Raw genomic sequence first — 288,358 nt, forward strand, 5'->3', positions numbered from 1 at the left:
TGTTTAATACAGCTTTGATTCATTACTGAACTTGATTATTCTCTACAAATGACTAAGCTTCTCTTATGGAAAATATGTTGTAAGTTTGCTAAGATCATCTGTTTTCATTTGTAACATAATTACCATATATTACTTATTTTGGATCTCTAAATATTATCATCTTCTTCCATCACATTTTTTCTGGCAAGATTTCATAGAATTAGAATTTGCCTTCTTATTAACTTCTTGTTACAAATGACATTCCAGTGCCATAAAAAAGGAGAGTTAAAGAGAAAAAAAACTGTGCCCACATAAAAGTTTTGGTACAGTCACTAATATTGTAAACCATGTATGAGATCAGAATAATTCTGTTTCCAGAAAAAAAACATTATTTTCATTATAAGAATATCTGTTTATCTTGAAGTGATAAAATTGATATTATTATATTTTCATATTACTGTGTGTGTCTGTTAAATACAGCTTCCTCTACTCAAACAAGTATAATGTACTACTGTCTGCTAATTGAGAGGTAGAGATGTAAAAAAGATTGTAGAAGACTTCTTGGGAAGAGAGAAAAGCATGTGTAAATACAAATAACAAAAAATGTATTTAGAGAATGGATAATAAAAATGTATTATTATAATCATTCAGCCAACACACCTCTGCAAATTCATTTTCAATCTGCACAGTCATGTGAAATATTTAAAAATGGATGCAGAATTTTCAACAATTTCTATGTGTGATTTTTTAAAAATTATGCTGATTTTATCCTACATAGATAGATAAGTATGTAGATGTTGATAGGTAGAAAAGTTTAGGTTAAGAAGGAAATGTAAAAAGAAAAAAACTCTGACAAATATGTTCTAGGAAGTTACCCCAGAGAGTGGTACAACTCTATAGTTTTATCTATTACCTCAAAATAATGGAAACTTCTAAATGTGGTTATGGCTGTTAAGATTATTAAATTAACACCATTATAAGTAATTTCACTTTCTTTCTATGATTTTGCAATCTCTATTTTGTATGATCCACTCCTTCAAAAAGAATTATCAGATGTAGTGAACTTCATGCCATTTATGTTTATAGAAAAAAAGACCTCAAGTAACTATAGACACATTTATAATATTAGGATTAAAACAGATGCAACTTTCAAATGCATTTGAGTCCTAATTGAGATTTCTTATATTAAAAAATAGGATATATTTTCAGTGAAAGGTTGATGGAGATTTCATACTCGGTATGTGTCTGATATCTCAATTCATTGTCTTTTAAATGTCGAAGTAAAAGGAAGCAATGTCCACAGACCCAGTCTATCTATATATTTTAACCCTTAGGAATTACAATTTCTAGAAAAATCAATAGAAGATGGAAATATTAAAGGCATAATTGTACGAGAGGGATGTTTCAGGGTGGCTACCAACTTCTTCCTTTTTATATTATTGAGAACACTTTTTCCATATTCAAAGAAATGAAATTGCTCCAGTAAGGTTGAATGATGCAGGGTAAGAGAGTTTGCCATTTACCCTTTCTTTGCTCTTGTGAGGCAGCTATTCTGCCTTTTCTTGGGCCCTAGATTACAGAAGTGTTTGAAAGCTTAGAAATAAACACTCTTCCCATCCCGCTATCCATCTATCAGTGAATTCTTCTTCAAGTAAAAACACAAGTCAGACTGATAGAAAAACTATATTTCCAGGTATGGCTGTGCATATGGGGGGGATATTTCAGTTGGGGGGATCACCAATGGAATATACCATTTATAACTAAAAGAAGAATATAAGCCTCTTTATTTATTTATGCATAGTGTTTTTAAATGACCAAATCCCTAGATAGATAGATACACATTAATACCTAACCAAAACATATAACTTTAATAAGCTATTCATAAATGACTGCACATATCTATAAATTACCACATTCATCTATCAATAACAGCTGAAAATCGTGTGCCTTGGATGACACACACTGATAGTCTGCACTGCAAACTTTGTTTAAAGCACTAAATACAATATCAAGTATTGCTGTCAATGACAGCAGAAGGTTCTAGTGCACTATTTGTTTCATAATCCTGTATTTAGCTGACTCTTTACTTCTCTGCAGCTCAAGTTGCCGGCAAATGCTGAACTGGAGCACGAGAGTCAATCCTTGTTTGGTTAACAAATTCCCCGCAAAATATCCCCCCGAAACCCCCAGGAGCTGTAGTGATGTCATATCCGTTGTCCAGGTCTCCACACCTCTCTCAGCAGTTACTCCCTTTATCTATTCCTTGGGTCAAAACTTTTGAGGTGGGCTAGCTATATAGCAGCGGGGGAGAGGGTAAACTGGGGCGCGCGGGTTGGAGGCGCTTCAGCACCGCGGCCAGCGCCCACTGCAGCCCAACCCACTCTCTTGAGCTCCCGGACTCCCAGCTCTGAGAATGCCTGCGGAATGATCGCCCCCCAGGGCGGCTGCCGCCGCTGCCGCTGCTGCTGTTATTGCTACTGCTGCTGCCGCCTCTGCTTCCACTCGGCTCTGACTGGCAGGCAGAAAGTGCAACTGACGAGGGAAAGGTCTCTGCAGTGAGTGGAGAGCCTACATAAAAGAGAGTAAAGAGGGGCAAAAACCCAGATCAGAATGCAGGCGACGTCCAACCTTCTCAACCTCCTGCTGCTGTCTTTCCTTGCCGGATTAGATCCTTCCAAGGTATGAACAATATTTTGAGTCTTGTTTGAAATAAATGTGCAATATGTAACAAACCTAACAGAAATGCAAATAAATATGTCAAAAACGGGACGAGAGACAGCTCTTTCAGCTACCTTATGGTGTCTGGCGTATCCCCACTGCTTGGAAGATAACAAGGTGAACTACCGGAGGAATAGCTCCTCAAGGTACAGTCCTACTGCGCGGGGGGAGGGACTAGGAGAAAATATAATGTGCATGGGCAGCGGGCAATGCGGCTCTCCGGGGAATTTAGCTTATTCCGTGTCCAACTGCTTAATGCTCTCTTTTGAAGTCGGACGGGTAATGCAAAGGAGTTTGCAGTAGAAACAATGCAATTTATAAACATGTATTAGGACATGGTGAACCGTTTCTTTGTTGAAAGCAGGGAAGCGTTTTCCAGCTGATCCTGGTCAATAATACTCCCATCGCAGACGTGCTGCGGTTTGTGTCCAAAACATTTGGGATGCTGCTTGTAAAACACATGGCAGAGCAGCAGAGCTATACTCTCTGCCATGGCTGAGAGGCGTTGGTGAAAGGAGCTTGTGTTTGTTTCTTCCTTTTCATTAAGAAAATTAGGGGGCACTGAGGAAGTTCTGATTATCAGTGTTAAGAAACAGGAAGTGAGAACCTTAACAAACTAAGGAGGGCAATAGGAAGGATGAGTTAACTCATAGACGTTGAACTCTGAAAATTATCTAGTACTGGCAATGAAAGTGAACGCTAAACTCCTTTGATAAAAAGACAGGAAAATATGGACAAATATTTTCAACGATGTCTGAGAAAAGTCTTGATGACAAAGTGAGATAATATGAAAGCTTCAGCCTTCTAAGAAAATCATAATGACAGGGAATAAGAGATAAGCCACCTGGTGAAAAAGAGTAAGAGATACAATTTATTATTTTACTTATTTAACTGGCCAACAGCAATTTGACAATATAGGAAGAATGATTCCATGCTATAAAACTAATACAAGCTATATTTTGGAATATTATAAAGTTATTTTTAAAGCTTTACATCATGTGTGTAGTGTAGACAAATTAAGTTTCCTTTCATTACTGAATAGAACTAAGATGTAACCAAGCATAATTTAATACTGTGGTTGTGATATTTGTAGGCCTAATATAGTATACAGTTAAAACTTAGAATCATGTCGTATATATTTATAATTATTTCTGTACTCTTTCATATTTAGAAGGACCTGATGAGAATAAACTCATTTTATTTTAAAGCTTTGATTGTACTGGTATTATTGATGTAAACGCTTCACTCTGTGTGAATGTCATCTTAATAATCTTAAAGGCATATTTTATATACTAAGGTGTAGCTTTAAAGCATTTCACACTTAGGAAAAAGTGTTGATTTTGTTTTTATATTTAATTTTTTTTCTTCTTGACTCTGCACCCTGTAGTGACACATTCTATCCACTGCCACTCTTTTTATATGATATTGTTTAAAACTTTTGAATACATTCCATATGATTTGGGAATATTCTTGGTAAAACATTTTCTAAAAGCAAAGTTAATCACTAAGTTACTGCAGAAAAAGTCACTTGACTTAAAGTGAGTTTTATTTGTTTTTCTTTAAAATAAATTCAGAAATGTAGAGCTTCATTAACAATTTTGTGTGTGATTTGATTTGTCTGTTATCTTTGATGCATAAATATCTTCACTGCTTGCACCCCTTTCTTTCCAAAATTAAATATGTAGATAATTTTCTGTTAAATATGAAGACATTTTTAAAATAAGCAATGCATCTTTGGTCAATATAATCTTTTCTAGTTTTGGTGAGTTTATTTGTGTGTATTCAATGCTATAAAACTTTTCACTTTCTTCAGAATGAGCTGTGGATATTTGCTACAAATGAGCTGAAAAATCCAGGGAAGGCATACATTAACTTTTCAAACTGTCCTTCTCAGCTTCCACATACTGCAATACAGTGTGCAAAGAACAAAAGATTTTTTTAAAAGACGATATTTGTTCTATATCATAGACATTACAGAGAATATTAAAACTTTCAAAACAAGTAATTTTAATGTTGTAAAAAGTTTTAGGACTTTTAGACAAAACATTGCTTTAAAAAATGAAGAGAAGCTACTTTTGTATTAATATTATATATTTATATTTATATAATATATATTTATATTGCTCCCCCCAAAAAATTACAGATGGCACCATTGTGTCCTCAAAAGAATTGTCAATTAGGTTATAAACTAAGAATTTTGTAAAATTTTATTTTTCATTCTACTAGTTACTTAAGGGCTTAGATTTTAAAAGTCAGGATTCATAAAGCAAATTATATATGGTGAAATTAAAATTAAAAATCCAATAATATAGTACTACAAAAAATACAGTTTTTGGACAAATAAGAAATAATTTGTGATAACACTTAAATGAACAGAAATGCTAACCAACTGCCTTTTTACATACTAATACATTTGGAGTGATATGGGTCATCATCAAATTTTCAAATAATTTTAAGTATTATTCTATATTGTTATACTTTGTTTATTTTATATATGTATATAATATATATATACCTCAGATGGATAAACAGAAACTGGTAAAATGGGAAAGCTCTTAAAATTGAATAGATTTTTTTTAGGTATAGGATTTTACATATATCAAATACTGGAAATCTACATCTTAGAAAGTACTTCTTATATATTAATTTACCTGAAGACAACTGGGTTTTCTAACAACAGTGCCAATTCTATTTCATGGAAGACTATATAATGTTTACATTTATAATGCTGTGTGTGTCTTTTTTTTTTTTTTTTCTGTCGCTGAAGCTTACAGGTCTTATATGGCATTTTATAAAGTGCTTAAGTATCGCCATCTTATGGTAAGATAAGTTACTTGAAAGTCAGTATTGTTTCCAGATTTTTAAAAATGGCCAAGATTCATTGTTCATAGACTGAGCTTAGTTTCAGCATGTACTTAGTTTCTTTTCTCTCATTTACTGTATCAAAAAATTGGCAAGATTGGTATTCTCTTCCAACAAAGGAAGGCAATTCACACTAATTAATTATTTGTATTTTTATAGGGACAGATGATCAATTTTTCTTTTAGGAAATTTGTTTGAAATACTTTCTATTAATTAAAGTATAATTAGTAAGTTTCCAGTTCTTTTTAGAAAAACTCAGATGTATATCACTGCCTATTTCAAGAGATGTCAATTAATTTCATTTGTAATGGAGTGTTTGAATTATAGACAACATGCCAAATCATCATTCTATAAGCAAAATTTCAAACACTGAAAGCCTGTAGGAATTCAATTATTGCTCAATTTTATAGGGAAAGAACTATTTCTGTGTAGGGAATTTCTGAGGGCGGCTGCTAGATGGCATCTCTGTGCTTTTAAACTGAAGGCATTGATTTCAGTAATGACCTTGATAGTAGAAGAGTGGACTTCTTCCTGTTGCAGGAAGATTTTTAGCGGACCATTATTTGAACATTGTAACAAAACAGTAATCCCTGTGAATCAGAACCATGAATTTCTCTGCTCTGAACTATAAAGATAGGAGGATATAAATATGACTGTGCAGGTTTCAAACACAACATTGACACTGGAGCCAGCTACATATTTGGGGAACAGTTAAAAAGAGGTGACATGGCCATATCTGCACACCATTGTGACTGCTAAACTTTAGATGAGTCATACTTGTCTCATAAATATATCAGAAAATGCCCTATCAGGGGAACCATGCTGAGTTTGAGGAAACATTTACTGTCTTCTTATGTAGAAATATGTTAAACTTATCTTCATGATACTTTCTCACACTACAGACATAAAATATAACAATGATTCAGCAATAATCTCCATCACCAAACTGTGGTTTCTGTCCAAGGCAACCCAGGCAATTAGATCTCTTGCCCTAAATAACATAATTCCTTTAAAGCCCTATAAGCATGATAAGAAGTAGGAATATTTTAATAATTATATTGTTGAATGTTTCATAATGTAATATACCATAACAATTTTCATATTGCTAAAGAAAATAATCAGACTTAAACTGCCTAAGGGTAGCTTTCATACATAAATCTAATTAAAGTTCTTGTTCTTACTATTTTTAAATGAAACTGAGAAAAAGCAAAAAAAAAAAGCAAGAGAAATAAACTGAGATTACTACTTGCTTTAAAATTCGCCTTAAAAATCTGTCTTTTCCTGTTTCTCTCGTGCACTAGAGACATCCTCTTCATAACAGGATCAACTCAAATTAGAACAGAAAATATGGATTGATGACATTTGGCAAGGACCTGTAATTATGCACCAGTAAACCCTGATGTGGCAAAAACTGAAGAGTTCAAGGCAGCCTGTCTATGTTTTGAAGGAGCAAATAGCTTCCTGGTCTCATCTTTTCTCATCTTCCTTAACCTAATTAAACTTTTATTGTGGAAGAAGTAAATATTCTTTCTCACTCTTTCTCTTGGCAACTAGAAACAGTTAAATGGTATCACCTTTCTTCATTTTTCTTTTAAAATTCTTACTGCTTATAGCTTTGCAACTATTCTCTTTACAAAGTGGCAATTGTGATGATCGATGCTCTGTTGGGAGGGAAAGCAGCACAAGTGGGAGAAACACAGAGGATTCAAGGTCCTTCATTTCTAGACCCTACCTCTTCTATTGATGATATACATAGATGTGACTTTGGGGAAGCTGTGATTTTCATGCCCATACCTATAGAATGAGGAGCCTAGATGTTCTGAAAACTTTGTTAAACTCTAGAATGAATTTTTAATAATATTTGACCATTTATCAAAAATTAACCAATTCTTTTGTAGGGTCTAGTTAGTAATATAAACTTTGTGAGACCTGAGGACGAGCTTCCTTGGATAGTATCATGCAGTTTTCATCTTCTCGGTTTTGCCTTTAAAGCCTTCAATTTTCTACTTTCCATCTCACCACTCTGCTTCCCTCCCTGTATTCATATACACAATCCATATACTCAGGCTTCAATCCATTCACCTATCAAACATTGCTCCCCTGAAGAGATCATTCATTAATCTAGTATGTCTGAAAACCAACATGTTTCCTACTTCAGCCATAAGTATTTTATTTAACTGAAAGTCATCTAGGGAAATGTAAAGTAAAAACTTGTTTTCCATATGAAAAGAATTACTGGATGTATTAAAGAGATGTGAAAGGTTATTTGGGAAGGCTACATATAAAACGTAGCACATATTCTGTTACTGACTCTTCTAGGCAGACACATCCTTAAGGATTTTAGACTGGCAATTATTTTTAAAGCTTCAATTTTTGTGCTAAGAAAATGTATAAAGAAAAAAACGAGACTGGATAAACCTTCAGCTTAGAAACTAAGACTTTGCATCTGATTTACTTAAGTATTAATTAAACATCAATTTACTTAAAAGCACAAAACACAACTTAATTGGCAGTAGTGAAACTGGGAAAGATACAAAACCAGACTGTTGTCTTGGTAGGTTATGTGAAATTAATTACAGTGAATCACTGGGATTATCTGTACATTTCCATATATCTGAGTGATATTACTTCCCGATAGCATTCAAGTTTTAGGACAACATCAAAGCTATGTAAACACTCATTACCCTGGTTTAAATCTACAATATGATGTTGAAATGGTGATCCTTGAACATTTTAGTTCACCTAACACTGGTCATTAATCTACTCAGTCTATGCCCACTTACCAATCAAAAACCACGAAGTATATATATATATATATATATATATATATATATATATATATATATATTATTTTTTATTTTTTTATTTTTTGACAGAGTCTCGCTCTGTCGCCCAGGCTGGAGTGCAGTGGCACAATCTCAGCTCACTGCAAGCTCCGCCTCCTGGGTTCACGCCATTCTCCTGCCTCAGCCTCCTGAGCAGCTTGGGACCACAGGCGCCTGCTACCATGCCTGGCTAATTTTTTGTATTTTTAGTAGAGACGGGGTCTCACTGTGTTAGCCAGGATGGTCTCGATCTCCTGACCTCGTGATCTGCCCGCCTCAGCCTCCCAAAGTGCTGGGATTACAGGCGTGAGCCACCGCGCCTGGCCACCATGAAGTATATTTTTAACGAAACTAATGCTATTATGACAATATTTTAAATACACTTTTAAATTTTGTACTTCCAAGTCAGTGTAAAAACAGAAGCTGGACATGAAATAAGAAGTGGCTTTCAGCTCTTAACAGTACAATTTTTCAATAGTGAGTTAACATGTCTGAAGCTCAGTTTTCATAACAATGAAATAATATAACAGCAATGGAGCTTATACAATTATTTATGATATTAATACATGTGAAAACATATTTTAAACCATAAAATTTAGTGCAAATATTCCACTTACATCAATCAACCTATAACCAAATCTAAAGTCTATTGCGGACCATATATTAAGGACTTCTAATAATAAAAAAGGCTTATCACATTCCTTCACTCTTGCTGTTTCCTCTTCTCAGCTTTGTGAAAAATGAATATTGTATAAAGTTATCAGCATAGCTTCTCAGAACCAGCCCATCATTTTGGTCAAAGCTCCAATTTAAACTTGTCACCTTACAAGTTTACATGATAATTATATCCAAAAAGGCATATTTTACAAGTTTCTTAGGAAAAAATGTAAAACACGAAGAGTGGCTTCATAATATCAAAGCCCAACTGCATCAAGAAAAGAACTTTTAAACTAATCATGGAGAAGAGATCACAGAGGGGAAAGATATATTTAAACAAAGAATCTACCAACAGATAAAACTGTTTTTATGGCCAGTGTGCAAAGTATGGACTTCTCATGTCTTCGCAAACTATGATAATGAGAAAGTAGTTTACATTCTTTTGAAGATTCAAAAATAATATTAAAGAGGGAAGGTCAGAAAAGGGATTTTCTCAAGTTACTCAATCAAGGCAGAGGGTCATGGAGAAAAGACCACATTTAGGAGTATAATTTCTCTACTGTTTCCCTTGGATTGCTCTCTGTCCCTCTGCTTATGTTGATCTTCTTGCTCTTCTCAGTAGAGACTTCTAAAGAGATTTTCAAAAGACCTTGACCCTCAATTAGCTATTGTAATATTTCTGCTGATGTTACTCATCCAGTAGCAAATCCACCTCAGTAGCTCATGAGTTAATTTTTTTCTTTTCTATACTCAACATGTAAATAATATGAAGGGTAAAAAAAATACAAAAGGAAATATGTAATATCTAGAATAGACCCCACTCACGAACAACTATTATTTTAAAAATGTTTAAAAACACTTGCACACCATACCATAATGAGGTTTAATTTATCTCTGTTACTTTCTATAAGAGGTTGCAGATTATTTGGGGGAATCTAAAATACAGAAATAGCATAAGACCACCTCTATCTACAGTGCCAGGTAATTTCAATGGCAACATTCAAAAATGTTGCTGAAATAATAAAAAATTGATTTTTCCAAGAACATTGATTCTTTTTTGCTTTAAAAACAAGGTGTTGTAAAGCATGTATCACAGAGCTATGCCTTCTGTTATTTTCATACCAAGCCTTCAGAAGTATAAAAATAAGTTTAGAGAGAAGATTGCAGATGCTGTTGTATTCATGGTTTTGCCTCTCCCTGGAAAGCTTTTTTCCCTTTTCTCCATATGTCAAAATTTTACCTATATTTTAGGATGCAACTCAAGTACAACTTTTTCCACAAATTCTTCCCTGACATTCCTTGCACCCCAAGAGTGGATAATCCTGATAAACTAAGAAACCCTAGAATAAAATAATGATGTTTTATTTATATTTGTATCTTTAGCTACAGGTACTGTGTCCGATGCAGAATAGTTGTTCACGAACAAAAGTTGAATTGGATTTCCTCCCTACCCCAAATTTGCAAAACAATTTCTAATCACTCTTTTCTTTTTGAAATAGTATTTAGTGTACACATGCTTTTCTTACTTTATTAGTAGTTATTTTATTGTATCTCTCTTACTAAATTGTAATGTATTCATTTATTGTATTTTATCCCTTCTAATAAATTATAAGGGCAGGTTCAGTGCTTTGGGCACTATCCTATTCTTTCCTATCTAGCAGCTGGCACAGTGTCTTATTGATATAAGATATTTAATAAGTATTTTTTGCATGAAAAAATGAATATATGAAGAATACATAAGTCAAGGAACACCTAATAAACTTGAAATCCTGGGTTAAATGATTCATGAATATAATCTATGTTTTTGATCCATTTTTCCATCAGACAAGATACTGAGGCAGTGAAGTAAGACTGAGTTTAAGAACCTTTAAAGACTTAGAACTCTTATGCCAGGTTACTTATCTTGACTTACACCAAAAATCAGCTTTCCTTAAATTTCTTGTTAATTTCCTGCACACCCCACTATCCTCAGTGCTATTTTTGACTTGTAGTAGCTCTCTAGATTGCTGCAACTTTAATACTCCTGTGAATTATTTGTGTTTCATGATGCTTGGTGGCAAAGTTAGTATATCCTCTTAGTGTCCATTTCATTTGCATGGACTTATAAGTCCAAACATTTCATTAATGTGTACATGTTGTTTTGACTACTTTTATTGTATGTAATGTCTTAGCTTTATTTGATAAATTCATATATTACCTATATTTTTCCAACTCTTTTTAAAAGCTGACCTTTTTTTTAAGTATCTAAAGGTTCTGTTTAAGTTATTATCTTAGTATATACACTTATAATGGTACTGTGCCATATAAAGAAAAGCCATAGTGCCTCCATTTTTCTACTACATTATTCCGAGAACATAGCACCACCATCAAGAATAATTTTTAATAATTAAAAACAAATATAAGTATAGTGGAGTCAGATTCATTGGATTTTAACTTCTAAATAGTATCAGAAATTAAATATTTTGTATGATTAACTTTGTAGGTTAAAATGCTCTGGAAAAAAATGTCAGTAATAAAGTTGCTTAAATATTACAAATAAACAGACATCTATATAACCCCAAAGGGAGGACATAAATTGAATAGACAAGCCTATTAATTTTTCCAACTAAGTTGAAAGTGATTAAGAAGCATTGCCCCTTGATGATTTAAATAATATTACTAGAGGGACCAATTCCAGATGGCAGGATTTCTTCAAATAGAGAATCAGTACTGGAAAGGTTGATTAACTAGCACCAAAATGTCACTGGTAAAATATGACTTACAAAAGATGCCATCTCTTCTGGGAGTGATCTACATTTACGGCTGCATCAGGAATGATTTATCTGGAATCAGGACCAACAGTCATTATTTTTACATGTACGTAAGTTTTGTGTCATAATGAAATCTTCATACATATCACTGTAGTAAAAACAAACTGAAATATTGTTTGGCTCAAGACTCTCTAAAGACCTCTTATTATACTTATTATTTATAGATGCTACAGATATATTCTACTCTTTATAAGTTGGGTACTAGAAACAGAGAATAAAATGACTTTCATTTGATTGATCTTAAAGTACTCAAGGAATACGCAGAAGGAAATGTAAAAAGAGTAATGCGAAGCTTACGCTGAAGAGATAGCTATTGTAATATAATGACCCCAAACTGAGTAGAAGACATTTGAGGGTAATGAATCAAGTGAATGGAATTAATTCATTGTTTATTCATTGCAACCCTCATTGATGCCAAAGCTTCATGACCTCTTTGTCGGTCAAATCAAGGTAAGACTGCATATCTAAATATTTGTTCTAAAACAAAAATAAAAAAAGACTTTGATAAAATTACAAATGAGTTTATATGTAGCATGGAGGTGAGCACATTCAAATACAGTTAAAAGAAAAACAGTGAGGAAAGCTATTTGTTTACGTATCAGGGATGGTTTAAGTTGTTACAGATGATGATTCATTTGTCAATATGTATTTAAATATTTCAGTTAACTTTATTGCTTCCTACATCCCCCAACCCCTACACAGAGAATGATTATATTAATTAATATGAGACCTAGTTACCCTTCTATTACTGCTGGCATTCAACTTTGGAACAAGATCTTCTTAGTTCAACTAATCTTAATATTTCTTAGAAATAATAAATAGAAGAAAGGAAAAGGCAAGAAAACATCATTAAGCTCCTTTTTCTTTCCATACTTACGTCTTAACTTTGCAGAGAAAGAAGAAACAAGCTTGACTGCATTTTGTCTATTTGTACATAATGATACTGGAAAAGATCTTATTTCCCTCTCAAGAGACTCAACCTAAATAATATTAATTTAGCATACAAAATGGAGATTAAGGAAAAGAGAAATCATACCAAATCAGAGAAAATCATATATTAAATAGGATATTGAAAAGTTGATAGCATTGTGGACAGAGTACCAAATTAGGAGTTAGAAAAGCAGGGAACTTATAACAGCTCTGTAATTATCTAGTTGTATGGCCCTGGGCAAGTCAGTAAAGTTTTGTGATTTCCATTTCCTCATGTACAAGATGAGTATGTTGAACCACCAAATGCTCTTATACTTTTGGTAGGTCATCCTGAAATGGGGCACATCAATCTCTCAAAAATGTAGTTCAGGCCGGGCTCAGTGGCTCACTCCTGTAATCCCAGCACTTTGGGAGGCCGAGGCGGGCGGATCACGAGGTCAGGGATCGAGACCATCCTGGCTAACACGGTGAAACCCCGTCTCTACTAAAAATACAAAAAATTAGCAGGGCGTGGTGGCGGGTGCCTGCAGTCCCAACTACTCGGGAGGCTGAGGCAGGAGAATGGCGTGAACCCGGGAGGCGGAGCTTGCAGTGAGCCGAGATCGCGCCACTGCACTCCGGCCTGGGGGACAGAGCGAGACTCCGTGTCAAAAAAAAAAAAAAGAAAAAAATGTAGTTCATCATTTTTTCATTCTTTTTACTTCTGCTAATAGCCTCTCAAATTGGTTAAGTTAAAGGTAAAAATGTATATTGCTTTCATTTTGCTGAAAATCAGAATTAAAGTCTTGGAGAAAAATCACTGCAGTTCATTGTATACATATAGTGACACACACACAAAATTAAGTACAAAAATATACAAGCTTATTTCACATCCCAAGCACTATGGCTTATTTAACATTTATTCTGTATCTTCCCTTCCATTAGTTTTTGCAAATTTAATTGAAAGATAAATGAGTAAATTACCTTTTGTTTCTACTGTCTTTATCTTATGAAAGTTAAAGCAAAAGAGATGGCTAAAATTATAAGAAAATAGAGAGAATCTCTATTTCAAATCTATAACAGAGCTGATGGATGGTTATCTAGCTTCTGTCTATATGTTTCCAATAGTGGGGAGTAGAACAGTATTCAAGAAATTGGGTTTACTTTTAATCAGAAATAATTATGAGAAAGTTTCTTTTTATATTGAGTTACACCTTCTAATGATATTTACTGCTACTGTGTTATGGTTTTTTGGCAAAATATAATACAAATTGTATATTGACTGTGGTAGACAAAATAATATCCTTCCAAAGATGTCTGCATTCTAATTCGCAAAACCTGTGCATATGTTAACTTACATGACCAAACGGAATTTGTAGATGTGACTAAAGTAAGGATCTTGAGATAAGAATATGATCCTGGATTTTCTGGGTAGGCTCAGTATAATCAAAATGGTCCTTTTAAGAGGAAGGCTGGAGGCCCAGAATCAGAAAAAGAAGCAAGGATGACAAAAGCAGAGATTGGGTAGATGCACTTTTAAAATGGGGAAAGGATGCACAAGCCAACACATGCAGGCTGCCTCTAGAAGCTGGAAAGCCAAAAGAAATGGATGCTTCCAGAGACCCTTTAGAAAGGAATGCAGCCCTGCTGACAGTTTGATTTTAAGCTCCTAAGACTCTTCAGGTTTTTGTCTGCCAGAACTGTAATAAATTTGTGTTGTTCTAAACCATTAGGTTTGTGGTAATTTGTTACAGCAACAATAGAAACTAATACATTGGCTTATATATATTATTAATAATTGGTAATTACCTTATTAATGTGTACAAACAAACATAATCAGCCAAATAATGCTAAAGTCTATGCTTGTGAATATGAAAATTAGAAAGACCATAGACATAAATTACAGTGTGGTCTAAATATTATAAAAGAAGATAGATAATATAGAAATGAAAAATTGCAGCCAGCTGGGATTACAGTGGCTCAAGCCTGTAATCCCAGCACTTTGGGAGGCCTAGGTGGGTGGATCACCTGAGGTCAGGAGTTTGAGACCAGCCTAGCCAACATGGTGAAACCCCGTCTCTACTAAAAATACAAAAAAATTAGCTGGGCAGGGCGGCAGACGCCTGTAGTTCCAGCTACTTGGGATGCTGAGGCAGGAGAATTGCTAGAACCCTGGGATGCGGAGGTGCAGTGAGCCAAGATGGCGCCTCTGCACTCTAGTCTGGGCGACAGAGTAGTGCTTATTGAAGAAGGCTTTCAAAGGATTACACACAGCCCTAACTGAATTACATGGTAAGTTTAGGTTTTCCCTGGTTGACATTTATAATATAAAAAATAAATCATTTTGTTGTTAGGTAAAAATCTGCCCATAAAATCTCACCTGCAACTTAAGAACTTTTTTTTTTTTTTTTTTTGAGACAGAGTTTCGCGTTTGTCCTTTTGTTGCCCAGGCTAGAGTGCAGTGGTGTCATCTTGGCTCACTGCAACCTCTGCCTCCTGGGCTCAGACGATTCTGGGCCTCAGCCTCCCAAGTAGCTGGCATTACAAGTGTGTGGCACCACGCTCAGCTAATTTTTGTAGAGCTGCGGTTTTGCCATGTTGCCCAGGCTGGCCTCAACTCCTGACCTCAAGTGATCTGCCCACTTTGGCCTCCCATGGTGCTGGGATTACAGGTGTGAGCTGCAGGCTACCCGTGATTCAATACAATGATGACTATGATTCAATTTTTTCCTTCTCCATCGCTGTCATCAGTCAAAACGTGAGCTACCAAAGGCAATGGCAAGTCTTCCAGTGAAAGCAATTTTGTTTAGAAAACCAATGCATATTTCATATAGAACAGACAAATAAATGATGATTGCTTAGTGACACAGGATTTCCTCTTTCATGTGCAATTGAGGAAAAAAATGTGTTGTATAGTTTGCTTAATTGCAAATAATTGAGAATTGCTTTTAGGTTTAAGAAAATTTATAAAGAAAATTATTAAAGAAGAATATAATTAGTTCAGATATTAAAGATTCTCAGTGTTCTAAATTATCACATGGGATAGGCTGGACTATTGGCATTTATGTGGTAACTACTTTTTCAATAAATACTTACAGCTGGCACTAGTTTAGGAGTTGGACATAAAACATGTTTATAAAGATACAGTTTCTACCCTTCTAAAGTGCTTAACATTTTTTACTGGAGGACCCAAAGATATTTATTAATAATTATAGTACTGGATGACATGTCCCATGGCAGAAACCTGTATAAGACACAAGGAGAGAATGTGGCAGGGTTGAGAGTGGGGGACCTATAGCAGAATGGAGGATGGGAGAGAGTTCCCTGGGGACAGGAATCCTTAAAGAAAGGTTAACTAGACAATGAAGAATGAAAAGATATTCCAGTAAATGGCAACAGCATGTATGAAGTCAAAGAGATGTACAAGCCTGTGAAGCACTGAAGAGCTTTTTACGTGACTTGAGTTTTTCTTATCCTTAATTATGTGAGATGCAAAGAGGCTGATGAAGATGTAAAAGAAAGAGAGCCACTGGTGATATTAAAATGATAAAAATATAATTATCCAAATATTTCAGGACTTAACCTGTACCAGATTAAAAATATTTCTGGAATTTAGTTATCTTAACTCCAAACAAGGTGAAAGATCGAATTTAAAAAACATACAATTTAGTTGTACTATTCAGGGTTCTCCTGAGAAACAACCAATATATAAATTTTGTGTGTGTGTGTGTGTGTGTGTGTGTGTGTGTGTATGTGTGTGTGTAGAAACAAAGAAAGACAGAGACAGAGAGCGAGACTCATTATAAGAAATTGGCTCACATGATTTTGTAGGCGGATAAGTCCCAGATCTTCATTTAGCAAGCTGGACACCAAGGAGAGGGTATAGTTCTAGTCAGGTATTCTGGAGGATGAAGAACCAGGAAGAGCCAATGTTCCAGCTCAAGTATGAATGCAGGAAAAAAGGGATAGCCAAGCTCAAAAGCAGTCAGGAAGGAGCAGTTCTCTTCTGCTCAGGCTTATTGTTCTATGCAGGCCTGCACCAGATTGGAAGAGGCCCACACACATTAGGGAAGTTACTTTACTCAGCCTACCAATTCAAATTTTAATCTCCTTTGGAAGCAACTTCACATATGCACGCAAAATATTCGTTGTTCAAATATCTGGGAACTCCATAGCCTGGTCAAGTTAACACATAAAATTAACCATCACAGTAGTAATACATTTTTAAAAAATCTAAGTGTCTCTATATTCTCTATCTTTATCTTCCTATCTCTGTCTGTGTTTACCTACCTAGCTAGCTATGGATGATCTATTTATTTTAATCATCTAAACAAAAATTACTAAGAAGAATCCCAATTCATATCTTACCTCAAGGTCTCCATGATTTCATTGTGATTGTCTCTGCTTGTTGAAATTATGCTGATTGGACCCTATGATAATCTTAAGTGGAGATTCTTTGCACTGTAGATTGCATCACCATCGCCACACATGCATATTAATCAATTATTTAAATTTTTATAAATTCCTTTATAATAAGTCTGTTGTTGGGGAGGTTTCCCCCAAATAAAGAATCTTCTACTATAGATGACTCTGGCTTGATTAAACTGGCCTTCAATTTAGCATAACCTAAAACATTTTAGTCATTTTGATTTCAGATTCTAATGACCAGTGTTTTTTCAATGTTTATTCATCTTGGGCTAAGAGTAATCCTTTTATTCATATCTTTCTTATTTTTCCATTTCTTTCCTTCCTTCTTCCCTTTCCTGCTTCCTTCCTTTATTCCTTCTTCATATCTTTCTTTCATTATTTTATTCATTCTATAAATAAAATAAAACTCCATCCTAATGCTAAAATTGAGGCAAAAGTTCAAATCATGTGTAATGGGTTGGTATGTTGACATTAGCTAACAGGGAAATAATTCCCCAAATTTTCCCAACTGGAAGGGAATATGTTTCTTAAGATGGGAAATTTTGGTAGTTGAGAGAGAAGATCAGGAGTTTGATTTTGAACATGTAAGTAAGTTTGAAATGTTTATGAGACATCCAAGTGGAATTGTAGAGTAGGCAGCTGTTATTTGAAGTTCAGGGGAGATGTCTGAACTGCATATATCATTTTGAGAATCACTAGTGTGCAGACGGTATTTAAGCCCATGAAACTGGAGAATTCTGAGGAGTTTTGCTGTAAAAGAAATGAGAAATAAAGTATACCTAGAGGAGAATATGGCATCAGACATGTTTGTTTTTGTTAACGTCTAAAATGGAAGAAATAACATTCTACTATGATGCTGATTGGAATGATACATGAGAGATTTGTTTTAAAATGGGAATGCAGAGACTTCCTTTAGAACAGGTGGGAAGACAAAGTATATGATACAAATGCTGTTGGAAGCTCAGCCAAGAGAGTGTGTGAGTGCATGGAAGCTTCCTTGTAGTTGCTTTCATTTTCTTGGTGAAATAGGAAGCATGGTCAGCAGCTGAGAGGGAGGATGACTTATGTGTAGGGAGAAGAAAAGAATAATGTCCTGAAAACTGCAATTAGCAGCAAGGAGGACAGCTTTTCACACTGCCAGGCTCACAGTGACACAGAAGTGTGGCAAAGGGCTTGAGAGTTCTTTCGGGGCAGCTGAGTGTTTAGAGAAGAATCAGATTTCAGTAAAAGTTAAAAGGTGAAAAACATTTTCAGAGAAATGAGCAGACATGAGGAAATGTCACTAATGATTGATTGTGAGTTCCTCACTTGTTGCAGTCTGGACTAAATCGATAATGAATCTTTCATATACATTGAAAGACAAGCCTGAGTTTTCCCCAGGAACTAGTTATTTTTTTTCACTGACCCTATGAAAAGGTTTAGTTAGCCCAGTTCTCTTCTGATGTGGAAAATGCACAAAGCCATAAACTAGTTGGAGGGCATTCGACACAAATTATAATAGAAAGTGGGAGGATTTATCACTCCCTTCCCTCTCACTCTGGGCCATATTTACCCTAGGTGGTTGTGTTAGTCCATTCTCACACTGTGATGAAGAAAGACCCAAGACTGAATAATTTATAAAGGAAATAGGTTGAATTGACTCACAGTTCCGCATTGCTGGGGAGGCCTCAGAAAACTTACAATCATGGCAGAAGGCAAAGGAGAGGTGGGCACCTTTTTCACAGGGTGGCAGGACAGAGTGACTGCAAGCAGGAGAAATACCAGATGCTTATAAAACCATCAAATCTCATGATAACTCACTCACTGTCATGAAAACACCATGGAGGACACCACCCCCATGATCCAGTCACCTCCACTTTGTCCCACCCTTGACACATGGAGATTATGGGGATTACAATTTGAGGTGAGATTTTAGTACAGACAGAGCCAAACCATATCATTCCACCCCGGCCCCTCCCAAATCTCATGTCTTTTCATATTTCAAAACCAATCATGCCTTCCCGACAGTCCCCCAAAGTCTTAACTCATTCAGGCATTAACTCAAAAGTCCACAGTCCAACGTCTCATCTGATACAAGGCAAGTCCCTTCTGCCTATGAGAACAAAAATCAAAAGCAAGTTAGTTACTAGATACAATGAGAGTACAGGCATTGGATAAATTCTCCCATTCCAAATGGGAAAAATTGGCCCAAACAATGGGCCTACAGGCCCTACCCAACTCTGAAATCCAAAGGGCAGTCATCAAACCTTAAGCTTCCAAAATAATCTCCTTTGAATCCCTGTCTCACATCCAGGTCATGCTGATGCAAAAGATGGGCTCCCATGGCCTTGGGAAGCTCCACCCCTGTGGCTTTGCAGGGTACAGCCTCACTCCCAGCTGCTTTCATGGGCTGGCATTGAGTGCCTGCAGCTTTTCCAGGTGCACAGTACAAGCCGTTGGGGGATCTACCATTCTGGGGGCTGGAGGATGGTGGCCCTCTTCTCACAGCTCCACAAGGTAGTGCCCCAGTAGAGACTCTGTGTGGGGCTGCAACCCCACATTTCCCTTCTGTACCGCCCTAGCAGAGGTTTTCCATGAGGGTTCCACTCCTGCAGCAAACTTCTGCCTGGACATCCAGGCATTTCCATACGTTCTCTGAAATCATTCCACATTGCTGGGTAAGCCTCAGGAAACTTACAGTCATGGTGGAAGGCAAAGGAGAAGCAGGCACCTTTTTCACAAGGCAGCAGGATGAAGTTAGTGAAAGCAGGGGAAATACCAGATGCTTATAAAACCATCAGATCTCATGAGAACTCATCCACTATCACGAGAACAGCATGGGAGAAACCGCCCCCATGATCCAATTACCTCCACCTTGTCCCACCCTTGAAACGTGGGGATTATAGGAATTACAATTCAAGGTGAGATTTAGGTGAGGACACAGAGCCAAACCATATCAGTGGTCATATTTTACTCAAGGGAAAACTCATCCATTGAGTGTTAGAGGTGGATATGATATAACTATGAAAGAAGGGCAGAGTAGACAGCAGGTGGGACTGTAAGTTTTAACAACATTTAGTCAAAACTCCACACTGAAAATTCCCTTGGAACATCTTTAAAGCAATGTAAAAATTAACCCATGTCTAAGAGAATGTATTATTTCTGCATGCCCCCACACAAGACCTACAGAAGAATAGAGTTCACTTTTGTTCCTTCCAAAAATTCTAAGACCAAAAATAAAATTTAATTTCAATATACTACGTTAATGGAAATAAACTTGTTATTTGTTATATTTAGCAATTTATTTCTGCTCTAGCATATGCCTAAGGAGACAGGGATCACATATGGCTCTTAATCTACTATACAATGTCTAATTATCCAACAAACATAGAGGAAGAAAAATGTTAACTTTAGTATTATGTGACTAAAGCAAGAAAAAAAAGACCTATGTGACATTCTTCCCATTTCCCTTGCTATGGGATGATATAATAGAATGAAAGGAGCGCATAAAGTACTGCAATGTTGTTGAGCTACAAATCTGAAAATGAAAAAATTAAAGCGCCTGTCTGTGTGAGCATATATATGTTTGGTGTAAAAGAGCAAGAGTTTGATCTGGTTAGTACTAAAGAGTGAAACCTCAATGATCAAAACTAATTACATTAATTCTAGAAAAAGTAAGTGAATGGCATAAATTACATAATTTTTTAAATGCACTTTATTATTTCTAAATTACATAATAACCTAAGATAATTCTACAAATTTTATTTGAGCTGTTGTCTTAAACAGATTCTTAAAACTAATTGAAAAACTGAATGAGAAGACTTTCAAATTATCCTATCAATTAAATAAACATAACAATTTAAAATTATTTTTTCATATAATTTAAAGTCCTACTGAAAATTTCATTTACTCTAAGAACGCTCATACCTTTTCTTTTCCGTATCTTATCTTTAATCTTTGTGGGAATTATTATATGGTTCAAATGATGCAAAATTATAATAAATAACTTCTTGTTTGAAATTGCAATAAACAACTTGTCTCACTTGAAGCATGTTACTTCTCTCCAAATCACACATTTCTCCATAATACAATTGGGAAAATAATACCTCCCTCAAGGGACTACATAAACATTAAATCACATAACATTTTGAACAGAATCCACTGCCTGGCATTTAGTAAATGCTAGATAAACTAACTTATTTTTCAGTAGATTAGTCTTCAAAAAATATTGCTTATGCTATATGTTCTACCTTGTAACTAATGTACTAATCTATAACCTGATGCTACTTATTCAGTTCATCTTACTCAACTTTACATGATTCCAGTATATGTTATGAGAAAGAAACAAAGTATAAACATATTATTTTTCATAAACTCTCTACCTGTTCCTAATCCCTCTTCATAAAGTTTAATGTTTTCAGGTTAATTTATGAAGCAATGGTGTTAAAGTGTTTATGTTCATGGGACAAAAAGAGAAAAAAGAAACCACAAAGACCCTTCTAAACATAAAAGGCTATATTTGATGGAATAAATCACGGCCACAATTATTAAAAAAAAATATAGCAACCATTGATTTGCCATGACAGTTGACTAAAGAGAGGTGAAAGGACGCCATTTTAAATATTCTGTCTTTACTCACTTACAGATCATCTCTGTTCTTTTCAACATCACTTCTGGTATTAAAAATTCTTTTGCATAAAGTAGGATAGAACTGAACTAACTAGTGATCCTTAGTGTCCCCCCCAGTTCTGAAATGTATTTTAATCCAACAAATCTTTGCCGAGCACATGTTCAGTTCAGGTCTCCCAGATGCTGTGATTCTAGTTTGTTCCAATTCTCTACGCTCTTTTTGTACTCATGAGCCATTTGGTATTTATTCATAATCACAGTTAGTACTGAAGGAAAAGAGAAATACAAACAGATCTAAATTTGACTTTTTGTTCTAACTCTTAAACAAGGTAGAATATCTCCAAAAACTCAAAAATTAATTTAAAATGACCATTTTAATAATCATGTGAAAAGTTTCTCCAACTGCTATGGGGAAAATGTTTTGAATGAGAAAGTGTTCATTGTAATCTCCAAATTCATTTTATTTAATTACAAATGCTTTTATACTCTTCCATTTTAATAAAAGATGTTAATTCTACCTTTGAAAAATTGGTAAGACTCATAGTTTGTATAACTACTACTGAGATTTCCAGAGGGTAAAATTTCTAGTTTACTATCACCTAAATTTTATTGAAAGCATTGTTTAGGGCAAATTATTCAGGAAAGGTTTTAAATATTGAAGTTGTCCATGAGCTAGGGGGATATACACTCCCATAACTCACCTTCCCACTTTGTATCGCTTCTAGTAAAATATACCTTACTATCAAACCAAGTACATCTATTAATGTATGTGTTAAGAATTTTGAGATTCTTAGAGTAATTTAGATTCTTAGAAGGGAAGAAAAGAAAAGTTATCTTTCTTGGAGTCCAGCATATGGTAAAGACTTCAAATTACTTTTCTAATTTACAGAATATACCATAAGTGGTTAAAAACTCATGATATGGAGATGAACTTTTTTGAGCGTCTACTTATTAGCAGTAGAATCTTGAGAAATTATAAACTTCTACAAGCCTCAGTTTACTTATATACAAATTTAGGGAAAAGATGAAGCCGGACTTATAAGATTATTATGGGAAGTACATGAGATAATAGTTTCTGTCAGTATCTAAAACACAGCAAGACAGAAACAACCAAAAACACTAATACCAATTATAGCCTGATAGCTAATTCTATTATTGTATTAGTATTTGTATCCGTGTGTAATTGTCTCTTTTTAGGTTACCAATTATGTAAGTCCTCTCCATTTGATGGAAAAGGCATGGGTGCAGCTAAAAATCAGCAATAGTCTGTCCGGTCTTGGGCAGCTGTCCAGGGACCAGATGGTCACTACAGTCTACCTGGATACAATGCAGTTCAGCTACTGATAATACCAGGTCAGAGTTCCTTACATGGGATTTAAACACAAAATGGAGTAATTTAAAATTATTTAATCAGACAGAGCGAAGCTCAGTCTCAAAAAAAATTATTTAATCATATATTTGGTAAATTTATTTTAAAATAATAACAAAAATACCCACACATCACCAATTGCAAATTGACTGTATCGTTTTGGAGTGTTTTGGAGACTTTCATGTCTTAATCTTAGGTTCTTTTGCATTCTGTCCTTATTAATTATTCAAAGAGCTTAAAATCTCCTATTAGAATTTAATAATGTCCACTTAAGTATAGCTAGGCTTTTGTTAACTTGCAGAAAATCCTTAAAAGTTTGCTGTTTTTTTCTTCCATCGTTTCTTTCTTACTTTGCTTTTCTTTCATGCTCTTTCTTTGATTTTTGCATATTCTTTGTTTCCCTGACCTTTTCAACTCTCTGTGTGTGGGTATTATGCTGCGTTGCTCCCTGTGTCTCCTGAATATTCTTTCCTCAAGATAGTAGCCTCTGTGCAATGGGCTACATTCTGCTACCTTCCCCTTACTTCTGCTATCTCTTTTGATAACTCTGAGCTGTGTGGAAATAGCAATCTCTGCTGAAATCATTGTACTCCTTGTGTTGCAAGCATTAATAATAAGCGGTTTACCTTTTCTGTGACAGTGGTCACTTGTAGTTTCAAATGACATTTTGCTGGCTGCAATGAGACTATTTTTATCCTCAAGAAAACATTGATATTTTGGCAGAAAAGACTGGCTGTAAGTCAGCTGCCAAAAAACCCTGTTCCCTTAAAAGAATACAGCCAACTATTTCATATGTTTTAAAGATTTCTCTACCCACCGCAAAAAAGGATATATTTTAAAAACTGAAAACCTTTGTTTTAATGTTTTACTATTAATTATCTAATGTCCACAGGATGTTGTTACATTTCCATAGAAGTAAAAGCATCAGCATACAGATAATAAACTTAATTTCATTTCTAAAACTAAATGCATGTGTGTGATTTAGCCAGATATTTACTTTCTATCCATGAGACTATGTAGGTGTGTTACTGTGTCACTTTAAGTGTTAATATAAATGTTTTCTGACAATATCCGCACCACTGTACCCAAACAGCAATTGTTTACCTGAGAGAAATCTAGATATAGAGTTAATTTCAGATAATTGAAATAATTTGCTTCCTGTGGAGCAGGGATAATTATATGATTTACTTTCATCTGTAGCACATGCCTCCACAGACCATGAACTGATGAGTTTATATTGGCTTCTCATTGTTGAATTAAAGTCGTAATCAACTCAGAAGACAAATGCCATGGTAAAGGTGACTGAGAAACAGCTTTTCTGACATCTCTTTTATGAAAGATGGAATAAAGAACCCTGAAGAACAACAATAAAAAAAATGTTTCACATTCCCAATTTAACCTGCACCGTTTTCTAGAGAACACGGCTCAGAAATGTACCAGGAACAGTCCCTACTACATGGGGCTTATACTGTAGTTGTGAACCCAGGACCAAATAAAAAAGTAGATAAGCAACTGTCAAATCTATCTAGTATTTGCAAGTTGTCTGCCACAAGCCCGGTTCAGAGCACAGGCATCAGTTGGTTGTAGGGTTATGTAGCATTAGTAGACCCTGTCAGAACTAGGTTAAAGCAGTGCTTTTTTCAAGAAACCCAGCAGAAGCACAACAATACATTGAGAGGACACTATGGGTCCTTATAACCTGGATAAGAGGAAGTTTATAGCATCTCCACAGTGACATAAAATTATGAAAGAAGAGCCACCGTTACAATGTCTAAAATTAAAAAGTGAGGGTAAAACTGGTCCGATTAAGGTATCAGGATCTTTAAGGCACTCCTTTAGTAACTATGAAATTATTGATCTGAGGAATGATATAAAGATATTTACAGCCTAGTTAGCCTACTAAAAATAATTAGCAATCAGCAGGTTGATGTCAAACAATATACTTTGTGTGGAAATACTCAAAACCCTAGAAAATCCATTTACCTTCTCATGCGCTAATTTCTTCCACAGACACGAATGTGTAAAGTGCTAGTCATTGGCAAAAAACAAAGCATTAAACATAGACCCAACAGTGGGTGAAAATAGTTGTTAAATTTGTCATTTTTTTTTTTTAGCATCCACCGTGATCCAGCCACTAAATTTTTTGTTAGTGTTATCTACGAGTTAGGGAAATGAGAAAAGCTAACTACTGGAGAGTCAATAACAACCTTGTATATATGCATTGTAAATGGGGTCTTGAAGCTAATCAAATTAAAAAAAAAAAGGCAAATGAACCAAAGTCCTCAGACTGTAATAATCTTTTTTAAGGGTGGATGGTCTAAGCCATATTATTTCAAAATCCTTGGGAAAACAGTGAAAGAAAGCAAGTTTATTTTTCCTCTGCTCTTTTTATCAAAACTGCCAATAATCAGAAATTGACTTTAGAAAAAAATGAAAAATTCCACATAAAATCCTTCAGTCTGTGACCTCATCTCTCTTTCTAGTCCTTCTTGATACTTTCTACTATAGGCCTATTAAAACTACCATTCCCACATCTGTGCCTTTGGAGTCTTCATTCCTTTGCTTTACAATATTTATTTTGCCTGGAAGACCAATTGTTCTACTCTTTAACTCTCAAAGCCTACTGATTTTTCATGGTTTCACTCAACAATTTCTTCTTCCCCCAGGCAGAATTGGCTTTTCTTTCCATGGCCTCTATGAAGGTTAATTTTAAGTACCACTTTGACTGGACAGACAGATACTTAGATAGCTGGCAAAACATTATTTCTAGGTATGTTTGTGAATATTTTTCCAGAAAAGTTTAATATTTAAATCAGTAAACTCAGTAGACAAAACCTACCCTGGACAACGCGAGTGAGCCTCATCCAATCCCTTGAGGCCCCAGAAGAATAAAAAAAGAGGAAGGGTGCATTTACTCTCTCTTCAGTTGGAACATCTATGCTCTCCTGCCTCAGACATTGGACATGGAATCTCCTGGTTCTCAGGCCTTTGGCCTCCGTGGTTACACCAGCACCCCACCTGGTTCGCAGGCCATCAGTCTCAGACTAAATTACAGCACTGGGTTTCCTATTTCTCCACTGCAGATGGCATGCCTTGGGGCTTTGGGCTTCTATAATTATATGAGCCAGTTCCCATAAACAATCACTTCTCATATATCTATATATACCTATTGGTTCTGCTTTTCTGAAGACCCTAATACAGCCCCATAGCACTATATTTTTATTTCTTCTATAACATTTAAACAGCCTATTTTTTTAGAGTAATTTATGTGGGTATCCAATTCTCTCATGAACGCCTCAAGGCCAGAAATTCAATCCACTTTATTTTTGCCATTGCTGCAGAGGAGGCACACTGTAGCTAGTCAATAAGTGGTTGTGGAAGGAATTGAGACTGATAGATCTATAAACCCACTTTCTGTGGTACATACAGTCTATATTCAATATTCCGTGCAGCTTACTCCACAAGTGAGAGGAGGGTCTAAGCTTTTGAGCATAGGGATGGTTTTAGAAAATAATTACATTTAAAAAGCAAAATGGAGACCTGTTGAAAATAAATAAAGTCTTGTTTCTTATAGCTGTGAATCTTTTATATCAAGACTTCACCTGAAAAACTGCTAGATTGTGCTTCAAAGCACTGTAAGTTCTAGCCCTGGGTCTATAATGTTATCTAAGATATTTATCATCATTGAGTTCTCTGGACTCAATGTTCTTATCTGAAAATTGAAGGAGTTAGATATAATCATTTTTAAAATGTTTTCCAAACCAACATCCTAAAGTCTACTCTCGAGAATTAGCCAATGAAAGATAACAGACATTTCAGCCAGACAAGATAATCAACTGGAAAGTACTATTGATCAAGTAGTAGAAAGGGATGCATTTTTGATATTATGATCAATGCACTAATTTTCAGTTTTTGCCACTGAAATGTATGAAAAATAGCAGAACTGACAGCATTATGATAAAGACATTCAGTATTCACAAAGGGATAATTTCTACTATAAAATGAGATTTTTAATATCCTTCTGGAAATATCACAAGACTATTCCCTAATGGGACAGAAACATTCAATCTGCTCAAGGAGCAGTAGGTGCCACATTATCATTACTTTCACAAAGGAAGATGAAAGCAGTAAAATCAAACATCAAAGACTTGAAAGAAATTGAACATAAACTTTAAAAAATATTAGTTATGCCACAGATATATATGTACAAAGGTGAAAAGATCTGATTTAAAAAGAAATAAATTTGGAACTAAAAGCTTACTTTAAAAACTTATCTTGAAGTCAAGTTTATACTTATATATTACAGTTATATATAATACATAAGTATGTGTATATACACTATATATAAAATACTTAAAAACAAACACATATGCATCCTAAAATCCTTAAAGCAAAACTAAATTGTATTATCCACCTACTGGGACATAAACTACAAACAAAAAAAGATTCCTTTAGTTCTCATAGGAATAGTCCCCATACTCCTAACAACGTGATTAATAATAAGTGGGCAAAGAAATTAAGAAATGATCTGACCAAATTTCTATCATCTCTTGTTCTTGAACTATAATATAATTTTAGACATCTTCAGGTCAGTAAAGTCTTGTCTAATTGGGCCTCAAAATATCTTTAATATTGAAAACAATACCATATACCCAATTAAATATAACTTATTCATTTAAACTCACCATGTTTTCTGAACTTTATTCTGCAATTTTTCCATCTTTGGAAACCATCAAAAATGTAGCCTTGCCATCAAAGATCTGTCAACAGGTGGGGCTGTTCTCAGATTTGCAACAAGAACATGAGTTTACCAGAAGACTTGAAAATGCAGACTTCTTCATTCTGAAGTCTTCATAAAATTTTCTATGTAAATTGCAATTTCACATTTGGCAGAAACCAGCTGAAAAGAAAAGCGTAGGGCCACCCCAAATTCCAATGCAAAAACTATTCCAAGTATCTTCCACCTTCCACATTCAAGCAATCACCAATCCCCGTGTCTGCACCAATAATCAAATTTAAATCAGCCCTTCTACTCCAATTCTTTGATTACTGCTCTGGCTTAGATCCTCATATCTCACCAGACCAGAACAATTGATGCCCACTTCTCTCCTATACTGTATTTTTAATAATACCTGGCCATCAGCACTGCTGTGAGCGTAATCTTTCCAACAATGGCTAAAAATGTAATTATTTCAGAATCCCACTCAAAAGTCATCAAAACAGTTTCGTTATCTCAGAACAAAACCTAAACTCCTTTATATGGCATATAGAGGCTTTCAAAAGCTGGCTGTACATTGCTCATCTGCCATTACTCAGCTACGTGCATTTTATACACAGCAGTAAGGTGCTTTAACATTCAAAACATGATTTTTGTCATGCCGCAATCTATTATGTACGTGCTATCCCTCAGGATGAGAATATCCTCCTCTCCATGTTATTCTGCCTTGCAAACTCCCACCCATGCTTCAACTCAAATTGTTCCTCATGTAGGAAGTGTACTCCAGCAGGAAATCGGGTCAGGGGAGGGTGGTCCTTTTCTCCTTTTGTATTTGGGGAAATCATTACAAAAGCTAATTATATTATGATTTTCCTAACTATGTTTGTGTTTGTCTCCCCAGTAGAAGGTGAGGATCTAAAAGACAAGAATCAGAGCCCTGTCTTCATTATCTATATCCCCAGAGCCTGGCAGAATGCCTGACAGGAAGTAGGTACCAGTAAATATTTGTAAAAGGAGTACGAAAGAAAAGCAGGAAAGAAGGGGGAAAAGATTAGAGAAAGGAGGGGTAGATGAAAGGGAGAAAGAAAAGAATTAATTCATTAGGAGAGAGTAGTGTTTAGACAAATTACTTTGTCTTCATCTTCTCCTCACTTTTCCCCATTCTCTACTTGAAATATTTTTATAGCTATATCTGAAGTAAATAAATGCCAAGAATAATCTTAAAGTGAAAAGAAAAAGGCCGGCACAGTGGCTCATGCCTGTAATCCCAGGACTTTGGGAGGCCAAGGTGGGTGGATCACCTGAGGTCAGGAGTTCAAGACTAGCCTGACCAACATGGTGAAACCCCAACTCTACTAAAAATACAAAAAATTAACGGGGTGTGGTAGTGCACACCTGTAGTCCCAGTTACTAGGGAGGCTGAGGCAAGAGAATTGCTTGAGCCCAGGAGGTGGAGGTTGCAGTGAGCTGAGATCAAGCCACTGCACTCCAGCCTGGGCAACACAGCAAGATTCCATCTCAAAAAAAAAAAAAATCTGTCATTACAAAATGGCAACCTGTAGCCTGAAGGGCATGAGGGGACCTAGGGGAAACTCCTGTGTCAGTTAATCACTCCAGACCTCCCCCACTGACTTGCTGTTTGGTATAAGATGCTCCCCTTTTTAATCAAGTCTCCACTTAGAAATACCTCTTCCTTTACCCTAGTTCCAGTACCTTCTCATAGTGCCAACTCACTTATCCTCACCACCATTCTGATTGACATCCTTCCCCTGACATAGACACGGACACATCTTAGTGATGGTATGGACGGGGGAAAAAAAGCCCAAAGAGGGAAAAAAAATCAGTAAGAAGGCAAATCTAGAAAAGATTTGTGCTCATGGACAATGTTAAGAATTGCTGGACATAGAAATAGAAAATCTCACCTAATGTGTTGGAGTTGGCTACATATTATTAAAGTCTGAATAACACAGGAAGAAAATTGATTATTTAAATAGAGGAAAATGTCTATGTACTTTGACACCATCATTCTTTAAATCTTTATTGAGTACCTAATGCTTTGGCTCTTTACGATAATAAAAAGACAAGTGTCCAGGCATGGTGGCTTACACCTGTAATTCCAGCACTCTTGGGAGGCTGAGGTGGGCAGATCGCTTGAGTCCACGAGTTCAAGACCAGCCTGAGCAACATGGCAAAACCTTGCCTCTACTAAAAATACAAAAATACCAAAAAAAAAAAAAAAAAAGTCAGGCGTGGTGTTGCATGCCTGTAGCCCCAGCTACTCAGGGGCTAAGGCAGGAGGATCGCTTGAGCCTGGAGGGCGTCAAGGCTGCAGTGAGCTCTGATTGTACCATTGCATTCCAGCCTGGGTGACAGAGGGAGACCTTGTCTCAAAAATAAAAGTAAAAATACATGTAAGACATGGTTTAGTTAGTTTGTAATCCAGCTAAGTAAAATAATAAGACAAATAGCCCTGCCATGCAAAGGCTGTTCACTCTGGGTCACTAATGTCATCACCAGGAAAGCAATTGAAAATCTCACAGAATCTGTAAACATTGAAGTAGAGATAGGAGAAGGAAGAAAAAGGCAGGAAAGGCTCTATGGAGCTATCTCAAGCAGGAATGTTCCCATTTTTAATCTCTGTGCTTCCTGATTTCACTTGACTTCCTTGTTATCTTTCCTAAAATTCTATGAATCAAAAAATTCACAACAAAATCATCATTCTTTAAAAACTCCAGTGATTTCTGAGAATGTTAAGGAGCTGTTGCTTTTTGTTCACATATTAGTGGAATTTGTTAAATCGTATAACATTCTTCCTCTCAGACTGAAGTCATTGAGAGACAGGGACAATTTTATATAGTGTGAGTAGCTAATTTGAAGGTAATGAGAAAACACAGTAGTGGAATAGAAGTTGGTTTTCTTTTGCCTTTTCCATATAAGTGGCCTTGAAAAAGCAAGGGTATAATGGAATATTTGTGGGATACATGAGGAAGGGGTACTAATGCCTTTTTTTTTTTTTCAGAACAAAAAGAGAGGAAGTTCTTTTTCATTTAAGTTTCCTTTACTAGATGATACCCCTTCCTAAGATCCAGAATTGAAAATAGGGCTACACATCATCTACACTATGGACTAAACATGATTCTGTGGGTTAATTGGAAAACCTAAGCTCACTTTGGAAAATTATTTCTGTGAAAGCTATCTTCTCTGACTTAGAAATCTCTTGCAACATAATTCTTTATGGTGTGAAGTTTTCTTCTGGATGAGGAGAGCAATTGTAAAAAGGATGTGATGGGACCATTCAAACTAGTGCCAAATGCATCATGTAGGTAGAGAAGCTATGAACTCATAGGATTAGGAGATTTTTAAAATATGTGGACTCACACAAAGTTATGTGCCGTTCATTCTAGTACTCAGGCTTAGGGTGACTAGGCAGAATGGTAAGCCACTCGTTTTGTTGCCTCAGCTGCCTTGTTAAAACCAATACATCATGGAACTACTGTTAGGTCAAGAAAATAAACCAACTGGCTAGGTGGCTTCCTGAAACTTGAAACTTCCAAAAGGAGAAGTTAAGGGTTTTCTTCGTATGTTTGATCCAAAAATAACAGGCAACCAACCTTTCAGGACAAGAGTTGGTGGTAAAAGGGAAAATAATGAGAGTGGGTGCTGGGGGCGGAAGAATACTCTGAAGAATGCCTGCACATACCACCTCCCCTAACTTCTCTAAAGGAAAAAAAGTTAGTTTGTACCATTCCTGCTTCTCAGGATACGTGAGGGTAAAGAAACACAGTCCAGGGTCGGGGGGTGGTCTGCACCTCCATGGTATGACTGTATAACACAATTCCCAAACCAATTTCTTTTTCCGCTGATAAGTTTTCCCACTTTCAGACCATGTCCTTAAAATGATTGGTGTTCATTCCTTTCGTCTTCCAGTTATTTTCCTTTTTTTTTTTTTTTTTTTCACTGACTAGGATGGAAGTAAACAGGCAGGACCTCGAGCAGTCACCTTGGATCCCAAAATGAAAGTGTTATGTAAGTGGTTAGCAGAACCCTTTGTGACCAGCCCTGAATAATTGATCTTTTGACTGTTACATAAGGGGAAAATCAACTTCTGCCTTTCTTAAGCCATTGTTTTTTATGTTACTTTTTTTCTTTTTTTGCTACAGCAGCTTAGACTGCATTCCAACACAGTAAAGTTGAAGGCAAATCACTTATAGCCACAGGGGTCATGGTATTTGTTTTTTTGTTTTTTGGCCAAAATGAAATGAGAAATTGTCAGAGTTTTGAATAGGGAAGACATTTAAGGGTAGACATGAGTACGCAGTTGGACTACAACTCAGAAATATAAACAAGAAGCCCAAATTACTGAGTGATTTAAATATAGATATAGTATATTGAAATCCTGGTGTGTATTAGATCCTAAAAGAGATAGGTAGTATAAAAGATAAAAAGGTGAAGGTCAATATACAGCCTGGAGGAAGTTTAATATGAATAGCAACTGGTGGAGGTTAATGAGCAAACATGACAAAAGAAACAATCAGAGAAGTAGAGAAATAAAATGCTAATGAAACAACCACATTTGCCCTAATTTCTATAGTAGACATTCAGAATATTTCCCTTCGGGAAGCTTATACTGTACTTATTTTTTTATATCTGAATTTTATCCAACTCTCAGATATAAGAAATATATCAAACCCAAACTGCTAACAATAAAAAAGGAAAAGTATTTTAAATACACATAGACCCTTCAAAATTCAGAAAGACCATATCAGTGTATTAACTAGAAAAAGGAGAACGCCAAGCCACGATCTCAGTAAAGACCTCCAGATGCTTTGGTAAGTGTCAAATAGAATGTTAGGGCTTACTTTCTCTTCCCTAGCTCTAACTGATTGGTTTTCTGTCATCTCGTACATTTTCCTAACACTAGATCAGCACATAACATGAAAACATTTCCCCACAAGCTAAGCCATTTACATTTTAGTAAGTGGATACTTATCAATCAGTGCGCTGGAAGGGAACAAATGGCAAATTCGAACAAAGAACTTTAATAAAGGATTCATTTACCAAAGTATGAGAAGGACCCGACACAGTGGCTCACGCCTGTAATCCCAGCTCTTTGGGAGGCCAAGGCAAGTGGCTCTCTTGAGTGCAGGAATTTGAGACCAGCCTGAGCAACACAGTAAGACCTTATCTGTAGCACAAAAAAAAAAAAAAAAAAAAAAAAAAAAAAAAAAAAATTAGCCAGGTGTGGTGCCAGCTACTCAGGAGGCTGAGACACAAGGATACCTTGAGCCTGGGAGATCAAAGCTGCAGTGAGCTATGATTGCACCACTTCACTTCAGCAGAGCAAGACCCTGGCTCAAAAATGAATAAAGTAATAAATAAAAATAAAAATGAAAAATAAAAAACATATGAGAAGGTTAAAGAAAATCAACAAGAAATGTTACAGTACCATGGGGCTAATAGCAGAAGAGGACAACTGCTATCCCAAGCCTAATGAAAGAAGAGGAGTTAGCTATCTAAACTGGAGAGGCATACACACCTTGGAAAGGCTCATGCGAAATAAACTAGGACTTTGGGCAAAGGCAGAGAATGAAGGGAATAAATACATGGACTTCATTTTCCTCCTGTCTTTGATGTTCTACCAGTATCTCCCATTTACCAAATATAACCAAAAGGCAATGATCAGCCCCTTTCCCTGCAAACACGTTGCAGGAGGTGAAGGGTGAAGAATGGATCTGGAGGTGCAAATTGAAAATATATGACTCTTCAGTACATAAAATATATGCCTCTTCAGAATATAATCAGAAAATATATAACCTCTTCATCTGGTTATAGTAGAATGGGTACTATAAATAAATGTGTTGTGTTATTTGAACTAATGACCAAGTAGAGTAAATTGAACCTATGAACAATATCTTAGCTTTTCCCTGGAATGAGATATTTATGGTTCTTGGTTTGATACCCAGTGACTCTAAACTCTACATAAAGACATAGGACATCTGGGCTTGTACGTTTCTGCCAGATGGTGTGGGATGCTCAAAGATCTGGATAGCTAATTTTACACAATAACTGCTTCTAATAGGAGTTTTATATTGAAACCTCTGACATTCTTTTACCAGCAGTTGTACTGCCAAGTCTGGCTACAATAAATGTGCATGACTTAATAGCTAATTCTCCAGAAATATCACATTTTTTTCCTTCCTTCAAAATCTTTGTCCTATTCTGCAGCCCGCATTTTAATTCTACAACATTTTATTCTTCTTTTGATTATTTTCTGCCCTGAAGGTTAGTTCCCGTTAGCCTGGGGGTTTATATACTATTGTGCATTTATTCAGGTTATTTGAAGATAATTTTTGCCAAAAATAACAAAAGGACTGTTTCCTAACTACTGAGGAAATTCCAGTGGCTCCTTCTGTATTTTCCTGGGGTCCTTTAGTACCCTTTAAACAATTGTTGCTCTCTCCTAAAAGAGTTGCTGTCGCTGCTATTTTCTTTGCTTTTAAACTTCATCACAGTTTAAAGAGGTTTGAATGATCTTCCCTCTTTAAGCCAGAACATAGACTTGAGTTTCTTATACTGACTAATTTGCTGTCACAGAAATGCTTCTTTATACTTTACCCACATGACAGGACATACCCTCAAATAAATGAGAGAGGTTATGGCAAAATGCCAGTTCCCTTGAAGCACTGCCTTTCATCTAACCCAGTTTCTACTTTCTTCCCTTGGTTTGTACCAACTTGTTTAAAATAAAAATGGATTTCTCCTGTATACTTTCATGCTGATATTCTTGTATTGAGTTTTACTTTCTTTAACTCAGAATTAAATGAACACTTGTGGAAAGAATCTACTTGCAAGGAGTGGAGAACAAAATTCCCAGGTCCCTTTCTTCATGATTGTGAGGTGAAAATAGCAATAACTTTGATAGTTTAAACAATAATTTCTTTTTTTTCCCTAAAAATAAAGTTTAGAAAGTAAAAACTGCTGGATAATGGTGAAGATCCATTTAAAGTCCTACATAGCTAATCAACAGAAACACGAGGCTTTATTGCTGAATATTTTAAAACACACTGCACTTTCAATTGAATTTTTTACTCTCAGTCTGTCTCTTATAAATTTGCAAAAACATATTCTATTCTCAATTAATGTATTTTCCACTGAAAATTCTTCAAAATCCCCCCATTATCCAAAAGATAAACTGCAAACCCTTTGTTGTGGTATATAAAACCCGTATGCTGTTTTCTAATCTCATTTCTTGCCTTTTTCATTCTACCATACACTCCAGCAATATTCAACGTTTCCCAACATGCTTTTCCTCACACCCCCATGTTTTAGTACTTGCTGTTCTCTTGGCCATGCTTCCCTTAAACTTTCTTCCACATACATATACAACCACCATCACCACCTACAATCTGCTTCAAGACTAATTTAGGAATCTCTTCTATAAAGCTTTGCTCAGTGTTAACTGAACTGAGAAGAAAATCAATGATCAGACATATCAATGAAAGTGAAAGCTGTGCAATATAAGCATAAAGTTTATTTTCACTACTATTTATTGACTATCCATATGCCCCAGGCACTGCACTAGTTACTGTGATATTAACATGAATAAGGAGAGTCCATGCCTTCTAGCACATGGTTATCTTTGGTGGAAAAGACTCATTTGTAAATCAGTATTTACGATACATTTAATAACTGTTATGTTGACAGTGTAAAAGAAAACAAAGCAAAACCTAAAATGAAACTCTTCTTTTCCTCACTTTGAACAGATAATGGAGTAGATTTCCAGTCCCATATGAGGAATTTATTAAAGGGTTGAATGTAAATGTCCCCCCAGCTCTTTTGGTCTCCTTATCAAAACCAATGATATAAAAAGGATAGAAAGGAATTCACAAAGAGGTGAAATGAAACTTGTTTGCATCTCTTGGATCTCTCATTAAACTCAAAGACAAGTGGTCTGAGAGATTTTTTTTTTTTTTAAAGAGAAAGAAAAAAAAAATGATGGAGACATTTCTCCTAAGAGAGTCAAGCCAGGCTGTAAGTCTCTGTAAGTCTCAGCCTTCTCACCCCAGATGCCTGTGGTGCTACCTTCTAATACAAATCTTGGTGAAGAGGGCTTCAAAAGAACCATTTGCAGAACTTTGAAGTGGATTTTCTGCAATTAGACACATAAAACTTATACTGGACCCAGTCAAAGTTTACTGCAGTCAGGGGTTACCCTCCCACCTGAAAAGAATTTAGAGGTCAAGGGAAAAGCTGATTTTCTGCTTTGGAAGCAGAACAAGGAGAGTGATCATGGAGGTGCCTGTACTCCTCGAGTTTGTCAGGGAAAGAAATATGTGAGAATTTCCCACACACCATGGGTGGCAATGGGGGAGTAATGCATAACGAGGGCTCTGAGTCCTGCCCAATAGGGCGACCCAGAAGCATTGAAGAGACCCCAGCAGAATGAATCTGAAGGTGTGCTGCCAGGTGTCCAGTGCGAGAAAGGAGCTCCATTCTGCACATGGTGCATCTACTAGTATCAACTGAACTGTAGGAAAGAGAGCCCACTAGGGAATTTGTGAAAATCCCAAAAAGTCACACAATGAAATGGTTAGCTTCAATTAACTGAACACCACATAGGGTTGCCAAATTTAACTAGCAGCCCAATGAACATAATAATATTCAAGCAAGTAAGAACTGGCTTTTCCACCTCTGCTCCTCTCTATACACCACCCTGGACCATCAACTTTGGCAGTGAGTTAACTACTAAGGAAAAGCAGAGACAAACAGGTTGAAATGATAAAGAAAACTACAAGTAATGCTCCAGGTTTTTCAGTTTGAAGCCAGACTGAGATGAAAGAGGAAGAATATTTAACACAGAATATTTTCTGTTCTTTGATTATTATAAGGGACAAGATAATTTCTTAATCAAGACTATGTTTGTTTTTTGAAGTAACTTTAAAGCTGTTAGTTTGATCAAAATGTAAAAAGCCATGGAACCTCCTAGAGTTTTCACTGGGAGCCAGAGAAACTCACCCCATTGGATACATTATCAATGATCAATAAAAATCCAAAAGAAAGTTGCATTTGGTCATAATCCATGCATCATTTGTACTCAACAATCCAGTTAGAGAATAAAGCTCAATTCTCTAAAAAATATCGTAGGTGATTTTTTTTCTTTTATTTGTTGTTTCTGTATTTTATGAAGGAAGAGAAACAAAAAGCCCACTTTACTATAACTTACATTAATTAATCACATCGACATCCCCACTAGAAGGAAGGAGTTTTGCTAGGTACTCCAGATTGAAGGGGGTGGGATGTATAATATTCAGTCAAAACTCCATACAGGTTTATTGCATTGAATTGCAGAACTCCACGAAGTTTATAATCCCTACAGTTCTATCCATCACCCCTTCTTTTTACAATACTGAACTCCCCAAAAGAAAAAGATGCTGATAACTAATGAGCAGTGACTGACAGTAAACTTTTAATTTAGCTTCACTAAACACCTCTACACCTATTACACGGCAAGCAGAAATTGTTCTTAAAAAATTGAGTAATTTGAAGATTTTGGTGAATAAAATGAAAAATGTTGACAGAAGTGTTAACAGATGAAAAGGAAACTGTTGTGGGTGGTAGAAAAGATAGCTAGAAGAGAGGAAAGGAAGATAAGTAGCTGAACCCTGAGATCTTCTCAGAACTCTCTGTACCCTTCAAGGTGCACATTGCTATATGGTTTTCTTTCTTTCGATTTTTTTAACATACTAGCTCTGTGTAACTTACCTCTTGTGAAAACTTCATGTCCAGTGTCCTGAATAACTTCATAAGTTATATCTTTCAGTCATGAAAACATATTGGTTACCTTGCGACCTATTCTGAGAATTTGCTTATTTCTAATGCATAGTCTCTCCTCGCTGTCTGCAGTAAATCGCTATCTCCTCTGTTTTGAAATACTACAAGATTAGAAATCAGAACAATATTGATTACTTTTTACTATATAAGTCCTTTAGTCTGTCAAGGATCTGTATCATTAGGAAAGGGATTTCTATAGGTGTTTTCTATCTCTAACTTAATTTTATTTACTAGACTTAAATATTTTTAGAAAGTTTTTTATAAAAAAGTCTCTACTCTTTTCACTAACAAAAAAAGGCTTTAAATGTGGTATATAATAAGTTCTAGGAATGAAATATAAAATGCAAAATTTGATAGATTACTAAATACAGTATCTATTTTAAATATGTTACTATAATTTACAAATGACTTTGATCATCTTGTTTACTGAACTTAAATTTTCCATTTACAAATTAAATGTAACATTATATATAATTACAAATTAGTTTCTCTTTCAGCTTTTATGTGCAACAATCTATCATTAACTTCTTGAGAAATTTACAAAAGTCATTAATCCTCCAAAAATATACTTCTGATAAATTTTTATTTTCCCCATTATCTTTTCTTACCAGTTCTATAGATAAGCATTTGTATGGTAAATTGCCATATCTAAAAAGACGTCTCCTAGAGCCATTGAATATTTACATATGTTATCCAAATAGTCTCATCATAGTCTCTAAATCAGAATTTTCTTTCTGTTCAACTTATTCTTAAGCTTAAGACTTATTTAAGTACTAAACACTCAAAATGTTAGAACTATTATGATCATATGTGTTTTTTATAAGTAGATGAATAAATGGACCATCTTAGAAGTCAGTGAACTTTCTATCTCTGTATGAATTGAAGCAGAGTGGTTAACGATGGATGCTATTGTGAGGTTTTTCTCAGTTGGACTAGCAGAACTCTAGAGTTCTAGTTAACTCTAATCCTTTCTGTCTGTAGAGGGGTTGAGATACCCTGACTGAAAATATTATAAAGCCTAAGAATGTGCCAATCAAAAGAGAGAGTGGTCAGTCATCTATAAATATAAAATGAGAATTAATAAGGCAATTTGGCAATACTCACCCAAGAACTACACAGGGCTAAGAGTACTCTGTTAGGACAACACAGCCAGACTGCTCTGTTACAATATATCTTCTGTAACACTAGGTAGCTTATATGATTGGCAAATACAGCAATAATGCTAGTAAAACAGAAATGTTGTATGGTTTTATAGATAATTTCTTCTAGGCAAGTGGAGCTGGAATAGTGAGAGTGAAATTATAATGAGCCCTTGCACTAGATTACCCTCTCCAGATCTCCTCACTCCCTGCCTTGCTCTAAGCTCCCGGCACGTTGCAGTCACTGCAGAGTGCATCTAAAGAGCAGTCACAATGCGTCTGAGTTCTGCTGTCTTCTGCATTGTCCCGGTGCTTAAAAGTCAGTATTTCCATTCAATTGCTTTCAGCCATTATAATATTTCATGGTGCAAACCCCAGCTATCTTGACCTCTCTTTCCAAGTTATTCAAGTAATCTCTCTAGGTACCAATCACTGTTTTTGTTAGTGCTTTTGGTACACAATTACATAGGTTTTGCCCCAGCCCCGTTTCCTCCATAAGCCTTGTAATTTTATTTTTAGTACATAGTTTTGCAGAATACAGGGTTTTTCAAGAATGCAAGTGTCGTGTTGCAAAAGAAACACTTTTATCCTCTATAGAGAGACTTAAGGATACAGACAGTGGTATTATTCATGTTATATGATGAGGCATTCTTACACAGATTATTTTCTGATAATCAGGGGTCAGTATAAAGAAAATATTTAATCCATTTGTCATATTTCTCGTGGGAAATTATAAATTTGCATTTTTATTATGTATGCCACTTTCTTGTGAGTTTGGTTGATATATCAGCAACCTGCAGTTAAGTCATGTCCAATCACTAACAGATTCTGAACTTGAAGGAACTTACATAGATTAATGCTGCCTTATAGGGTCTTGACTCAGCAGCTATCTAGCCTCATTGGAGATTGAGTCACCTCTCTGTCTTGCCCTGCAGCCTTTTTAAAAGTCTAATTTCAGTATTGCAACCGAACGGCAACAGATCTAAATTCAAATTTAAAGATCTCTCTAAGACTAATTTTCTGCATTAAGAACTGATAATATCCAAATACCTATTGCATAAGGTTGTTGTAGGTGTTTTATAAGCCGAGCACAGTGCATGTCATGTAGAAGTGCTTGATGAGGGATACCTATTATTATCAAGACTCACAGTGAACAATGCACTCAAGTTGCGGGCCAGTCTTTTCTCATCCTTATGCCTCCAAATTCAACAGAGCTTTAGAAAGTGAAAGTAAAAAAGTTAAAAAAATAAAAAGGAGGGGAGGAAAGAAGAATCTGTTAACATTTTAGAAATATATATTTTTCCAAAGTCTAGGACCTATCTTGTTTGGCTTTATATTTTTATCACCTTTAACATATTCAACAATAAAACATTATTCTGTAATATTGAAAACTAGGATGCAGTATAAATGATATGCCTGCATGCATTGCAGCCTCACATGCAGTTTATAGGTAGTCCAGAGCACCTCCTGGTCAAAAGTTTTGTAACTATTTTATCTAAAATTGTTTTCTAACACCAGGGGCTAAGACCGGGGTGGCAAGGGGGGAATGGGGAGATGTTGGTCAAAGGGTACAAAGTTTTAGTTAGGAGGAATAAGTTCTGCAAATCTATTGTACAGCATGGTGACTATAGTTAATAATGTATACTTGAAAATTGCTAAGAAACTAGATTTTAAATGTTTTCACCACAAAATATAAGTATGTGAGGTAACGGATATGCCAATTACATTAATCATATATATATATATAATGTCACTTTGTATACCATAAGAACATACAAGTTTCATTTGTCAACTGAAAATAAATAAACTTTTAAAAATAAAGTCATTTAAAAGACTATACCCACTCTATTTGAGAGGAAAAAAAATCACTTTAACTCAAGAATCCACTCTCATGTTCATACATTTTATGCAGGAAATTATTCTTGTGTCTTCTCCAAATCCCCTTTTCATCACCTGATTGGAGATCACAAACACCATTACATTCTAAAATTAAGATGATAAAAAGCATGCATATTCTGAAGAAAACTTATGATGCAGCTAATCTGTATGTTCTGCTAGTCCCCAAATCTACAATGTGGTATTGTAGACAGAACTCTCCAATAGTGGAATAATGTTGACTTCAACACTAATAAATTATATGAATTGGGAATAGCGTTAGACATTTCTGAGCCTATTTTCTCCTAGTAGAACAGGATCAATAACATCAGTCATACCTACTACCTCACAGTGTAGAAAAGAACAACTGAAATGACTTAGTTGAAAAGGTATGATAGGCTAAATAATGAACAATCTGTAACATTCTAATATTGCAAAGATTTTTAAATGTGAAATTTAATAAAAACTTTCAAGCTAATAAAAACAGTGGACACAATTAATATGTAATTCAAAACTTCAGTACTGAGTAAAGCATATAGTGTGGCTTTTTTCCCGCTATGCCTTTAAAAGTTTCAATGTTTCAGGGAAATTGGGTTAGCTATTACAGGCTCAGTAATTAGAGACAGAATAGGTGATATAAGCCATTCACTTGCCAATGTCTTCAGAATGCAGTAGCAACTCTACAGCTCATTCATTTAGCCACATAAATCATAGCACAATCCACAGTTGCTGCACCTCTTTCTGCTGTGCACTCACATTTTGCTCTGGTTTCAGTTAAATGCAGGCATTATGTTATCACCCTCCCTATCCCTTGGGATATTTTCAGAATTAAATCCACTTAGGAAGAAAGTATTGTCTACAGTTTCTCTAATTTCCATTCTCACTTCCTTATTATTGCTAGATATCTGATGCTTGGAATTGGTTATTTGTCAATTTTAATAGTCTCTAACCTTTTAAGAAGCCACATTGTTATTCTCTTACTTCCTAATTATTCAGCCTCTTCCCAGAGAGACCTCACTTATGTAACATCTAGTCTTTATAATTTTCTTAAATTTCAAGGAAGAAAAAGAAAGCACATGTAACTTAGCAGTTATTTAATTCCTGTGCAATAACCAATCATGCACATTATTATTGCAGTCACATTTGGCTATGAAATTAGCAACATTTAGATTTTTAGGTGATGTTTTAACTGAACATTGTGTTGGGTGTTTTATTTTTAATCTGAATTCCTCTGGGTGATTTACTGTGAAGGTGAAATTGTTTTTCATTTGTATTCAGAGTATGCTATGTAGCTTTCATACTGTCCCTTTGGTGTTTCTTGGTCTACTTGCCTTTTGATCTTCATTGTCTCTGACACTCTGATGGAGTACATTACATGGACATTCAGCCTAAGTGTTCTTCAAACATCTTTCATTTTTTAGCAATCAAAACACCAAGAAAAAGGTTTTGCTCACTATGGGTTGAGTGGAAACTCAGAGATAATCCACAGGTCTGGCACAATAGCTATAAAATTACCTTGTTCCTTTCAAGCAACAGTTCTGGAAGCAGCCTTTGAATGTACACCTACATAGTTTATATTTTTGGGAGTACATGGATTCCCTATTGGAAAACACACACCACAATAACAAGCCTCACAAAACACCACCTGAGCATTTCATTTTGGATGTAATCAACTTGCCTAAAACTGCAGAATATTTGCAAAGACATAGTACAGGCATGAAAGGACATAACTAAGTCTAGAAGCTTGTCAACCTAATTTTGTTATCATAAGAAAATTGGTTGAATTACAAAATGTAAGATTATCAGAAAGAGAGAAATTGATGAGTAGTGTTCTCAAAAATTCTTCCCAGAAATTAGAGCTGTAGGAAAAGCATCACTTACCTGACTATATTCCTCTCACAAAGGATCATTTGCTAGTCTCCAGTATGCTATGAAGTTTAATGCCTCAGAATTAACTCATTCTTTTCAATTATGAATGACAGTGCTCAATATTCTTACAAAACCCAGCTAAACTTTCATATATCCTGTTACATTTTCTCATCTTTATACTCCAGACTCACTCACTCAACAGAATTATTTGCTTCCTTCTATATGGCTTCATAGCATTTGGTTTATACCTCTAGTATGGTACTTAGGGTATGGCTAGAAAATACTTGTGGCTTTTACATATGTATGCCTATCTCTCTGAATAGGTAATAAGCTCTTAGGATAGGATTGTTTTAGCTGTCTTTGTACAACTCGACACTGATAAAGTCTCATAAAATACCAATGTCAACCTCTTATCAATAAATTTTTTCAAATGTCAAAATTCTCTTTTTAATTAGTTAATAAGGTAATTAATGACTTATATTTACTGATATTACTGTGAGCTCTAAGCCAACATTACAACAGCTACTTGACATCTTGTAGATGTCTCAGAAGTACCTCATATTTAATATGTCCAAAAGTTAATTCATGGACTTCCAGTCCTTAGTGTTAACATATATTTGGTCTAATTATTTCTGCTTTAGTGAATTTTACCACCTATCCATTTATGCAAATCAGAAATTTTGAAGTCACTTTTGACACTTTCTCCTTTACCTTCTCCCTTTCCATTTCTCTTGATTTTGCCTTCCAAATATCTTGTCTTTCCAGTTTTTTCCCATTTTTGCCATCCCATCCTAATCCAAAACACCAGCAGCACAAGTTGGTTTAGGGATAGTGAGCTAAAGGTGGATAATTAAAAAGTAAGTAAAATATAAATTGACTTGTAGAGTTTTTTGCTAATGAAAGAAGGGGAAGAAAAGGACAAAATGTCAAACAATCACAAAATCCCCACACATTGGGATTAAGCCATATAGATATGAGACTGACTCCAAAAGTTAAAAAGTGTATCTCTCATCATAGCCCTTCCCAAATGATGTCTTTAAAACCATAGCTATGTAATTGGTTTCATTTGGCCTCTCAATGAACATTGAATACCACGAGAGGTCTTGTGGAACTAAAAGAAAGATTGAGACTTCAGCATTCCTGAGTTTTTCTCTGATGATTCTCCTTTGATATTATCAAGTTATCTTATCCAAAGTTTGATCTACAGCCACTTTTTTTTATTGTTTCTGCTATTAGAGATCCTAGGATGGACATTCTCTATCTTGGAGGAGTTCGTGATCTGATTAGGAAGACAGAGGAGTAATAAAGCATTAGTTATTATATCATGTCATAATATATGGACACAGAGTTAAGACAGTCAAAAACCAAATAGATGCAAAAGATACCATCTCTCTTTCTTTCATTCCCTATAGATTATGTTTGGGGAAATCTGTCCAGTTGTAGTTACATGTTTTTATTTTTTACTAAATGTTCAAAACAGACATTTGAAGAACTACTAAGTGCTATTCAAAATATCAAGCTTTCCATTGACATTATAGTAAGTCTAGATAAAATGAATAAGCTTATAATAAGCTTATACTTACAGACTCAAAATTTTTAAAGCCAAATTTATATTTAATGTTGAAGGTATTCACTAGCCCAATGAAGGTAGAACTCTGGCAAAGTGTCAAAGAACAAAAAGGATATTTGAATATTGGAAGAGAAATAGATATTTCCTAAGAAGAGAAGGTGAGGGTAGATGGAGTATTACCAGCAAGAAAACAGAATTGAAAAAGGTATGGATTTTTTAAAATAATAGCTGATGTTTGTGGGTCCAGTGGAAAGTATGGTATACCTGGAATCAAAGACAAATGATGACGGGTGGGAATGAATAATAAGAGATGAGACTGGACTAACTCAGTAGATCAGGACATATTATAAAGGCCTTTATGTGGCACATTAGGGGCTCTTTATTTTATTTTATAATCAAATATCTAGAAGAGGATTTTCAGCAGATTATGTTTTTAGTAAGATTGCTATGGTAGCACTGTAAAGTTTAGACTGGCATAGAAAAATGTTGGTAACAGAGAAGGGAGAAAATTCCAAGAAAATTCTGTAAAGGTTTTTTTTTTTTTAAAATCAACCTGTTATTGTGTTGAATTGAGATATGACAGATGCAAGAAAAAATCATAAAGTAAAATTGACAGAATTTGGTGACCAGTAATGTATAAACTGAGAAATAGAATAAAGTAATAACTCTGTGACTTGTAGCTTGATGGTGGATGGTGATGCCATTAACTGAGATAAAGAATACAAGAATAGGAGTAGACTTTGGAGGTGGTGGTAAAGGGAAAGCATGAAAGTACTCCTTGGTACCCATAGTATTTGAGGAACCTGTGGTATGTGCAATAAGCAATTAGATGTAACTATGTATAGCACTCAAGACTGAAGATGTTGATCTGAGAGATATCAACACATTTCAGATAGTTGAAACCATTGGGTAAATGAGATTATTCCAAAATATATATAGTTAGAAGTGAAAATAAGGAACCAAAACGTGTTGAACTTCAACAAGTTAGAAGACTTCAGCAAGGGGAACTGAACACTAATGCCAGAGAGATGAGAAAAAATAGACAGAAGTGAGAATTGTCTTAGAAATCATAGGGCGAAGAAAACTTTAAGAAGTAGAAGATGGATGGGCATTAGCAGTGTAAATTTCACATAGAAGTCAAGTAGTGCTGAAAATAGGTTATCGAATATGGTGTTTATGAGGGTGTTTAAAACGCTAAAGTTTTGTCCACAAAAAAGCAAGAAAGGTTAAAGATGTCAAGTAGGTGTGACAATTCATTAAATTCTTACTTTTACAAAGAATTAGATATATCATAATTTGAGTAAGAATAGCCCAGAGTGATAGTGCCTTGGATAAGAATGATTATTTTGTTAAAATGTGATTAAAGTCTGTCTCCCAATTCCAGCTGGCATCATGATAATGTTCAGCAAACCTAGGGGGTACCTAAATCCTTCCTTAAATCCAATTACTTCTTTTTCCTCTTTGGATCTCCAATGACGATATAGGTACCATAGTAGAAAAACAATTTAACATTTTATCTTACAAACTTTCAATGTAGAATTCTAGCATGCCAAAATGAACCATATGGAGAATTTACTTTACATAATACTTCATCTACTGAAATAGCCTCATAATGAACCAGGTGGTGTGATTGGCTCAGCCCTTCCCTCCCCAGCAGTAAAACTGTTGAAACTGAGTTTGGTGTGCAGAAAGGTTACACATATCCATACACTTAAAATTCTGTGTATTTTGACCCAAAGCATGATTGGGAGGAAGACAATTCTCATAGGAACGACATTGAAAATAGTCATACTTAGCTATCTAACATCACTTGAAAATGTCACTTATTAGCACAGTAGCCAATAAAATGTTTTAAATTTTGACTAACCCCAATCACCACTCCTCCTCCTTTAGGATAGAGTAAAAGAGGATGGACTTCATTCTTGAGGAAAGGAATTTATTGATAAAACATTAGAAACACCGTTATTTGCCTTTTAATTTACTTTATCTTCAGGTTTAGGTGACACATCTAGTTTGAAATGTTGAAAGTAGAGTTATTACTTTTAGCCAAAAGTTATTATTGACACTCAAGGTGAGTACACGTCTTAGAAGAGCTATGAAATTATCAAAAGCTAAAATTAAAGCTAAATTAAAACATTTTAGGGTACATGTTCATTACAAGCAAGAAACAGTGTGTCATGTTTCTAGAAATAGAATGAAATCCACTTTGATTTCACAATAGTCATATATATCCATCTGTTCTAGCCAACTTTGCACATTTACTCATGTTATTTCTGAAATAAAACTTATAGGTAGAAGAAATTATACATTCCTACATGTAAATTTGAAGTAAATCCTTTTACAATGAAAGTTAACAAGTTAATTTATTTCATTCTGTGACATAAGATAGAAAAGCAATTTGCTTTTGGGTTATAATTCTGTTCAAATGGTTGGGCAATTTGGTCAGTTCTTAATTATAAAAGAAATGGTAGTATCATTAAAATAATTTTAAATGGATAATACAAAGGTCATTTTAAATTTATGTTAGAATACATATTTCAATACTGATACTCAGATATGAATCTATACTACAAGTAAACTCCATTTAAAATAAAGTATTAGCACTGTGATTCATAAAGATCAAGAAAATAAATCAGAAAGGTGAATAATTTTCCTTACTTTCTTAGCTGTCAACCAATGCTTCCTTTCGCCTCAAAGCTTTCCATTAAAGACTCTCCCTCATAACCCAGAATCTGAGCTAGTTGTCTCTTGTTAATATGAATCCATATTTGTCACTCTCTTATCTTTTTTACCCAGGGACTAATACAGCCCGTGCTAAATATGTTGGACACATGGGTCACAGTACCTGCTGGGCCCAGCATCCTGTTCTACCTGCTCACAGAAGTATGTGAAGGGTAAAAATATTAGGTTTATTTTTTGCCCAAAGCTAGTCACTTACTGGACTGAACTAAACATTTGATCTATAGGTTGGATAATACAGCCTGGTCAAAAATACTCTGAACAAACAGGATTAATGGTAATTGGAAAAATCAAAAAGTCTGTTTTCTTCTAGAACATGGTTATTACAAAGGGGCTTGCGTGATTCATAGCAAGAAGGGGCAGAAAGGCAGATAAAGAGAAGCAGAGATATCAAGAGAAAACAACATCTAGTGTAGGAGTCTTTAAAATTGTTCTGTAAAGTGCCAAATCATAAATATTTTAGACTTTGTGGACTATACAGTATCTATTGCAACTACTCAACTCTGCCAGTGTAGCACAAAAGCAGGCATGAACAGTATGTGAACAAATGAGTGGGGCTGTATTCCAATAAAATTTTATTTACAAAAACAGGTGGAGGGACGAATGCCCACAAGCCAAAGTTTGCCATCTCGGTCCTAGAGTACTGCTGTCCAGTAGAAATACAATGTGAGCCACATATGTAATTTGACATATTCCAGTAGTCACAACAAAAAGTTGAGAATCAGGTGAAATTAAGTTTATTAATAAATTTCATTTAACCCAGTATGTCCGACATGCTATCATTTCAATGTTTCATTAATAAAAAATATTGAGAAGTTTTACATTTTTAAATTAATAAGTCTTGGAAACTAGCATGCATTTTTGTACATTTACTCATGTTATTTCTGAAATAAAACTTAAAGGTAGAATAAAACTTACAGCACCCCACAATTAAGACTAGACACATTTCAAGTGCTGAATAGCCACTGAAGACTAATGGCTATCATAATGAAATATGCAGCTCCAGACCATGAATGAGATCACGAGAGTAGTCAGTCTCCTGTGATGTCCAGAGTCCTTTTGATTTTTAATTGCAGCATTTTTTTTTTTTAAAAAAGATAGCTCAGGAAGATCTTGTTACTGTTAGCTCCAAAAGCCTTTGTGTGAATAAATAAATGAATGAATGAACAATGGAATGAATGCTCATTGGTAAGTGGTTGTGTCATCTTCTGCTATATATATTTTATTTATCTTAGTAGTTTCATTATTTTTAGATAATTTTTTTAGAAAAAAGATTTTGTCTTGGATATGTTTATAACTCTATATCTCCTTTATAAACATATGCAAGACATATACACATATGCATGTCTCACATATATTTATAATACTACATCTCTTTTTCTTATTTCATCCCAGAGAGATGCAAAAAATCTATTTACTAGCATTGATTCTATTAGTCATTATATATACCATCTACTCACAAAAAATGTTTCTGTTGCTTTAAAATAGATAATTGAGCTTTAAAATAAAATTGTATTCAGTACTAGGTAACTAACAGTAAAGATTAAATAACTCTGAGCTTTAAAATATAATTGTATTCAGTACTAGGAAACTAAAACAAAAGAAGGTTAAATAACTCAAGGATTCTATAAACTAGCCAAGAAGACCTATATGTAAACAAGTCAGTCCAAAAAAGGAGAAAATAAGAAATTATACTTTATAGAGGCAGGCTTTCTTGAACTAAGTCCTGAAGGCTGGGTATGTGTTTCCAAGACAAATCAGTTGTTTATGGTGGTAAATAGCAAAGCCAGGGTACAGTTAATAAATAGTGACTTTTGATCAAAAGTACCAGTGACAAAGTTAATCAGATAGTTAGATAGGTAACTTTTAACTAGCTAAATATTTGGTAATGTTTTTTCAGATCATCTGAAAAACTTTAAATATTTACATATTTTAATTTTATTTAAAAGAAAAAATATCCCAATCAACACCTTTCCATTTACAATCCACCTTCTTTATAAAGATAGAAAAATTGAAAAAATTCAATATTTGTTTCAGCAGTGGCAATCCTTTCATTATCTGGAACAAAGAAAGTTGAGTTTGAATGGTTTTGCTGATTCAAGCTCAAAACACTCCCTTATCTTAAAGACTGGAATATCTTATAATTTACGATTCTGAATGAAACCTTTATAGATGCAAAATATTTCAAAGTCTATCAAGAATAGTGCATGTTTGCTAAAGAAATGACACCTTTGAAATCTTGAATCTGGCTGACCTTTCCTTTTTTTGGCTTATTCAAGATAAATGGCTACAGAAAATGACTAAGTATTAGGGAAAAAATAGAACCTAAGAACCTTCAGAATTCTGAGGCACTTACAGGTAGTATATCATTTCCTTTTATTACAGGAACCCCTGCCAACATCTGATCATTCTGATGATTAGTTCAAACTAATCATGAATGATTCATTAAGTCAGTCTTCAGTTTATTATGAGGGCTAAGCTACATACACCAGGAATATTGAGATAGGAATGAGACCATTGTGTTTCATTTAACATATTTTGCCAAAAATGCAGGTTAATACTTTGATTTTCCTTTGTATACCACAACATAAACAAACTTCAGTGAAAAATGTTATAAATTATCATACAGCATTCACAATTACTAATTCAAATATTGTGTATTTATCTCACTTGATCTTCCAAAATATATGTTTGTGATGGTCATTAATTTTTGTCAGGTGAAATTGACTCATAAATAAATTAGAATAGGAAAATTCAAGTGCTAAAAATCTGTGCTAATCCAAATAGTTCCTGGCTAGACTGTCAAAGCAATATAAATCATTCATTAAGATTTACTACATGCTCAGGTATCCCCATAGCATATAGTGCCATTTAACCTTAAATAGACCGTGTAAGTTAGATTTTCTTTCTTTTTTTGCTAGGCAAATAGAGAAACTGGGACATCGAGAGTTTACATTACTTGCCCATATTTGCAGTAAGTGGCAGATGTGGAATTCATTTGTTTGTTCAATCAATAAGTATTTATTGAGTTCCTTTTCCGAGCTTGGCACTTTTGTAAGGAATATAGCAATGAATAAAGTAGACAAAGCCCTTGTTCTTATAGAGGATACTAGTAGACAGAGATAGCAAATTTTTAAAAATACAGACAAGGCCGCGCGCAATGGCTCACGCCTGTAATCCCAGCACTTTGGGAGACCGAGGCGGGTGGATCACGAGGTCAGGAGATCAAGACCATCCTGGCTAACACAGTGAAACCCCGTCTCTACTAAAACTACAAAAAAAAAATTAGCCGGGAGTGGTAGCGGGCGCTTGTAGTCCCAGCTACTTGGGAGGCTGAGGCAGGAGAATCGCGTGAACCCGGGAGGCGGAGCTTGCAGTGAGCCGAGATGGCGCCACTGCACTCCAGCCTGGGCGACAGAGCGAGACTCCGTCTCAAAAAAAGAAAGAAAGAAAGAAAGAAAGCAGATAAATCTATTACTAGTAATATGGGTGTGGTAAGGTGAGAAATCCACCTACATCAAGGGATAAAGGGTAAAGGGTTCAGCTGGTCTGCGTATTTTATACTCTAAAGTCATGGTTGGCCTCTGTTAAAATGACATTTGAGCAGAAATGTGAAGAAAGCAAGAGGATGGGTGTTCCAGGATGGAGATAGTAAAAGGTTTTAGTGGTGAACCATGTTGGTGAGTTCAAGGAACACCAAAGAGGCCAACTTACTTCTAGGCGATTAGAGAGTGATCAGGGATGATATTAAGAAAGTAGCTGAGACCAGATCCCAAATGGCCTTAAATATGGTAAGTAAATTTTAGATTGAATCCTCAGTAAAAACTGCAGCCATCAGAGGCTTTTTCTTTTTTTTTTTTTTTTTTAAGACGGAGTCTCACTCTGTCGCCCAGGCTGGAGTGCAGTGGCACGATCTCGGCTCACTGCAAACTCCGCATCAGAGGCTTTTTTTTTTTTTTTTTTTTTCAGACGGAGTCTTGCTCTGTTGCCCAGGCTGGAGTGTGCAGTGGCGCAATCTCGGCTCACTGCAAGCTCCGCCTCCCGGGTTCACGCCATTCTCGTGCCTCAGCCTCCCGAGTAGCTGGGACTACAGGAGCCCACCACGACGCCCGGCTGATTTTTTGTATTTTTAGTAGAGACGGGGTTTCCCCGTGTTAGCCAGGATGGTCTCGATCTCCTGACCTCGTGATACACCCGCCTCGGCCTCCCTAAGTGCTAGGATTACAGGCGTGAGCCACCGCGCCAGGCCATATCAGAGGCTTTTTAACAGAGGAATGGCTTGATCAAATATTTTGTTATAAGAAGGTCACTCTTGCTACTCTGGAGACAATAGGAAGATAGAGATGTAGGGGTCCAAAAAATTGGAATATATACTAATGTATATTTGTACAGATGGAATAGAAGTCAAAGTGTGAGGGTGGCTCTGATTTTGAGAGTAGCACCAATATCATTTGCTGACCTACCGTGAGATAAGGTATATGAGACAATTTTGAGAAACCTCAGCATGTACGTGATATTTTAAATGATACGATTGCATGAACTCATTTAGGGAGTGAACTCAGGAAAATAAAAATACCTTTCTGTCTTTCTTGGCCTAAGAACTAAGCACTCCAGCATTCAGAGGTCAAGAAGATAAAAAGAGCCAGCAAAGAAGGTTGAAGAGGAGCTTGCAGTGAGGTAGGGAGGGAACACAAACAGTGGTGTTTTGGAAACCAAGCAAAAAAACTATTTGAGAAGAAATAAGTTCTGGATATTTATTGTAAAACTCAGATGTGATTGGAATAGTGTTATTATATATTATACAATTAAAAACAGGCAAAATATAAGATATATTTCATTCCAAATACATAGGAAGAACTTTTTTTATATGTGACATTAAAAGATATAATTAGCAATCACTTTTTTACAATCCTAACTTCCTGCATAGTTTGTGCGAAAATGGCAGGCTTGCTTTTGTTTTTTGTTGTTGTTTTTTATTTTATTATATATAAGCATAAAATATATATCTATAACAATAAAATTATATAAATATATAATATATAAAAATACATAATATTATATATAGTCACAGCATTGCTAAGAGAAAAGACTCATTTCTATTTTACTAAAGATAACTAGAGATATGAAATCAGTATTTACGCAGAGGAGAATAAAAAGAGAAAACCCTGAGTGTTTTGACATCCAGTTCTTTTAGTATCCAATTTGATGCAACAGGGAATGGAGGTATGTGTTCACAAATGTGTTTCAGTGAGACTTATTTAGACAAAAATTTAGAAAACGAAAGTGAAATGTGAACATTGAATGTTTAGAGAAATCACCAATAATGTAAGGAACCAAATAACATTTATTTAGCACTAAACTAAAAAATAATTGGCAAAAAAAATTACCTAAACAAATCTGACTCAAGTCTTAAGCGAAAACTCTCTCTCTCTCTCTCTCTCTCTCATACAAGTCTTAACACAAATCTTCAGGATAAAAAGACAGGCTCGTCTACTTCCTTAAATCTTCTCTGATAATTGATTTGGTAAGAAAAGGAATGAAGGAAGAATGGGAAGAAAACTCATTTTCTGAAAATTTGCTCATTCATTATCTCCAATTAATCAATGTAATAAATTTCATAGGTTAAAAAAAAGGCTGACAGGATTTGAACCATTTATTATCAATATCACAGACAATAAGGGACAGAACTGACATTAAAATCTAGATCAACTTAATTTCAAATACTTAGCTTTTGTTTTATCAGTAATTGTATTTTTTTTCAAGTATGAGAACCTTGTTTCAATGTTAAAAAGGCTTGCATCTCCCTATTTTAATAATTTGCTTATAATCTTTAGACCAGTTATCTTTTGGTTTTCATTTGAATTTTCAGATCTATTGTGATAATTTCCAGGCCTCTAAGATTTCCCAAACACACTGGTGGCAAAAGTTGGCTTGGTCAACCACCTTCCCTTTCACTAAATAACACTAATTGACAACATGGAGCTCTTACTTGTGCCAGGAATCATTCTAAGTAACTTAATACAGAAATTGATTTAGTCTTGTTGAAAAAGCTCATATAAGTTAGCAGCTATTATTATCTATATGCCATATAAAGAGCCGTGGAGCAGTTAAATATCTCACCGAAAATCATATGCCTATTAAGTGATGGCATTGGGACTTGAACCATTGTGGAATGTTATCTCACTTTTATCAATGACTAAAAGTTCGTAAACATTTCTATACCTGCAACACTCATATTGAAACTTAATTCTATATTACACTTTATCTTTATTTTTAGAAAAATATTTTTTAAGAAAATTACTATGTCTCAATATGTTGTCCAGGCTGGACTTGAAATCCAGCCCCAACCAATCCTCCCTCCTCAGCCTCCCAAGTAGCTGGAATTACAGGTGTGAGCCAACACACTTGGTAAACTAGAAACAATTTTATTTCTAAATGGCTATTTTTTTGGTCTTACCTCCCTAAACAAACTAGGAACTTCTACAAATTAGATGCCACACTTGAACTTTGCTTGTATATACTCTTCAACTATAATTACATGAATACTGTGTTTATAATGAAGAGTTAACACCAACTGCAAAAAGGAAATGAAATTATTTTGATATTCCAGTTGATTTTCTCCTGGTAAAATTCAAATCATAGAGTGAAACTTTAAAATTATATTTTTGCAACAAACCAAGCATTGTGTGGTATTAAAATGAATGATCTAAACATTTAAAAAAGTAATTCATAAGAATTATAATTTTCAAACTTTAAGAATATGCTTAAAACTGAAATAGAAATTCTCTTGGGAAAGTATAGCAAATAATTATCAAAGCATCTCAAGGAAAAATGAAACCATGCAATTGTCTGATTGCTGAATAGACAATCAGCCAGATTTTCTCACTTAAAATTTTCTCATTTTCTTTCACATTAACGAAAGCACTTAATTTTATCTTCCAAAAGGAATTTTGTTTTTTACTTCACTATGTGCAATAAAACAGAATAACTGCATTTTTAATTTCACTGTGTACTATGTATTTATGCTTCACTTGTTCAATCATTGTAAGTATACACTTACTTAAAATATACGATCCTACAACATGATATTGTAGATTTTATTGGCTGGTTTATCTACTAAAGTTTCCATTTTATTTACTAAAAAAAGTTTATAGAGTTCAGTAGAACCTCCTGGGCCATGGGAGCTATATCCTTAATCTTTGCATTCTTCATTATTGGCAGTGCCTGATACACTATTTAATATAAATATTCAGTATAAACAGTGTTACATTAATACCTAAATAACTGAATGACTAAGAACATAATTCATTAATTGAGTAAAAGATTGCCACTTACAGTCTTTTTGACTTTTCATTTCAAATTATAGGTACGCTAAAAATATGTGTTGAATGACTCTATCAAGCAATTCTGATAGGAAGTTTTAAATAATTTAGGTACTTACTTGCTTGCCTGTTTATTTAAAGGGTTGGAACCAGATAAAGTCTTAACATTCTGACTTGCTTAACAACTTTGAAAACCACTTCTGTTGTTCAAGTCACATATCTTTGTCTCTAGATTTTCAAAGGATTCTCGTGAGACTCAAATAAATTATGTCTAACACATAAGTGTTATTTGTGTCATTAACATATTCACATTTGCAGAGAAAATTAATTCATTATTTATCATTTGACAGATATTGAATCAAATTGGATTCTGATTACTTAGAGAAATGTCTAAGCAGTCATTTTTACACTGCTTTTCTCTTTTACCTTCTGCGGTATTTCTCAGTGATCTGCAAACTTAAGAATGCTGCTGACCAAGGCACCCAAGTGGAGGTTTGATGCTAGTGCTAGGAACACGCTAACCTCAGGCATTTTCTGAAATGATAGTCTCAGTAACAGCATTCTCACAAGACAACATTTTTGGCACATGATTCCATTTTTAAAACATTCAGACTCTTGCCATGTCCCTGCCTCAACATTATCAACAGGAAATACATTCACCTCATTATAATCATTATAATAACAATATTTCTTTATGCTCTTTTTAAAAAAATTTTAATTGTTGCTGCTATGTTTGTTGTTTCTGTTTTGTCAATTATATCCCAATAACTTTATTGGGATAACACATTTCTTTTACTATAGAAGGTGTCTCACTATGCTGCCTAGGCTGATCTCAAACTCTTGGTCTCAAGCAATCCTCCTACCTTGGCCTTTCAAAGTGCTATGATTATAGGCGTGAGCCACTGTGCCCAGCAGATTATTTTTATTTCAAAAAAAATAAAGATAAGTGTACAGTTTTATGTTTTATAAATTTCAACATATGTATTAACTCATAAAACTATCACCAATATCAAAAAAAATCTATCACCACTCCAATTTTCCCTTTGTAATCTCTTCCTCCTATTTCTTCCTAACCCTCCTCCCACAGAAACCACTGACCTGCTTCCTGCAACTATAATTATATATTCTAGAATCTTAGATAAATGGAATCATACCATATATACTCTTTATGTCTGGCTTTTTCACTCAGCATTATTTTCAGATTCACTCATATTGTTCTGTATATCAATAGTTCATTCCTTCTTATTACTGAATAGTACATCATTGTATGAACGTATCACATTCGTTTATTCATTCACCTTTTGATAGACATTTGAGTTGTTTTCATCATTGGTCATTACAAATAAAGCTGATGTAAACATTTACGTACATGTCTTTTGTACTGGACTTTCATTTCTCTTGGATAAATACCTAGAAGTGAAATGGCTATCTAATATGGTATATGTATATTTATTTATTTAAGAAACTCCCAAACTGTTTCCAAGCAGTGTATGAGAGTTCCAGTTTTTCTACATTCTTGCCAAACTGATATTGTCAGTCTTTATAATTTTATGTATTCTAAATGTGTCTAGTGGTATATCATTGTAGTTTGAATTTCTGTTTCCCAATGACAAATAATACTGAGCATCTTCTCTGGCATCTGGTAATTTCCTCACAATGGCACATGCCCAGGAACTTTTTTTTTTTTTTGAGACGGAGTCTCACTCTGTCGCCCAGGCTGGAGTGCAGTGGGGCTATCTTGGCTCACTGCAACCTCTGGCTTCTGGGTTCAAGCAATTCTCCTGCCTCAGCCTCCTGAGTAGCTGGGATTACAGGCTCCCACCACCATGCCCGGCTAATTTTTGTATTTTTAGTAGAGATGGGGTTTCGCCATGTTGACGAGCCTGGTTTCAAACTCCTTACCCTCAGGTGATCTGCACACCTCGGACTCGCAAAGTGCTGGGATTACAGGCATGAGCCACTGCACCTGGTGTCCAGGTACTATTAATGGCAGGTTGAATGTCTCAGATTGATGAATGAAGGAAGATGAGCAGGTGCACATGTGGAATCAAAATGAGGAGAGTTAGATTTATCCATATCTAGGTTAGGAATGGTTTTCTCCAGGAGTTAAGCCCCTCCTTTAAGCACTGCTTGAATAGGCACTATTGAAATTTGTCTCTGGCTCTTTCCTTTATCTTTCCTGACCAACTACCACTTTTCGTTTTCTGCATCCCTCCTCTGGATTATTATTACAATGAAGTTATATGCAATTCTTGCAGGATTAGAGCCTTTAGGTGTAAATTTTAGTGTATGTTCTGGTCTGTGGTAACTTGACCTTAATGTAAAGTAAGCTCTTAATTTTCAGAGCTTACTTTCCTAGGCATTAGCAATAATTAAACATAATTTATATGCAATAATAAAATATAAAATAGAAGTAGGCATAGATTATTTAACATCATTGGTCCATCAGTAATCTAGTTACTGCTATGTATGTGTATATATTATATACGTATATATATGTATTCCCACTATATATATATATAAAAATAATATATACAACCTAGATATGGATATATATATAGTGGGAATACAACTTTAAATGGAATATTCTTTTGGGGTTATTTTATCATAAGTTATTAGGCAATGTTGCAAGAAGCAAACATTTTTATTTCAATCAGAAACAGAATATTAATAAGAGGCTATTGGATTTCATTTCTAGAGTTTTATGAATTTAATCAGATATGATGTTATTACATATACCAATATACAATAACAGCAGTAATCCTCCTTTAGATATACCTGTGCAAATACACACTAAATGGTATTAGATAGAGATGTGGATAGATAATAGGTGAACTATAAATATATACATACATACATCTATACATTTTTATTTAAGAAAACATTCCAGCTAAAGCTGATAATTAATATATTGGCAAATTAAGTTAAAATAATAGATAACAGTACATCTAGAATAGCAACATTCTGATCTAGACTAGTTCAATGTTTTGAAATCTTCAAGAGAATCATCACATTTCTCTCTAATTCAGGGTAACTCCTTGTGTTTAACTTGTATATTTTTTGAGAAATAAGGAGGTACCTGAAGTTATTGCTTTAACTCAATTGATATTTGCATATACATTTGTGCCAGTAAATGGACAACCAAAAAAGCAGAACTGATAGGAGGTATGTAAGATATTTATTGCAAATAACTGTCTTACAAAATTGTGGGGCTGGCTAGACAAATTTGAAATCTGTAGGACAAGCTATCAAAAAGGGCATGCTGAAGCTCATAGCCAGGCTGAAGCCGCTGTCCACAGGTGGCATTTCTTCTTCTTTAAGAAACCCTCATCTCTAATTTTAAGGTTCATCAGCCAATTGATTCAGGCTCATCCAGATTATTTAAGACAGTCTGCCTTACTAAATGTCAATTTTTATGAACATTAATACAATTTATAAAATAACTTTCACAGCAATACCTAGATTTATGCTTGAAAGACTAACTAGAGGCTATACCCTAGCCAAGTTCACACATCTAAAAGACCATCACGATGCCCCATTATCCTGTTAGCAGACAGGAGACCAGAAAGCTGAGTTTTGTTAGTCCTGTATGCATCTGAGCTCAGACATTCATAAATCATTCAACTCTAAGGTAAAATGAAATAAATAGAATTGTAAATAGTGACTCTCAGGAGTCACCGTTAGTAACCAAAGAAAAAATTATGATCTAATTGCTAAAAGGCTAAAGGTCATTCTTGATTTATTTTCCCTCTGTTTTTGTAAGAACAAAGCAAGAATGGAAATTTGGCTTCTCTTAATGCAATGCTATTATTCAAATGTCACTCTCCAGTAACTTATTCATTAACTGTGGGAGAAAAATAAGTGAACAGCCCTCATATTGTATACCACATGCATCAAAGATCAGTTCACCTCAAGGCTACCAATTAGGACAGGCAATTGTCTAGTAGTAATTGAAAAAACCTTAGCAGGTACATAAAATAATAGAACTGTAAAGTACTGTTCTATATAGCAATGATGTGAATTACTGCTACCGGAATAGAGAAATACAAAGAGTTGTCTTAGAAACATACAGAAGGGAAATAAGAACTACATTTACAGAAACCTTTTCCCCCAGTATGAATATATGAATTATATCAGGAGAAAACCCTTAGTAATATCACCATGGGACCCAAAACATAAGACTGCAATTACAAAATTAAATTTCTTGAGTTTGCTTTTTCACATAAACTCTTCACTTATTAAACCTGATTGTTACAGCACCCCAATATTCCACTTTCAGCCTAGATTTTTCATTCTGTGCTCTTTAGACATGTAGCATATCCCTGAATATGCTTCAGAAGTGTTTCTGAAAGAATATTTGAATTTTGTATATGTGCATATCTATGTAGCTATTCTGGGGCGAGGGTTTACCACTTTCTTTTGATTCTCAAATATTCCATTACCCCAAAATTATTAAGATGCATTCTGGGCTTTTATAATTATAGCTAGACAGTTGTAATTAGAATCCAAATACTTAAGTTCAAAATCCCTTCGTCCTAGGGTGTGTTTTCATATCTCTGAACCTTGCTTCCTCATTTACAAAATTGGGATAAAAACATTTTCTTGAAAAGGCTTTATTATGAATAATAAATGAGATGATGAATAAATGAGGTTTGTAGATTACAAAGTGTTTTATGTAAGTTAGTTTTACTGGTATCTTTTTAAGAGCATGGTCTTCTATCTGATAACTCTTTCTGACAGCCTGGAATTACTACACAGCTGCCTTGAGAAGCAGCTAATATCAATGCCCCATTTGTTTGAACCTAGGCTGTGCTTCAGTTTTAGCAGAGGCTACTTACATCTTCCCTTAGCAAGGATAAAGAAATACCTGAGTTAAAATGTAAGCAACCTCTGATTATAATTTCTGAAATGTCATATGCTTTTTAAAAGTCTGTAAAATGTTTCTACAATTTTAATTTTGTGATGTCTCTAGATTTCCCTTCCTTTTATTACCTCATGATTAGTTAATATCATGACTAAGTAGGGTAACAGAAATAACTTAAAATTGTACTGTCTCACCAGCTTCATTCATGGACATGAATGAGGTCACATTCATGAACTTATTTTCCGCAAAGAATATAACTATAATCTCTCAGTTCTACCTTTAAAAATGACCTCTCTGCTGGCATATTGCCAGGAGACCCCTGGGAGATTCCCACATTCAGAAATTCCATCCAGGAAAACCAACTGTTCTACCCTTCCCTGCTGAGCCACACCCTGAGCCACGACTGCCATTATTATACTGCTGCTTTTCAGTCTCCCTGCTGTACTGATGAAATTTGGGCCTTGCCTGGACAATCCACAGGCCCTAGGTGCCAGTAACTCTGCCACTGCCGTGGTTGATCTTTATTTGCTCTGTTTTCGGATGGACCTCCGTCAAACCTTGGGGACCTGTGCTTCCAATCTGCTGGTGCCATCACACTTCACACTTTTCTGTGAAGTAAAATGGGAAACAACACACTTCCTTCTCTTATGATGGTCCAGCAGAAGGGTTCCTTTAGCCTCACGATGCTGCAAAATTTAATGAAGCAACTCCTTGCATTTTACCTACAGCCTATTGTTCCCCAGGGTACAAATGTATCCACCAGTACAGATTCAGGAAACAAGACACTGTGTTGTAACCTCAAATATCACTTTTCAGTGCCAATTTCTTAGGCTTGGATAGTGAGATAGTTGGATTCAGTTAGATTTAAATAAATTAGGTATAGACATAAATATGTATTTGGATATAGCTACATAGTTAAGCTATACATATACATTTGTGTGTATATATATACACACAAATGAAATATATACATACATATATATACAAAGCTATATATACAAAGATATATATATATAACTGGATATATATATATATATAGCTGGGTAGTTACAGTTTGGGGAATATCAAAGAATGTGTGACACCTGACTCCACCCACCACACATACCCATATTTGCCTCTATCATAGCTGGGACTTGCTGTAGCACAAATGTAGATAGATGATAGATAGATAGATACATAGATAGATAGACAGATGATATATTAGGTAGACAGAGATAGATGTTTGAAAGATAGATAATAGATTAGAAAGATAGATAATAGATTAGAAAGATAGATAGATAAAAATTTTTAAAAATCAAGGCCTAGATTTTTTTTCAAAGCTCAAAAAGAGAGGGATGTGAGAAGAACCTGAATGCAGAGCCAAAAAAAAAAAAAAAAGTGTTCCAAAACATTTCCATAGCCCATGGATCCTGAGAATAGCACAGCCCTATTGTGGTTCTGAAAAATCAGTCAAACTCAAGAAACAAGAAAATATTCTAAAGTCCCACTTTTTTCCATCAGTTTTTTACTGACCCAGTATCACTGTTCTATATTACTGGCTGGAAACATCTCTCTATAACTTCTCCCTTCAGAATATTAGGGAGAATGCATGCACTTGCCCATCACAAACACACTCAGACTATGTCTATTACACTCCTATTGGCCCATATGAATTCCCACATTCATTAGTAAATAATTATGAACTTTAAATCAAATTGAGATGAAAATGTGAAGTTGTTATATTTTTTCACCATAATTTTATAGGTTCTGAATTAATGCTCTTTTTTAATTACTGATTTATGAACTAGATGAAAATAATATAATGGAAGGATAAGCACTGTGTGGGTAGAGGCTATGATAATATCATAAAGTTTGATCACTCAAAATACCCTAAAAACAATGTAAGTATAACCTCTCACCAACAAAAAACAAGCAAAAACAAAAGACTTCCCTTACAATTGTTTAAAACTTCCACCACTTTGCTCCTCTGAAGGTAGCCCATATTGTCTAAACAGTCTACTTGGTACATGTTTTTCCTCAATATTCTCAATCCTGCATCGCTTTCATTTTTCCTTCTGAAGCCACACACATTGAGTCTACTCCTTTGTCCATATGATAGACTTTCAATTCCTTGAAGACAAGTATCCTGGGCCTCCAGAATGTTATCTTCTCTCTCAGGTGTTCCAAAGAGCCTCAACAGTATCATCACATTTATGAAGACGCACTCAAGTTTGTCAATAAGCCTCTTACAGAGAGTGATTTACATTTTTATATCTACTATTGTTAGTCCTTGAGGGCACACACTGTGTATATTCATCTCTGTGGGCTCAACACATCTGACCACTAATGAGCAATGAACATGTTTGTTGGATGAACACATGAATTAAAAAAAAGCCACTTTCAAAATACCATTCTGATATAAATTATGTTTAGCCATTTACTTTCCTACATATTAACATTTTGCCATCCAAGTTTAGTTACCAAAGAAGTGCTTAAGCAAACAACAAGTAGAAATGAAGTGAAGTTAGTTTCTTGGGAATAAAACTTATGAAGTTTAGTATATGAGTTACAATCTTTCTCTTCACCTGTCTGTAGCACTGGATGGTGTTTGTGCTAGTTGTGAAATAGCTTATTTTCTAATGAAGGTTTTTTATGGATTTTTTTTAAGCATTACAGGGATTTTACCAAGTGAGACCTACATTACACATTAGCATGAGAATTTATAAAAGATACTGAAATTAAGACTATGGAACAAAAAAGAGAAAGAAAGAGCCACTGCCTCTCTTCAGTCCCAGTCTCTCAACAAGGACTCCAGGTGGGTGGGAAATTTACACTAGATAGAGACACACAAACCATCTGGGATTTATCCTGGCAAACATGTTGATTCTCAGCATGGCAAGATGATTTGGGTGAATACTTGATAGAGACACTCCAATTTTCCCAGGCCTCGGGGGGACTTGTTACAAATACCTTGAGAGAGGCAGCTGTAAGAAACTGAGGGAGTGGGCCTAATAGATCCCTCTAGTATGTGCCAGGGAGCAATACACAAAACTGAGCAAATGGGAAAGCTCAGCAGGAACCCCAATAACTTTTAACACAAGTGAGCCAAAGCTTCTCTCCTTTCCTTGCAAAAGCAGCCTGTGCTATGGTGTGCGTAACTTTAAGAGACATTTGTGCTAATGATCTTGGTGGGAATAGCAATAACTATGTCACCATCTGGTGGCCAGGTAAATAATGGGGCACAAGGTAGAACATCAGAAGGCAGCAAAGATAACCTAAGGAGGCGAAAGTGGAGGATGTGTTCATGGTCTCCTAAGGACTCATGCATACATTTCAGGGGACTAGAAAAACTTGGAGGATCCCCCAATGATTCGCCAGGATAGAAACTCGGAGGTAAAGTCCTGTTCTAGTTTACACAGTGTTTCAGGTCATGGATTGTGCTAGGGTTGCCTATGTGTAAAAGATTGCACAAGTAGCAATAGATTATAGAGAGACGGCTCAGCGAAATAGAAAGCACAATAGTGGGCCCTATTTGTTTAGGAATTATATCTCTGATAAAGGATGTTAAACAAATACTGAGGAAAGAAAGCATGGTTCTGAAGAGTATTGAAGTAATTTGTTAATAAGTTACGATGAAAAATATTTGATTTCTACGTTAAATTTGCTATATCTCACAACAGAAAGCAAGAAGAGCATCATGCAATAAATATTTATTGAGCCATTGCTAAATGCCAAAGTGTTCAGAAAGCTCAAGGGAAAGCAATAAATAGAGCTCATAAAATCCTGCCCTTGAGGTGTTTACATTCTAGTGGGGAGAAACAACCAATATGGAAGTAAACAAGAAAAATCTATAATATGTAAGGGATGAATAAGTGATTAGAATAATGATAATGCAATTAAGGAGAACCAGATGTTGTATATGTATAGGGTGGTCAGGAGATACCTTTGATAAGAAAGTATTTGAGATATGAAGAAAATGTAAAAGTGAACTTTGATATATCTGATGTATTAGTTTATTTTCATGCTGCTTTTAAAAGCATACCTGAGACTGGGAAGAAAAAGAGGTTTAATGGACGTACAGTTTCATGTGGCTGGGGTGGCCTCAAAAGCATGGCAGAAGGCAAGGAGGAGCAAGTCACGTCTTACATGCATGGCAGCAGACAAATAGAGAGCTTGTGCAGAGAAACTCCTTCTTATAAAACCATCAGGTCTTGTGGGACTTATTCACTGTCATAAGTACAGCACGAGAAAGACCGGCCGCCATGATTCTATTACCTCCCACCGGGGCCCTCCCGCAACATGTGGGAATTCAAGATGAGATTTGGGTGGGGACACAGCCAAACCATGTCATCTGGGTTGGAGCATTTCAGGAAGAAAGAACAGAAAACGCCAAAGACTCACACTGGAGCATGTTTGTATTGTTTTATGAACAGCAAAAATGTCACTTCAGCTGGAATAGACGGATGCAGGAGCAGACCGGTAAGAAATGCAGTCAGTGATGTATGAGTGGGTGGGGTAAAAAGCATGTAGCCCTTGCAAGCCCTTTAAGGATTTTAGGGACTACTCTGATTGGGAAGAGTAAACACTTTTGTTGTGCAGAAGCTCTTTAGTTTAATTAGGTCCCATTTGTCAGTTTTTGTTTTTGTTGCAATTGCTTTTGGTGCCTTCATCATGAAATCTTTGTCAGGGCCTATGTCCCAAATGGAATTTCCCTGGTTAACTTCCAGAATTTTTGTAGTTTTAAGTTTTACATTTATGTCTTTAATACATCTTGAGTTGATTTTCATATATGATGTAAGGAAGGGGTCCAGTTTCACTCTTCTGCATGTGGCTAAACACTTATACCACCAGCAGCACCATTTATTGAATATGGAGCCATTTCTCCATTGCTTGTTTTTGTCGACTTTGTCAAAGATCAGATGGTTGTAGGTGCGCAGCTTTATTTCTGGGGTCTCTATTCTGTTGCATTGGTCTATGTGTCTGATTTTGTACCAGTACCATGCTGTTTTGATTACTCTAGCATTGCAGTATTGTTTGAAGTTGGGTAACGTGATGCCTCCAGATTTGTTGCTTTTGCTTAAGATTGCCATGGGTATTCAAGGTCTTTTTTGGGTTTCATATAAACTTTAAAATCATTTTTTCTAATTCTGTGAAGAATGTTGTTGGTAGCTTGATAAGAATAGCATTGAATCTGTAAACAGGTTTTGGCAGTATGGTCTTTCTATCAATATTGGTTCCATGATTATGGAATGTTTTTCCATTTGTTTGTGTTATCTCTGATTTCTTTGAGCAGTGCTTTGTAATTCTCATTGTGGAGATCTTACATTTCCCTGGTTAGCTGTAGTCCTAGGTGTTTTATTCTTTTTGTGGCTATTGTAAGAGGGTTGCATTTTTCGTTTGGATCTCAGCTTAGACATTGTTGGTGTATAGAAATGCTACTGATTTCTGTACATTGATTTTGTATCCTGAAACTGCTGAAGTTGTTTGTCAGACGTAGGAGCTTGTTGTCAAAGACTATAGGGTTTACTAAGTAGAGAATCATATCATCTGCAAACTGAGATAGTTTGAGTTTCTCTATTTCTCTGATGCGCTTCACATTTTTCTTTTGCCTGATTGCCCTGGCTAGGACTTCCAGTACTATGCTGTATAGGAGTGGTTAGAGTGGGCCTTCTTATCTTGTTTCATTTCTTAAGGGGAATGTTCCAGCTTTTGCCCATTCAGAATGATATTGGCTATGGGTTTGTCATAGATGGTTCTTACTATTTTGAGGCATGTTCCTTTAATGCCTAGTTTGTTGAGGGTTCTTAACACAAAGGGACGTTGAATTTTATTGAAAGCCTTTTATCCATCTATTAAGGTGATCATGTGGTTTTTGTTTTTAATTCTATTTATGAGATGAATCACATTTATGGATTTGTGTATGTTTAATCTTGTATCCTAGGGTTAAAGTCTACCTGATCATGGTAGATTTGCTGTTTGATTCAGTTTGCTGGTATTTTTGTTGAGAAATTTTGCATCTATGTTCATAAAAAATATTTCCCTGTAGTTTTCTTTTTGTGTTGCATCTCTGCCAGGTTTTGTTATCAGGATGATGCTGGCCTTGTAAAATAAGTTAGGGAGGAATCCCTATACCTCAATTTCTTGGAATAGTTTTAGTAAGAATGGTAGCAGCTCTTCTTTATACATCTAGTGGAATTCAGCTATGATTCCATCTGATTCTCGTGTTTTTCTGATTGGTAGGCTTTTTATTACTGATTCAATTTTGGAACTCATTATTGGTCAGTTCATGGATTCAATTTCTTCCTGATTCAATCTTGGGAGATTGTATGTTTCCTTAAATTTATCTGTTGCTTCTAGGTTTTCTAGTTGTGTGCATAGAGGTGTTCACAGTAGTCTCTGATGTTTTTTTTTGTATTTCTCTAGGTTCAGTAGTAATGTTCCCTTTGTAATTTCTCCTTGCATTTATTTCGATCTTCTTTTTTTTTCTTCATTAGTCTAGTTAGTGGTCTATCAATCTTATTTATTCTTTCAAAAAACAAACTCCTAGATTCGTTGATGTTTTGTATTTTTTTATACAAAAGATCAACTTCCTTCAGTTCAGCTCTGATTTTGGTTTTTTCTTGTCTTCTGCTACCTTTGGGGTTGGTTTGCTCTTGTTTCTCTAGTTCCTCTAGGTGTGATGTTAGGTCGTTAATTTGAGGTCTTTCTAACTTTTTTATGTGGGCATTTAATGCCATAAACTCCCCTCTTAATACCAGTTTAGCAGTGTCTCAGAGATTCTGGTATGTTGTATCTTTGTTCTCATTAGTTTCAAATAATTTCTTGATTTCTGCCTTAATTTTATTCCTTACCCCAAAGTCATTCAGGTATATGTTGTTTAATTTGCCTGTAATTGCATGAGTTTGAGTGGTTTTCTTAGTATTGATTTCTGTTTTTATTGTGTTGAGGTCAAAAAGTGTTTTGGTGTGATTTTGTTTTTTTTTAATTTACTGAGGACTGTTTTATGGCTGAATGCGTGGTTGATTTTAGAATATATGCTATGTGCAGATGAGAAGACTGCATATTTTGTTGTTTTTAGGTAGAGTCTGTAGATGTCTGTTAAGCCTATTTGGTCAAGTGTCAAGTTGAGGTTCTGAATATCTTTGTTAGTTTTTTAACTTCATGATCTGTCTAATATTGTCAGTAAGATGTTGAAGTTTCCCACTATTATGCTATAGTTATCTTAGTCTCTTCATAGATCTCTAAGAACTTGCTTTATGAATCTGGGTGCTGTGTGTATATATGTGCACATATATTTAGGATAGCCAACTCTTCTTTTTGAATTGAACCCCTTACAATTATGTAATGCCCTTCTTTGCCTTTTCTGACTATTGTTGGTTTAAAGACTATTCTGAGGTTAGAATAGCAACCCATGTTCTTTGTTTTGTTTAATTTTTTTAATTAGCTTTGTAGATTTTTCTCCACCCTTTATTTGAAGCTGTGAGTATCATCACATGAGAGATGTGTCTCTTGAAGACAGCACACCATTGGGTCTTGCTGCTTTTTACAACTAGCCTTTCTATGTCTTTCAATTGGAACATTTAGCCTGTTTGCATTCAAGGTTAATATTCATATGTGCAGATTTGATCCTGACATTATGTTTTTAACTGGTTATTATGCAGACATGATTGTATGATTGCTTTATAGTATCAATAGTGAATCTATTTACATGTGATTTTTGTCACAGTCAGTAATGGTCTTTCCTTTCCATATTAAATACTCCCTTAAAGACCTCCTGCAAGGCAGGTCAGCTGGTAATGAAGTCCCTTAGCATTTGCTTGTCTGAAAAGGATTTTATTTCTTCTTTGCTTATAAAGCTTAGTTTGGCCTGATACGAAATTCTTCTTTGGATTTTTTTTTTCTTTAAGAATGCTGCATATAGGCCCCCAGTCTCTTCTTGCTTGTAGGGTTTCTGTTGAAAGTACCACTGTTAGCCTGATGGGGTTCCCTTTGTAGGTGACCTGCCCCTTCTATCTAGCTGCCTTTAACATTTTTTCTTTCATTTGGATCTTGGAGAATCTGATGATTATGTGCCTTAGAGATGGTTGTCTTCTATAACACCTCACAGGGGTTCTCTGCATTTTCTAAATTTGAATGTTAGCTACTCTATTGAAGTCGAGGACATTTTCATGGACAATATTATCATATGCTGTCTAAGTTGCTTGCTTTCTTTCCCTTTTTTTCAGGGATGCCAATGAATCATTGATTTGGTCTCATTACATAGTTCCATATTTCTTGGAGGTTTGGTTCATTCTTCTTCATTTGATTTTTCTTATTTTTGTCTAATTGAGTTATTTTAGAGAACCAGTTGTTGAGCTCTGAGATTCTTTCATCAGTTTGGTTGATTCTGCTGTTAATACTTGTGATCATATTCTGAAATTATTGATGTGAGTTTTTCAGCTCTATCAGACTAGTTTGTTTCTTTCTCAAAATTCCCATTTCATCTTTTTTCTCTCTTTTTTTTTTTTTTTTTTTGAGATGGAGTCTCACTCTGTCACCCAGGCTGGAGTGCAGTGGCATGATCTCAGCTCACTGCAAGCTCCGCCTCCCCGGTTCATGCCATTCTCCTGCCTCAGCCTCCCAAGTAGCTGGGACTAGAGGCGCCCACCACAATGCCTGGCTAATTTTTTGTATTTTTAGTAGAGATGGGTTTCATCGTGTTAGCCGGGATGGTCTCAATCTCCTGACCTTGTGATCTGCCCACCTCAGCCTCCCAGAGTGCTGGGATTACAGGTGTGAGCCACCACGCCCAGTCTCTTGTATTGTTTTATTGTATTCCTTAGATTCCTTGGATTGGGTTTTGACTTTCCCTTGAATGTTGATGATCTTTGTTTCTATCCATATTATGAGTTCTATTTATGTCATTTCAGCCATATTAAGAACCATTGCTGGTGAACTAGTGTGGTCATTTGGAGATAACAAGACACGCTGGATTTTTGAGTTACCAGAGTTATTATGCTGGTTCTTTGTCATCTGTGTGGGTTGATGTTCTTTCAATCTCTGGAGTTGCTATTCTTTCCATGTTTTTTGTTTTGTTTTGTTTTGCTTTGCTTTGCTTTTATCTTCTGTAATGCCATTAGGGATTTCACTGTGGTATAAGGTGGATTCAGTTGACTGGGTTTGTTTCTCTTCCCACAGTGTCACCAGGGTTTAGGAATGAGTCCCAGTGTTCAATAGCCCTGTGCAGGGTTCCCAGCTTCCTCCCCCTTCAGCCCAGTGTCTGTGTCCTCCCTCTATCCACCCTCAATGCCTTTCCTCCGAAGATCTGCTCATAGTGTGCCTGTCTTCCCAATGTCGTGGTCTATTGGTAGGAGCTATTTCTCCTGGCTGCATCCAGTCATTCATTTTATGTAATACTTTTCTCAGTCAAAATCCAATTTTAAAATGCTTACTCCTGGGTCTCACCACAATCTTCCTGAATTAGAATATCTGAAGATGAACCCACCAATTTCAATTTAAACATGATTCCAGAAAGTTCCTGGGAACACTAAAGTTTAAAAACCACTGCAACTAGTCAATTAGTCAATACAGAGAATATAGTATTTCCACAAAAGAAAAAATAAAGCCTTACAGTATAGCAGGGGAAAAAATCACACTCTACACTTTTTATCTTCATCTTAAGTAAAATAATCCAGAGCCATGCATATTTTGCCATGAGATTCTCCAACTTATTTAATACATTCATGCCCTATAATAAACAATTATTTCATTATTGTAGGTCACCTTTAGTTGATCATGTGAGAAGAAGATGAGTGTGTCCCGGGTGATGTACTGCCCTGTTGCTTTTTGTCAAAGATAAATTGCCATAAGTATTTTGATTCCATTTATCTGGCTACCCACAAAGCTACAGAAGGATTCTTTTGCCTGTAAGATGGAAAATTCAGGTTACCCCAGTGGATTGCCAGTTATTATTAGGAGATGATATTGATGAGCTCCCCACAGCTATATTGGTGACACAAGTCAAAACACCTGTGGATTCTGGAAATCATGAGGAGCCTTCTATCTTCTCCCACTTCCCATTAATAATCAGGCATCTGCTCAGTATAGCTATGGGCACCCTATTCTCATTTTCTGTGTAAACACTAACTTGGACTCTGCTGTATATTCTCTTTGTGATTGCTCATGCAGTAATACATGAACCATTATTGCATCCACGGTGGAGGCAAAGGGAGGAAGACAATGACAAAGGCACTTACTGAGAGTCACTTACTATAAGATCAATTCTAGCAATTCCTCAGCAGCTATACCATGGGATAGCAGCTGCCTTCAAATGGCAGGGGAAAGTGTCACCAGCATTTATTTCCCACCCTCTACAAGAGCAATGGGAAAGCAGGGAGGAATGAGAAAGTACAGGATAGATTTCTCCCCTTTGAGAGGATTAATTTATATGAATGTCCTAAGTAATGAGAAAAAAACAATTTTTTGGCCTTATGCATTTGTACAAAAGAATAGTGCCTTGACATAGGATAAAAATATGAGTTTGGTGAGGTCATGAGAGCTTATTATTGAACTACAGAGACAGTTTATTTTACCTCCATTGAGATGGCTTGGAAACAAAAACTCTTTGAAAGTAACCTGAAACTAGAAGACTTCTTAAATATTTCCACATACTATTCAAAAGCCTGCTTTGCATAACAGTTATATGAGTGAGTATATGTCACCATTAATTATAAAAATAATTGCTAAACAAAATATCAATTTCTTTAAAATGCTCTGAGATATTGAGGTATGCACATTCCCATTGATGTAAATGATTCCTTTAGGTCCCATTATTTTGATAATCCTTTTCAAAGCTAACACAGAAGTGATTACCTCATGTAAAAATGCTGGAGCCCTGGCTCCTGGCTCAGCCACTTAGTAACTGTCCACCCTGGGTAAAATTATTCAAATGTTCTTAGCTTTGAATTTCTCATCTGCAAAGGAAAGATCATAACGGCAGCTCCTCTACAAGAGATTCTGGATCTCCCTTGAGTAGTAGTGACTACACTTTTCTTTAAAGCCCTGCTATAATCTGCATATCCATTTTAACATAGCACCTACCATACTTTTGCTACCCAACTATACTATACACTGTACAGCTATAGAACCAGGCAAACAGTTAACAATCAGTACATACTTCTTCATGAATTAATAAACATATAATGAGAAAATCTTGTAAAAAACACTTATGAAGTGCTTTTTATTCAAAAGAAGCTAAAGCTCCAAAAGTTTAAATAATTTCCTAGGACCCAAAATTAGAAGGTGGAAAAACCATATTTAAACCTCAGTTTTATATTTTCTCACTCTACCATGCAGACTTCAACATGATTTAGTTTCCTTTCAAAAAAACTCACAGAGTATTTTGTGCTTTGCCTGTGGCCACTATTATATTCTTCCTTGCACTGTAAGATGCCAGTACTTGCCTTATCTAATAACTAAACTGTAGATTACTTAAGGATAGGACAGCACATTACTGACCTCTATATTTGAATTCATAATGCCTAGTTTAATAAATATTTGTGGAATTGAAAAATTTAGCTCCTGAAGAGATTTCAGCAGTCCCTCTGGGTTGGTTTAAGTGAAGCTCAATCTGTAACAAAGGAAAGGATTAAACGGTTTCCAGCAGTAAGTTTATTATGCCTCTTCTAAAGCAAATTCAAGGTCCCTTTTCATTCTCTTTCATCTATCACATAATTTATGTGGTTTCTGCACAAATACTACCCTTTTCCTCTATAGTCTATATTCTATATTGGACCATAATTTTTATAGAATTTTAGAAATTATAAAATAATTTATGTAAGTTTATTATATGCTACAAGTCTTTTCTACATGTACTTTAAAATGTGTAAGCAGTCTTTAAATCAGATCTTAAAACATTTAGAACTAATCAAGCAAGAAAACATTACTGGGATTATTTATTTTGCAAAAGACTTGGAAAAATTCTATTCTCTCTGACTTTAATAATTTTTAGATATTTCAAATAAATTTAATTTATTTTGTGTGGCAGAAAGTTTGAACTGGACTATTATGACCTCTGAATGTAGTATTCTAAATTTGATTTTATAGGGCCCTAAATGCTTTCCTAAGTTATTTTTAATTCATGTGAATTACCTGAATTGGAGGTCCATTAACTTTCATTATGCTGTCTCAGGAGCTGACTGGGTGGCAAAGTGCCAAACTCCTGGAGCCCGAGAGATAGAGATAGATGAGGATCTGCCAGAGTGGGGAGAAAGGAAATAAAGGTATACTTCCACCAAGAGCTGAGTCCACTTACTCTTCTGCATTCAAGTGTACAAGACTGTAATTCAACTAGCACTTTTGGCATTAAATAATCAAGATCCAAGAAAGCTTAGTATGACACAAGAAGTGGGTTTCCCAAAATACCTCTGCATTTGGCCTATACTTTTGGAAGGACTTAGCATTATTCTAATGCTTCCTGATTTTACTCATCCAAATGTAGCAAAGAAACAAAAAGATGATTACACTGAGAGCACTTATGACATTTTACAGTGCCAGAATGATTGAATATATGCTTAGTTAAGAAGTTTTACCTGTGCAATTACTGCTGCTAGAAATCCATCACTAATGAGTTCAGGCCCATTTATCATAGCTAGAAAGCATGTGACAGTTTGAGTGCAATCCAAGTTCTGGCATTTCAGGGTTGTACTCTAATTTTCATCAGAATTTCCTAGGCTATGCATGCTCTTTACATAGAAGGCACAGCTCTCAAGTGAAGCCGTAAGAACAATGGATTATAGGAAAGTTGCAAAACAAAACAGCCACAGCATCAAACATCCTTAGATCCAGACCTACTAGAATTGAGTCTCAGGCAAGTCATTTTCATACAAGCCTCTTTTGAGTACATTTAATATCTCTGAGCCTCAGTTTCACCCTCTAAAAATGAATATAAAAATGCCTACCTTATAAGGTTTTTAGAAAAACTACATTAGAAAGTGTACGTAGTGCCAAACACATAGTAGGTCTTCAGGACATAGTAGTTGCTGCTGCATCTATAGTTGTTGTAGACATATCTAAGGAAAATATTACCCCTTATCACACCCTTAGAATCTCTGTGAAGGAAGAAACTTTATTTTGTTCACCAGGAATGAGTGAAATTCTAAGACTTAATGAGTTTTCTCAAGTTCTCTGTTAGAAAGTGGAAAAGTGCTTATGAATGAAAGTAAAAGGAAATATGAATTCTGTGCTAGTGTTACTGGGTAGACTGCCAGTAAAACACTCTCTTAGTAAAAGAAGACACAAGTAGATAAGAAGGAGTCAGGATCTATTTCTCTTATTTTGTAGATCTTGCCAAATTCAAAATGTGTTAAGTCATGCACAATAAACCTCTATAATCCTACAAAAAGAGCCATTCTAGCAAACATAATGAACACACTTTTTGTTTGTTTGTTTCTCACTGAATGACTATATTTCCAAAGACTTGCACCTGAAAGTATTTCCAAGGCATGTATTCCCATGGCAGTGGTCAAAGATGTATTATCCTAGTCTAACAATGTGAATGTTCCCATATGAAGAAAGATTTCATGTGGTCTCTAAAGACAGCTTGTAAATTAGTTGTGGCAGCTTCTTTAATGTTTTGATTCATTCATTCAAAAAATATTTATTAAGTGCCTTCTGTGAGGCAGGCACTGTGAAATACAATCCTCAACAAGACAGAAACAGAGCCTATCTTAATGGGGTTTATACCTTCTCTTTGACATATCATTCTCTTCATATGTTCATCTACTAATTTTGTTAGGAAATATTTCCTAATTACCAAAGATATTTATGTTCTTATCAAAAATTCAAGAGATATAGCATAGAAAGAAAACTTCCTGTACCATATATTCTCTGTGAATCTACCACCACCAATAGTCTGGTATGTGTTTTTCCACTTTTTCTTATATATAGAAAAAATATTTATAATATTTTTAGAATACTATATTAAAACTTTAAATATTTAAAATAAATATAATAAAAGTGAAAAATTGTATAATTATGTATATATATACTTGCTTTTGCAAAAACAGTATATTATTAAAATGTTAATATTTAGCATAATGACTAAGTGATAGTAGTTAATATATTTCATTAACTTGGCTTTAAAGTAAGGAGGTTTGGGAACAAGACCTTAGGCTTTAGAAAAGCCAAACAGTCCTTTCAGACTCAAGAAAGAAAATTTTCCATAGTGCTGCTAGCTTTAACCTGATTATCTTCTTACCAGATAATCATTACTCTTCAAATCTTAAGAGATTGACTGACTTTATGAGACAAGGCTTCTTAAAGAAAATTTCGAGTGATGTGACAAGTCTTCCTCCATATTGCCAAGAAACGTTTGAATGGATTATTTTTTGAAGAATGATAAAAAATCTATATTCTAGATTAATAGGAAGCTAGTTCTTTTCTGTTTCATTCAAAATATTCGAAAGACAAGTCAGAATCATTTTAGAAAAAAATGACATTTTATATCAAACCATTTCAAGCAGTTTTTACTTCTTTTCTCAAAATTCCCCTCTAGGCCTTTACAGCATAGGGTTATAGAAGACAGTCATTTTCAGTCTCTTCTATTTTTATAAAAGATGGAAGTAGTCATATGTAAAAAATAAAAGTGACTCTTCCTTAGAAATAAGGCTAAATAATTCTAAAAAGATTTCAAGCTAAGCATGGCTCTCAAATGCTTTTCAGTTCTAGAAGCGCTGCATCATTCATTCATTTATGGATAGGAAAAAGCGATTGTATTATTCTTCCAATTCTTTTTTTATTGCTGTTGTTTTCCAGAAGGTAATGCTAGTAGTAAGGGACTTCTTTTTTAGAAATGCATTAAAAATAGTAAGCCTTTTAAAAATCCAATGTTAGAAAACTTTGTTCAGTTTCACCTTTTAAATGTTCTGCCATATTTGAGAGACAATTGTCTACCCTATTGTGAAGTGTAAACAACTAGTTTTAAAATTCATCGTAATAGAATCATACACTCATGATGACATCAGAAATGACTGCCACTAAACCTCCTACTTTAGTAAGTGAAGAAACTCAGGGAGGTGACCAGGGAGGAGCCTAAAAATTCCACTATGCCAGTTATTGTACTAGAGACTTTGTATACTTTACCTCACTTATATCTGCTAAAATTTGAAACCAGAAGCATTAGCTCCAGGCTCTGATAACTTGTCCAAAGTCACAAGACAGTTTAATTGCAAGATGGAGACTTTTCCTAAAGACTTCTATCTTAAACCAGGGTTCTTCTTGCTCCACCAGGCTGCCCTGTTCCATTGATCTATCAAAGGCTTGCGTGAATATAATGGCAGCCTAGATAAGTAGAAATGGCTTGGGTACTGAATCATACTGTCAAAGTTAAGACAAGATAGTGTAAATATGATTTTGCCTGTGATATAGACTACAGTATTAGATATAGATTCAATATCATCATCCCCATAGTACCATCTCTGTTGCCATAGAAAGAAAGAAGATAAGCTATATGACAAAATAGTTTAATGTGGTTGAATATGGCTTACTTGGCTTAAGCCTATAGTTAGAAAATTCTAATATTTTAATGATCTAGTTAAATTAACCTACGGCTTCAAACACTGGACTATTTATAATGAACAAAGCATAGCATATTCACTACATATACTTTAAAATAATCTCTCAGGGTTAAATTCATACCTTGCCACTTTCCTTGATTATCCCATCTCACTTCTCTGCATCCTTGACACTCATGTCAGAGTTCTCATCTTAAAAATGTGATTAATATATTCACCAAATATTTACTAAGAATCCACCATGGGCTAAGCCAAGTGCTAGGTAATGAGCATATAACTGAGAATAAGGTATGTCAGCGTCCTACAGAAGCCTGCAGTTTAGTATAGACTACAGATATAGGCCAGGCACAGTGACCCATGCCTGTAATCTTAGCACTTTGTGGGGCTGAGACAGGAGGATGGCTTGAACCGAGGAGTTTGAGACCAGCCTGGGCACTCATACAGAAACCCCTTCTCTACCAAAAAAAAAAAAAAAAGAATTAATTAATTAGCCAGGAGTGGTAACACATTCCTGTAGTCCTAGCTACTCAAGAGGCTGAAGCAGGAGAATTTCTTGAGCCTAGGAGCTCAAAGTTACAGTGAGCTGTGATGATGCCACTGCCCTCCAGCCTGGGTGACAGAGCAAGATCCTGTCTGTAAAAATAAATTAATTAAATAAAAAATTAAAATAGACTACAGACACACACACACACACACACTCACATACACAATTACAAAACTATGATGAGTACTATGGTAGAACTAAGTACAACATACTATGAAATCTGGGAATACATTTAGAGGTGCAGAGTATGATACTGCTTCTTAAAGACAGTGATATTTCATTAAAAAAACTCCAATGTAATATAGATCAATGTCTTTCCATTTCCTACAAGGAAAATACGAATATTATAGAAAAAAAAAGACAAATATTTAGGCCCTTCCCAGTCTGACTGCCTTCCATCTATCTAACATTATCTCCCACTATTCCCTCTCTGGCACCCTGTGACCATATACAACTATTCTATTCTCTTTCCCAAGCAGGCCATGTTTTATGAAAACCCATAACCTGGTCTTATTCTCTGTCTCTTCCTCCTCCTTATTCATGAGAAATGCATCTACTCATTAATTTAAACACAAATTGAATGTTTTGTATTTTATTTCATGTCTCTTAACCTCTTTCCAGCCCTAGATTTTATTCATTCCCCTGTGATCCGCAATACTCTGTGCACATCCACACTATAGTCCTTCTTACAAATTGCCTTCAACATTCTTGGGTAGCTTATTCATCTATGAATTTTCAGCTTCTTACTACATTGTTTGACCTATCTCAAGAACTAAATAAACATTCATTGAATTTTGAATAATTTTCTCCTGTTACTGAAGAGCTTTGATCTGATTGGAGATACTGCATTTCCAGAACTGTAGTGTTTAAGTAAATAAATAAAAGAATTTAAAATTAACCATTATGGGAATTAAATTGAGAGACCTAAGAAGCAGCCAGTTAGGTGTGACTTGGAGGATGCAAGTGGAAATATTTCACTAGGCTTATTGGGAATGACAGTGTTACATAGAATTGTCAGAAAGACAAATGAGAATTAATGAAGAAAGCAAACATCCTTTGTAAAAATATACAATATTATATCATGCAAATGGGATCTAATACAATGGGTTAATTTTCCAGAATTCAAACTTCAGTAGTGATAGGTTGAACACACATTACTCTGCTTAGATTTATTTTCAACTCTATTTCACTTTTGCTTCATTTCATCCTTTGTTAGTTCAGATTCAATGTCGAAACAACAGTAATATACTTGAATTCTTAGAATCAAGAATAAAAATAAAATCCATAAGAACTGTGAATTTCACTCTGGTTTTGATAGTAAGCTTCTTTGCTTCCATGCAAACGTACTGAAAAGTCCACAGTGGCACTCTGTATCCACTATTGTGCAAATAATTCACTATAAAAGTGTTCATAATCAGTGCAAAATTGATAGAATCCTGTCAATTGATGTTTAACTTTAACGAAGCTGGTTCATTTTCTAAGCAAAATATGCACAATGAAAGCATTTTCACTGAAGACTGTGGAGAGAAAGTTAATGTGGTTTACCTCTGTTTTTTCTTAGCTAATGGAAATAATTTTCAGTTCTCAACAACGGTTTACTGCACTTAAAGCAATATTCAGGCCTCAAATGTGGATCAGAAATTTTAATCCTCAATACATTAATCTCAACTATTATTTTTTTCAAAGTTTCTGTTATCACAGTTATATTTCTAAGTGGAGAATATACAAAAGTAAATTAGAGACTTTTAAAAAATATGTATGGAAGAAATGATATAGAATATTTTAGAAAAAAACACAGTCCCAACCTATTGAAGGGAAACCACTGTAACTGTAACTGTCTAAGTTCTGCACATATGTACATAAACTGAATTAGAAAATGGAAGAAACTGTCAAGAGAATTATAAGTTGAGAAGATAAAAATAAGTAAAGAAGTTTTAGAGACTTAGATTTTCTGATAACTCAATTTTTCTTTTCACCTTTTAAGAATAAGTAAAAAAAAAATCCATATACATTTTATTTGTTAGAATTTAGTAAGACTTTACCCCAAAGCTTTGCTAATTACATTAAACTTTAAACAGATTTTACCCGTGCTTTAATTACTCCACTAGCAAGATGAAGCTAAGAATATAACTTGAGACATCCCTATTTTCAGGTTGCTCAGAATTCAGAAATGCTGAAGTGTTTTAGATTCCCCTGTAGAATTTAGTGCAAAAATGTAAGTTAATAACAAGTAATTGGATTGAAATTATAAATACACAGATTTAAAAGGACAAGGCCGCAGGAGAAGCTTAAAATATTTATAAATTCTACCATATCTTATGTTATATTCGGGAGCAAATATTCAAAAGCAAAGGAATAGTCACACTGGAAGGAATATATCCTTGTGTAAATTTTAAAATTTACATGCATTGGGGCAATCAGGTTAAAATCAGTCACTCTACAGAGATATGCCTATGAAATAAAGGGCATTGTCTGCTGGATAAGACCACCTGGCATCCAGAAAATGTCTGAACAGAATTTTCTGAGGTTCATGGTTAAGCCATAGGGCCCTGTAGTCAGACTGCCTGGATAACACTCAGATGCTATGACTTTGCTTGTTTGATCTAAAACTGAGTCACTCTTTTATCTCTATATTGGGAGAAATTATAGCAACTGCTTTATAGAGCTTCCATAGAATTAAATGAATTATTGGATGTCAGCTGCTTAGTACAGTACTCCCCTCATCATAAACTCTAAATATGTTAGCAATTACTTCCATTTAATTTCACAAGATATTCTTCACATTTTCACAGCTATTGATTTAAAAGGCAAGTTTACATATTCATAGGCACATTGTGATACCTCTGAGGGAAAATATTCTGGTTAACAACACATTTTTAGGTGTTCCAGGTTACAACACATTTTAGGGTAGAGTGGGAGAGTTTTTATTATAATTTTAATCATTCTTACTTCAGAGAAGACAAATACAAGAGATTTCTGACAGGTATTCATAGGAATAATTGGTTCTAAATGGCTTAATCCATAGGAAGGATGAAGAAATGAGGAGGCAAAGTCAAACAGAGGAACATCCTTATGAAAGAAACGTCTGACCTGTCAGCTTGGGCCTCAATTAGCCCTGCTTAGCTAGAATCAGGGAGATGCTGTTTTTGAAGGTCAACTGCATCCCATTCCTCTCCAGTCCTTATAATAATGAGATCAGCTGTATGTATGGGCCTGTATGTACGGTGTTCAAAGCACAGGTTGGAGTCAGATGAGTCTTGGTTATACTCCTAACTCTGCTGCATAATAAATTAAGAGCCAATATTTATTAAGCACTTACTAAACTAAAGTACTTTACATGTATTAACTAATTTAGTAATAATAAGAACCATATAAATAGCTATAATTGTTAGTATTAAAGATGAAGAAAGAAAGCACAAAAGCACTAAGTAACTTTCCCAAGGCACACAACTCACAAGAAATGGAGTTGGTTTCACATAAGGCAATCTGTCTGTGGAGACCACACCCTCTCTTGTGTCTTGTGGTACAATTTTAGGCAGGTTCCCTTTTTTTTTTTGAGATGGAGTCTCGCTCTATTACCCAGGCTGGAGTGCAGTGTCACTATCTCCGCTCACTGCAACCTCCATCTCCCAGGTTCAAGCCATTCTTCTGCCTCAGCCTCCCGAGTAGCTGGGACTACAGGCACCCGCCACCATGCCCGGCTAATTTTTTGTATTTTTGGTAGAGGTGGGGTTTCATCATGTTGGCCAGGTTGGTCTTGAACTCTTGACTTTAAGTGATCTGCCCACCTTGGCCTCCCAAAGTGCTGGGATTACAGGCGTGAGCCACTGCACCCAGCCTGGCAGGTTTCTTAAACTTTCTGAATTTCAGTTTTCTCATCAGTTCATACAGAGTTGTAGAGATAAATCAGATAGCACCTTTAATGCATTTATTATGCTCAAAAAATTTTGTTGTAAACAAACAAAAAAAATTTCTTAGGTAAAAGATTTACCCCTCTGTAGTTGAGGATAGAACTCTAAGACTTACTGACTCACTGGTCCCAAATGGAAATGAGCCCAAGTGCCTTTTACTCAAGCCAAGCTTCTCCGAGGATTCTAGCACCACTCCTCCTCTCAAGGAGCCTACACCAGCTTTAACTATACCTCCCGACTGAAGTTCCTCTCTTTCTAGCCCAGAAGAGCTTTATGTTGGGAGGAGGTGAAAGTACTTGCAGCAGCCTCTCTTCTTCAAAATATGTTTCTTTTGCGGCTGAACTTTAGATTTTATATCTCAGAGACAAGGATTTGACTCTTTTACTCTTGTTCTGCTGTAAGAACCTTGCTTGAATCAAGGGATCATTATAATCACCAGCCTTATAAGAGGTTGGAAAGAAAGGAATATTTGTGTGTGTGTGTGTGTGTGTATAAACTTAAATAGATTGTCAACTATCTAATAATTTAATTGTTATATATCTAATTAAGAGATTACCAGACATTTTATTGTAATTATTATTAACTATTACATTTTCCACTCACCATTGAGCATCTTTAAAATACTGAGTGAAATAGGAAAAGTAGTCAAGACATTTATATTTGGGCTTATGGAGAAGGTGGGCAGCAGAAGGTGAATGATGCAAACAACCTAATAGAATATTGTACTTATAACAGTAGAAGTAATAAAAACACAAAGAAAAAACTTTTGAGAAAAATTCAAAGACAAATTGTAATAGCTTTCAGATGTTTGAGAAAGTCAATACACATATAAAACAAACAAACGAAAAGCAGGACCTGCCTGGTTGCTGTTAGCAGCAGCCAGACTGACAGTGAAGAAAGCAGTGGGAATGGGTCTCTATTGTTTACTAAAGCACCAGAGACAACTCTGAGGACAGCTGATACAAGAGCTCTGGCAGAAGCAGAAATTTATTTAACCCCAATACCTCTATCACTTGTCAATCCTTAATTTGAAAAATACAGGCAAGTCACTGGTTACATACCGTTGTTCAGCCTATAAATTCCTTTGGAATCAGGTACTAAACACAAACAGGAAAAATAAACCCTCTGCATTTTTGCTGTCATTAGATTTTCTAAGAGGAAAAGTAGTGAACATATTTTACTTCACATTTAGTTTTAGACAAAATATGTTCACCTATTTAACAAACATTCACTGAGTGCCTTCACTGTGCCAGCATCTATTTCTGAAACTGAAAATATAAAGGAGACAAATACCCTGCCTTCATGGGAGAGAAGAACATTCCAGAAGGAGATAGAGCATGTGAAAACCTGTGAGTTGAGCTCAGGTAGGTAACAGAAAACCAGAGAATGCAGGAGTTTATAGGCCACTATCCTGACTTTGGATTTTACTCAGACTGAGTCAGGAAAATTGTATAAGGTTGTGCACAGGTAAATTATTTGACTTAGATTTTTAAAGAATCACTCTGCATATTGTATTTGAAAATGTAATGTAGGGAAGCAACACAAACAGAGAGACCAATTAGGAAATCAGGGAAATAATCTAAGTGAGAGATAAATGGTGGTAATGAATGTGGTGAGAAGGTTCATATTCTGGAACTAGGTTTACAATCGGCAGGATTTGCTGACAGGTTGGTTATGAAATATAAGAGACAGAAAAGAGTCAAGGTAAATTACAATGCTTTAGGCCTGAACATCTGCAAGAATAGAGTTGCCATTTACTGAGATAGAGAACATTACTTGTGCAATTTTGTTTTGTTCCTGTAAGAGAAGGGGGCAGAAATAATAAATTCAGTTTAGGATATGCTGAGTTTATGAGTCTCCTGGAGATCCAACTGGACATATTAAATAGGGAGTTTAGGTAAATGACTGTGGAGCTCCAGGAAGAGATACAGACTGAAAATAAAATTTTAGGAATAAATACCATGCAAATAATAGTAAAATCCCCAAGACTAGATAATCTCACTTAGGATGAGTAGAAGAAACACAGAAAAGTAAAAATCTGAAGGCTGATCCCTGGGGCACCCCATCATCGTGGGTTAAGGGGTTAAAGAAGAGAGGTAAATGTGGCTGAGGACTGAATGGTGAAATAGTATGAAAATCAAGAGAGTTGAGGTTCTGAATGTCAAATTAAGAAAGAAGTTCAAAAAGAGAATAATCATCTGCTTTGAATGCTACTGAGAGGTCCAGTAAAATAAGGACTGGGATTTGATCTTTGATTTAGCAGTGTGGTGATCACTGGTGACTTTCACTAAAATTACGTTTCCGTATAACGGGAGCAAAATATGACTAAAATAGGTTAAACGTAGAATGAGAAAAAAAATTGGAAATAGAAAGTTCAAAAAAAATTTTCAAGTCATTTTGTTTTAAGAAGGAACAGAGAAATGGGATAATAGAGGGATATGTGAAATAAAAAGATTTTATAAAGTATTTAAAGATTTTTATGAAATAATTTAAGAATTTTTTTTTCAAAACTAGTATTTCATTGTTTTACAAGTCAGCGCAAGAAATTTCTGTAGAACCAAATTAAGTTCTACTGTCCAGTTGTTTTTGCTTTCTGATAGTAAGATTTTTCAAATAAAATTAAAGTACAGTTAGGTGGTTGATATGTAACAGTGAACTAAAAATACAAATGTAAATTTATTCACTAAGACTTAATCTATGCATTATCAATAGATTTGCTTATTTCTTTTGAAACCTGAAATGGGAAATTTTTCTTGCTTACTTAATTGCATATGATAAACTTTTGACCTTATCATCTTCCCTGTTAATATTTAAATGTTTTAATATGAATAGGTTAAAACAACTTAAATATTGGATTTTTGAGTATGTCAGTGTTTACATCTAAAATGTAAGGTATGTATGGCTTCACCATAGTTTAGACAAGTGTGATAGGCAGAATAATGCCACCTCTAATAAAAGATATTTACACATTCAAATCCCCAGAACCCGTGAATATGTTATTTTACATGGACAAAAAAACTTTGCAGCTGTGACTAAGTTAAGGATTTTGAGATGGAGAGGTTATCCTGCATTATTTGAGTGGGATTAATGTAATGGAAAAGCACCTTATAAGTTAAAAAAAAAAAAAAGGAGGAAGGAGAGTCAGAGTGAGAGACATATGGTGGAAACAGAGATTGGAGTGATGCAATTGCTGGTTTTGAAGATGGAAGGGAGCCACAAACCAAGAAATGAAGGCAGCCTCTAGAAGCTGAAAAGACAAGGAAGTGAATTCTTTCCTGGAGCTTCCAGAAGGAACTCATGCATCAATAGCTTGATTTCAGCCCCACGATACCTATTTCAGCCTTCTGACCAAAAAAACTTAAGATATTAATTTGTGTTCTTTTTAGTGACTAAATTTGTGGTAATTTGTTACAGGAGCGATAGAGAACTAACACACTATATATTAGGGCAATTGCTGAATTTGTTCTAGATCCCTCAGGAAATTTAACTCCTTGAAGACAAGTTGTGATGTCCTTCATCTCTTTATTTTTTACAGATCTCCACAGTACCTTGCCTATAGTGGTTGTTCAATAAATGATCGTTGAATTTCTTTGGACAACTTAATTAGTATTGAAGTATTATATCAAAACCAGAACAGTAATTATAAAGATGTCTGTGGAAAGAAACTCCCAAAGGGAAGAACGATAAAATGTGATTTTTTTTAATCAATGTTCTTTCCAGAATAAATACATTTATCAACATAAATAAAAGAAAACCTCAATAATTATAAATTACGTGCTCTTTTCTGCTCAGGAGAATACCACTGTAATGGCTGAACATTAGAAGAAAAATACATTATTTGATTTCTCCAAGTTTGTACTATGATTGCATTCTAGGCTTTGTATATTTTTAATTATGGGAAAAGTAATAAGATGATTCAATATTTTAAAAAACTTCAACGATAATGATTGTGATTTATAAAATATAGTGTTTATGGGCTGGACATTGTGGCTCATGCCCATAATCCCAGCATTTTGGGAGGCTGAGATGCGTGGATCACTTGAGGTCAGGAGTTTGAAACCAGCCTGGCCAACATGGTGAAACCCTGTCTCTACTAAAAATATAAAGATTAGTTGGGTGTGGTGGCACATGCCTGTTATCTCAGCTACTCAGGAGGCTGAGGGAGAAGAATGACTTGAACCCCAGAGGCAGAGGTTGCAGTGAGCAGGGATGCCACCACTGCACTCCCGCCTGGGCAACAGAGCAAGACTCAGTCTCAAAATATATATATATGGCCATATATTTATGGCTTTTATTTTTATTTTTGGTGCAGTGTTTACAAAAAGAAACACTAACAACAATTTATCTATTTAAAATAGTGTTTTCTGAAAACAGTTTGCTTATTACACAAAACAAAATCTGTGCTTATTTACATAAACTATGCAGTATTTTATTTCAAACTTTCATTGCAATATTGTTACTACAACAGATGATACTGCAATTTAGGAACAGTATTAATAATCACTGTGATCTTAACTCTTGACTTAACTCTAAAATATTCTGACCTTCTTCTTGGCACACCTAACAGAATATTGTACTCTTAAATCATAAATAACATAAATAGCCTCAAATAAAAATATCCAGATGATTATTTTATATTTAACAAATAATGTAAATCTGTTGTACTGCTTTCCTGTTTGTGGTTTCTTTGTGCTATGATTAAATATTAAATTGCTTATAGCTTAGTGCAGCATTTTTCCTCATACAAAGCCTAAAATATATTAAATATCTAATTTTATCCTGTTCAGAACTCTGATGCTCTCAGTATTGTAAAATCTAATTCATGTGCTTAGTTCGCTCATACGTCTATCCCCTTTGCTATATAGCTTAGTATCTGGCTCACAGTAGGGGTATAATAATACACCAATTACCCAGATCTCACAATCACAAAAACTCTTTGACATTAATGATTTATGTTTAAAAAGAATATTCAGTCATATATGACAATCAGTACAGATTCAAGCCCACCTGCTACTTTCAATATTTACACAAATGTTTTGCAAAGTGAGATTAAAATACTGTCCTTAGCAGTTGAAAGGCTACCATCTTCAACAAAAACTACAGTTGTTCTAATTGTATTCTTCCTAGTAAGGCAGGAAATTTAATTATATATTTTTAAAAATTGTCAACAATCACAAAAATTGAAAATTCAGCCAGCCAGAATGCTGATTCTTCAACCAGTCTTTTCTTGTAACGTTAACTGTCTTAGATCATTTCCAGGTCTGTTTAAAAAATAAAAATTAAAAAAAAAGAGAGACATTCTACCTACTTCAAAGTGATAATGTAATATTTAAATGAAGTAATATCTCAGAGGGAAGACCTTGAACTTGGAAGTCAGACAGACCTGAATTTAAAATTTATTATGCCACCACTGGGCTACTACATTCTCACCTGAAAGAGGGGAATGATAATATCTGTCTTTGAAAGTTTGAACTTTTAAAGATAGGGTTTGTTAAATTATCTGGCACAAAGAAAACACACAATTCACAATAACTATTATTAGGAGATGAAAGTGACTGCCCATAACAAATGTTTAATAAATATTTCCACTACTTTTTAAATTACAAAGATTCCTGATCTGTAAGTCACAGTTTCCCATTGTGTAACTTGTAGCGTCAATTCGGTCTTTTTGTGTCAATTTCCCATATATACAATGGGGATAATAATACTAGTCTTTTTTACCTCGCAGAGTTGCTGAAATAACTAAATGAGGCAGTACAAATGAAAGCTCTTTGAAAACCACAGGGTAGTATTATTAATAGCTGTGCTAATACTGGTAATAATTTTAACAGCACAGATAAATCTGGCATTAATTCAACAATGGGCCTTCTTACTGAGGATATTACAATGATCTATTTTCAGAATAGAAACTTCCCAGTGATTTGGCAAGTATATGGAAATAACTTCTGAAAGGATGCCAAGGTTGGAATATCCTCAGCTGTGTGTGGTTTCCAGCGATAGGACGTGAAACCATTCTACCTTGCAAAGATGATTATTACTTTACTTAACATTCATCAATTTCTTCGTGTTTTGAATATTTGCCAACTTATTTTCTAGAAATTTTGAACTATTTCTACTAAGAGAGGAGAGATATTGTATTTTAGCTGTATCAAATGATTATCATTATGTTTAAGTTCATCAAGAGCAGAGAATCTAGCTATTAAAAATAAGGAATTTTAAGATAAAGTGCTTCATTGTTTCAATAGCATGATACTTCATTTAGCTTAAAATAATGCAACTTTATTTATTGGTGCCCTTTACTTGTTTTAAACATGCTTTTTTTTTTTTTTAACAGATTAAATCCTAAGAGGATTAAATGTACAATTATTTATAGCAAGTTTTTAAAAAGCAGAAGTGTATATTATTTAAATAATAATTCCAACTGGTTAAATAAAGCACTCCAAAAAATTTCAGGTATTTTCTGTATCTTAAGAGCATAATGGCGCAATTATACATGAAATTTGATATTAGCGTAATATCTTGCAGCTTAGAAATCAAATTGACTTTCTTTTTCTGCAATGTTGTATTGCGTACACTGAATGTGTGCAATGTAGCATTAGTATGAACCTACTTTATGTAGTGTTGGTACCGATATAATTTTTGGAGCTCTTGAAATTGTTAATGTTTGCTGACTTTACTTGAAATATACATACTTTAGTAGGGCAAGTGAGGAATGAAATCAAGATAAAAAGTGAAGTATCTTCATCAAGTACCAAGTGATGAATAATGCAAACATTAGCCAAACTGTCAAGCATTTAAATTACCATTCTACAAAGAAATTTCCCAACCTCTTCTTTCTGTCAAATATGTTTTTATAGATGGACTCCATGAGTATGCATGTATTTAACTTCAATGATTTTCCTTCAGACCACTGAAAACTCTTTTATTGTTTTGACCATTACAACAGATTAAAGGCTGGAAAGAGCCCCATGCAGGCTTTGCCACCTTTGGCTATACCTACACAGCATTAATTTCTGGCACTTATCCCCACTTCATCATGTTCTCACCCTTGAACAATTTCCAGCATTATAGCACTGTTAGAAGTAACATCTATGTTGGCACAGGTCACAGCAATATCACTCCAAAGCAATGAACTAATTTAATAATATTGAAATAGTATTCTAAAAACTGAGAAATTTAGGTGGGAAATAAGTCAGGTTAAGCTCTGAATTTGGGACTCAGACTTGTTTAAGAACTACTGTTGTATACAGCCATCTAAAAAGCAATGCTGAGGCAACAGAGTATTAGCAAGTTGTAGAAAACATGGTTACCACCCTCAGTTATGCTCCCAGTTACTGGCGGAGACTGATATTTAAGTAGACAATTTCAAAAACAATGTGGTAAGCCCTAAGAAATTGGGTGTGGGCAGTACACAGTAGGAGCAAAGAGATGGGAACCCAATTCAGTTTATCCAGAAGGATCCAGAATGCCTTCATGATGATGGGTCGTCAGGGCAGACTTGCAGGATGACTAAGAACTGTTAGATATTAGTTCACTACAACATATAATAAACATTTTAAGGTTTATATAATTAATTATGCATGTCCTCATACCTGAAAAGGGAAGGATATGCTTAGAAAATATTAACAAAAATAATTAAAATTCTTTATGAAAGTCTCCTTGTAAATATTTAGTTTTACATGTCTAATTTGTAGTTTTGTGCCTCAAGTGTAGCATTAATTAGCTCAATATACAGGTAATATATTTGGAGTTTTACAATGGGTTCTCTGAGCAAGGTCTAGATTTAGTAACATATTGATCTTCCCTAGTCCCTTTTATTTCATATTAATTTACCTAATCTATTTCTTCTTCTGAAGCATTTAAATCATTGTATTTCTGTTGATAAATTTTTAGGTGATTTCCAGTCTTAATGATGATGGGGGTTATTGCTTACTATTGCCACTTAATGGCCTCAGGGATATCAGTCTTTTTGACAGTTGAATAGTGAGTGTTGATTTTTTTTTTTTTTCTGTAGGGCTTTTAGGATTAAGGTTTGAACTCAGCCTCTGGATGGCAATAGTTACTAAATAGTTACTAAATGATCATTCTGACATTATCTTCTTTACTTAAATACCTCAAATGTTAACATCAATGTCAATAAAAATGATGTCAGTTCTAAAGTGGAAGTAGGCTTTGAGTAGTAGTCTATATCACAATCAGCAAATCCAATAATGGCAGAACGTTCCCACTCATAAGCTAAGGTTATTTGAAGTTCATGTCTTTTATTTCAGTCCAAGCTTTAAATATTTTCTGTTAACTGGTAATAGTAATACTCCTTTTCCAAGAAGTGCAATGTTTCTTATAACATTCTTAGCCTCTTGTCTGTTGAGGGCGTTCAAGTCCCAAATTATTTAATGCAGAATTAGTAACCTCAAACTTTGCTGATCCAGTTTCATCTTAACCTTTCAATTAAAATGTCTGATGTGGAAAATCAATAGCTGCAGTTACATAATCTGTAGCCTTTCATGAGAGGGAAGATGGTGCAATTATGACTAAGTCAGATGTATAATTATTTCTTTATATCCTAACTAAACTTAGAAAGCTAAACATGGAGCACTGCTTTAGAAATTGCTTTGCTCCGTACACACTTTCAAGACTTTTTAAATAAAAAGGGTTTCCTACTAATTAATCTTTTTTTGCTTTGAAATTTCATATTCCTTATAGTTACTAGTAGGACAAACCTTAAAGAAAATAAATAAAAGTGAAATTTGACTTTGTAGCTCCTTTACCTCTTTTAATTTCACTTCCTTCCCTGTGTTTTTTATATCCTAGGACTGGATTATACTCTTTCAAAGCTATTGCTCTCAAACAGCTGACAACTAGCCCTTTTTACCATTAAATTTATAGCAATTTTTCCAAATTTTTCATTTGAACAGATCTTGAAGACCTAACAAATATCTAATGGAGGAAATTTAGATAATATCATAAGAGATTGTGGGTAGAAGGCATCATCTAGATATTCTCCAAATCATTCCAAATTGGAAGACGTCGTATTTGAAGTACCTCAATCGTATGATTCTCTTTCTCTCCCTGTAGGCGTCTCTGCAGCTTTCTCAACCTCTGTCTTATATCCCCTTAGCATTTCTGCTGTGAATAAGTGTAGTTCAAACCTCATGTTCTTCATTAAAAAATTGCGTGACTTTTGGAATTTTGCTCTACATCTCTAAACTTCAGTTTTGTCATTTTAAAAACAGAGATACGGAATTTATCTCATAGGGTTGTTGTAAAGATTCCATGGATGGCAAATGGAGTTATTGCTGATGACCTTCAGAGAAGCCATGTTGAATGCACCTCAGACTGCTTACATAAAATGATTAAAAGGGGAGTATTTATCCTCTGGCCCAGGTCTCCTATTAGTTGAGATTTAAAGTGTTAAACTCCTTGCACTTTCAGCTTTGCACATACATGAATTCAAATGTCTGCTTGGGTTCCCATAGGTATTCCAAAAGATAGCAGTAGAGAAGGCCTAAGCACAGAAACCCGAAAAGGCATGTGATTGATAGAGCCAAGAAAAAGTGCTGTCAGGTTATACCAGCACAGCTCATTGCCGAGAATAAGTATGTGGGCCAAGGGCATGTCAGACAGAGCTCAGAGATGCTCGATAAACCCCCTTCTTCTCCTGGCTGAGGACCTGTCATGCCTCACTGCCAAAGCTTCACTACTTGTGATATTTTTAATATTAATAACTTACGTACTCCATATGAAAATAACAAAGCAACTTGAACTATTAAATAAACTCCTTTCACAATTACCTACTTAAATAAGGTTGGAGATTCAAGATATGGGAGAAAGTTCAAAGAAGTAATTTGCAATCTTGTAAGTTTAAGGTAGTGTGAAGACTCATATAAATGCCTGTATTCAAATTAATAATCTTCCTTCTTCAATTTACAAACTGGTGGTTTGGTGGTAGCTTCTTAGTCTGGTTTAGCCTGGATTTCCTCCTCTCTGAGAATTGGGAAATTACATTTTTGTTGTGCATGTATTAGCCCCTTAAAACATTAACTGTATGTGTAAAGCTCATTGCTGTCTCAACTGGTATTTGTTGTCTTTCTGACTATCTTGGGGACTGTTGCGAGGTTAAACTTGGGTAACTTGTGAAAGAAGAGACCCAGAGTATGTTAATTTCACTTATTTTCCTCCACTGTATTAGAGTATTATTATTATAATAGGTAGCCATGTCATCACAATCCTTAAAGTAAGTCCCTTTCTTACTTTCTAAAATCAAGTAAGGGGCCCGTGAGGTTTCAGTCATTTATCTATTTTACCTCACCACTGAATTTGCAATGGGGCCTCAACTCAGAGTCTAAATTTGAATGTTGCTTTTCTGGTATTGACTCTCCATTTTAAATTCTCATTACTTTTTCTGTGTAAGTTAAAAATCTCATTTTAATATTCTGCTACCCTTCCTTCCTATTTTCTATTGTCCTTTTCCAAATATAACCATATTTATCTTAACTTATGGAAGATTATGCCTTTGCCCTACCAGATATTTGCTTCCATTTTGTTCAAAGGATACCACTGAGCTCCTTAGTAATTCAATGACTAGATTTATGATGGCTTTACTCACAGAGTAGCTATGCATGAAATAATAATGAAATTCATAAAATATTACCATTGAGTCACTATGCCATTATGCCGTTTTCCTTTCAAATATTTTAACATTACAATGCTAAATAACTCTAATAACTCTATTGAGTGAATATCCTCTCTGGATTGTGACTAAAAAAAAATGCAGTTTCCCAAAAGAATTACTGAATCTTAGTTCTTACCAATGGCTCTATTTCAGAAGCTTTAAATATAGCTGTTATGTAATCTGGAAATAGTAGTGATTTCTATCAGGGATTTAGGCATAGCTTCACTCCCTCATCAAAAAGAAATTTAAAGTACTAATTCTTCATTGTGCTATTTTAGGATCTGTACAAAGAGAATTATTTAAATAGGATCCCAACCCCTCAGGACTTTATAATCTAAGCAAGTACTGCCAAGGAAAAACATAAAAAGACATGCAAAATATCAACTGGAGAAGAAAGCCAGGAAATTGACACAGCTAATCATGATTTTAAGTATATTTTATGTATACCGCATATATTTTTCAGTTCATGTTGATAAGCTTTTGAGGACAGAAGTCTGAATTTATACTCTTTACAGTCTATTTAGAATGTACTTTTTTTCTTCTTTCTTTTTTTTTTTTTAGTTGAGACGGAGTCTCGCTCTGTCGCCCAGGCTGGAGTGCAGTGGCGTGATCTCGGCTCACTGCAAGCTCCGCCTCCCGGGTTCACGCCATTCTCTGGCCTCAGCCTCCTGAGCAGCTGGGATTACAGGCGCCCGCCACCACGCCCGGCTAATTTTTTGTATTTTTAGTGGAGACGGGGTTTCAGCGTGTTAGCCAGAATGGTCTCGATCTCCTGACCTTGTGATCCGCCCGCCTCGGCCTCCCAAAGTGCTGGGATTACAGGCGTGAGCGACCGCGCCCGGTCGAGAATGTGCTTTTTAACATGATAGATACTCGATAAACATCTTGTGATGCTGAAGAGGATTATTTAACTGTAAAGCTGAAGCTTCTCTGAGACAAGGGATATGAAGAAGCAGAAGGAGGAAAGCAGGAGGAGGAGAATGGAGGGGAAAGGTGAGGAGGAGGAAAAATAACCTTAATATTATAAAGCAAGATGAGATGTGTTCTGGCTATGCTTATGTGGTACCTTGAAGATTATTGGATGAGTCTATAGTTTACCTGGACACCAAGTCTGCCTTGAAAGATAGCGTTTTAGCTCAGGAAATCTTAATATTCTTCAAACCAGTATACACCCTTTTAATTACAAACATTTTCAATGTCCCCAAAAGCAATTATTTCAGAAAATAAATAAATAAACCTGCCAGCCTACACGCAAAATAACATAACTTACCAGCATCAAAATTTAAAAACTCAGTATAACTATCTAACTGTAATATAATTGAGACATATGACAAGTAATTATAATGGAATAATAAGCACTTCAATATTTAAAAGATATAATTAAGTAATTAGATGCTCACACTTATATGCAGAATGACCGTAAATGTGAGAGTTTCAAATGAAGATTAATCAAGTGTGCGGTATGGGTAATTTGCATATTGTTGCTAACAAAACACACTAAATTTGTTCATAGACGGTTTTTAAAATAGTGAACTGGTCTTAGTTAAGTTCCAGCCCAAACAGAATACAATCTATCTTCCCTCAATTTACATGATGAATATATTCATGGAAAACTCAGTGTCTATTATAAGCCTGCCCAAATACTTTTCATTTGTACAAAAAATGCTATTTATAGAATCAAATAATTATAAATAGAGTTTTTGCTCATGTGAATGTCTCCTAAAGCATTTGAATGTCTTGAGGAATTCAGGAGATTTTTTGTTTTTTCTATCTGAGGCAGTCCTTAGATCTGCAATACCTGTGGCCTCTGTGTGTGTTAGCCACTCAAGGCCATCAGAATGACTGAGCTGAGTGGTTTCTCAGAGATGTCCAAGTGGCAGCAGAGAAGCCCCAGGGCAGAGTGAGAAATGTATTGTATAACTGAGTGGAGACAGGAAATTCATAGCAACAGCTAAAGAAAGAAGGTAAGCAAAGTGAAGGGGGGACACAAAAATATGAAGGTGGGATATACCTGTATGTTCACTTCCTGTGACTACTGTAACAAATTATCACAAGCTTAGTGGGTTAAAATAACAGAAATTTATTTTTTATAATTCTGGAACCAAAAGTCTGCAATCCAGGGGACAGTATGGCCTCTAAACCCTGTAGGGGAAACTTTATTTTTTGGCTCTTCCAGCTTTCTGGTGGCTCCAGGCATTCCTTGGCTTGTGGCAGAATCACTCTAATCTCTGCTTTGGGCCACACTGGCTCCTCCTCTTCTCTGTGTGGCTGCCTCCTTCTATATATCTCTTATAAGAACACTTGTCACTGGATTTAGGGCCCATCTGGATAATCCAGGATCATTTCATTTCAAGATCTTTCACTTAATTACATCTCCACAGATCCTTTTTCCAAATAAGGTTCCAGGGTCTAGGACATGTACATATCTTTTAGGGGGTCACCACTTAACCCACTTCTATTCCAGGCTGTGGTTTTGTTATGCCTCATTGTGACAACCAGAAACACTCCTACAAATATTCAAAATGCATCTATGTGCGCAGAATTGCTCCATTGAGAACCACCTTGTCTGCCTAGTTTTTCCGTCTACACCTTTCCAATAAAAGGTGTGAAATTTCAAGAGCTTTTAGCACATATAATTTACTCTCCCTCACTGTTTACTAATTTGGTTTGGACTGTTCCTCATAATGCTTTGCCTTTGTTCTTTTAGATATAGACATTTTTTCTGCTATTGACATATGGCATAATCAAGAACAATATGGCTGTTGAGAAAGGATTTAATTCCTCTTACTAAGATGTTATCCCATTTTACTGGTCAAATCACTTAAATTGCCTATGACTCATTTCTCACATCTGTAAAATAAGGATAAAAAGTTTTTTCCTCAGGCATGTGCTATCATTAAATGAAATTATGGAGGCAGATCCATTTGTAACACATAAAATACAATGTAAAAATAAAGTGTATTTGTTACAATTTGAATTGTATCTACATATTTAGTGAGGAAAAAATGCTAAATAGATTCACAAATATTAACTATTATATCTCCATTTAACATTTTTCACAATTAATGTATTTTGGGGATGCATATAGATAATAATATGTGAGTAGAGGCTAATAGGTATGTAGACAATTTAATTTGAACTGAAAAAAATTATACATTTTTTACTATTACTTCCAAGTGTCTGAGTGATTATTTTAAGGGAAATAGAGCTTTCTAAATAATCCAAGTACCTTTCGCCTTTTGCAAAAAAGAATCTTCTGAACTCAAAGTAGGTAACCACGAAATATCCCAGACTGATTAGCGACTTTTGTCTCTTCATTACAAGTTAGCCTTAGAGCAGACAGTATTCAAAAGAGCTTTGGCATTGCAGTAATGCCAATGACATGTAATGTTGAAAACTTTAAAATGAATATTTACAAATGTACAATTTGGAACATACTCTGACATCATCTCTGTCCCCTCTTTGCTATCCCTACCTGGTGTCCTGGGTCGCTTCTGCAATTCTGCTAATTAGCATCACAGAAACAGCTATCAAAGTCAGAGTGTCCTGGTTATTTTCCTCTATAGTCTGCACAGATAAGATCAAGTAAGGTCAAGCAGTCAGCAGGAGTGAGGCAGAGTTTTGAAACCAGTATCCCATTGTCTGCATTTAATACCACCTGGCTCTTCCAGAGCAGAGAATGGCACTGTCATCAAAATGGTTTTGTATCTAAATAGTCCCAATAATTGATGAGTGATTGATGTTTGTATATGTGGGTTGTGTATTTTAAACATATTCTCTACAGAGATGAAAACTTAAAATTCCTTTTACTGCATGTAAATGATTATCCAAATCTCTCATTAAGTTTATGATTTTATTTGAATCCCATGGCAAAAAAATGCTAAAATCTTTCATTGCTATTGTAATGGAAACCTGGTCTAAGAGCACATGTCATATAGTCACATTTATCTTGTAGCTCAATTTTAATCCTTTTTTGTTGTCACAGAGAACAGTTAGAAAATTAAACATTTTAATTTCAAAATTAAGTGCTTATGAAAAATACAAAATGTAAATATGACAAATAATGGTTTATTATCCTAATCAAAGACTTCTCCTAGCTTAGTTTGAGAGTAACATATGCGTATGTATGCATGCATGTTTGTGTATGTGTGCATATATGTATTCATGTGTGTCATATTTGAAATGCTTGTATGTGAATGATTCATACATGTATGTATAAAATCTGGTCACTGATGGTGATAGTCAACTGAATGAGTCTAGCTGTCAGATTTCCAATGATTGTAGTAGTTTTCCATTTCATTTTAGCTTTTGTCAAGACTGTGTAATCTTCATCTACAGACTGCCGTTGCTTAGGATAAAAGAGTGATACTTGCTCTACATTTGTGGGCACTGGAAAATCTTAGGTTCTTCCATGGTTTTATTGTTTTGTTTTCAAATATGACAGAACTTACTTATAATTATGAAAAGATTACTAAGCTAAAATCAAAGGAACTTAAGTCCTTGACCATTTATCTTTCTAATCATGGAAATCAGTTTAACTTCATTGGGCCATAGTTTTCTTACATGTACAATGAGGGCATTAAAATAAATTATTTCTAAGATAATCTCCTTGGTAACATAAAAGATATGAAATAAAATATGAGAATACTTAAGAGGCAATGCACAGCTGAAAATATTTAGACATACCATTTTTATTCAGATATTTGAATTTTCTCACTGTGTCTAGGCATAAAATTAAACTTAGGTCTGTGTCATTTGTAAACAGATGTTTGTTCCAATTCAATAATTTAGTGATGATATAAGAAATCAGAGTAAAGTATCATCAAACATTAAAAAAAAAAAACTGGAGTTATAAAAGGCATTTCTCCGAGACTCTAGACTCTGGTTTCTATGGAATTGATTTATTAGTCAAGGAAATATCTTCAGTTTGTGGAGAAAAGGATAGCTATTTCTCTCCTGGCTCCTCAAAAAGAAATCATTCGAAATTCAGCCTTATTACAGCTTTTCTTAAAAAAGGGAAGAGATGTGAGAAAATGAGTTTTCCCTCATCTTCACTGATTGCTAGTGATTTAACCAGATAGTAAAGAGAAAAGAAGCCCATACAAAGTTAATACAATAAGAGTAGATCATTTCCTGGTTGCATTGCTGAGAATTGTGGTTCTCTGCTTCAAGTCAGAGGCAGATTCTTTTGGGTTTTGAGTTATTCTTTCAACTTTAAAGGTAAATTTGGGCCAATCGGTGTGTGTTTTCATAGATCCTTGCTGCTGCCAGTAACTCTGCCTTGAAAACACTGACTGCAGCTGTGATTTCAGGCATTAATGACCAATCACAATTCTGAAAGCCAGTGTTCACAATGTTTAAAGCGCCTTCCCCTTGTGATGTCATCTCAATTTCAGAGGCTTTATTTATTCCCTGGAAACTGGCTGTTAGCTTGATGAGCACTCCCCACTGAGAAATTTACTTTACAACTTCCTTAAATTTACAGTGGAACCCTTACAGAGCAAATTGTAGGCTTTCTCCAAGAAGTAAATAGATCTAAAGTAGAACAACTCTTTTGGCAATATAGCACCAGGATGAGTTAACAGTTTCTCACACCCAGTCTGGATACAGAGTATTAAATTACATTTGGCCTGACTCCATCATTGAGTGTATCTTAAGTGATATTTTTATTCAATAGCTGCTTTTAATGAGATTTTGATGTTTCAGGAAGTTTCATTGAGTCAATTGCAATCCAATGAATATTTCCGTGTCTTCACATTACTCTCACTGCTTCAAAACTGGGGGAGGTGTTTTCTTGCACAGTTACATTAGAGTTTTGCAATATGGAAAGAGGCATGGTATTGACTGTCCAAGAATGTACACAGAAGTAAGAGTAGCTGATTGAAGACTTACTAATGAAAAACAAAAACTAAAAAATATACAAAATATATGTTCTGATGAGTACACATCTATCAGATCCTTTGTTGCCACAACCTCACTACCAAAACCTTCTTTTAGAAATTTTGGAAAGGTTCGTTTTATCTTACCCTAGAGCAATAATTTTTGACAAATAACTCCTCAGGCCTTACCACTTTCTACCTGCTATTGTGCCCAAAGATTACAAGTTTTGTCTGTCTACCACATGCTGAAAGGGAGTTATCTGAGACATTAGCTGGGCATTGGTTTCGCTGTGACTGTGGGGAGTAGAGGTAAACAGGTGGGAGGAGAATTCATCTCAGCATTTATGTTTTCTGGACGGCTGTTTTTCATAATTGTAGGAGTTATTCTCAGTGATAGGGAGAAAGTTATTGCCTTGATTTGTTTTCCATCAGTTTTCACCTTCCAGGAAGAAAATCTCTTTGGAAAACAGTCATTTGTCATCATTGAATTGTATTGCTGGCCACCAGCTTTTTGCAATTCTGTTCACAGCTTTGTGTATTGCAGTTTTCATGTATTTATCAACCACTTATTCATGTGTTGAAACAGATTTAGCTTCCCTCCACATATTAAAGGATAAACAATATACTCCAAGTTACTTAAAAGTTAGGTATTGACAAACTCATTCTCATCCACTCTTTCTGTAGAATTATGGACCATGTGTCAGGCTAGCACTAGCAGCTGCATCTTCAGAAATGAAAAATGGAACTTCTCTCTCTTCCTCCACCCTACTAAATGTTACAAATAACTTCTGACTCGTTCCTAAAATAAAGTCAAGATATTTTTTCCTCCTGCCTGACATGATTAGTTTTGGAGTTCTGTTCCAATTTACCCTGACCATATCCTCTCCCATCTTCAATCATTCAAGAACATTTTCTTTTAACTTCTTCCATTTATTTTTTGATGATCTTAAACAGTTTCTTCAAGAAAGTGCGTTATTGTGGGCTATTCAATATAAAGAACTATAACTTGGCAAACTATAAGGATGACTGAGTCAACAAAAAATTCCCTACAATTGCCCATATTCTTTAGTAAATAATAGTTGTTATAGAAAAGGCAAGGTTTGAAAAAGTTTGGTTTTGTTGAAATAAAGGGATACTTTGTTCCTGTATCCAAAGCACTCTGAATAAAAAAGTAATAAAAATTACTTTGTTAATAAATGTAGAGGTGTCCAGTATCATGTTAATAAATCAAACACAATCATATTTCCTTATTGTAATCAGTCATTTAAAAATAATAACTAAAAATAATGTATTGCCATGTATAAGTATTATAGTGGTAAAAAAATCTTTGTATCTGCTTAAAATATCACAATGTTTTGTTTCAGTTTTTCAGATATCAAATTTCCTTAAGAAGGACGTGCATTGAAATATATAAAGCTGTATTTTTACAAAATGGTTTCAAGGATTGTTTTTCTTTGATAGGACATGCAGGAAGCATAGATTTTAGCAGAATCTGTAAACAAGCAGTTCTTAAGTGTCACTAATCATAAACAAAGTATAAAATAGCAAAAGCAATAAAAACTATATAGCATACAACCTTACTAAAGTCAATATTATAAGCCTTACAAACTCAACAGTTAACATCATGCACGGACTAAAATTTCTGCGTATCTGTGGCTTTGGTTCCTTAGCTCCATGACTGCAGCAACCCCAATTTCCACTCATTTTCCTTGGTATTAAATCTCTCTCTCAGGCAGAACTATGTCTAATTAACCTTTGAATATCCTAAGCTTATCCTAGTGGCATCAATTTGACATATAAATACTTTTGAAAGAATTAAACTCCTCTCTTAATACAGTTCTTTATTCTCTTCTACCTAACAATTGTCTTTGTTCTTGTGTTGCCCAGGCCCTTGCTTATGCCCTGTGCTTTCAATTAGCCACTCTCTTTGGGCTTCCCTTCTGTTCCATTCAGACTGGACTCCAGTGTCAGTCATTTAAAACATATGACAACTCTCACCTTGAAATTTTCTTTTCCCTGCCCTTCTATAATGCTTGTTTCCAAGTCATGAAATTATCTACTATCTTTGTTATCACATTCTGGAAGTACTCACAAAACCACACTAAATACAACACATTAGAAAGCCAAGCTGTCAAGTGGATTTCCACTGCTGCTGGAAAAATCCCTTTTATCCTTCATACAGTGGTGATTCTTCATATTTCAATCCACTCACCCAGCAAGGTGGTCAAGAGTATGGGCTTGGGAGCCAGTCTTAGTTTGATTCACAGATATAACTCTCACAGACAGCCTTGAACAAGTTACATTCTCTAATGATACAATTTCCTACATTTAAAATGGGGGTATTTATAGTACATACTCCATGGAGCTGTTGGAAAGATTAAATGAGATAGTACACGTACGCTGTTAAGCACAGTTCCTGGAAAATAGTAACCCCTAAACAAATAGTAGCTATTTTTAAATTGATTACTGCAGTTAGAACCAACCAAGTGGTGTTTGTTTAACATATCAATTATTTACAGAACTTCCACTTCTTTTCTTTGTACACCTGACTGAGACCATCTTTCTTATAAACATTTCTCTTTTAATGTGTAGTTTTGGTCCCTTGACTATTCTAAATTTCCTAGTTCCTCTTAGTTTCATTTCCATCTTTAATGTCTCCCTCTCTACTACTTAGTTCCTTCCCTTTTGGGTGGCAAACATGCTCAATTTCTTCATTTCCTCTCTGTGATGCTACTATTCCAAGCTTCCACACCATCTGTCCCCCTGTCTTGCTGCCAAACTTCTGGAAATAGATCATATCTTGATGTCACCACTTTCTCAGAAGTACTTACTTCTCAAATTTAACCATTATAATCAGGATTCAGTGTGGACTTATTCTATCGAATAGATCTTTTGAATATTGTTTTGAAATTATTCTCTCCTAACTATGGTTGTCCTTCACCAACCATGCCCTCCTTCTTGCACTCCCTCCCCATTTGGCTTCCACGTCATACAGTCATCATTTACTTCTCTTTTTTTCATAGCTATTTGGAAATTTATTCCTTTTCTATATCTAGTTCTATTTCCCCTTCCTCCTTTCACCTTTCAATAGTAATATCTCTCATCAGAGACAAGTTCTATTTTTAACCCTGTTGCTCTCTAATAATTTCATTCATTCTGAAGTTTTTTTATCTCATCTCTACGCAGATGATTCTTGAATATGAAATTCTAATTATGACCTCACTTCTGAAATTGTAGCTCAAAATTTAAATTGAATGTTTTACCTCTCCACTTTGATTTACCTGTAGCATTTAAATCAAATCAGAAAATATCAATTTATTATACCTATTACTTTTCCACTGACTCTCCTGTTTCTATTGAAGTACCACTGTTCTCCCAGTTGAAATTTAGTAGTCATCTTTAACACCATCCTTTGCAATTGCCCCATAGTCAATTATCTGTCAGGTCTATAAATCACCATATGTTTCCCATGTCCACATTCTTCCCCACTCATACTTCCTTTATTCTAGTTCAGGCTCTTATTAGTCCTTGCTGGACTTTTTCAATAGCCTCCTAGTTGGTATTTCTGCATCTAATCTACTTCCTTTTCCATTTTACGTTTTGCTGACAGTGTCCCCTGTCATCTTGAAAACTTTCAGACTCATTTAAGTCCCGACTCTTATTCCTGTAGCCTTATTCTCTATATCACCGTTCCAGCTCTAAATCTCTATACCCATATGTAAGGACATTCCATGTCCCATGTACAGTACTCATTGTTTCTCAAATGCTTGTCTCATTTGATTGTCTCCACTATTTTCTCTCAGGTTTTTGTCTCCATCTGAAATTCTACTTTGTCCTATATGATTGATAACATTCTATGTATTCTTCAAGACCCACTCAAATACAATTTTTCTGAAGTCTTCCCTGGTTCTTCCAACTTTATGACAGCTGTTTATTTTGCATGTCCCAAACAATGCAAACTTCTTAGAATGCAAACTTCTTAGAAAACCAGCAGGGGTGCTGGTCTTAGCCAGTAGTCTTAACCAGTTTGTTAAGTGAGGAAATCTCATTTTTCTTTGTAACTCTCATACCATATAGTAGGCTCTGAGGAACAATAATAAATTATATTATTGAAATTGACTTATTACTAGGAATATGATTAAAGATAAATAGAAAGGTCATAGAGAATCCAAAAATATCATAACCAATTATTGCATTTCACTTTACTTTTGAACAGGTTTAACAATTTATTTAAATATAGGCACCCGCTTCTGAAAGGAATTTCTAAATTTGCAGTACATCTGTAAAGTTAATATTTTAGGATGTTCTCAAAATAGATGCCATTAACCTTTATCCCCAATCCACTTTAGCCACCCATTTTCATGTCTTATTCTGGCCTTGCCACCTCAAATATCCTTTACATCTCAATCATAATATCATATCCCAAATTCAACTCTTTCATCTATTTTTTTTACTTTATTTAGCTTTCCAATCCACTAACTCTATCATTTTTTTTCTACTTTATCAGCTCCTTCCTAGATTCACTTCTTTCACTATTTAGCTCTGACCCCATTATTTGTCCAAGCCAAACACTTTCTTGCCTTTACACTAAATTAGCTTGTCTCTATCTCCAATAGCCAATTTTCAAGCCACTGAATGCCTTCTCTATGCCAGATCATGAGCTGTCATATGAGATCAAATATATGTACAGATTGATATCTCTATTGCTTCAGGGAAGCCTTCCCTTTCCCTAATTCCATCTCATTTTAGCTCAAATATTACTTCCTCTGGGAAAACTTTGTTAATCAAACATGCCAAGGGCTTGCAGGCTCATTAACTACCTTTCGTCTGTGTTCTCATACGAGTCTATCCATACATTTCATTCATTTCTTCAGAAAAATTTCAGAATATTTTTCAAGTCTGTGTTCATGGACTTGTCTGGATGATTGAACCACAGAAATGAACAAAGCAAACAAACTTCCTGCCATTCTAGAATTTGCATTCTAGTGAGAAACATCAAACATATAAATAAACTCATGAGTACTATTAATATAATGTCAGTCTATGATAAGTGATAGGAAAAGTAATTAGGCAGAATAAGGGAATATCCTATAATATTTCAAGTGAAGATCTTGTAATTTCTTGCGACAATTCAACTTCCACTACCTTACCTATAATTCTAGGGTAATAATATGACAGAAAAGGGTTCCTTAAGAAGTTAAAATTAGAACAAAGAAATAACATTACAAGAAGCTAACATTAGAACAAAGAGCTGACATTAAAACAAAGAATGAAGCTAAATAAGTAACTTATGTGTTAAATGTTAAATTAAAAAATATAAATTTTCCAGTTTAAATTATTTATTTACATGTTAAACTTTTAAATGTATTTATTCATTCCATTTTTATTGAAAGTTCAAACCGTTTTGTATTTTTTTACAATTCAAATTATTCTTACATAAGAAGGTTTAGAATTTTTTGTCTTTCTAGTTATTTTTGCAAGGAAATTCTTATAGATTGAATTTATGATATAAAAGTTATGCAATTCAAATGTCAAACGTTTACCAGCAACTAACGCATGTTAATTGCTACGGTAGGCAATTTCTACACTATCTCCCAAATTCCTTGTATTTATGTCCTTGTGGAATCCTACCTGCTTGAGTGTGGGGGTCCACCTAGTAACTCCCTTTTATGAATAGAATATGCAAAAGTGATAAAATTATGCCTTAAATATTAGTTTCAAAGACACTTTTGCTACAGTCTTGCCCCTCCTCTCCCTCTTTCATCTGCTCTTATTCTCCCTTTTGTTTGCCAGGAGGGAAACAAGCTATCATGTTGTGAGCTTCCCTAGGGAGAGGCCTACATAGCCAGAAACTAAGGGCAGCCTCTGGCCAATAGCCAGTGAAAAAAATGACACCTCAGTCCAACAATCAGTGGAGAACTGAATTCTAGCAATAACCATGTGATTGAGTTTAAAAGCCGATCGTCCCCTATTTGAACCTTCAGATATGATCACAACTCCAGTCTTGACTATGGACTTGTGAGAGACCTTGAGGTAGAGCCGCCTAGCTGAGCTGTACCCAGATTCCTGGCACAGAAACTGTGAGATAATCAATGTTTGTTGTTTAAAGAAAATAAGTTTTGGGGTACTTTGTTACACAGCAATAAATACTTCATATAATTGCTTTTTTTCTGTGTACTGCATGCCACCTACATAATGAATGAATGAATTGCTGAATAAGTGAATTAAATACATGTTCAAGATTTTGTACTGCTGTCATTCAATTCTGTTTTGTTTGTTTGTTTGTTGGTTTTTGAGACACAGTCTTGCTCTGTCACTCAGGCTGGAGTGCAGTAGCATGATCTTGGCTCACTGCAGCCTCTGCCTCCCAGACTCAAGTGATTCTCATGCCTCAGCCTCCTGAGTAGCTGGGACTACAGGCACATGTCACGATGCCTGACTAATTTTTGTATTTTTGGTAGAGACAGGGTTTCACCATGTTGGCCAGGCTGGTCTCAAACTCTTGGCCCCAAGTAATCCACCCACCTTGGCCTCTCAAAGTGCTGGAATTACAGGCATGAGCGACCATGCCCGGCCTCAATTCTATTTTTTATTTTATGGGAAATGCATACTCGCTGATATAAATTAGTTCCCCAAACTGCTCAATATTAAATAGAACCCCTTAAACATGGAGAAGTCAGGTCTGAACACCATTTACAGTTATGTTTAACCACCCACTATAATTTCAAAGTTTTGATACACTTCACGATAAAGCTGTATGCGTTTGGAATCCATCAGAAACTAAATCCTCAATCTGCCACTTACTAGTTATATGATGTTGGGTGAGTTGCTCAACCTTACTACATAACCACAGTTTCCTGATCAGTCAAAAGGAGATCATATTACCCAACTCAGATATTCCACTCAATATTATATTCTATATAATGATTGCTCAAAAATATTCAGTTTTTTAAACTCACCCTTCTAAAACTGAAAATATGAGATAACTTCTCCAAAACACTTTTTTTCAGTAAGCTATGGATAATTCTATTGTAGGTAAATATTAAGGAAGGGTGAATTATTTCTTTTAAAAATGTTTCTTATCCCAATTCAAATAAATAAAATAAATGTCTAGAAGGAGAATATAATAAAAATTGCCTTCAGACACATGGTACCTCAAGCTAAGTGTCAATCCTCAGTCAAAACATATTAATTGTTTATATGACTTATAAGAAATTTTGGAAAGTTGCCTTAGAAAAAGGAAGTGTTTTTGTTTGTGATCTTACAAACTGTATTTCTAATAATAATCTTAAAAGTTCATGTATACATATGTAACTAACCTGCACAATGTGCACATGTACCCTACAACTTAAAGTATAATTTAAAAAAAAAAAAAAAAAGTTCTGTTTACTCTAGAAATCATTATTTTCCACTTTGCATCACATGAGTTACTTGGATTATGTTAATCAATATCCTCAGCAATATATCCCAGATTAAATCAAACCTAGATTTATTTCATATTTTAATGTAGAACAATGTTATTTACTTTTCTAAAAGTTGGTAAATCATAGCTGTTTCTAATATTATATTTAAACATTTAGTGCCATGTTTCATAATGTATGGTTCATTACCGACATGAATTCTTGTGGTTGCAAACTGATTTTTAAAAAATATGCACTCTAGTACCATTAATTTACACTGTTTTTCACTCTTATGTTCACTTGAGGGCTATACTAGTAACTTCTCAAGAGAGTAAATAGAGATCATTATAATTTGGCATTCACAACCTAAAATTAGGGAGTAGCGTTCACTTAGCATTGCAATTTAGTGTTCTCCTGCCATGTAAAACTTAACCATTTTACAAAGCTCATTGTATACATACTAGAATTGTTGGAATTCTAGTAAGTTTTAGAAAGAATATTTTGTTATAAGTACAGTATAATTGCTGTCTTGTGTTAGTAATGGTATCTATTTTAAAATATTTTATAGGCATTTATTTATTTTTAGCATAGAGATAGTATTAATTTTGAATATGTATAATTCCTGCATAAACATTTTATTTCTTTCAATATTTTTCTTATCACAGATTACTTTTCTACAGGTAGTTGGTACATATGAAACACACACACACCTGCAGTTACAAAATGTGGAGAAATTATCTAGATCAGGATTTCCACAATGGCACTTATGGACATCCTAAGCTCTATGAATACATTCTGGAAGGTTCTATGACAGATGTTAAGTTTTGTGTTCTGTATTTCAAAGATAAGCGCAAAGGGAATTAATCCACTCGTGTTCTGGATCATTTTGTGAGCATCTTTTCTCCTAAGAATTTTGTTGTTTTCAATTACTTGTTGTTTTCTACTGCATTTGTTCTGAGTGAGAGTCAAATGAAGCCAAGGAATGATATAAAACAAAAGTTATGCATCAGTTCAGATAGAAAAAAGAGATCAGAGAATGGAAATATTGTATGGGTTAAGAGTGTATAAGCAGGAGGCCGAGGCGGGCGGATCACAAGGTCAGGAGATCGAGACCACGGTGAAACCCCGTCTCTACTAAAAAAAAAAAAAAAAAAAAAAATACAAAAAATCAGCCGGGCGTGGTGGCCGGCGCCTATAGTCCCAGCTACTCGGGAGGCTGAGGCAGGAGAATGGCGTGAACCCGAGAGGCGGAGTTTGCAGTAAGCCGAGATCGCGCCACTGCACTTCAGCCTGGGTGACAGAGCGAGACTCCGTCTCAAAAAAAAAAAAAAAAAAAAAAAAAAGTGTGCAAGCATGCTAAATTGAAAAATAAAAACGTCCTGCACAACTGCAGTAAATATCATGTTCAAATTGTGAGTGCACGAACTGTGTCTACTCTTAGAACGTACCAGCTTACTGCAGTTTTTAGTAACAAGTGCCATGGCAAATGTGCATAATAACTGAATGACTTTCATAGTGATTCAAGGACGACACAACATTCTTAATATTAAAAGATAAAATCAATAGCAACTGAAAATTAAAAGGTGCTAATACATCTTCATATTATTAAACACAACCTGGTCAGTTTAAATTCAGGAAAGCAGGTGCATGTGCCATGTTAATGTTATTTAAATTGTATTATTTAACTGGAACTTTCTGGCATTTTTACTACGTAAAGTAAAATGAATAATAAATTTATTCCTAATCTTTATAAATTATTGTTGCATATCTTTGTACGTGTATATTTTATTACATAAATCGATATAAGCAAATACTATGCATACTTTTATTATTATTATTATTATTATTATTACCTATGTTTTAAATGGATTATTTGGTAACTCTTGCATGAGAAATCCTGCTCTAGGCTTTAAAACTTTTCAAATAAAAACCAGAGTAAGTAATAAAAGTAATATATTTACCACAAGCATATACATACACATTCATACAAACACTGAAAATTTTGCAAGTTTTTCATTTGCAGTGTAATATAAAAATTATAAAATTCAATCTGATGTATTTTATTCTATTCCACTTCAATTATAAATCTGTTCATAGCCCATTGAATTAATTGAACAGCCTAATAGTAGTGAAGCCACACAGTTTGTAAACCACTGCTTTGGAGATCTTGCCAAACAGTTCAACAGTCTTCACAGGCTATCTTGACATGGATCAAAGGTCCAAAAATGGGTTAAATAGGAGAAGAGTGAAGTTTCAACAGTAGAAAAGAAAATTGTTAAAAGCTCTCATTAATGTACAGGATTAATATAAAATTCATGGAAAATGATTAATGAAACATGGAATTTAGGTGTATTTTAATGTAATTAAATGTGTGTGTATGTGTGTGTGTGTGTGTGTGTGTGTGTGTGTGTGTGTATTCTTGAGCTTTACCAAGGTAGAATAGCACATAAGTCTAAGGTCAAAATCCTAGCTTAAGAGCAATTTTGTCAGAGTGTGCTGATATGCATAACTTATCTCTAGCAACAGAGGTAAGTGGAGGTTTGGGATTCTAGTAGAGTGGAACAGAAAAAAGACAATGAATTGTAAATAAATAAGCAAATAGAGGAATTTAGTCCAAAACTGTGGTAAAACTGATGGAGAAATAAGTCCCATTGTGGTTAGAAATAAAGGTTATACAGCATGTACAAGGACATAATTACTCTTAGAAAGGGTTTAAAAATAAAGATGTTAAACCTAAGCCCATTTGTCTTATTCAGTCACTCCAATTCCAGCTGGCCTGAAAGTAGGCAGGGTGTTTACATTTATTAGTATTGTATTTATTCTCTTTATATAAAGTAAACAGCTCATTACTGGGATCATGTCCCCTGTATCCTGAGTGTTGTGAACCAAAGAAATCTCTCAGGTGCTTCCATGCCACAAATAACATGTTTAAGCTCCATGTAGGGAAAATATTTCCAAACATGCTAATGGAAAGCTTAAAGAAGGAACCTGTCCTTTCAATATATATAATTTGTGTAAAGATGCTTAAAGTTACACAGTTATAGAATGAATTGTTTAAATTACTGAAATACAATTACAATCTGTATTAGTGTTCCCTTTATTGGACTTTGAAACACATTTAAAATAAACTTTAAGAGGAAAAATTACATATGACATAAAGACAAATAGTAAAATAGGCATTCATTATGCCAAATACTCTATTTCTCTTTAAAACTGGAAATATTAAATGACATGGTCTGAAAAAGTGTAATTCCCTCTGAGTTTATGTAAAAGAAAATAAATAAAATAAGTAAAAGTCAATCTACTGGAAAATAAAATTATTCTTAGGGTTTAAATTATGTGGATTAAATAGCCTCACTGATTTACTAAATGAGATAATTTAGGTATCTACCGTTTTATGAATCTCAGTATATATTTAATATCTCAAAAGAGATTGTTTTATAAAATATCAGATAATAATCAGCAATAATCACTTCTGATATCTCACTAATAGAGCACTTTGTATTTCTGGTTCTCTGTGTTATACCTTCTATTAACTTACTCTGGAAACCAAATTTAAAACTATTTGTTGCCAAAGTGGAGAGAGGTTTGTTGGCCATGCTCATCCTTGTCAACTTTTAAAAAATTTGTATTTATTCTTCCTTTAATTTTTAAAACACTACTCTAGTTGAATAGTAAAACAAAAACAATAGCAAGTAGTGAGCATATTAGGATTACAGTCCTTTGCTCATTCACTACTGCCCATAAAATGCCAGCAGCGAGTATTATCACTGGTCCCATTAAGATGTTTGACACTGAACACCTCTGAAATGATGTTTATCATCCTCATGCTTTTCCATTGTAATGGTCCCACATTTGCTTCTGCACTGTAGTGGCATCAGCATCATCTTTCCTGATTTGAATCAAAGTCCACAACTTCTACTTGATTCATCTCATCAGTCTCTTCTACTTCTTTACTCTTTTGTAGGAGTTTTTCCAGCAAGGAGTTTGTCAAAAAAGGGAAAGCCATTATCAAGAAAGTTTACCTTAAATTCAATGATTAAGTGACTCTTCATGTGGTCTACAATAAATTGGCCTGCCTTCATTTAACACACGCTTGATGGCTCCATGCTTGACAGTTTGACCTGGATGAGAGATGATGACTATGGTTCAGTTGTCAAGAGTGGATATTGGTTTTCAGAAGCCATGCAATACTACAACTAGCTGTATATCCATACATATGAAAAGGTCTTTTCTTTGTCAGGTAAAAACAGCATGGTCCTTCTGATCTAATGCAATGATAATATCTCCTGGCTCCAGTCCTGGTTTTTGGTCTCTTTCATCATGAGATGTTATTTTCTGGCCATCTTTCATGCTTTTGTCAATATGAATTTCTAGAATCATCTTCTCCCAAAACTATCTTCTTTCTGTTGCAGCTTTTACATCTATCTTGAGGACTGATCTGTTCCCCATGGCCCTGGGTCTCCATGCACACAGCTTGAATTTGCTGAGCCATTCCGGGTTCTATCTGATGAATTCTTATTTGCATTCCAATACCTTGGCAATTATGACAGCACTGTACTGTTCCTTTTTTTTTCCCCACCTCTGTCTTCACACCTGTCACAAAGCATATTATTTTGCAGAGCCTGTTTCCTTGTTGCAGCATCATATAAATCTTCTAAGGTTACTGAGAGCTGGTGTACAACACTTTTACATTTCCTTTTACTCTGCATCCTTCCTCCTCTTCAGAAACCAAAAATTGGCTCACAGGTGCATTAAAAATCCTTTCACCTATAAGAGACATCAAAGATTCAGGAACTGAGGTTGATTAGAATGAATAAATGAATGAATGTAAATGTTACCATACAATCTACTTGAAAAAATTCAAATCTTACTTTTCCTGTTACCCTTCACCAAAAATAGTAAGAGGAAAAATTATAGCAAAGTATGAATAAAGTTAGCTTTTGTTCCTTGAATAGGTAAAGGTTGAATAGAGAGGACAAACACTTGTTTATAAACACATTCTCTTTTGGAAAGAGCCTGTTTGCCAGCCCCTGTGGATTTCTTTGTCGAGGCTACGATAATGCTTACAGTAAAGAAGAAAAGAAGAGTTGGGCATCAGCCACAATGGTGGCTAAACTTTGAATTCAATGCAAATTTTTCACCATTTTTAAAGTAAGAGTAAGGAAAATCATGTAGTTTCTTTAATAGCCTTGGACATTAAAATGAAAAGAACAAAGAAAAGGGAGGGAAAGGGTGGCGATGGGAGAGGAGGAAGGAGGAGAAAAGAGAAGCAAACATATTGTAAATCAAATTGTTTAATTTTTAAAAATTTGTTAAAGAGTGACCATATTTTTCTACTAAGATTTAATTTTTGTAAAAGGAATTAGGAAAAGTATGTTTGTTAGATACATGCGCAAATCTCAAAGACTGCTCTTCAGTTGTTGCTGCTCATAAGCTTCTATAGATGAAGTCTTTGTATAGAAGCTTAAATTTGACTGGCTGTCTGCTGGGGTCTCTTATATTCACCAGCTTGTTGTTAGAAGGGTTTATGGAGAATACAAAAGCTTGATTATCTCCCCAGGCTGCTCTAGTCATTCTGATACCGAACTGAGACTAGAACCAGTACAATACATCTCTTGCTTGGCACACCTGTATAGTGTTAACAGGAAAAATAAATTGCAGAATCATTTATTAACAAAATTGATAGAGTCTCACACAGGGCAGAGTTTCATCTCATTCTTGTCTAGCAGGGCCATAGAAAATATGAAGCTTGAACTAATAAAGAACTTCAAGCTTTATACAATTAAGTTTACACATTAAAAAATTTAAAATGTTGTCTTCAGTATGCCTAATTCTACAATCCATAGTGTACCTAAAGACGAATTTAAGATCTGGGGAGAACTAAGTATTAGGTAAATGCATACCAAATTGGCCATGTTCAACATTTATATTTTTTAAAAATGGCAATTCCATATGGTTCTAACAAACACATAGTGAAATATAACTACATTTTATGATTTTCATGGTAAATAATGTCCATGTTAAACCTGAAATTTTAAACATCAGTAATGAATATTAAATGTAGATAGCTTTGCATATACACATTGGAGATTTGGCCACTAACATTTATTTTCTTTAATAGCTAAGCACCATGCTTGTCTACAAAAAATGAATTGACATTACTGTAGATAATCTAATGCATATAATTACTAGTCTTTAATGTTTGTTACATTATGAAACATTCAGTGGGCTTTTGAACCTAAGTGAAAAAAAAAATCCATCAAAAATGAGATACGATACAAGAAAGTGGTCCAAATTTTAAGAAAACAAACAAAACCATGCTTCTTATGAGTAATAGTGATCAGCAGCTCATCAATATTTTTTATTATTCCTCTAGTGCTTACATTTTATTTTTATTGCTTTTATTTTAATATTCATGTAGTAATAACTAGCATGTTATTCATATAGTATCTACCTCCCTTATCTGGAATACTTGACAAAGTACGCTATTATTTCTTTCAAAACTACTGACCATTTTAAATTTCCTCCTGAATCTCTGCAAAATATTTAAATTGCTGTGCTTAACCCAAGCCACTGTTTATTTTTTATACTAAGTTAATGATTCATGGGATGGATTAACTAGTGCAAATTTAAAATCTCTAGCTAAATCCTTCCAAACTCTGAGACCTGAGTGGAAGAAATATTCTTTTGCACCAAGAACAGTCTACAGGGTGCTGACGTTAGTTCAACCAAAATAATTAGAAAGATAAATTTGCTAAATCACTGTGAAAACTAATGTATTACTAATAATGTACTGGAAAAGAGGCTGTTTCATTAAATTGAATTCCCAGATTATCTAAATATTTGGTTAGGCTATATTGCATAAGGCGTGAAAGACTATGGTATCTGCGGAAAAGTGGAAATATTTGCTGTTTGAAGGCAAATTTTTTTCCAACAGTGTTAATTCATTCTGTTGTCTTCAATTTGCTGAACTATTACCTCTTTTTATTAGTACTCAAATCTTCCCAAATTATTTCTTGAATTTCATTTTTATAATTATTTAAGCAATGAATCAAGTAGTTTCTTTTTCATTGAGTTTTAGAATTCAGGATATTCATTATATTCAGTACTACTTCATGGAGTCGTTTTTGTTTGTTTAATTTTGTTTTATGCATAATGAACTTGGTGAATAAGCATGTGAAATAATTAATTTTATGCAGATATCAGAAACAAAGTTTTACCTTAATTAGAAGGATAATCAACTAATCCCTTTTTAAAGAATTCACAAAATTCCTGACTCGTGATATTTTCATGTTGGCTGTGATATATTCTTTGGGAGAATTAGAAAACCAATGACACTTATAAAAATTTCAGAAATTATAGAAAAGTCTAAAAAGTAAAATGAAACTAATATCACTCCTTATCCTGGCAAGATTTCATCACAATAGTTTTCTTCTAGATTGTTTTCTTCTTTCTGTGTGTATGTGTGTGTGTGTGTGTCTATAGGCATAATTGTGTTTTAAGGTTGTTCGTATTATTACTTGTACACAAAGATTATCTTCCTTTTTTCATTTTATACTACATCCAAGTATTTTCCAAGATTAGTAGCGATTTTCCAAGATCATTAAAAGCTCTTTGAAAGACATACTTTTAACATGAACAATTATCATATTTTCCAAGATCATTAAAACTATTTTCCAATATCATTTTCCAAGATCATTATGTTCCAAGATCATTAAAAGCTATTATTTTCCAAGATCATTAAAAGGTCTTTGAAAGACATACTTTTGATGTGAACAAGTGTCATATTTAAGACTTCAACCTGATTTACTTAATCAGTTCCCTGCGGCTGAATTTTTTGGGTATTTTCAACTTAGTCAATTTATATAATATGGATTACAATATTTGTTCTCCACTCTTTTCTGACTTTTTTATCATTTCCTTAAGATGACTTCTGAGAAGTAGAATTATAGGTTCAAATGATATGAGAAATAAGATATTTAAAAGTAGAAAAATAATATATTTAAATGTGGCAAATATATGTAGAATAAACGTAACCATCTTTAACTCCTTTTAATCTTTTACCTCTTAGTCAAATACTGCTAAGTTTTATGTACATTTTTATATATGTTATCTATGCTAGATCAGTATATCCAAATATACAAATTTATTACATGCACTTTTTTATTTTATGATTTTTATTATTATACTTTAGGTTCTAGGGTACATGTGCACAACGTGTAGGTTTGTTACATATGTATGCATGTGCTATGTTGGTGTGCTGCACCCATTGACTCATCATTTACATTAGATATATCTCCTAAGGCTATCCCTCCCCCCTTGACCCACTCCACAACAGGCCCTGGTGTGTGATGTTACCCACCCTGTGTCCACGTGTTCTCATTGTTCAATTCCCACCTATAAATGAAAACATGCGGTGTTTCGCTTTCTGTCCTTTCAATAGTTTGCTCAGAATGATGGCTTCCAGTTTCATTCGTGTCCCTACAAAGGACATGAACTCATCCTTTTTTATGGATGCATAGTATTCCATGGTTTATATGTGCCACATTTTCTTAATCCAGTCTGTCATTGAGGGACATTTGAGTTGGTTCCAAGTCTTTGCTATTGTGAATAGTGCTGCAATAAACATACATGTGCATGTGTCTTTATAGCAGCATGATTTATAATCCTTTGGGTATATACCCAGTAATGGGATGGCTGGGTCAAATGGTATTTCTAGTTCTAGATCCTTGAGGAATCGCCACACTGTCTTCCACAATGGTTGAACTAGTTTAGAGTCCCACCAACAGTGAAAAAGTGTTCCTATTTCTCCACATCCTCTCCAGCACTTGTTGTTTCCTGACTTTTTAATGATCGCCATTCTAACTGGTGTGAGATGATATCTCATTGTGGTTTTGATTTGCATTTCTTTGATGGCCAGTGATGATGAGCATTTTTTCATGTGTCTGTTGGCTGCATAAATGTCTTCTTTTGAGAAGTGTCTGTTCATATCCTTTGCCCACTTTTTGATGGGGTTGTTTGATTTTTTTCTAGCAAATTTGTTTAAGTCCTTTGTAGATTCTGGATATTAGCCCTTTGTCAGATGGGTAGATTGCAAAAATTTTGTCCCATTCTGTAGGTTGCCTGTTCACTCTGATGGTAGTTTCTTTTGCTGTGCAGAAGCTCTTTAGTTTAATTAGATCCCATTTGTCAATTTTGGCTTTTGTTGCCATTGCTTTTGGTGTTTTAGTCATGAAGTCCTTGCCCATGCCTATGTCCTGAATGGAATGGCCTAGGTTTTCTTCTAGGGTTTTTATGGTTTTAGATCTAATATTTAAGTCTGGAATCCATCTTGAATTAATTTTTGTATAAGGTGTAAGGAAGGGATCCAGTTTCAGCTTTCTACATATGGCTAGCCAGTTTTCCCAGCACCATTTATTAAATAGGGAATCCTTTCCCCATTTCTTGTTTTTGTCAAGTTTGTCAAAGATCAGATGGTTGTAGATGTGTGATGTTATTTCTGAGGGCTCTGTTCTGTTCCATTGGTCTATATCTCTCTTTTGGTACCAGTACCATGCTGTTTTGGATACTGTAGCCTTGTAGCATAGTTTGAAGTCAGGTAGTGTGATGCCTCCAGCTTTGTTCTTTTTGCTTAGGATTGTCTTGGCAATGCAGGCTCTCTTTTGGTTCTATATGAACTTTAAAGTAGTTTTTTCCAATTCTGTGAAGAAAGTCATTGGAAGCTTGATAGGGATGGCATTGAATCTGTAAATTACCTTGGGCAGTAAAAATGAATCATGCCATAATTACTTCACATTTAATTTTTCCCATTTAACAATATAAGTATTTTTCCAAGTCAATAATTATAAATGAAACACACATGTTAATAGCTGCATACTATAATACTACACAATTTGGATATATGCTTTTTTATTTAACAATTCTTATTGATTGGCATTTATGTTTTTTCAAACAATGCAAATGTAAGCATGAGATATATATCCACATATACTGATGCTTTTTTTTTCTGTATAATGTGCTCAGCTGTGGGATTTGTAGAATTTTAACAGACAATTTTAAGGTTGTTTATATTACTTATACACAAAGATTATCCTCTTTTCACTTTATACTACATTGTAACTATTTTGGAAAATAAGTATTTACCAAGATGATTTTATTTTGGAAAGTAAGTATTTTCCAAGATGATTATATTACTACTTGGACACAAAGTACAATAATACTGAATTTAGAAAAGATTTTAGCAATCAAGTTGCATAACAGACTGCCTGTTCCCTGTATGAAACTGAATTAAGAGATGTCCTAGACATTATTGACCTTAAGATCTTATTGGAAAAAATTCTCTTAAGGAGAATTTCTTTCAAATTTTATTCTTCCTATTAATGATTTTAAATATGTTATTATATGTTCATTTCTAATTTTCATTTCTTATTCCATAAATTGCATTTCCATATTTTATTGGTTTGCCATTTTATTATAAATATCTAGGAGCTCTTTAATATTAAACATTCTTAACATTTTTTCTGTCTTAGGTATACAATTATTTTCTTTCAAATATTTGTTCTTTTATTCTGTTTATTATGCTTTCTGCCACAATAAAGTTTTTTTTTCCATTCATGGAGTCAACTCTTTAAATTTTTTGATTCATGGCTTTTTGTTTCTTGATATTTGTATAACCTCACTCACCAGGAGGTTATACAAATATTTCACCTGTATCTATATTTTATGCATTATAATTTATTTTAAAAAACAAAATTTTCTCCAGCTAATTTGAAAAAATGGTCTAAATGAACTTATTACAGAGTATTAGCTAATTGTTCTAATAGCAAATACTAAAATATCCATTAATTCCCCTCAAGATTTTTCAAGAGAAGAAATTATATAACTGAGGGTAGTCCATAGGAGGAAAGTATGATGTTTTATTTACCTTATTATACCCAGAGCCTGTCATAGGAGATGACTTTTAATAAATGTTTAATGAATAAATTGGAAAGAATCAACAAGGAGAAAATATTGTCTCATTAGTAATCTGGAAAAGGAGTGTGTTCCAATAATCTATTGCTGTGCAACAAACCCAAAATTTAGTGTCTTCATATGGTGATGTTTTAATTGTCTGTCTCACACCTCTGTGGGTTGGTGGGCCTCAGCTACGTGGTTTCATTTGGAGGTCTTTCATGCAACCGCAGTCAGATAACACCTGGAGTCGTCTTAACTAGTGTCCCCACTCACGTGTCTGATGTTCTAGCTGGAATGGCTGCAGTAGCCAGGGGCTGGTTCCCCCAAGCTAACATGCTATGCCTTGGATCCTGATTCTTCCCCCTCCAGTCTCATTTCACTTTTTTCCTTTGCTTTGTGACTGAACTATATGAGAAACATCACCACTTTATTTTATGTACATACAAAATTATCACCCTCCACCTACCTACCAGCCGGCCTCCTCCCTTCCCAAGACTTTTATGTATCATTGCATAATGTCTGAGCAAAAGTTGTGCTGCACTTCTACAAAATGAACAACTTAAAATTAAGTATTAGTTAACTTCTTAAGTCTTTCCACTTTTCTATTATTTTTTTTTCATACCATGTATGTTTTCTCCTCCCTTGCCTCTGTTTTCTTACACATTTCAAATCTTGGGTGGTTGTGGGGAGAGGGTGCAACCTTCTCATTTTTGCATGAACTCAAAAGGAAAAACTCAAAAATTTTTTAAAAGACAAACACCTTTGTTTTTGTATGTACTCCCTCTTGCCCATATTCCAAATTAAGCTCAAGCTTGAATACTCAAAAATTCAACTGAAGGTTTTATATCACTTATTATAAGATATTAATTGAGTGTTTACACACTTCTTCCTTTGTCACTAATATCTATACATGTACACTGGACCCTTGAACAATGAGAGGCTTAGGGGTGCTGACGCCCTGTGCAGTCAAAAATCCATGTATAACTTTTGATTCCCCTAAACTTAACTACTGATAGCCTGCTGTTGACTGGAAGATGTACCAATAGCATAAAGCATTGATTGGCACATTAGCCTGTTGTTGACTGGAAGACGTACCAATAGCATAAAGAGTTAATTGACACACATTTTGTGGTTATGTGTATCATATACTGTATTTGTATGACAAAGTAAGCTGGAGAAAAGAAAATGTTATTAAGAAAATCATAGAAAAGAGAAAATTTATTTACTATCCATTAGATGAAAGTGAATCGTTATAAAAGTCTTCATCCTCATTATCTTCACATTGATTAGGCTGAGAAGAAGGAAGAGAAGGGGCTGTTCTTGCTGTCTCCATGACAGAGGCAGAAGAGGTGAAGGAGATGGAAGGAGAGAAAGGAGAGGCAGGCACTCTCCATGTACCTTTATGGAAATACATCATAATTTCTTTCTGACTTTTGCTTTTTCATTTATCTAAAAATATTTCCATATGGTACCAATCCTTTTTCCATCATTTGCTTTATTTCAGTGCTTGTATCATAGAAGGGCCCATGTCATAAAAAGCAAAGGAATTCTTGAATAATCAGATACTTTCTGTTTTCTGGCACTGGTTTGGAAGCTCCCATCTCCATAAAGTCATCTTCTGTTAATTCCTGTGGTGTGATGTCTATTAGATCTTGAATTTCTACAAAATCTATATCTGAAAACCCTTTATTCACCACCTTTTTTTGCCATATCCACAATCTCTTTCATAGTTTTCTTGGCTGGCTCTGTTGTAAATCCTGTGAAGACATGTGCAACATCTGGATAGTTTTCTCCAGCAGGAATCTGATGGCTTCCGTGGCTTTCATGGATTTTTCTATAAGAACAATGACATCTTCAATGGACTTTCCTGGTGTTCTGTCTATTGGGGTTCTCTTTCACAGCATTGAAAATACTTCCCATAGAGTAACATGTGTAATGAACCTTATAGGTTCTTATGACCTTCTCATCTACAGGCTGAATTAGAAACGTGTGTTTCAGGGCAAGTAGGACACTTTGAGGTCTTTGGTATTGAACTCATGGGGTTCCGGGTGGCCAGGGGCATTGTGCAATATCAAAAGAACTTTAAAAGGCAAGCCCTTACTAACAAGGTACTTCCTGACTTCAGGGACAAAGCATCAATGGAACCATTCCAGAAAAAGGATTCTCATTGTCCAGGCCTTCTTATTGTACAACCAAAAGACTGGCAGCTGGTATTTATCTTTTCCTTTCAAGGCTTTAATAGGGCAGTCCTGATTATAAACTGACTGCATTTGCACAAAATATTACAGTTAGCCTATTACTTTCTGTCTTAAATCCTGGTGCTCGCCTCTCTTCCTTACTAATAAATGTCCCTTGTGGCATTTTTTGTCTGTTTTTTTTATTTGTTTGTTTTTGTTTTTGTTTTTCAGAATAGGGCACTTATCTCTGCATTAAAAACAGGTTCAGAAAGGTGTCCTTTTTTCTCAACAATTTTCTTAATGGTGCCTGGGAACTTATCTGCTGCCTCTTGGTTAACAGAGGTTGCTTCTCCTGTTATCTTGACATTTTTAAAGTCAATCTCTTTGGGAAAACATTAAACCATCCTTTGCTGGCACTAAATTATCCAGCTTTAGATTCCTCACCTTCGTATTACTTTAAATTCTCATATAATGACTTTTCTTTTTTATAAAACATATTAAACATGAAAAAAGTAAAGAGGGAAATGCCAAGGGGAGCAGGAAAATAGAGAGGATGTTGGGAGAGGTCTGGGGCTCCAGAAAGTCCATAGAAGGGGCCAGAAAACAGATGATCTAAGAAGTCAAGGAAGGTGCAGATTCTTCTAGATCATTGACGGTGCTGTGAATGAATGTTGATAAATAAGCCTAAACTTTCTTTCTTATTTTTAAGACTCTTGGTGATAGTGGCTTAAAAGATGAGAATCAATACAGACCAGGATTAAAAAAAAAAGATAGTAAGTTTTTTATTTCCATTTGTAGGGCCAGATGGAACCTGCTGTCTTGTCCTTTACTCTTAATGTTTCTTATCTAAATATTATGAATGTCATGGATGTATTTAACTCTGAAGCTGTTTGTCTTTTACACATGTAACCTGTAACTCTAAAAGTATACATTCTTGAGAATACAAAAATGCAATTATATGTATGTAAGTAGATATAATAATTATTGTTAATTGCACATCACTTCTTTTTCATATTATTCTGGCAAAAAAAGAGAAAGACAGGTAATTATACTAAAATTGATATTGTTCCCAGGTGGAAAAGCCAAGTAACTAGAACATGCTTTAGGAAGGTGATGCAGTGAAAGACATAATTGGACATTATCAAGGACATTAAGGGTATGTCACAGACACACATTGGTAAGGAAGGAAGGGATTCTGAAAATAGGTACTCCTCCTACCACTTGGGGAGCTTATACCACAGTGGAATAAGAAATGGCTTGAAATATTTTATGACTATATTATTTTATTTGGAAGTAGAAATCTGAATTTCTACATTTTTGAATTGTATATGTGTATATATATGTGTGTGTGTATAGAGTATATAAATTGTATATATGTGTGTATATATTATATATAGTATATATATAACTGTAAATATAAGCAGACAAATATTCAGGTTTGATCTTAACAAGGATCCTCCAGGAGTCAAGCTAAAAACATTGATTTTTTTAAAACTGTAATACTGGTTACCTTCATCTTCTATTCCACTGGTAAGATGACAGCTACCTGGGACAGTTTTGCAGAGTAAGATTGGCTGATAGAAGTAACCTTAGGCTCACTTGATCTTCATTGGTCATGTCTTAGTTCCTTCCTGTCTTCACTCAAGAAGGTCTTTGGTAAAGAGACCACTACCCAAAGCCTTGAACTAAGGAACTATGCCCAGAGACATTCTGACTAGATTCTTTGGGGTAATTAGATATGAAAGATAAAATTGTCAAATGGGAGACAATTTTATTTTTCATGTCTACTTTAACCTTACTGTTGTTACTGTAAAACAGGTGATCAGGCTCCTTCTCAGGAGACCGGACTTCATAAAACACCAGATGATTTCCTGGACTTCACCATCCTTGGCAGCTGTCCCTGCCTTGTTGAGGTTGGTCAAATCTTCATAGATTTGCTCACTACTGGCAATTACATCTGGGGCAGTGTCATCTGGTACTGCCCAAGAGTCTATCTAGATTGTGGTCTTCTGCACCAAAATGAAGCAGATGTCAAACTTATAGCAACCATCTCTCACTTTACCTTCTCATGCCCTGTCATGCTTACATCAGTGTTGTCCCGGCAGAAAAAGCAGTTCTCCAGATTCCAGGAGTTCTCAGGGATCCAGATCAATACTATCTTATAGGCAGCCCTGGCTGCAGGATTGGCAACCTATACTGAGTTGGGTTTGCATAGACATGAAAGGTGGCTTAGTTAAAGATTTGCCTGGTAATTTTTAGTCACCCTAATCCAATATATATGGATATTCTATATATGATTATATAACAATATCAGAACTGGCAGAATTCTTTTAATCTTTATATATATATATATATATATGCACTTATATTAAGGGTAGAAATAACGTAGTGTTGTTTTGTTGATTTTGACATACATAAATTTTTGGATATAACATTTTTGAAAATTTGATTGTTATATAATCAATACTTATGTAGTTTTCCAAAACACCATTAATCTTCATTTTAATGTCGCATCTTATACTCAATGGTATTTTAAAATCAAATGAATGTCGTGTGTGTGTGTGTGTATGTGTGTGTGTCTGTGTATTTCATGACTAAATTTTCTTTTTTTTCTTTTCTAATAAGATTAGATTTATTCAATACCCTAGTAAAAGTTTTGATTATAAGTATCCAACAGTATGAAAAGTACAAAACAGATCTGTAGATTTCTAATATATTAATACAAAGTACATGACTACATACAGTACACCCTACAGGCAAAGAGAGGTGGAAGGGGAAAAAGAAGACTGTGGTTGAGGTCTAGTAATAAATAAATAAATACAGAAGTAGAGATGATCCATATTATAGTATATTCTACCACCAATACTGCAGCCAAAATGTAAAAAAAAAAAATCACTTCAAAATAACTCAGGAGGATGACAGTGGCTGGACTTTTGTAATTCGCCTCAAAGACTGTGGGAGAGCCAACTCAACTCACTGTATAGTCTGTGCATATGGTGGCTTGTAGCATGTAGGTTTTTTTCCAAAAGAAGGAAATATAAAATGTTTAGATTAAGAACTATAAAACTACAGGGTGCCTATAAAAGGTGGCTTACTCCTTATTGTTATTATACTATCCAATTTTTAAAATGCAGTTTAAAAAATAAGCACTGAGTCTTATTATTATACGGCAGGCAAATGTTTCTCCCTCATTCTGAAAAGACTGAACTGGCAATGCTTTTCCTGAACATTTAGAAAAGAGGCAGTAAGAGTACTCTGGTTTGGGTTCAAGTGAGAGGCTTTTCATTGAAGATCTTAGGATTGAAGAGCTCTAAGTTCAGGATATCTCAATGTTCAGAAAGCCTGACTAAAAGAAGCCAAACCAAAGCCATTTAATGTGAACACAAACCTCTTTTCTTTTAGTAAATTTTACTTTTAATACAGAGTGAAAGAAAATAAAAACTTAATAGGCTAAAACAAGTCAAACACCCATTCTACACAGATAAAAACCTTCACAAAGGTCAACTGAAGTAATCCAGATCTGAAACTGAATTGTGCAGATTTTCAATGAAGTCATCAAAGTCATGTAACACAAACAAAAGTCGATTATATTTACACACTCAGCAAGCCCGCTAAGAAATGTGTCCCAAGAAGTATTAACCTTTGTTGTGTGCCATCCTGAAGACTTGCACATTTTATTTTTCAGATAGCTTAACATTTTTAATCGAGTGTGTTCTCTACCATGCGGTAATGCTTTGGTACTATTCATACAGGGTCTCGCCTGTCCTAAAGACTTGCCATTTCCCCAAGAGGAGCTTTGATTCTGCTTTAGAAGTTTTATATGAATTAACATCTTTATCAAATATTAATATGAAGGGAGGCACAGGATGCAACATATATAGTCAAGTTACCTCTCTGTATATTTAGAAATTACTTTCTCCTCCAAGGTATTTGCAGCAGAAAGCTCAGTCTGTCCTGCTTAATAATCAGTAGTACAGGTTTGAATCATCAGAAGCTTGGCAAGGCCTTAATATTTCAAAATTATTAACAACTACCTCTAGGGGCAAGTCCATGTTACTGAGTTATGACAAATTTATTATCATGAGGGAAAACAAGAGTAGCCAGCCATCTTAAAAATGCCCCAACCACGGCTTCTCGATACAGAAAGACTGAAAACTACATACAGTTTATCATACAACAAATCCCATCTCTGTCCCCTGAAATTCCCCTAGTTTCATTCATTAGAAAGGAATTTAAAAAAAAAAGATTTAAAGAGCACTTTACAGCAGCAGTCAGCTTTCCTATGAAATACTCAGCATCTTAAATATTATGTATAACTCTTTTTTTAGTAAGCTAGACACTGGCTTCAGAGTTTGTGGGACTGGGGGAAATCAACCCATTCAAAACTACTCTAGAAATTGTCTTTTGGCAGAATAGCAGGTATCCAAGTTAAAAATAGGAGGGTCATTTGAGACCAGCCTGGCCAACGTGGTGAAACCCTGTTCATGATGAAATTTTCATTCTCTGTATTTAAAATAAAACTAATTAAGTTATGTGTGTGAATTTTCATGGGGTTCATTTCTAAAGTTGTAATCAGTGAAGAAATAGTTAATCTCTATGTGTTTTTGTCACATGTCTAGACATAATTATTAAAAATTTAGGCAAAAGTACAGAAAAACAGATGGGCTTTCTAATAGTAAAAGGCCTGAATGCTTGTTGTACAGCTGCTCTTTTTATAATCCCAGATTTTAGGAGATGGAGGAAAGAATGTTGTGAGCTTTTTCATCAATTATATGCTATTTTTCTTTACAATAAGAATGCAATTTAAGAGAAACTTTATTTTAGGGTGTTACTTGGCCTCTTACAGATTCATAAGGGAGTGACTACTGATTCAGAATATTTATGAAATTCAGAAAATGCATTTACCAAGTAAACCTTGCATCACTTTTCTTTAAATTAAAATTTACTGAATATAGAATAAAAGATATTTGGTTATTTGCTATTCAGAATTACATTTACCAAAATGGCATTCAATCAATCCATAGCTAAATCTAGGCTTCTATATAAATCCACTTATATTAAGTGAATTAGTAATATTCCAGCCATGTTAAAAGATAGGAATACATGATTTTTGACCCAGACCCAATGTATTGCATCAAAAAAGTAAAACAGCTCATTAACAGTAAGACATATAAAATACGAAACCAATATCAATCAAAATCTTTTACAAATGGAAGGTGAAATGATATAGAGCCCAGCATCAAATAATTTAAGATATAGCAAAGCAGCTGAAACATTGAATTGAGAGAAAATTATTATTGTAAGGAATAATTTCTCATTTATGTGATAGTGGTATGATCAAGAATAGAAAGAACTATAAATACATTTGGAAGTTCAACATTCAAACTATACTGTGTAGTCAGTAGCACATATAAATAATGCCATACAGACATCAAAAGAAAAAAATGTAGTGTTTAATAAAATCAATCCATGTTTCCTGTGCTTTAAGCAAAAAAATGGATTCTCATTAGCTCTTGACAAAAGGATGATGCCACAATCCACTGAGACTCTGTGGCATCCTCTGAAGAAGTTTCATAGTTTTTCTTTAACTTTGTTAGAATCTCAAAGCTGAGGTGATAATTCAGCTCATTCCAAATTATCCCTTCTCTGCTTCCCTCCCTTGGTGATATTCCTCAAAACTTTCACAAGCATTGGTGGTCAATATGTTACCAAATGTGGTTCAGTTACATATATTTTGCAGCTCATATGATTTCTCTAAGGGGCAGTGATTACTGGTTGTAGTCTGTGATGAGATACACCTAAAAGCTATTTCTATAACTACTCTCTGCCACCTGAACTATAGCTGATCTGAACGGCACAAATTTGTACCAAGGCTAATTCTTCATTAGTTTTCAAGGACTGTGGTTGCTTCTGTTTTCTAAAGCTGTCTAGTAAGATTTTCTGCCATCATCATGAGTTGCTTCCTAGAACTCTGTTGCCATTGTTCAAAAGATGGACCCAGAAGACGCATGGCAACTAAGGATGCCACCAGCTCACAGGTAATGGCTTCCAGCATGAGCCCAGGTCAATACTGGAATCTTGTCTCCATTATTTCTACCCCTACTGCTTCCTATAACCACTAATCTCAAGCCAGTGTTAGAGCCTCAGTGCTACAGATGGCATCAGTATTCATCACTGTAGCTGATGTAGAATATAAATTTATCAGCTTATGAAAGTCACCTTCCCTCTGATGTGACCAGTTTAATGGGTGACCCAACATATATGAATGCCTATGTGTTTTGTGGACTCTACATAGTAAGCTTACATCTGCTTCCTCTGGCACTGATGGGGTCCACACAGAGCAGTTTGGAGAAGTTAATTCAGGTGTGCTGCACCATCATTGTCTACCACTCAATATCCAAAAATGAAGCATATGACCATTAACACAACAATGGAGATAAAACAATCTAACCACCATCCCTTTAATTAAAAAAATAGTACCCACACTTCTCTGATAAATGTCTCTAAGACATAAATCCAGCTTTGGGTCTCTCCAAAGATTTTTCCACTTTCAGAGTCTCAAGGTCTTGCATTGAAATGAAAGTCTTAGTGCCCAGGTGTAACTTCTCTAGGACATGCAAGTGAGAAGGCACTTAAATCCCCATTGTGCCTCAAGAGTATGCTCCTGAAGTCCTTTCACTTTGTGAGCTGTATCTAAGGTGATGCCACCAGCCATACACATCCTAAGCCAGTTTTATAAGTATTAAATAGAAAAAAAACTTAACTAGCAAACTCTAAGGGAATCTGAATAGTACTAAGGCTTTATTATAATGATATCAAAGTTACAACTAAGATTTAATAAAAAATATGTTGTATAAATAAAATTTGAAAAAAAAATGCTTCATTAAAGACCAAATATTTAAACACAATGTTAACAACTAAGTGACTTTAAATACTTAGACTAAGGTCATTTTTAATAAGATCGTACATACTAAAATTATTTTTGCATTTATTTAAAAAAAAACAGGTTGATAATGAAAGTAACTCAAAACACTAAAAGCCCAAAGTAGGTTTTACCTGTTTATCATTCCCTCTTTCTTCTCCTATTCCAAAATTCTTATGCAACATTGTCTCACAAAAATTAAAATATACAAAAGTAACTTCTGATGATGCTGTTTATTTTATGTAATAGTGTTGTTTTGGAAATATAGCTCATTGAAAAACTGGTTTTTAATATGTAATATCAGTGTCAACAAAATTGGAACATATTTAATCAAAATGAAATTCATGTTCTGGATTTTGATCTCCTGATCTCCAGCTTTTAAAATAGTAGTCAAGGTACCATAACTTGTTGGTATCAAGAAGTCCTTCAGGAATGAGGAGGAAGTAATGGAAAGAGAGGAATCTGGTTATCCTGATATATACTGATGGTGTCACTCTTAAAGCTTTATCATAAATGAACAGCTGGGTTAAAAGTTTCAACTTGCGAATCCAGACTTCTTCAAATGATCAGCAACTTAGAAATAACCATGGTTTGTGTCATTTATTACTAGTCAAATATTGCAACTATCTGAATATTTTACAGCATATTTGCATACCACTTTATTGTTTACAAAGAAACTTTCATATGTAAGCTCATTTGTTCTTCAAAATGGCTCAGTGAAGGATCCGTTCACCAACAAGTATGTTTCAGATGTTGTGTGAGTAGGTTGGACTCTCTTCTTCTAGTTGACAAACTGAAATTATAACCCAAGTCAGACACCTAAGAGGGTGACAGAGCTAGATAAGGAATTGAGATATGATGATTGCAAATCTTGTGTCCATCCCACTTTAGGACACTGTCATTTACAAGACAATATGAACACAATTACATGACACAGTGACTTGTTACAACCTATACTAAAACCCTGGAAAAACCATGCAGTCTTCTAAATGATTTTAACATATAGAATTCAGGTAGGATGATTATTATTAAAAAATAAAAAATGAAGTATAAAAAAGCTTAATAAGCTAGATAAATTACAATATTTAATTTGGAATTTTAATGCTAAAATTATCTCTTATTTGCATACTACTTTATTGTTTACAAATCTATTGTTTATCTCTTATTTTTGTCAGGCTTAAATTTGTTTTTATTCTAAAACAAACAAATACAAACAGAGCTAGAGCTATTAAATTGGCTGCCCTAAATTTCTGAATGTAAGAGTAAATTTTTTAGACACTCTTCATCCCAGAGATATAGAAATGCTTAGTAACAGTAATTTTGTAAAAGCACTTTACAGAGTATAGGTATGTAGTGGCCCAATAGCCATCATTTCTCTGAGTGCTCGTTGCCTAGGCACTTTTGGACTTGCCGTATGGAGGAGGGAGCTTAAGAAGCCAGCCAACACTTAACACCACTGTCTTCTGGCATCCACCAATTCCCTTTAGTATGGTTTGCACTCTAAGGCTGTTCAGAGCAGGTGGCTCCTGCTGTAAGAAGAGAGTTGTGGGAAGATATCCATGAAATGAATATTTATAAACAATCCCAATCTTCATTTTAAGTATAAGGGAAAAATAAATTTTCAACAGAGAGGTCCTTAGGAATTGCTGATCTAAGGCATCATCTCTTAAATATTTACAACATTCTTATGTTGTGAAATTCTTTAATCTGAAGTACTGTAAATAAATTAAGAGTGCAAAACTGAATCTGCCAGAGAATTCTGATAAATTCTCTTTTAGCATGAGCAAGCCAGTCATTTATGTAAATAGTTTCCTCATTTTTTGTGCAAATTGTTCTTCAAGGAAAGTTAAATCATTTTGTTATTTAACTGAAATCTACTTTGTGACATCCACTTAAATGACAGTGTTGAAGTCTTTCCTTGTAGCTGTTTTAAAACTGTCAGGGCCATTCCAGCAAGATTACTGGAAGTTAGGTATGAGAATTGATGACATTCTCCAACTCAATTCCATGCATACATATTTTGAGCTCTTGATACGGCTTTGAAATGCAGACAAGTGGTCTGATGATAGACAAAACGGAATATTGGAAATGACACTCTTTTATAAAGTTCAGCATAGGGACTGTAGATAACCACTTCTTGTATACACATTTTATTTTCTATTTAACTCATCTTATGTCCTAGAATATAAATTTTATTTTTTTAATTAACAGACTTTGTTTTTTAGAGAAGTTTTAGGTTTACAAAAAAAGAGCGGAAAGTAGTGTTCCTATATCTTCCTTCTATTCCACAGACATGCACATAGTTTCTCCTATTATTTACATCTTGCATTAAGATGGTACCTTATTAAAATTGATTAGCCAATACTAATTAACATTATACTAACCCATTAACACTAACTAAACGTTAACACTAATTAAACTCCACAGTTCACAGTAGAGTTTGTGTTGTACATTCTATGGATTTTGGCAAATATATAATGACATATATCCACCATCACAGTATCATATAAAATAGCTTCACTGCTCTAATAGAAATGTATTTTAATTGCTTTTTCAGATTGCTCACTGCCATCTCAGTATTTTTCCTCCCAATCTAGAGGAGATTATCTATTTTAAAATTCTGTTTATACAGAATCATTTAATTTTTCTTCATTAACAGTGAATTTAATTACTTTTTTCATAAGCTAATATCTTTCAATGGATTTTAGCCAGGACCATGAGGTCAGAAATAATTCTACTTAACGAAATTGTTAGTTATGAGAGGATTCATAGTCATTGTGACTCAGAGAGTCTAATCCACAAATAAGAGAAGCTGGGATTTAGAATTCTGCAATGACTTTCAGTGTAATGTCTGCTCATTACTTAAATCAGGATGGGAAAATTCCGGCTGGCCAGTTGGAAACTACCTAGCCAGTTGGGGAAGATGAGACTAGATCCATGCCCCTATTTCTTAAAGTTAGATTTGCAGATAATCTGCCTTCTCCTTCCATTCAATACCTCAAACAGTATCACAACACAGAACAACAGATCTAACACTTGAGACAAAATAATACCAGTTATTCTGTGTGACCCTGGGCAAGAAATTTAATGTTGTTGAGCCTCAAACTCCTTACTTAAAAATACTGAATGTGAGTAAGAAGTTGACACTTGCCTTAGTATCTGTAATGGTCAAATTATTTAGTATATATCAAAATTATATACATAGTACCAGACATTTGACAGATGCTCAATAAATATTTGTCACTGCTGTTACTACTATTATTATTATTATATTATTAGAATTCTTATTATACTGTAAAGATACAGAAAAGAAATTGACCATAGCAACAGCTGACTGCAGTTCAGGCAAAAAATGATCAAGATACATATTAGATCTTCCATTCCAGACATGGATAGCTTTAGCTGTACAGCCAATGTAAATTAGCATTTTAGTGATGGGGACAATGTTCAATTCAAGTAATACTCATTGGAATTTCTCCCAGTTTCCCTCTGGGTTAGTTTGACATGTGTCTATTTACTATCTAATGTGAAATCATCCAAAATATAATCAATCTTTGAAAACCACATGGTCAAGAGGCAGAAAAGGTTTTTTCAAAAACCACTATTAATCGTAAAAGTATTATATATTTTTAAAAGTTCCCTATCTATTTTTCCAACTTATAGAATTAGGGGACTACAAAGCTATGATGATTATTCCTGCTCTTAGGCCAGTCTGCTCATAATAAGCCATGTAGGTAAGAGGAAGAAATTAATAACTAAATGTTGAAGTCATATTACATTTTAATAGTCAAAATATTTTCTCTGCTAGATCTTGAAGTTGGAGATTAATTATTTTAATAAATAACATGTAAATTTTTGGAGAATAACAATAAAAGTCAATATTTATTAGTGTTTAATTGGTCCGGCAAAATTTAAATGATGAGGAAGTATTGCATCATTTAAACCAAACAGTTCTCAGAGTACCATTATTTTCTTCATTCTACACTAGAGAAAACTAAAAAAAGATCTAGTAACTTGACTAAGCTAGAAAGTGGTGTGAATAGAATTTGAACACAGGCCATATGGTTAACACTCGTCTGTGCTCAACTATTCTTTTATACTAGGGAAGAACAAATACATTGTAAATAAAAAAAAATTAAACTCAGATCTACCACATAGTACTCATAACCATGAAAAAGTTGCAATATTTGCACCCCCCACCTGGGCCCCAGCCAGTTACATTTTCCTTAAATTAAGGTCCTATAGGCCTTACAGGGTTGCTGTATTTTGTACAACTTCCACAAATGACTAACATGATAGTATTATAATGTATATGTTTTTCTATTTTTAATATAAAAGCTTGCATTTTATTAGCCTATCATTTTATGAGCCTGAATTTCATATATTGAAGACAATTTCCCCCATACAAAATAAATTGTGATATATAAAACAGCAAGAATACAATGTTAAATTATTTTTGGGATTTTCTTGAGGCTCTTCTTTCCTGCTTATGTTCTTATAAATGAATATACATATGCAGAAGGAAGAGCAACAAAAGGGAAGCTTGGAGGCAATGTAAAGGGACACGGCACTCTTCTCATGCTCATATTTTTATTATCACATTCTATGAAGCCATTCAGTTCTTCTTCATGTTTATTCATATTAAGGTAGCTATATTTTATGGTGACATTTTGATAGACTTCATCTTATTTTAGCAATTCACTTAGTTTGTGAAAATGTAAGTTGTATATTCTCAAAATTTTAAGTATTCACTGAAACATAAATTTTCAGCTGATGTCAGCCTTTAAATGTCCTACAATCATGTAATTAAAATTAGGTTGATTTGTTTTTAAAGATTTTAAAATTTAATACCTTTTTTCCTAAAACTAACTTACTTTTTTGCATTGTACCCATTAAGATATAGAGTGCTAGACAATCTTCAATAGAGTTTCTACAGAAGCAAAAATGATAGAACAAGCCTTTTGAAATCTAAAAAGTACCAAAATGTTCATCTTCATTACTAAAATATAGTAATTAGATGCAAAATTTTAATCCCCATTTCATGTTGTCTTGTTCGTTGATGCCAAGTTGAGGTTTCATTACAGAATAATTATCATTCATCATCATTTAACTTGGAAAGTCTAACTTCTGAGAAATGAGATTGAACCAGAACAATTGAGATCTTTCCAGGGAAGCTAAATAGTTTTTACAGACACTGTTTTTAAAAGTTGAAAAGTAAGCTATAATTTTTATTTAGAAAACAAATCTCCTCTAAGGAAAAGTATAGCACTTATTTCAATCAGACATATATGTATTAAAGCTTCCACTCATCTCTTAATTTTCTCCTATCCAATCAATCCTAAATACCTTTTTAATATATCATTAATCTTTAGCCTTTTTCAGACTTTTAAAAATAAATTTTCTGAACTCTTGCCATAGCCACCTAACTTTACCAGATCTATTCTCCACTCAACAACTTGGGTTTTCTGACTAAATCAAAGAAACAAATAAATTTGCTCATGCCACTACCTTGATAAACACCTTTGCTAACTCCCTGTTGCCAGTATGTTGATGCACATATAGCCTATGAGGCTTTCCATCTCTTTTCAACATCTCTGAACTTATCTGTAATCTTCACCTTCCTATGCTTCAAGGACATGAACCTTCTTACCTTCCTCTCAAACACACCAGGTTCTCTGAGCTTCTGCTTTCACTCCTGCAAAACTGCCACCCATTCTTTAACGCTCAGCTCAGTTAACACCTCTCTAACGTATTTCATAAAGCTTTAACTGAAAGTGAGTAGCTGACTTTGTGATCACACAGTAATAATTCATTTTTCTATGACAACGTTCATCATATTATGCACTCATAATGTGACCACTTCTCTCTGTGGTACTTAAGTTCTAGCACATAAGTAGCTAAAATACACATGTTTTAAATAATTTTAATGTAAATTCTAGTTTCAGTGTATTTTCAAAGTATATCAATGCATATTTATGTGCATTCTATTTTCAAAGTATTTAATAGTATTATAAATCATATTTATATGGTATCAAATATCAAAAAGTTTAACTCTTTTGATACAATTTAGATTATAAATATGATTTGTTTGGTTTGGCTTCGATTTTGTTGTGCCTGAGTGACTTATCTATGGAGATGTTTATTGTTAAATTAAAATACATGAAAGTTCTCAACTGTTTTAGGATTTGTGTCTATTTTAGGGTTTGTGTCTATTGATAGTCTGTCAAGCTATCAATTCTTACTGCTGATGATGCATCTTTCTGCAGAAGATGTCAGCCAAACCACTCAATATTTTTACACAATTTACTATGAGTAAATTAACTAGTAAAGTAAAACTAACCTTATTATAATTTTGTTTACAGTAAAAGTGAATGATGACCTGGGGACTTTCTTATAAAACAAAATATTTGAACTTTAATGTTTAGACTGTGTTTTCTCTGTTGGGATCTAAAAAAACTTTTTTTCAACACACATTTTGTTATTCTACTTGAGATTTATAGTTAAGTGACAATAAGTAAAATGGTCTTAAAATATATTCATTCCTGTGTCAGCACAAAAGTACACTTACTGATTTTTATCAAGTATTTAGCATTATACTTTCTTGGGATTAAAAAAATAAAACTCCTGCTGTCAAGGAGTTTGGTAAGGGTGATAAATATAAAACTAAACTATTAAAAAATAAGGTAACTGCACAGTGACTGAGTATGTATAAGAGTTATAAAGTCAACATATTACTCTGCTTTGTCTAAATTTCTTACTAGAATTAGAAATACAGGATCTTTTCTTTTTTTCTTTTTAAACAGTTATAAAGTCAAGAATCAATGTTTCTGTATAGTGTCATAGGAAAAGGAAGTAGTGGATGCTTTATTAAAGGTAGCTTGGAAAATTTTTATATTATACATTCTTGCACTCATTCCCACAGCATGTGGGGAAGAAAAGCCCTCAGCATATGGATATTTTAAAAAAGTTCTCTAGGTATTATAATTCTGACCTTTCTGCCTACACCCCCACAGGAAGCCACTGTGAAAAAAAAAGACCCCCATTATCTCCTAAGTTTGCTTGAGGCCAGAAGTTGGAGAAACCTTCTGAGAGGAAATGAATTTTGAGTTTAATTTTGATGTGTTAGTAGACCATTAACAGTCTGTAATATCTAAGGGGACAGAGGCATCAGAAACGTAGCAATTGGGATGTATGAGGAAGAAGTAGAACAAGCAGTTGGAAAGCTAGACAAAGATTGCAAAGGTGTTATGAAAAGTTAGGAATCTCAAATACTGGTACTGCAAGGCAACTGTGTTGTCTTTAGCTAATTCAAGGTGGATACTTTTATATCCACTAGTCCCAGTGATAGCTGTGGGGAAAAATATGACACCAGAAGTCATTGCCATGCGCTGTAGCTAAAACTGTCTGGGAACATTGTGAGGGAGAAAGGTGAGCATGATGTTATTGATGAATTATGGAAAAATTTTAAGGTAATGAACAACATCCCTTGAGCTACTGATGTCTCAGAGATTTTTTTTTCAGCTACAAAGAGATATATCCACATTATAGGGGGAAGGTGAAGCAATTATTTTGTAATTACCAAGTAAATTTTCACAATTTTCCATCAACTACATGCTATCTATTGGGACTATTTAACAAATAAATATGACGGGAATGTTAATATTGTTAACAGCTAATATTTTTGAATAGTGCATTAATATATTTCTGGCATTACACTAAGCATTTTAGCTGGTCAATTATTTCATAATTACCTGTATTAGTCTGTTCTCATGCTGCCATAAAGAACTGCTCGAGACTGGGTAATTTAGAAAGAAAAGAAGTTTAATGGACTCACACTTCTGCAAAGCTGGGGAGGCCTCAGGAAACTTACAGTCATGGCAGAAGGGGAAGCAAACATGTCCTTCTTCACACGGCAGCAAGAGAGAGAAAACACCAGATGGTTACAAAACCATCAGATATCGTGAGAACTCACTCACTATAATGAGAATAGCATGGGGAAAACTGCCCCCATGATTCAGTTACCTCCCACTGGGTCCCTCCCATAACATGTGGAGATTATGAAAGTTACAATTCAAGGTGAGATTTGGGTGATGACACAGCCATAACATATCATTCTGCCCCTGCTCCCTCCCAAATCTCATGTACTCACATTTCATAACACAATCATGCCTTCCCAATGGTTCCCCCAAATCTCAACTCATTCCAACATTAACCCAAAAGTCCAAGTCTAAAGTCTCATCTGAGGCAAGATAAGTCTTTTCCACCCATGAGCCTGTAAAATCAAAAGCATATTAGTTACTTCCTAGATAAAATGGAGGTACAGGCATTGGGTAAATACTCTCATTCCAAAAGGGAGAAATTGGCCAAAAAGGCAGTCATTAAACCTGAAAGTTCCAAAATGATCACCTTTGACTGCATGTTTCACATCCAGGGGACACTAATGTAAGAGGTGGGCTCCCAGAGCCTTGGGTAGCTCTGCTCTTGTGGCTTTGCAGGGTACAGCCCCACTTCAGGCTGTTTTCATGGGCTGGCATGAGTGCCTGCAGTTTTTCCAGGTGCACAGTAAAAGCTGTTGGTGGATCTACCATTCTGGGGTCTGGAGGATGGTGACCATCTTCTTACAGGTCCAACAGGTAGTGCTCCAGTGGGAACTCTGCGTGGGGCTCTGACCCCACATTTTCCTTCCGCAGTGTCCCAGCAGTGTTTCCCCATGAGGGTACCGCCCCTGCAGCAAACTTCTGCCTGGATATCCAGGTGTTTCCATACATCCTCTGAAATCCAGGTAGGGGTTCCCAAACCTCAGTTCTTGACTTCTGTGCACACACAGGCCCAATACCACATGTAAACCACCAAGGCTTGGGGCTTGCACCCTCTGAAGCAACAGCCTGAGCTGCACATTGGCCCCTTTTAGCCATGGTTGGAGCTGAAGCAGCTGGGATAGAGGGAACCTTGTCCCAAGGCTGCATACAGAAGGGGGAGCCTGGGCCCAGCCCATGAAACCTTTCCCTCTTAGGCCTCCAGGCTTGTGATGGGAAGAGCCACCATAACATGCCTTGGAGACATTTTCCCCCTTGTCTTGGTGATTAACATCTGGTTCCTCATTACTTATGTAAATTTCTGCAGCTGGCTTGAATTTCTCTCTAGAAAATGGGGTTTTCTTTTTTATCACATTGACAGTCTGCAAATTTTCCAAATTTGTATGTTCTGCTTCCTCTTCAATGCTTTGCTGCTTAGAAATTTTTTCTACCATAAATTATCTTTCTCAAGTTAAAAATTCCACAGATCTTTAGGGCTGGGGCAAAATGCCACCAGTCTCTTTGCACAGCAAGAGTGACTTTTACTTCAGTATCTAACAAGTTCCTTATTTCCATCTGAGACCACCTCAGCCTGGACTTCATTGTTCATATCACTATCTGCATTTGGGTCAAAGCCATTCAACAAGTCTCTGGAAAGTTCCAAACTTCTCTACGTGTTCATATCTTCTTCTGAGCCCTCCAACTGTTCCAACTTCTGGCTGTTACCCAATTCCAAAGTCGCTTCCACATTTTGAGTATCTTTACAGCAACACTCCACTCTCAGTGGTACCAATTTATTGTATTAGTCCATTCTCACACTGCTATAAGACATACCCGAGACTGGATTATTTATAAAGGAAAGAGATTTAACTGACTCACAGTTCTGCAGGGCTGGGGAGGCCTCAGGAAACTTACAATCGTGGTGGAAGGGGAAGCAAACACATCCTTCTTCACAAGGTGTCAGGAGGGAGAAGAATGAGAGCTGGGCAAATTGGGAGCCCTTTATAAAATCATCAGATCTTGTGAGAACTTACTATTATTAGAATAGCATAGGGGAACTGCCCCACGATTCAATTTCCTCACACCAGGTCCCTCCCACGACACATAGGGATTATGGGAATTACAATTCAAGATGAGATTTGGATGGGGACATAGCCAAACCATAGCATAACCCTCATGCTGACTTTATGAAGCAAAAACTATTATTTGTTCCTGTTATAGACATAGGTAAATGAAATATTTATAAATTAAATAACTTTCTTTGAGTCAAACAGTTGTTGGGTAGTAGAGGCAGAATTCACATCTAGGTATGGCTAATCGTGGAGTACAAGGTCTTCATCGCTGAGTTATTCTGACCTAATGGGATAAATAATCGTGAAATTCACCCTGCCTCGGAAAACAGAAAACTGTCTAATAGGGAAACAACTGGTTTGGGGTATAGTATTCTAGTCTAGATTGATTTTGGAATAGTATTCTAGTCTAGATTGACTTTATAAACATTGTGTGGCTGACAAGGAAGGTAACAATCCTTCAGGAGTTCTCCATATTAAGAACGTTAAGAACAATTAAGATACTAAGAACATGACACCATTGTAATATTGAAAATGCAGTCTATAATATTTATGTTAGTGATGAGGTTCTTATAGCAAAATGCTTCAGTCTTAGAAGATCACAAAGGATAGAATTACTAGTAAAGATTATCTCCAGATTTGATAAGTAAATCAGAGGTTCAACTTTTCCTGTTACATTGCTATGCAACAATGGTCATGTTTTTAGCCTTTCTTGGCCACACCAATTACTCATCATTAAAATAAGTATAGCAATGCAAATTGACCACCAAAGCCTATTTAACGTATAGGCAATATAACTGATTGTAAGAGGTTGTAAAGTAATGTGCTGTTTAAATGTAGTATCATAATGCTGCCCCATTGACTGCATCATAAAGGTGCAGACCAGTAAGTCACTACTGTCCATGTCAGCAATGAGCCAAGTGTTTGGGGTTTAAATAATGGCTGTATCCTCTGACTCCATTAAAATATAATATTTCTGCTCTTCTCTCAGGCACAACATGTAGTAAAACCAAGAAATATTTTAAATCACACACACATAAAACTTGAAATTAGAGATGTTACATTCCATTACCGAGTCATACTTACTATTTGTATTTTAAAAACCTGCAAATATTTGAATAAAGGATAAGTGATGTTACATATTGCATTTAAATTATTACCTAAATTGCAAAAATTTTTATGTAGAATGCATATGTAAAAACAGTAATATGAGCAGATGAATGCTTATTTAAGTAATTTATCGTGTTTATATTAAGCACTATTAAATGTTATTTAATTTTCTATGTTCTTTCATAGCTATTTTTTAAATTAACATTAACCAGATTTTAAAATGCACATTACATTCCTAATATACCTTGACATTTAACAAACTACTTATGCTTTTATGAAGCAAGCATTTAAATTAAGGTACTAATCACTGAAGCTAAAAAAAGATGTGGCATTATGTATTTTTAGGATTTTATCATCTATTGATTCAATACATAAATTGCGGTGTTTGAACAATAATATTGAAGATATTTTATTTTGGTAAAATTAAAATAGAATGGATATATTTAAAGCAGTTTTATTTGATTTAATACCAACTCAAAAATACATTTTATTCAAAATGATTCAACTAAAATAAAAAAGTAGTGATCTTCGAATTCCAATAGAGCAATTACATTTTAATGTACAAATAATTATATCATATTTATTTATATTACTAAACATAGTGTTTCCTTAAATACATTTGACTGAAGAAAACAACTTTCTGGAAATTCGAGACATTTCATTTCATCTGGCTGTATTTTAAATATACAAATGAATGGTCATTAGTGCTCTACATACTGATAGATTCCTTCAGCTGATGAAATATGATTGCTGTTTTCTCTTCTGTATGCATTTGGAAAGGCAAACAGCTTTGTTGCATATAATGAAAATCACTGGCCTAACTTTCTCTTTAAGAAAGATTCTGATCAAATAAAATAAACACTCAACCAAATAGCTATGCTGTGTAAATTCATTAAGATGTTAATACAAATTCTTTATTTTCCTTTTTAAAGCAAATCTAGTAGAGTTAAATGTTATATAATTTTATAGTTACATAATTTTGACCTCGTAGTCCTTGAATTTGCCAACTCTGAGCCAGTGTGGGCATTACCAGACTTTGAATGATAGCACTACAGCCAGTGTCTCCCAGGACTTGTCCAGGCTGTGACTTTCTGGGGCTATTGGATATGCTAGGATAGATACTAATGATTGTAGAGTAGGAAGTGGTTATATGGTACATTGGCACAAAGCGCTGCTGAATGACCTGCTGCTGATTTGAAGGAATCAATGTGTCTCTACTTTCTATTCCAATATCCTCCCACATGTGGAGTAATGTCACATACTTGGAGAAGCTACCAGAATATGAAACAGCATTTAAAAACATTATAAAAGGAGAAGTAAATGCCTAGGGGTCTGCAGTGTAGATTGAATTCTACTCTGGGTTTGTGCTAATAGCTAGATTGCTTTTGTAGGTATAAAGATTGAAAAGGCATAGCCTTATTGGAAGGTAAAGTGACTTTGAAAGTAAGCCCGCAGGATCAAAAATGCCATTATATTCTCTCATGACAATCTTACTAAATCAACTTCATTTTAAGGACTGGCCAGGGCTGTTCCAATTAGGAGCACTGCTGAGAAATCAGCCTGGTGCAGGGGGCTCCATAATGCTCAAAACTGGAGCAGGGAAGACAGAATAAGCAAGAAACCACTCAGAAAGTCCATGGTACAAATGGCTGAGGGAAACCAAAGTGAATTCTACATAAGGAGGAGGCAGAAATACTAATCAACTTTGAAGGTCTGAGCCAAGAAATTGAAGCCAAGGAGTTAAGCTAAAGCAAATTACTTTTGCACCAACCTAATAGATAAAACCAAATGGAACGGGCTAGAAGTCATTAAGATGAGGGCAGAAATGGGAGGATCCTGAGAAACTGTTTTTATGGGCCTCTGTTTGTGGTAGTGTGGCATGTCTTAAAAGCCTTGAACAGGGAGATAAAAATATCTTTTCAGCCATTAACTTTTCACATTCAGTGAGACATATTGGCACTGGTATTGAAGTTGACCACAAGTATTTGAGGTAAAGGATTTACAGCCACTGAGATGAGTGAAGTTCAGAGGACCCCAGCCTCACAAAACCCCCTCAACCACTCTGTCTCTTGGTCTGTTCTGGTTGGGAGACTCCTGATCATGGTGCTAATAAAATGCAAAATACACATTCCTTAAGAAAACCTCATGCTTTCCAAAATCATGCATTATAAACAAGAAGGGTTATGGCATACCCCTCAAACCTATACAATTTTGTTAGAGAATTAACAAAAAACAGTAATTGTGTTACATACTAACACAGCTAAAAAAAATTGTATATTGCTAATAAATAAAAATACTTCAGTAAATACTGTTTAGGGTCTTAACTTTCAAGTTGAAGATTACTTGACAAAAATGGATGTAAGGATAGATTGAGGTAGCTGAGCTACAGAGACAAGAGAAAAGGCACAATTAGGGAGTAACACAGGCAACACATGTCCTGATCAATTCAAGAAAATAACTATAGGCAAATTATCATTGTGTAAATGACTACGTAACTGCAGCTTGCTGCTTTCAGCTATGATCATACACTTTGCTTCTTATTTTTCGTATAAAATATTAAAGATTTTGGAAAAAAAAAAAGCATATGAACCAGAACAAATTCACATTATACTGACATCACTCCCCAATTAACCAATTGCCTATGAGCTAATTCAGTAACATCTGAAGTTGTTAGGAGAGTTAGGAGAAGGGCGAGTGGGCTAAATTCGAAACTAAAGTTCAAAGCCCTGAAGCAGAAGAGAAGAGGCACTGGCGCCCTCTAAGCTGTTTTCCCCATGGAGTCTCAGCCCATTTCTGAAGCATCAAGTTGCTCAGAGATCCATCCTATGAGACAATTGTCTGGGAGCCAATAGCAATTAGGGATAGTAAATCTTTAATGAGATTTAAGAATATATCTTAAATCATTATGTGCAGTGATGAGGAAATTTTAATTCGATTTATCACTGAGATATATATTATCATAATTGAAAAATAACCATGTCTTCTGCAATGGAACTTCACTTTAGCAGACAGCGTTTGTTGGCTCAGAATAAAAATATTTTCTCTGTGTCAGTTATATAACCACAATTCTTCATGAAAAAATAATATATTTAAATTGTGATAATTTTCCTAATTCTATAAGGAAAAATATATTGACATTTTTACGAATAAGCCTCCTTACTTTCCTGATCTAGGCTCATCACACAAACCTACAATGTTTCAGAGTATATGATTCTGTACTGAGTCTAGTAAGATTAACCAGCAAGAATGTGTGCAGATGAGAATAACCAGGAAGGGGGAAGCTCTGAAAGCATATCATAAGAGAAATGGTCAAAAATCTGGGCTGTATTCTTCTCTAAAACATACAAGTTGAAGTAGCTTGATATTTGAAGGGCTGTTATGTAGCAGAAAGAAGTAAATCTTGGCTGGTGCAGCAGAAAGCAGAACTCAGACAATGAATGGAGTATGAGTATAGCAAGGACTTATTCATGATTGGAAATATCCAATATCAAAAGCAGCTACTGGCCAGGCACACTGGCTTATGCCTATAATCCCAGCACTTTGGGAGGAGAAGGCAGGCGGATGGATCCAAGGCAGGTGGATCGCTTGAGTCCAGTTCGAGACCAGCACGGCCCACATGGTGAAACCCTGTATCTACTAAAAAATACAAAAGTTAACCAAGTGTGATGGCTCATGCCTGTAATCTCAGCTACTTCGGAGGCTGATACATGAGAATTGCTTCAACATGGGAGGCGGAGGTTACAATGAGCTGACAGAGCAACACTCCGTCTCAAAAAAAAACACAAAAACTAATTACATAGGATTTATTTTTACCAATACTGAAGGTATTCAACTTGAAAAATCAATGTATCAGAGATTTTCAAAGGGCATTACAACACTGAGTGAAATCTGTACAAGATCATATTTATGCCTATTTTTAATGTTCTAAACTTTTACTTCTGATCATTTGGGAATAGTATATGTATTGCAATGCTTCCTCATGGTCATTTGGTTATATGAGTGTTTCTGAAATTTGGTTGCATATCAAAATCAGGAGTTTTGAAAAGTGCAAATACATATTTCTCTGCAAGTCTGTTTATTGAATCACATTTCTGGTGAGGTGGGATCAGGAAATCAGTATTATCAAAGGCAACAGGTGATTGTGCTGCACCTAGACTCCTCTTGAAAGCATGGGCTATCTAAGGTCATAAGAATGAATTCCTCCATTTATTGGCTAGTTAAGTTTTCAGAATTGTGCTTTTCAGTAACTAAAGTTTAGTCATTTTAAGTCAGCATCCTGTCTTATTATGGGATATTTATTTGTGAAAGTACAGCTAAACAATAATAGTAAGAGTAACAATTGCTTATAAGATAAGCACTGTGCTCAGTACTTCATGTACATTGCTTCATTATTTGTACAAGCCTATGAGGTCTACCTCTCAATACTGCTTTTGCTACTTTACCAAAGGATGTAACACTGAGACACTTTGTTCTCTAAAATCACAGACTATTAGAAACTTTACCGTTTGAAATCAGATCAGTAAAAATGGAACACCCTACACTTGCCTGGAAGATTTGAGTCACTGACACCAAGAAACAGCCTCAATTTTCAACCCAGGTGCAAAACTTCAGATAAGGGTTTTTCAGATACAATATTCAACATGTGTCTTAACTTTGGAGTTTCCAGGGAAACAGAATCCAGAGTCCACTTCTTAACTCTGGCCTGATGTTAATCTCTTTACTTTGAGCATTGCTCATTTTTAGCACTATCAAGATTCTTCTTTATTTAAGTATGCCTAAACACCATTTTCCCCAATCCTATTTTTAACCCTGTTTCTTCCTTTGCCTGATTGGATGCTCCATGCTTCTGCTGTGCAATCTCCCTTCATACAACAAATTAATAAATCTAACTTCATTGAACTATAAGTATGCCTTTGGTGTACCTTGTCAGGTGGGCTTCATCAGTAGATATTATAATCTCTAATTTGAAGATTAGTAAAATGAAGTTCAGAAAAATAATTAATTTACACAGGATCACACAGTAAGTGACAAACCTGGCATTCCAACCCAGGTCTACATGACTACAAAGCCCATGCTCTTAACACAACGCATAGAGTCAGAGAATGTTGAAGCTTCAAAAGAAACTAAGGCATGCCATACTGCTAACTTCACATGGACAGTAAGACTAGAATTCCGTTATCTTGACCTTCAGATCCACTGTCATATGGGAATAGCTTTATCTTTGTTCAGCTGCCAATCAGCAACTATTCAGGCTTTCCCCTTTCCCTGAACCTTCTATGGTGTTTCCTGGATACTTGGGCCTCACTGAGACAGTAGTAACGTAGATACTACAAACACTGGTAATGTCTAGGCAGCAGCCAGTGATGCAGTTATCTTCTGATCATCTTCTTTCTTACAGACAAAAGTATAATCAAATTTCCGGGCACAGTGGCTCACGCCTGTAATCCCAGCACTTTGGGAGGCCGGGGCGGCCAAATCACTTGAGGTCAGGAGTTCCATACCAGCCTGGCTAACATAGTGAAACCCTGTCTCTACTAAAAATACAAAAATTGTCCAGGTGTGCTGTGGTGGGTGCCTGTAGTCCCAGCTACTTGGGTGGCCAAGGCAGGAGAATCGCTTGAACCCGGGAAGCAGAGGTTGCAGTGAGCCGAGATCACACCACCACACACCAGCCTGGGCAACACAGCAAGAATTTGTCTCAAAAAAAAAAAAAAAAAAAAAAGGAAATATAATCAAATCAAACTGTTTCATTTCAGATTTCTGTAGCTGCTGAGAACACAATGCATTAACTCTTCTGCATGTAATTAGTAGAATCCGTCCCTAAAATGAGTGAATTATGTGAAAGCATGATCCTTCTCTTTCTTTTCTACCTATATCAAAAAGTCAGAGCATGTGGGTGACTGGCTATTATGTTTAAGCCTCTAGACAACCCTGAGTTAAAGTTATCAAAGTATGTGTTTTCCAAGCCATCAGAAATATTCACTAATTATATGGCCACTTATTTAATGAATTACCTCTCAATCCCACTAAAGTATCCCTTATTGCCTAACAGTGGAATCCTTCTTGAACCACTGATTTTTGGATATTAAGACTACCTAATGCTATTTATTGTAAATATGATGGAAGTTAATATCATGTAAAAGACACATACATGATTTCATGAAGTTGATGGAAGTGTTATGAGAGAACTGGTCTGACCAAATACAAAGGGATTACTAAAGAGTAGCTGGAAGGTATACATTCTTTAACGATTGAAGAGAAAATTTATGGGGCGGACTCCTCAAAAGACAATGATATGGATATCAAAAGAATAAAAGAGGGTCTGAAAAAATTATGGAATTCCTTGAAGAGTTTTGCAAAAACAAATCTCTTCATGATTGTGGAATGAAACTAAATAATGAGATTGTTAAAATAATTGCATAAACACACACATATATGAATTAAGACTTTGTTATTCATGCTGTTAACACGCAGTTGCAAATATATCCTCACAATAAGGATAAGATTATTTTTATTTTTTTAGTTCAAGATAAATTTTTAAATACAGCTTTTCTTTACTTCTAAGAAATATTGGTACCTATTTAAAGTGGATTACTTTTAAATGTTTTCTGTTAACAATTAACTCTGGATGACAAGAACTCTGGACCCCCTTTCTTGATAAGAAGCATGTGTGCCTCTGGGCAATCCTCACTCACACTTCTCTTACATAGCTGGCCTTTCCCCCAACCCCACTTTGGTTGTGCCTCCTTATTGTCTACACACATTAGCACTTCACTTAATTCCACAGTCTCTGAGCTGGCTTCCATGGCTCCTTCTACTCAAAAAGTGTTTTGTTTACCAGCTCCTTCTGCATCATCTGGGAGCTTGTTAAAAATATAGAATCTCAGACTGTATCCCCAATTTCTTGGGCAGGGGCCACACTAACCTTCCCTGTATCATTTCCATTTTAGTATATGTGCTGTTCAAGCGAGCACTCTATTCCCAACTTCTGAATGAAAATCTACATTTTCACAAGATCCTCAAGTGATTCATTTGCACCTTAATGTTTAAGAAGCACTGGCCTAGACAATTCTTAAACATTTTCTGTTATATAGGTTGAATTTTCCTAATCTGAAAATCTACATCTGAAATGCTCCAAAATCCAAAACATTTTGAATACCAACATGACACTCAAAGGAAATGATCATTGGAGCATTTTGGATTTTGGATTTTTGGATTAGAAATGCTCAATCAGTAAGTATAATGCAAATATTTCGAAATCCAAAACACTTCTTTCCCCAAGCATTTCAAATAAGAGACATTTAACTTGTATTGTATTTTGTGAAATCTAGAGGCTGCTTTTGTCTTGTTTCTCTCTCTTGTCTTTGCATCTAATTATTCACAAAATCCTGTGTAATGTGCCTAGCCCATGTCTTATTCTTCCCCAGTCTTTCTGTTATTTCTTATGCTGACGCTGAAATGGCCGCCTAACTACTCTCTCAGCTGGCATTCTCACTCCTCGCCCACTCCCTAATATTTATTGCATCTTTTCTGAATGATATTCCTCTAAATAACAAACTGGTTTGGTATCATCAGTCTTCCTGAAACTCCGTAAAGACATAGTGGTAGCAATGTTTAATCTTCTCTTTGGAGAGCTACATGTTTCTGCTACCTCTTTTTCCTGCTACCTTTCCAACTCTATTTCCTCTCTTCCTTCCCCCTATCATGCATTTTTCACTGCCCCCACTGCAAGCTACTCAGATATCCTAAATAACATGGGATCTTTCACACTTCAGAAATGAATTTTCACATGCTGTCACCAGTGTTGAAATGGCCTTTCCTTCCTGATTTTCTTGGGAAATTTATTGAAGCCATGGAAATCCACTATCCCTCTGAAGCCTCCTCTATCCCACCCAAATGGAATTAATCACTAACAGTTTATGACTGTATTAGTCTGTTCCGCATTGCTATAAAGAACTACCTGAGACTGGGTAATTTATAAAGAAAAGAGGTTTAATTGACTCACAGTTCTTCAGGCTGTACAGGAAGCATGGCTGGGGAAGCCTAAGAGAACTTACAATTATAGTAGAAGGCAGAGGGAAAGCAGGCACATCTTACATGGCTGGCACAGGAGGAAGAGAGTGAAGAGGGAGGTGCTACACGCTTTTAAACAACCATATCTCGTGAGAACTCACTCACAATCACAAGAACAGCAAGGGGGAAATTCACCTCATGATTCAATCACCTCCCACCAGGCCCCTCCTCCAACATTGGGAATTACAATTTGATATGAGATTTGGGTGGGGACACAAATCCAAACCATATCAATGACCCATTGCACATTGTACACATTATGGGTCCCATTATATTGAAATTATACTTACAGCTATATTTCTTTCTTGTTCCTGTCAGTATCCCACTAGAATGGGAGATCTTGAGTCAGAGTTAATTGCATTAGTTCCTGATCTCTAGCATTTAGTGTCTAGCATATAGAGGATGATCAATAAATCCTTCCTGAATGCATAAATGCAGGTTTCATGTTTCACTGTGAAACAGACCTTGCTCCTCAAATAATTCTACATATATTTTTGGTAGAAAAATATTAATTAACTTATATGGATACTTTAATAGATATTAGTACACATATTATTGAAAGGGAAAATATATGAGAGAAAATGTATTTCTTATCATTGACATATTTATTAACCAGTCCTGTAAGAAAAAGCTATTAATGAGGTTCACATGAATAATATACTATGATTATTAAATACCAGTTATGAGGAGTTTCCAGTTTTAAGATCAATAACTTCTTTAAAACCTTATGGATTGCAATAAAATGTAAATTGTGACCTACACATGCATTTTCAATGTTCAGATAAGAAAAAAGTTGTTTTGTTTTGTTTTAAAACAGTGTTGAATGAGTGGAGAGGTAAATCAAAACTTCCAAATATGAAGTGCAAAATATTACAATGATCTGTGCTTGAATTGCAGCCATACGGCCTAGGCAATGGTTAAAAATGAGAGCACATCAAAATTACCTGGGGAATTCTTGGAAACCATACTTAAATCCTACTTCAGTGCAGAACACCTAGAAAGGACTCAATAAAGTTTGGTGAAAGTGAAAGAGAAGAAAGGAGAAAATACAGAAGGAAGAAAAGGAGACAAAGAGGTAGAAAAGAAGGAAAGACAGATGAAAGTAAGAATGTAAGAGAAGGAAGGCAGGGAGAGAGAAGGGGAAAGGAGAGGGGGGAAAGGAGAGCATGGGGAGCGGGTGGAATGCTTTGCAAAGCTGATCCATTTTCAATATGGTAAATATATTAACGCTCCTCACGTTACAATGTTTATATAATGTATATATGCCTCTTTGCAGAGACCTGACAAGAAGCCTCTATACTAGATTTACAGTTTTAGCTCTGTACATTATGACTCATTATGTGTAAATTTATAATCCAAATTACTTGTTGGATAATGTTTGTTTGTAATTTTGAATCTATTTTCTTGGTAATGCAAGGTTCCCCAAGAACTCAGATATTTCTACATGTCTGTTGTACTTCTCAAGGAAAATACTGTTTTCCTGACAACGGTTACTTCCTTTTCACAGTCTCTTTACATTCAGTAGCCCTATATTATGTTCTAGGTAAATATCACTATTTTATTTTATTAATGAAAAGAGAGATGAAAATGTAAAGTACTGGGGAAACAGATGTACACTGACAAAGAAAGAGCTAACATATATAAATGTCTTTTGGAGTATAGGACCAAGATCCCTATGACTTACATTTTTTCTTGTGTTCAGGGCCCATAGTGAATTTTACTGTCAGTTTCTCTGAGTGAACTAGAAATTTAGATCTGAATTTATAAAACTAACTCAAGCATTATCTTTTCCACTGTGGTCTTTCCTGACCATTACACTATGTGGTACTAATTCCCTCTTCTTTTTCTCCTCCATTATATCCCTATAGGTACTTACAAGTGTGGAACTATTTGAATCCAATATACATAATCACTTGTATTCTGTTACAATCCCAGTTTGATGAAATACTCAGAAGGCTGTATCATATTAATCTTAAATTTTCAGAATAGTACAGTTCCTGCCCCAAAGAATGCACTTGATAAATGTTTAATAGACCAGTGACTTTAAAGGTCAGTGAGAGAGACATAACATACTTCTGTTTATGTTTTTCTGACAACAGAAAATAATACATAATTAAGCTGGAAAATGTGGAGAGAACAAAAAAATATTAAGTAGCAGAAAAAAATCAGCTATGTGATTTCAATAACAAGAGACAACCTTTATCAACATTTTTTTCCTTTACTTATCTATTGCTAAGTTCAGACATAAGTCACTGGTCTCTTTTCAGATGAGTATTTGCAAAGGGAGTTGTTTTTCAATTGAGTTACTTATGTCCTCCTGAAACAGTTTTTATAAGGTTAAAAGTGTTTAATTGCATTGAAGCCAAAAAGGGCAATTTAATGAAGTAAAGGCTTTATATGGCTTCATCTATGTGGTGGTTATTTTAATGAACCAGCCTTAACTGTTTCCGTCAACCTCTCATAAAACTGTATAACTCTTAGGATGCTTTCAGTGATAAATAGTGCCTGACTTATTTCAACACCAGATCTTTAGGGGTTTATATTTAACCGTATTTGTCTGCCCAGAGCTTTCAGAACACAAAATAACCTTTACTACACATATTGATGAGAGGACAGTGATGACAAACAGTGTAACTATGCTGCTACATAAAACCCTACTCTGCAGATCTCCTATTTGCATGAATTTGTTAAAAAGCAGACTACAGATGTAATCTTCTTTCATACTTTGATGTTTGGGGTTGTTTACTACTACCAGATTTTTGGTACCTGCTAAACATACATTTTATATGCCATGAGGGAGATAAGCTTTATGAAACAACTCATAACAACTTTTCAGAAAATTGCACATTTGAAGATCCAATTTTGTTCTTTCACACAACCACTGAAACAGTCTCCTTTCTGATCACCAGGCAATTTCCCAATCTCTTTAAAATTTCTCTTTCTAAACAATTTCTTCCAGAAAAGCTTTTGGCAATAATTTAACACTTCAATCTGCCCTAGTGAGTTGGGTGAATTAGAAAAGTCTGAAAATAGATTGCAGTGAAAATAAAGCAGGGGGACCAAGCCCTTACCTGAGTGTCAATGCCTCCCTGGTGAGAGCTTTGCTCCATCACATTCAAAGATAAACTCATTAAGTGAAGACATGTTGCTTTTAATTTTTGTGCTTAGCTTTTAGCACTCACTTACTGATAAAGCATGCAAATAACTAACCTATAATGCTTCACCCACATAATTCTAATTGTTTTAAAAAGACTAAATTTGAAATCAATCTTGGCTATTTTTTTGCATACCTATGAGGTGAGTGTGTGTATGAGACACAGTGAGATAGCATAACTAACAACACACTATCTGGGATCTGACTATGGGGGTTCATATACTGGCCCTGTCATTTATTAGCTGTGTGACTTCAGCAAACATATTTCACCTCTCAGTGTCTCAGTTCCTTAACTATAAACTGGTTACAATAACAATACTACCTCATCGGGTTTGTCTGAGGATTAAACGACTTCATACATGTAAAGTTCTTAGAATAGTGCCTGGCTGACAGGCTTAAATAAGGAAGCTCTCAATAAAACATAGGACAGGCACATTTTATATACTTTCTAGAATGTTTGAAGTCAATCCATATGAACAAACCATATTAGAAAGATGAATATTTAAACTCTAAAGATAAATTTTATATTGTTAATTTACTCCAAAGTTTGATGAACTTCGCTTGTCACTAACATTTGTGCTTATGCTTTCTTCCATGAAGATGGGTAGAAGATGCATACGTTTCTTTTGCATAGTGATGGCAAACATCGATTGAGCACTGATCATGTTCCACGCCCTATAACAGGGCTTTCTATGTAGCAGTTTATTTTATCCTCACAAATACCAAAGAGTATCTCTTATTATCCCCAATTTACACATGAGAACACCACAGCTCTGGGAGGTCACATGGCTAGTCATCTACTAGTGCCAGAACAGGGAGTGAAAGGGTACACGTGAGACTGCAGGGATAAAGACTGAGCTCTTGAGAGTGGCACTATATCACGAAAGGGGCTAGATAGGAAATTTTGTTTAATATCTTTATTTCCTATTTGAAGAACCTAAGACCCAAAGCAAGGTAGTGACTAAGCTAAAGGTTTCTGTCACACCACTCTGCATTCTTCGTTTTTATTTCTGGACTAATCCTGGATTTATATTTTCCCACTTCTTCAATTTTGAGTAGAAAGAGAAAAAAAAAAACGTTTGCCCTGAATATATTTCTCTCCCACACATCCATTTTTTCTCCTTTGAAGTAGCAACAACAGCTGCCAACGGAGGATCCCCCGGGCTTATAGAGCATCAGTCAGCTTCACAGATGAAGGCAAAGATGAGAAGACAGAAATCCTTCCTTTAAAGAACTTTGCAAATGTTTTTCATTCTAAATTCATTCTTTCATTAGTGAGTACTTTTAAGACAATATTGAAACCTCAAGGCAAAAATGGCGAAGCACTGATTCTAGGACCTACAAGTGGTCCCTAATTGGTTGCCAAGGGCCAAATTGAAGGAGATTTGGGTGAAAGGAGACTCAGATCTCTATCTTCTCTAAACCATTTTTTTAAAATCTGTCTTTTCTTTTTAAATTTTATCATATTTATTGAGGGTGTACAACATGATACTTGATATACATATAGATAGTGAAGTGGTTTTTTAAAAATATTCTCTACATACCATACAGTCCCTTCTGCCACCCCTACGCTATTAGAGAAAAATTTAGCTAGCCAAAGGCAAGAAGAAGAAAAGATTGCTTCCATATTTATGTAGGGTTCCAGTGATCCGTGAAGCTTATCAACAGAAGACAGAATCAAAGTTGGAGTTAGTACTTCTTGGCTTAGACCAAAAGTGCTTGCATTCTACATGTGAAAAATGGAAGGAAAAAATACATGTAACTATAAGCATAATGTTTCAATACTTTTCACTATCCATTACCCATGTATAGGTCCATCATGCATACATAAAAACATACATGCAAAACACAATACTGGAATACATTGTACTGGTTTGTTTTGCAAGAATAAGCTGTACTGTATATTCACACTAAAAATGGTTTCCTTTTTAATCTGAGAGCAGGCCAGAAATTAAATAGTAACATATTCATTTATCCATTTATCTCATAAATATTTATTATGAAACTACTGTGTGCTAAACACTCTTGTAGGCTAAGAATACCCCAGTAAAGAAACCAGGAATCATTTCTCTCTCATGGAGCTTGATTTCTAGTGGAGAAAACATAATAAGCAAGATGTATAAATATAATATATAGCATGCTACCTAGTTCTAAGGAGAAAAAAAGTAAAGCAGCAAAAGACAATATAAAGCAACCAGGTGACAAGAGTAGACATTTTAGATAGTGTGGCCAGAAAAGATCTTATGAGAGAAGATCTCGGGAGGAAGGAGAAAAAGAAGTGAGAAGATATTTGAGAGATTGTAATTTCCACAAGAGAAGGGCAAGTGCGAAGTCCCTAAGGTGAAAGATTGCCTTGCATCTCTGAGAAACAACCAGGGGGCCAGAGTGCCTCCAGAGGAGTTAACAAAGGGGAGAGCTGAAAGAAATGAAATCAGAGTGATAAGAGGAGGCCAGATTATGTAGAACTTTATAGTGCAAGCTAAATATTTTGACCTTCACCATGAGAAAGATGGGAATCTAGGCACTGGAATAACATAATTTGATTTATATTTTAAGAAGATAATGTTGGTGCGCAGCAGTAACAAATGGTACAAAGTAACAAGTGATACAAAGTCAATAACTCGTGACTTTTGTAACAATCCAGATAAAAGACAATGGAGGCTTGAAGCAGCACAGTGGCAGCTGGGATGGTGCAAAATACTTGAATGTTGGATATATTTTGAGAGTAGACACTAGCTGACTGAATTGATAAGAGATGTGGAGGAAAAGACATTAAGATTGAAACTTCACTTTTTGGCCTGAGCAACTTAACTATAGTGTTGCCAGTTAACTGAAATGGGAAGATTGCAGGAATGGCTGCATGTGTATTTTTGTTGTTTATTTGTTTGGTGTATTTTTGTTTTGCTTTCTTTTCTGGGGTTGGGGAGCCATAACAGGATCTCACTTTTTCAACGTGCTCAATTTAAGATGTCTGTTAAACACTGAAGTGGAGATGTCAAGTAGATAATTGGATATGCAGTTCTGAATTGATAGGAGAGGTCTGCTGGGAAAAAATGAATTTGGGAATCATTAGCATATAGATGAGGAAGAATCAGCAAATGACACTAAGAAAGAGAGGTCATAAAATTGGAGGAAGACTAGTGAGTGTGGCATCCTGGAAGCCAAGTGAAAAAATTGTTTCAAAAAGGAGAAAGTAAATTCACATGAATGCGGCCCATAGGTTAAGAAAGTTGGGGACTGAGAATTGACTGCTAGATTAGCAATCTAGGGGTCACTGGTAGCCTGATGAAAGCAGTGTCAGCGGATTGGAGAAGTGTAAACAAAAATGCAATTAGGAAGAGAGAAATTGAAGATGGTAAGTATAAACAATTCTTTCAGAGGGTATGCTATAAAGGGAGAGTGAGAAATGGAATTTCTGGAGAGAAAATAAGATCAAGAAAGTTTGTTTGTTTGCATTTAAAGTAGGAAAAGTATGGTGGTATTTATGATGCTGGGAATGATCTGCTAAAGAGGGAAAATTTATCGACGTTGGAAAAAGAGGAAATAAGAATTGTCTTTGAGTAGGTGAGAGAGATATAACCTAGGGCTGTCTACTCAAAGGGTGGGCCAAGAATTGCAGCATCAGCATCATCTGGGAGCTTGTTAGAAAAGCAAACTATTTTGTCCTGTCCTAAAGCTAAATCAGACTCAGGTGAGACCTGGAAATTTGGGTCTTAACAGGCTTGCAAGTAATTCTTATGCATGATTGTCCAAAACAACTGATTTATTGCACAGAGGAGAGCTCTGCCTTATCTAGGAACACAATCAATTTATCCATGGCAACCAAAAGGAAGGTACACTATGTGGGCACAGGTGAGGAAGTAAGCAGATATGCTAATGGGACCTTATGGAAGTTTTCTAGTAGTTACCTCGACTTTTCAATGAAGAGGGAAGCAAAAATAGCAATCAGTCCCTTTCCTCTACTTTGAATTGGACTATTAGCCCCAGAGCCACAGACTGATGGTGTCATCCAGCAAAGTTGTATTATTCTCTTCACCCAAGGTGACTGAATTGCAAGACAGCATATACTCCAAGCTGCACTCAGCTACCCCTTTGCAAAACTGCAAAACTTTCCACCTTCTCTAGGCCTGATTGTTCCTTCAGCTGGTCTGTTCCTTTTGGCTGGCTCAAATCATGGTATTTCTTGTCAAAAATAGGGTTGCCATTTATTTTGCATTTGACATACTATAGACACTTTCAAAATATGTCATCTCATTCAGTCTCTCAAATAACCATTTCACATTGGTACTTCTATCTTCATTTTACAGATAATAAAATGGAGACTGAGAGACTGACTTAGTCAATGGTATCTTTCTAGTAAGTGGAAGAATCTGGAGGACTATCCACTAAACTGCTTTTAAGGTGCCACAGAGGGTGGAGAGCTGTTTATGTACCTGGTCACTCTCAAACCACACCCCATCCAGGGTATCCAGCATTCCCCAAGTGATTTCAACACAAGTACTCTGTCTTCCACCTTCTTCTATTTTATGTTACTCTTCCTATTTTTCCTACTTAACTTGCTAACAAGAGCCCACTGTTTTTTTCTAGAGGTCACTCTGGTTTAATCAGTCAATACAGTTCATTTTTCAATGTTCTACCCAATTGCTGTCCTCCTTCTTATCTCTTTTTTTCTTCTCCTCCTCCTTCTTCAATAATTTCTTCAGCCCTATATTTGTACCTTTACAACTATATCTAATAAGCCACTTTCCCCTCTGCCTGAAGCCATTTACAAATTTAAATTTTGTTTTAAATAATAAAAATAAAGTATGAGTACACTATTTCTTCTTAAAGCTTCTACTGTTTAGCAAGCAATCTAAGTCTCTTCTCATTTTACCTAAAGTCAAACTTTCAGGTCACAATTACCGCATTAACTGTTTATTTTCTACCATATTTTATGTGGTCATCAGGTTTTTTTCATGTATTTGATTTTTCATATCTACCTAGGTTGTGTCTTCTAGAAACCTTCCCACATCTACCATACATACAGTCCCAAACTAGGAAATATATATTATTATATGTCTGTGTAGGGTCATTAAAACAACATTTAACTTTTGTTCTACAAATAAAAGAAAAAAATAAAATTCTAATGACAGAACATGCCAATATTATATAAATTACCTATGAGTCATTCTCACTCAATATTTATTTGCTTATTTATTATTTACTATATAAGTCTATCATGAAATATACTCTCTGGGTAATAAAAAGGACAGGCTACTATAAAAAATCTAATGAATAAATATATTAATCAATAGCTTTCAGCATTCCATGAGCAATAATGCACAATTGTAGGTTATATAGTTATTGATCCACTATGAAATTCCACAAAGAAAATAAGTGTGGAGTCAGGTCACATTTTTTGTGAGATTATTAGATTTAGTAATATTTCACTATTTACTAGTGATAGAGAGATTTTGGTTTGTTATTTTGAAGGACTGTATAAGTAATTAAGTTTATAGTTTACCATGAATTGAATAAATGAAAATTGTGGTAGTTTTAAAACTGCATTTTTAAGTTGACCATTTTTTTCATACATGTAGGACACATTATTCTCACTAGTCCATTAAGTTGTTGCAGCCTAGGGAAATTAATTCTTTTCTGAACTCTAGGTGTGGGGCACATTATCATCCAGTGACCCTCTGTACTACAGGTAATGCATATCAGCTGACAATAAATTCTATCTTCTTCATAAAGTTATGCTTCTACCTGTGTATCTTATTCTGATGATTGACATTTATCATCCAAACCCCCAAACTAAAAGTTCTCCCAGGTAATTTCCACTGCCTCACATTTATTCAGTCACTAAGGACTGCCAATTGTTGTGCAGACCTTTATGGAATTCATCCTTTTGAACCTCACTGACAGTTTATTATTTCAGGACCTCATCATCTCTTGCCCAAACCGTGAGAATATACCTCTAAGTGACCTTCCTGTCTCTGATATGCTTTGCACTCTCTGCAGCCCCTGCCTGCCTATCCTGCATCACAAAAATGACTAAGCAATGATTCACAACATAAAACTAATGATCTTACTGCTTTGCTTTAAACTCTTGAATTACATACAAGATAAAGTCCAAACACTTTTGGGTGACCCTGAAGCCCTGAGCTGGTCACAGCCAGCATTTCCAGCTTCATCTCATTGCCAGTGGTAATATCATTACCATTCACACTATGCTTGTGGAACTTCTGCAACTACTGGGTTGCTTGCCCTAAACACAGTCCGCTACTTCTCAATAGACTAATCCTTTCTCCCACTTACAAACTAGGACTCAACTTTTCAAATGGATATCACTTCAGTAGACTATGAGAGTACTGCAAACTATTTAGCTCTTTGCAAATTGCAGCTGTTTTAATTCCCCACAACTAATAATTATTGTAATTTGAGCTTTTCTACTTCAATGTGTATCATTTAAACCTGTTCTAAAAACAACACAGTTTAGCTTCTATGTCGTTCATAAACATCGCCGAATCATAAACTTTTACCATTGTTCTACTTCAATTCTTTAGTGTAGTAATTTGCATCTCTGGAAAATTACAAGAAGCATTCCATTTGTATTGTTTTTCTCTATTTCTTCCTTTCTTTATAATTTGCAAATCAGAGCACTGTTTTCCCCTGACATTCAATCTTATATTCTTCTAAAAATGCTACTATTTTGTAGGCTGATAGTTCATTAATAAGTATAATTACCATCTGCCACCTCATTTCTTAAATTATCTAGTAATTATATGTATGTTGTCTTTCAATTTTGGAAATTAAGCTCTTGAAAAGACACCCCCCCTTCTTTATTAAAGTAAGTTGGAGTTCCAGGTGTATTTTTCAACATTAGATTTGTAAATCCACTTTGCTTTTTGTCATTAACACATTGTAATACTAATGTAAAATTTCACAGGACTTTCTGCTAAGTTTAATACATAAAATATTGTGTCTTTATTGCTTTTTCATATGGCATGATTTTTGAAAGAATAGAAAAGTAATAATATTTGGTTTTGTGGGCACTGTGGTTAAAAAATAAGAGTTGATTAAAGTCATTTGGATATATTTTGAAAAAATAAAATGGCCTGGATTCTAAGCTAATAGTTGCAAGGAAGATTTGAGGAGTCTTTTAGCATCCACCCCAGTTTAAAGCTGTTTTTGAAAGTAAAATATACACACACTATAAATATGTATCTCTTTCAGTTTTATTAAGGACATTTTATTTATTTCTCCTGCCAAAACTATTTAAGAAAAATATGTATCTTTGGCTGAAGATTCCAAATACAAACAAGTCCAGAATTCTCCTAAGAAATCGAAACAATATTTTCCCTTTTTGTAACCAATTTCTTTTCATTTAATTTTCATTCATCCATATTTTGTTTTGTGTCTTCTCTTTATATTTTTATTTTAAAACACATATATTGGATAAGACAAAGACCTCTGATTTCTTTCATTTGGAACCTGAGATTTGGATGTGGAAAATTTATAGTATTTATGAAAACAATATAATAAAGTTACCCGTAAACCCTGGATTCTATATACCACACTTGCTAATGGAATCTAATAAACAGATCATTGAATTTGAGAGCTGGAAGGGACCTTGGAGAGCATATTTTCCAACATCCTTATATTGTAGAAAAAACTGAAGCCAAGGAATCTTGTCACTGGCCAGTCACATGGCTAACTAGAGGAGAACAAATACTAGATCCTCAGACTTCCTGAGTCCAAGTCCTGTGCCCTTTATACTAAATCACATGTTCTCTCAAGATACAGACTTTCCATATCAGTCCGTCATTCCTCACAAACTGAAAATAGAGTTAACTGAGTTTCCTGTGTGACTGAACACCTACGAAGCAAAGCCTTCATTCTCAAAAGCAAAACTGGAAACACACATAAAATTTCTCTAACAGAAGTTTTTCTGCAAGGCTGCCTTTTCTCTTTTCTGTCTGTTCAGGTGTAAGATGCCTAAAGGTAATGTTTGCCACAAGCAGTAGCTATTAATCTTTGACTATATTTTTAAAGCAATGTTGTTAATTTTAGGTTACTTTCTAAAAAAAAAAAAAATTATCTCCTACTCTCAATATGATCATCTGGAAAATTATTTGCAGACTTTATTTTCATGTTCTTCCTAAAAGCACTCTGTCCTTGCCCAGAGAAATCTGTAGATATTAAGTTTGGTGTTTGAAATGTGCACTTTGGCAGACCTCCATTTAAAGGTGTATTTTTTTTTTAATGAAAGATAAAGAGTAGCTGATTATACTTACACAAACCCCAGAGGAAATGGATTATGTTGATGGTAACTAACTAAAGTGGAGCTGGGAAAGCTCAAGTTTCCGCCTCCCTCCAACCTCTGCTCTCTGATAATTACCAACCAAGCCTATCAAGAATATTTTGTTTGATGATCCAGCAAAATGTCTGGTAAGGGAGGAAAAAGAAGGGCAGGGCACTTCCCACGAGGATGGGGGAAGGAGGTTCCGAAGCTTTCCTGGGTGATTAGAGCTGGGGAAGTTGATCTCTTTTCATGCTGTAGATGTGGCGCGCTGCAGTCACGCCTCCCGCTGCCAGCCCGGCACCGGGATCTTAATCAGTCACTATGAAAACTCATTAGCTCCACAGCAATGAGTCCTCCACTGCTGAAGCTTGGCGCTGTGCTTAGTACCATGGCAATGATCTCAAACTGGATGTCCCAAACTCTCCCATCCTTGGTGGGACTGAACACCACGAGGCTGTCGACTCCGGATATCTTAGTAAGTTACTGCGGTGGGTTTGGCCATCTTGAGAAGTAAGTGCATTTAGTGGGCTTTGTTTTGTAAATAGCAAAGGCTAAGATTTTGCTTCTGCCTTTACAGGTCAGCTTCAAAAATGTAGTAACTATGTGGTAACTTTCATCATATTTATTTATTTATAAACACTTTATAGTTATACCCCAAAAATGGACTGCTTGAGCAATGAGCTATGAAAGAGAATACCAGAGTCATTAAATTCTTAAGGGTGAAAAGCTTTAACTATATTACTTGGAAGCTTGGGCAATTCTTAAAAATATATATATATATATGTTTTGTTTCTTATTCTTTTACTTATTTTAATATCTGTAAAAATCTTCATAATTTTTCCCACAAAGTAAGCTACAAAGTATATTCTGTCAAATCTAGTTCTGCTACAGCAGATTTTTCCTTGGAATGCAATGCCTGTGACTATTTGCAATGAATTCACTCAAAGAAACTAACATCTTTTAAGCATAAATGAATGAAAAAACTCGCCAATTTAAAGCCTGCCCAAAATTCCTTTAAGAAAGCTAAGAAACATGAGCAATAGAAAACTTACTTGATAAAAACATCTTCCTGTATTTTTAATATTTTATGAAGACTTCCTATCACAAGACTATCTTGTATAATCTTCATTCATCTAAAATTAATGGCTTTTTAATCCTCCCTACTTTCTAACAAAGTATTTCCTGATCGTTTGAAGCAAGGTTCAGTGAGCAACGTGTTTGATATTTCAAAGAAAAATGAAAACTATTGTTTTTTGAAATAGAAATTTACAAATTCAAATAAAAGGAATTTCTTAGAAAATAATTCCTCTGCCCTGAAATAAAAGATACAGAAGCCAAACTAGGGGTTTTCACTTTCATGTGGGTTACTCCAGTGGATCAGAAAAAGTCAGATATGGAAAGAAAAGTAGCCCTCCATTTCCAAGTGTTATTTGCAGTTACTAATAATAATCTATCAACCAATGTTAATCAACTGAGTATAGTCTGACCAAAAAATTAAATAATTTTCCAGATTCTCCCAGTGCTTAAGGCACCAGCAGAGCACATACAAGCCACACTTTGACCTGCTTTTACATTTTCATTTCCCTTAGGTTACTTATGGAACCCCAGAGCCTCCATTGCTGAGATCCTCTTCCCTACCTGCATGAAGTGGCCTGGCAGGAAGGATGTAAAAGAGATTTGGAGTTACAAAGAAAGCAAGAGATAGACATCAATAAACAATTACAAAACATAAACTCATATTATCTAATATTTACTGAGCCAATTTTTTTTCAATGTCCAAGCACCAGATTTCAACAACATCATTGTTGAATTAACTCTTGCAGGATAATGAATGTAAACTGAGGTACTAATGAATGAGTTATATTTCAAACTTTGCACCTTGATTCTGACATGTATATTTTTTATGTATATAGACACTGGCTTGGTTATTTTTTTATTGTTGACTGATGAGAATGAAATTTCCAAAATTATACATGATTCTCTTAGGATTTCTAGTTATCTTACAAGTAAATTAAATATCTTTACTTACTGATTGAAAAATTGTTAGTTGAAAAATATAAAGAATTGCTGTATGTATGTATATGTTTTGACACAGACAATTCTTACTTTTGATTCCCCCCCTTTGCAAAAAAAAAATAATAAGAAGAACAAAAACAGAAAATGTAGAAAAGGTTTCACTATGGCTACTGAAAATAAATCAGTAAATGGTATTCACTGGAATGGAGAAAACTTTTTTTGGATGTTTCTTTTTTTTATTTTAGGTATGCTTTCCAGAAGAGCAATGTCTATGACATTTCCCTAATTATCCAAATGAGTGCTCATACTTTAAGATTCCCGTAGTGAAGAATGAATGCATCAGTATCTCTTAGACTAGGAACATAAAATGTTAATGCTAGAAAGGTGGAAAGGATCTTAGAAACCATCAAGCCAGTTATGTTCATACTATTTTTAGCAGCAGATTTTTTTTTTGCAAATTAAATCTTATATGTGCTAAATAAATATTTTTGAATAAAACAAAATGAAAATTCAAAACATAAAAGAGGTCTTAGGTCAGATAATAAATGATTGGGAGAGGCATTTACTGGGCCTCCACCATGTGTTATCTCCCCACACAATCAACTCCTTGCCTCAGTCAAGATATCTCCTTAGAAATCTTAGGGCTCTCAAGACTTTAGTTGGAAATATGACTGATGTAATTCAGCCTCATTCTTCTACAAATGGGGAGACTAACTGGAAATATTTAAGCCACCAATCAGATTTCCCCCATTTGGTTAATGGCAGAGGCAAGTGTGGAACCAAGTTACATGACTACCTCCCTACTCAACAAAGCTATTTCACCATTGCTTTGCCAGTCATTGGCCCTCTTGGTCCCCGGTGCCCCACTAGGTTCTCACTACCCTGCTCAGATTGTTTCCATGTCCCTGGATTCTTCTTCTTTCCCTCCTACACACCAACACCTTCATCCTTTAAAGTATGTTTTCTCATCTCCCTGGCCTCATAGAATTGGAGAAAATCTATACTCTCAATTATGTCATAACCATTCCCAAAGGTTTTGCATTTATAAAGAAGAAAAAAATCCTCCTTTCTTGGCATTTTAGGCATGTGGCAAAGCAGTGAAAGCGGTTCTTTTGCTTAGGGGATTCTTCCTGCTGCCTCTCAAATAATTCCAAGGGACCTTTACTGCTGCTTCCACATGGAGGGCCAGCAAAACTCTTCCCTTAGATGGAAGGGTTGACAGCTCCCTGGCTCACTAGGTATTGCTGTAAAGTAGTAAACCAGCTCTTCTCATCAATTTTCCCACTCCATGTTCTCACTTTAAACAGTATGAATGGGATGAGTTTGCAATATACCACACGCACACGCACACGCAGGTCTTGAAATCTGAATGTTCATGGAATATGCAGAGGTTAAAAAAACAGATTAACATAAATACGATGGTTTAAGAAAAGCAGATTTACACAAATATGATCATAGTCCTTTTTTAGAATGATAGTTTCAAATGACCTGGAAAAAGAAAACCAGGAAAAATAGGGTTTAAATCATTAAATGGCAATTAAATCAATTTATGGCAGGTACCTCTGAAACAGGACACATTTGATTATCTCAAAAGCTGAAAGGGGTTTTAAAATTTCCAGGATGTTTTTATTAGTAAGTAGTTAAATACAGCTCCTTATTAGGGGAATAAGCTCCCTCTTGTTTTTCTCAGAATCTTGAAACATTCCTTTATCCTTCTTGTTGGCCCTGTTTTCTTTCTTTTTTATTCCCCTTCCAATCTATCCACTGGGCCCATCAGCCTTTGGAGGCATTGGTTTCTGAGCAGAGGAAGCCTCAGCTCTCAGAAGGCTCAGGCTCCCTCTGGCGCGTCTCTTGAATGCAGAGTAACTTCCCCTAGAGGCTGAGCTTCTGAGAAATCCCTCATGCTGTGGGCTTCACACCAGGAAGACCCTGGGAAACAGCAATTAAAAAAGTTGAGGACATTCAGCAGACACCCGCTGTTCTCAAATAGTCAGCCCTACTGCTGTGATGGGAAGAGGCCTCGAAGGAACCTGTGGGCATGTCATTTGTTTTGGTACATTTTCAAAGGTCTAGCTGGCTTCTCCTCATGAATAACTACTTTGATGAGTTAGTCAATTTAAAGTTCTATAAAATGAGTAGAATCCCCTGAAATGAACTGTCAATATCTTCTAAGCTTCTTAACCTCAATTAACCAATGTGTTTTAGTCCTGGATGAAGATATCTGATTTAACTGATTTGTATATGACTGTTTTTCCCCCCAAATTCTGTTTTCCTTCCCTAAACTCTTAGGTAATGCTCATTTCGTGATAGGGCAACTGAACAAATTAAGGAGGGAAGCCAGGTGAGAGAACAGAATGGCAAATCTTGATGGTGACAGAGAATATGATCATTGCTTTCTTATAGAAGAATCCTCACATGAATAAGAGAGTAGATTTATTCTAGCTTGAGTGCCTGAAGCAAACGTAGGGCCAAAGAAGGAAAACTGCAGAGAGAGGAGTTTGGCTCTCATGCCTCCTGCTTTTCTTCAGTGGAGGGGGCTGCCTGTAAAGCAGTGAAATCCCTTTCATGCAGAGGTCGAATGGAAACACAAGGAGAATTTGTAGATGTTCCATTGTGTGGAAAGACATGGGACTAAATATGACTTCTAAGGACCTCCCTAAGTCTAAGTCATTGTGATTTCCAAAGGGCATAAGCAGAGGTGACCAACCTAAATTTATTATTATTATTATTTTCAGACAATCTCACTCTGTCACCTAGGCTGTAGTGCCATGGCACTATCTCGGCTCACTGTAGCCTCGACTTCCCAGGCTCAAGCCATCTTCCCACTTCAGCGGCCCCCCATCTCACCCCACTGAGTAGCTGGGACTATAGGCTACCAGGTCCAGCAATTTTTTGTATTTTTCCTAGAGATGAGGGGGGTCTCATTATGCTGCCCAGGCTGGTCTCAAACTCCTGGGCTCAAGCCATCCACCTGCCCCAGCCTCCCAAAGTGTTGGGATTATAGACCTGAGCCACTGCACCCTAACCTAAATTTGATAATGTTTTTGGTTTTTATTCATTATTATTATTATTATTTTTGCTTTTATAGTTGTTTTTTCTTAAAGCCTGGAGGTTTCCTTCAGTGAAGAATACGCGTTTCTTATTCAGTCCTAAGTATTATTATAAGTAATCGCAAGAAAACAGCTATGCAGTGACATCTTTACTAACACATCCTCCAGAACACAGCTCCTTTTGGCGTGGTCTGTCAACATCTCTCTAATTCCTGTCCTCACATTTTCTTGTCTCCACAACTGAAGCCATTAGCATGCTAAACCACATATCACTCTCTGGGACCAAGCCTATCTTCAGACAGAAAATTTATCAGGGATTTTTCATCACTCAGGTATCTCCACTCTAACTCAAGTAAGTTTTAATAAACAGATTTATTTAGGCTTTATTTCCTCCATTTGTACAACACTTTCAGTAGCTATATCTCTTTTTGTCCTTTTTATGGAATACCCAGAAAATCAGGATAATACAAAAAATCTAGCAATATTCGATCAGTTGATTTTCTTCTGTTCAAAGGATCAGAATTCTCTTACTTTGCCTGTCCCTCCATCTAGACCCTGATAAATGATTGTCGTCCCTTCCACAGGAATATCTGACTATATATTGCAGAGCCTGTACTGCTACCTGTTCCTCTGAGGCACCAATGGCTACTTGTTTCCATGCTGTTTGGATAATGCCCTCTACCTGCCTGGGTGCATCTCTTCTCATCAACTACAGTGGGGCCTGTCTTCTCTATAGCAGTGTTTATGGTTACTGGTGAATGGACATAGATGATCTATCTACATTTATCCAAAGAGGATGCGCATAAAAACCTCTGGGCTAAAAATTGGGGAAAGCTGGTATAAGTCCTATATATGGCATTAACAAAATGGATGACTTGTAAAACATGTTTAAGTTCTTTGAGTATTGGTTTCCAGTTTCCTCATGAGTAAATTTAAATACTCTCTCTTTCTAAGGATAGTTCGTTCAAGAAAAGTGAGACTAAAACAATAGCAGGGATTTTATAAGCAAAAAATCTATTGAAATGCAACGTAGTTTGATTATTTTTCACTTTTACTTGTCAAGCCTCAAGATCCTTCTTTCCTATTACAAAGCCCCTGAAGCCTTAGAACTATCATACACTAGCTTTATATTTATAAAGCACAGCTTTGTAATTAAGTTATAAGCAAATAATCCAGATTTGCAATACAATTGTTAAAACTATAATTTTAATTATCCTATTTAGAGCATTCTTAAATATTTTATGAGTTTTACAATATTAAAAACTGCTCAATACTTCATTTAGTTCTTCCAATTAACACGAAAGGTTCAAAGAGAACTGCATCAGTAATCACTGTGATTATTAATGCTTTGGGTACCAGTAAACTATATGTACCCTCCAGGTCTAAGCACTGAGCTTCACAGTAGTTCAGAAAATGCTACCAAGGTTATAATCATTATGTATGAAAGGGTATTAAAATAATTGATGGTGTAGTGTGGTGGTTAAACTTCACTCTCTGTTGGGAGGCCGAGGTGGGCAGATTGCTTGAGTCCAGGAGTGCGAGGTAGGCCTGACCAACATGGTAAAACCCCATCACCAAAAAAGATACAAAAATTAACTGGGCATGATTGTGTGTGCCTACAGTCTCAGCTACTCAGGAAACTGTGGTGGGAGAATCACTTGAACTCAGGATGCAGTGGTTGCAGTGAGCTGAGATCACCCCACTACACTTCAGCTTGGACAACAGAGCGAGATCCTGTCTCAATTAAAAAAAAAAAAATCTCTGAAATAAGACTCTCTCAGTACAAATCCCAGGTCTGCCTAAAAGGCAGATTTACACAAATCTCCCTACTCGCTGGCTGATACTCCCTGCTTGACTTTGAACAAGTTCCTTCCTGTCTCTGAGTCTGTTTCCTCATCTGTATAATGGGCAGAATACCACCACCTAGTCCATAGGTGTATTATAATATTCGAAAGCAATAGCACATATGAACTGCCAGGTAATGAATAGAACTCCATTAATGATTGCTATTCCTGTTGCATGTTTTATTGACACCTAAATAATTGTTCTTATATGTTAAAATTGGAGCAAGTCTTTTCCAAAAAACTTCTAAATACGTCCTTCCATCCGAGATCTTAGTTGGTTTTATTTTGATTCTCTTTTCAATGCCAGCATGGGTTCTGTAAAAGAGAACACTAGAAACACTCATAAAGCTTCTTCTATTTATCACTGACCCCAACACAGAGGTCTCTATCAAAACCCACAGGACTGTCAAGCACTCATCTTTTCTATTAGGTTTTTTCCTCTTTGAGTTACCTTTTTCATGTCAAAAAGCTGGCTTTTTATAGTTTAGATCATTCAAAGTAACTCTGTAGTAGAGAAGGTCATGACTCTTTTCACTGATTCTTACAATAAGACAATTGGAAGTACAAACAAGTCTGGAGTCTTTAGTTTTATTGAACTGACACTTCAGGGGAAATGCTAAATGAACATTAAACCCTCTTCACCTTTCCCACTTCCCTGGTTCCAGAGAGCAACTGACATGGAGTTCTGTCATGATGAGCTCCACACTAGTTAGCCAAACACTTGGCAAGTGCACGTCAATATTAATGCTGCCAGGTTTAATAATCAGTGTTTGGACTGCTGTTAAAATATTTTAATATTATAATTGGGTGGCCTCTCATCCTTTGTCCAATAGATTAATTTATCCTAGTGACAAGCCTCAATTTTCTGGCATATTTTAGATTTACGTCCAATGTTAGGAGATGCCCAGCTAAAACTGCAGGGCTTATGTCCAGATACATCAATCGCATACTGTTACTCAACTTGAACCTTTAATTATATCATTGAAATTACTCTGCTAAGCTGTTTCTATTTCCATTCTGTGGGTAGTCTGCATTTTAAAAAATAATACTAAAAGACTAACCCAGTAATCTCTAAGATCTTATCTAATTTGAATAATGTATAATTCTAAGTACATCTTTCCATCCTAACTGGATATTCAAGCATAAGAGCTAGAAAGAAGGGATGGGGAGAATGTTAACGAGTCTGACCCCCAAAAATAAAAGGCAGCATTGGAAACATCTATGAATTAATTTTTTTTAAAGGAGTTAGAAGATAAGACATTCAAAAGATATGTCTGGTACCATTTCCTTTATGTAATAGATCAAGGATGATGACTTGGTATCATCATGAGTTTCTTGAGTTTATAATTTTTAGCATCCCCAATATTTGCTCATGATTGTTGTTGGAAGGCCTATCGGCACCTAGAAGTAGTTATCATTAAAGCTTTCAGAAGAAAAAGACCTTTGTGGTGGTTTATGGTATGTGATGAGCTAGAACCTAGGACAAAGTATACAGGAGATTGTGTCTCTTCTGCTGTGAATTCTAAAGACAGAAGACTCCACATACTATGGTAAATCTGTGGAGAAAGAAGTCAACCTGGTTCATGCTTTAGTTACTTTAAGAATTTGCTCCTGGCCCAGCGCGGTGGCTTAGAGCTTTAGTCGCAGCACTTTGGGAGGCTGAGGCAGGCGGATCACCTGAGATCAGGAGTCTGAGACCAGCCTGGCCAACATGGCGAAATCCAACTCTACTAAAATAGCTTCTGTCTGTATAATGAAAAGAACTTTTTAATGGAATATCAGGAGAAGCTAGAAAAATAAAACCATCAAGTTTATTAATGCAGACACTTCTAGTTTACAGAATTTCAAGTCTATATGTGGTAACTTTCTTCCACTGAAATTTATTTATGAAAATAAATTTGTTTGGTGTACATTATTTGGAAGTCTATTGATGTTCTTGCTGAAAAATGATTTCATAAAAAATAATAATGCTCATCTTTATGCTTGATAGAGTCTACTTGATAGGTCAAATAGGAAATATTTACATTTCTAATAGCTGGGCTGGTTGCAGTGGTTCATGCCTGTTATCCCGGCACTTTGGGAGGCCGAGGCGGTTGGATCACATGAGCCTAGGAATTCAAGACCAGGCTGGCCAACATAGTGAAACCCCATCTCTACTGAAAATACAAAAATTAGCCAGACATGGTGACACATGCCTGTAATCCCAGCTACTCAAGAGGCTGAGGCAGGTGAATCGCTTGAACGTGAGAAGCAGAGGTTGCAGTGAGCTGAGATATCGGCTGAGGTGGGAGGATTGCTTGAGCCCAGGAGGCTGCAGTGGCTGTGATCTCACCCCTGCACTCCAGCCTGGGTGACAGAGTGAGGTTTTGTCTATATATAAAAAAAAATAGCTGGATATAAGCTAATTGTTGAAATGAGATATGTGAAAGGCAAATGACAATTCTAGAAAATATACATTAAATACCTAATGAATAGTACAGACAGTTTCTTCACAACAGGTAGAAATCACAAGGGCTGAATAAATTCATGGTTTATAAAGGAGGCATTCCAAGCAGGAAAAATGAAATGAGCGACATAAAAAGACATGAATCAACATGGCATGCTTGCATGACGCACACAGACCGATTTGGTTAAAGGTTTCTGTTGGATGGTACAGAAGATAAATCTAGAAGCATAAATCATAGAAAAACTACAGTAGAACTGGAATACCACCCCTTCACACTTGAGTTCTAAGAAGGTAGAGTGATAAGTGTACAGAAGTTTTTGGGAAAATCAATTTGGCAGACTCTGCCAAAAACTCTAAGTCCTCTAAGAGTCTGCATTTCTTGCAAAATAGTGCTGGTCTAATTATTTTTAACCTACGTCGTCAATGATCTCTTTTCCACTTTATTAATAATTAAGGCTTCAATATATGGGAAACCTCCCTGAAACAGGACTTTGTTTCAGAATATCACACATGAATTACAATTAGAAAATAATATATTAATATTAGTAATTGTCATTTACTGTTAAGAAGATCTTATGTAGAAAGACGAGTCATATGTGATTAAGTAGTTACTAGATGCTTCTAAAGTTGCATTAAAATGTCACAAAATAGAAAAAGCATTGGGAAATAGTACGAGAGCAAAATCAGTTACTAATATGGCACCTGAAGACAAGAAAGGATCTTGTTTTGGACATTGATAAGGAGGGTACACTGAATGAAGCTATACTGCCTATATAAATTGTTTAATATCTCTCTGCTAACTTTAAAGAATGAAAACACAAAGTTAAATTATCAAAAAAGTGTTTTACTTGAAATGCTACAAACCAACACTCTTTTTATCCTATAACAGGAGTCTGTGTTTTATGTTTCCCTTTGGTTTCCTCAGACTCAGATTAGTCCTAAAGAAGGGTGGCAGGTGTACAGCTCAGCTCAGGATCCTGATGGGCGGTGCATTTGCACAGTTGTTGCTCCAGAACAAAACCTGTGTTCCCGGGATGCCAAAAGCAGGCAACTTCGCCAACTACTGGAAAAGGTAGGTGTCCTGTGTCCCCTATGCATATTTTTAGTAAAATCGACCATTCTTTCAAAAGGAAATATGGTAGAGCCGATAATAATGAAGAGGATTTTTTATTTTTGTCCCCCTTCTCAGATAAGCTTTTTTTCCTGATCCTTGAAAGGGTTACCTCAAGCTTCCTGCTATTGTCTTTGTCCTATTTCTATGACTTTTTACTTTTTCTAACCTTGCCACCTTAAGACTGGCTCTCTACCATATATCTTAATCTCTAGTTGATATCTCATTAAGGAAAAAAAAAAAAAGCATCTTATTCTGATGCCAAAAATTCAGCTCCACTCTCAGGATCACACTAGACTCTTGGAGCTCAAACTTTTGAATCCCATAACAACCTTGCAATAAAGTTAAAATAATTGCATGTGATATGCAAGCTATCTGGACAGATAATGAATAATTCCAAGTGTTTATCATCATTCTCTAAGTGATTCCTTTTAACATTAAGCTCTTCAATTTCATTCACTACCATTCTCTCCATAATTTACTTAATATGGATTCATAACAATCAAATGCAGAATGTCTTTGATTTATTCTCTTTTACACATAAATGTGAGCTCATGAAAGGTTATTTATGTTTAGTTGGGAGGGAGGAAAACCAATGAATCGTTCTGTCAAATATTCTCACTCAGACTTTCACTGTGCTGGGCTCTAAATGTAGTAAGACAGCTGGAGTGGCCAGATTATGGAAAGATGACGTGTTTGGATTCTAAATGTCATTAGGAATAATAAGATAAATTAGGTAGTATGTGTTCTAGAGGACATCATGCTTAACAATTGACTCTGTGTGATGTCATTTTCATGATCACCCACACATTTATGGCATTGAGTAGAAACTTTTTAACAAAAAATGAAGAGAAGCTAGAAAAATGAAATCATCGAGTTTTTTAATAGAGACACTCATTATTTACACAATTTCAGGCTGCCATGGTGACTTTCTTCCACTGCTACATAGTGAAAATAAGTTTCCTCTGTATATATTATTTGCAAGTATATTGATGCTCTAAGATTTTAGGATTTTTTCATGTGCTTATACAAAGCTTAGTCTGTTTCTCCTTCCCCTCTGCTTGAAGTTATCATCACCTATTGGCCCTTTCTTCTTAAGCCTCCTTTTATGGCAAGATCCCATCCTTTCGGATCCCTCAATATCTGTCATCCAACAAGAGCATATGTCATTTTCATTCAGAATAATGACTTCAGCTAACATGCATCTAACTATTAGAAACCATGACAAGGCCAGGTGTGCTGGCTCACGCCTGTAATCCCAACACTTTGGGAGGCCAAGGCAGGTGGATCACCTGAGATCAGGAGTTGGCAACACAGCCTGGCCAACATGGCAAAACACCATCTCTACTAAAAATCCAAAATTAACTGGGCATTGTGGTGTGCACCTGTCATACCAGCTACTCAGGAGGCTGAGGCAGGAGAATCTCTTGAACCTGGGAGGCGGAGGTTGTAATGAGCCAAGAACTCACCACTGCACTCCAGCCTGGGTGACAGAGCAAGAATTATGATTATTCTTGAGCTTATTTTCCAAAGTTGATTTTTTTATTTATATAAAAATTCAAATATATATTTTGTTTGTTTACCAGGGAAATTATTTACATTAGTAAAAAGATCTAATCTTTTACATCCAATTTTGCTTTCCTGTTAAATTGTATTTCCCTTCAGATAATCAATGTTCTTCACCAAATCTTCTTTTCTACCCAGAAATATCTTTTTTTCTACATAAACTAAGGTGAGAGATTTTCTTAGACACCATACTTTATCTTCTGTGTTGCTATTTTTCAGTACAGCATTACATACTCACACCTACACATACACTCAAACATTTCTTCAAAAATCAGTTGAAAAAATTAAAATAAAGTATAAATGTCAGAAAGTGGATAATTCCCTTTACAGGTTCAAAGTAAAATGTATTTCATAGCTATGATAAAACTGGGAAGTAGTGAAAGATGAAGAAAGCAAAAATGTATGAAAGCATTATATTGGTTGGTTGAAAATAATAATAGAAATTAATATGACCACTCCATCCATCCAACATGTAATTTGTCTGAATGTTTTCAAGAAATTCTAGAACATAATACCTTTAAAAATTTATTAATACATAAATGACAAAAAACAAAATTTATTCACAAAATTGGAGTCACCACAAGGCAGATGTATTAAACTTACCATATGGTAGTTTTAGAGCAACAGAGGAATCGTAAATTGTGTGCACTCTTTTACAGTGGCCTGAAGGAGGTTAAGTAGCACTGGTTTGCTGCACTGATCCAAAGAAAAGATGTCTGAGATATCACAGTATTTCAGAGTGAGCCAGTCCCTTGCTTATCTCTCTATAGTTTCACATATGTCCAAGGCACCAAAGGCAAACAAGAGCATGACCTTTAAGCACCTCCTTCACTTTTAACCAAAAAGATTGATTTAGTCATATATAAGGGAATATTGTTAATAAAGACAATATTTACAACAATAGTTCCCATTATCAGTATATTTTGTATTATATTTTGTATCTACTTCATTAAATCCTTATAGAAGGGATAGTTATCTTTCTAAGTTTATGTAAAAGAAAACTGGTGGTTTTTAGGTTGAAAACTTTCCATTGTCACTCAATCAGTAAGTTGTGGCTCTAACAGATCCGTTTGCATTTTCTCAATGCTGTACCAGTGTCATACAAAATCCCACTGGTATATCCATACTTTTTTAAGTGATGCTCTGTTTACCATTTAACAGGTATTTATATTATTGAATATTAGAAAAAATATAATTGGTTTCACAGTATTTCAGGTCTTAGTATGCCAAAACTAAAATTGCTCACCTAAAAAATTATTTGTTTGTTAACTATGTAGCTTCCCTGTACAGTTAAAGATGTCTTGTATTATCTAAGTCAATATTTCCTAAAGTGTGATTTTTTTAAATAGGACACTGCCATCATCCTCACCAATGACATAAGTTTAAGAAACATTGTACATGATACTTCACTCTTGAAGATTTCTAATACACAGTTTACTACTAAAGTTTTTGTTAAGTCCTACAGTCAAGAAATTGGTTTATATGTGTTAAATTCAAGGCTATCCAAACGTATTTAATTAATAGACCTTTTTTTTCAAGTGGCCACCTCACTAATTATGAGTGAGAGTGAAAATCAAAGTTAATTTGTGTTTAAGTCCAGAAAAGCCCCAGATATCTTATTTATACAAAGAACCAGAATAAATAAAAATTCCAAATGAATTATCCAGGAAGGGCGACAATGAGCTTGCCAAACTATGCTGAGAGATCCTAATCACAGAAACACCTCTGGAAAGCTGAATCACAGAACAACCGCAGAGATAAGCCAACAAAAAGAGGGAACATAGCAGACAGTTCTCCTTCCCTACTCATGTCGTCATGGGTATTCAGTCTCCTGTGTCATCAGGAAACTGATGCTCTGTAGGCCTCTATAGCCAGTGGGAAACTAAACAATCCTAGTTATAACCAGCAAGAGATGCTTAAGACAACCTGAAGCCAAATCCTGGCCAATTAGACAGCTCTAGCTCTAGCCATTACCCCAAATGTAGCTCCTCTAATTACACATGATTCTGCAATATAGGTCACCATCAAGCCTTAGCAAAAATTATCTCAGTGCATTTTCCTGTAACACAAATGAAGTTGAAAATTAACTTTATAGGGCGAGTCAAAGGCAGAAATAAAGACAGGCTATTTTAACTTTATCCAGAATACCTCATCTTGCCCATCATTTTCTAATTGTATAGACTTGGCCCAGGTACACAGAATTATTACCAGGATATCAGCCATGCTAATGATAGGTGTCCTCACAGACAAATGCCATATTTAAATACATAGACAGTTTTTTTTAATGCAAATGGCTTTTCCTTATACATGTTTAACCACAAATGAAGTTAGAAAATTATGTTGAAAGCATTGCATTTATCCACAATGGCGTTACCATGCTTCCAATGTTGTCTTAGTAATTTTGTGCTAGATTAAATATTTTGAAAATTAAAAATAAAGCTTTCTGAATATTAAACTTTTAGTAAATTAAGAAATACTTACATTCCTGTAATGCTGTTGCCTAACCAGAGACAGGAGGAGGAAGACTCTCCTTAAAATTCTAAATACTTATTATTACTATTACAAACCCAAGATAATTTTACTCAATAAATATTCACTGAACGCTTACTCTGTGCCTGGTTCCGTGTAAGGTCTTGGAAATGGAAGATATGAGTAAGACACAGCTTCTAACCTCATGGAGCTCACAAAGGGAACGCCACTTCCCTGCCCCTACTCCACACCCACATAACACAATTAGTTTTAAGATAAGCCAGACTGTAATGTGTCCTAAAAGGACAGGATCCAAATAGGACAAGATGATGGATCAAGATAGCAGAGGGAACAGAAAATGGTGAAAAAAAGGCAAAGAACTGAGGCAGGCCAAGACAGTATTCATTGCCTTTTTCCAATATTATAGTTCTAAGGAATGTATCAACTATGGAAACTTTACAGCTGGCTGATCCATTTAGCATTGCCACTTTATCTGATGACAAAAATTTGTGTCTGAACAAGTCATCCCTTTGTAAATCACATGTTTTCAATGAAAATAACTTTTTACTGATTATATGTGTGTGCATGTATTTGTATTTGATTTAGAATAAACAGATTGGCTGGACGCAGTGGCTCACACCTGTAATCCCAGCACTTTGGGAGGTCATGGTGGGTGGATTACTTGAGGTGATAGTCATCAATGTGATGAAACTCCGACTCTAATAAAAATACGAAAATTAGCCAGGCGTAGTGGCGTGCACCTGTAATCCCAGCTACTCAGGAGACTGAGACAGGAGAATTGTTTGAACCCAGGAGGCGGAGGTTGTGGTGAGCTGAGATCATGCCACTGCACTCCAGCCTGGGTGACAGAGCGAGACTCCGTCTCACAAAAAACAGCAACAACAACAAAAGCAACAAAAAAGATCAAATTTTATGAAGATCTTTACATTTGCTTTTCTCATTGAAATCTTTCTATGTTGAGCAGTACTTCTCAAACTTTAATAGACATAGGAATCACTTGGGAATCTTGATAAATGTGTATTTTGATTCAGTAGTTCTGGATGAGCATTTCTGAAATTTTGCATTTCTGACAAACTCCTAGGTGATACCAAAATTGTTGCTTTGAGTACTAACAGCATAGAGATCTATCTTATTCTTTATAATGGGTCATTCATATTCTATTTCTCTATTTAACACATCCCCTGTTATTAGATGCTTTCTCTTTGTTTTCAGATTTTTGTTGCTACAAAAATTAGACCAGTCATTTTTTCCTCTCATTTCTGCATGCGTTATAGGTTACCTCTTTTTTACTTCCAAATAGCCCAGGGTTCAGCGAACCTGGGATGGTGCCATTGGCTTAAAATGTGTTTAAGTCCTGTCTACCAAGCACTTGATGCAGTTACCATTTTCCAGGTCCCTCAAACACTATGCTGTCCAATTTAGGGAGTGTTCTAGTACTGCTACCACTTGTCTTAGTCAATTCAGTCTCACCCCTGGGAGTACTTTAGACCCATTAAGAACTTACTGAGCTAGGATGAATGCATTCTAGGCCTCTTCGACACTTCACTACCATCCACAATTGCTAAACATCCTAAATATTTAAGAAGTCAGAATTAGTACTTACAGAAACAACTTATTTTGACATTTAACAGGTTGGGATGTTATTAGCTTACAAAGCCTTAAAATGAAAATTCTATTTTTAAAGCTTATTTTTCTAATGTATTAAGCCCATTTATATTCAGTCAGTTCTAATGCTAGAATGCCCGTTTTTAAATTTCCTGTCTAGGTATAATTTTCTCTTGCTGAATTCTTTAAATGTTTATAATGAAGAATTGTTCTTCTGAAAATGTGTCATATGGGAACCCAGTTATGAATTTGGCACTTCTAGTTTTTATGTTAACGGCATTTTTGCTATTTCTTAGTGATTGCACAAACCTGCAAACAGATAATAATGTACAGACAATATTCTTGTTCAACAGGTTCAGAACATGTCCCAGTCTATTGAAGTCTTAAACTTGAGAACTCAGAGAGATTTCCAATATGTTCTAAAAATGGAAACCCAAATGAAAGGGCTGAAGGCAAAGTTTCGGCAGATTGAAGATGATCGAAAGACACTTATGACCAAGCATTTTCAGGTAGGTTTGACTTCTGCAATCTTGTCAATCCAAATCAGACATGGAATGGGATGGACAGCAGTGGGGCACTCAGCTAGAAATGACTGTGCATTGGCCCATATGTGCAAGGTAAAAGACTCATGGGGGATTTCAGTCATCTCTCCACTGAAACTGACCATTAGCTGGTAGGAAGACATGGAAGTCTTGCTATAGAAAAAGCTTCATTCTTGTAGAGTTTGGTGGAGTTTCTGAAACAAGGGAAATTTCCCCAAGGAAAATTAATAATTAAATTATAAATGTTTCTCTAATGGTTTTATGCCCTGCTAATATGAAGAAAGATGTAGATGATATAAATTATTTAAAGAAATAACTATGCCATTAATATGAGCATGTGGAGAGAGTTGTTTCATAAATTTATCCAAATAAAGTATTTTTCTAGATTTTAAGTGTTGTATTGGCAATTATTTACAAATACTGAAAATGGAGAAAAAAATCATGCTATGTCAACTTTTGTTAACTATATATGAAAGAGTTATGAATTTTAAGAAAAAACTCGGCTGGGCGCGGTGGCTCACGCCTGTAATCCCAGCACTTTGGGAGGCCGAGGTGGGCAGATCACAAGGTCAGGAGATTGAGACCATCCTGGCTAAACAGGTGAAACCCCGTCTCTACTAAAAATACAAAAAAAAACTAGCCGGGTGTGGTGGTGGGCGCTGGTAGTCCCAGCTACTCGGGAGGCTGAGGCAGGAGGATGGCGTGAACCTGGGAGGCAGAGCTTGCAGTGAGCCGAGATAGCGCCACTGCACTCCAGCCTGGGCAACAGAGAGAGACTCCGTCTCAAAAAAAAAAAAAAAAGAAAAGAAAAAACTCTTGGTCTGCTAATGCAATCTGAGCTCCCATTAAAAGTAAACCACTTGCCTTACCTAGGCACAGCACATAGTTCATAAAACACTGTGGTTGCCCACTTAATAGCCTCTGGTTTTCTTGTCAGTTAGGAAGTGAGATTCACTGCTGATGTTGAGGGAGTGGATCTGAACACAAGTCCTTGGGCAAGGAAAGGAGTGCTTCCTACACATAATGGTGGCTGGTGGGGAGCTAGTGAGGAACATGTAACTGAGTCTCTGCATAACACATTTGAATGTGGCAGAAAGTTTCATGGTTTTGTAAGTTTCTTCAGTGGTACTCCAGAGACTGAGTAGAGAGGTATAGAAGAGCATTACACCCTGAACTGGTTTTAAAGTTTTACCCAGAAGGTCACAAAGGAAGAAAAAGAGGGCAAGAAAGTTGAGGGTATTGAAAAGAGAGGGGACTGAAGTGATTAATCATGAGGTTTAAATTGAAGAGAGAAGTAAGCAAAACCAGCAGGTTAAGTAATTAGGACAAATTAGAGCAAGATTTAGAATATACTTAAATTTAAAGATTATTGAAAATGAGAGTGTGAGTGAACTGGATAAATAGGAAACTTATGGATAAATGGTAAACAGAGAAGAATATGAGGATGAAGAGCAAAAGAATTAATTTTAGCCAGTATTTATTGAGCACATACCACATACAAGGTGCGATTGGCCCCTCTGCTGGATGTATTATACGTAATCTGTCTTCTATGAAAGACAACTAACAGGCAGGTGAATTAATGGTGAATAGAGGCATAAACATTACTTATGAGCACAAAGGGAGGAGAAATTAATTTTGATTTTAAAAGACCAGGAGAAGAGTTATGAAAAAGCAGTTTCGTACTAGTGACCCTACTTCCTCCACTATTAAATTATAGGGGGATCAAGAAAACCAAAAGATTTACTATGTCAATTTTCAATTCTCAGGGTTAGAGTGTAGATGGTAAAATAATAATGGGAACCCAATGCTGAGGTCATCGGCAAAGTAGAAAATAGTAAGCTGGCACCTTAGGTGTGGGAAGAGCATTCCCAGAAGGAACTAGTCAGGAGGAGAGGAGCTCAGACTGGTGTAGATGGACAATGCAATGAGAATTCTGCAAAGCCAAAGGACAGCTTGAGAGTGTCAGGGTTGACAGGGCTGGGGAATGCATGATGAAGCATGTGCATCTTTGGGAACTTTTGACAAAAGACAGGAAACTAAGAAACAAAAAGGATACAAAATTGAGATAAACCCCAAAGAAACAATGTGCCTAGTCCTATAAATTGCCTAGCAGCAAATCAGGCAGGCTACTAATAAGAAAACAATTTTCAGGCAGCAGCACCATGTGACATAATGGCTTGGATTTTCCTAGTTCATGTAATCCAAGTATACGCTGAAGTTATATGTCAAAATCCAAATAACAGTAATGGTAATAACAATAATGATTTTTCAGAATATTATACATATTCAAGGTACAGTTCTGAGCACTTTCAGTATATTAACTGTATAATGCTCACAACAATCTTGTAACTCAGGCACGATTTTCATTTCCATTTTAAAGATAAGGAAACTGGAGCACAAAGAGTGTATTGGTCTATTCTCACACTGCTATAAAGATCTGTGCTGAGACTGCGTAATGTGTGAAAGAAAGAGGTTTAATTGACTTACAGTTCTGCATGGCTGGGGAGGCCTCAGGAAACTTACAATCATGGTGGAAGGGGAAGCAGTCACCTTCTTCACAAGGCAGGAGGAGAGAGAGAGAGAGAGAGAGAGCATGAATGCAGAAGTACCACACTTTAAAACCATCAGCTCTCATGAGAACTCACTCAGTATCAGAACAGCATGGGGGAATCCACCCCCATGATACAATCACCTTTCACCTGGTCCCTCCCAGGCATATGGGAATTACAATTTGGGATAAGATTTAGGTGGGGACACAGAGCCAAACCATATCAAAGAGGTTGAGTAATTTATCCAGAGTCATATATCTAATATGCATGAGAACCAAGATTCAAATTCACAAAGTCCAATTCCAGACTTATACCTTCTAATACTAATGCTGTATTGCTTCTCCAAGTAGACTTTAGGTCTCTGAATTACAAATAATAATAATTAGGTGCTCAACATATATTTGTGGAGTTCATTTATTTCTTGAGTCCTACCATGAGTTGGATTTTGTTCTAGGTGCTAGTACTATACTTGAAAAGAGGATATGGAACGTTCCAAAGTAAATTCAATATTGAAGAATACTTTTAAAAAAATCTTCCTACCCTGTCTCTACTAAAAATACAAAAAATTAGCTGCGTGTGGTGGCAGGCGCTTGTAGTCCCAGCCACTCGAGAGGCTGAGGCAGGAGAATGGCGTGAACCCGGGAGGTGGAGCTTGCAATGAGCCGAGATCGCGCCACTGACTGCACTCCAGCCTGGGTGACAGAGCGAGACTCCGTCTCAAAAAAAAAATATATCTTCCTCTGTTACACAATTTCCATTGTATCAAGAATGTTAAGTAGGTTTTGTCTTCTATACTTTTTCAGATAGAAAGCTTATGCCAACTACTATACTTGAGACTGACATTCTTATATGAAGAGATTGATGTTGGCTCTACTCTAGCTAAGAACTTGGATGTAAAAGCAACATAGTAGAAAGTGAGATTCTAGAAGAGATTAGCAAACACAGGTCTATGCTATTCTACTGTAATCTTTTAAGTATTTGATATGAGCATTGGGTGGACTTTCCAATGCTCTCATATAAGTTTTCAGAGTTTCACAATTGATTGCTAATAATTAAATTATGAATTGTTGAAAAGATTAAAAAATATAAATACGTAGTTTTGAATTGAGGGAGAAGAAAAGCTACCAACATTTTGACATTGAATTGCTCTCTTTTAAATATGCCCATAGTAGAATGTAAAACCTTTGATTGTAACAGTTGTTATAATGTGCAGAAAATGATACCCACAGAAATATTTTCATTAAAATCCTAATGAAACAATTGTGTCTTCCTTTAGGGATACCACAGGATACTTTAATAAGTCTATTTCCAAATGAGCTGATAAAATGAGCAAAGCACTGCAATTCTGCCTATGACTGTGATATTTATGAATCTTTCTCATTATTAAGTCTCTCCTTAGCCTCCCACTCAATATGTACATGTGAACAAATTCAAAGATTCTGAACTTACAGAGCAAGTGGAAATTTCCCCACAAGAAACTCAAACCCATAAATCAGGGCAGCAATGGGAGCTCCTGCTATTTTAATGCATTTATAGTAATAACATCTCCTGAATGTAATTTAAAAATGCAATTTTCAGCTCCTTAAATCAGTTAGTGTACAGTATGATTTCTGACAGCATCTATGTATTGTTCTCAAATAATCATAAGAGGGACCGCTCTTTCCACAAATGACATTATTTCCAATAAATTCACAATTGAATCAAACTCCTGAAATAAATAAATAAATATTTATTTATTTTCACTACTATTTTCACTACTATGAAGTTAGAGAGAAAGAAGTAAAGGTGACATGTCTAGAAACCCAAGGTGAAACTGTAGGCATGCTTCAGTCCTGTTACGGCTAGGGGTGAGGGATACTGCTTGACAACATACACTGTGTGTGTGTGTGTGTGTGTGTGTGTTTGATGAAAGTCAATGCTTCAGTTTCAAACAACTCTGTGTAACTGGCTCATCTATTACATAAACTACATACCTTGGTTTCTTAAAGAGTTAATTCACCACATGGGCAAGCAATTCTGCCATACATAATGACCTTTACATTATCTATGGTAAGATAAATGGAGTCGAAGTACAGGTAATAATTCAAAATAGTAAACAGTAACATACATTTATTTGAGCCTTGGGATGCTTCACCTGATTTATAACACTTACTGAACTTACCTTCATAATGAAGTTGTGCTAAAACTGATATTTAAAAGATCAAGGAATATCTGAGCACAAAGGAAAACAAAGTTGGTAGGTGGCCATGATGGAAAAATTCTAAGTGTCAGAGAAAAGCTGATCCAGAGTCCACAATTTTCTGTATGTGCCCCATAACATAGATACTTAGTAGGTGGATGATTAGACTCAACTGAACAATCATAGGGTATTTGACCTATTTTCAATCACTTTATTCAAACTTAATTCATAATTAGAAGATGGATTCTGCTTATATTTCCTAACTAGATAATACACTGTTCACTATATAAAATGTTACCAGAAAATGAAATAGTATATAGTCCTAGTTTCTACCATAGGAAGTTTTTCTAATTATGATAAGGATACATTTGTTATAGAAAAGTAAGCATTAAAGAAAGATTGTTGTATGGAAAAGCTGAAATAAATGGACTTACTAGTAATAATCACATGACCACTTAAATTTTCACAAAATAACTAATTTCAACCAAAAATCAATATGAAATGTTGAAGCTGTTTTAATAATTCCCTTTAAGTATCATAATAAAAAGAACAGAGCAGGATGATCTGTTTTAAATGACTCTCAGGAACAATAGGCTGCTTTTCACAGGAGTTGAAAGAGAAAATGGACGAGCTCCTGCCTTTGATCCCTGTGCTGGAACAGTACAAAACAGACGCTAAGTTAATCACCCAGTTCAAGGAGGAAATAAGGAATCTGTCTGCTGTCCTCACTGGTATTCAGGAGGAAATTGGTGCCTATGACTATGAGGAACTACACCAAAGAGTGCTGAGCTTGGAAACAAGACTTCGTGACTGCATGAAAAAGCTAAGTGAGTATGACAATTTAATTTGTCTAAGTTACGTCTTTATATAGTTTCAAAGAAAATTGTGTTCTTACGTTTTATAAAGAGTCATAAAATATCTGATTGTAAAGAAATCAGAGCCCATTTTCTAAATGTGAAGTGTCCCCTAATGACTTAAGCATGTCTGGGTACTCTGTGCTAGACTAATGGTTTCTTGATTTTTAGAGCACTGTGTTACCATTTGGTGGCTTCAAATAAGTAATCTGGCAAATACAGTCAGCTCTATGGACTACACTAGTGGATATACATTTTATTTTCCAATATGTGATATCAGTCATTGCTTGGCTAGAGGAAAAAGAAACTGTTTTGGTTTTTTGTTTTGTTTTGTTTTTTTTTTTTTTTTTTTTTGGTTAGTGGAGAAATTTAGAGACTAGAGAAAGGGAAGTTACCCTGGGACCAAATGTCAAACAGCAATTATTAAAGCAAATGGAAATAATTCCTCCAATTTACAGAATTGCCGTCAACTGCTCTGATCTACTCAAGAAATGAAAAGGTGGCAACTACTTAAATAGGTACCCACCACTGTGTAAAGAGTCAAGCATGTGACATGCATGGGTCATGGACTCTAGTTCTTACCTCCTAAAATGTGTGGTCCAATCTGGTCTGAGTTACAAACTCTTTCATGATATCCATGAGCTAATTATTTAACTGAAGTCAACATGGGACTAGTCTGCAACTTGAATTTAAAATAAATAAGTGGCTATGAATTGAATAAGGAGGAGTTACAAGTTAATTTAGGATCAGTGTTTTAGATGTTGATATGATGTGATATGACAGGGAGGGCAAGTCAATACCCATAGAAAGTGTTCTCTCAAGATAAATAAATTCTTTTGTGGATCAGGAAAATTGGGAAGAGAAGTAAAGCGCACACACACACACACACACACGATTAATTTCTAGTAAAGAAAACTTCAGTGAATAAACGTAAACATTTAAAATAAAATTTGAGTGGCTTACAAGAACATTGTAAAGACTATTTTACAAATATGCTTCAAGTGATAAAAAGAAATCCAAAATGCAAAATGTTGCATTCAGTTATCACAGCCTCAAAATAGTGTGGGAAATTGCTACATCGGAGGCTCCACTGTCATCATAGCAGGATTTCTAAAAGAATCCAACAAAATGAATCAGGAGGAAATAACGTAAACCTGAAGGCCGAAACACATGTTCAAGAATCCTCAGCTCTTTATTCCTCCTCAAACACAGTCTACATTTTCTCATTTACAGTTGGTCTTCTAACAATCAACTATGTATAATAGATTCTGTGACTCCAGTTTTCATTCCTCTCTAACTCATTTTACACATTATTGCCAAAGGGATTTTCTGAAGTATAAATCTGAAATTATTTTGCTCTGTTTAAAATCTCCTATGGATTCCTTATGTTGTAGGATACAGTCCATGTCTTATGTGACCCTTCATGTGTGGCCCCTTCTGCTTCTCCAGGCTTAGCTTTTGCCACTTCTCTCCTCACACACTAAGTCCCAGTCATGTGTGCCTTACAATGTCTTACCATGGAGTTGTTATAAGATGCTGTTTGTTCCTGCTCCTGAAGCACTCCTTCCCCTATGTACCCTGCCTCCATCAACGCACTTTCACTTGCCACATGTGATAAACTATTCATTTGTCAGGTCTCAGTTTAAATGTTGTGTCTTGCTAGAATCATTCATTGCCCTCCCAGACTAAGCTGGTGTCCTCGCTAGGCACTTCCAAATCCTGATATTTCACTAATGATTGGACTTCTCTTCTTTCATTATCATTGCATGTGTAACATAATGTGTCTTGCTAGACTTTTTTTCCGAGGACAAGAACAATGTCTATCATGTTCACTCTACATATTGTATCTTCCAATGCCTAGAAAACTACCTGGCAAAGAAAAGTCACTCAATAAATATCTGGTGAATAAATTTACTCTATAAGGAGTCATAGGAATAATTTCTACACTTTTCAACCATATTACCTGTTTCAAGTAGCAGAGAATGATCTGTTTTACTCATAACAAGAAATGCATCTTTTTAGCCACATCCTATTTGAGTCAAAATGGCTGGGCATGATAAGACTAAGCAAGGGAAAAGTTATTTATTTAACATAGCACTTACATAATTCTTTTACATGCTCTGCTTTTATAATTTGAGTTGTGGAGTTTATGGTTAATATACAATAGGTAAACATTACTTACATAAGGAAATTCTGCTGTTATATTTGATTATTTGTATATTAAGAAATATCCTTAGTTTAATGCCCATATTAGTGACAGGGCTTGCCAGATGGTGTCTCCACAAAATAAGATAAGAAGTAAATCTCAAATGAAGAATTACCCAGTGTCCTCAACAATATGAAGTTTACAAAGAAATATCCAGATGCATTTTCTATTAGCTCATAAAATATCTGGTTAAAGATTTTCTGCAAGTGACAATCTGTAGGATTTGTCTGTGTAGGGCTTTGACTTGCTTTTGAGGAGGAGGTCCATTTGTTATAGAGAAACCGTTCCAGACCCTGAGAATCAATTCACTCTTCCTAGCATGTCACAATAAACCCAAGCACATAGGCATTGCATGTAGTGAGCCAGCATCTGCTAAGTACAAATGCACTCTACTGAAGCAAGGACAGGCAATAGGATGATTCTAGTTAGTAAACCCCCTGAAACCTAACGTATGTCAGTTATGTTTTTGAATGAACAACACAAAAAACAACTTCTGAGATTTGCTCAATTTTATAAATGAGCTTTCCTTCTACAGGTATTTTGTCTGGTTTACCTAGATGGAAATAATTTGTACTGCAGTTGGGTAGTTCTATATTCTCCTCAGCTCTTTTTTAACCCCATTTGTTTGTTTTTTCTAACCCACATGTAACCCCCCAAATATAGCCTCTTCCGATATTTTGGACAAAGAGGGTTAATCTAAGTAGGCATGCATTCATCCTTTTTATTCTTCCTATTGAACTTTGCATAATATTTCTATAGTGTCCTTATGCTTAGGACTTGATCCTTAATATCTGTAACATCACGGATCTTTTTAATTAATTTTATCCAGTGGACCACAATGTTAGAAAGAATTTGATTGTCAAATAAACTGCATTAATCAATATTTATTTTTATTTTAGCTAATCTAAAATGAAACTTGGCAACTAATATGATACAAATATCAAATAGCAATAAAATCGGTATTCAACTTTCTTATTTAATGAGATGGTTGCTATATAAGTTAATTGAGATGACTTTATAAAATACTGAAAATAGTTCCCACATTTCATAAATGTTTTCATAGATTATTAGCAGCCTTCAGTTTCTTATTTACTTAGTAGAGGGGCCATTGCCACAAACAATGAATGTAACTCTTTCATGCTTTTTATCTCAATAACTGGTTAGTTTTTACTATCCCACCACGTTTAGGTCAATTAACCACTTATTGAGCATCTCCTGAGTAAAGAGGATATTTTATCAGCTGGACCACAACCCTTAATTACAATGTAGAAAACGTCCAGGCAGAGCCATACAGTCATTATACAGTGAAGTATAAAGCCACATGGTTACTGAAAAAATAAATAAATGAAACTTCATATTTTTATTTTTAAAAGAGCCACTCTATTTGAAAGAAGATGTGTTGTAGTATATATTACATATGTTGTTATATTATATATAGTGCATAAATATATGTATGTATATACACAATTGCAGAAGAAATCAAACATATAACTTTTAGTATAGCAGTAGGTTATAGTTTGATTAACACTCAATTTAGTATTTACATTTCCTGGCAATTGGTACAGTTTGGATCAATTCATCTCTGAGAACCCTTGAACTCCAAGGCTAATATTAACACATAAACAAATACCCAATTATTCGTATATCAGAATGCGTAGACTTGGGGAAGAAAACTGATGTTAATATCAGGACCATTAACAGAAAGGGTAGAGAAAGAAAAGCATATCAGGGGTTCAATTGTTCCAAAAGGGCCTATAATCCAGTTGCTATGCTGCTCAGATCTAGAGTGGGACATTGGATAATTACAGAATCAGCAATATAGTGACAACAGCAAGAAGGCTTATTCATCAAAGACATCTTCACTCTACACAAATGCTTCTCAACCCACACAGCCAATTAGTAGAGGGTAGAAATGGATTAGAGAGAAACAATAAAATTACAACAATGATGAATGTGTTTTCCCTCACTTTTTCAGTGGCTTTGCTTTTAAATAAATGTCACAGCATACATCACATGAATTTTAAGATGCTAAAAACCAAGCTAGTCTTATTGCCTGCAAAATCTAGGTTACCCCCAAATAGTAAGTAAGATCCCGAAGGAATCATAAGTCATCAAGACCACTGGGGCACCATAGGCACCAGTTTGCTTATTTCTACTAGAGAATTAAATGTTTGGAGAAATTAGGAAAATCTCTCAACAGTGACGGACCTCTGGCCTGAATGAGGTACAGTAATGTCCTTTTCTAAGTTCTTAATGTACTCCAATGAAAGACGGAATAGGATAAAGTCCCCTGTTCTTAATTGAATCATGTCACATTTCTAGATATGCAGAATGTAATTGTATGGATGTGAGAATTCGACTGAAAAAACATGATTGAAGTTTGTACACACCCCTAAGAACACCAAATAGATATTTAATGTAGATTATAATAAGGCTTTCCAGCTTTCCAGTCCTCTGCCCCAACTCCCTCGTGTTAGTGCTGTTTTAGGGCAATGGTTTGGTGCCATCTAGTGAAGCATTAGGTTCTATTACACAGCTTTGGGACTTCATGTTTAACAGAAGGAAGATTAGAAACTTAAAGTCACAAGTAGAGACTTGAGTTACTGTCTTTACCGTTTATGCCAAATTAGTTTTTAAACAAGAACCAAAGTATCTATGGGCTAATATTTTAATTTAACAATTATTTATTGACTCTCTAATGTGTGCTGGCACTTTGCTAGGTATTTGTGGATACAAGGATGGGAAGGAGACCATCTTCCTCTTCCTGTTGAGGTTATATTTTAGTGGGGACAACTGACACATAAGTCAATAACTACAGCAATATTGGATGCCTACTGCTTGACAAGCAATAGGCCAGCTGCTTTGCATGTGCTATTTCCAATGTATGCAAGAACTCTGGGTTAGGCATTAGTATCAACTTCACTAAAACAGATACTCAGAAAGTTTAAATTAACTTGCCAAAGATTCATGTTAGAGGCAATCACTTTACATGGAAGTCCTTCTGAGTTCAAAAACTGAGATTTCTTTCCACATACATAATGTCTTTTGTGGGGTACAAAATAATAAAGACCCCCCCAGATACCTCAATAACTTTAATTTAATGACTAGAACCACCATCCACCCAATTGTTGTAGAAAAAAAAGAGGCTAGATTCATTCTTAATTCTTCTCTGAACTTCACATCGCCATGCAATCGCCACATCTTTTATCTCCACCTCACCAATTTCTCAAAACCACCTCTTCTGCATCCTCACTTCCACCAGCCTAATTCAGAGTGTCATTCATGATTTTTCAACTGAATTACTCAAATGGCCTCCTGATCATTTGTTTTGGCTCTCCATCACTAAAAAATATTTAGTGTGATCTTTCCCCAATACAAATCTTGTTATATTACACCTGTATTCAAGTGGTTTACCTTTAAAATGGAATCCAAACACCTTTGCATGCTTTGTCTTCATGAAATGGGCTCTGCCTGATTCTCCAGGCCTTGAGTTCTCAGGTTCTCATGATGCACTTACTCTAAGCTTTAACCATTCTAATCTTCCAGTTTCTCAATTGTGCATGCTTTCTTTACCTTCTTGACATTGAACTTGCTCTCCCTTGTCATGGGACACTCTTCCTTCCCACTTTAACTATTCCATGATTTTTCCTTAATATGGTTGGATTCCCCTGGCATGGTCTCCCACAACCACCTCCCCTACTCTCCCATGACACTTAGTACATTAACATATTTTACAGAAAATGCCCATTTGTTTTTCTGTTTTAAATCTTTACACCCTTATAGATAAATTCTCCCTGCACTGAGAGATCAGAATCAATGTCTGGTTCTAGTTGAATTTCTGGAGACCATCGCAATATACCTGAAACACAGTGGACAAAAATTAGTATCTGCAGAATGGTCAAGAGCAAATTTGATTTGTAAAATCAAAAGCTTTAAGTTGCTTTCAAGAAATAAATCAATGTGTGTCAAATATAAAACACATCAATATCTTTTACAAAGCCAAAAAGCTTTTGGGGGGAAAGGAAAATAAAAGCACAGCCTTTTTTCATGTTTGTTGTCATTGCCAACTGTTCTCTCTTCAATGGCAATGCAGTATTTCATTCCAAAACATCTGATACTTTGCTTTATTAGCACTTAAAGCAAGAGACACGAAAGATCTCAGTGAAAGCAGGAATTAACAAAAAAGTCAAGCTGTGTGCCTGAGGTAGAGATGAGTGAGATTCGACTCAGAAATGCAATAGAGGAAATTTATAAGACTATTCCTTTAAATTAAATTGAATCTTCAAATAAGTCATTTACCAAAAACAGTCTTGCTCTTCCCAAAATTCTAGGTTGTAAAATAGAATGGCAATGTCTCCATTGCTATGCATTTTATTCTTTCTTCTGGAACTCTGGAACCTTAGTTATATTTTAGCCATATTTTTGGTAATTGGTAAATTTTATCATATATTTATTTATCATTAATCCTCCTCTTATCTCCTACATTTTTCTAGATTACAACTAAGTTATGAGCCTCTTAATAATATAAAACCTGTATTTCCAAAGTCAAGTAGGAATTGTAAAATTAGTTGGGATTTCATAACACAAGTTGTCATTCAGTTTGAATGCTGAACAGGCTTCTCCTTAAAGATATGTTCATAATTAGGCTTAATCCCAGAAAAGGTAAAAGGAAGAGTCAAGGGAGTTTCAAAAACAATTTAAAAGGTGAAACTGTGTTAACTTTGAAAAACGTTGGTTATTTAGAATGTTCATATTATTCTTGATCCCATTAGCCAGATAACCATTAGAAACTCATTCCGGTGCTCTATCCAATACAACATTTTAAATATCCATTCTTATCCCTACCTTTCCCTCACAAATATAACTCATAAGGCTAGACATGCAAATAAAAGTTTAAATAATATAAATTTATTTTACTACCAAATGTATGGTACAGAAAAACTTATTTTAAGTACCTAAATAGGTAGACTTTAAAGATCAAATCAGAAGTATTTCTTAATGCATGAGTTCTCTAATGGCCTTAAGTAAAAATAAATAACATTCTGTCCATAAACATATTCAGTAATCCATTTAATTTGTTTATAAGGGCATGGCCTTAGGATTCAAATCCAGAAGCTATTAGTGCAGGATATTACAGAGTACAATTATATAAGAAATAATTATAGATATGTAAACAAATAAAAGAGAGGACAGATGGTTTTTACACTTCGTTAGTCCAAACAACTGATCTTCCTGCTGAATCCCAAATGATATCTTTTCCTGAGCTACTGATTGATAAATATGGATTGTAACTGACTATAAGAAATTTAAAGTCCAAAAGTCATGATAGAAATAAAATGGTCACTTTCTTCAATTATTACATTTGGTAAGATGTATATTTCAGCACATTTTCTGAATATATGCAATGTGCACATACAATATTTTATAAATGCTAATGTTTTCATATCCTACTGCAGACAGAAGAGCATAGCAGGAGAAAATCAATGAAGCAAGACTCCTAACTTCCTTCTTTGCCATCCACCTTTGCAGGAACATTTGTCTTCCAGGCATTTGGGAAAATTATCCTCTCTGTCTGGCTCCCTTTGTCCTCATAAAAAGTGAGAGTAAAGTGAGAAAGATAATGATTTATTTGAACAAAGGCTAGTGTGAGGAAGCTGAGAAGTAAAAAATGACTCATTGTTTATTTTATTTTACCACATTTTACAGTATCTATGCTCCATTAGAATCTGGAGATACCTATGTTACTTAACACTAAGGTACACAAAATTATAAACAAAGACACTGCCAGTTTTATACATTCCTGTAACTTTAATTTTGTTAATTTCATTTGGCAAGATGAATTCTAGCTTAGGAAATCAATAACCATTTGTAAGGGAAGCATCTACTAAGAAGAAATCAACATCGAGAGCTCTGTCAGCTTTTTGCTTCCTGAGAATAAGGGTAGATGATGGTGATCATAAACATAACGCTGATGGTGTTTATTTGACCACAACCACAAATACCACCTTCTGTCCATCAGCATATACATGCTGTTGATCCACTATCTATTCAATGTTCCCTTAGTTAAAATGAAAAAATGTCAAGCTTCAGAATTTTCATTTTATAGATGAGGAAATTCCACTCCAGAGAATAAGGCATTGTCCAACTTCATACGATGATTGAATGCTGTGGCCTAGATTTGAAACCAGGCTTCCTAACTCATGCCTCAGTGTTCAAACCTGGATGGAATATACCACTCTAAGAACATTTCCTGTGAAATTGATGGGAGTAAAAACAGACAGACACTCACACACAAAAATTATAAAAGGAAAGATAGGCACATGATTACTCATGGTTACTAAACAGATTAAACTACCATCTGCTCATGGGATTCATTTATTTAATTATTGTCTTTCACAACATCAGCGTATTGCTCCCTACTAGATTATTTTTATAAACAAACCTTTCTTAACCATCATCAGCACAACAATAAAAACTTCCTGTAATCTCATATTTTCCGACTCCTATCTCCCTGCTTCTTTTCCCTTGAAAGAATCTTTTATAGCTGCTACTTTGGTTACGTTCTTTTCAAACCAACTTCGATTCATTTTCTGGGATCACCACACTTTATCTGAGTTTTGTAATCAGCAGTGACTCTTGCTGCCAAATTTTATGGTTATTTCTTTGATCTTATGCTGCTAGACATCTTAGTGGTGTTTGTCACAGGTCAGTACTACATTCTTCTTAAAACACTTTCTTCTTTTGGATTTCTTAATACCATGTTATTTTTTCTATCCCACTTATAGCTTATTCTTGGGCTTCTTTGATGAGTCTTATAAATATTGTGATTTACAGAGTTCTGTGCTAGATACCTTTCTCTTTTCTGTGTATGCCTTCCCTCTGAGGCAATATGTAGCTCCTGGCTTTCACTGTCATCATTATGCTAAAAACCATCAAAACTGTTTTGTCAAAACTCAAAGGAGTATCTGTTCCCTAGATTTATATGCTGTTTCTACTGATATGTGTAATAGTCATGAACAACTTAGAATTATCCCTGTTGGATTCTTTATTTTTGCTCCCAAACCCATTCCTCCCTCAGTCATTTCATCCGAGTAAATGACACTACAATCTGTCTAGCTGGACAAGCCAAAAATCTAGATGTTATCTTTGATTATTTTTTTTGAGTTTTTAAATTCCCTTTCCTCACATCTAATCCAAAGCCTAGTCCTATCCACTTTATTCTAAAAACATACCCCAAGTCCATCTACTTTTCTCCATCTCCACAACTGCTTCCATCATCTTTCACCTAAATCAGCCTGATAACCTTTTTTTTTTTTTTTTTTTTTCTTTTTTTGAGACGGAGTCTTGCTCTGTCACCCATGCTGGAGTGCAGTGGCACGATCTCGGCTCACTGCAAGTTCCACCTCCCGGGTTCATGCCATTGTCCTGCCTTAGTTTCCTGAGTAGCTGGGACTACAGGTGCCCGCCACTACGCCCGGCTATTTTTTTTGTATTTTTAATAAAGACGGGGTTTCACCGTGTTAGCCAGGATGGTCTCGATCTCCTGACCTTGTGATCCGCCCACCTCAGCCTCCCAAAACTGATAACCTTTTAATGAGACTGTTTACACTCTATCCACTCTACAATTAATATTCTATACAGTAGCTAGAGAGATCTTTCTAAGGTGCAGCTTACATTCTGTCATTCCCCTCCCCCTTTAAAATAATCCAATGACTTTCGATCATTCATAGAATAAAATCCAAATCTTGTCTTCACAAAGTTTACAAACTTAATGTGGACTACTGGACTACTCATCTCTCCAATCTCGTCTTCTTCTGTTCCAAGTGTATTCTAAATACATTGATCTTCTTTCTGTTTATTTGCTCCTCTTAATTCATCAAGCATATTAAGGCCTTTGCAATAACAATAATAATAGCTATTATTTCTTAAGTACTTAACTATGTACCAAGCACTATTTTAAACATGTAGCCATATTTTTTATTTAATCTTCTCAATAACACTTTGATATGATATTATTTCTATTGTTACCCATGAAACACTGAGAGGTTAGAAAATTGTTCAAGGTCTCCAGCGAATAAGGGATAAAATCAGGATTCAAATCCAGGCCGACTCTTTAACCCATGTTCCCAACCACTTTAAGATGCTGCCTTCCCCTAGCTATTCTCTAAATGGCTAAATCCACTAAACAGCTACTCCAGTAAATAAACTAAATGCCTAAATGTCCTTCTCTTGTCAATAAGATCTCAAATTAAATGTCACACACTGAGACGTCTTCCTTACCCTCCCAATATCAAGTAGCTCCCCAGTCACTCATTATAAAATTGCCCTACTTAAATCTTGGCATTAAATTTATTTCTGTATGATATGTTTAGTTTGTTTGTTTATTTGTTTTTTAATTTATTCTTTCTGTCTTCTCACCAAAATGTAAGCTTCACCAGAACAGAGGTGTCATGCTTTCTCATTATTGTTAACTCTAGTATCTGGAACAGTGCTTTCTGCTAAAAAAAAAAAAAAAAAAACCTTAGCTGCATGAATGAATAAATAAATGAATGAAGCACATAGGTCACAAACAAAAGCTATTCTTTTAACCACCTAAAAGTTTGCTTTCTACGGTAAGACTGACTGGAGTAAGAATCTATTTTCCCCACAAAACCAGGGAAAAATAAGAGTCAACTAGCCAAAAGACCACTTTACGTGGTCATCAAATGTGGAGAAACTTTATGCAAAGCACTTTGTCCCCTACTCAGTGAAAAGTAAAGGACATTTTCATACATAATTATCATATACCTACCTTGGGTTTTAAGCAAGTATATTGCTTTGGAGTATAATATTTTTAATGTATTCACTATTTCAGAATAAGAAACCGAAGATGCAGTTATTATTTTTAAATTGTTAATGCTTTGGGACATTAACTCTTCATTTAAAGTATGTTTCTTAGATTAACACTACAAATATTAGTTTACCCAAAGGATTTGACTCCAGGAATAAAAGTTGTGATGGACTGAGGTCAAATAAAGAGTAATAGCAGGAAGACAAAGCCTGCAATTGGGCATTTTGAGTCACTGGTCAGAGGGAAGATAGCTAATGGATGACAGACATGAAGCAACCTGACAGAGAGAAGATTACACAGAGGAGAATCAAATAATGCAAAACACTAAATTCATAAGTGTTCATAAGACCTTCCCTGGCCAACACTAGATATATATTGATTTCCTGATTATAGGGGTAAGTTTCCATCGTACAGACAAAACAACTACCTTTAAGACACGTGTGCAGGAACAAATTAGTGAGATATGGTGAAATATAACTATATTTGATTTTTTTACTAGACACACATATTCATTTTTTATAAACACTAAACATGGAACAGTGGTTTAATTTGCTTGTTTCTATGTTGACAGCTTATGAGTATGTTTTGTGAAAGAAGAGTAGAGGCAAATATGGCTAAACATAAGATATATTTCAGGTTATCTAAGAAGACTGTCTTAACGGAATGCTGTTATGGTACAGTACTCATGACTGAATTTCAATAATTTTTATTTAATATTGACAAATATTTAGTGCACTCATTGCTATGTCCTTTTCTTCTCAATACAGATTTGGTCCGATATAACTTCTTTCTTTAAATTTCCTTTCCAGTTGATTTAAAAAAGAGAAAAGAAGAAGAAAAAAGGCAACAGAAAGGAGAAGCATAAGCAATAGTATTTTGGGAAGCTATAACACGCGACTTGCCTCCCTGTTCACCTTTGTATTCTCAGCACCTAGAATAGTTCTGGTACAAAATAAGTTCACAGTAAATGGTTGTCAAATGAATAAATTAATTATTATATCTTTAAATAGTAACTATTGTTTTTACCCTCTAACATATTTCAGAGAAATGCTTAGTGCTACAAGAAAGTAAAGTTTGCTTTCTAAGGTATGATTGACTGGAATAAGAATCAATTTTCCTCACAAAACCAGGTACAAAATAAAAGAGTCAACTAGCCAAAAGACCACTTTACCATGGTCACCCAATGTTTAGTTTAAGAGCCAGAAGCTTTTAACCTCCGGTACAAATTCTGTCCTAAGTTTTGGCCGAAACAACCTAAGACTCAGCAGTATCCCTTTGCCATAGAGATGCAAGGCTGGATTAGATTCAAGCACCATCGAAGCCAAAGACACCCCAAGCCAGTGATGTGCTGTGGGTTGTTTGGAAATGTTGATTAGATAAGGCTCATGGTATGATTCAGAGCTCCAAGGACAGTTCTTGTTCAGGTTTCAACTAATCAACATCTGATTATGCACACCTCAACATCTTAAATATGCAGACATTTGAGACAAATACCAGAATTGTGTCTTCTTGCTTTGTACAAATCATGCTTCAGTCTGGCAATAAGGTACCTATACCATAGGAGGCAGTTTCGCTGGTAAATCAAACTTCACTTTGAAGTTTAATTTTATATATTTTTAAAATTATACTTTAAGTTCTAAGGTACATGTGCACAATGTGCAGGTTTGTTACATATGTATACCTGTGCCATGTTGGTGTGCTGCACCCATTAACTCGTCATTTACATTAGGTATATCTCCTAATAATATCCCTCCCCACTCCCCCCACCCCATGAAAGGCCCCGGTGTGTGATGTTCCCCTTCCTGTGTCCAAGTGTTCTCATTGTTCAATTCCCACCTATGAGTGAGAACATGTGGTGTTTGGTTTTTTGTCCTTGTGATAGTTTGCTGAGAATGATGGTTTCCAGCTTCATCCATATCCCTACAAAGGACACGAACTCATCCTTTTTTATGGTTGCATATATTCCATGGTGTATATGTGCCACATTTGCTTAATCCAGTCTATCATTGTTGGACATTTGGGTTGGTTCCAAGTTTTTGCTATTGTGAATAGTGCCACAATAAACATACGTGTGCATGTGTCTTTATAGCAGCATGATTTATAATCCTTTGGGTATATACCCAGTAATGGAATGGCTGGGTCAAATGGTATTTCTAGTTCTAGATCCTTGAGGAATCGCCACACTGTCTTCCACAATGGTTGAACTAGTTTACAGTCCCACCAACAGTGTAAAATGTTCCTATTTCTCCACATCCCCTCCAGCAGCTGTTGTTTCCTGACTTTTTAATGATTGCCATTCTAACTGCTGTGAGATAGTATCTCATTGTGGTTTTGATTTGCATTTCTCTGGTGGCCAGTGATGATGAGCATTTTTTCATGTGTCTGTTGGCTGCATAAATGTCTTCTTTTGAGAAGTGTCTGTTCATATCCTTCGTCCACTTTTTGATGGGGTTGTTTGTTTTTTCTTGTAAATTTGTTTGAGTTCCTTTAGGCTCTGGATATTAGCTTTTTTCAGATGAGTAGATTGCAAAAATTTTCTCTCATTCTGTAGGTTGCCTGTTCACTCTGATGGTAGTTTCTTTTGCTGTGCAGAAGCTCTTTAGTTTAATTAGATCCCATTTATCATTAGTTTGGCCATCTAAAATGTTAAGTCAAACTCCATAACTACAAAATCTGTATTCACTTGGACAATAGAAAGAACTTGAAGTTGCCATAAATTTTTACAGATTGTGTTTCCGCTTGGTAATTTCCTCTGAGTATAAAGTTTTGTGGGAATGCACATTACATTATGTTTGTTTCATATTCGAGACATTGTATTAATCTGTATTCAGAACAAAATTGGACTCAACTGACTTCTGAGATCCTGTGTATGTATATTTTTTCAAATAATAATAAAAATCATTCACATTTTAAAAATATTTTTAAGTTTTAGACTAACATTTTCTCCTTTAACTAGTGGATCTTCAACAGGAGTATATTTTTCCAAGATTGTAATCATTTAACTACTTTGAAAATGCATATCATTCATACTTGAATCATATGTACAGTATCTTTTATTACAGCTCCTGCACATTTACTAACCACTGTAAATTTATTAGCTTTGATATATATATTAAGAGATAAATATTATAATTCATAATATAAATTCTAATTTTTTAAGGTTGAAAGAATTAAAGAGCAAGAGATTGCTATGTCAATAGTAAGAGTTAAAAGTTTAAAGAACAGAGTTTCAATCTATTCCTTACAGGATAAAGGCAAAATTAAAATGCAGAATATTCACAGTTTCCATTTCTGCAAACTATTTACATCTTCCATTTTCAACTACTTCCTGGTCCCAAGGAAGCATGGCATGTAAAACCTGGAAATGATTTTTCAAAAGGGAATATATAAATGTGATTTTTGCTTTATAAAATTAAAGGCTACTAAATTTTTGCAGCTATTTCAACTTTTTACATTATAACCTAAATATTGTATGCATGTAGCTGGAAAATTGTATGCTTAGAATAAAAAGCAGTAGTCTCCTTCTTTAGCTCTGCTCCCCAGTTTCAACCACATTTAACAGTTTAATTTTAGGGCTATTAGTGATTATGTCTATATTTACATTAACATGCTTTTTTTCTTCAATTATTTTGGTTTACAGTTTTAGACATTGTTTATTGACTTCCTGCTCTGCAAGATGAGGATTTAGATAACTTCACCAACTCTGCTTTCTTTCATGTTTCCTCCTAATATGATTTCATGACTATTCACAGTTCAACCCTATCAGTGTTGTAATTTCAAGTCTTAGATTTGAATCTTCATTATTTTTCAACAATAGGAAAAATCTCTTACCTCCATATTTTTAAAATACGAAGACAGTTACACCCCCATCTTTCTTTCCGTTTCCTCTCCCAATGTTTAATTCTCTAACAACGTGGACTTTACCTATTCTTCCATGTTGTCATGGTTGGAAACATTTTGGCTTTCCTGTAATCACAGAGCAGATGAGATGTGTAAGAAGTTTTATGTAATTAGTTTATGGGCTGATTCTACAAGTTAGACATGAGTGTTTACATTATTATAGCAATGTTTATATTGTTCCTTGGGAGCTAAGTGGTGGACTTGGACACATTTCCTTCCTCTTTAAGCCCAATGTCATATTTGTTCCATTCAATGGAGGCTATTACTAGAGTTAAATTCAAGTGAATTATTTTGTATACATCAATAAATGCCTCTGCATTACCCAGTTTCTCTAGAGGATCTCATACAGTCTATCTATGTATCAATTCCACTTATTTCTGAGACCTCCCTCTTGGAACTGTGTTTCCATTCTGGGCTGATTATTCTCAAAGCCCACTGCATAGTTGTCATTCTGGGACAGGAAGTCACTATTTTCTTGTCTGATGTCTTCCCCTGTCTTGGTGTACTCACTGCAATATATCCCCAAGTAATTTCTGAAGAAAGAGTTCATTGTAGGTCAATTTTTGGAAAGTGCACATGTTAAAAAATATCTTTATTCTGTTTTCCTCTGATTTTCTTCCTAAATATAAAGGCCCTCATCATTGTCTTCTAGCATCCAGTATTGGTGATGAGAAGCCCAATTCTGGTCTAATTCTACCTGTTTGCATGTGACAAGCTCATATTCTTTCTCTAAACAGTTTCCATTTCAATTTACTCTTAATCTTCTAACATTTCACAGTAGTTTTTTAGAAGTAGATGTTTTTTCATTCATTATCATGTGTTCTTTTAATCTGAATATTTAGGTTTTGTTACTGGGGAGATTTCCTGTATAATTTCTTTGATAATTTTCTCCCCTCTTTTTCTCTCTCCTTTCATTCTAGAAACCTTGCTCTCTGGATGTTGGAGCTTCTAGATTGATCCTAGATGCCTCCATATTTTTTCTCTTATTTTCATTTTTATCTCTTTTGCTTTATTTTGGAGATAACTCTTTTTATCTTGCAATCTATTTTTTAATATAATTATATTTTTGTTTTCTAATAGTTCTTTTGTGTTTTCCTTTTACAATACACAGTATATATTATACAAATCTCTTAGAAGGTACTAGGATCTTGTCTATCCTCTGAGTTATCTCTTCTGTGGGGAGCCCTGGTTTTTCTGAACATTTACATCAGTCATTCTTACAAACTTTTTGAAAATATCTGGCCATCCTCGGTTATACATACATTTTTAAAGTTTTGAACAATAAATGTGCTTGGAAACTCTTGTTATTAAGATAGGGCTTGGCAATTCTGTCTTTGATGAGTAGGCAGGGAAACCACCAATGTCATTGTGTAGGAGGCTTTCTTCTGGCCCTCCAATGTCTGTATTAATCACCCTAGGTATACTCAGATCACCAACACAGTTTCATATTTTTTTTCCTTTGCCTTCTGGAGTCCTGCATCTACAGATGAAGATGTAATCAATTGCTCTTAAGGCATGGTTTAAGTGGTGTGCCTGTTTTCAGAGTCCCATCTCACTCCTAGCGTTCTTTCTACTTATGTTTCTGAGACCTTTCTTTTTTCTCTTCAAGGAAGATCATCTCCCTCCTCGGGTCTCACTTGCTCTGCATAGACACAAATGCATCTTATTCCATCTTCATCTTTAATGACCACTTTTCATCAACCCTGTCTTCTGGAAATTGGTTAAAACTTCTTCACTAGTGGCTCTTGTACCTTTGCTTTGCTTTTTTTCTTTTGTTTTTTTCCCCTCATGTTTTACTCCTTTACTATCATTTTAATGAGATCATAGAAAATGAAAGCAGATAAAATCATGTATCACTCCATCATCTGAAGTCAGAATTACTTTTCCATGCTTAGAAAAAAAAATCACATGTTTTATGACATTTTTAGGGGAAAGAGAGGCCCTTCTATTTGTTACACTCTACCTACACTTGAAATTGTTATGCTCATATCATCTGTTGATTAAAAAATGTATATAGGACATTATTAAAAATAATACTACTTCTACTTACTCTGCATTCAGAAAATATACTCAACTAGATCCATTCAGAATATGATTAACATTTTCTAGTTCAAACCGATACTACTTTACTCATATATTGTTTATGTGTTTGTACCAAGTAGAGCTTATATATTCTAAATAGGCTTAATGCAAGGTCTTGCAATTCTATAGATAATGTCATAAAGTCTTCTGAATTATTGGTCCAGTTTTACTGATTTGAGGAAATCATAAAGTAACCCACGCTATGGATATAATGATGCCATCACATTTGATTTCTTTTACAAAAAGGGAAAAATATATTCGATTCAAGTTTTATGAAATGCTAGAGATTATTAAATTTGTAGTTATCACTGAACTAATAGTGCAAAATATAATGTTACCATTCACCATCTTCCTAACTGCAAAGCTTAATATCCTGCCAATTATAAATTATTCTTATAAGAAGCACATATAGAGAAAACTGAGCCAAAATAAGCTTCAAGTTATAGTTAGTTTGTCTATGATTTGCTTTGGGTATGTGTTCTTTTCTTTCCAAACAAACAAGAACCAACAGGAACTAATAGAAATTGATCAATTCTAAATAGTCAGAGGAGGAAAGAAGATATGTAGAACAAGTAGGACCCAAAAGAGTTTTAAGAAAAGAAATAGAAGAAAATAACATGATATAAATGGACGAGAAAGAAGACTTTTGTTTAGACCAAAACCCAACATTTTATAGGCAGTCATATTGCCTTTCACAATGTGTATGATTAATAAATCACTTCTAAATTTTGCTGTTCAAAAATCTCATAAAACTATATATTGGGTGCTATGCTTACTACCTGGGTGCAATATACCCATGTAAGAAACCTGCACATGTATCCCTAAAATAAAAGTTGAACTTAAAATAAATAAAAAGAAAGATAAGCATAATAAGTGACCCAAACTAATATAATCCAGGTAAAGGGACAAAAACATTATTTTAAAATACAGTTAAAACTTTATAGTAATCTTTTTTTAAAATCTCACAAAAATGTCTAGCTTTCTGTTTGGTTTTGGCTTTGGAATTTATGAAGTCCAAGCTATTTCTAAGATCTTATTCACAGGTGGGCTGGGCTGATAAAAATATTACAACTTTTTTCATTAAAGTCTTTTTGTCACGTATTACATCTCTTCATCTTTCATCTGTATGTGACTTCAGGGTCTGAAGGTTTGAGTTTTGGGGGTTTTGTTCTTTGTGTGTTCATATCTGCCCTGTCAGACCTGTTATCTCTATAAGGCATTTACCTTTAAAATCTCTACCTCTTTCTTATAGACTGTGATTGAATGTTTTATTCTTATAGACCGTAAAGTTATCTTTCTTGGGGGCTTCTTCTTTGCCAAACAGAATGAAAATCAACTGGTACTGTTTTTCTGGCTGGTATAAGTTATCCATAGTCACAAAGCATGGGGACAGGGGAAGGGAAGGAGTTTCTGGCCATCAACTAAACAGGTCTATGGGCAATTTGCTTCATTTGTCTAACTTTTTACTTAAAAGCAGCAGCCACTGAATTGGTATAATGATAATGATATTCCTCATTTATTTCTTTCCGGATTGTACAAATCATTTCCCACTTTAAAATTTTATGTTTAAAATTTGGAGCATTGAAAAAGCAACTCCTTATGGTCCAATGTTTGGTTAAAGGCCCAGCACCCACTGTGAATAATCATTTATTCAGAAATGTGATATTAATCCCATGGATTGGCTTAGTTTTATGATCCCCTTCTTTGCTCTTAGTGTGAGTATGCGTATTGGAATCATTGGCTGTGTTCATCTAACACGTTTGTGTTTCTCTAATTTCAGCATGTGGCAAATTGATGAAAATCACAGGCCCAGTTACAGTCAAGACATCTGGAACCCGATTTGGTGCTTGGATGACAGACCCTTTAGCATCTGAGAAAAACAACAGAGTATGTTTCTCCCACAAACACCTTTGCTTAGAATTAAGCTCTGCTTACACTTTTTCTCTTCTGGACTATTCATTTTCTTCAGGGATATTTGTTTGTACTTGAAAACTGTTACATAATTTGCAAATATTTTCTGTTTGATAATATTAACATATCTAAGAAAGAATGACAAATCTATTTTAGTAAAATGTTCCATCTTCCAATTCATCACTTTAGCAAATCTAATTTTTATTGATTTTAGTCATGTTTTATGCTTGAAAGGGGCTAATTTCCTGTATACTCTTTCTAAAATATGTTTAGTATGAAAACATAGCACTAAATAAGTGAAAAACTCAAGGGCAAACTTCCCTGCCTACTCTTTCTAAAATATGTTCTTTAGTATGAAAAAATAGGACTAAATAAGTGAAAAACTCAAGGGCAAAACCAATTTACTAAATAAGCTTAAATATCCCTGGAGTCTAGAAGTAATTTTAAAAGAAATAGCGCTGAAACTTCTGGGAGGTATTTTCATAAGTTGACAATGCCTGTGCTATATAAATCAATATACTAGAAACTTGCCATAGCTCTATTTATGTCCTATTACAGAACTCAGTAAAAATTAAGATTCTCTAGGGTTATTTCTAAATGAGGTTAGTTATTAAGTTAGTAAAATGGTTTCTTTAAAATGTAGTTGTACTTACAGGCTAGCCCAATAAACAAGTGTTTCTAGAAGATTCTATGGTACTTATTTCAATTGAATACGAAAAACTAGACTACACATTTTTTTCAGAGCAAGAGATAGAATAAATGTAATTTGCTGAAGGTTATATTTGCTGTAGTTTTTGCTGATGGCATTATTTATCAGGTGTTGTAATTTGCATTGACATATGTTTGGTTCACTCAGTGATATGCACCAAATGGTCAGGAATTTAAAAAACAAAGAAAGAAAAAGCAAAAAAGCAAATTAATGTCAAGGTAGTAAATTCAGTTATTTCTTTTCCTCATAGACAGACCATAGCAATATTTTTACAAAAGCCTGAAATACATTGCGGCAGGTCAGCAGTAAGATAGTGTGGCTTCCAGAGCCTGAGAATTATAATAAGTGCTGACTCTCACTGTCTTTCTTTTGGGGTTATCAGAAAAGTACAGAATTTAGTCACTCCATTTATTTTTTTCCTTCTTCTCAGGTCTGGTACATGGACAGTTATACTAACAATAAAATTGTTCGTGAATACAAATCAATTGCAGACTTTGTCAGTGGGGCTGAATCAAGGACATACAACCTTCCTTTCAAGTGGGCAGGAACTAACCATGTTGTCTACAATGGCTCACTCTATTTTAACAAGTATCAGAGTAATATCATCATCAAATACAGCTTTGATATGGGGAGAGTGCTTGCCCAACGAAGCCTGGAGTATGCTGGTTTTCATAATGTTTACCCCTACACATGGGGTGGATTCTCTGATATCGACCTAATGGCTGATGAAATCGGGCTGTGGGCTGTGTATGCAACTAACCAGAATGCAGGCAATATTGTCATCAGCCAACTTAACCAAGATACCTTGGAGGTGATGAAGAGCTGGAGCACTGGCTACCCCAAGAGAAGTGCAGGGGAATCTTTCATGATCTGTGGGACACTGTATGTCACCAACTCCCACTTAACTGGAGCCAAGGTGTATTATTCCTATTCCACCAAAACCTCCACATATGAGTACACAGACATTCCCTTCCATAACCAATACTTTCACATATCCATGCTTGACTACAATGCAAGAGATCGAGCTCTCTATGCCTGGAACAATGGCCACCAGGTGCTGTTCAATGTCACCCTTTTCCATATCATCAAGACAGAGGATGACACATAGGCAAATGTGATATGTTTTCATTGATTTAAACAGTGTAATTTGTGATAAACTCTATAGGACCCCTTCCGTTTTTTTCTTCACTATTATTTTTCATCATTTCTCCAAAGCAAAGCATTTTTATTGTAAAGTTGGTGTTTCAAAAACATAGCTGAGCTTGTCTAACTTACCATGTTGGAAACACATCTTAACTTCTAAATTTACAAGGCCTATCATGTCCTTGTCATGAAAAGCACTAAAAAAAATAAGAGTTTAAGTGGCTAAAGTCATAGTTTTGCAAGAGATTAATGATCTGCCTTATATTAGAGTCAGAGACTAATGGTGGCTTAAATGCATGAATGTCTTTTTTTTTAAAACTGTCATTTTTTACTGTCTTTTGCTCCATATCAGGAAATATTTTGGTAGGAATTAGGAGAACAAAAAGCACTTTCATCCCATTTATTTCTTTAAAAAATGTAAGGATTTCATTTATATTGAAAAATAATCATTTTGCTGTTAACACAATTCTCTGATGCGGTGCTGTACAGTCATTTTTAAATCTCTTGCTAACATTTTATTGGCAGTATGTATTTCTACCATTGTAACCACCATTGTGCTATTGTATCTCTTCACTTCTGTGAAAGTAATATTTTTTATAAAATACACTGAAATTTAATCTCAGTAATTGAGTCCATTTTCAAGTGTGGTCAAGAATAATCTTCTTGGCTTACCCCTTTACATAAGCAGTATAAACTAAAATGAAAACCAAACCAGACACCTTACATAGAGTCTTTATTTTACCCCAAGTTTATTGGGCCACTGACATTGAACGCAACAACTGATTTCGTACAACTGAGTTACTCTGTTCACTCCACTGAAAGCAACCCATATAGTTTCTTGCACAAGGTGCATCTGGATTCCAAATATTGGATTTGAGTTGACTCTACTCATTTATTATACACTAAAGAAATTTTGTTCTTCATAGTTAAATGTACTAGCATTTAATTTATATTTTACATACAACTTGCAATAATGAAATTCCTTATGTCAGGACCCTGAAAATAAGCACATTTGAAAACTCTTAGAAAAAAAAATTTCTGTAATGTCCTCTAGATTTAGATTATGAGCCCTGAGGAGTTAGTTATTGGCAAGATTTGTGCAAAATAAAATATGGGGAGACTTGGGAGTTGTCTTTGTGGTTTCAAAAGTGTAAATAACCAATTCAGAAAAAAAAATGGAAAAACAACCACTTGTTACCTTGATTCACTGTATGTGGAGAAATAATGTAACCAAAAGGGAAGAGCTTTAATAATACTTATGTTAATAACTCTATGAAACATATAATCTAACTATATATCAAACATTTCATTGAGTTTGGATGTATTTTCCACATATTAAAAAAATAGTTCCCTAAGGCAGCTTTATGGAAACTAATATAGGTTGGTTTTACAATTTAAAAAGTATATTCTATAATAAATAATAAAACAAATTGTTTTAAATGTTTAGTTTCACACATACATAGTACCACGATTTTCTTTGAAAGATAAGGATGTAATGATTTAGATAAAGCATCATGTAAAGAAATCCTAACATTTAAGTGTAATTCATTTCAAATGTCACAAGTAAAGCATCATCCTCAAATATCTCACTGTCAAAATTGTAGAATTAAATAACCCAATCTTGAAACTGTCAAAGTTTAACAATGATTTCTTTTTTTGCCTACAAAAAGTTAACATGATTGAATGACTACTCTGGGTCCTTTTGCAATATTTTATTCTTTTTTTAACGAGTTTACATAAGCTCTGGTTTGCTACTGGGAGTTGGAAAATTTAAGAGATTCACTTGTCATTGTACACACACCACAAAAACAACCAGTCTGTGTTCCATATATTGAGTTTGTATGAGGAAAGAAAGTCACTTTAATTTTAAAAATGAATGAAATTTTAAGTAGATAGCCTCTAATAGATATCTGGATCACCATTACTTGTTTAAAATGATGTTATATGGTACCACATACATTCAAAATTTGGCTGATCACAGCTTATTCATGAGGTATGAAACTTGCAAACCACTTTATTGTTTTCTAAGTAAGATTTTATCATGATTTCCAATTTATAGTGTATGTGCTGCTAGAGCAAGCACAGATATTATTATTGTCACTAGAAGTGGGGAAACATGAATTTTAAAATGTGATAATCATTAAACATTTACAGTTTAAAAGCATTTTTCTTAATAAATTATTATCAGTTTTTTGCCTGAAATAAATAAGAACTACTCTATTCACTGTTTTTTTAATCTCCAACAAATAAAATAAATCTTATGAGGGAAATAATAAGTATTTTTAAATCACGCACATAATCAAAGCATTGGAGAAATCCAAGCTCAGAAAGTCTTAATCCTAACTGAACTACGTAACTGATATTTTCTGAATTGGCCAGAACATTAACAAGCTTTCATATCACTCAAATAATAATATGTTCATGGTCTGATTGTGTTTGTGTGTTATTTGTGGCACTTGAATCACAATGCTTATTATTTGCACCTAAACTTACATCTACGAGTTCAGATAATTATAGTATTTCAGTATGTTTCCAATATGTAGAGATAAAAGAAAAAAGAACAGCAGATGTGTTATATAAATAGAATTATGATTAGTTAAGATTCATTACAAACTCCGAATCTCTGATTCGTGTCTCCATACTCATGGAGTCATTTCACCTTTGTAGTCAGTATTATTCTCTCTGATGAGATCTTATCTTCAGAAAATAATGTTAATTTCTTATCGTTTCTTCTTTTAATAAGAAACAACAAGCTTTTATATCTTAAAATAATTACCAAATTTAGGTGTATGAATTTTTCAACCAGCAAAATTATTTTAAAAATGTAACTATATAAAATTATGCTTATGTTCATTTCAAAATAAAACCAATTATTTCCCTATTAAGGTAAGTTTTACATGTAATAGTTCTTTAGTGTTATTCTCCTTAAAGAATAATTTACAAAAAAATTTAAAAACTTATCTGATCACTTTAGCCACTGCAAAGTATTTAAAAGTCAAGCTTTATAGAAATATAATACTTTGGAAAACAGAATCCAAAATGTCATCTTGTTGACTTGTTAGAGTAGTTATGATTATATTCTTTGTTGTACTCTGTGTGATAAAGTTCCCATGACATGATCAAAGGTTGGATGCTCATGAAGGAAGAAGAACTACTCTATTCACTGCAGCAAGAAGGAATCATCTATGAAGCAGGAAAAGGGCCCTCGCCAGACACAGAATGTACTGGCACCTTGAGCTGGGACTTCCCAACCTCCAGAACTGTGCGAAATACATTTCTGTTGTTTATAAGCTTAAAAAAAATCGACATCTAGAAACAAAGTGTACTTCACTTTCTCCATCATCAGATGATAAGTAGAACATGAGACAAGCTACTATGAAATAGTCTACCTAGTGTTCTAGGAAAGGAGCATGAATTATATGCGGACTCTATAGGATGAAACAAAGCCTTCATTACTTAATGTTTAGAGCTTTAAACAGTTATTTATAGAAAGGCCCAGAGTCATAAATATTCAACTCAGCAAGGAGTATCCATACCGAAATCAAGATTATAGAATCATTTCTCATTCTAAAAGTTAACTAAACTCAGCATAAAACTATTAGCTAACAATTTGTCATCACTAGTGGATTCAGAGAAAGTCTGGGACTTAATAAAATCTGTTCTTTTGCATTGTTGGCCTTATACTAGAAAATAAAATAATGACAGCATTAACTTATGGAAGAAAAAACAACTTCATGAAAATTTTTCATTATTTTTCTAAGAAACGATGAATGCAAATCTTGAGAATCTCTTGAATAAAGAATAGAAAACTATTTGCTCTAGCAGTTAGCCAATCAGAAAAAAAAATGTTTCCCCCAACTGATTTTACCAAAATGATTTATCTGACTTACATCTTAAAATTATGTTATGCAGTTTTTCTCTTCTGGTTGATCTATCAGGCATAGTGGAATTTTAATCCTGTTTGGAGCCTGCCTTGTCTCCAAAATGTCAAACTGGTTGGCATAAAACTTACTCCCTTTGAAGTTCGGTTTATCAAGTGTCAAATAGGTTTTACAGATATAAATTATTATGAAACATGACTTAAAAGTGACATAAAAGAAAGGAATAAAGTTATACGTTGCTAAGAGGATATAATAACTTTCATATTTTATATCTAGGACAATCTTAAAAAATAATATAAATATAATTATTCCTAGTTAAAGATATGAAGTGATATGGTGAACATGGAAAAGTTCTTGGGGATATTTTGGTACCCTGAGAAGTCTGCTAGTAAACCATACACATCTATGCAGTTCAGTGTCATGTTTCATCCCTATCAATGTTATATTATGCCCGGAAGAGCTTGCAGCTGATTTTTATAAATGACTAAGAGTCATTTATATTATTAGTGCCATAATATATATTCCCTACCACAATTTAGACTTGAAAACATTGCATATAAATAGGCATTTTAAGAAAATTAATATTTTGTGACAAAAAATATTTAAATGGAGCAAGAAATTAGCTAAATAAAAGAAACACTGACCATTTAAGTATGTTATGGAAGCTTATCATGCTACAGTAATATATTTCCAGCTGGCTGTTTGTCCATATCATTCTTGACTTAATATGAATTCATATATATTACCAGTGGGTAGTTAGCCAACTTTACAACCACATACTACTGCATTATGTATTCCCAGACGACGTTCTAGATGCTGGGGTTATAGCCGTCGACAGACAAATAAGGTGTTCATGTGCTTACATTCTAATGGGAACAGCCTGCTGCAACAAAAAATTAATAAAAAGTAAGTTCTGATTGTATCAATTGCTGTGAAAAAATAAAAAATATATATGATAAAGAGTGACTGCCTTTGCTAGGGGTAAGGTGGGATAAGAAATAATGCTTAGAGGAGATAGTCAAGGGAGGTCTCCCTTAGAAGAAGCCTGCCATGGTAAATTCATTCAAAGAATGAAACATCATGACTTGTTCCATGTAAAATAATTTGTCCTCTTTATTTCTGTTCTTAGAAATCCATGGACCAAATATTCCCAACATTTCTCAGTTACAGAAGTTTTTTTGTTTTGTTTTGTTTTGGTTTTAACTTGAAATCCAAAAATACCCTTCTGGGAATGGCTGAACCCCCTGAATATGTATGCTAAATTTATTATATAGATGTGGTTGTGTACTCTTTCTGGTAGAGGATTTCCAGTTTTCATCAGATTTCCAAAGAAATCCATATCCCAGAATACCACTACTATGTCAATTTAATCTAATTTAATCCCAAATTTATTAAATATCCTTATAACAAGCACTGAATGGCTGTCATCTTTCTTGCAATCCTCAAGAATTTCAGCTTGATGCAGAAAGAAAACAAATCAACATCCTAGTATCAGTAATTTTTTGTGTTTTGTTTTCATAAGAACTCAAGATGAAGTTGTTCCCTGTAAAACCTCTGAGGAGATTATATAGATATATGACTGAATCCAGTTATTTTTCTGTGACAGAGCCTTACAGGCACATTCTTGTTAGATTCAGTGACCCAAGAGTCTCTATTATGAAGCCTGTCCTACATCTATTTGAGTCTGGAGAACATTGTCTTATAATGCTAATGCAGCCTTTTGGCAGCACCATTAGACTCTGACTGCAATTGAGCAGATGCAGTGTGCTCCATCAAATTTAACTGCAAATTCCTTTTCTGAAATTAGCTACTGCAGCAACATATAAACAGCAAAGAGAAAGCTTTTAACACTTGCCATGGTTTAGAAACTATGGTAGTTGACGTGTGCATAATCTATAGCTTCAGGATTTTAAAAAATGTTTTTATTAAAAAAACTGCAGTCACATGCAGATAAAGTCATGTTGAGTACAGAATTGAGGCTGTTTCCATCAGTGATGTTTACTTTGACTTTTTCTTATAAAGGACTTGAGAAGACTTACCCCTTAGCTTCCATTTCAATGTAAACCAAAAATAATAAAAATAAGTATTTTCATTCTCTCTCTAGTATCTTTATTAAACTTCATTAGAAACTATTCTTGGAATATGAAGTATGCATAGAAAAAGAAGTTGAACAATTTCTTACATTATCAGATTTTTATGAAAAGATAAAATCTAATCATGTAAATAAATGCCTGTTTCAAGTATTTGTTCTCAGCAAGTATCTTCCAATTTTTTCTGTTCACTCAGTGATTTCAGCTCTCATTCAATCAATTTCCCAATCTCCATCTCTATGACCAGAATTTGGTGCCCTGTTTCGAAATGATTCTTTTGTTTACTGACCTCTGTTATTTTCCTGTATAACCAGTTTTACTTTTTCCTTTGGCCAAGGAGTACTGCTATCGGCTACGGCTTTATGAAATGTTCCCTGACGAAGTAAGCCATTATTTTCCAACTCAGATGAAAGAGTGAGGTATATACCCTCCCTCATAATTCACTTCAAGGTTAACCGCGAACTCTCTTTCATTAAATTTTGATTCATCTTTTAGAATTTACTTAAGACATCATCTTATTTCATATAGAAACATCATTATTTTGTGTTCCCTTTGTATTGATTTTGTATTATCAAATTATCACACCACATTGCAATGATTTGTTTCCTTCATGTTAGTGTGGACTCCTCAAGAGTGGGGTCAATGGAATCTTTGCCTTATATACCTGCTCCTGGCAAAGTGTCTGACAGAGTAAAACCAAAATAAGTGTTAGTAACCAAAGAAGTATAAGTGGTCAAGTAACCTCTTTACCATACATAAAAACACTAAAATATTTGTTTCATTCTGGAAACATCATGATAAATTAACTTTTCCAAATTTATTTTATTGGAAATATATTTCTATATCTTACTAAGGCAAAATTCTAAACATAAGAAGTGTCAAGAAGGTAAAACTAGGCTTAATTTGCTCTCTTGGGTGAGTGGGCCCCTTCCTGATACAGTACATTTTATTCCAGGGAAAAAAAGCTTAAAAGGGCTCCCATAGTTATTTTTGTTATTTTTCTCATTAATACCTGTTTTTAAAATAAAAAAAATCATTTTAACTTTCACCCACTCAACATTTGATTCCCGACTTTCCCTTTTCTCCTTTAAGTAAAAACTTTTCATAGAAATATGATTTGTCTTTGGCAGAACAGACAGAGTTTTATCAAAGGGACATGTACTACCAAGGCCAGGGAAAGATGAAGGAGTTACCCCCTCCTTCCTTAGCCCATGTTTTCAAGGGGTACACCAACAAGAAGCCTGATGTTCATTAATCAGTCCAGTTTCTAAGTAAAGGCACCTGGTAATGCCTTTTAAGTAACATCAGTGAAGAACAATTCTTTATGTAATGTAAGCAATTCTTCCAGAAGGCAGAATATTTGTTCTAAAGTTAAATATAATGATACGTCTCTGAGCAAAGTTTTTTTTCTGTAAATGAAAATATTGGGCATAGTTTTCAAAAGCTGCTCTTTCGAGCTTGAGGTTTTCTTCAGAGTCTACCATAAAAGGATAGATGAACCTAATTGAGACAATATAATAAATCACAAACTCTTTCATCAGCTCCAATAAAGACAACCTTACTTTTATCTACTTTTAAAAATGTTTCTATATTGGGTTTTTTTTTTTTTTTTTGGTCAGAAAACATTTTGTGGTTTAAAAAAAATAGTATGAAAACCACTTAACCAGATGGTCTCCAAGCTTTCTTCCTTCTCTAACCTTCTACTAATCTGTGATTCTAAAAGATCAATAAAGACTGTGCATGAACTGGAACTCATGGTTCTGTAGCTCAGATTGAAAGGGAAAACACCAGAGGGAAAGGAGAAATAAAATAAAAGTTTACCAATTCAGTTTCCAAAAGTTTTTAAGTAGTTTCTGGAGAGTTACCTACATTATGTTAAAACGAAGACAAACATTTCATATTGCTATTATTTGACTAAACTTGCTACCTAACTGGGAATATTCTCTCCCACACCTCAGTTCAAAAGTCTATGGCTCTTTCCTCATTACACTACTTTTAAGAACTCCTCCTATCACTTTCTTCAACTATTACTGAATTACTTCCAAATTCATCTCACATCTGCAATTTTAGCATTTCTAGCTATCTAAATGATATCTGCATGCAAATGTTCAATGAATTTCAAGGTAATATCTCCATAAATGGACTAATCTCTCCCACACCATCTTCTTAGGGGATACAAAGTCTAATCTCCTTAAACACAACCTTATACACCTCCTTATACACAACCCTTCATCATCCTCAACAAATAAGAATTTAGGTTTCACTCCTCTTCATTTTCTCCCTGCTGTCACTTCTACCTATAACACTGTCTGTCATATCTTTCTTAATTGGTTACTTCTTGCCCCTGTTTCAGAGATGATCTTAAATTTTTGTTCTTTTAGGAAGCTTTCCTAACCATTCCCTTAGGTGTGTCATTTGCTCCTTTTTGTGTGCTGTCATATATTACCTTGTACTTATCTCTATCACAGCAATTGTACTACAAATAAATATCTATTTACTTGTCCACTTCCCACCCTAGACTATGAATCTCCTGGAGTCAAGAACAACATTTATATTAACATAGTGATTTCTGCTAAGTAGGTTCTATATGTTGCTAGCTTGACCAGCTAAACCATTATATTTGATAAATAATATCACTATTCTTCTGGACACATTTAACTCTTCCATCACCTTCATTCCCTATGTCCAAATTCTTACTAAAATACACAAATCTGTTATTTCTTCTTCCAAAAGACTTTCTCCTCAATCTTACTGACTCACACCAGCACTACAAGTGACACAAGGTTTCACCATCTTCTATCCGGAAAATATACTACAATATGCTGCTGGCAGATATTTCTTCCACTGTCTCTCCACACAAAATGGAACCTGCATTATTCCATCAGGTTCATATTCATAAAATATTTATAACACACCTTTGCTCATCAACAAACCGCTTTCTGTTTCCCATTACATCAATTTCAAGCTGTACTGGCAGTATCCGCCAGACATTTAGAACTTAATTTTCATTATTCTCCAAATACTCATCCAGTCATTCAGTCTCCATCCTTGTCAACAAATGCACAGTACAGACTTCTTTCCTCTAAGCTTATCTAGTATCCACATTCTGAATGTCATCTTTCCTCTCTTATCAAAATTTTCACTTATGCTTCCCAGACCAATGTAACGCCTACTCAGGCCAAATAATTCTGTATATAGCATCAACATTAAAAAGAAAGGTAAAACAAGAGTCACACAAATTCACAAGAAAGTATGTGTTTTTGGTTTCTGCAGGAGTATACAGTGATATTGGTGAAATGATTTTCAGGAAAGAGCAAGTTCACATATCTATCATACAAACAAACAAAACCTTCTCCTTGACATAATAGCACAATTAATTACTTTCCCAAATATATGTGAGCTGTTTGTCAGATCAATTTCTGTCAGAAGCTGACTAATGGTGTTATAAAATCTGCTCAAATAAACCTTGTTTTTGAACAAGGATTTCACCACAGCAACTCATATTAGGTGCATTACTCTGGAGGAATGATTCAATTTCTAGTGGTTCTAAGAAATAGAAGCAAAGCCTCCTCTAATGACTCTCCAAAGGGAATTGGAGTATTTAGTATTATATAAATATGTTTGTACTACACTGAAATTCCTCCTTGAGTCTTTATTCTCTCTGGGACTTTCTTTAGGCTGATTTTGAGGCTTCTTAGGTCCAGTGAAATCTTCTTGACACCTTGATGTTTGACTTTCACCAAAACCAGGGAGATCCCCAAAATCAGTTTAGATCATAAATGAATAATAAAGAAAAGATAAAGGCAATGTAAGAAGATAAAGTCAAGCTTTTAGTAAGAATTAAAAAAAGAAGTTTAAGTTATATACAAGTTGATTGAGTTGAAACAATTCACTCCTTCATTCAGTAAATATCTATGGTGTGTTCAAAAAATACCAAGGGTAACTACTAAATAAACTAGATGTTGGTTACTGTGGACACAGAAACTAATTAAAGGCAAACTTATGGGCTTCTTTTATGAACTTTGCAGTCCACAGTGCTTGAGGAATTTCATAAGAGCCATTGATGACCTAGGAGAACATCTCTGTTTCTCACCGCGTGCTCTGTAGGCTTATTTTCTCTATTGGTCACTTCGTTAAATGCTGCAAGACTCAGTTTCATATTTTTGAAACTGCTTATTTTCTCTAATTTTCGTACACTGCCAAACAGCAAGTAAATTCCATTATGACAGAGACTATCACTGTGTTATTCATGTTTTTTAGTTGCAGTGCCTAGATTAGTGCCTGGAATATAGAGGTTTCCCAATGAATGTTGAAAAAATGAATGAACAAATGAAAGAATGAAGGAATCAATTGTTTTTTTAAAAAAACCATTATCTCAAAGTCAGAATTCCAACGTGTATATCTCAACATCTGATATTGTTTAGTTGTTTATTTCTCTATTTATTTTTTAATTTCTTTGAATTTTTTGTGTTCATATACCTAATAGGATCAAATACATGTTTGCCTAAACACAGTTATTAGGTAGCAGGTTAAAAGAAACCTCAAATCTGGAGTCTGCAATAACACCAACCAAATGCCTCAGTTATTTTTACCTATAATGTGGTAACAGTGGAAAAATATGATTAAGACTTTGTACAACTATTGTTTCTACTACTCCACCACTACTCGTACTAATAATAATACTAAACTAACAGTAGGGAATATTTGCACTTCTGTGGTCAGCTTAATTTTTTTTAAATCATATTGAAACAGAGATGAGTATTTTGGAATGTAGGGTTACTTTTTTTACCTCTTAATCGTATCTGTGGAACCATAACCAAAGAATGAACCACTGAGAGACAAATTTTCTTCCCCTCTAATAATAACTGAGATAAATCTTCTGTTATTTTTGTTCCTCATCAGAATTTTAGTGTTCCACTTTTATAGCTAGGCCGTTTAGCCCTTCTGTTCTTATAGCTTGCAGGCAATTGGAAACTTCTTATTTTTCCCTAAGAGAGGTAGAGATCCACAGTATAAAGTCAGCATTTTCTTAAAAATCATCGACATCTGTCGCAGTCATAAGTATCTTGCCTTTCGAGGCTCCCCAGAACATCCTGCAGACAGAACTTTGCCCACACTTACTGCTTCAGCCAGAAAAATAAAATAAATGCTTCGCAAGACTGATGTAATGGTCTAAGGAAACAGAATACAGTTGAGTAAAGAAAGCATAAAGACTGCAGTGCTGCATATGACATAGGAATGGAATCCGATTAAATTAGATGTATTGGGCCATTTGCCCATGTTCCCATTTCTATTTTCCCCAAATGCCACAGAAGTGTCATAGTATAAAAAGATAATAAGAAAAGTTAAGTCCACCAGGTCGTCTCCTACATCTAACAACTGTGTTTTCACTTTATTGACTTCCAAAATCTTAAATCAAACCACATAGTCTTCAGATCATGTTGATGTTGTACATTTTATTTTCTATAACTTAGACCCTCAGAACCACAGGAGTTGTAAAGTCTCTTTTTACCAGCAACTTTCAGATAGTCAAGGGGCTAGACTGCAGACTTTAATCCTCAGAAGAATCATGCTGAGTTTTAGTCCCCAGCAGAGAAAGCTGCTTCTACCTTTCTTGTTATTAACAGGCAGGCTGTGTTAAGATGATTTCATTTTTATTGAATGCCATCTATTAACTGGCTAGTACTAAGTCCTTCATTTGTCAAAGCCTAAAGTGCTTATCTGCATGAGATACAAGTTTTCTAAGCATGAGAAATGACCATGAAATAGTAATGCATGATTCGTTATAAGTTATGTTGATCAAAACTATTTTTAAAAACAAAGACATCCAATAAGGCTGATATTTTGGGTAGCTACTAAAAAAGGAAAATGAAGGGAAAAAAAGGTAATCTGGATTGTGGTTTATATTCATCACTACTCCTAATGGCAAAGGTCAAAGGAAGACCTTACTTGTTAAGAATCGAATTTTCCTTCTCCTTTTCCCTGTGTCTCATGGTAAAGAGTAAAAGGGAAGCAAGAGAACTCTGACAGTTCTTGACAAGAACTTCCTGTTTCCCCATCCCACTACCCAAGGTTCACAGCCGGAGATCATCTAGTCTAATACCCTTGGTTCAAGAAACCTAAAACTAGAGTTCAGTCTACTTTCCTATGACATGTACATCCACTTTCAGATTTTTGACTCCCAACCAGTGTGTCCTCTGGAACTCAAAATTTGTCATAAACAATATCCCCCACCTTTCTAACCTCTGCTCCAAAAGCTCCCTTCATCCTGATCTAATGGAAACCTGCCTACAGTAACAGTTCTTAAGCTTACCTCAATTTTCTGGAGAAATGTCTGTTGGCTTTTTGCTTGTTTTTTAAAAACAGACTTTTTTAGAGCAGTTTCAGGTTCCAAGCAAAACTGCACAGAAGGTACAGAGACTTCCCACATGCCTCCTGTCCCTATGCAGGCAAAATTTCCCACATTGTCAATAGCCTGCATCAGAGTGCTTCATATGTTACAGTTGAGGAAACTACACTGACACATCATTATCACCTAGAGTTCATAGTTTACTTCAGGGTTCACTCTTGGTGTTGTACATCCTATGGGATTGCACAAATGTATAATGGCATGTATCCACCATTGTAGCATTATACAGAGTAATTTTACCGCCTTATAAATCTCCGGTTCTCCACCTATTCATCCCTCCCTCCCTCCTAACTCCTAGCAACCACTGATCTTTTTACTATCTCCACAATGTAGTCTTCTTCAGAATGTTGTAATGTGTAATTGGGATCATATAATATGTTGCCTTTTTACATTGGCTTCTTTCACTTATTAATATGCATTTACGTTTTCTACATGTCTTTTCATAGCTTGATAATTCATTCCTTCTTAGCACTGACTACTGTACCATTTTCTGGATGCACCACAGTGTATTTATCCATTCATCTACTGAATTGCACTGTGGTTGCTTCCAAGTTTTAACAATTACAAATGAAGCTGATACAAACATCTGTGTATAGGGTTTTGGGTGTACAAAACTTTTCCATTTCTTTGGGTCAATCCAAGGAGGAAAATTGCTAGGTCCTTTGGTAAGAGTGTGTTTAGTATTATAAGGAACTGCCAAACTGTATTCTAAAGTGACTATACCATTTTGTATTCCTATCAGTAATAAACAAATATTCCTGTTGCTTCATATCTTCACCAGCATTTGATGTTGTTAGTGTTCTGGATTTTATCCATTCTAATAGTGTAGTAATACTTCATTGCTGCTCTAATTTACATTTATCTGATGACATATGATGTGGAGCACTGTTTCATATGATTGTTTGCCATCTGTATATCTTCTTTAGTGAGGTGTCTGTGAAGGTCTTTGGCGCATTTTTAATTGGATTGTTTGTGGTCTTATTGTTGAGTTTTAAGAATTATTTGTATATTTTGGATGATAGTCCTTTATCTGATATGTCTTTTACAAATATTTTCTCTCAGCCTGTGGATTGTCTTTTCATTCTTTTAACAGTGTGTTTCACAAAGCAGTGATTTTTAATTTTAATAAATTTTTATCAATTTTTTTCATAAATTGTGCCTTTGGTGTTGAAACTGAAAAATCATTGCCAAAACAAAGGTCATCTAGATTTTCTCCTATGTTATCTTCTAGGAATTTTCCAGTTTTATGTTTTACATTTAGATCTCTGATCCATTTTGAGGTAATTTTTGTGAAGGATGCCCAACTATTCCAGCATCATTCATTGAAAAGATTATATTTTCACTATTGCATTACCTTGCTTCCTTGTCGAAGATCAGCTGACTCTCTTTGTGTGTTTCACTGGCCTTTTTATACTGTTCTCTAGAATCTACCCCCCATGGATTCTGATTGACTTGGTCTTGGATGGGGCCCAGCAGCCGTATTGCTTTTAGCGTTTCTGAGGAGACGTTAACGTTTCTAGTAAGCTATCAATGCTGAGAACCTCTACTGAGTCTAATGGAGAACTAGCTCTCCCCAAGGGACATAACTTTCTCTTTCAAAGAAGGCTATTTCTTCTCTGACTGGCCCTCATACACCTGGGTCTAGAGGTGAGTTTGGGTTCTCTATGCTCTTCATTGCCACTCACTGTCCACTCATTCCAACAGCACCATTGCTCAGTTTTGAGTCTCTTGTTGTCAGGCTTCAGCATTCATTAAATTTCTTTGTAGAATCATCTGCAGACCTTCAGATCTCACTCGCTTTTTTCCAATATGTTGCATCCTGGCTCATCATTGCTGTCTCCAACACTACTACTGCAGATGATCTTCCAACACTGGCACTTCTCAATTCCTTAACCTACCGACTGGTGGCCTAATCCTAAACTACCTGATCATGTGGTCATACCCCCAGATAAGAGTATGTATACACAGATTGCTTTTCTTGTGGAAGCTTTTTCTTTTTAGAGAATTAGCATCCTCCTTACTTAGATAACACTGTTTTTTTGTTTTGTTTTGTTTTTACCAAAAAGCAAAAGTAATCAATTCATCACACAAAGAAGCTGGGGAATTGCATCAACCCTATAGATGGTGGTGTAGAAGAAACCACATTTCACGAAAAGACTATAAGCCAAATTCCATTACCTTAAGGTATTAGAATTTTTATATATTGCATGATTCTCAACATAAACTCTTTTGCCACAGTTATATTTTTGTTGTTACTAAATAAAGAATTAGATTATGATACAATTAATTATAAAGAGATTTGACCTATTATATCATATGCCACAAGGAAGGGTTTCTATTAGGCAATTAGTCAGTTTTCTAATTGAAATAAATGTGTTTCAATTATCCTGTTCCATACAGGAAAGGAAAAAATGACTTTAATAATTGCACTTTGCATTTCTATAGCCACTTTCATCTAAGAAGCTCAAAGAACTAATTTAATTAAACCTCCAAATACTCCCGTGAAGTAAGTGTTATTATTTCCATTTGACAAAGATTTAAATGAAGTCACAGAAAGATTAACTAACTTGCCTGTGGTTACACTGTGAATTATTAGGGAGGTCAGAATAAATGCTCCAATCTCAGAAAGATTGTTCTCTATAGTATAGATTGACAATCTCTCAGTACCATTGGCTTAACTTCTGCTTGCGGTTGGAGCAGTGCGGATTTTAATTCTTCATTAGTTGGGGAAAACTGAAGCATAGAATTTACAAAAATGTTTTAGATTTTCATTTTTGTATCTTACTTTCTGGAATGGTATTCATTTGCAGCAAATTCTGGTAATATTTTCTTCCCTTTTCAGTCAAACATTTTCTATCAACATATTCTCTCTTTTTTGTATAATTAGGTAGCCTAATCCCAAAAAGCAAAGCTGCTTGCTTTTAATTAGGGAGTGAATTGTGCTTCAAAATTTCATGGGAAATTTTCAAAATCTCTACCTAATCTTTTCTTAATGAAATGGATCTCATGGCTGCTCTGTTTGTATTAGTCACAGTACATGCTGTACATGAATTTAAGGAATATATTGAGCAAATAAAGTTAAAATATAGCAGGAAGTATTCATTATCCAGGGGATGAATATGCAGACATTGTCAAGGGCAAAAGTTTATCATTATATTAAATCACTATATAGAATTATCTTATTTTTGTCATAAGTCAATTTCTTACCATTGCTTTCTTACCTTTCAACCAAGGAGCTTAGCATCCCTCTCAAAGCATAATATTTTTAGAAAAGTCCATCTAGTCTCAGCTAATCACATAATATTCTAGAGATGTTGAGACCAGTGAGAACAAATGAATAAAACAAAGATACACTATTTCTTAACGTTAAGTAATGTATTAGTCAGCTTGGGCTGCAACAGAATACCACAGATTTTGTGGCTTAAAGAATGGAAATTTATTTTCTCACAGTTCGAGAGGCTAGAAGTCCAAGGTCAAGGTGCCAGCAAGGTTGCTTTCTGGAGAGGCCTCTCTTCCTATCGTGCAAATGGCTGCCGACTTGCTGCGTTCTCACACGACCTTCCCTCTACGTTTGCGGAGAGAGAGGGATGTTTGTTGTCTCTTCCTTATCTTAAGAGGACACCAATCCCATTGGGTTAGAATCTCACTTTATTTAACCTTAATTACCTCCCTACAATCTCTATCTTCAAATACAGTCACAATACGGAGGGAGTAAGACTTCAACATTTACATTTTGGGAAGTAACAATTTGGTCTATAATAACTAATTTTTGTCTTAGTCAATTAAGCAGAAGAAAACGGCCCATTGCTATGTTTAGGAACTCTCACACGCAAGGATGACCCTGATCAGAAAAGACATAATTTAACACTCTAAAAGCGGCATGTATTCAAAAATTTTTAGAAGTCTTTATTACTTTAAAAGAAGGCAAATTCCATGGTCCTCTGCTAATTGCTAATTCAAGTTCCACTTTTCAATCTGCTCTGCCACTCACCCCCGTTCATCAACACGACTGCCACTCCAGGCCTGGGAAACTCTTCATTTGAAGCCTATTCCTCTTTGAGTATGTTCAAAACATAGCTCCATTTCAACTTTCAAAAGCAAGTAATGTCATGTGGCAAAAATTTTATTCATATTATAAATCATATTATAAATCAAAATATCTGAAATTTAGTCCTAGCTCTGACATTCAGTGACACTATATAATCTCAAGAGCACCATTTAAACTTATTTTCCTTCCAGCTTTCAACTTTTATTATTACTTCCAGAAGAATATCTAGGATTAAAAGACAATAAGCACTTACATATATGTATTGGAGAAATAGTGACAAATTAAACTAGTAACTCATCAGCAAATGGTTATGGCCTTCAAATATAGTGAACCATTAAGAACCTTTTAGAAGCATAAATGGACAGATGAAAGGGACATGATAATCAATTTATGAGAACCATGATTTAGGCCTGAATAATATGCAAAACAAGCCTTTAAAAGTTACTGGCAATTTTTTTTCTGTATTTCAAAAAAAAAAAAAAAAGAACACGGGATACATGTGCAGAAATACATGTGCAGAAAGTGCAGGTTTGTTCCATAGGTATACATGTGCCATGGTGGTTTGCTGCAACTATTGACCCGTCCTCTAAGTTCCCCCACCTCACCCTCCACCTCCCAACAGGCCTTGATGTATATTGTTCCCCTCCCTTTGTCCATGTGTTCTCAATGTTCAACTCCCACTTATAAATGAGAATATGTGGTGTTTGGTTTTCTGTTCTGGTGTTAGTTTGCTGAGGATGATGTCTTTCAGCTTCATCCATGTCGCTGCAAAGGGAATGATCTCATTCCTTTTTATGGCTGCATAGTATTGCATGGTGTATATGTACCACATTTTCTTTATCCAGTCTATCATTGATGGGCATTTGGGTTAGTTCCAAGTCTTTGCTATTGTAAATAGTGCTGCAATAAGCATATGTGTGCATGTGTCTTTATAGTAGAATGATTTATAATCCTTTGGGTACATACCCAATAATGGGATTGCTGGGTCAAATGGTATTTCCGCTTCTAGATCCTTGAGGAATCACCATACTGTCTTCCACAATGCTTTTAACTTCTGCTGCTTAACTCCACCAAAGCTATTAACATTTATTGTTTTGAATAGCCTAAATAATTTTAAAGAATTTAGGTCATTCATGAGATGTTTCTTTCTAAAAATAGTTTTCTAAATGTACTGCATTTTCTACTGTCTTTTATATGATCTCATACTATTTTGTATATACCCCTATTGCAGCAGCTTTCAATTGTATTATATTTTAGTTATTTTTAAGTTGTCTTCCTCATATATTGTAAACTTCTTAAAAACTAAGATCAATTATTCATTTAAATGTTTCTCCAACAGTTAGTATAATGCCTAGGACATGGTATGACTCAAAGTGCTTAAACATGTAAAGATTCCTTCAAAATTACAAATAATAATTTTATTTCCCTAAATGTCTAAAGTGTCCCATCATTTCTACAGAACTACATAAGAAATATGGAGTGGGTAATAAAGTATTCAAATGACTACTACTTTTTAAATAATATTTTGTTCTTTAGAACTCCATATAATTCAGTTTAGCCATTCTTTAAATTAGAGGACATCATTAGACATTTGAAAAGGATTTGGATTTATAAACTAGAAGATGAATATAAAACATGACACTATTAGAGAGATAGTACTTATTTGTTGATGGTCTGGAATTCGAAGAAGTTGGAAAATGGATTATCAATGATTTGTGGAAGTGTTAGTTCCAGAATTTGTCTGCTATATCAGTATTTTTCATTTTTCTAACTGTCAAAAGAATACCAGAAAGCAAGAGGAAAGAATAGCTATAGATGGGGCATCCTAAAAGTAATGAAAGCAAATATTCTGTCACTCCCCACCCCCCAAAAATCCCATAATTCCATTTATTTTCAATAATATAATATCCAGGGTGACACTAGAATGTACCACTGACAGTCTTCATATGTTATAATAATCTGATTATGTTTCTCATAAAGTAGTCAGATCAGTGGAGTGGTCCTAGATTATAACTGAAAATAATTCTTTTAAGAATGTGTACATATTAAAAAAATATGTATATGCTTTTAAAAAGGGCTTCTCACAGATAAATACTTTGGTGGTAAGTAGTCTTCAGTCACATTCTACGCCTGAGAAAATGGGCTCCACGAGGGTCCCAGTGATATCTAAACCCATGGTTCACGAGCGTGGCTTCCAGTCTAACAGCATCAGCATCACATGAGGACTTGTTATAAAGGCCAGTTTTTGTGCTCTCACACCAGAGGTACTGAGTAAGAAACTCTAGGGTAAGGCCTGATAATCTGTGTTCTTCAAGATGATTCAATTTTGTCTAAACACACAGAGTTAGTTAATGCCAAAGTCTTGATTTCAATGCTTTGAGTCCAATCTGCTTCACATCCATTTATTTTGGCCTGCATGGAATAAATGTTTTATTGATCACATTAATAATAGCTTTAGAAACAAATGATAAACCATCAAACTCTTTCTTTAGAAAGAAATGATAAACCATCAAACTGTTTTCTATCAATATGTACTTTCTTAACTAAAATCTGTCTTGGGTGTCCTTATGTTCACTGCAATGCATATAAAGAGATCTGATTTATGATGGAAAGTTCTCATCTCTCTTTTTTTCACTAAATTCTTCATATAAATCATTCTCATGTCTTGATTTTCATGTTGTCCTCTAAATTCTTTCCAGCTCCCTCATTCCGTTTTCTGTTGCTTCCATTTTATCTCTTTCTCTCTGGCCTCTTCATATTAATAGTGATCATTGCTTACACCTGTGCTAGCCCAGCTTATCTTATTGAATGAATTTTAATGCCAAGTTGTTTACATAGAATTTGAAACTGCAAAGGAGATTTATAGTTCAGGGAGCATCATCTGGAAAAGGCCCTAATTTATTTTCACAGTTAGGTAAAATTTAGATCTCTTGTGTCTCTAAAACCGCCTGGAAGCAACAGCAATTATATTTCACAGGCCAGTCTGCATGAATGATTTAAAGCACACTCTAGACATCAGGTGCTCTTTTTCTTACTTTTCCCCTCAAGAAAGATTTGAATATATTATTCTCTAAAAAAAGGAAAAGGAAATTAAATTAGACCCTCACAAATATAAACAAAATCATTATGTCCTTCTATATCAATAAGCTGTGTCCATGGCTAGGAAAATTTGACCAAGCTATTCTTTCCATTTCTTTAGATAAGATAGACACTTTGTTGCTCTATAATATAAAGTAAACAGCATGTTCCTTTTGGGAGTTTTACTCAACCCCAGAAACTATCACTGTGGCCATTTGTTGTTATTTCAAAGATGGCCAGGAGAACAGAAACATAACTGAAGAGTTGCTGAGTGCTCACTACTCTAACCAGCCCAACTGAATCAGCCAACTGCCCTTGCAAGCTATTTCACCCTGTAATTCCACCTGCTTCAGTCTTGGATTTTATGCCATGTACAGTAATGTAAGTCAGAAGAAGGGCTTAGGATTCAAGAAAACCTGCCAAGTTCAAGTGCTGACTCTGCCAGTCACTAGCCAGAGAACACTGCATAAGTCACTTAAATGCTTTGAAATTTTGTTTTCTCAGCTGTATACTTGAAACCTAATACTATCATTCCCCACACAAAAAAGTTTGAAGATCAAGTGAGAATTCATGGATCTCAGGTAGAGGTAATTTTGACCCTCATAAAGTTTAACAATGTCTGGAGACATTTTTGGTTACCATAACTGGGGGTGGGGGGAGTGAGGAATGTGGATCCAGTTAGTAGAGACAAGGAATACTGCTACACATTCTACATGCAGAGAACAGTCTTCTAAAACAAAGAACCATCTAGCCCAAAATAGCCAATAGTGCTGAGCCTGAGAAACCCTGGATGAGAAGGTGTATGTGAAATTGCTTCATAAAGTGAAAGGACAGTTATTTCAAAAAATATTCACTGTGTGTCAAGTGCTGTCTTTGGAGCCAGGTGTTGTATTCATTTTAAACCTAAATACTCAGGGATGAGACACAAAATCTCTACAAGCTTCAAGTCCTTTTGTGGAAAAGAACTCCCAATCTATTTCTTTGACCCTCTAATGCTTTGCCCAGTATCTTCACTGTAGCACCAAGGGCTATGGATGCTTTGCTTGCTTACTTAACTAATTCAATCAAAATAAATTGCAAAGTTCCCTTAAAAACTACCAGTTTTTATTCTCTGTCATAATTATCCCTATGTCAGATATTGACATAGTCATCTAAGAGCTAATCATCTGGTTTTCCTTCATCAACAGCACTTATGATAGTGATATGAACAAAGTACATATAGTCAGTAAATATTCCAGACTCAGTTGTGCGATATCATTAGTTTTTCTGGATCAGCAAAAAATAAGAGGATTCAATAAAGTATCAAAATTAAATCATGATGATAATAATAATAACTTATGTTGATGAAATACTTAAAATATGTTAGGCACTTTTACTTATATTCGTTTACTTAATCCTCACAAAAAACAATTGAGGTAGCTACCCCAACTTCACATAGAAGGAAATTGAGGCACAAAGAGTGTAGGTAAATTTCCCAAAGTCATACGCTAATTAGTAACAGAATTGGGAATTGAACCTCAAGATAGTCTAGCTCCAGAACCCATGTGCTTTATCTATCACACTATCATTGAAGCCTAGAAGCAGCAAAACCCATTTTATCTAGCAAAGCCACAGCTATGGAAGGCATACAGCATTGGTAAAATTAATAAATCAGGTCAGTTCAGGACAATATTGAAAGGAAATAGTGCAAACCTGACTGAGAGTTGCCAACCTGAAAAGGTGCTGACATATTTGGGCCAAGTCATAATGCCCCCAGTGAAATTGTAGCACTTCAAAACACTGTGGCCTTTTGGTTTTGGTCAAACTGTTTAAATGGCCAAGTACCTGACCTTGTTGCCAAACATATGCTCACTGCAGGTGACATTTCAGTAGCTTTCTGAAGGAGAAATTGCTGCTTTCACTTTGCTCCTATAAATTGTGCAAAATGGCCTATTACCTCTGGTCCCTGCAACAGGAAACTTCAAAGGCAGACTGAAAGGAGAAGAAGAACCACTCATCTGAATGGCAAGCTGCCAATGAACAGACCATTTAAATCGACACACACCCGTGCAGGATTAGGGAAGGATAGGGTTTTGTAGCCTCAAGAGCAGTCAGCAGTTGCTTTATCTGAATTCTCGTTTTTCTTCTTTCTCCTGCCAAATGTGATTAGATGTGATGCAAATCCTTGACTATGAAGCAGGTTCTTTTTATAGAAAAACAACCATACTTCTCTCCTTTGGCTGCTAATTCACAGAAGCTCAGCTTAATGTCCAGAACTTTAGAAATAACAAAGCCAAAGAGAACAGTCTCCTGGTAAAGAAGTCCTGGACTTCACTAAATCAGATTTTTTGCCTGTTAAAATGATTTAAAGTCAGTTGTTTCATTCTGGCCATAAAATTCATTTAAAAATCAAGTCTGTCTTTTAAAAAAGAAAATATGCTGAGAGTACAGAAAAGAACACAGATTTATTCATGCACAAGAGTCCCATTTTAACAGTGTTTATGATATGGCTCGTTGACCAATCCTTCAAAACAGAACTACGAACAAAAAGTGCTTGCTACACATCACATAATTAGCCCATAAAACAGATGTTCATTTCTTCACATACTGTGAGCATTTTTGAAAAATATCACTTTATTTAATTTAACTCTAACATTTTCAATGAGTGTGCATTTTATAATATTTAAGTTAAATTGTACCCAAAATGTTAGCAAATTTGAAACCATATATTGTAATGACTGTTACAAATATTTTAAGCTTTCAAAGATTCCTCATACATGTAGAGATACAGCTTAATTTCCCAAACTCATTCAGAGATTAAACTAAAATTTCTCCAGCCCTCAAGTCATAATCACAGGTAAGAAATTAATAAATTGTGCACTATATTGACATTAAACTTTTGAACTTTTTATATAAACTAGCTTGTACTTTTCTTCTCATAACTAGCATATGGGGCAGCTATGCAAGAATCATTTGTTCCAGTTAAAAATTCAAGGGTCACTCATGCAAGGAACCCAAGTAACTGCCTAATAATCTATAATACTAACTGGTGGAAGTGAAACTCAAACTGTTGTCTTTTGAGCCTCAGTTTAGTCACTGTCCTATTGGACCAGCCATTCCTTGGTGTTTTTTGATAAGGTTTTCACTTGTCTGTTAAGAAATAAGAACGTTAAATGCAATGACTTTATAAAATTAAATTATTTCTTTTTAAAAGGATTGCCTTTTATTCTTTCTTTTTCGTGAAGATGTTCTTTTTTAAAATTAAATGATGATGTCAGACAAGAGAAAGTTATAAAGAGCATCCAAATTGGAAACAAAAAAGTCAAATTATCCTTATTTGCAGATGATATGATCTTATATTTTGTAAAACCTAAAGACTCCACAGGAAAACTATTAGAACTGATAAAGAAATTTAGTAAATTTGCAGGATACAAAATCAACATACAAAAATCAGTAGCATTTGTATATGCCAACAGTGAACAATGTGAAAAAGAAATTAAAAAGTAATCCCATTTATAGTAGCCACACATAAAATTAGATAATACCTAGAAATCAACCAAAGAAACGAAAGACTTCTGTAATGAAAACTATAAAACCCTGATGAAAGACATTGAAGAGAACACCAAAAAATGGGAAAGTATTTCATGTTCATGGATTAAAAGAATCAACGTTGTTAAAATGTCCATATTATCCAAAGCAATCTACAGATTCAATGAACTACCTACCAAAATACCAATGACATTCTTCACAGAAATAAAAAAAATCCTAAAATTTATATGTAATCACAAAAGACCCTTATCCAAAGCTATCCTAAGCAAAAATAACAAAACTGGAGGTATTACATTCCCTAACTTCAAATTATGCTACAGAGCTATAAAAACCAAAACAGCATGGTACTGGCATAAAAACAGACACATGGACCAATAAAACAGAATGGAGATCCCATAAACAAATCCACAAACCTACAGTGAACTCATTTTTGACAAAGGTTCCAAGAACATACACTGAAGAAATGACAGTATATTCAATAAATGGTGTTGGGAAAACTGGATATCCATATGCAGAAGAATAATACTAGAGCCCTATCTCTCACCATATACAAAAATCAAATAAAAATGGATTAAAGACTTAAATCTAAGACCTCAAGATATGAAACAACTCCAAGAAAACATTGAGGAAAATCTCCAGGACATTGGTCTGGGCAAAGATTTCTTGAGTAATGCTCCACAAGCACAGGTGACCAAACCAAAAATGGACAAATGAGATTATACCAACTTAAAAAGCTTCTGTGAAGCAAAGAATACAATCAACAAAATGAAGAGACAATCCACGGAATAATAGAAAATATTTGCAAACTACCCATCTGACAAGGGATTGTTAACCAGAATATATAAGGAGCTCAAACAAGTTTACAGGAAAAATCTTATTAGACTCTGATCAAATAATGGGCAAATGGTTTAAATAGACATTTCTCAAAAGAAGACATATAAATGGCAAACAGGCATATGAAAAAGTGCTCAATATCATTAATCACCAGAGAAATGCAAATCAAAACTGCAATGATATATCATCTCACCCCAGTTAAAATGGCTTATATCCAAAAGACAGCAATAACAAATGCTGGAGAGAATGTGGAGAAAAGGGAACCCTTGTGTGCTGTTGGTGGGAACATAAATTAGTACAACCACTATGGGGAACTCTTTGGAGGTTCCTCAAAAACCTGAAAATAGAGCTACTATATGATTCAGTAATCCCACTGCTGGGTATATACTCTAAAGAAAAGAAATCAGTATATCAAAGAAATATCTGCACTCCTATATTTTTTGTACACTATTTACAAGAGCTAAGATTTGGAAGCAACCTAAGTGTCCATCAACAGATGAATGGATAAAGAAAATGTGTTACATATACACAATGGAATATCATTCATCCATTAAAAAAATGAGATCCAGTTATTTGTAACAATATGGAACTGGAGATATTATGCTGAGTGAAATAAGCCAGGAATAGGAAGACAAACATCACATGTTCTCACTTATTTGTGGGATCTAAAATTCAAAACAATTGAACTCATGGACACAGAGAGTAGAAAGACCATAACCAGAGGCCAGGAAGGGTAGTAGGGGCCTGGGAGGCAGCTGGAGATGGTTAATGGGTACAAAAAAAATGGTTAGAAATAATGGATAAGACCTACTATTTGATAGCACAACAGGGTGACTATAGTCAACAATAACTTGATTGTACATTTAAAAATAACTTAAAGTGTGTAATTGGATTGTTTGTAACTCAAAGGATAAATGCTTGAGTGAAGGGATACCCCATTCCCCGTGATGCACTTATTTCACATTGCATGTTTGTATTGAAACATCTTATGTACCCCAAAAATATATACAGCTAGTTTGTACCCACAAAAATTTTAACAATTTTTAAAAATAACAATAAACAAATGCTTATGATAAACGATGGCCGTTATTTGCATTTCTAAATGGTCTTTCTTGGTATATTAGTCTCAGTTGCACATGTTTAAAACCTAACCCAAACTGGCTTAAACTAAAAGAGAATTTATTGACTCATGTAATGAAAAAAATTCATTGTCATAGTTGCAAATGTGTCTACAACTATGATTCAATTGACGTTTTCAGGACTTGGTCTCTCTCCATTTATTGGCTCTACTCTGCTTTTTAAAGGGCTTTATCCTCAAATTTGACATAATGATCTCATAGGAGTCAGGCTTACATCATTGTTACTTCTAATCCTAGTAGTGGAAAGAAAACTTTTCCTAATAGTTCGACAAAACTCTTACTGGGTATGGGTAGATAATACGACCAACCCTGAACAAACCATTGTAGCCAGAGGGTTTAATGGGCTAAATGTCCATACCTAAGCCCAGAGATAGAGTCAGACCCTTACGAACAACATGGAGTAAAAAGGAGGAAGAGCTGGATCCTCTAATAAAACCAGAGTGCTGTTACCAGAGAAAAAGTGAATAATTTTGAGTTAAGCAAAAACATCGGCTGTGCCCAAGTCTTGCTAATATAGTATATTGACCATGCAATATAATTGTGCTGACTTTAAAAAAAAAGTTATAAATTCTTCAGATCCGAAAGGCTAGAAACCACTGTGGTAGACTACACGGTCTAACAATGAGTAAACTTTCAGGGCACCTATTAATTAGTCACACAAGATTCTTTGGACATCTAAGCAGCTAAAAAGACAATATACCAAATAGCTGCTTTTTTCCTCAACTATTCAGACATCTGAAAGTCAACTTTTTTTCACTATTAGTCAAACATGTCAGGTAAACTCCCCTTCCCAATGTTTTTGAAATACAAGGGTAGCCCTGCTACCAAATAGATTGTTGCTTGTGAGCTATATTTTAATTTACTTCTACCAAAATTGGGAGAATAGAAGAGAAAGAAATATTCAACCATCATTCCAGCACTGCCTTCTAAGTCAGATTATGATAACATAGGACAAAAATGCTCTAATTCGAGAGTTGGTACTGTTTGAAACTTGCTATTCTCTGTGTTTGGTAACTAAAAAAGGGTTAGGGTTATGATACCCCAAAAATAGAGCAAGAACATAATTTTTTAAAAACAAAATTATATTTGTAACCAAAATTTCTTCCGAAGAATTATTGGTATATTAACACTAAAAAAAAGAAGGCAGAGTGGTCCTTCAAAACAATCCCATCGTGTTTTTATGTTTTCTGTAAACTGCTTCCAGCTCTTGCATATCCCTAAAGACAGCTGGTTTTAGATCACCAGCCAAAGTTTCAAGGTGATTTGAAAGAGTCTAGCAGGATTCATTTTCTTAAACATACACTTTCTGTTGACCCTCATATCTTCAACATTATCAATGTAAGAAATTTTAAAAATAAAAATCCTTCATATAGAAACATTAATATAAATAAAGCCTATAGATCTCTTCCAATGGATAACACAGTTAACTAAATATTCTAAAAATCTAGACTTCTTAAGCTTCTGTTGCTTCTAAAGCTACGATTGAGGTAATTCCATTCAATGCAAAGCATTTACCTGATTACTTTTTAGACCCTGGTTACTTGTTTTCTTTTTAGCCACTAGAAATTTGGCTTCTATTACTACCACTTTACTAAATATGCATTCTCGGTAATCTCCTTCTTGACAAATTAAAGGGCCTTTTCTCAGTCCTCATTCTCTTTGACCCTTTTCAACATCTTGACCTTCAAGATATTGACCTTTTTCTTTTTTTACTGTATTTTTATTCTGATTGTTCTCTTTTCCTTTATGCAAATAATCAACCCTGGGCTTTTTTTTTCCCCCTACATTTATAATAGCTTCTCTAGAGAAGCTTATTTCTCCTTTTTCTAAATGTAGATAAGCTTAAAGAAACTGATATTTTTCTACTGTATATTTTTCTATTCAACAGTACCTTGGAAAGCACTCAAGTAATAAATGGAATCTAATATTTGAATGAGAGGATAAAAATATGCAATAAACATAGTTATGTGATTAACTAGTTAACTAGTTGGGGGGTTCAACAAAGGCCTTATTAACTTCCCCTCCTTCCAGTTAGGTTTATAGAATCTAGAACTAGCTGAACGCCATTTCCCCAGTTAGGGAGTAAGCTTCCCAAAAGTAAAAAGGGAATTCTGTTTTTTGTATTCCCAGCACCTAAGCAGTGTCTAGTCCAGAGAAGATAACAAAAAGCTTTTAAAAAATAGGAAGTAGTGCCAAATGTCTACGGCATATGATACATGCAGGAGAATATTGAAAGTACTAAAAAGTATGTGGGAGAGTATTGATCTAGAAGCTAGGGATTCTGGAATTATTCTCTATATAATGGAGAGCTCTGGAGGGGTTTTATACAGAACATAATATAATATAAATTATTTAATACATGTGAAAAGACTTAGAATTGTTTATGTCATGTAGTAAGCCCTCTATAATTGCTTGTTATTATTATCATCATCTTCATCAGAGCAATGTTTATTAATCCTCTTAAAAGAATTTCTACCTAATGTTCATATTCTAATGTACAAAACTGTGAGTTTGCTTTTGGTATTTTCAAAGCACTTTCTTTGCAAAAACAAATTACAGGAAAGTTGCTCCCAGTTTTAGTCTCCTACTCTGAAAGAAGTCTGGTTCCAAAGTCAACCACCTGCTTTAATCTCCAGAACTCACTCCAAGTTAAAATCACTCAACTCCAGTCTATCACCAAACACGAAAAATTTCAGTTTAAAAGGATCTCCAGCATCTGTCTGGCACCATGGTCGACAAAGCCAGAGTGAGCCAGGGCTCCTGCTTATATAAAAAGGAGGAGTCTGAGTATATTTGCCTGGTGATCTTTGCAAAAAATGAAGAGATGACCACAGAGGAGACCCAGTTCAGGGAACTGGAGAAATGAGCAGGCAGCTCTACACAGACCACAAAAAATTAATCAGGCTTTGGAACAATTTTATTCTAGTTTGTATTCTTTGGGGATAACTTCCTTAGTAGCAGCTAAATGGGGATCCCTAAGGCTTGCCAAATATCCCATTTGAATTAGCATATATTTGCATATATTGACATACAGAAAGATGCACCACCAGGCTACCAAAAAAGTATCCTTCCACACTCCCAGGTAGGTCATTTTTCCTCTGCAATTCTCTGGGCAACCAAGGCAACAATCCTGCCAGAACAATGACCTGGGAGATCAGGATTCTTTTTCTGTGACTGCGTACCTGTGATGCTCCAGGCAATTCACTTATTTATTTTTGGCCTCAGTTTTCTCACTTAAAATGAATGGGGGAATGCCACAGAACCTCTAAAATTCCGTATGTTTCTAAAACTCTGATTCTTATTTTCCATACTTTTCCCAGAGGTAGGTTGTTGAATTAAGTAAAAGATTAGCAAATTACAGCCTAGAGGCCAAATCCTCCCACCACCTGTTTTTATGCATAATGTTTCACCGAAACAGGCACACCCGTTTGTTACATTTTATCTGTTGCTGCCTCCCTTCCATGGCAGAGCCAAGTGACTGTAACAGAGACCAATCATAGCCTAGAATATTTTCTACATGGCTCTGTAAGAGAAAAACTTTACTGTTTCCTGATCTAAGTAAAAGTCAACAGAAATTTTCATTTTCTCATTTATTTCTTATGCTAATTTACATATGAGTAAATTGAGAAGCCATGAGTAAGGTCTTGGCTGAGGCAGTGTGCACAATTATTTCTTCTGCTCTTCAACAATAAGTATTACAGCAACAAATAACAAATTTATGGCAAATTGTTTTGATGTTCTAACCTATAGAAAGTGTCATATGAAATGCTGTTGTCACACCCAAGCCAGTTTTCAAGACATGTGTGAATTGAAAAAACAAACTATCATTTTATTCTAAATAATTTTCTTGCACAACTCACTTGAAATAGGTTGATATTTGCTTTATGGGTTATTCTGGTAGACTTCACAGAATGAGAAATGATTCAGCATCTCAATCTCCCCTTTCTCAGTTGAATGACTCCTTGATTAATAGCTGAAGGTGGTAGTTGTATGAGCTCCATAGTGAATTCTATTTTAATTATATAAAAAAGAGCAATGTTAAATCATGCAATGAATAAGAAGGGACTTAAGGAACATTAGCTAGTCAATACATATAAAATAATTATAGGCTGATTGATGTCTGACTTGACACTTGACTATAAGTGTGTCTCTCCTTAGAACATTAAGTAGAAAATAAAAGCTATTCAGAATTTTTGCATTTTATAAATGGAGCATAGCTGGAAAAACTGAAATGTATGTTTTTTGGTTATTTAGAAAATACTCTCACTTCATTTGAGCCTCAAAAAATCTCAAGTAGCAAAGTTTCTCCTGCTTTATGTTCTTCTTGTGGATATTCTTCTTTTTAAGTTTCTATCTTTTTGCTCACCAAGTGACAACCCTGTTCTTTTTCACTCCTTAAAATTTATCACCTTGTTTTTCCAAACAATCATGAAATTTAAAGTCCATTTGGAGCCACACAGACTGTAGCTGATTTCCAGCATTGTGACTTTAAGGAAGTTATTCGAGCCAAGGTTTTCACATTAAATTTAGATAATAATAGCTACTACTTCATAGTGTGTTTTGAGAAGTCTATTTGCTAAATGTTTATCCCTAGTGTTTATCTTATTCTTACAGACATCATTAGTCAACTCATATTCCAAAGAAGAGTCATGAGACTTTCTTTCTCCCCTCCCATATCCATTGGTTTTCCAAAATTGTAGTATCTTACCAATTGATGTGGTTAGGCTTTCTGTCCCCACCCAAATCTCATCTTGAATTATAATCTCCATAACCCCCATAAAACCCACCACCTGTCAAGGGAGAGAACAGGTGGAGGTAACTGAATCATGGGGGCAGTTTTCCCCATGCTGTTCTTGTGACAGTGAGTGAGTTCTCATGAGATCTGATGGTTTTTTAAGGGTTTCTTCCCCCTTCACTCAGCATTTCTCTTTCCTGCCACTTTGTGAAGAAGGTGCCTTGCTTCCTCTTTGATTTCTGCCATGATTGTAAGTTTCCTGAGGCCTACCAAGCCACCTAAACTGTGATTCAATTAAATCTCTTTTCTTTATAAATTGCCCAGTCTCTATCACTTCTTAATAGCAGTATGAAAAAGGACTAATACAGCAATCATTCATTTCATGGAGTTCAGTCATTTGTGTCTCTCAAGTGTTTAGCTGAAAACTCTTGATCAAATCCTATTTTTGACAAAAAAATAGGATTGTTCCTATTGAGTTAAATTTACCAGATAATCATGTGTCTCTTTCATAAACTAGAAATAAAACTCATTTTCAAAGATACAGTATTGGAAGTACTACTAATGAGATCCCAAAGATTTAAAATATTGTGAGTCCAGCAGTCCATGAAAGCCTAGTGGATCTCTGTTACTTCATCATTCTTGACAGTAACCTAAGTGGTGGTTAATTATTTTCTACTTTCTTGAATACATCAAGTGTAAATCCACAGAATATATTAACCAAAGTCAATAAGCAAAGAGGAAAGAAACACTTAAAAGCCTTATATCTAGACAGAAAGACCACTCTGATGATATGCATTTAATCATGTCTGTTATTTTTAAAGGTCAGCATTACAGTTCAATTAGTAGTTCTATTTGTTAGATGCATTTTTCTTAATAGAATTATTCATCCAGGCTTTTAAAACATGTTCAAGCCCCAATTAAATATATCTCTTGGAAGAAATTCCCATCGGATCTCTTGGTCTGATTTCAGGGTTCTCATTAAAGTTGTCACTTAATATCATCAAATCCTATTATCTCTCAATCATCTCTAACTCTCTGCATAAACATATAGAACAGATAGGATATTTGCATAAACAGATAGTTAAGACCAGAAAAGATTATATTTACAGAGATAAGTAACCTGTGCTCCCCAGTTTGTTCTGCTCCAAAAGAATAAGTAACTTGTTGGCTCTCAAAAAGTTAATCCAAGATGAGTCTAAGGTGATATTGAAGACCATACTCTAAAGATTCCCTTTCTAGATAAAATAATTTTAATAATATTAAGGCATATGAAATTTAGCTTACTAATATTACTAGAATGAACTCTAATAGCCTGTATTGCAATAGAAGGGCACATAGTACAAAGCAAGGATTAGGTAAGGGACAACTTAAAAAATAGTAACAGAATAATAAGATTTAAGGGAAGTAACCCAAATAAAGTGGAAAAGGGATGACAAGGGGTGAGTGATAGCACCTGTCATCATTTTAACTTTTCATAATTTATAACAAACAAAATATGAAGGAACCAGTCATGGAGGTGTGCGCCTATAATCCCAGCTCTTGGGAGGCTGAGGCACAAGATCGCTTGAACCAAGGAGGCAAAGTTTATAGTGAGGTGATGCCACTGCGCTCCAGCCTAGGCAACAGAGCAAGACTCTGTCTCAAAAAAAAAAAAAAGATTAATTTTCAGATAGTAAAACTTGTTTCTTTCAAATTCCATGTACAATAAACTCAAGATCTAAAATTCTATTTTGTATTTGGAAAATATCCAGTAAAATCAAAAACTAATGTCAAAGCTATAAAATATTTTACCTATTCAAATGGTCTCCTGCCATATATAAATGCTGAAGAAATTCAACATATTTATTTTCATAGCAAGAGAAATTAATTCTCTAACATAGTCTATTATAAGAACTGTACTTCTATTATTTGCAACAATTAGCCACTGGTCTTATTGACATTAGGACCATTAAATAAGAGCTGTCCCTAGAACTAGTATACTTAGAAGGTTCTACAGCCTGATTACAACCAGACACATCAAGGGCCATACATGTATTTTTAACTGGAATTCACTATAAAGATTTTGATTGATTCAAAATTGCTATGTTCTCTTTTGAAAAGCAAAGGATAAATTGTGAGTTACACCATAGGCAATTGGTATGAAACTCTTGCCTCTACTTTTTTATTAAAATAAAATTTAGTTTAATTTTAAATATGTAGATAAAAGAAAACACATGTGTTTGAAATGTGGCTTGCTGAACCAATGCTCTCTTGAAAATACAGATGACATTATAAAATGAAAGTGTATATGTAAGCATGTGAAGTGAACATGTGGGGGGGTAAAATCTATGGTACAGAATACCTATGTAATCAGAAAAGATTAAAATGTATGAAGAATAAGATAACTTATGAAACTTATGAAAATATTTTTTTATTTTGTGAATTTTCTTTATTTTATTTTTTATTATTATTATACTTTAAGTTTTAGTGTACATGTGCACAAAGTGCAGGTTTGTTAACATATGTATACACGTGCCATGTTGGTGCGCTGCACCCATCAACTCGTCATTTAGCATTAGGTATATCTCCCAATGCTATCCCTCCCCACTCCCCCCGTAGGGGCATGGATGAAGCTGGAAACCATCATTCTCAGCAAATTATCGCAAGGACAAAAAACCAAACACCGCATGTTCTCACTCATAGGTGGGAATTGAACAATGAGAACACATGGACACAGGAAGGAGAACATCACACACCGGGGACTATTTTGTGAATTTTCAAAGACAGATTAACCCAACACTCAGAACTATTTTCAAGCAGCCTGTGTCCAGGTATGTTCCCTGCCCCTTGGAATTACTATTTCTGCCAAAATATTTTCTGAACACACTATTATGTTTCAAGCCAGCCATTTCCAGGTAACCTATTTTCACCAGTCCAGTTATCTGATTGGTTGGCAGTGATTTTCCTTGGCTAATTGGAAAGATTAGCAGTGCCACTTTGAAAGAATTTGTGATAATGAAACCAAACTACCTGCCTAATGACACAATTTAGAGCTTATTAGTAAACTGTGCAACTCAATGTATAAGGGCTGTTACAAGGAGATAAAGGGCTAGAATCTCATCAGAGGACTCCTCTTTCATTCTCGTCTACTCTAGTTCAAATAGAGATGTCAGAAGTGCTCTGACCTTACTGGGTTGTAAGGAAGAAAATAAATTAAGCAGGATATTGGCTAATTAGTCGTCAGCTCATATTAACAGAAACATGACAAGCACTTTCTCCTTGTAGCATTCAAATTTTGTATTCGCATTTCTACAACATGCACCACTTTTAAAATTGTGTTCTATTTTATTTATTAAGTATTCCTTTCCTGTCTTTTTGACCACCAACAGACTTCTCAGGAGTAGAGATTTAACTGTTCTTTGAATCTACTCCAAAAATGTAGGCATTCATTAAAAGTTAATTGAAAGAATTACAGGATGAATGATTGAAACACACTAATACCTAAAAAAGAAATTGGAGGAAATAATCACATAAGAACTAGGATAGATGAAGCAGGGTTATATAAGTACACAAATTAAAGAGACATTTCTGTATTTTGTTCCCCAGAGATGTCCTTGAAGGCGATGGATGGTCTTTGAGCCAAGCAGTCCTGAGATTGGAAGCCACCTGGTGGGCATAGAGAATATTATAATACGTTTCTGAGTGTACCTTGATTATATAGGCAAACTGCTTAAAAACTGGACCCCAAATTGCAACAGGTCAGACATAATAGACATTTGTTTGCTGCTTACACGTATGTTCCAAGCGCAAACGATGTTCTCCTCCTCACAGAGAGTCAGAGATGCAGCTGAGTTGTCATGCCCAGGGTTAGTTAGAGGAAGAGAGAAAGTATTTGAAGAAGAGAAGGCACATCCAACCTCTGAAAAGCTCAGGCTTAGAGGCACACATAGTTTCTCTTACAAGATGGGAGAGAATTCGCCAAAAGGACATATCTTAATGCAAGAAAGTCAGAGAAATGTCAAACTATGTGCCAGCCAGAGTCCTGTTACTATGGAAGGAGGTAAAGGATTTGCAGGGTGGCTAGAAGACTACCACAGTTAGTTTCTTTATTTATAAAAATAAGAATAATGGCATTCAGCTCAGATTGGTGTCTCTAAGATTAAGTAATAAAAATCAAGAAATATATTAGGCATCAAGGATAACAAAGTAAAAAAATATATAAAAATTTAGCTAGGCTAAAGGTTCTTGATTCCATGAAGAGATTCATAAGGGGGCAGTTTCCATTTATCTGAGTAGTAAGAACTGAATTATATTTTATTTTATTGTAGATGATCCATAGAGAAACTTCATATATTGACTCATTTACCAAATAGTCATTGCACACCCACTCTGTGCCAGAGTCACACAGTACAGCAATAAACAAAATAGAAATCCTGCCCTCAAGCAGTAAACAGGTATGACAGGGGAAATTTTAGAGCATAGCTATTTATGATCTTTTGCCATCTCACTTTCTGAGGGATCTCAAGTTTTTTTACACTACTCAGCTATAAGGACAAAAGTATAAGAAAAACAAAAACTCTGTGTTTGTTTGAGTTACAAAGATAATTTCTTTCATAATTAAGAATTACTGTGATACAGGTTATTAAAAAAAGAAAAACAGCATGCATAAGAGCAATTAACAGGGAATCTGATCCAATCTATGGGAGATGGAGGAATGCCTCCTTTAGAAAGTGACATGTAAAGTGCTGCCTGAAGAATGACTTATTTGTATCCAGGTGGCAGGTGAGGGTGACCAAGCTTTGCAGGCAGAAGAACTAATATGTACAGGCTTCCAAGGCTGGAAGAAGCATGGATATTGACTGAAGTGAAATAAGGTCCATATGGCTACTAGGTGTAAAAGGAGGGGAAAATAGTATGACATGAGATTAGGTAAAACAGATCATACCGAGACTCAAAATCCATGTCAGGGCTTTTCAACTTTATTTGAAGAACAACTGGAATTCACAAACTATTTCAGACAAAGGTATAGCATTATTGAATTGGCATTATAAAAGATCAATCTAGCCACTGGAGAATGAATTAAAAGGAATGTAAAATAGATGCATTGGGACCAGTTGAAAGATGTTTGCTGTATTCTAAGCAAAGAAGCATTTTGGCTTGGACTAATGTGGTAGAAAGGAGATGAAGAGAAGAAAACTGAATCAAGAAATACAGTCAAGGTAGAAGAGACAGGACATGACAATTGATTAAATGAAATAAGGATAGGGAAGTAGGGATGAAGGAGAAAGGTTAAAATTAAAAAATATATAATACCAATGATTCTAGCTTGAGAAAACGGTAGATAATTAACTGATATCTCCTGATTTAGGGAACTTAGATAAAGAAATGTCTCAGGGGAAAATGCATGTTTACAGAAAAAGTTTAGCATCTCATACAGATTCCTTTTTACCCTCCTGGTATAATACCATGTGCTATTATAATGTCATTATAAAAATTAAAAAAAAATAGACCTAGGTAAACATGCTAAGAGTAATTTCATGTACTGTTCATCTTAGAATAATTCTTTGGAAAGTATGGGAAAAGTAAATAACTCACTGACTAGCAAGAGTATACTCATGTTTTAGAACATTTTTTCCTTTCTTTACAAGGAGCACTTTAGGAATTGGAGTAAAATTAATTTGGATGCTGAAATTCTGCAATAGTATAGAATACCCTTATCACTTAGTAACTTAGTATCTGTAAGTCTCATCTTCCTTATCTGTAAGGATGATCATAATCAATCCTACTTTATGGATTTGTAGTTAGAAGTAAATGAGATAATCTGCATGGGTTCTAGAGCATTGCAAACACTCAACAAATTAGCAATTATTAAAGTAATACAATTATTGATAAGAAAAATTTTTAACAAGTAAATTCAGATAAGATAAATGTATTTTTTTTCAAATTCAGGACTTTATTTATTTATTTATTAACTATAAGTTCTGGGATACATGTACAGAATGTGCAGGTTTGTTGCTTAGGTATACACGTGCTATGGTAGTTTGCTGCACCCAACAACCCATCATCTACATTAGGTATTTCTACTAATGCTATCCTTCCTCTAGTCCCCCATTCCCTGACAGGCCCCAGTGTGTGATGTTCCCCTCCCTGTATCCATGTGTTCTCATTGTTCAGCTCCCACTTATGAGTGAGAACATATGGTGTTTGGTTTTCTGTTCTTGTGTTAGTTTGATGAGAATGATGGTTTCCAGCTTCATCCATGTCCCTGCAAAGGACATGAACTCATCCTTTTTATGGCTGCACAGTATTCCATGGTGTATATGTGCTGCATTTTCTTTATCCACTCTATCACTGATTGACATTTGGGTTGGTTCCAAGTCTTTGCTATTGTGAACAGTGCTGCAATAAATATATGTATGCATATGTATATATCTAGGTATGGTAGACTGATTTATGATCCTTTGGGCATATGCCCAGTAATGGGATTGCTGAGTCAAATGGTATTTCTGGTTCTAGATCCTTGAGGAATCACCACACTGTCTTCCACAATGGTTGAACCAATTTACACTCCCACCAACAGTGTAAAAGCATTACTATTTCTCCACATCCTCTCCAGCATCTGTTGTTTCCTGACTTTTTAATGATTGCCATTCTAACTAGCATAAGATAGTATCTCATTGTGGTTTTGATTTGCATTTCTCTAATGACCAGTAATGATGAGCTTTTATTCATATATTTGTTGGCCGGATAAATGTCTTCTTTTGAGAAGCATCTGTTCATATCCTTTGCCCACTCTTTGATGGGGTTGTTTGTTTTATTTCTTGTAAATTTGTTTAAGTTCTTTGTAGACTCTGGATATTAGCCCTTTGTGATCGATTGCAAAAATTTTCTCCCATTCTGTAGGTTGCCTGTTCACTCTGATGATAGTTTTTTTTTTTTTTTTTTTTTCTGTGCAGAAGCTCTTTAGTTTAATTAGATCCCATTTATCAATTTTGGCTTTTGTTGCCATTGCTTTTGCTGTCCAATATCATACTGAATGGGCAAAAGCTGGAAGCATTCCCTTTGAAAACAAGCACAAGACAAGGATGCCCTCTCTCACCACTCCTATTAAACATAGTATTGGAAATTCTGGCCAGGGCAATCAGGCAAGAGAAAAAAAATGAAGGATATTCAGATAGGAAGAGAGGAAGTCAAATTGTCTCTATTTGAAGATGACATGATTGTATATTTAGAGAACCCCATCATCTTAGCCCAAAATCTCCTTACGTTGATGAGTAACTTCAGCAAAGTCTCAGGATACAAAATCAATGTGCAAAAATCACATGCATCCCTATACACCAATAACAGGCAAACAGAGAGCCAAATCATGAGTGAACTCCCATTCACAATTACTACAAAGAGAATAATATACCCAGGAATACAACTTACAAGGGATGTGAAGGACCTTTTCAAGGAGAACTACCAATCACTGCTCAAGGAAATAAGAGAGGACACAAACAAATGGAAAAACACTCCATGCCCATGGACACAAAGAACCAATATTGTGAAAATGGCCATACTGCCCAAAGTAATTTATAGATTCAATGCTATCCCCATCAAGCTACCATTGACTTTCTTCACAGAATTAGAAAAAACTACTTTAAATTTCATATGGAACCAAAAAAGAGCCCATATAACCAAGACAACCTTAAGTAAAAATAACAAAGCTGGAGGCATCACGCTACCTAACTTCAAACTATACTACAAGGCTACAGTAACCAAAACAGCATGGTACTGGTACCAAAACAGATATATAGACCAATGGAACAGAACAGAGGCCTCAGAAGTAACACCACACATCTACAACCATCTGATCTTTGACAAATCTGACAAAAACAAGCAATAGGGAAAGGATTCCCTATTTAATAAATGATGTTGGGAAAACTGGCTAGACATATGCAGAAAACTGAAACTGGATCCCTTCCTTACACCTTATACAAAAATTAATTCAAGATGGATTAAAGACTTAAATGTAATACCTAAAACCATAAAACCCTAGAAGAAAACCATTCAGGATATAGGCATGGGCAAACACTTCATGACCAGAAATTTATTTTTTACACTCCAACATTCATCTCTATTTATATAATCATAACAAACTAATACATTTTATCTAATCATAATATTTTACACCTTCACAGTAACCTGTATGCTTCAAAATAGTTTCATGTGCATTGGCTCATTTGGGCCTTGTTTTATCTATGTGAGGTAATCATGGCAAGTATTATCACCCACATTTGTAAATAAGAAAACTAAGCCTCAAAAAATGTATAAATTATATAGCTAGCTCACAGAGGAACCAGAACTGGCCTCGTAAACCAGGTCTTCTGATCCCTAGACCAATAGCAGACTAGAATTCTATATAGATCCTGCTGAAGAAAGAAGTCACCTTGCATGGTGAGAAAATAATTTGCTCATACAAATTTCTTCTAACGGCCTTATATTTCCCTTGGTTTAATGCTGCACCTTTGCATTTCAAAAGCACAATCTGCAATATGATGTATAAACTATATTATGCCAAGTTTGGAAGACACCTGGGATTTTGTCTCAGAATTTATGATTTCATGTAAATCTGAATCTTGTCAGTGAGCTGTTGACTAGAGCTTATTTGAGAATGAAAAAAGTTACTGATACTTGTATAATAATGGTTTTGTAGTTGTAGGTCATGAGAACTACATATAGTTAGTAAATATTTATTAAGCATCTATTCATTAATAAACATACAATAATATTTATTGGTTATTATGCTAAACACTAACAATACAAAGATAAATTAGATATAACCCATGACCTCAAAAAGATTGTAATTTAACAACATAAAGACATATAAACAAATTATTGTAATGAAGTTTCTATTATCACATTTCTTTATATTAAAGTATTCTTTTGGCTTCCCATCTCTCCTTCTAAACTGAGAGCTTCTTAAGGTATCATCACTTCCTAGGAGAGTTAGGATGAGGTGGAGACATGAAGGAAGCCCAGGAAACTTGTGCTCCAGGCAAAGGGAGCAGAGTGTGAGAAAGTTGTGACATTTGGAGCCGCATGTTCTATATAGTAGACTTTGAGTAGGTCACTATGGAGAGAAGGTTAAGTCTATGTTGGAGATAGGAAGCAGAGAGAACCATTTAGTAGGTGAGGCTTGGGGAAGTATGTTTAATTTAGAATACTCATTTAGCATAAGAGGAATACGGTTTGGGGAAAAATAAGGAGTTCAAATTTAGAAAGGTTGTGCAACTTTCAGATGATTGATTAGTTCATTGTGCATATAGATCTGCAGTTCCAAAATTAAAGATTTTTAAATCATTTGTGAATAAGGGATAATCAATGTGATTTCCTAAGAAGAAGAAAATAACTACTACTAGAGATATGCTCTATGTAAGAAAAAAATTACTTTCCCTCTTTTTTGATGCCATCAATAATGTTTCTAGTTCTTGAAAAATCTTATAATATTGTGCCAGGAAATAGAAATTTTGAAGTGCTAAGATAAAAAACTTAGGTTTTCTTTATGTGCTAGAATTGAAAGAAAGGTGACATGCTTCATCTCTGCTGTAATTTAAAGGGAGAATTTGATGTTAAAAGAGCCAGCCTTCATCTGAGAATGCCATTGCAAACATAATAAGTGAAAATGAGGCACTTTACGTATTTTTCATTCAAACTTGTAAAGGAGGCAGAGGAGGAAAAAGAAGTTGTTGTATGAGTGTGCTTCTAGTTTTTAGGGCTTCTAGAATTCTGGTATGCCTTTTTTCCTCCTTTTATAATAATTCTCATCAGAAATGTATCTTACAACAAATTAACATCATTCTTGAAGCTTCACTTAGAGGCATTCAGCTTGAATAGCTTTTTTCATAATTGTTCATCGAGACAATTTCCCTGATTATTTTATGATGGTTTTTAAATTACGCCAGAAGGATAGAAATAAAATAGAATCTATCATTTTCATTCTCATATTTTAAAGCAAAGCAGTGAAAATGCCATTGTAAGGATAACATAACAAGAAATAAAAATATTAGATTTTATAACTGTCCTAAACTTATCAGGCTTAAAACTACACCACTTTCACTAGGTTAGCCTGGGAAGCATAATTCAATAATACATGCCATATCTATATGAACATAGTCCCAAAGGATATTTAATCCTGGTCTCTGCAGTATTAAATCAAAAAGAATCTTAAATGAATCAACAGAAACACTCATGAGCATTCTTTTTTTTTTCTTTTTGACCTTTTATAAGTACAAGAGCCTCAGGCATATAGTCTCTCTGGATCTAGAAACCATTCTGAACTGCTGCCTGAAAAAGTCCAAACATAAATGAAAGAAATAACATATAATCTTGAACTAGGTCACTATTTTTTCTTTACTGAACTCTCTTCTCCCTTCTCCCAGGAAATGATGTGTCAAGGTCAAATGGTTAGCATTAGAAATCATGTTCTTTTTCTCTATGTATGGCCTACATCAGTGTACATATCATTTATATAAGCCAGAGAAGGAAGAAGGAAAGCTGATGATGAGTTACAAGAAAGAGGGAATTACAAATCAAATACATTCCTTGAGTTCCACATCCTTGTATGAGTCAAGACAGCCTGGATGGTAATCTGTTTGACATTATTCAAATACATTGAAATTTGGAATAGATAACATCTTGGATTACTTTAAACTCTGAAGAAACTATTATTCAAGGAAAAGTTGGCAGCATACATTGAAGCTTGCATAAAAGATGTGACATGCATGGGAAATCTATAAATATTAAATTATCAATTATTATTGTCAATATAATAATTGAAAGCTTGGAAATCGATATCTTCAAAGGGGCCATCAACAGTTACAATAGTGCTAGTGGTAATAACTAACAATTACTGACAACTTAGTATGTGTTTGGCACTATTGAAAGCACTTTACATGTATTATACTATTTGATCCAAAAAAATCACAAGAAATAGATAATTTTATCATCTTTATTTTACAAACAAAAACAAGGCACAAAAACTAAAGTAACTTTCCCAAAGTCATTGTTAACTACTGAGGGAGCCACCCAATAAAATAAAGTGAGTGTTTTTTAAAGAAAAGAGGAAATCCTCTAACTCAGATATATGGCAGAATAGATGCCTTTAAAACTCCCAAAACAAAGCATTTGAAAATGATCTATAATGTATAGCAAACATCATTTTAAAGACATAGCTGAATTTATAAGAACTAAAAACAAAATCTCAGAGGCAAAATAGAGGAGGAACTGAAAACATAAATAGTGAGCTTACTCAAAAGGCATGGCTAATCTAAGATGATGTATTAATCTCAGTAAAATAGACTTTGTCTTTCATGCCAATTATGGAATAAGTGGCAAGACCTTGAGTGTCACATAAGGTAGAGTGTTAGAAAGGAGCTCTCTACATAAAAGTGTATGCCTCAGAGGTCTATAACCTTAGTAAAATTACAGATGAGAAAAAATAATGTTGGCATAAGGGGAAAACAAGGAAATTTTAGCTTTTATGTGAAATACAGATGAAAAAAATCTCCTGGAAATTTCAAGTCACACAAAGCTGAGAATTCTAATCTATACTATCTGCAAGGTCCAAGAGAAAATTAACTTAATAGTAGCCTCCTGAAGAATCAAAGGCAAATACTGTATTCTCAAAAAAGTAGCACAACAAATCAATAACTGCTGGGATTCTAAAAAAAATTCATGTTACAAATGATCTAATTACTTAAGATCACAAAACCCTTCAGGAACATACGATACCACTAGGGAGAGTGAGCAGAAACAGCCAATAGTATAATTAGGCATCTGATGACATCAGATAATATAACCATAAGATTCAGAATATGACAGAAGTATCTTTAAATATTTAAATACATTTAAAATGGAATAAAAATATAAAAGATCAATAAGATATTTTTTAAAAGATAAGGCATATTTTTAAGTAAGTGAATAGTATTTCTAGGAATAAAAGTTATTACTAAAATTAAAAACACAGATTGAAATCAATGTTCGGATTAAACAGCAGGTTATGAATAGCTCAAAAGAAAATTTATGAATTGAAAGATGTGTATTAAGAAATTACTGGCTGGGCACAGTGGCTCACGCCTGTAATCCCAGCACTTTGGGAGACCTAGGCAGGTGGATCACGACGTCAGGAGATTGAGACCATCCTGGCTAACATGGTGAAACTCCGTCTCTACTAAAAATACAAAAGAAATTAGCAGGGTGTGGTGGCGGGCGGGCGCCTGTAGTCCCAGCTACTTGGGAGGCTGGGGCAGGATTATGGTGGGAACCCGGGAGGCAGAGCTTGCAGTGAGCCGAGATCGCGCCACTGCACTCCAGCCTGGGAGATAGAGCAAGACTTCTTCTCAAAAAAGAAGAAAGAAATTACTGATAATACAAGCCAGTAAAACAATGAGCTGGAAGATAGAAGATACGAAAGAAAATAAGAAAGTCTAACGTATGGGTAACTGGTTTTTGAGAAGACAATTTTTTAAGAGATATTAAAAAAATAATGTCTGGATTTGAAAAATAAAATGCTACTCAGTGATTAAAATAAACATTGGGCAAAATAAGTCAACACAAAAATCATATGTACTATGGAATTCCATTTATGGAAAGTTCAACAACTGGCAAAACTCATCTTCGGTTACAGAATTCCAGACAGTTGTAACACTTGGCAGTAGAAGATGACTGAAAGGGAACATGAAGGAGGCATCTGGAGTTCTACAAATATTGTATTTCTGGATTTGTGGGCTGGTTAGATCTATATGTGTGGTTTGTAAAAATTCATTGAACTGTACACTTGTGAACACTTTCCTGAGTGCATATTATACTTCAACAAAATGTTCTTAAAATGTTTATGATTTTCTAGAATTATTGAAGACACAAATCCTCATGTCCAGTAAGTACAACAAATCTTAAACAGGTTAAAGAAAAAAGTTTAACTAAAAGCATCATTTGAAAACCAAAGAAGAAAAAAAAAAAAGGAAGATCTTAAAAAATGCCTTGAAGATAGAAACAAAGACAGATTGTATTTAAAAGAATGACGGTTAACTTAAAAGGATATTCAGCAATGGCAAGAATAGAAGCCAGAAAACAGTAAAATAATATTTTTAAAGTGCTGAGAGAATATAATCACCAATCTGTAATTACAAACTTTCACAATAATCATTTGAGGATGATGATAAGTTTTAAGTATGTAGAAATACAAACTGTAAGTGTTTAATCATTTAAAAAACCCTCACTAAATGTATTTTTTAATGTTTCAGGAAACTTTTTATTTTTATTGTCAGGGAAAAAATTATCCCAAAAGAAAAATATCATGAAAAAAAGGAGTGTTGAGAATTTAAACAATTTAATAGCAGATAGTCAAAATATGTAAACAAAAGCACATCTAAAAAAGTGGAAAGTTGAAAAAAAAGGAGCTGTGTGTAACACAGTCAAATATCTGACATAAATGTAGATATAGCCCCAAACACAAACACAAATCAGAAAGGAAATGAAGCAGAAGCAAAATTGGAAGAGAAGACAGGGAAGAATCCAGAACTCAGGAAAGACAACAATCCACATATTCAAGAGGCACTGGAAAATTTAAATGCAATAAAAACAGTAACAACAACAACAAAAACACACCTAATCACATTACAGAAGAAAACCTCAAACAAAAGGAGAGAATCTGGAAACAGGGAATAAAATTTTAAAAGGCACATTATTCAAAGTAACAAAAATTAATTTTACAACTGATTTCTCAAGAGAATAACAGAATCCAATCAAAAATGGAACAAAATCTTTAACGTACTAAGAGAAGTAACTGCCAACTTACATTCCTATACTCATATAAAATAGCCTTCAAAAACACAGGTGAAATAAATATATTTTCACAAATAAATCAATCAAGAAGAATTCAAATAATGAACCAGTAAACCAGCACAGAATATATTTAAGAATTTACTATCAGTAACAACATAATCCAAGATGGAAACCCAGACACATTATAAGAAATAAAGAGTAACAGAATGGGTATGTGAATAAATATAAGTTAATATTGATAATACAAATTAATACTTTTTAAAAAGATAGATTACTTGATTGAAGCTCTGGATATCATGTGTTGACAGCTCTCATTTCTGAAATAATTAGTTATTATCTACCACCCTAACTGCCCACAAAAGTCCTAATCTATACAGTGTGAGAACCACAAATTGGATAAGGTGAGTATTGTCTTTGCCTGGAAGCTTTTGCTTCACTAGATTAATCTCTCAAGTTGTTCATCATGTTTTGAAGCAAGCTCAAGGTCACTATAAAAGGACTTTGGATTTTGCTGATTGGCATTTGGAATTGTTAAACGACAATATATCCCTCAGATAAAATCTCATTCCATGGGCACCAGCAAAGCTCAAATGTACCATTGTGCTTCATGAATAATACCATTCAAATCTGACATTTTAACGTAGTTCTAGGAAAAATGATCCTGCCAATTCCAGATCATTTGCTGATTTCATTTTGAGATTATAACCAAAGTCTAGATTTCAGGAAATATATTCAAGCCAAAATTTAAATACTAGACAGGAAAATTTGTTTTTAAAAGATGATTTGTAAATACGGAAAAGCTAAAATGTTACTAAGAGGAATTCATATTTAAGTGTACAGTTGTATTTTTCAATAATAATTTAATATTATGTTACTAGTTGCTTTTAATCACGTTTATGATAAGAGCCTGAAAAGGCTAAAATGATATATATTTTAAATTTCTCTGCTTAAGAAAATCTTTAACTCAGAATATTTAGGAATATACTGGTTCTCCCTTATCCTCAGGGGATACATTCCAAGACCCCAAGTGGATGTCTGAAACTGCGGATAGTACCGAACCTTATGTATAGTATGTGCAGATTTCTTTTTCTTTCGTCAGAATTTCAGAGATAAAAGATTCATTCTTACCACAGATTTTAGCAATCTCAGGATATGATTTCTTTTCTTTTCTTATTAAGTTGAGAACTTTCACATTTCACTTAAAGGAAGCACTTTACAGCTTCTCTTTGTCATATACAAATTGCCAGCATCACTATTTTTGTACTCTGGGGTAATTATTAAGTAAAACAAAGGTTACTTGAGCACAAGCACTACAATACCTCAACAGTCAATCCTATAACCAAGCCTGCTACTAAGTGACTAATGAACGAGTAGAGTTTACAGGAGAATACCTGGAGAAAGGGATGATTCACAACTCAGGAAGGACCGAGCCTTCCTGATGGTGTGAGATTTCATTAGGCTACTCAGACGAGTGCACAATTTAAAACTTATGAATTGTATATTTCTAGAATTTTTCATCTAATATTTTTGGACCATGATTGATCTCAAGTAACTGATTCAGAGAAGGCTATACTGCAGATAAAAAAAGATTTCTGCATATCATCTATTGTACATCTTTTTAAATATTTTTGAAGTAAATATATGCATTATAAATATACTTTTATATACATATGAAAAGTCACACACACTTATCCACATATATAAAAGATAGAGTAAAATTTTTTATATCAAAATAAAAGTCATAAAATTACTAATCCCATTGCGTTTAATAGATGAGAAATAAGTAATGTTATTTTTAAAAAAAAATTAGTGGCAATTACTGCCTAAGTTTTTTTCTTTTCTTACAACTTTTAACACTACTGAGACATTAATCCGTTTTATCTTAGACAGCATTGACTACTACGTGAAGAGTGAGAGGTATAGTTTCTCTCTATGTAAGGGAATGGAAATGTCTAATAATGTTCTTTTGAAATATTTCACTGTTCATTACAGAGGATTTCCAGGCCCTCTAGCATGTCATTTGATGTTTCCTTATTACAGCTCTTTCTTCTGGCCTGGGAACATCGGCATGACTTTGCCCCGTTGCCTGGTTGATGCATACCACCAGATTTCAATTTCTGTTGCTCCAAATAAAGAGAATGGTTATTTGTAATATTGATTTTAATTGTTCACAAAGCAAATTCTTCAAACCCACTTCTAATTTACATGCTTTCAAATGTCCCTTAATTGTATTTATTATATATAATTATAATATTGTAAACTTATACTGTAATTATAATACTATAAATTTAAATTTAATTTAATAATTAAATACTGTAACCTCTCTGTGAATGATAGTCACATATTTGGATGAGAAGTTCTTTGAAGTGTACCATTCCACTTTCCTAAGAGAGTATAGTGAGGGAATGTAACTTTGGCTTCCACATACAGAGATTCTGGCCCAAATGAGATTATTGAACACCTTAGCTTCAATCTAGGCTCCAAAAATTTTACTCATTCCCTTCTTCTTCCTTTAATTAATTTATTTATGTATTCCTTCATCTGCTTAGCAAACCATCATTAAGCAGGCATGATGTTCCAGGAGTTGTAGAAAGTATTGCAACCTGTTAAAAAAAGTTAAAACACTATTTCAATTTTTGAGGAATTCCCACAAAGGAACTCTCTATATAAGCCAGTAAATATGACAAAATTTATTAAGTTAAATTACAACTATAAACAAAGTACTATTTATGTAGAGAAGGTTAAAAATATTTCTGCAAAAGAATGTTAATAACAAAATGCTATTTAATCATGAAGTCGTTTTTTTGCTGTCTTTCCAGTAGAATATAAGCTTCATAATAAATTTTGTCTGTCTCTAGCATCTAGAGCAGTGCCTGGTACCTTAAATATGTGTTTGAATGATGAATGAATGGAATTCTAGTCCTAATTTCTTGCATTACACACAATGAAACAGAAGCCCCATTGTAAGTTGAACTAGGATCTGGTTTCTCACTTCCGGATTGTCTTTATTTGGGAAGTCAACTTTGTATAACTTTACATGCTATTATTACTGCTATTGGCTACTTGGGAGTATGAAAAATGAGCTAGAAAAATCTATTTTAACAAGAAAAGATTGAGAAATGCCTGAAGTTAACACCTCAAGGGCTATGACTGACCAACACACGTACAGTAAATAAAGAACCTGTGTTTTGAAGAAAGATCTCTACACCTCTAACGTTAAAAAAAGTAGAAAAGCAGGCTTCATGCAATAAATAATTTTACTTGGATGAAGTAAATGCAAGTAAATTTATCCATTATTTGAATACTTTTTATCCGTTATTCTTATTCCCCATAAGATTTTATGCAGAATTTTATTTAGTTCATAATAGGAAAGTATATTCAACTTAAATGTAATATGCTATATACTCGAAGATTAGATGCCAGTATTTATATTATTTTTTGCAATTGTTAAAAATGCCCTTAGGTATTTTGTCTCATTTATCTCAAACGGTTTTGTGAAATAAATAATTATTTTAATTTAAGAAAATATCTCAAAAATACATTGAAAAACCTGTTTATCACATGTAATAGTTCTGATTTTTAAGCCTGTAAACATATTTAAAATATGATTGTATAGGCCTCAAGAATATAAAAATAATTTATCAACTCTCTGCATTTATCTCACACTACAAGAATGCAAAACAGTATTTTCCTCTGGCCATGCAGTGTTAGAGAATTGTAAATACCAAATATGCAATGTCAAATATGACAAAATTCTCACAGGTGAAAACTGACTAACAGTGGATTACTGCAAAAGGAGTCATGAAAGAAAAATAGTCCTGGCAGAAAGTAAAGAAGCATAGTACTGGCCACAAAATAGCATAACTAATCCCCATTTTACACAGAAGTATACTTTTCATTAGATTGTATAGATATAATAATTAACACCTGTATATTGTGATGTGCACTATACACAATGTTTCTCATGAATATTTTGTCTAATCCTCCTGACAACATTGTTACATAAGAGTAAATGAAATAATGAATGTAAAAGGCTTGAAAGTGTGCTGGGCATATGGTACTATATAATTGTTAGATGTTATTGTTTTAATTTTTATATTAGTATGTATTTCATAGGAATTCTAAGGATGAACTGACATGTCTTTACATCTTTTAGCCAGCTATCTAATGCATATAGCAAATTCATCATAAAGTTTAGCCTAGTTATTACTATTATTATTATTTCTATCTTAGAAATGACATTGAGGCAGAGTCTTGCTTAAAGGGGCACAAGTATGAAATTGAAGATTCAACATCTAAACTTCTATCACTTGACATCTAGCCCAGTCATCATTTTCTTTTTAACACTTTCTTCCAACACTTCTATTATTTCATTTGCTTTGAACATAAAGGGAGATTTGGAGTTTATACTTACTATTCTAGAAATTGAGAAGTAGAATCTAAATGCGTTTGCTTAATGCATTCGGGCACTCATGCAAAAAGTATTTTTTGCTATTTTGTTCGAGATACTATGTGCTACGTGCTAAAGTTAAATGGTGAACAACAGCAAGAACAGCAAACAAGGTTAACCTTGCCAACTCACAGAGCAAAAGCGTTTGTTGAGGACTTAAAAATTGCATACATGTTAATTTACAATGGCCATTAACGTTATAACAGAGATGTACATGGTTCTATAAGAATTTTCAGTAAGGACAACTGATCTGGTTTAAGGTAACAGAGACTACTTCTTGAATAAGTGAACATTGGGTTGGGAGTTGAGGAAAATAAGTTAGTTAGGCTACATTGTGTTAAGGCAGGACAAGTATAGCAGACGGAAAGAATAGCCTATGGAAGAAGAAAACCTACAAAAAATATATATTTTAAAAGGCTAGTGTAGGTGTTCCAAAAGTAATGGGTGAAAGTGTGATACCGAAGTGGCCTGGAGAGGTATTTACATGACATGCCATACAAGGTTGTAGAGAAAGTAAGTATTTTTGTTCATTCTGACAATCATGAAAAGCCAAAAAAGCTACTTAATGGGGCATAGATGGGAAGAAATGAGATTTACATTTCAAAAACATCGCTGTGGCTCCTGTGTTTTGAATTGGAAAAAAGGCAAGAATAAATATAGGAAAACCAATCTGAAATCTACTACATGATCCACGTTAAGACTTCATGGTAACTTGGACAAGTATGCTGAGGCTGAATAGAAAAGAAGTGAGAAAATCATGAGTGAAGATGACAAAACTTCATATCTGCTGAGAAATAGAGGAACATATTTGTAATTCTTCCTACCTATAATAACTAAAGTCTACACATGAATGAGATTGCCCAAGGCAAGATTTAATGTGAAAAGAGAAGAGGTTATAGAAGAATGGGCTTGTAAAGGAGACTAATATAGCTAGAGAAATGGAAAATAACTAATGGGTCCTAGGCTTCGTACATGGGTGATAAAATAATGGGCACAACAAACCCCCCGACACACGTTTACCTATGTAACAAACCTGCACATGTACCCCTGAACTTAAAATAAGGAAAGTTAAAAAAAAAAAAAAAAGAAAGAAAGTACACAATGACCAGGAAAGACGCTGTTCCAAGGAGAGGAAATTTAACAATGCAAAATGCTCATTAGCTTTAATGATATAGAAGTCATAGAAAGAGCTGTTTCAGTGACATGATATGGAGAGAAGGTGATGAGAGATGGTGAACACACAAAGACAATGAGGAAAGAGTGGTTGATCATTATGGGAATAAAACTTTCTAGATTCTGACAAAATAAGGTGGATATTTATGTACATAGAAAAAGTAGTACTGCCACACGATGACAGCATAAGAATTTACATCTCACTCTACTCACTAACTTTGTATTAGAGAGTCTGGATTAATATTTTATTTATAGTGATTTGAATGACTTCAAATTTTGTGCACATAAGTATGTTCGTAATGTGTCTTACACCATACCATTTTAAATTTACAAATTTTGAATTTACTTAAAATTCAACTCAACTATAAAGGAAGCACTTTTGGAAAATTTGGCTGTGAAAGCAACCAACAAGCAAGTATTTAGAGAATATGAGAATTATACTAGGCATGTTTTTAAAAATGAATGTGCATTAACAACAAATGTGTATTGTAGGCTCCATTAGACCTTTGAGTTCATCTGTCCTCCTAGTCCTTCCTTAGTTCAGTGCTAACCAACATATAAAGTTGTTTATCTGATTTGAAGTCAGTGGCAGCATTTTCTGGCTAATTAATTCTAAGCACATTTCAGATAATGATTAAATCCTTAGTAACTAGGTGATTGCCAGGTGAGAAGAGGGAAACTATATTTTTTAACAGAAAAATTGAGAATAGTTTAGATCACCCCACAATAGATTTTTAAAAATAAAACGAGTTGAGGTTTGGACTAACTTAAGTATATAGACTCCAACAAGAGATACTTCCTTTAAAATATTAATACAGTAAAAGGAATAAGCACTGTGATCAAATGGGATTTATTTCTGATGTATAAGGATGGCTCCACATATGTAAATCGATAGATATTATCACCACAATAACAGAATGAAGAAAAAAAAGTACACAATGATCTCAATAGATGCAGAAAAGGTATTTGACAAAACTCAACATCCTTTTACAATAAAAACTCTCAACAAACTTAAAATAGAAATGATATATCTTAACATAATAAAGGCCCTATATGACAAGCTCACATCTAACATCATACTTAAAAATGAAAAGCTTAAAACTTTTCCGCTAAGATTAGGAACAAGACAGAAATGCCTACTCTTATCATTTTTATTCAACATATAACTGGAAGTTCTAGCCAGAGCAATTAGGCAAGAAAAAAAAAAAACTAAAAAGCATCTAAGTCAAAAGGAAATAAATTAGATTGTTTTTGCCTGCAAGTGGCATAATATTATATATAGAAAACACTAAAATTTTTATTAAAAAATAAAAAGTAATATGTGAATTCAGCAAAGTTGCAGAAATTGAATTCAGCATGCAAAAAACTCTATACGCTAATAAAAAAATCTGAAAAATAAATTAAGAAAACAAACCCATTTCCAATATTATTAGAGGGTATAAAATACAGCTGGGCATGGTGGCTCACACCTGTAATCCCAGCACTTTGGAAGGCCGAGGTGAGCAGATCATGAGGTCAGGAGTTCAAGACCAGCCTGAGCAATATGGTGAAACCCCATCTCTACTAAAAATACAAAAATTAGCTGGGCATGGTGGCACACGCCTGTAGTCCCAGCTACTCAGGAGGCTGAAGCAGGAGAATCGCTTGAACCTGGGAGGTGGAGGATGAAGTAAGCCAAGATTGCACCACTGCACTCCAGCCTGGGTGACAGAGTGAGACTCCATCTCAAAATAAATAAATAAATAAATAAACAAACAAACAAACAGATAAATACATACATACATAGGAATAAATTTAACCAAGCAGGTGGAATATTTATACATCAAAAACTATAAGGCATTGATGAAAGAAATTGAGGAAGACACCAATAAATGGAAATGTATCCCATGTTCATGGATTGGAAGAATTAATATTGTTAAAATGTCCATGCTGCCAAAAGTGATCTACAGATTCAATGTAATCTCTATCAAAATTCCAGTGAAATTTTTCATGGACATAGAGGACACATCCCAAAATTGGTATGGAACCACAAAACACCCTGAGTAGCCAAAGCAATCTTGAATAAAAAGGAAAAAGCTGGAGGTATCATACTTCCTGATTTCAAAGTGTATTGCAAATTGATGGTTATCAAAACAGTATAGTACTGGCATATAAAGAGACACATAGACCAATGGAACAGAATAGAGAGCCCAGAAATAAAACCACATATATATGGTCAATTAACCTTTGACAAAAGCACACAGTACACATGGAGAAATTATCTCTTCAATAAATGGGGTTGGGAAGGTGGATATCCACATGCAAAAGAATAAACTTGAGCTAGTCCAAAATATTCCAAAAATAACTCAAAATGGATTAGACTCATATTTAAGACCTAAAACCATAGAATTCCTAGAAGAAAACAGGGAAAATACTCTCTAACATTGGCTTTGGCAATGGTTTTTATACCAAAAACATAGACAAAAAAAGCAAAAATAAACAAATGAAACTACATCAAACAAAAGCTTCTACACAGCAATGGAAACAATCAAAATGAAAAGGAAGGCCAGGTGCAGTGGCTCACGCGTGTAATCCTAGCACTTTGGGAGGCCAAGACAGGTGGATTGCCTGAGCTCAGGAGTTTGAGACCAGCGTGGGCAACATGGTGAAACCCTGTCTCAACTAAAATACAAAAAAAATTAGCCTGGCATGGCGGCATGCACCTATAATCCCAGCTACTTAGAAGGCTGAGACAGGAGAATCACTTGAATCTGAAATGTGGAGGTTGCAGTGAGCCGAGATCGCACCACTGCACTCCAGCCTGGGCAACAGAGCAAGACTTCATTAAAAAAAGAAAAAAGAAAAAGAAAAGGCAACCCACAGAATGAAATAACGTATTTGTTAAACATATATCTGATAAGAAATTAATATCCTGAATATATAAGAAACTCATGCAACTCAATAGCAGAAAAATGAATAACCCAGTTTAAGAAATGGGCAAAGAACCTAAATAGACATTTTTCAAATAAAACATACAAAAGGCCAAAAAGTATATGAAAAAATGCCCAATATCACTAATTAGAGAAAGGCAAATCAAGACTATAATGAAATATTATGGTTTTAATGTTGGTAAGGATAAAGGTCAGTGAGTAGAGAAAAGGGAAACTTTTTATACTGTTGATGGGAATGTAAACTGATACAGTCATTATGGAAAACAGTATGGAGGTTTCTCAGAAATTAAAAATAGAACTGCCTTCTGAACCAGCAATTCTACTTCAGGGTATATATCCAAAGGACATGAAATCATTATGTCCAAAAGTTATCTGCACTCTCATTTTCATTGCAGCAGTGTTCACAATAGCCAAGCTATGGAATCAACCTAAATTTCCATCGTCAATGAATAGATAAAGAAAATGTGGTATAGATACATAATTGAAATCTATTCAGCCTTAAAAAAGAAAATTCTGCTGTTTGTGACAACATAGGTAAACCTAGAGGACACATGCTAAGTGAAATAAGCCAGGCACAGGAAGACAGATACTGTATGATCTCACTTATACATGGAATCTAAAAAAGTGGGACTAATGGAAGCAGAAAGTAGGATGGTGTTTGATGGGGGCTTGTGAGGGGAGTAGCGAGGAATGTGGAGATGCTGGTCAAAAAGCACACATACGATGAATCAGTCACGGGACAAATGAACAGCATGGTGACTCTAGTTAGTAATGCTGTAATGTTTACTTGAAATGTGCCTAGAAAGAACTATAGTGTCTTCACCTCACACACACATGCACATGCACACACACACACACAGTGGTAACTTGGTGTGGTGATGGATGTGTTCATTAATTTGATTGAGGTAATAATTTCACAATGTGTAGGTATATCAAATCATCACACTGTACAACTTGAATATAAACTGCTTTTATTTGTCAATTATACTTTAAAACGCTGGAAAAAATAGCATAAAGGAAGAGAAGAAAAAGAAAAAACTAAAGCGAATTAATTTAGAAAAGTGATTCTTGATTATTTAAGATCATGTAACCTACATTTTAAATTTCCATCCTTTGTGGATTGGTTTTCCACGTTTACTAAAAAACCTAGTTGAATGTACATATAAGTTTTTAATTCAATTTTAATACCAGTAAATAACATTTTTGAGCACCTATAGGGTGCCAGAAACTGCAGACACACACACACACAATTTAAATTCTCATACAACTTTGAGATAAAGAAATTATCTATATTACAGATGAGAAAATTAGGGGTTGACAAAACTAAGTTAAATGCCTAAGGCCATGCAGTTTGTAAATGGCGTGGCTAGCACAGCTATAATTTAATCCAAACCCTGTCACATTTTAAAGCCACTTTCTATAATGTCCATCTAGTGTTCTAATTTGTGGTCCAGGATTAAATGAAGTCGGATAGAGGTAGAAGTAAAGAAGATACAGCAAACAAAAAGAAAGATACAAAGTAGAAGTAGAATCCACAATCTATACAATACCCCACCCTCACCCCAAGATGCCTGCATTCATTTCCAGCAAACTTTCACAAACAGCCCCAGGAAGTCACTGTATATGTATAAAAACAAGCTCATATTCAAAAAGACCTTTTCACTGCGTTTCCCAGGGGGCAAGGGATGAACTGTCACACCTGAACCTATGAATCAAAACCAGGCAGAGCTTTGCAACATTAATATACAAGAAGACTTTTAAGCTGAGAAATTGTTGAGTACTAATCATGAGAAATTTGATGGCAAGTTATTCAAGAAACTTGAAAGTGACTTTATCTCAGGAGAACAAGTTACTGAAATCAATTCTATCTAACAAGACATCATCTCTAATGGAAACAGAAATCTTCTGCTTCCTAATCTAAGTCCCAATGTGCAGAACAAGCATAAGGACTTTACAAGGATCAGAAATTAGAAAAATTGCCACTTTTAGAACAGTCTAATAATATAAAAATGCAGAACCACAGGGAAAGCTCCATAATTTGGAAAGTGAATCATCAAAATAAATTGATCAGATATGAACTGAAGATAAATATTACAGAAAAAGACAACTGATCTATGTCCCCATGTGACTATGCATTTATGAACACAATTTCCTCCAATGTTAATTTATTCAATCATCATCATTAGAATTCATTTAAGTTGATTTCCATCTCTGTAGTAAGGAGTAAAGTAAGAATTAAATAAAACGCCTCAATCCTGGTGTAGAAACATTAAAACATTTGTAATTATATTTGAGATAAGCTGTTTATTATTTTAACATAAGCAAAATAGAGCCAATTAATAAATTTGAAGAATTATCACAAAACACCTGCCAATATATATACCTTTATAACTGAAATTACATAAATTTTCTATTTTTTATATGTATCTGATGAACCAGGCATTGTTTTGGGCTAGATCTAAGCTACTTAGTAATAGAAATAAATATTAATGGATAGGAATAAAAATAATGTTCAGATATTCCCACACTCATGGAGTTTATATTTCTAATTAGGAGACACAATAAATATAACAAAGGAAAGAATTTTATAGTCAGTTGGAAGGTGATGAGACTACAGAAAAAAGAAAATGTAGAGCATAGTAGAAGCACGTGCAGCTTATCTTCCCAGCTTCTGGTCTGCCAACAGCAACCCCTGGCTCATCATCAGATTCATATCTGTGGACTCCAGAGGAAGTAGCCACACAGAGGCAACCCCTTGTCATAGACCTTTCCACAAACAACTCCTTCAGGTTTTCTCCAGAGGCTGGATGTGCTCGGCCTTTTAGATCTTCATGCTCTTTTTCCAGACATTTGCATCCCTCATTCTCCTACATTTTATAAGGCTCATTTCCTACAGTAAATCACTAATATTTAAGTCACCATAGCTCTGCTTCAACTGAATGTAACCAATAGAAAAACCATTCTCCCCAACGCAAGCAGAATGCTCTTTCCAAAGACAAAAATGTGACCATGTTCTTCATCTGTTAAAAGTTATCAGTGATAGTTTAATTTTTTAGTTTTTTTTTCTAATGTCAACTTCTATTTTAGATTCAGTGGGTTGAGATTCTATTTTAGATTCATGGGCAGGTTTGTTACATGGGTTAATTGTGTGATGCTGGGGTTTGAGGTATGAATGATCTCATCACTCAGATAGTGAGCATAGTATTCAATAGGTAGTTCTTCGGTGCTTGTCCCTCCTTCCCTCCCACCTCTAGTAGACCTCTGTGTCATTGTTGTCATCTTAAAGTCCATGAGTACCCAATGTTCAGCTCTCACTTATTAGTGACTACATGCAGTATTTGGTTTTCTGTTCCTGCATTAATTCGCTTAGGATAATGGCTTCCAGCTGCATTCGCACTACTGTAAAGGACATGATTTCTTTTTTTTATGGCTGCATAGTATTCTGTGTTATACATGTACAGCATTTTCTTTATCCAGTCCACTGTTGATGGACATCTAGGGTGATTCCTTGTCTTTGCTGTTGTGAATAGTGCTGCAATGAACATACAAGTGCATGTGTCTTTTTTGAAGAATAATTTATTTTTCTTTGGGTATATATACAATAATAGAATTGCTGGGTTGAATGGTGACTCTGTTTTAAGTTGTTTGAGAAACCTCCATACCTCTTTCCACAGTGGCTGAACTAATTTACATCCCCACCAACAGTGTATAAATATTCTTTTTTTCTCTGCAGCCTCATCAGCATCTGTTATTTTTTGACTTTTTAATAACAGCCACTCTGACTGGTATCAGACATTATCTTATTGTGGTTTTGATTTGCATTTCTGTGATTAGTAATGTGGATCTTTTTTTTTCATATGTTTATTGGCCACTTGCATGTTTTCTTTTGAGAAGTATCTCTTCATGTCCTCTGCTCACTTTTTAATAGGGTTTTTTTTTTTTTTTGTATTTTCTTTTTTGGCTTTTGGAGTTGTTTACATTCCTTATACATTGTGGATATTAGACAGTTTTTGGATGCATAGTTTGTGAATATTTTCTCCCATTCTGTAGATTGTCTGTTCACTCTGTTGATACTTTCTTTTGCTGTGCTGAAGTTCTTTCATTTATTTAGGTTGCACTTCTCAATTTTTGTTTCTGTTGTAATTGCTTTTGAGGACTTAGCCATAAATTGTTTGCCAAAGCTGATGTTGAGGTCATTTTCTAGGTTCTCTTCTAGGATTTTTAATGTTTGAAGTCTTTCATTTAAATCTTTAATCCATCTTGAGTTAATGTTTGTATGTGGTGAAAAGTAGGGGTCCAAATTCATTCTTCCGCATATGACTATATGACTAGCCAGTTGTCTCAGCATCGTTTATTGAGTAGGGAGTCCTTTCCCCATCACTTGTTTTTTTGTTTGTTTGTTTTTTGTTTTTTTCTAATGGTTTTGACAAAGATAAGATGATTGAAGGTGTGCTGCTTTATTTCTGGATCCTCTATTCTGTTCCATTGGTCTGTGTGTCTGTTTCCGTACCAGTAATTGTAGCTTATTTTCTTCAGCATGAAGTCTTAAATCTGAAAATGATTTACCAGGCCTTCATGTTATCTCAACACATCTAAATAGGCTTCTCTGTCTCAGATTCAAAATAGAGAAATTCTACCCTTTTCTCAAACTCTCTCTCATCTCTAGGTCATCGTACATAAGTTCTCTCTCCCTGGAGCATTTTCTTTATTTTTCATGTAATAAATGTCTTATTCTTCAGAACTCAAAAATAACACTTTTTAAAATAAACCCTCCCAACACCAACGTTACTAGTCAGGCTTTTCTGCCATTTAGACTCCCAGTGTCTCATGATCCCTATTCTGTACTCGTACCACACTTTATTAAAATTGCAAATTTGACCGTATGTCTTCCCATCTAAACAATAAGCTCCAAAAAGACAACAGCCATGTCTGCTTGTTCATTGTTATATCCCCAGTGCCAACATTGTTCTAGTACATAATAAATACTTCATCAACATTTGTAGAATGAACAGATGGTTGAATTAATAAATCACAGTTATATTAGTTATCTATTCCTGTGTAAAACATTACTGTAAACTTAGAGGATCAGAGTGACACACATTTATTATCTCATAGCTTCTATGGTAAAGAGTCCCTGCACAGCTTCATTGGGTCCTCTTCTTCAGAGTCTCTCTCTCACATGCCTCTTATCAAGGTGTCACCCAGGGCTGTCATCTCATTTGTAAGCCAGAATGGTAAGGATCTGTTTCTAAGATTGTGTGATTGTTGGCAAGATTCCATTTTTCACAGGTTTTTGGACTGAAAGCCTCAGTCTTTTTTTGGTTACTGGACAGAGACCAACCTCAGTTCTTTGCCATATGTAACTCTCAACATTTCAGCTTGCTTCATCAAAGCCAGCAAAGGAGAGAGTCTGCTACCAACACAAAAGTCAGAATCTTTTGCGATCTAATGACAGAAGCAATATCCCCTCAACACTGAGGTACTGTATTACTTATAAGTAAGTTACTCAATGAAAGGCCTTGATTACTAGCATGTAGGGATTATTGGGGGACCAATTTAGACTTTGCCTCCTATAACAGTTGGGTGCCAGAACTTGCGCTGGAACAACTATGATGAACTTCTGTTGGTTTTCAAGTGCTTGTTAGAAGATGGCTCAAGCTATCCTAAAAGATCAGTGACAAACTAGTCGGAAGATGTATTTCATGAATTTAAGGTTGCCTCACACACTTCTTAAGCTCATCTTTTCTAAATATATTTAAAATACCCAAGTGAGGCCAGGCGCGGTGGCTCGCGCCTGTAATCCCAGCACTTTGGGAGGCCGAGGCAGGTGAATCACGAGGTCAGGAGATCGAGACCATCCTGGCTAACACGGTAAAACACGGTCTGTACTAAAAAATACAAAAAGTTAGCCGAGCATGGTGGCAGGCGCCTGTAGTCCCAGCTACTCGGGAGGCTGAGGCAGGAGGATGGCGTGAACCCGGGAAGTGGAGCTTGCAGTGAGCTGAGATTGCGCCATTGCACTCCAGCCTGGGCGACAGAGTGAGACTCCATCTCCAAAAAAAAAAAAAACCCAAGTGATAATAATTAGTAGTAGAGAGAGTTTTATTAAATGCTAGTAATATTATGGAAAAACAGACCAGGAAAGAAAACTTAAGGAGTGAATTATTCAAATAGTTTACAACAACAATTGTTTAAGTCTCATTCATAATATATGTAGGCTACACATCAGCCATAACTCTAATTCAGGCTCTTAACTGAAACACTTTCTGCTCAAAACTGAATCACTGTTACTGCCCTTGGCATTCTGATCATGGGCGGGAATTATACTTTACCTACAGGAAGAACTGGGAGTTGCCTGGCACTGAGCTGAGCTGTATAGTCCACTTTGAGGGACAGGGAAGGGGCATTATTGACTGGGTACAATGATGTGATATACCATAAAATCTAGTACTTTTATTTTATAGGTAAAGAAACTTCGATGGTGAAGGGGCCAATGGATTTGCTCTCTCAAGGTTAGTTGACAAATCGACTCAAAAAAAGGCAGATTAAGTAGAGAAAAGGCATACAAATGTATTTAACGTGTATACACGGGAACCTACCAAATGAATACCCAAAGATACAGAGGAAATTGTCCATTTTTATACTTAGGTTCAGCAAAGTACGGTCTGCCATGTAGAAAGATGATTGGACAAAAAGAGCATGTTCTAATGCTAATAGACTGAGTAAGGAAACCCAGTAAGGCCTGTCTGTCTAGATTCTTCTTGGCTTTTCAGAGGAGGTATTCCTTCCTTCTGGGTATGAGGCAGGACCCTCTCCAGAGTGAGGGTCTTGTGATCTATAATCAAGAAAGTTAGGTCAGATAATTTCTTTGTGGCCAGCTTTTACACAGATAGGACAGAGGGAAAGTTAGAGTAATATTTTTAGGTTTTTGTGGCTGACTTCGGGGAAAAGGGGTTCTGCTTTCTACGACCCACCTCGGTGAAGAGGGATTCTCATTTCTAGGCTTACGTCAGGGGAGAATGGGATGGGGAGACAGGAGGGCAGGAGAAGGTCACAGAAAAACTGTTGCTTCTGAGGCTGCTTTGAAGGCCTTCATTTGGGGGTATCAGTTTCTGAGTCCCAAAGACAGGCTAATGACTTACTCCAGTGTACACAGTAAGTTAATGGCCAAACTTAACCTAAAAACTCATCTTTCATCTATTTGTTCATTCTTTCAACAAAATTTTATTTTATTTTAATATGCATTGCCAGAACTTACACTAGGAGCTGGGGATAGAAGAATTAAGTCAGCTATAGAGATCAGTTTATTAAGGAGATAGGTATGTGAACAGGAAGCTACAGCATAAATTTTTCCAAAAAGCTATACATTGAAGTTCATTTGAACTACGTATTAACTAATGAGTATAAGTGTCCCATTATACCCCACACTATAATTAAGAGGTGTAATGTGGGCATATTAGTAAGGGAGAACAACATGTGCAAAGGTATAGAAGCAGTGATGAGCATAGCGTTTTTTAAAGTTTTATGATCAGAACATATGTCTATTGAGTCAATAGAGTTTGTGAGTGGTCCTCAAATGGCCCTCCATATTATTAGGTTAGTGCAAAAGTAATTGTGGTTTATGCCATTAAGAGTAATGGCGTCAACTTAATACACAGATTTTCCTATCTCTGACCTTAGAGAATAGTAACATTTATGTTGAGTTAATAATAGTAAATATTGAATAGAATAGAAACAGAGACATGTTTAAAAAATGACAAATCCACTACTTTTTAGTGAAATAAGCTCACACTCTACCTTCTCTCCTTAGCTTAAGATTTTCAATTATGTGCAAAAGTTGCCTTGAAGTCCATGATCAACAAAGTATGGGAGAAAAATGCCTAAGTTTCTGAGCTGTAAATATATGACCAAATATTTAAAAGCACAAAGCAGATATATTTTTGTTTTTTTCAATACCAGAAAGTGCTATATTTTTAGACTTAGTGAGTCTAGACCAGTCCCAGAAAGTAGGGAAGGATGAAGTGAGGTAAAATGACATGCCTCTGCTGAAATGTGCCATATCCAACTCAGAGCTGCTTTATAGTTCATGAGGAGTCAGCCTAAAGTTACCAGATCTACCACTTTGACCAAAATTACAAGTTAAATCAGGAACCACACATAAGTTTAAGCAGTAGTTGAGTTTTTCCTACTGAGCTGACCAAATCAAAGTTACCTGACGTTGTGTAGACAACTTTATTAGAGAAGATATTCACCTAATGTAACACAACACCTCAATGGCCTTGAATATTCATGTGAGTCATCTGGAATACTCAGATATATTCAAGGACTGTAAAATAAAGTTCTTAAATACAAGGCTCCATGTAAGTGTTGAGGAGGTCAGTTTTACAGCAAAAATTTAGAATACCTGTGTTTTGTAAAAAGTATTGGCTTACAATCTTCAAGGACCAAAACACCTGTGAAAATTAGAGGAGGCTGACATTGACTTAGTGCTCTTTGTAAGAAGTTTTTCCATATTCCTGCAATCGTGTGAGATAAACTTTATTATCTTCATTTTACAAATGTAAAAACATGGGGTGAAAAATGTTCACTATCTTGCCTAGCCACAAATAAGTTAAGCAATGACCTTTTCATTTTAAAACCATGCTTTTTTCATTCCTGTGAACTACTGCAGCTCTAAGTTGGAGGGAGAGAGAAGGTGGCCTGAAAAGCACTTATCTGCTTGTTAACTAAGGTGACAAGCCATCCTGGCTTGCCTCGGACTGCCCTGGTTTTAGAACTAAAATTTCTGTGTCCCAGGAAACCCCTCAACCTGGGCGAACTGGTACTGTAGGTCACCTTAACAGTCTGAAGTGCTAAGGTCACACCACTGAAACTCATACAGAGCAGAGATACGCAGGGCAGGGAGACCCAGAGCCTCTGTAAGTACAAGTGGAATAGATGAGTACCACAGGGATGAAAGGGTCATTATTGGGAAGTATAACACTTTTTCTGTCGGTCCGTTTTCTGACGAAAAATTATCTTTGCATTTTGTGGTTCTCCTTATCTTCTTCCACAGTTCACCTTTGTTTCACCTGGCCGACCAACTGACATGACTCACAGAATACATTTGCATTACCTTAGACAGTTTCATTAGTGCTTTACTCTACTAAGGTGAATTAGCTATCATTAACACAAGAGTAATTTGAATATTAAGGCTGCTGCTAAAAAGGTGCTTGCAGAGAATAGTCTGCCCTTCTATTTAAAGTGAGCTAGCCTCCTAAAAATAAATCTAGTGCTGGCTACTGAAAAAAAAAAAAGAAAAAAGAAAACAGAGAAAGCTAATCTTTCCTGGGACAGGTTAGTCTCAGAAAAACTGTTGCTAAGTTAATCTGTCACTAGTTCAAAATGACAGTCTGTCATTGCCCACTGTCACCATCTATAGTGTATGCAGCTTCTGCATTCTTTTTTCCTGGAGGATTGCTTTGTCTGTCTCTGAAATTATGTTAATTGAAAGTTTGTAAATGGAAGAGCTTCAGTATTGTACAGAACAAAATGGTGGATGACTTGGGAGGTAAGTGTAAAGAGCTCTGGGATGTGAGAAGTAGAAACAATGATAACACCAATAATGAATATTTTTTGAGCACTTTCTATGTGCTAGATATTATTCTAAGCATTATCTTTTTTTTTTTTTTTTTGAGATGGAGTCTTGCTCTGTCACCCAGGCTGGAGTATAGTTGCGTGATCTTGGCTCACTGCAACCTCCACCTCCTAGGTTCAAGTGATTCTCCTGCCTCAGCCTCCTGAGTAGCTGGGATTACAGGCATGTGCCACCACACCCGGCTAATTTTTGTATTTTTAGTAGAGATGGGGTTTCAGCGTGTGGATCGGGCTGGTCTCCAACTCCTGACCTCATGATCCACCTTCCTCGGCCTCCCAAAGTGTTGGGATTACAGGCGTGAGCCACCATGCCTGGACAGCATTATCTGTTTTTAAACTCGTTTTACTCTTGCAAACTCATGAGGTACTATTACTATCCCTATTTTACCAAGATGGAGGTCAATAATCTACACAGATCATGTTCCAAACTACTATACCAATAAAGTTTATTTATAATTAAAAAAATAATAAAATAAAGTGAGCTAGCCAGGCTCCCGGTTCAGGTAACCCTGATGACAGATTGAATCAGTGTTGGCTTCTGCAGTGTGCTATTTGGAGCTCTAGGCAGGCCTTCATCTCACAAGTACCTCCATCTCCACTTTATTACATTGCCTGAAATGCTGTCATTAGTAGAGGTTTTAAGAGGACGCTCCAAGTAAGACAGGACAAGAGAAGGCAAGGACTCCAGGAAGTGGCATAGAAGAACGTTCATTTGCAATTTGGCAGAGTCAGCCCTGTCCTTGTTGAAGATGCAGCAAATGTGCTTCACTAGCAGTTTCTGCAAAGGTGAACTATAGGCCAGTGAGTCAAAAGTATTACAAATTCATTTGTTTTGTAAGGTTTTTGGCCTAAGCTCATTTAAAACTTTAAGGCAGTATTCAGCAGAAAAGATCATTCCAAACGGAAAAAAAATATGTCATTTTGTGTAAAAGACAGCTTTACTGAGTGAGTCAATTTTCTGGAGCTGTTATAACCATTTTCATTAAGTCAAAGGTCTCTGATCATACAGGAGCTATTTTATCAACTTCAGATGACCTCTGCTGGGATGGCATTATACTATAAAATTGTTACCTTGATCCTTGGCAATGTTTATTGCCTCTTTGTATAACTATAAGAACAGTTGCATCCTAGCATAATGAGGACACTTTCCAAGTCTCAAGATGAAGTTTGGCCTTAAGGAAAGAATGAAGCCAAATCCCTAACAGAGAATTACAAAGACAGCTTTGTGGCAATATTTTGTAACACACAGTTCATTACGAGAATGCTCTTTAATATGCAAAATCTATTGTTAACATTGTGGTTTGTAATGCTTAAACCACAGATGCACAAACTTTACTTCAGTCAATATGTGGGATCATGAATTCTTTATTTTCAATGCCTCAGAAATCTGCAATTGTGCTATGTGTACAACTACACTATTACCCACATCAAGAGTAGAAAAGAGTATTGTTTATAGAAAAGATTCTCAACTAAAAGGATGATCTTAATTTAAAATATTAAAATAAAATAAAAACATTTATGGCCAAATAAAGCTTGAGAATCACAATGTGTAGGAGCATAATAAAAATTCTCAAATCCCTGATGAAAGATTCAAACAACCACCACCAAAAACAAAATTATTTGATTACAGAAACATGCTTTAACGTTATTTCTATGGAATACATTTAGAAAATATTAATAAGGATCGATTAATTGCAATCATTTGTGACATAAAATCACAGACATAAAGTCACTGTGGTTATTGATAAATAAAATCAAAAACATAGATATGCTGTGGTTATGGATAAACTTTTGTCATTCTGTAAGCTCAGTTGGTGTTCCTGGAAAGCTGTAGAATGAATGAAGACATCATACTACATCAAATGCTGGGTCAGTTCTCATAAGGAATTGGAGCAATTGTCCAGTCTGCTAACGCTGGCTTACTTTGAGGGCTATGGTGGCTAACTATGAAGCCTCATTAACTGTTTCAGATAAATACAGCCTGTCTTCTTCTACTCTGTTGAACTGAATTAATGTAATGTCGGGAAATTACCCATCAAAGTAATCTATGATAGGCTGGTTAATTTGGGGCCATAGGGCAAGGCAGCAGCATATCAGACAGCAATGGGATGCACTAGGGCTGGTAATGAGCACTACCTGAAGGTCAACAGGTGTCCTTCCTGAGAGCTCGATGGGGAAAATATCACAGGCCATACATCAGTCTTTCTCTACCTTAGCCACCCACCTAAGGAATACTTTGATAAGATGGCTGTTGAGGAGGAAAGATTAATATTCATTTCATGGTCTACCTGTGACTTGTAGCAGCTTTTACTAAATCTCATTTTGTTTTAATAGATGTAATTCTATCTGCAATCCATCAGAAGATGAATAAAAAAACAAGGTTCAACTCTATATGCTTTAGGTACTAAGAAATTCTGTATTGCTCAGTTATAAAAGAGGCATTCTAAAAAAAAAATCACCAGGTAGAAAAGAATCCTTTATAAATAATACCACATTTTACTCATATTTATGTTTTAAACTCGTTTGTCAAAGGCTGTAGAATTATCATGTATTACTAAAAACCCTCTGAGGAAACATGCTTCTATAAACTGCTTCATTAAAATTATGAAATTCTAAAACTCATACAGCAAAATATAATAGGAAATGACTCATATGAGGTATTTTCCTATTACAAAATGGCTCAGATTCCTTCAAAATGTGCTGTTCTGTTGGTACAGTCTTGAAAATAAGATGCCAGTACAATAACTTCAACATTATTAAATCCATCAACTATAACACTGTACTACCAGTGAACTCTACTTAAAGACAAGTATTCTAATTACTATTAAAGTTACAAGTAAATAGCTGTTTTAAATAAATATTTCAGTTCGTTAGGGAAAAATGCCAAGTAATTATTCATTAAATGAATGAAAAAATATTATTCATGTTATTCATTAAAGTATCTAGTGAATCCATAGGCAATAATTTCCTAATAGGTAATTTTTTAAAATTTGCAAATAATGTTCAAAAAATTTTTACTATGGTGCTAATTTTAAATTTAATATATGATTAGATGTCTAAGGCCACAAAGATTATATTTTGTCCAGATTTGTGCAAAATGAGAACATATTACATACGTAGAACTATACTAGTCAGTGGGGAGACATAGTCAAAGGATACAGGATTTTAGATAGAAGAAATTTAAAAATCTGTGGTACAGCGTGATGACTACAATTAACAACAATTTATTACATACATAAAAATTGCTCAAAGATGTTTAGTGTTCTCACCACAAAAGAAAATAAGTATGTGAAGAAATGGATATGTTAGTGAGCTTGATTTAGCCATTGAACAATGTATGAATATTTCAAAATATTGTGTTGTAAACTATAAGTATATACAATTTTTATTTTTAAGTTTTAAAAATGTACTTAAAAAGAACTATACTGGGTTAGGCTTATTACAAAAATCAATAAACAAGATTCCTTTAGAAAATCATTTTCTAGTAACAGCAAATATTTTGAATACAGTGAAATAGCTTTGAGGCATAAGGCATCTTTTTCAAACATTTGATTTGTAAAGAGAAAATGGACATAATAGTGATGAAAAATATGTTTATCTAATTCTACTAGTTGTTAACTTATGCATTTTTGTACACTGCAATAAATAGAATAAATTCATCATAAAACTAGAGTGCTAAGTTTTGAAATTCACAAAAGACAACATTTTGACTCATGTTTTGGATTTCATATTTATTTTATCACTCCAAAAGCTTAATTTTCTGAGGTTAAAAAAAAACATTATATTTCAATTCATTTAAATAACATAAAATGTAAAATGTACTTTCTTTAGTTTTTAAAGCCAATAACCTGCTCTTTCTTTCTTTAAGGTCTTTCTTGCATACAACCCAATCTTATTTCAACTTTCTTGAGCAGCCAAAAAAGCAATATGCTGGTGAGAACACTGCTGGGAATAGTAATTGAATGAATCAAGTCTGAATCCTTACCCTGTTCAGGTCCAGCAAATAGATGACATTTAAGAATAACCGTTTCTCCTTTGTAGCTATATTAGCTGCAGTGCTTTCTTTCAACAACACATAAAAGTATTCTGAAGATAGTTTGTTGTATTTTCAAGCAGCACCTGGATGAAATAAAGTTGCTTGGTATTTCTGTCTTGTCTTTTTGTTGTTGTGGTTGTTGTTTTATTTTCCTTTTTCAAATACAAGCCTTTTTTTTAATTTAAGAATTTGACCACTTCAATCAAGTATGTCTAAAATAAGACTTCAAATATGTATGTTTGTTTCTGTGGTTAAGAATAAAAATGAAATTGATTTTAGTTTAGGAAATACATAACTGAGTTAAACTCATAAACTATGACCAAACTTACTTCCAGAGATCTTTCAGTTTACAAACTCAATCTGTATTCTCTAATAGGATTTAGGGACTCAATACCCTTGTGGGAACAAGAAGATATTGAGAATTTATACAACATGTGCAACAGGACATGGTGTTTTGTTTTCTTCTATACCCTTTTCTAATTTATCTCCTTTATTAAAGTGCACCTAATAGCTTATAAAAAGGAAAACAAGTAAATATATGTAAATAAAGTTCCAACAAATTCTCCCTGCCATGACAATCCAGTAAGGCAGTAGCCTTATCTGTGGATCCGTCTTCACAGACAGCTCAGATTAACAGATTAATCTCAGGATTTAGAGAATGAAGAAGAATGAGGGAGATGCCCATTCCTTCTAGAGGAGAAAAGGGCAAGCTAAACCATGTATGAGATTTAAGAACAGGGCCTACTTACTCCCTTCTGAGTTATACCTATGAATGGGTCAATTTGCCCAGGTGTCAGATGAGGTAGAGTTAAAACACCTCTGCAATTTCTAGACTAAAATTTCATTTTGAAAATTTCAAAAGTCAGTTGATATCAGTTTATAAGAGAAGTTTCCCCCAAAAGGACATTGCTCTGTCATTTTAATATAGATATATTTGCTAAAGAAGAAAAACTCTGCTCCCATGAGAGGAGTGTTATTATTGGTGTGTAAGGGGTCTTTGTAGGTTATAGATATAGTTAATAGTTCCTATGACTAAATGTATAGTTAGTCTTTTCAAAAACCTTACAAGTCTTTTACTTAATACATTATACAGTTGATATATTTAAATGTGTAGTCACTCTGCACATCATCTTATATATATCACCCAGCTTAGAGGAACAGACAAGCTAAGAAATAGATACCTCCCATTATTTCTTTGCTGCTGTCTGTAATGGGCTTGGGGGATCGTTTTGAAAGTTATGATCTTAACCAGCTGACATACGGTAGCTGTTGACATGTTAGAGTCAGCTCAAGCAGAGAAGCTTCTCTCAGAGTCTGAATCTTCAAAAGAACTAGACTCCATCCCACCAGTTGCAGGAAGAACACAGTCTTCTATACGGATATGCCTTATTGATTTCTTAGTAATTCACCTATCAAGAAGTTTACATCTTTATCTGTCACTTGCATGTGGTCAAGTTTCCCAAACTTTTTTTATTGTCTTCTGGATTCCCTATCTAGCTGAGAAAGTTTTCTTCATTGAAAGAGTAAATAGTCATAAAATGTGACCATGTTTGTTGCCTCCATCTTTTTCACCATTGCTCTAATTAAAGTCGTCACTCACTTACCTAGAATGCAGCCAGGCCTTGCCCTTTATGCTCCAGCAACACTGCAGGGCTAAGTAGGAGTTTTCTTTCTTCACCAGGCTATACCTCACCTGGATGACTTTACTCTTGCTGTTTCCCCCTACCTAGAACATTTTTCCCTCTTCTCCTCCTTTATACCTGGTTCACCCTACATATCCTTAAAGATTCTGCTCAGTGTCATTTCCTCCACAAAAACTTTCTTCCCCCAAACAATGTTAGTTGTCTATTTTGTGTTCCATAATAACCTGTGTTTAATAACCCATTCCCTGTCTCTCCCATGTGACTGTGAATTCCTTGTCATAGAGAACTGTTCCTTAGTCAGCCCTATATATCTGAATCCTTAACACAGTCCTTAGAACCTATATGAGATCAAAAGATATCTGACATATCAATGAATAAATTAGCAAAATGAAGCATTTACAAACTGCTGTAATAACAGATTGGGCAGAGGTTCAGAATTTTTGGAACAATTGAGAAAGTTACCAGTTTCAAACCCAAAATAAGATTACTTTGAAAACAAATCTCAGCTTCATGTATCTGTGGAACACTTTCCCTTTATCATAATTTTCTTTTGAAATACTGTGCAAGAATTGGAGTTTGAATCCATCAGGACTTTTGTGGATTTCTTATTACATTACTCTGAAAAAATTGCTTTGTACTTTGCACTTACATATGAAAACTGCTTTTTTTCCTCCTTACTAAAATCCCAAAAGCATTTCTAGAAAACCTAGATAAATTTAATTTATCAAGCACACCAAAGGGATTTTAACATATTAAAAGAAAAGCACAGGTGAAGATTTTTGAAGTATTTGCTTTGGTTGAATTATTATTATTATATTATAAATATAAGTCTCCTTTTACAAAAGAAAGCTCTCTCCCAGAAAGTCAGATTCTTAAATATTCAAAACAACTTTTAAAACTAAAAGAAAAATCATTTCAGTTCACTGACTCTAATTATGACCTACATCAAAATATTTGATCCCTAACCTTTCTTCCTGGCCTCTGTACCTATATCTCCAACTCTCTAAGAGATGATTTCACATGAAATGCAAATGTCATAACACTAATAATAGTAATAATAATTATCAGACACTTACCTAGGTCAAACACATACCAGAAACTGTTTTTGAGTGATATCTATGTGTGTATATAATATGCACTTATTCATGTATATATATATACACATGATATATACATAATACACATACACATATATGCACTCATATCATTTAAACTTCAAAAACCAACCTTATGCAACAGATACCACTATTGTTTTGTCCTTTATTTAATCAAAGATGAAGATAAGACACAGGGTGCTTAAAGATCTTACTTTAGGCCACAAAACTTAAAACTTGCAGAGGTGGGATATGAATCAGGCACTCTGTTTCCAGGGTCTTTGTACTGACTGCTCTCCAACCCCACCCCATACCCTTTAGCCTTTCATCACTGGAAGTGTGTGAATAAGACACAGCTAGAACTGGGTTCAACTCTGGGCTACACTACATTAATCATGAAGTTTTGCTACTATCAACAAGAATTTGCAACTTAATTAAGTTGTACAGAAGGCAGGAACCTTATCAGTAAAATAAAATTATTAAATTTAATGTTGTTATTGGGAGAATAAAATGAAACAACATGTGTAATTTCCAACATTGTACAAGTGCTTAGTAGGTGGTTAATAAATATTAATTTCTTTCCACCTGGTTGTCTTTCAGATACCTCAAATTTAAAATAATACAAGGTCAAACCCCAGATATTTGCTGACCCTTCCACATGCCTTAATGTGTGAGAAATTAACGTGCATCCATTAATCCAAATAACATGTACTCAACTATAATCCTTGACTGTTCTTTCTCTCTCCCCCATCGCATCAAATCCATAATCTAATTGGTCTATCAGCTAAGTATTTCTTAAATCTCTCACCTCCCCTGTTCTCCAACCTTCATGAGACCACTGTCTTAATGTGGGCCCTTAGAAACTCTCACCTAAGTTACTATAACAGTTTCCAAGCTGGTAGTCCTGTCTGTGGTCCCTGCACTTTCCAGCTGATCAGTGGATGCCTCAGTTGCTAAATCCCTGAGATACAAATCTGAACCAAGTCGCTCTGGTGTTTAATTACCTTCATTGTTTCCACACTGCCAACAGGGTAAAGTCCAAACACCAGCTTAGCAAGTCTGGTTTCATCCTGCCTTAGTAAATTCAGTTCCCATTACTCTGTTCACATTTAAAGCAGCACCAAACATCTAGGTATTCTTATTACATGATGGAATGTGATGTGATGGTTGGTTTCCCAATTTTGCACATGCTCTTTCTCTCAACCTAAAAGACCATTAAATCTTCTGATATCTGATGGTAGATAAATTGATATACAAATGAACTGATAGATAAATTTACCAAACAAGGATTTGTTAACTCCATATATCCAATTGTTCTCCAAATACATTCTTTCATGCTTTGGGTACTATATCCTTCAAGGAGGAGGTGGTGTAAATATATAATCAGACTGAGAATAAAGATGAGATGACAAGTCCTCATGTTAACAGGTTATCAGAATAGCAATAAAGCACTACACTAACAATCCACAAAGAGACATAAAAAGATGAAAACTTTTTTTTTTTTTTTTTTTTTTTGAGACGGAGTCTCTCTCTGTCGCCCAGGCTGGAGTGCAGTGGCGAGATCTCGGCTCACTGCAAGCTCCGCCTCCCGGGTTCACGCCATTCTCCTGCCCCAGCCTCCCAAGTAGCTGGGACTACAGGTGCCCACCACCACACCTGGCTATTTTTTGTGTGTGTTTTTAGTAGAGACGGGGTTTCACCGTGTTAGCCAGGATGGTCTCGATCTCCTGACCTCGTGATCCTCCTGCCTTGGCCTCCCAAAGTGCTGGGATTACAGGCGTGAGCCACCATGCCTGGCCAAAAGATGAAAATTTTTAATGGCATTATAAATCAAAGCTTTGGGAATGCCATATTCTCTTACTTAAACTACGATTTTACTAATGGTGATATTTAGTGGACTTGGGTGAAAGGTCTGGATATATTCCACAAACCTCATCAGAATACAGAAGACCCTAAGACTGTTAGATATAACATTTTGACTAACTCCAGCCATGTACTACTAATCCCAGAATGCAAGTGATACACCAACCATTTAAAAAAGACCTACCTCAACTGCACTGGAATTACCAGCAACTTAACTCTGAACCTTGTCCTCCTCTCAGCCGCTCCCCTGTCAGAGCCTTTATTTACAAAGTCAGACAGAGATTGAAACTCCCAGTATACAATGTGACAGGAAGTGGAACTGCATGGCTGTGCACACTGCATGCAGGACTGTTGAGTTATATACAGAAGAATATTAAAAGGAGAGATAGAAGCACTGATATCATTACTGTGTTTAGTCCTTCATTTTCCTCACTTATAAAGCAGAACAGCTAATGCATATGATCCACTTAACAAGGCAAAGATACCCACAACTAAAGCAGAGAGAAGCCGCCCTAGCAGGCCTCTGTATACAAATGGCCATGGTACTCAACAAAAAGACACAAAAGTGTCTTTCAGAGCTAGATGCCAGCATGCAAGTGGACATTAAAATAGGCTAGGAACACTGCAGTCATTACCCATCCACTTGTTGGATAATGAAAAATTTTTATTCAGGAGTGAGTGGAGGGAACAGAAAAACATCATGTGGTTTCTGAAAAGATACCTAAAATCAAGGAGAAGGAGCCTTTGCTTTGAAGTCTGAGAAGAAAAACATATCACTGAAAATCGTCTTCTTCAAAAGACAGAAGAAAATTTGTGGGGATGTTTAAGAGAGCATGATCTGTATATGACAAAAGGGAATGGCCTGCCATGACAGCAGAGATACAAAAGGATCTGGCTTCAGGTTAAAAATCAAAATATCCCACCAAATCACAGGCAAAATTAATGGAGAACTTGTACACACTCTGGCAATTAAACATATCAATTAAAAAGCAAAAGCATGACTTGGGGTTTTAAACAAAATAAAGCTGGTTTCTTATAAGAAACTTACTAAATCAAACTGATGGAAAAAAAAAAATTACAGAATGGCCACGTGCGGTGGCTCAAACCTGTAATCCCAGCACTTTGGGAGGCCGAGGCAGGTGGATTGCCTGAGCTCAGGAGTTTGAGACCAGCCTGGGCAACATGGTGAAATGCTGTCTCTACTAAACTACAACAAATTAGCCAGGCATGATGGCATGCACCTGTAGTCCCAGCTACTTAGGAGACTGAGGCAGGAGAATTGCTTAAACCCAGGAGGGGAGGTTGCAGTGTGCCGAGATCATGCCACTGCATTCCAACCTGAGTGACAGAGAGAGACTCCGTCTTAAAAAAAAAAAAAAAAAAAAAACACATTTTTAGATAAAAGAATACCCACAGAAAACTAGAATGGCCATATTACAGTTAGAATAAAAATACTTTATAAAATATTATTTTTCTATAAAGCATGTCCCCTAGCATATGAAGCTTATTTTCTCAAGTAAGTAGAGGAAAGGTATAATATAATAATAAAAAAAAAAAGTCGCTGATCAGCTTTAAAAACCATACTACAACCCTGGTACGCAGGAGTCCTGCCCCTACCATCACCCAAACATACCATCACCCAAACATACCATCACCCACACAGGCAGAAAAGGAAACCCCAGGCAGAGCTCCTTTCTTTCTGGACTCGCTTCTGAGACAAAATCTCAAATAAATAAATATCCTTTATACAATCAGATGTCACCTGGAGGAGATGGTAGGCAAGGGAAAAAAATAAAGGCACTAATTAAAATATTAGGAAGGAATAATTTTACTGGATTAGACTAATTTAGTGATTCATCTCTACTCAGTGCGTGTGTGTGTGAGAGAGTTGGTAAGCAGACTGATGTTGGTTCATAAGATTCTTTGGTGTGTAAATTCTATCAAAGGAATCTACATTCTCTTTGCATATTGCAAATTGGAGTATAGTCCAAGTGACTGGGGCATGTCAACATGGCATAGCAGTTAAAAACATAGATTTTGGACCTAGACTCCCTGCTTTAGAATGTTTCTTAACTTCTCTGTGTCACAGTAACCTTGAATATTAAGTGGCGATTATAATACATATTACATAGGACTGTGGTAAACATTAGATGGGTATACGTGTGCAAAGTCTTTAATATTTATAGTAGAAATGTTTGTCTAATAAATGATATCCAGGAAAATATTGATATCCAGGAAAATAAATGTATTCTTCAAGACTCTTTGATTTGACTCTGAAAATACTGTAAATTGGATAGGCAAAAGGAAGGTTTTGCTCACCTAACAGAGCCACAAGAAGATAAGATACAGAAGCACAAAGAGTGCAAAAAGTATCAGGGTAACTGGAGCTAGCACCACAAAAACTCTCTCTCTTCTCTTCATCTAGTCAGTTTATTCTCCCAAGTCAGCAACTAATGTGATGGTTCCCACTAGGTTCAACTGGCCATGCCAAAACCAGCTGCTATAACAAGTTGGCAAGATTCATATAAAGATGGATGAATTTCCTCACTTACAAAGCTCTCATTTGCAGTTGCATGGGTAGAAGCGATAAAAATGGTTAACATTTATATAGTCTTTACTTTGTGCATGGCACTCTTCTACTCATTTTACATGTGTTAATTCATGTATTGCTTACAATAAGCCAATTAGATATTATTATTTCCATTGTACAGGAGAGGAAACAGTCCAGAATGACTAAGAGATTTACCCTAAGCCATACACCTTGTTATTGATGAAGCTAACATTTTAAACCTTCCAGTACACATGTCAACCTATTCTTAAAATCTAAGCTCTGGCTCACCCTAGACACCTTGAAATGTATGTTGTAGGAATACTAGAGAAATACAGAAATATTGACAATGGTAATCTCTAGATTACAAGATTGTGGGTGGATTTTTATTTTTTTCTATAATTTCTCTATAGTCCAAGTAACTAAAATGTACCTTATTACTTTTTTAATCAGATAAAATAGTAAAGTTTGTTTTCAATAAGGAATTAGTCTCCAGGATTGAAGATGAAGGCGATGTATTTAGCTCTGCTAAAACATAGAATTACCTATTATAGTGAAGAAAAGAAAACAGAGAAATCAAGAGATGACATTATATTGAAAGATGACACTCTTTGGAGGAGGTTGTAATCCAGAATGTAGCATGAAGGAAACTTCAGGGAGGAAACCAGCCACTCTGCCCATCAGAGCCTAGAAAATTTCTGAGCTCAGAGTCTCCAGGAGCAATGGAAGAACAGCTAAAAACAAGAGGGATTCCTTCAAAGTCTGCATACATAATATGTACACTAGTCAGCCGCTATCCACTTCTTTTACATTGGAGCCCAGAGGAAAGCTTGACGTTTGCCCTAAAAAAAAAAATCATTAGACTCTTCTCCACAAATAATGAAGTAAATTTCCTTAGAGCTAATAATTCTAATATGAGTAATGTTCAAATGTTGGTGCCTGGTTCCATTCTATTTTCCCTAAATAAAATATACATGCTAACATGTCTGTGATAACCATTGCAAGAAAAGAAATGAGCATAGTCTCTAAACTTCTAGATAAAATAGAAATTAGATCGGTCTTACATATATTAGATAAATTGAGTCAATAGCTAAAAATTCTTTCTGCAGTTAAAAGAAAAAATAGAAGACAAGAAAAACTTTCATCAATACAAATAAAGACAAAAAAAGAAAAAATATAGTAAAAATGGGAAAAACAGAAAGCACAAAATAATAGGATAGAAATGAATCCAAATAGTTAATCACAGTAACTATAAAAGGACTAAAATTTCCAGTGAAAGACGGAAGGTTTTTTTCTTTTAAAGACTGGTTTTTTAAAGTACATCCAAAAGCTCTTTATAAAAGGGAGACTTAAAACATAAGTACAGTGCTCACTTGGACAGCACATATACAAAAACCAGAATGATTAGCATGATTCCTGCATAAAGATGACATGCAAATTAGTGGTGTTGTCTATGTACTGTACAATTAAAGATGTTTAAGAGGATACATTTTACGTTATGTATTTTTTACCACATTAAAAAAAACACACAAGGACAGGAAAGTTGAATGTAAAAAAGATTGGCATATGTTAATCAAGAGAAAGCTGATACAGAGTTAATACCAAATATAATACACTTTAAGGCAGATAACATTACTAGAAATAAGAAATTCACTCCTTATTTATAAGAGGTTGAATTCACTGGGAAGGTATAATAATTCTAAACTTATATGCACCTAATAGCAGTTTCAAATACAGGCAATCTTCGCTATTTGGGGTTTCCATATTTGCAAATTCTCCCACTCACTGAAATTTATTTCTAACCCCAAAAGCAATAGTCATAGGACTTTTGTGGTCATTTTCAGACATGTACAGAGTAGCAAACATTTGAATTGCCCTAAATGCACCTTCCCAGTTGAGGCTGAAGAAAGTGACATTCTGCTTTCTTGTTTCAGCTCTCACACTGTAACCAGGTGTTCTTTTCACGGTCTATGTAGTTCTGCGTCTTTCACATTTGTGCTTTTTCTTGGTGATTTCACAGTTTAAAACGGCCCCTAAGTGTAATGCTGAAATTCTGTCTAGTTTTCATAAGCAGGCTGTAATGTACCTTATAAAGAAAATACTTGTATTAGATAAGCTTTGTTCAAGCATGATTTATAATGCCGTTGGCCATAAATTCTGTGTTAATGAATCAACAATGTATGCTAAATAAAGTACCTTTAAATAAAACCACACACACACACAAAAACTTATGTGTTGGTCAGTTGATGGAAATATTCTGACCAGAGACTCACAGGAACCTAACCCTGTATTTCCCCTCAGAATAATGGTTCGATATTCACTAATTCAGTACTCACAGCAACTTTATAAAACAGAACTATTAAAAACAATGAGAATGGACTGTATGTAAAGCAAAAACCAACACAAATGCCCACAAGTAGAAACTAATACATCCATTATCAAAAGATTTAATATACATCTTCCAATAACTCATAGATCACACAGACAAAAATAAATCAGTAGGAACATAGAAAATGTGAAAAACAGAACAAAGGAGGTGTTTGTGTGAAAGAGCATACGAATGAAAAACAGGATCTGGCAGAATGCAAGGATTCTCAATTTCAAATTGATTACTCTTGTTTGAAAGGGCAGAGAAATGATGGCGAGTGATTCAGAGGGCAGGTATCAGAGTTGTCCTAACATTTAGAAATAATCTAAGAGGATGATCTGTGAGAAATAAGAAATAAATAAATATTAATTCAACAGAAATCCAAACTATAGCAGTTGTTACCAAAAAAATGGAAAATAAGAAATAACCATAACATTGTTAGCAAATTATTACTAATTTGCATTATTTCTATAAAATGACAAAAATTTTTAAATGATGAAAATCCAGAACAAACATGTATTGGACATGGGAGATCTGTTTTCTCTTTCTGACAAGATCCTTCATCCCTTTCTCTCACCTTAAAGATTTTACAAAAGAGTTGAGATCCAAGAAGCTGTGTTTCTGAAAAAGACAAGTAGTCCTCTAGCAAGGAAGACTTTCTTAGTGGAAAAAATTGAGCTCATGGCTAAATGTATAATATAATTTCCCTTGATATGTAGTTGTAAATTGGTTGCCCACTTGATATCTTCAATATGACATAAATAGTTATAATCCTTCCAGCTGAAATAAAACGTAGATCTAAGCAGCTAAAAATTCAGAACTGACATGGGAAACTAAATATGGACATAGTCCAAGATCTTGCAGCTCTGTTAGCTCCCTTTGAAAAGGACATTATCATTTGTTATTCTAGCATTCTGCTCAATATGCTTTCATCTGCAGAAGCTGTTATTTCTTTGCTACAGATCAAATATTCTGATTTGTTTCTCCTTACTTCTTTGCACAGAATAAGTAATTGACTTATTATGAAGTAGTACCCTGGTTTTGGAGACAAGTTCCCAGAATAATAAAAATCCAGAATTATTTGCCCAGTTTCAGATTTGAGGATCAGAGCCCTGTAGCAATGATATAAGAATCAGAAGCAAGAATACATTTCATCTACATTTGTTCTATTTCCTGCCATTTAGTTTCTAAAATGGAAGCCATTTCTTGCTGGGAAAACAAAGGATCTTTCCATCCTCTAATGGAGAATCATGCAGTCTTAGAGTTGGATATGACTTGAGTAAAGTTCTTCCAATTCATGTGCCACAACACAATGGTGTACTCTGAAAAGGTTAGAGTGAGTGGAGAGAGCTTTCCAGCCACCAACAGGGAGTGGGATGGGCTGAGCTTCAGCCAATTGTGTCTCACCTTAAATGGCCTATCACAATTAATCACACTGTGAGACAAAAATATTTCTTTCTTTTGTGCCATGATATGGAAAATGTTGGGAACCACTACCTTGGAGATACATAGTCTAACTTACTCAAAAAGGAATGCTTGCTGCAATCATTCTGGCACAGGGCTGGTTGATTTCTATTTGTATGTTTTCCATGACAGATTCCTCAGTACTTTATGAAACAACAACTCTCTTTGAAAGATCTGTCAGAGAAAAAAGTTTAAAAGATCCCCTCCAGCTTCTTTGAATTGATGAAACTTCTGGCATTTGAAGCCACAGTAGATACAACTTTATGTGATAGCTTTGAAACTTGGAATGCAGATATTAAGTCTTTTTTTAGTTATTGCTTCTCCAGGACATACATCTTCAGTTCTCTCAAATGTTTGTAAAATGAGAAGGCTAGGGAAACTTCCACAATGTAGCCACAACCCCACTTACATGAAAATGTTTATTTTTAAAATACAGGGTCTAGAACTGAATATGCAGATGTGGTTGTATCGACCCTTATTAAAATGTGTCTATTAAATCCTCGATTTTTATTTCATCAAAAATATAAAGGGATGTTTACTTTCTTTTCTTAACAACTGAATGGTATTTTTTATTTGTATTGAATTTGTGGCCAATGAAAAACCTCAGGATATTTTATATGAACTGCTGTTGAGTCACATCTTCTTCATCCTGTATTTACTCATCTTGTTAAACATAAAAACAGCAATTATCTTTCTTTTCTCCTATGTGAAACTTAAGTATGTTGACTTCTCACATAAAAATAAAATTATAATCAATTTGTAATCAATTAATTTTAATTGTTGATAGCTCTTGCAAACATGACTTCTTTATAGGTTTCCAGTCAAATAATTGCAACATAATTGCAAAGCATGTCATACAAGTCAGACAGGACAGGATCTCAGGATACATCACTACAGACTTCCCTTCACCCTGGCACCTAACCATCTAAATGTCACTAAAGTACTTCTTATCTGTAACATTTTCCTTATAGTAAAATTAAAAATAAACACAAAATCATGCCTTGTTTATTATTTAAGTAACATTAGCTTATTGTAACAAATCAATCTAAAAACAGCTCATACACATTTAAATTTTATTTCTTCCTCTAAAAAACAAAGGTGTTCCTGATTGACTGGAAGCTTTCCCTAAAGTAATAATTCAAGGACACAAACTCCTTCGGTCTTATGGTTCTGCCATCTTCAATATGTGGCTTACAGGGTTGTCATGCTCCCTGAAACCAAGATGATAGAAGGTGAAAAAGCCAGTGAAAAAGGCACACCTGCTTCTTTAAAAATCTAGCTGAAAAGTAAAACGTAAAGTAGGCACTTTGGGAGGCCGAGGGGGGCGGATCACGAGGTCAGGAGATCGAGACCATCCTGGCTAAACAAGTGAAACCCCGTCTCTACTAAAAATACAAAAACTTAGCGGGGCGTGGTGGCGGGCGCCTGTAGTCCCAGCTACTCAGGAGACTGAGGCAGGAGAATGGCGTGAACCCGGGAGGCGGAGCTTGCCGTGAGCCGAGATCGCGCCACTGCACTCCAGCCTGAGCGACAAAGCTAGACTCCGTCTCAAAAACAAACAAACAAACAAACAAAAAACAAACATAAAGTAGGGGAAAGTATTTGCTGGATTGGAAACCACATCTTAGCAACAACTCCACATTATGGACATTATAGAAGGAGACACACAATTTTGAAGGGCGCTACTACTCTTATTTTAAATAGTCCACCCCTCTGGCCATCTATTTCCCTCACACATAGGACATAGTCAAGCCCTGGCCAAGAGAGATCTTCCAAAATCCCATTAAGAAACTTTTACCAAATGGAAGTTGAGAATGTCCTGGTGAAATACAGCCTTCTTCACCAGGTCCTAATGGCTCCTACACATTAACAGACAAATCAGTTTCTACTTCCACATCCTCCTCCCTTCCCCCGCTTCTCTCTGTCTTTCTCTCAATATTTGATAGAGGAGGAGGGATAGGAGGACTATAATTAAAAACTCCCAACTGGAAAAGAAAAGGGAAAACAGTAAAACTCTACAGAAATAGCTAACTCCTGCTGGGTAGGCGTTCTCTTATTTGTCAGTAGAGAATATTCACAGATTAGACTATAAACCTGCTGCCTGGTGAAAAAAAAAAAAAAACTCTCTTGCCCGTCGTTGTCTTTTGTCTCTGGTTCCAGCCCTGAGAAGTTTGTCCTTGTACCTTATCTTCTGTGAATATTGAAGAGTGAGCCAGTTTTGGGGACCTATACAACTTCCAGAAACTCTTTCCTGCTGGTGCAAGTTTGAGGACTGGAAAAGAGTTTTATAGTCATAGGCTTTTTCTTGGCCAGTTCATAAAGGTTTTAACAATTAGAATCCCTCAAAATCTTAGTAGATTCTCATTTATTTATTTCCAGTTGTTTCCATGTACAATTAACTAGGACCAATTTTCTTTCTTGAGTATAATTTTCAAGCCTACCTGAATTCTTTACTTCCTTACTCCCTTGCCTTTCTCTTGAAAGTCAGTGGTGTCTGCCTGGAAGCCAACTAATACTTTATTGTTGATTAAGAAGGCAATACCTGTAGTCTGTTCTTTGTCCCGGGGCTGTTTACCTGAAAAATATTAATAACTTCTTATTGTTCAACGCTGTTTTCAGTTTCATTTCTTGCTGTTTGGAATGTAGAAGCTGACAATTTTTCCAACTCTACAAGCCCTAAAGCTTTCAGAATCGTTCTACACCGTTTCATTTCTGCTTTCAAACTGCCAGTTGTTCTTATACTTTTTGTTTTGTTTTAATAATACATTTCCATGTGCTATAAGAAGCAACTAGTACACAATCAGGTGTCTGTACTCCTACAGTTACAGACCTATAAACAATTGATTAGCTTCCAGGTGATTTGCAGTTTTACCAAATGTTTTGTCACTGCAAAATATAGATTGTCATTTTTCCAGCCTCTAATATGCATTTTCTTGCCCTCTAGTGATTATCAAGCCAATGCCACATATTTTAATTATTTGTTGGAGAAATAACTCTTTTTCAAAGTTCCAATTTTTATATTAATTAAAAGCTAGATGATGTAACAAACAAACCCCCAAATTTTAAGTGGCCCAAACACATTAGAAGTTTATTACTCACTCCTACATAGTCCTAATGCTCCTAATCTGTGGAAGACTCCCCTCCAAATAGTAACTCAGAAAAGTAGGTTGCTTCTACCTATGCCACCACCGTCTTCCAAGGTCACCATGTTGATCTGTATTAAGTTAGTGGACGGGAAAGATAAATTCAAGAAGCCACATCTACTTCTTAAAAATTCATTCTAACCATTCTATTTCATGGACAGCATAAAAATGCTTGTATAAAGGGCTTGGTTATTGCTGTTTCTGCAGCCACTGACTGGTGTCCACTAGCCTTCTCTGACTCAACATCAATCAGAAGTGCTAGAGGAAAATAAATTCAAATCTTTGAATTATCTTGGGAAAATATGCATAGGGCATTCATTCCAAATTAGCATATACCCCACAACCCCCTATTCTTTACTCTGAAATTTTCATTAGATCAATAACATGCCAAATGAGTAAGAACAAATTATTTGCAAAGAAATTGAAAATTGATGTCTTTATTATGATAAACATAAAATTCAGGAACAACAACAATACTCAGTGGTACTTGGTAGCAGAAATTGGACTAAACAAAATAGAACTGGTAAAAATAAGAAAACAAACAATAACACTATGAGAACTACGAGACATCATTAATACTAAACCACAATCTGTGTAAAGAGGAGATAAATAAAAGAATTATAGCTGAGTTTGAAATGAGATATTACCACCTACCCACTAGAATGAATAAAATTTTATCCATCAATCCATCAATCTGACAATGCTAACTGTTAAGATATGGAACAACTGGAACTCTCACTCCCTGCTAGTTGAAGTAAAAGTGGTAAAACCACTTTGGAAAACTTACAGAATCTATTATACAAACTCTGACCACATGCATTCATATTGTTTAACAAGTCCACTCTAATTATATACTCAACCAAAATGTGTACAGATATGCAGCAACAGATACCTACAGATATTAATACATATTAGAATGCTCATAGCGGCATTATCATCAATAGCTAAAACTTGGAAAAAGCCCAATTGTCCATCAACAGGAGAACATTTTTCAGTGTGTTTTCAAACAACGGGGTACCATATAACAATGATAAGGAGCACAATACTATAATATACCATCACACAGATGAATACCACAGGCGTAATACAGAGTGTAAAAAGTCAAAGACAAAAATACAAACTGAATTATTTGATCTCATAAAGTACATAGAGAGGCAAATCTAATGTGTGGTATTAAAGTCAGAATAGTGGTTACCTTTTGCCAGAGCTGGGACAGGGGCTCAGTGCGTAAGTACTGGGAGCAACTGTGAGAAAGTTTCCTGAGATGCAAGTAATGTTTTATATTTTCATTTAGGTGCATATGCTGGTACATTCATTCAGTAAGAATAAGTTTACTATACCATTAAAATTTATGCATTTTCATGGAAATGTATCAATGTTTTCATCACTAAATTTTCCTTTTATTATTGCTTTATGGACACCATAATCTGAAAGAATTTGTCTGCTTACAAAACTATATTAATGTTTAGCCCTATCTTTTCTTACACTTATTCAGATTTTAACCCTACATTCTGTATTTGTGATTTCATAATATTTTTATGATTTAAGTTAGTTGTAATACTAATAAGTAATAAATAAGTTGACAGACACTTAGCATTTTTCAGTGCTACCAGTAGCTCATTTTTACTGTCACTTAGCATTTGTATCCAAGGTTTATCACACATAGGACATGTTCAGTTCATTACAGTGACCATTTCATGGGGTTCTAGTCACAATGTTTAATCTCCTAACTTGTTCTAATAATTTCCGTGATATCATCAGAAGCCAATCATTACCTATTACTTTCAAAATGTGTTGCTTTACTTCTAGCCCACAGAAAAGAAAACATATTTTGTTAGCCAGACCATCTAATTCAGGGAATTAAGCAATTTCAAGAAGATTATTAAAATATTAAAAACACCCTAGAATTTTATATCCACATTCATGGACCCTTAAAAATCTAGGAACCAACAGCATATTATTTCTACTGCAGGTTCAGATGAAGTAGCAGGGAGTCTATTTCTTAACTTTTAATAAATTTTTGTTGTTTGACAATTTGAAAGGGCTATTTAAAAAGATCTGCAACAGTAATATTTTAAAGGCTTTATATTTGAATTGAGAATCTAATCTGTCTATTTATTTCTTTTCTCAAATCGTCTCTTTGAAATTCAGTCTCTGCTTTCTATAAACCTTTACTGACTTTGAAAGTGAACAGGATATCTTTCTGGGTTTAAATATTTTTCATGCTATTGCATAAATTTTAACTAAGATTTTTGTTTTTCATTTTGGCTGGCAGATGGTGTTCAATCTACTCTGTCAGGTAATTTGATAGGTCCTGGGTATATAGCAATGATGGAGACACAGCCTTTGTTCTAAAAAAACTCAATTATGCAGAGAAAAAATTGTAAGTAAGTAAAATAAACTGAGGTATGCACCAACAGCAATGAGTGCACTGAAAAAAACAAGAATCAATTCAACCTGGCAAATCAAGAAACTTTTAGAAAATAGATACCATCAGGAACTTGAAGTGTCTGTAATAATAACTTATATCTGCATAGTACTTATTATTTTCAAGTACTTCATATGTATTTCATTTTTCTTAAGAAAAAAATCCTATGAGTTTTATATTGTCATTATTCTTATTATACTAAGTAACTTGTCAAGGCTATCCAAACATGAAATAGTCACATTAAGGTACAAATCTCGGAAGGGGCAGTAAGTGTTAGAAGGCAGATAGAGGCTTTGTAATCTGAGTAACTTATCTTTGAAACACTACTTTGCCATTTCAGTGTGAGAAAATTATTTGTACTTGTGAGCTTTCTTAATCTCTAACTTAATATCTTTGCATCAGGATTACTGTGCACTTTATATGAGACAACAAATGTATGTGAAGTGTTTAGCACTGTGTTTAGGAGAATGGCCTTTCAATTAATTGGTGCTTTGTTTTTTGATCCTAAACCAGGGGATGGGATGAGGACATGATAAATCAATGTTTTAGAAATGTAATTAGGTCAGCAATGTGTAGGATGGGTTGAAATATCAAGAAGCACAAGAAATGTAAAAGAGGAGTGTTTTGTAATAGTCTAGCCTTAAGAAGATGAACGTTTGAACTAAAGCAATAGCAGTTGGGATAGACAAGAAGAAAGGATGATGAGAAACATTCAAAGGTAGAATTGCCTTGAAAATTGGTTGACTGTCAGGAGTAGAGAGGAGGGAAAGAATTACCTAACTATAATTTGGGAAACTGGTATATTGTGCTGCCAGGAACTGGGATAGAAATACAAGTTGATGAGATACTTTGAAAGTGAACATTCAATACTGTTTTAGACATATTGATTTAGGGATACATGCAAGAAGAGATGACTGAGCAGGCAGTTGGAGACATAGGTCTGGAGCTCAAGAAAGAGTTTAGAGTCAAGTCATAGATGCGAGTTGAAGACATGCTAGAAAATGTGATCAAACAGGGAGAACATATAGGCCAGGTACAATAAATATAAAGACCAAAAACCTGAGGAATAATAACACTTAAGAATCAAGAAATGAGGTGAGGTGAGAGGAATCCAAGAAAGCCCAAATATGACTAGTCAGATATTTAAAAGAAATTAAGGAAAGTGACATGACATAGAAACCAAAAGAAGAGGGATTTAAGAGGGAAGTCAACCAATAAATTACCAAAGAGAAGATTAAAACCATAAGCACTAGTATCAGATCAGCAGTAAAGCTTTGACAGCTTTAGTGGATTGGATGAAAAAAGAATTTATTGACGAAAGAAGAGGTTGGGAATCTACAGAAAATAATGAGCATGAGCAAAGACACAGACAGATACAGGAAATAGTTTAAGTTGTGTTTGGTGAGCATTGAGTTAACAGGACCATGAGTTAATAGGACAAACTCGGCCTTATCTCGTTTTCCTTCAGAGTAGAAAAAAAGCACCTCCTTTGCGTGGACACAACTCTGAAAGTGTGTAGCTAGGCCAGAGCGCACGCTGAGTTTCAGTCCCCTTACCCTTCTGCCTTTGTGCAGTTCACTACTGCACAGCCACTTACAGCAGCCCTAAGTCAACAGTCCTATGGAGTTGAAATGCAGGGTACTGGAAGGGTATCACCAGAGCATAAATATGAAAAGATATCTTATAGATCACAGTGTGCAGAGGCTTGAAAGCTGGTTGAGACTATTGTGTTCCGTTTAGGAGACGATGGGGAACCATCCACGTCTGTGAAGTTCACTTAAGGAAGATGAGCCTGGCAGCAAAATGCAGATAGTGGGAGGAGGAAAACACAGGTGGTAGGAAAACTACTAAGAAAATGACTTCAACTGGATATCTAAATGCACAGCCTTGTGTTCCCTTTGATCTGATTTGAGATGTTTTAAATGAAGTCTAGAAAAAAAAAACATGAGGTCAGAAAAAGCAGTATTTATCCATGGAGCTTTGATTTCCAAAATGTAAAAAGAATTAGCTCCTCCAGGAGCAAATTAGGCAGATACAGAGAAAGGCAATCTCTGTACACCTTGCAACATGATTTAGTGCACTGCTTCCTACCTCTCCAAGGAACTACAGTGCTTTGAAGTACTATTTGTGGCCTTTCCCTAAGGTCTCCCTTATATTTCCTGCTACTAGGAGAAAAGTTGAGTCCTAGAAGGCCAGAATTTTAAAAACCAAAAAGTTCAGTCAAAACAATTCACATGGCGTCACTTGGATTGCCTCTCTTGCTCATTCCTGTAGCTCATAAAATGACTGTTGACCTGTAATTACTTACTGGGTTTAATGAATTAGTTAGCCTTGTTTGATCAATCCAAAAAGGCAAGATAAAGTAGAAAGAAAGAGAAGAGGAATTAGATTAATAGGAAAAAAAGGGAGAGAAAGCCATCTTAGAATAAATTAAAACTTACTGAGTATCTGTTGTGCACTTTTGCTCCTTTTGAACAACATAAGACACATTTTATAATTCTGATAACAACTCTGCTATTGCTATCAGCATTTTACAGATAAAAAATCAGAAAATTCGTAATGTGAACTGCTCCATTATAATAATGGCAACTGGTTGAAAATATGCAAAGTTATTGATAAGAAAACAAGTATTAGCATAATATTTCTACTAAATAACAGTTAAAATGAAATACACTAATGAGTCTGGAGGTAAAAATCTCAACATATATGATTGAGTAGAAAAAGTAAGTTTCAAAAAAGTATGTACAAAGTGAAAACATATAGGTAATATTTTAATTAAAAAAATATATAATTGTCATACATTTTCAGCTAAGATGGAATAACAGAGATCAAATTTACCCCTTACCCTCCCTCCTTAAACAATTGAAAAAACAAGCAAACAATAACAAAAAACAAATGAGGTGAGCCCCATCTTATTGGCCTTGAAAGAGATTTTAAACTATGACAGGGAAGGAACTGACGGTGAAACCTGGCAGACTCCATGAGGTGAAGAGACAGAGCTGAGATTCCTGGAGAATTAAGACAGCCAGTGTTCAAAGAAAAAGTTAACCAAGGAAGATACAGCTGTACAGAGAAACGCCCCTACTCCTCTGTAGAGGGCCACATTCCACCTTCACATTCCACCCTTATTGGCATTCAGCAGAGTACTGATCAATGCAAGTGTGTGAGAAAATTGTCCAAGGCTAGAAAACACTGTCCAAAATAATTAGAATAAGTAGGGTCCAACATTCACATAGGGCCAAGAAATGTTTGTGTTCTGACCAACCAGACTGCAAAACCTCTGATTTCACAGGACAGTGGGTAGAGTGCCCAGGAAGGTAGTCCTTCAATAGCTGAAAATTAATTATAGACCAAACAGTGCTCCTAAGCTACTGACAAATTATTTTTATAATGCACCAGATCCAAAAAGATCAAACCATTTCCAAGTAGTTAAAAACAAACTGTAAAAGATTTATAGAATTACAAAATTATCCAGCACCAAACAAGGTAAAATTCACAATATCTAGCTTTTAATTAGAGTACCAGGCATGTAAAAAATTTAGGAAAGCTAAGCCATAATAAGGAGAATAATGAATTAGGTGAAATTGACCCAGAATTGACATAGACATTAGAATTAGCAAACAAAGACATTGAAACCCTCATGATAATGATATTCCATATGTCCAAAAAGTTAAAAGAAGTTAAAAGAAGACATAGCAGATGTTAAAAAAAAAATTCAATTGAGTTTCTAAAAATGCAAATGACCATGCTGGAAATTTAAACTATATTAGCCAGGATTAGCGGTAGATTAGACATTGTGAAATAAAAGATTGGGGAACTTGAAGGTATATAAATATAGACATCCAAAATGAAACATACAGAGAAAAATACATTTCTAAAAATACATTTTTAAAAATACAAAGAGCATCACAAAGCTATAGAACAATTTCATTTGAAGTCCTCAAAGGAGGGGATTGGAGAACCAAAATAATATTTGAATAAATAATGACCAAAATATTTACGAACTTGATGGAGATGGAATTTTTTTTTTGAGACAGAGTCTCAGTATGTCTCTCAAGCTGGGGTGCAGTGGCACAATCTTGGCTCACTGCAACCTCCACCTCCCAGGTTCAAGCGATTCTCCTACCTCAGCCTCCCAAGTAGCTGGAATTACAGGTGCCCACCACCACAGCTGGCTAATTTTTGTATTTTTAGTAGAGATGGGATCTCACCATGTTGGCCAAGCTGGTCTCAAATTCCTGACCTCAAATGATCCACCCACCTTAGCCTCCCAAAGTGCTGGGATTACAGGCGTGAGCCGCCCTGCCAGGCCTGAGGAAAATGTTGATCCACATATTCAAGAATCTCAATGAACCTCAACACAAGAAACATAAATAAAACAATACCAATGTATAGCTTAATCAAAATTGCTAAAAAGCAGTGATAGAGAGAAAATCATAAAAGCACCAGAGAAAAAGACATGTTATGCAGAAATAAACAAACCTAGGAATCATATCAGATTTCTTATTGGAAATAATGCAAGTAAGAAGACAGTGGAGCAGTATATTTTAAGTATTGGGAAAGGGGACACTGTAAATCTAGAATTCTATACCCAATGAATATGCCTAGCAGAAAATAAAGACAAAGTAAAGTGTTTTTAGACATACAAAAGATGAAAGAACTCATCACCAGCCAACCTGCACTACAAGACATGTTAAAGGAGATACTTCAGGCAAAATAAATAAATAAATAAATAAATAAATAAATACCATTCATGATTTCATATTTCATGAAAAAACAAAAACATATTGATTAAGAATATAAAATCTGGAGACAACTCCATCATTTCCTAATGGTGATTTTGGGCAAGAAACATTTTGGGCTTCAGTTTTCTCATAACTAATTTGGGAATAATGACAGTATCTACCTCAGAGGATCATTGTGAAGACTAAATTGTGTGTGGGGTGTGTGTGTGTGTGTGTGTGTGCCATCAGAATAATGACAACTGACTGGTATAATAAAAGCACTATAAATGTTGGCTATTATTTATGATTACATATATCTGTAATAAAAATATAAAAAGATGAGTGAGAAGAATATACACAGATTTTTTTTAAAAAGACAAAGGAAAAGAGAAAAAAACAGCTGGAGGTATATATCCCAATGACTGAGTATGTGATGACTGGAGGAATGGAGCAGTGCTTACCTTCTCCACCTCATGGAAAAAAGAGAAGAACTCTGGCAAGAAAAAGAGAGATGCCCTTTTCATTTCAGCTACTTGCAACAAAGAGGCTAAAGAAAGAATCCAATCAATAGATGGATGTGCTTAACGTTTCAATCATTTTGGAAATCCCATCACCAGGGACTATTGGCTAGTGAGGATGAACATTTCTCCTCTTTGGGGTGGCTGGGCATAAAATCAAACTTTGAGCATCATTTAGAAGCTTCTATAGTTTGAATGTGTCCCCCAAATTCATGCATTGGAAGCTTAATCCCTAAAGCCAACAGTGTAGACAGGTTTCTTTAAAAGGTGATTCATTCATGAGGGCTGGGTTTACCTGGGTTTCTAGTAAAAGACTGAATTCATCCCCCTTCCCTCACCCAATCCCCCCACAACATTGGGCGTGCTCTCTTGTTTTCTGCCTTCCACCATGGGATGATACGTGAGAAAGCCCTCACCAGATCCGGGTTTCTCAACCTTAGACTTTCCAGCCTCCAGAACTGTAAGAAATAAACCTCTTTTCTTTATAAATTCCTCAACCCCAGGTATTTGGTATAGTAGCACAAAATGGAGCAAGAGAGAAGCTTAAACTCAAACTACAGTGAGGTAGAAAGTTCCTAATTCTCAAGCAAATGAGTGAGCTTCAGAGTCCCAAGATTCCTTTGAAATTGTATACAAAGAAAGAATATATAGAATTATGGGAGGTGTGTGTGTGTGTGTGTGTGTGTATTTAGTGAGAGATTGCACAGTCTTCCTCAGAGTGGCAAAGTGAAGACCTTAACCCCAAAAACAATACAAATGATTGAGCCAAGAGAAAGCTGATTCAAACCAGGAACCGCATTAGTTAGCTTGTTGGATTCTAAAAACTAAGTCTATGCTTTAAAGGCTCATGGGATTTTTTATTACATACATTAAGCCAACTAAAATGCATTGAAAATTGAAGTAGACACGGGAATGTAATTTATTAATTATGAGAAACATAATTGCTATAAGACCTGAATTTTAGAGAATGTATCTAAAGCATTCTTTCTCTTATAATCCAACTTTTAAAAAAGGCTGTGATAATCCTAAATTTACATGGTCTAAATTAGTACTAAAAGTATTTAGACAGTCTTATTAAAAATACCCAAATAAGATAGTCTGGGAGTCTTTGCCACTTTCTGGATAAGCCTGGCAATGGGAACAGAATTTGTGAAATATTTTTACCACAGGGACACTCTCTTTTAGCTAAGCGTAACTGGATTCTTCCTGTCTGGTTTCTTTTTTTTTTAAATGCTGCCAGACTGTCTTCTATCACTACCTTTTTTTCTTTATACCTGCTAATAATATTGTTTATGCTACTGCTGTAAGTTGCCAATATAGTTTGGGAAGGAAAAAGAAAACAACTTGTGGTTTTATAATACAACTTTAAAAGAACAGCACTATTCCTTTTACTCAAGGTCTAAGGGAATTATTTTGTAAATTTAAGCACTAATCCTAACAATAACTTTATTAGCAAAACAAAAATTTTCCCAATGGTTACCACTGAGTGTTTTAATTGTGCATAATACTTATTGAGTCCTCCACAATCTGATCCATTTGAGGTCCCACCTTCCTCCCTTCATGTTAACCTCTTACACCACCACCACCACCCTCTGCAATGGGGAAAGAGAAACTAGGGGTGCAACACACGCATGCACACACACATTTAATAGGTTCAAGTTTATGGTCTGTGAGGTTAAGATTGTGATTGCCTTACTAATTACCCCTGGGACTATATACCTACAAAATACAAGCAGCAAATTTTAACACTAATTCACGTTGATCTTAAGAAAAAAAAATTCTAATCTACATGAAATATGAATGTTGTTCAGTGTGAAGATGCCAATTTCTACTGCAATGATAATTTGAACATACTAATTATGATAAATCTCTTTTAAGAAAGAAAAACCTTAACTGTTGAAAACCATTCAATGAGCTGTTTCTCTAGATGTGCTTATTAAAAGAAGATTCTGGATATTTTTCTACCAAAAAAATTATTTAAAAGCTCTTTAAATATTAAATATTTCTTACAGATGCTCATTAAGTGCAGAGTGGTAGAACCATTTTAGTTATTTTTTACTGTTTCTCTCTCCCTCTACTAGGATGGTGAAGATGTATGAATAGGACTTCTGAGACATTTCTTAATTGTTTTGGGAGAAATGAATTAGAAGCAGGAGGAAGGTAGTAAAGTATTAACCCAATCATAGTACTGCCATGCCTTTAAACTCTGTACTAGTACAATTATGGCTTATCTAGTACTCATCTCCAAGGAGTCAGAAACTCTTCCAATAACAAAAATGACTCCAAGACAGGCATAGTGTCCATAATGTTTACATTGCATTAAAATGAAAAATACTGAACTTGAAGAAAACGAGAGCTAGAAAAAAAAGACACAAAACAAGTAACTATCACAGCCTACCCAAAGAGAGAGAAACAGAGAGAGACAGAGACAGAGAGAAAGACAGAGACAGAGAGAAAGACAAAGAGACAAAGAGAGATGTATTTAATATATGCCTAAGATTTTCAAATGGAGTAAATTATAACATAAATTAAAATGAAAATTGGTTTGGAGGATAAAAATAGGGATAAATATCTCAGATAATCCCCCTGTCTACACTTACCAACATCCCACCATCTGCATCATCATCCCTTTATTAGGATAAAAATGCTTCCAGTTGTTTAGGGTAGTGATATCATTTGGCTGTGTCCTCACCCAAATCCCATCTTGAATTCCCACATGTTGTGGGAGGGACTGGGTGGGCAATAATTGAATTATGGGGGCAGTTTCTCCCATACTGTTCTCTTGGGAGTGAATAAGTCACACAAGATCTGATGGTTTGAATAAGGGGAAACCCGTTTCACTTGGCTCTCATTCTCTCTCTTGACATGACCATGGAAGAAGTGCCTTTGGGTTTCTACCATGATTGTGAGGCCTCCTTAGCCACATGGAACTGTAAGTGCATTAAACTTCTTCCTTTTGTAAATTGCTTAGTCTTGGGTATGTCTTTATCAGCAGTGTGAAAATGGACTAATACAGGCAGACAGCAAAACATGGAATTAAACTCTACTGCAGATCTGTAACTAACTGGTGATAGTTAATCAAACATATATCTATTGAGCATTTTCTGTAGGCGAGGACTCTCTGGGAGCCAAAGCTGTACAGTCAGCATCCCTGTTCTAGGAAAAGTTACAGTGTATTTATTTAACAAATATTTGTGAATGCCCTCATCATGTCATCATGGCAGCATAAACAAGGTACTTAGAGACATAATGGCAACAAGATAGACATTGCCTCTGATCCCATGGAGACTACATTCTGATCCAGAAGATAGGCACTAAGCAATTTATTACACAATTATTCATTACAACTCTGATGAGACTTAACAGCATGCATACTGACTGCCATTACCTAATTTAGAGAATCAAAGCTTTTGCTCTTAATTATAATCTAAGCTTTAGAGCTACCCTGTCCTCAAACAATTTCAAATCCAAGCTCCACTTCCAGCTTTGGAATCTCGAACAAGTCACTTAATTTTAATAAACTATCTGTGCCTCAGTTTTTTAACTGGCAAAATAAAAATAATAAAACTTTTTATGTAGGTTTATGGTAAGATTTAAATAGGCTAACATATTTAAAGTGCTTAGGACAGTGAGTCACACAAAATGAAGCTCAGAAAAATGCTAGCTGTAATTGCATTTATTAAAAGATGTGGAGAAAGAAAGATAAGAAAAGTAAGAAGAGGGAAGAGCATGTGCAAAGGTCCTGAGAAAGGAAACAGTACATTTGAGGAAACTGAAAAGAAAAATAATGAAAGATTGGCCTGGAGAGGTAGGCAGCGCCCACATCTAAAAAGGCCTTGCAAGCCCTGAAGGGTTTTAGACATTAATGCAATTGGATGTTATTAAGAGTTTTAATTGTGAAAATTACATGGTTATATTTTTACTTTAAGTAAAACAATTTCCAGTGCAGATAATGTAGAATAGAAGCAAAAATGGAAGAAGGAATTTAAGGGGCTATATCTGCCATATCAGTAAAAGGCAATGGTGGCTTAACTTGGGAGGCACCAGTGGAGATGAAGAGATATTTAGAATGAAGGTGCAGCTTAAGATTGAATACATATCAATCTACATTAACTACTGTGCTAATTAAGGTTTCAAATTTCTATAACTGGGTGGATGATGGTGCTATCCACTAAAATAAGAAAGATGAGAAGG

General features: G+C 35.0%; 1 protein-coding gene, 1 non-coding gene and 1 pseudogene across 4 annotated transcripts; 1 reads left to right on the forward strand and 2 right to left on the reverse strand.

Annotated features, from left to right (window-relative positions):
• Window positions 1-2,175: 2,175 nt before the first annotated feature.
• Window positions 2,176-198,228, forward strand: OLFM3 (olfactomedin 3). 3 transcript variants are annotated; one of them, XM_003808492.5, is made up of 6 exons: window positions 2,176-2,658; window positions 163,850-163,996; window positions 170,050-170,205; window positions 175,574-175,793; window positions 194,619-194,725; window positions 195,889-198,228. In XM_003808492.5, exons 1-6 carry the CDS (start codon window positions 2,590-2,592, stop codon window positions 196,564-196,566), a joined length of 1,377 nt encoding a protein of 458 aa, XP_003808540.3. In that variant the 5' UTR covers window positions 2,176-2,589; the 3' UTR covers window positions 196,567-198,228. The 3 variants fall into 3 exon arrangements, with proteins under 3 accessions (XP_003808540.3, XP_057158815.1, XP_034788053.1); XM_057302832.2 differs by lacking the exon at window positions 2,176-2,658 and adding an exon at window positions 2,821-2,843; XM_034932162.3 differs by lacking the exon at window positions 2,176-2,658 and adding an exon at window positions 153,814-154,043.
• On the reverse strand, window positions 106,619-107,742 carry LOC129398366 (dnaJ homolog subfamily A member 1-like; annotated as a pseudogene).
• Window positions 140,927-141,031, reverse strand: LOC112438383 (U6 spliceosomal RNA). The gene has a single exon (XR_003026814.1). It is a non-coding gene; the product is annotated as a U6 spliceosomal RNA (small nuclear RNA).
• Window positions 198,229-288,358: the final 90,130 nt, after the last annotated feature.

The sequence above is a fragment of the Pan paniscus genome, chromosome 1, assembly GCF_029289425.2.
Source record: "Pan paniscus chromosome 1, NHGRI_mPanPan1-v2.0_pri, whole genome shotgun sequence".
NCBI lineage: Eukaryota > Metazoa > Chordata > Mammalia > Primates > Hominidae > Pan > Pan paniscus.

Bases quoted from the DNA above. Each gene is read 5' to 3' on its own strand.
- OLFM3 (XM_034932162.3), top strand. From the start codon at position 153,915: ATGAGTCCTCCACTGCTGAAGCTTGGCGCTGTGCTTAGTACCATGGCA. The intron at 170,206-175,573 runs GTAGGTTTGACT...TGCTTTTCACAG, and splicing joins TTATGACCAAGCATTTTCAG to GAGTTGAAAGAGAAAATGGA. The intron at 194,726-195,888 runs GTATGTTTCTCC...CCTTCTTCTCAG, and splicing joins CATCTGAGAAAAACAACAGA to GTCTGGTACATGGACAGTTA.